The sequence below is a fragment of the Triplophysa dalaica genome, chromosome 18 (assembly GCF_015846415.1).
Source record: "Triplophysa dalaica isolate WHDGS20190420 chromosome 18, ASM1584641v1, whole genome shotgun sequence".
NCBI lineage: Eukaryota > Metazoa > Chordata > Actinopteri > Cypriniformes > Nemacheilidae > Triplophysa > Triplophysa dalaica.
The window spans coordinates 14,857,822-15,082,614 of NC_079559.1; the positions used below are offsets into that span (position 1 = coordinate 14,857,822).

The 224,793-nt window shown below is 38.1% G+C and overlaps 1 protein-coding gene across 1 annotated transcript; it reads left to right on the forward strand.

The window, feature by feature from the left end:
* The first annotated feature begins 7,854 nt into the window (after window positions 1-7,854).
* si:dkeyp-14d3.1 (transmembrane protein 132C) lies at window positions 7,855-220,533 on the forward strand. Its single transcript, XM_056729972.1, has 9 exons — window positions 7,855-8,376; window positions 62,287-63,175; window positions 121,781-121,924; window positions 155,202-155,388; window positions 193,310-193,453; window positions 205,299-205,507; window positions 211,925-212,195; window positions 212,670-212,861; window positions 218,910-220,533. Exons 1-9 carry the CDS (start codon window positions 8,298-8,300, stop codon window positions 220,101-220,103), a joined length of 3,309 nt encoding a protein of 1,102 aa, XP_056585950.1. The 5' UTR covers window positions 7,855-8,297; the 3' UTR covers window positions 220,104-220,533.
* The last annotated feature ends 4,260 nt before the right edge of the window (window positions 220,534-224,793 follow it).

Below are 224,793 nucleotides of genomic sequence, written 5' to 3' on the forward strand. Positions count from 1 at the left end.
TGATCCATGACTCAGCCAACATAGCGTGCTCACACCACTAAGGGTCCTTGGTTAGTCGCACCCACCGCTGTCCTCGTTTGACCCCCAGCGCGAGAGAGTGAGAGGACAGCGAGGGAGACACGAGCGTGAACGACCTAACTGCACGAGCGCGGACTTTATGTTACGAGCACCCTGGGTGAAACCTTTTATTTTGTTTATTGTGGATTTGTGCAATAAATGCCCCAGTGGGGTTGTTGTTATCACCCCTCCTGTCTGTGTCGTGTCTCTCACCCCGTTACACTGGTGGAGAATGCGGGCAAAGAGAGACCGACTCGGCAGGCGTTCGTGTGGTACGTGTTTCCTGGGTCCATCGAGGGACGGACACGCTCTCCTCATCAGCGTCCAACCCGGAGGAAACCGAGGACGACGAAGAGAGAGTGACAAAGGTATCGATGGCGCCAAGCGGAGGGACAATCCCAGCCAGCAGAAGATGCTGTGGAGCCGACCGAGAGCGCGGTCCAGGTACCAGATAGTGCCGCCCAGCTGCCCGACAGAGCTACCCAGCCGCCAGAGACCGCTACTCAGCCGCCCGACCGAGCTACTCAGCCGACAGGAGATGCGGCCCAGCCGTCATGGAGCGCTGCACAGGTGGGAGTCCCGTTCGGATGCCAGCCGGCAAAGTGTACCAGGAGTGTGCCAGCCGGCGATCCAGTTCCGTCCTCCAGCCGGCCTTTCCAGTCCGTCTTCCAGTCGGTATGGGTCGGACTATAAGGCGATATTTTCCCTCCCACCCCTACTATCGTCCCGAGGTTCCTGTAGGAGCTGCCCGGTTACCAGGTCGACGCTTGGGGGGGGAAATGTGGCGAGGCGCCGACCGAGGATCAGCGTCGCCCTGGAAACGGCCCGGCAGCTAACGCTGATTGCGTCCAGCTGACGCTGATTAGCTGCCGGGCATAAAAGAAGCGTGCTCACACCACTAAGGGTCCTTGGTTAGTCGCACCCACCGCTGTCCTCGTTTGACCCCCAGCGCGAGAGAGTGAGAGGGATACATCGTTACACTCCTACTTAATACTGAATTTAATTTAGTAAAAAGCATTTATGTCTAAAAATTATGTCTAAAACATACCTGAAATCACCTCCCTACTAAATACCTGAATAAGACCTTCTTAAGATCATTTTATCGCCTGCACACTAACCTTATCAAAAGTTAATCATTTTCATACAATGACAATGAATGCATGTACGGTATACAGTGTGTTATTCATGAAAACCCCAATGCCCTATTTAGCACTTTTTTTCATTACCTTAAAAATAATATTGAATACTGAACACATAGGGCCCTATTTTAACAATCTAAGCACATAGTTTAAAATGCAAGGCGTAAGTGCACTTAGGGCCTGTCCCAATACACATTTGCCAGTTCAAGGATGGTCTAAAGCAGTGGTCACCAACCCTGCTCCTGAAGATCGAACGTACTGCAGACTGTAGCTCCAACCCTGCTTCAGCACACCTGTAATTATCAAGCAAACCAGAACACCCTGATTCGATGGTTCAGGTGTGTTTGATTGGGGTTAGAGCTGAAATCTTCAGGAAGGTCGATATCCAGGAGCAGGGTTGGCGACCACTGGTCTAAAGGGTTGTCCCTATTCTCTTATTGAGTCATGGTTGTTTTTTGGACAGACGTGCATTAAACGGATTCGCTATATACATGGCGGAATTTGCTGTAGCAAAGACTGGACGCTTCTCCAGAGCTAATGAAATAATGATCTATTTCATTGTCATCCTTAATATTAAATATTGGGCATGTTTGTCTGCTGCTGGGCATTCCTATGGTTGTAACAAGCAAAATGTACGTGCTCCCCGCCAATAGAGAATGTGAAGCTACGTCACGCCGTGTTGAATGTTGCGCCATATTGGGAGGAGCTTTGCGAGTGCATTCAATGGAGTGTTTTATTTTTCTTGATAGATTAGGAAATATAACTATGGTAGGTCGGTCTTAAAAAGGTCTGGTGTTAAAAGCTGCAATAGCATTACGCAGTCGTTCAGGAAAGCCCCTGGTTCTCTCACTTTCGACTTCTCCATATATCAAACAAAACAAGTAATGATACATATCTAAACAACAATAGCGGTGGAGTATGATCCTCTCAAGATGGCGGCGTCACTGCAACATGCAACATAGGGCATGACGTCAGCTTCACATTCTCTATAGGTGGATATTAGTAACGCGCTATATATTAAATAACAAAAAAATATTGAGCCGTTGACTTTAGACCAGGTTTCAGTTGGTCAATGGTGCAGTCTATTTCCGTCTCTACAAAATAGCAACGCGCCTGTCATGAAACGGAGGCAGAAACGGAAACACAGGAAGGGAGGACCCAATTGCAGACAGCGGGTAAGGGGTAAACAAGAGCTTTGATAACATTAATGCAGTTGTGATGGGGTAAAACAAAAGGACCACAAGGGTAAAACCAGGAACATAAACAGGAACAAAGACATACCATACTAACTAGACTGGACAAACTACAATACACGATATGACTACAATAAACTAAACTAGACTTACTCAAGACAAGGTCGGTGGAAAGGACACTTCACCCAACACTCCATACAATCCGAAATGAAGCAGCGCAAGACAGAAAACACAGGGGCATTAAATAAGGGGACAAATCAAGAGGGAACAGCTGTGTGGCATGAAATCATTACAAGCAATAACGAGGTAACGAGATGGCGGGAACAGAGATGAGACCGTAGAGAGCATATGAAAGGCCAACAGGGCCAGAATGCCTCTCTCCGCAAAAAAAAAGAGGTTCTGTCATGATCCCGCCACTAGACTAAGAGAAACATGACATGATGTGGAAGAATTATGACAGCGCCAACAATGTGCCTGAACACACCTCGTTTTCAGAGCATCACGCCCATGGGCGCACAAATGGGAGCAAATGCATTTGCTATTTGAACAACTTGGCGCAGGACGTGAAAAAGAAAACTGTGTCGAGCTGAAACTTGGCATTCTGCCTAGTGTATGATAGAACTCATACTGTTAAATACTGAAAAATAAATGCATCTTCAATGCACCGTAAGCCACTTTTGATTAAAGTGTCTGTCATAGGTCTAAATGTAAATGTATGTAGCACTTCAAACCGGTGTATGAACTGAGGTGTGCGAGTTTCCTGAATTAGTTCTCTGAAGGTCAGCTTCTCTTTCTCTCCCGTGGACAAACAAAAGGATGCCACTGGCAGAGGACGATAAATAAATATGGCTAAAATGGGGCTTCGAATGGCCACAGTTATCTGTCTGTACCTGGTGCATGTGTGTGTATGAGGGCATGAGGTGTGTGGCCTGGTCTGATTTAGGTCTAGCTAGTTATTATTGGACCCGTAATAGATCAGATACAGACAGCGGAAGCGAGATGGTCTTTGACAGATGCTCGAAACCTTCATTGCTAAAGAGAAAATGAGATGAAGAATGAATAAAAGTGAAGGACATAACCCTTGACTTACACCGTAGGACCTTGAGTTCTCTTTTATATGATTCATCATGTGTCGGTTGTCGAGGTAAAGGGATGTACTGACTCTGAAGAATCTATAAAACTGTCCACAACTTTACATTTAACAAACTGTATTAACCAGTTTAAATTCACGTTTTTGCTCATGAGAAGTTTAATGACTTAGAAAAGAATAAGATGTAGCATCAAGAAAGAAACAGCTTTTTTAGTTTAGAATATTGAAAATGCAGATGTTTCAAAATTAGATCCAAATGTGTAAGAGCTCTAAGAAGACGAAACTCTTTTCTTTTTTTAATTTACCGTCTAAGACCTAAACATGTAACAAAAATGTCTGACAAAAGCAGCCTCTTGGTTTTCTCAATGCTGTGCAAAATAGGATCCAGGCAAATGGATTTAAATGTCAAAAACATGTTGACACGCAGAACAAAAGGGTTCTGTTGTAATGAAACCCAGTTAATAGCTTCAGCAGCTGTCTGGAAGGGGTCTCGTGGATTGTTTTGAGACCCACATCTACAAGAAAGTGTAACTCTAGATGCTGAGGCCTGGCCTCTGGTGTGCCTGTGTGCATACGTTATGATTATATATGTTTGGCAAGTTCTGTTTAAATAAATGTCCCTTTCTGCTGGAGCATACACTGGTTTGGTGATAGTAAGCAGATCCACATTTTAGCTCTATTTATCTCTTCATCCTGGCAACTGCATACTAAAAAGTTTAGTGCAGAACATTTTTTACTGTTTATACTGTTACTGTTATACTATAAAATACTGTTATACTATGACTCCCACAGTATTTATTTTCCATACTATGGCTGTAAATGGGGGGTGAGATCTGTTTGATTACTGACATTCTTCCAAATATCTTCTTTTATATAAAGCAGAACAAAGAAGACATTTCAGGTTTGGAACAATTGGGGGGTGAGTAAATGAAGACATAATTGTCATTTGTGGGTGAACTATCCCTTTAAACAGTCGTCGTATACACAAAATATCACCATAGCTCTATCATATTGTATTTTTTGTTTCGTGATATATTGTGCTGGTATATTATTACTTCTATTTACTTTATTCTTCAAGTGTTGACTACTTTACAACAGTGTCACTTTGCTCTGTACTGTCTCTACTTAGCATCCATGTTTCCCAACCAACTTTGATTGTGACAAAAGTGACATTTGTCAATCACTTGGTTTTCATCTAGCCTCACCCACTATAAAATCTCAGTAGTCTAAATGTTCACATTGTCTGTAATGATGTCAAGTTCTAAGATAGTTTATTGCTCAGTGCGGACAAACGCATTGTCGCTGGAAACCTGTCACGTCATGTCTGGTTTGGCAACCGTTTTAAACTTCATATTCCTGGCCTGGCGCCGACACACACCGCGCCCTGACTGACAGCCTCGTCCATCAGCCCTGCACAGAGGAAGTGCTTCTCCTCTGATCTCATGCAGCATTCCCACACCGCTAACAGTCTGATGAGCTTACCAGCTGATCCCAGACCATAAACGCATGCACTTTGACCTCCAGTGTTCATCTGTAATAGCTCACATATGAAGACAGAATTGTATATTAGATGGACTCGAGAGTGGATGTGGAAAAGTGATCGGGAGGGAAAGAAAGCAGGAAGATTGAATATCATTCACAGGGCTCTAAAAAGAATCGAATGAACTCGATAGGGAATTACAGATTTGTGAGACAGCTCGGAAATTTGATTGGAGGATGACAAAATGATGTCAGCCGAGTATGATCTAAGGAGAACTTAATCATTGACTCCCAGCATTCTCAGCAGGATATATGTGTGTGTGTCTGTGCAAATGTGCATTACAAACAGCGTTAAAACTTTTCTCTCTGGATTGGCCCCCTGTGTGTTTTGCTAAATGAAATAATAGCGCACTGTAAAACAGGCCAAATTTAATTCATATCTTGTGTTTGTTCCCTGCAAAATCCATTTTAAATCCAATTACTGCGTTGAAGAGAATGCTTATTTATTTGTTCTTTTCTATATTGAAAGATTTTTGAAATAGTTGAAAACGCACATTTGAACTTGACTTGAAATGCAAGTTCCAGACATTCTCTGCAGTCCACAGATTGTGGAACATAAGAAGTGAAATCAAACTTATAGCCAGACTAATTTCGCACATACACACATGCACTGAAAAGTTTGGTGAAGCCACAATTAAAGTGTGTTACTGTCATCGCATTAGATTAAAGAATTGTTTTGGAAAGGAAACGAACGGAAAGATGAACTTTTGGTATTTGGCGATAACTGTGTAACTGTTACCACGGATATAACTATTTTAATATTAAAGGGATAGTTCACCCAAATTAAATTCTTTCATTCATTTATTCGTGTCATTTCAAACCTGTATGACTTTCTTCTTTCTGCAGAACACAAAAGAAGATATTTTGAAGAATGTTGGTAACCGAACAACATCGGTCCCCATTGACTCAAAAACGGACATTTCTCAAAATATCCCCATAAAGCATATGAGGTAAGTTTCCAGATTTTGTGATTGCACAGTAACACACTTATTCATTACAGCACCCATGAAGTCAATGCAACTTCACCTAAAACACGCTTTTCCTCTGCTTTATTTACTCAACACCGAGGTTCATTTAACCACCCTGTTGATCGGCAATCCCACTTTCCCGCATCTCATCTGTTGCGCGAGACATCAAAGGCCCTCATCAACAAATGGAGGCGCAAAAGACCTACATGAAAGTCTGATTGTAGATGAAGCAGCTGATTATAATTGCATTTTGCATGCAATCGTTTTTTTCTCATCCTTTTCTAATCGGGCCAACTGCCAGCTTTCTTTTCAGACATTCAGTAATGTGGGAGAGCGTTCTCATTAGGATTCAAGCGCCATGCTCGCTAACTTAATTAAGCATAAGATAGACGCGCGCATAGATGCGATCTGATCTCGATGTGTGTGAGCCCACGTTTAGCTTCTGTTTAAGGGTCCTCAGAGGATGCGATGACAATGTGATGGGGGATCTTGTCAGGTCGGCCCGTTTCCGTGGCATGCGCTCTTTGGTTGCAACTAAAGCTTTGAGTAGCTTGTCTTTTCTATTGAGCCATCTTTTTATAATTGTGTTCCTGTATGCGCAGAGGTTGTTGGTGTGATAACCAGGAAACCCACTTTAGATAAGAGCATCTGCCACATGCATAAATGTGGTTGTTTCTTTTATTAATGTGTAGCTTATTCTCTCGAGGGTTGAGAAAAAAACGACTACTAGAACATGTCTACTTCTACGATATGATGTATTTGCTTAGCCGGTGCGGGGGTGTCGATGGATTGATGCATGGACATAAACTCCGTTTTGACAGCTCTGATGGATGCTTTTTATAACCAGCCAGATTAATCTGATAGAACCTTTAATGGAATGTAAACTAAGTACAAAATTATTACGCAGCGGCTTTCTAAATCTTAACCTTATATGCATTATGTCTGAAAGTGATCAATACGTGTAAATCTTTGTTGGCACGAAAACGCCACAAGCAACGACTTCCAAAAAGGGAAATTGAAATAACACGGTAAAGGAGAGTAGGCCTACAGATTTACATTATAGAATGTTACAGGTAATAATTTTGCTGATGTGTTGTGTCGGTCATCTGCTAACAATTACACACAATTGCGTCAATTCCCCCTCCACACAGTCACACGCAGACGTACATGTATGTAATATCCACAAGGGGTCGCTGTTGTTTTGCAGTCATTACAATTTGATTAGCAACGATCGTAATTAATGTAACCCAGTAACGATCATCAAAGGCTTGAAATGTATATATGAAATGTATAGTCGCATAAATAGAAGTCCTAACAAAAGCTTTGTGTCTTTATGTCTCCAACTTTAAGTCTCTAAAAAAGTGAAATACAAAATAAATCAGAATCATTATGGAAAGTCGCATCAGATGTATTTTAAATGCGCTTTGATGCAATTCTGTATCGCTTAAGCTATTTGTACAGAAGTCTATGGGGAGCCTTGGATCGTGGACGTGGTGCCTCAGGTGACGATTTAACCCTGTACCTCAGTTTGGACCTGCCAGTGTCTGCACGGGAGTGGAAAGGAGAGGTTGGCGCAGGCACCTCTTCAAACCCAAATGCACTTATTTTTTTCAAAGCACACGTCAGCTGATGCCATTTGTTTTCTTTTATACGAACTCGTGTTGTAACAGAAGAGGCTTATCTTGTGGTTTGGCAGATGGCCATGTACGCGTTTTAAACATAAAAATAACTCGCCTATCGAAGGAAACCAGCCAAGTCTTGTTTTACATCTCTGGATGTTACTCTAACCGAGAAGAAACATATGGACAGCGCAAATCGTGCAGTCCTGCGCCCGAGGAACTTTTAGGGCGCGCTTGGTGATTCCGCATTAGAGGATGCGAGCGCGGATGCGGGAAAACAGAGATCCTGCGTTACGCATCACTCATCAGGCTAAAACAATCTGCCAGACTTTACAAGAAACACAAAAGTATCCAAGCTACGGAAATCAAACGAAATACGTCAGATCTTTTTACTTGCGTGATGTTTAGTGAAAGACAACGACGCGTGGGAGAAATACTTCGGATGTTTGGAAAGCACAACATTTGGCAAGGATCTTTCGCGCAACGACGAGATACCCTGGCATTTTAAGGCACACATTTAAGCAAGACGTTTTGGGATATGCTTTTTGACATTAAGAGAAGTAAACAGACACCCATGTGAACTGAAAAACACTGACGATGAATACGGCTGGATTTCCTCCACGTGAGATATTGCAACGTAACCGCGCAATTTTGTGAACGTTTTCGAATAGCGCGCACCGTTTTGTGTCGAGATGGAAGTTTCTCACGGGGCGAAAACGAACATGTTGCGTCTTCACAACATTCTGCATTTCACTGTAATGCTACTCAAAGGTAAGTTAACATGAGATGTTGTCACCTACACTTGCGTCTTTATGAGTTAAGCCACTGCTGTATGGGATTTCCCATAACTAACTTCGCATCAAAAAGTGAAATTCGTTGTTGATGAAAGAGTTTTAAATGTTCAAATGGAGAATTCAACGCCCTCAGATCTGCATCTGTATCATCACTCCATGGAGACCGCGCGCGCACCATCACTGACAGTCCTATGAACTTATCATTTGTGGGACCTTTTATAGACGTGATGGGTTTCATAAAAAGATGATTATAATGACTATTTCCTACCTTCAAACACACTCACCTGTCGACATTTATGGATGTAAGGCAGTCAGGGACATTTAAGGCTACTGTTTGTGTGAAAGTTTAGGTGGTTTGGTTTATTGAATCAGTTGAATCAGTTCAAAGGTTCTGAAAACAAATTACAGGTTGCATTAGAAACATGCATCATATGAGGCCCCAAATGTAATGAGGCATGTCTTTTCTTCCCAGTCCTCCCTTCTTTCGTGTCTTTTACTTACTCTCTCTCAGTTTTCTTCCCTACCCGCCTCCATCTACACCTCAGTGATCTTGTCTTGCGAGGGAACATGTGGTAGTTAGTGCTGAGATGCTCTCGGAATTATCCAGGTCTCTGAGTTTTCAGCAGGCATTACTCACAGTGTCGAACACTGTGAGGAACAGAAGCGGATGGCTTCACTGTTATCTTGCAGAGATGTAGGAGAATTCCTGAGCAGCACACCGTCACTGAATAATAAATTGTTCTGTTTTTTTGAAAGAGTGAAAAAAGATACGAAAGTGTAACAAACCGAAAGATCTGGAAGATCTGAAACATTTGAACCAATGCAAATGTTGTTGGTATAGTTCCAGACAAAATGTCATAGCACCTCTTCAATTTAGAGAAGCTCTGAAACATGAGGACACAACACACAAATTGTGCATCACAAAAATTGTTACGTAACTAAAGATGAACGGTGAAGCCGGAACACTTTATTTTACGGTGCCCTTGTTACAGATGTTACATGTGTTGTATTTACTATAAATGATGCATAGTTACATGTTAGTAACCTAAACCAAACCCTCATCCTATAGTGAGTATGTAGTTAATTTTTATTATTCAGTACTAAAATGTCTAGTCTGTAACACAGGCACTGTAAAATAAAAGTCTAACCCTGAAAGCTTTTCACATCACATCGGAGTTATTACACACACCATTGTGTCCAGAAATTGAGTTCAACATTAAGAAAAGAGCATGTCAAGGGCAAAACTTTTGCTTTTACATGAACTGAATAATTTAAGTACAGATGTGGTAAAAGAGCACCATTTGACTTTATCATCTAATTTGATTTCAGGGCTTATCTAAAGACACGGATATGAATGTTCTGTTACGTCATGAATAGGAGCGGTCAGTATACCCTGAGAATTACAGTGCTGCCGAGCATAAAATGACCTGTAAAATATGCCACTTGTCTTGATCTCAGCTGTCACATTTTTACTGAGGATTTTAATGGAGTGCAGTTTATCGAGGTGTGATGGAGATGTTTTATAAGTAACGCTTTGAGTTACAACGGTACATCAAATATTATTATAATACCATCTGGGCCTTTAGTGAAGACGTTATAAGGTGAGCATTCTCCTGTATTCTTGATCTAAACTGTTAGTGTAAGCTGTGTTTACTGTGAAACGGCATTTAGTGATTCATTTTTCTTCAATGAAGAGAAGTTGTAACAGTAATGTTCATTCTCAGCCATTGAAAGAAAAAGGTTTGTCCATTACCACGCATTACACATGTTTAGTTTAGATATCTACATAATGTAAAAGAGCAGAATCAGCATGCGGCACGAAAAAGTACTTTGACTTAAAACAATCGACATGTATACCGTGCGCACAATCACTTTATAACTCTTCATTTGTGAAGGATTATGCATTCACAGTCACAAGCTTTTGGCTTCACACGACTCCCCCCAAATAACGATAAATGGTTTATAAAACACCTTTCTTGAATATTCATGATCTCATTTGCATATAAATATGATGGTGTTTCTGCTTGAATTTGTTTGTGGGAAAATTGTAATAACCAAGGACGAGTGCCAAAAAAGAAAGGTTTTTATGGAAGTGAAGTTTTTGCAGGAGTGTAGAGGCCTGAAGTCATTCTTCCTGCTGGTTTCTCTTATTAGTGTTTCTAATAAAAGAGAGAATACAGAGTGGCAGCGGGTAACAGCAGCTGTCAAAAACAGGGACTTTAGAACACCATACAGATACTGAGATGAATAATGGTGCAATATTAAATCGGTGTACCTGTAAAATGCTGAAAATATGAGCGTAAATAGCTTTCAATTATATGTTTGCACATTCATGCTATACATAATCTGTAAAACATCAAATCCTTGTTCGGATGTTGAAAATTAATTCTCCCTATTCACTCTTAGTAGACATAATGGTAGTTTGGCTTGAGTTTAGGGATTCAATCCCGGGACTTGATTTAAAGTGATAGTTCATCCAAAAATGTCTTCATTTACTCACCCTCTGGTTGTTCCAAACCTGTGTACATTTCTTTGTTCTGCTAAACACAAAGGAAGATATTTGGAAGAATGTCAGTAAACAAACAGATCTCAGCCCCCATTTACTGCCATATAGGGAAAATAAAACCATCGGAGTCAATCTGCTCGGGTTCTGACATTCTTCCAAATATCTTCCATTGTGTTTAGCAGAATAAAGGAATTCATATAGGTTTGGAACAATCTGAGGGTGAGTGAACGATGACAGGATTTTCACTTTAAGGTTTAACACACACACACCCTACTCACCGTATATTCATGATCCCTGTCTGTGTTATTCTGCATTACTCTGACTTTTAGTTTATATGCCTTAGTTCCTGTTTCCTGTCTAGTGTTGTAGTTCCTTTTTCTATTGGTTCTGTGTCATGATCTGTTTCATGTGTGTCTTAGCCCTCTCGTTACCCTGTGTATTTAAGCTCTTGTGATTCCTTTGTCGTTGTTAGAGGTTTGGTGTGGTTGTCTTTTGTTTTCAGTTGGTCTTTGTGGTTTTGGCTATTTTGTTACTTTGTATACATCTATACAATCTAATAGGCCTACTGCACATGGGTCCTCTTCCAGCACACCTACATCTAGAACTTTGTAAATATTTTAATGAACGAGCTGGTCACTGTCCTTACATCTGGTTCAACTCCATATACTGCTGTCTTGGGAGATGCCTCCTGGGATCGCTGTAACATGGAAAACTTTATGGAAACACTGCTTTTCACGCACCGATGAACCAAATATTAAGTGACGGTACATAATGTTGCACCATGTTATAAAAATGTTGCTAGCTGGATCTCTCTTCAAACCACAGCTTACTAATGCATTATGCATCAACGCCAGTATGTGTAATGTGTTTTTCCTACCTTTTTTATTATCTTTTCCCATTGTTAGAAACGTTGCAAACGGACCGTCAAATAAGAATGATGTCTAGCTCAAAATTCTAGACAGTCACGCTAAACTCTAAAATAGTACATTATGTCTACTGATGTGTAAATGACCTCGTTTTTTGTTTATGAAACAGTCATGTCTGAAGCTTAAACTTAATGAACAATTGTGCTGCCTGCAGTAATTTTGAGCTGTCTGCAAAACAACACTAAACCAAATTGTTTGGTAAATGCACGCATTAAACTAAAAAAGGCAAAAGTACACAAATACATATGTTAATTTAGATAATATCGTGTTTACCCAAAATGCTCTGCGCCTTCAGAGAGCAATTTTCTGCTGTGCTTGAAAAGTACCGAAGCATGTAAGCTGTAGTTTTAAACACTGAAAACCATGTTCGGTGGTTAAGTGTTTGTCTCACCTGGGACCAAAACCAGCCATGCTGCTCTTGTTGCCTCATTACCCTAGAGCTGCTCTGGTGCCCATTGAGATTACCGGACTGCTGGGTTTCAACATCTAAATGCATTGTTTTAATGCCAGCCTACAACAACATTAACATGACCAAAAAAGCTTGCTTAAGTTTCAGATTTGAATTTGGCATTATTTATAAATGGAAATTGTAATAAAGATCTAATCCCTTCAATTTGATGTATTCAGCCCTTTCACATTACAGTATGTAACCTCATATTACCTCTCAAAAACGTGACGTGTAAAATATTCCTTGTGTTAAGCCGGCCAAACAAGAATGAGAATCAAAATGTGAACAACATCCGTCTTTCAACATTTTTGTGACAGGTATAGTTTTACAGAGACAGTGACTGACATATCTTGTGCGTACTGCAAGTTACACAAGAACTCTAATATAGAAAACAAAAACATCCTATTGTCGCATACTGTACGGTATATGTTATTTAGGGCTTTCAAACGAGTATTAGCGATTAATTGCATTATCAGTTTAAGTTTGTGTTTACAATAATGTATGTCTGTGAACTGTGCATATTAATTTAGTATTTATAAAGGAATATTTAGATGTAGCCCTATTATGTATATTTACCAATAATTTAATATGAAATGAATATTACACAGACATATATTATGTAAAGACAAACTTTTATTCAGAATGCGATTTCTCGCGATTAATCCCGGGCAGTAACAAATGAAGAGCTCTTTTCCAAAACGCATTAAACGCCAAATTTAAAATAAAATGAGTTTGTTATGCCATTTTGCTGTGTACTAAACCTATTCAATGCTACATCAATGTTTCATGCCAAATCGCTATATTTCCTGTTTAAAATGTTCTGCAAGATGCAGTTCCTTTCCAAAACGCTATAAGTGCCGTATAAGTATAAATGTATTTTATTTGGCTGTTATTTATTTCATGCATTTGCATTTATTTGATTTATATTCATTTATAGCATGAGTCCCTGATGTCATATGTTGCATGTTCTCTTGTTTGTTTGTTTGTTTGTTTTTAAAAAGAAATAAACCAACATTTTTTTGAAAAAAAGAATGGATTTGTAGCGTTTAAAAAAATAAAATAATAAACTTTGAATTTATTTTTCAATATTGTTGTTTCATTTAACAATCATTGTTTAACATGTTCAGACTAAGCCAACAGACCATTTTAACAGGATAAATTGAATATTAACAAAATGTATGGGTCTAGGTAAAAAAATGTAATTTTCATGAAAACTATTAAAACGGATTTATAGCGTTTTGGAAAAGAGCTCTTCAAATCAAACAATGGTAAGCAAAACATGCATAGGGCAATACAACCGGTGAACTATACAGAGTTAATTCAGATGGTTGGATGATGTTGTATGATGTCTCAGTAAACTGCTGCATCCTCCACATGGTGGAACACGGCGGCGTGTAAATGGCGTTTAGCACAGATTCTTGGGGCGTATTTGTGCTGTCATTAAATAGCATGATACCTTTAGTAAATCAGGTGCTACTGCATGGAAACAAATGAGCTGTCAGCAGATGCAGTTCGTTCGTCTCTTATTCTGCCCTAACAATTGATTTTTATTGCTGTTCTGCTGTCCCTGATTTGATTTTATTAAAACCTTTTTCCTTACTATCAGTGCGTAATGGTGAAATGGTGGTTAAACAAGAGTTTGTTGCATGACCACTTTAGAGAGTTTTGTTTTTGTGATCGAGCATGGTTATGGATTGTAAACATTATGTCCAGGATGAAGAGTAATGGAAATTGTTACCCCAGAGTTTGATACTACGTGTGCTAGAATTAATGAGTGAAAAAGAGTTGAGGGAGGAAATAAAGTGAGCTTACTTTGGGAATGGTTATTTAATCACTCGTGCTGCTGAATTTGCTGATTCGAGTGGATTCAAGCTTTTTCTAATAACTATTCAGGGAGGCATTTACAGATAATTATAGTCAATTAGTAGAATCAATGAAAGGTCCTTCACCTAACTAAGAATGATCACACTTGATAAAATGCTGCAAGTTTAAGTAGAAGTGTGTCAAAATACTTTTTACTACTTTTGTGTACATATTTGTGTACATATCTGGCCTGTTGTGTTTTTAAGTTATTCTACTTGGTGTATATTCTTTGTGTCAGGTGACGGGTTGAAACAGTCACTGATATTTTTAGTGGTAGGAAAACCAGTAAATTTAGATGTTGCCAGATAAATAATTCACATTGACATAGATGGAACTTTTTTGGCCCACTGGCTGTTCATTTTGAACTGTATCGTGATCAGATTCCAGTGTTATTTACACTTCATGACGTAATATCTGTGTCAATTTGATCTTTGTTTAATATTTTTATCTTTTTGAATAATTTCTGAAGACAAACTTAAAACAGGACAAAAGGGCTAATAGCCTATATTTTCTCTTCATTTATGTATATTTGGTTGCTTTTTATAGACCAGCAATGCGAGTGAAGTGCCAGCAATATAACTTCATCGACTATGCAGTCACATTGTTTTGGTTTTAAAGCCGTTTAAGCAATGTTTAAAGGTGCCACAGAATTCATTGATTCAATATGTTAAATTATTCTCTGAAATCTACATAGAAGTTATGTGGCTTTATTAAGTGCAAAAATGATCCAGAAACGGATTTAATGTCCATTAACAACCATAGGATTTGTCCTTAGAATGAAAAGGTCTGTTATTACCTTATTTGAAAGGGTCATGAATATTAAAGTGTACATAACTAGGGATTTTTAAGGTCCTACTTTGGTTTATGGGGTGTCCAACAACAAGTTTATGTTCATAGGTGTAAAACACTATTATTTTGTAATAATAAGCAGTTATTCTTACCTTACTTCTGGACTGACTCTGATTCTTTCACTGATTCATCCGTCTAATCCCCTCCTTTCCGCTAGCCTAGTCTAAAGTGATTGGACTACAGCGAATGAGGCTCACCAGCTACAGTGTTTGGGGGAGAAGAGTGAGGTTTTCGCGGACAATCATAGCAAAACATAGGCGGGGAATATATTAAGTGATGTAGATCCGGGGCAGTTCATGAATCGGAACTAGGGACGACTTGATTGCGTGATTCAGAGTCAACTCCTTTTTTCCAATAACTTTGTTATTCATTCACCTTCGGATTTACAACTAGGCAGACTGCAACAGTAACATTACACACTGCATGAAATGGAATTTTCACAATCTCATGTTATGTACTCTTTATTGTTGAGCGCTGCTCTGATTGGCTGTTTCACTGCGTGGCTTATGCCGCTAGCTCACACAGCAAACAGAACGTTACTGTCAGGCGTAAAATGGAAGAAGTGGATAAGATCACTGCTTGCTGCTTGGTATAAAAACGCTGCGCGATGCCTCCTTGATATTGCCTCAGGTTTGAGAATATGTCCCTTTCACTTTCGTCACGTGACTCTTGCTGCTCTCTTTAAGGCTCAGGATATGTCATTCCATGTACAGACCTCTTATTATTCATCCATGCCTAGGTTAAATTATATGGCACATTTATTACTAAACATAATTATCTAAACGTACATAGTAAAAGTCTAATCATATACAATATAAACATTTATCATTTATTTGCAGGTAATTCTTTTCTGTAAAATGGTACTGTTATCCATCAAGTTCTAACACTGTTTAATTAACAAAATAGAATGTGTCCATGCTCCTTTTAGAATATCAGTAAATTATTATTTTTTATACTTACATAATGATAGTTTTCACAAACTTGTGTTTTTAGTACATAAATAAAATAATACTTTGTTGTTAGACATATTTATATTGCCCCTGAACTTGGAAACATCTTGAGTCTAACAGAATTGGCAGAGAATATTTTTATTAAGAAATGTCTTCGCTTTGCTTATTATTTAGTAGGAATTTAGATAAAGATTGTCAACATGGAAAGTTGCCTGTCCTCATTTGGTCTGTGTGTGTTTTTACCAATAGTGAATTTAAATGAGCTAATGTGTTTTTATAATGACTTACAATAGGAAGCAGAGGAAGAGCGGTGTGCCAAAAAACTTTTCTGCTGATTCCGTCTGCTTTATTTCCTCCTAATGTTTCCTTCTAATGAGGAAGATCAGTAGCACTTTAACATATACAGTACCTGAAGGAGACATTGTAGTGCTGTACGAAAATAAATTACTGCCACACCTGCAGCAAAAACTACAGCAAAGTTTTACAGTGTATATCAAACTTGAAAGAACATTATTTTGTGTGGTGTGGATTCAGTGTCGACGCTACGAGCGGGCCCTAGGGGGCATAGCCCGGCCACTTCAGTCACTGTGCCCCTTCACTTTTTTAATTAACAATAAGCAAAATAATTGTCAATTATTTTGGAAATTATTTTGTTTAATACTCATTAAAGAAGCAACAAGAGCAGAGGTTAAAAAATAATGTAGGGCTCTACTATGACATACGTTTTATTTTATTCGTCAACAGACTTGACAGACAACAGTGTCTTGTGCAGTACAAGAACGCAGACGGTGACAAGTGGCAATATGGGCTGTCTATCAGTGCTTTAGATCATGTTCTTGGTTAAATGGAAGCACGTTCCAGTGAACGTAATTCAAAGTTGGCAGCACATAGCCTTTTGCTAGACATAAAGCCATTGGGGAACAATCCCCTGTATACTTTTCTGTCACATTTCTTCAAAGCCTGCTTTTGACACATCCGTCTAAATTAATCTTCATTTATTAACTTTTATGTATGATCGGTCTATTTCCAGTTCTTTTTGTCAAAACGTCATACAACATTTGCTCTCCTCCAAGTTGATACTAAAATGTATTTAAATTAGCCTTTCAGTTTCGTTGTCTTTCATGTCTTTTAGTTCTGTTTAATTTATTAGCTTTAAAAAAGCTATGCGAAATATGCAATGCTGTCCTCGAAAAGGAGAATCAGAATTGTTAAATTTGAGGCTTCAAAACGACAGCGCGCACTTGATGAAATGCTTTGTATCCACAACTCGCTGGCATTGCACACCGATGGGCAGGATTTAACTTTATTTTTTACTGTGTTTTAGTTAAAAACATATGTCTCTTTAATATTAAACAATGAATAGGCAGTGCACATGGATTTGTTTCACACTCCTTTAAAGCGAGCATAAGACACAGGGTTTTTGCCATCTCATATTAATCTTGAGTACCTATAGAAAAGTATACTTCGAAGAGTATTTAGTTTGATCACATGTATAAATGATAGATTTGGATTTACGATTGTTTCCAAAAAACATACGGCGTGTGCAGGGTTACTGCACCTCGTGCACCCTGGCGCTGACTCTATGTGGATTTGTCCCTTGAAACCAAGTCCCCAGTTTTGCAACATGGGGCAGTGCCAGAACGTCTCTTCAGTCAAACTTACAAATTTGCATATGCATTTACTGTAGGAAATGACTGTCAGACTGCCAGATAGTGTGGTGTGATGTGTGAATCAGAGTAACTCCAGAGAACGTGTTTCTTGTGATGTCGGTACACAGTTGTACACCCCTAGAAACCAGTTTAATGAAGCCCCTGATGTACAGCTATCATGCTGATACTTGTTTCCAAATGCACTTTGGAACTCAGTGGTGAGTGTTGAAATGGAGAATAGATGATATGTACACACTGAGACGTGCTGAGCTGTGGCACAGGGATTTCATGAAGGTGACATCGTTAATAGCATCATGCTAAAAAAAACGTAGCATTATAATATATTTTTTAGAGTAGTTATGGGGAGATTAGTGGTGGGACGGGGAAGCCGGTATATATAATACACTGCATAGCCAAGCGTACATCCAGCCCACCTTGTATACCCAATATATACTGTATATATAGAATATACAGTATATAATATAGTACATATCAACAAGTGTATAGCACAATGCAGTGTAAATTGCCTTGGATAAAAGCGTCTGCCAAATGCATAAATGTGCATATGAACTGAAAAACACAAATGACGTGCACAATGCAGCTGGGTGAATTAGAACGGCGACTGTGAGCCAGACCCCATCGCTTCACATCAGCACATGACCTCGCTGACTCTATTGTGTCTAAATGGGATCAAATTCCATCACACAAGGGAATCCCATCATCTCACAGAAGGCCTTCCCCGGAGGACTAGGAGCTGTTAAAGCAGGAGAGGAAGAACAACCTGCCTTTAATGCCAGAAATAAACATTAGACGAGGACACATGAGTGTAATTTCTGAGTTCCCACATTTGGCTAGAAACCACTGACAGCTTTGTGTTGTCTCAAGATATGTCTCAAGATTGTCCCAAAATATGGTAATGCCAAAAAAAAAATCTTGGCATTTAGTAAATAAATGTGAGTAGATTGATTTAAATGTTGCCATCGCACCCAAAGTGAATACACAAAGATCCACATTTCCAGACTTGAATGTTTTTAATGTATTTTGAAAATGGCTTTATTTTGCTTAAAAACATTTTCCATTTTTTATTCTTCGGTTTTACTGTTATAAATATCCCCGGTCTTACTTTGCATGATTTACCAATGCATGTTATTCTTTAGCAATTAGATTCCTTCACATTGTCAAATGTGATTAGTTTTTATTTAAATGTCTTCCATTGATGTAACAAAGGCCACACTGTTAGTAAAAACAGTATAAACCATCAGAATAGTTTTACAGACAACAATTCACGCACCAATTAAATGCTGGTAAACAAAACCCTGCCACACATAATTTCCCTCTCAATATTCAGTTTCAGGCAGAAACGCATTAAACAGAAGCTAAATGTGTTGTGGGTATCGCATTGTCCCGTTTAAAGGTCAATTTCATACGTCTCCTCCAGTGCTGTTGTGAGTTTGATTAGTGTTTGAGGGTCATAATCAATCAGTGTTTGTTAAACTAGTCCCTTCTCATCACTTGGTGAATCAGTCCAAATGTTATTCTTCTAGTGGCTCATCCTTCAATCACAGGAAACCCAAATGACCGCCACGAGCACCGCAATGATGTTCAGAAGTCAGTTGCCGCATGAGAATGGAGAAGCATATCACTGTTTTAATGCTTACATAATTGCCCTTCAGCCATGGCCTTGTCTTATTGTCGGCTTGGACCTGTGGGTGCCGAACGTGTTTCATCATAACCGTCGAATTACGGCAGGGAACTGGAAGTCATTACAGTTTACTTTTTACTTCTTTCTTAAGAATGAAACCTTTAAAGCTGCAATCCGAAAACTTTACCTCAATATCGCCATCTCTGTTTCAAATATCCAATTGCAGGATACTTTGCGCACTTGTCTTAAGTGAGTTGAAGATAAATGATGTCAAACCAACATTTCCAGCAAATTTGTACCCCACAACTTATAAATCTATTGGTCACACTTTATTCTAAGGTCCAATTGTTGGTATTAATAAACCATTAACTATGACTTTTACCTCAGTTAACTACTAATTTCTTTCTTATTAATAGTTAGTAAGGTAGTTGTTAGGTTTAGGTATTAGGTAGGGTTAGGGAAGTAGAATATGGTCATGTTGAATATGTGCTTTATATGTACTAATAAACAGCCAATATGCTAAAAAATAGGCATCTAATAAGCAACAAGTTAATAGTGAGAATTGGTCCCTATACAAAAGTGTTACAAATCTATTTTATAGGCTGATCGTTGTGAATCTGTGATTTTAATAGGGCTGAAATGATTACTTAACATTATCGACAAATAAAGTTGTCAAATAGTTGTTCTCATATGACTTTGTGTTAGGGCCTGCAATAGCACGATTTGACCAGTGTGGCGCTGTAGCACTGGACTGTAGGCATCCTTTGATGGATGGTGAGTTGTTTTCCTGTAACTTTTAAATAGTTTTTTTCTTTATAGGTTTCCTTTTCCAAAGCATTTTAAAATCTGTAGTTGGTGTTTTGACACTTAATTCTATGGATTAATTAAACTGCTTTGACATACCTCAATCCATTCTTAAATCCCAGATTAGCCGGTTTACACCGGCCCAAAATGCCCCAAATACCATCACCCCCCGATTGGAGTTACTGTAGGATAGATTTTTTCCCACTCAACAGGTTTCCACTTATAAACTCCATTGCTATAAATGGCTCCCCAGGTGCCCATTACACTCACTTTAGTTGAGAGCTAGTGCAACGCATGCTGCTGTCTGAATTATTCAGCGTGTCGGGTTGGTCGAAGTTAATTTAATCAGGTCACAGGTTCAGCTCAGGCTCCAAAATGATTCATCCAGAGTGCGCTTGAACCTTGTTTTATCTGATGATTGAGTATTTTCCCTACAAACGTAATTAACAAAGAAACACTTAAGTTTCAGATATATGTTAATGTCCTATTCTTAAACCCATATATATGGGAAGGGGGTATTTTTAATGATAAGAGATTATACAAATATATATATGAATTTGAATTTGTTAAAAAAATGTAATGCATAATTGAACAATTAACATTACTTTGACTACCTTTATTAAACTTTCTTCATGTTAATTTCAGCATAAACAAGAATAATTGTGTTGACATTAAGAAATATTAAAACATGCTGAAAAACTTTGCTCATTGTTAATTCATGTTAGTTAAATTTACTAATGTTAACAAATACAACTTTATTGCAAAGTATATTATAACTGTTTTATTACATTATATTTTATTTTTTTTATGTTTTTTTAAAGATACAGTAGATTAAAAGCTCATGTGCATATAATATTAAATACTTATTAACAGTCATTTTTTATTTTTGAAGTATTCCTGTACTAGTTTTTAGTATGGTATTGAAAATACGCAGAGGTTAGAAAAATGCTTAGCCAGCATAACCTTATTAAATATTGATAAAGCATGCATCCCTGAAAAGCATATAACCTGAAGTGCCCCTTGCATTTATCTTTCCATGATTAGAATATGGATGTGTGTTCTTGTGAAAGAAATGTGTATTTTCAACATCTGAAGCTGCCGTTACTCAGCACTTTGAGAGGGATAAATGCCTCTATGATTTCAGTTTGTTATGCATCTTGTTTTAGCAAATACAACATTATCAGCATACAAGTGTTTTATTTTATTTATATGAGGCTACCGCACAGTATAGTTGCATTTGACTTTTTGATTGATCGTTGCAACAGTTAAAATAACTTATTTTGTGGAAACAATATTTTTTATTGTTAAGAGAATTGAGTTGCACATCGACTTTGCAGATAAACCGGGATGACGATAATGGTTATTACAAATGGTACTCATGTTGGTTTATGTGTTTTATTGCAGAATGTCAAGTATCTGATACGTGTTTTGATACTTGTTTCAGTGGCTCTTTGTCTCTGATTCAGCAAATGAAGACAGAGGAAAAAGATTTGTTTTCATAACAGGGATCTTGCAGTTTTGACTTTGAGGCTGTTTTCAGACACCGTTTTCACTGAAACGAACTTTTTATAAGTTTTAGCCGTTCGTTTTGGGGGTTTTGAAACTTTTGAAAACAGGTCTCAAAGTTCAACTTTTTGAAAATGCAGCCATTTTTGTTTCCATGTAAACTGCAAGACAGAACTTTCTGAAAACTATGACATCACACACATGTGTATTACACCCTCAGTCGCGCGAGTATGGCAAAAACAATACGGCTTCCCGTACTGTGAGCTCTCGCTGCTCGACTATGTATTAATGTTTCCCCAGCAAAATGTGGATTTGCTGCACCAATAGCAGTAGCCGAGACACACAATTTTTTATTCACCAGACTTTAAATACACATATACGTCGACCAACGGTTTAATAAGCACTTTTAGCTATAGCTGTTCATATGTATGTGCCAATCCACTGGCCTGGTTTTGATAACGCAGTCATGTGTAAGTGAAACTTTTCAAAAACGCAAAGGATCATTTTTTCCGTTTTTCATCGTGTAAACATTGTTTTGGGTTAAAAATGTTCAATGTAATGAATTGAATGCAAGAAAGAAATATTTGTCAATTAGCACTTCAATCCTCATTTTAATGTCTATTGTTCACTATTTGCATATTAAAATAATACAATGTAGAAATAACTTTCATCATTTTTTATTTCTTTATCAAAGACTATGTGGATTGTGAATTATCTTTCTCACCAATAATGATAGGAAGTTTTCAGCAACTTTTAGGCCTAATTATTTTCTTTTAGTTAAATAAAAAACCCAGCATCTCACATTATTTTATCTCAATTCTTCCTATACCAAATTATCATTATGGATTTATTTACTTTAAAATTCAGATTTTATCAGTCATTTTTGTTTCTACTTTTTTAAAATTCATAAAGAAACCCATAAGACAAGGTTGAGACATAAAGACTTCATAAAGCCTTCTAAGCCATGAAAGAGCAATCTCTAAACAAAACCATTTTTCTCTGGGAAAAATGCAGTGCCACGCAGTGAAGTAGCATGAGCTTTTGTTGTTTTGTTTCGGTCACGTCTTAACATTTCCTTTGGTGACTAATTTCCATCCCTTTAGGTAACATTAGTGACTGTGTGTGACATTTTTATCCCCACTGTAGAAATTGCTCCAGAAATCACTTTGATATATGCGGCAATGCAGCACAAATTCCCGTTGTGCAGCGTGAAGGCAAGACCTCAGGACAGGTGACAAAATGCATTGAGTTTGCCCCGGTGGTTCTGTCAGCAGGGACCCAGATGAATGTTTATTGAAATAAAAGGTAGTCGACACATTCAAAGTGTCCATTTGGCTTAAGAAGTGTGCAGGCTGATGTTCAGGGCACTGCAGTGGGCCTGTTTCATTGAGATGTGAAGCTGGATCTACTGACTTTACTGCGTCTGTTCTAATGAAGCTTTGAAACTACACTGAGAGTGACAGGCCCGGTTTATTGGACCTTCAGAAGACAAAGCCTACTGTATCTCTTTCTGTGGGAAACTTTTTTAACTAATGTTAAATAAATCTCATTTGGTGTTGCTACTTTTGGAACTCAGTCTGCTGGAACTCAAACCGTGCAGTTCGAACAATGCAATTTTACCATGCTAAAAATGTGGTAAAATCAACGTTCATTCCAAATTTTCATTTAATCAGCCTTTTTATATGTTTTGTGGCCATTCCAGTCCATTCTCTGTTGAATTTTAACATAAAGTCATACAACAGCATTGTGAGAGACTGAAAATTGTGATAAAAATAACAAATTATTACATAAATAAATAATGTACATGAACAAATATAACAATCGAATATAAACATGTTTTTCATTCCAGTATTGAGCATCTTTTCTGTTATTTTGGCCTGTTTCTCCAGTTTTTCTGGAGATAAATGCAAATAGAAACAATATTTTTATTTCAAATTTGGTTGAAATATTTTTAGCAGTACACGGAATGAAACAAAAATAAACATTTTACCTGAACACATACCCACAAATAGTAAAGAATAATTTTAGAATGGTCTCTTAATTTTTTCAGCGGTTGTATAATATAGTGGGTATGGACGTGGTGTCACTTTCCCAAATGAACATGCCGGAACGCGCCTTCTTGAGTGATAAAACACTCTGAGAAACCAATGGTTACAATATCAGGAAATGCAATTCGGCGCAACATGTGAGTGTCCAAGAACAGCTGACTTCTTTGTAAGTCGTACGGTAGTCGACTTAGATAGAGATAAAAAAACGGAATTATTAACATATCGATGTGAGCTGCATGTAAATGAAATGTAAAGAATTAAACTTGTTACCAGTTTTTAGTGTGCTGGCTTGTATGTTTTATATAAAGTTCTTACTGCTTCTTTTATAATTGATGATTGAAACTAATTTCTAAGTTTGTAGAAATGTATTTCCATGTTGAGTTTATTGATGTCCATGTAGGCAGATTGTCAGATGTGTAGAGCTTATACAGAAAATAACCGTCATATATTAGAAAAGGGCAAGAAGCTTGTGCATTTGTTTGTGGCTTTGAATTTTTTGCACATGCTATTACCCTTCAAACATCATTACCTTATCCCTCCTGTGTCATTAAAAAGGTACAATTATTTTTTAAACATAATTTAAAACAAATACTTTAGTACTAGTACAACCCCCTCCATCCCAAAGCTCATCTGTTCAGTATTTATCTGCTGTAACTATCCGTTTCACTCACAATGAGAGCGCACACTCAAACACGTAGACATGGCATTACCCCAGGCGTATTGTTAAACCAGCGTCGCATCTGTCATTGTTTATCCTCAGCATCACAATAAGCAAAGTACTGCGATTGCTTTACTTTGTAATGGAGAAGCCAGATGTTATTGCTTTAGTAAATGCATTTTAAGAGAAGACCGTTAGATTGTGAGAGGATGCAATCGGGCGGCCTAAAATTGTTAGCAATACAATTGAGAAGCAATTTGCAAGAGGACTTATTAGCTCGATGGAGCTGAAGAGGCCATCTTGATTCGTGCGAGGCAAACACAATGGCATTAATGTGCGGTTTCAAATGCTTTCCAACAAACTCTATTAAAGCACAAATATTGAGAGACGTTGGCTGCTTGTCTAAGGATAATTGGTGAGACAGGAGGGCAAAACTTTGTTACTATAACCAGAAAGAGCTTAATGATTCCTGTAGTCTATCTGTGACACCCTGCGAAGGTTTCTAAATCAAACAGAGCCAATGTTTTGTGCACTTGTTTGTGTCGTACGATGCTTTATCCCAGCATTTTTACATCTATATGAAAGTGAAGCAGCTAATTCAAAGGCAGAGCTCTCAAAGCCAAGTTCAGCTCTTAGATCGAATACACACAGACAGCAATGCCGTCTTTAAATTAAGTGCTTTGTAAGCAACACTTGTAATAAACATGGCAGCAAATACACTCGTTTTGCTTACCGTTAACACAAAGAAAAATATCTGAGACAGCATAGCTTCCAGCTGCATCGAGAATGAAAGAGGTAGTGTTTTGGCATGCCTAAAATGGGCGACAATAAAATATATGATAGTGTTTTCTCCTGGTTTTAATGACTTAAAAATAAACATTCTGTCATCACTTATTCAACCTCATGTCATACAGAGCCTGTATGGGACTCTTTCTTCTGTAGAACACAAAAGAAGATATTTTGAGAAATGTCTCTATGGTTTTTGTCCATACAATGGAAGTCAATGGGAATCAATGTTGTTTGGTTAACAACATTCTTCAAAATATCTTCTTTTGCGTTCGACATGAGAAAGGAAGTCATTCAGGTTTGGAATCAAATGATACGGTGGCCGCTAGGTGTCACTGCGCTGGCAACAGAAGAAAACACATGCAAACACAAGCAAATTCAGAAAGCATCTTCATTAGTTTGGCGACACATGCCCTGCAAATACTGGAAACAGAAACAAACATCGAAACGCGCTGCAAATCCTCGCAACACAAACAAACACAGAAACGCGCTGCAAATCCTCGCAACACAAACAAACACAGAAACGCGCTGCAAATCCTCGCAACACAAACAAACACAGAAACGCGGTGCAAATCCTCGCAACACAAACAAACACAGAAACGTGCTGCAAATCCTCGCAACACAAACAAACACAGAAACGCACTGCAAATCCTCGCAACACAAACAAACACAGAAAAAATCCTCGCAACACAAACAAACACAGAAACGCGCTGCAAATCCTCGCAACACAAACAAACACAGAAACGCGCTGCAAACTGCACAGACGACAACGGAAGTGTTTCCAGGGGACCGCAAAAACTGATGCACCTGATTGGGACGCGCTTCACTTTGACTGTTCAAATTCGTTAGTGGACACCTAGCGCCCACCGCAAAATGAGGGTAAGAAAATGGTTAAAGAATCCTTAAAAGACCATAAGAGTCCAGTTAAAATTAGTGATTGAGAAATTTTACCGAAAAGTTAGAATAGTTAACACTGAAAACTATGTTTTCCGCGAAGAATGGTGTAACACAGATCAAAGTTGGGAATGAAGAAGGCGGGAACCGGCGAACATTTAACAAACTTTAATAAAAATAAACAAACAATAAGATGGATTTAAAAGACCGGCAGCCATCTCACGGTCGACTGCCGGCCACAAGAACATAAATACAAACTTAAAACATATGTTCGGCCCCGTTCCTCTCTCGTCAGCAGTCCCGTCGCTCGTCCTCTTATGCTCCCGATTTCCTCCGTGAGATATGCGGGACCGGTGTGCGCACAGCTTATTCCAACTATCACTCATGCCACTGGCCCCGCCTCACGGCTCTCGTCCCGCCTTCCTCACCACAAATGTCTTGAGAGATTTGCAGTTGTTCTTCCTGCATCAACATGCATGAGGCCGGTTTGTCTGATTTGCTCGGTACTGTCGCGTTTGTCAAAAGTGGAAACGTTAAACTGCGTTATAAAACTAGCCATAGACACTTTGAAGAAACTTACCCGCAGCAGCCCGAGGTAAGGACACGGAAAATGTATTAGCTCAAAGCCCAGTAGGAGCGATTTACACGGGTCCTCCCTCACCCACTTACCGCCCAACAATATAGAATACAGTGCATCTTAGGAAAACATAACAAGCCCTTTACCGATGGTCAAAGAGTAAAAGAGTGCATGGACACTATGTGTGAAACACTTTTAGAAGGAAAATAAAGACATGAACTTAATGAAAATATTAAACAAACCCCCTTTCGGATGCAACAGCCACAAGAAGAGCTGAAATGTTATCAGAGGATGTTCAGTGACAACCTGATGCTGCTATTTGTTAATCTCAGTTCAGCAGAAAACAACACTTTAGTTTTCTTTTTTAAGTTGTTAAAGTTGAAAAGAATGTATGTTCAACTTCAAATATGAAGACTTCTGGTATAGATTGTAGAACTCTATAGAAAGTATTTGCTCAAGGTTCCTCATGTGGTTGATAAGTGCCATAGTCTGTTATGGAAGCTGATGGAACCGGCGAATGCAGAAATGTTGTTTGGAAACCATGTCGCATTCGTCTTCAGGCAGGGAATAGCGGGGTTGTGCGTGTCAACCCGTCCAAGTCCATTTACGGAAGTCGTGCTAATTGGCGGCTATGTTTCCGATGCCTCTGGCCAGTTAATAGCAACTCCACAGTTCTATTTACTTGAATGGGGAAGGCAGATATTTTTAAAATTGCTGGCAAAAATCACATATTTCCTATCCGTAATTAAACATGACATGAACTGTACCATAACTTGGGTTTGTTAACCTTTAATTGCTCTAAAAAGCATTTTTGAGATTGCTTCATCTACTGTGCATGCGCACAGGCTGGCAAGCACCTCACGAGAGCCCCGCCCCAGAGAATTGTCAAAATGGCTCGTTTCACTGAAAGGCATGACTTTATTCACTAGAGCGGTTTATTCCTCCCCTTTCATTGTAACGGCAGTGGCACATCTTGTTGATATTAATATCTTTGCCCCTGACACAGAATTTAAAGAGTGTGGTTGTAGCTGCTATGAGGCTGCTCAGGTAGCAGCGGGAGTAGAGTTCGCCCAGTTAAGAGTTGTTCTACCACTGTAATCATTTTTGAGACATTATTTTAAGGTCGAAAAACTACAGGGTGTAGCTTTAAAATACTAAAACACTGGCAGTTATTGGTCATTCTATATTAGTTCACAAAGCAATTTTCTTTCCAGATTTCTAGCATTCAGATTGATTAAAGCTTGGTAAGTTTGGAAAGAAATCCATAGCATTTTTCTATCTTAAATAAATTGGCTACAATTTATAGGCTTCATTTATTAATAATTTTTTTAGTGCCAATGTGTGAACAAAACTTAAAATATGTGATCTTTCCCGAATTCCTATGATGTCTGTAAAAGACTACTCATTTTTATTTGAGTGACTCCAAAGGATGTGACATTTATAAGAGTGTAATTTTAAATAACCTTGATCAACATCTTTGAATCACGTTCAGTCACTGTTTTGGCTGAAGTTCGTGTCACTTTCAAAAGAATGGATACACTCTAAACAAATTTATGTTAAAGAATTTGCATTCAAAAAACTAAAATGTAAAGCTGTTAAAAAAATGTTAAACATACTGTTTAAATGTTGTTAATTTAAGTAGAAAATTAAATAAATCTGAAAAACTCAAATGTTTCTATTAGAATTCACAATATTAAGTGTATCTTTAAAATATTATTTGTTAATGAAACAAAAAAATCTGTTAAATGATTAGATTTTAACTAAAATGTTACTATAACTGTTTATTTTTGGGGATATTTACTAAGCCACATGAATAATTATTTAGAGTGTAGATCGATTATTAAATTGATCTTTAACATGTTTTGCCTTCCTGTCTAGCAACATTTGTTTATACATAACATAAAACAAGCATTTGTCTTTTCAAAAGTTGTATTCAGTACGCGTTTCAAGTAGTTCAATCGCTCCTGCGATTTCGGTTAAACGTCTTCAAAACTTGATTTCCGGTAAAGGAACATAGGGAGCATCTTCCTTTATATGCTTTTTTATACAAGAAAATTAGACAGTGGCTGAAACTTACCAAAAAACTTTCCAAAAGGAATGCAATTCCTTATTCACTCTATTTTACGTCGTCTGAAGCTGTTTAATAACTCAATTAAATTTCAAGTAATTTAGTGGAATTTCTCTCTTCACATTAAGTCTTTAATCTTTAGCTTTAGCATATTCAGATTTGTTGCCTCGAGTTGTGCCATTGGTTGTGCATTATGACACATTTGAATGTGCACACGAGCGCGAGAGATTACAAAGCCACTGTATGACAGAGGGAAGCATTCTGACTAAATATCTCTCACACACATATTGAGTCTCTCACAGGCACCCATACGTGCTCTGCTCTGATTGAAGGGTGAGGGGGGTTTGACTGGCATGTTCTTTGGCACCCTCTCATTATTTGTAAGCTTTGTGTGCACACACACCTACATGAGCTCAGCTTCAACATTACAGTTAATCACAGAGTGAAGCAGACGCTGTCTGCACACCGACAAATTGTGTTGTATGAGTGAAGGTCTGGATTTGTGTGAAAGAAGAGAAAGTGGTCTTAATTTTATAATTGTTATAAGTGTTATAAATGTAATGGAGATTGGTTGGTTTATTTAATATGTCATATACATAATAAATATGATTTACACGTATATGCCATATTTAGTATAGCCAAAACCTAAACCCCCAAAAAATTATAATAATGCATTTCTGAAAGTATATTTCTAAACAACTCATTTGAAACAGGACAGTACATCAGGGTTGGCAGGGTTAGGAAACCCTGGGTGTGTCTAGAGTTCTTCAAAGTTAGCTTCAAATCTCAGCTTGGATCTAAACACATTTCTCAGATGTCTTTCACATGTGTTTGTCTTTGTCTTCATTGCAACACTGCTGTTATCAGGTGCATGCGCATCCATGCGGGAAAAGAAACTTGATCAATATCAGCTGCGGTCTGTTGTCTTTGTTCTTCATTTCTTTTAACACACAAACAAATACAAGCAGCTCTTTTGAAGTGGCAGCTCTTGACACTCAACCACAAATATGCAACAGCAGTCTACAACATGTGGCCAAAAGTGATGTCCAGCAATTGACATCATCAGTCTTTACTTAAATATGTTTTAAAGGATGTAATAAAAAAACTATTTATGGATGTTGCATAGTTGTGCTTGGCATGTAAACTGGACCCTGCCTTTGGGAAGATTTTGAGGAGCCTAAAAAACACAAGCATAGCTTATTGAGTCAAGGCCCAGGAGAATGACAAAATATTAATAGCTGGTAAAATTGTTGCTAATGCATGCTTTATTTCCTTTGAGCTTTTTGTTTTTCTGTTCTTCTTTATGTACATAAGAATGAAACCTTTATTCCCTGATATACTGTAGTTTACTTCAAATAAATTTGCCTGAAAGTGATAGTTCACCCAAAAATGAAAATTCTGTCAATATTTACAAATTTCAAACCTGTATGACTTTCTTCCATAGAACACAATTGAAGATATTTTGAAAATTGTTGGTAACCAGCACCCATTCACTTGCATTGGTTTTATATCCATACAATAGAAGTGAATGGGGGTTGGTGCTGTTCGGTTACCGACATTCTTCTAAATATCATCTTTTTTGTTCTGCGGAAGAAAGAAAGACATACAGGTTTGAAATGAGTCATAATTTTTGGTCAACTATCACTTTAACCAAATGCAAGAGAGAATGTATCAATATTACAACTTGTACAGTAAGTTGTGAGTATTGTATATTTGTATTATAAAAGTTATTTGTTTGCCTCTCACATGGTGGGATAAAGAATTGTTTAACACCTAATCCAGATATGCACACTAAGCACCAGGCTGTCATTTTAATCCATGCTGCCAGAGCGTGGGAAAACATACATATGCATATGCACACACATAAAGACTTACACAAACTCTAGAAGCATGAGCAAATATGCACAAATGCATACAAATATCTTCAGAATGCCCAGATAAGACTCGAAAGGTTTTGGCAATTCTGTTGACGGCCTGTTTTCCTTCCTGTCTTTCTCTCTATAAACCTTTTCCTGTTACTCATATTTGAAGCTTTTCCTAGTGTGACAGTCCGTATTGAAGCAGACTGGAAATGCTATACACACATAAAGCAGAATGTCATGGTATGTTACAGGACCTCATGTCCCTCTGAGCTATAGGAGAATGCTTGGGAAAAGATGAGAGGTTTCTGAATTATTTTGTTACTATTGATATAAGATTATTATTTTGTTGTTATACTTTTTCACAAATCAATTATTTATTATTTGGGTTAATCGTTGATATTTAAAAAGGAATGATATTTGTTATGTCAGTAATTTTATCCAGTCAATTACATCTAAAAAGTGAGAAAACAAATGTCTTAAAGTAACAATTCAGAAGCCACAAATACATATGGGGCAATCACGGTTAGTTGTGACATGGGCAACAATGTATGAGCTGTGCTTCTTGTTTATTCATCGTGGGCTGCGCAGACATGCGCATACTTTATACAACGCAGGCTGCCAAGAGACGAGTCTTCTTTATACATAGTGGGCTGGCCAGACACGAGTCTTCTTTATACATTAGCTCTGTCTAGTTTCGGAAGGCTGCCCCTTGTAGAGGTCTTCATCGAAGCCTGCTATGTCATTGAGGCTGTCTCGTGTCTCGTGTATCCGAAGGTGTATTCTTTGTTGCTCAAGATAACCCCAATTTAGACCCAAAGCCATGTTCACACTGCAAGCCTTAATAATCCATTCTGATTTTTTGCTCAGATCTGATTTTTTTGTTTGGCTGTTCACTGTGTTGTGATTTTAGAGCATTCCTTGAGCAGTCCGCTCTCAGGGCTGTGCGCATGCTGGTTTGCACGTTGCATCGCGCTGTGTCCAGTGGCAAAATTTCTTATTATAACGGATTCTTTAGTCATTTGTTGCATTGCATTGTGCGGCTCACGTGCGGTAGACAGTGCAAGGGTTTATGTTTATAATCTGATGCTTTAAATGAGCGCATAATTATGATGCAAGTCGATCTACAATGACGCAAAAGTCGCATGAATTCCGACCGTTCAGACTGAGGTTGCATTGCGAAACATCAGACATGTATCTGATTTAAGGCCACATATGGAAGTGGCTCAGATCAGATAAAAAAGATCATATATTCCATATGGTATGTCCTGTTCACACAGTCAATGCAGTAAACAGAACTTGGTCGCATCTAAGCAGAAATATCTGATTTTGGTGCCGGTGTGAACGTGGCCGATGGCCAACTGCTGCTATTTGAATAAACGACAGCAGCTGCACATTCAATCACATATGTGGTGTTTAAATGTGAACACTTTACAATTTGTGTCACGTTTTTTTAATCTTATCAGGCATATGTAGTAAATAGGTTTACAAGTGTTTAGTGATTCTTAAACGTTTAAAACAGTAAGGCAAACAATGCTACATTTGTTTAACTGTTTTGGCATTGTTTAGGGTAGAAAGTAACCAATTTTTTACCACTTAAAATAATGTAGAAATCATTTTAATTAATTTAACAGGTGTGCAAGTGCAACATGTTGTCATAGCAACTTGGTTTTACTTGTTTTTCTTTTCTGCAAGTATGTCCTACGAAGGAAGTCTTGTTTAATTCTAAGCTGAGGTTCCTCCATATACCGCATCCTTTAGAGGATGAGACCGCAAGAGGACACAAGGACGCAGCCTTACAAAAGAATACACGGCTATAGACTGTAAAATAGATGGACGGCGTGACTCCACTTCCTTCCATTGTAATAAAATGAACATAAAAACGTCTGACGATGGGCGCTGACATGCTTCGCAAAAAAATCAGTTTGGAGCCTGAGCATGTGCGGACATCAGTAGAGCCAGATGAACTCAGATTATTGGGGCTTCAGACAATGATTCTGTCCAATACGTGGATATTAAAACATGTTTGATATTTTCGAATATCAAACATCGATTTCAAAACGCAGACAGCCCACCCAAACCCACATACAGATGCACTTTTTTTCTTACAGTAACTACACCATTCATCTCTGGCACATTCATGTTTCTGTGTAAGTTTTGTTCATGACATTCACTGTGTATCTACAGTAAGTATGACATTTTAGATCAATAACATAAAGAGTGTGATGCTGTTTTTGTATGTTGGACAATTTTGTGAATACTTTCCTTTAAAGAAATTTTCAAATTCTCCAAATTTCATTTCACTTCCATTTTTGCAAAAGCCTTCCTAATTCCAGAGCTCTTGAACATTTTATTTTCATGCTGGGGATATTTTAGCATTTGGAAAAAAATATTTTTTTTGCGGCTACCAGCTTAGCGAATGAAATTCACGGTTCTTCTGTCTGTTCTCAGTGTTGTGTGTCGGTGTGCGTGTTCCTCCAGCTGTGATTCATTGTTAGTGCATCCCTAGCCTATATCGCAGAGGACACATGAAAGGTGTGTTTCCTTCGGCCAGCGTTGTTGATGAAAGCAGATTTGAGTTTGATGTGCTCACGTGACGCCTCAAGCTACTATCCGGTAGGGGAGAAAAGTGTTGAGTTCAGGTGTTAAAAAGAAACCCCCTTTGGGTAGTCATATTCTCTCTCTCTTTTTCTCAGTTTTTCTTTCAAATATTTACTGTCTTCAGTAATAATGTCTCTGGTCAATCTGACTTATTCTTCTCTCTGAATTCTTGACTGCTGGTGTTCTCTATTCATGCAGATTCTATCCCACAGACCTTTCTTTGGTCATTCTGACGTCTGTCGACTCCATTTACTCCCCTTTTGCTGTTTAACAGAGTTTTGGCTGGGAATGTAAATGCTTCAATTAAATGACGAAGGAACTTCTGAGAAACTTGAAATGAAATGAGGGGGACGTTTTAGGCAAGTGTTGCCGTGCTGCTTTCATAAAGCTGTTATACGCATTGGATGTTTCCTGTTCTACATTTAATTTACTAATTGTGTTTACTAATTCACTCAAATATTAAGAAGATTAAAAACAAGTCACATTTGGCAGTTTAGATTATATGATTTATACCGTCAAAGTTAGTGTGACACAATCTAAAACCACTGCTGTTGGCTTATGGGGAACTGGTTTTGAGCCTGGCATGCTCTCTAAATTTGTACATTTTGCCCACCGAAATCTGTAATCCATTCCAAATGCTTTTCTTGGCTTTTTGCTCAAATATTGTAATGTAAATATTAAGCGTGTAGCCTACTTGCAGTTGGACAATTCCAATGTTTCGGAAAACTGAAGAATGTATTAATTACCAATATATGAAATAATACACTCACCTAAAGGATTATTAGGAACACCTGTTCAATTTCTCATTAAGGCAATTATGGTGGTGGTGTAATGGTGTGGGGGATGTTTTCTTGGCACACTTTAGGCCCCTTAGTGCCAATTGGGCATCGTTTAAAAGCTACGGACAACCTGAGCATTGTTTCTGACAATGTCCATCCCTTTATGACCACCATGTACCCATCCTCTGATGGCTACTTCCAGCAGGATAATGCACCATGTCACAAAGCTCGAATCATTTCAAATTGGTTTCTTGAACAATTATAATGAGTTCACTGTACTAAAATGGCCCCCACAGTCACCAGATCTCAACCCAATAGAGCATCTTTGGAATGTGGTGGAACGGGAGCTTCGTGCATCCCACAAATCTCCATCAACTGCAAGATGCTATCCTATCAATATGGGCCAACATTTCTAAAGAATGCTTTCAGCACCTTGTTGAATCAATGGCACGTAGAATTATGGCAGTTCTGAAGGCGAAAGGGGGTCAAACACAGTATTAATATGGTGTTCCTAATAATCCTTTAGGTGAGTGTATATTTATATTTGACTAAACCAGTGATGATAGAGTCAAGACATTAGAAAAATGTCAGTCTATGCACAAGTTTTCTATTTTAAAAGGGCGAAAAATCCATGCGTTATGGATGTTACAAAAAAGGACACTTGTATTAGAGAGAAAAAATACTTTGCAGGATTTCTGTGAATTAAAATGTGCAAACCAGAAGCAATAATACCCAACAAATGGAGAAGGGATGGCTGTTTTTAGAACATTTAAAGTCGCGACATTTGCAGGTTTGTTATTCCCAGATAACAACCTCTCAAAACTAATAACACACGATAACTTGGATGCAGCAAATCATTTTGACAGGTTTTTTTGACAAATTAAATATACACATGTCTTTTAATAACATATATGACGATCATATTTACAAAGGATTTAACCTAATTACCTGTTCATGACATTTGAATGTCATTTATTACCTTCAAACCAAAGAAACTGCTTTTCCTTGCAGAAGGTCTGCATTCGGTAAACATATGCTAATAAAATATTTCAAAATCACATTTCAAGTCCAGTTTTTTTTCATGTGGCAAGTAGCCGTGTAATAAGAGGGGAAATGTACAAGCAGCCCGCTGTTATTACGAAATAAGCCCCTTCAGTGTGATACAACACCCTCTGCTTCGCGTCGTCTCCTGATCACACTGTCAGGGCTTATTTATGCGATAATAACCGTCTGCCTGTACATTATCCATTAAAATAGCGTAATATTTACTATATTTAAATTTTCATGTGCACATTTATCAGGAATATGGACTGTGGATGTGACAATATGGAAAGTTATGCATTAAAAATACACAAAAAAAATGCATTACAAGGAAATGGATGCAACCAGTTTCACCTACATATAGAGACTGGACCGATATAGGGCACAACATTTTTGTAATGGAAAAGCTTACCTATGCTTTGAGACTAAAGTCTTTTCGGAACTATGGGAAGACTGGATTGAGTATACTGTATATCCCCTATAAGATCTGATTTTGTTTGACAAAATGGCATCATTTAAATGATTTGGTGCAGACACATGTATGAAGAAAGTCATTTATTAGAAGGCTTTCTCACTGTTCAAATATTGATAATAATTGTTATGATAATTGTTTGTGTTCTGTATATTTGGTTGACAATATTTTGAATAGGTACAGGTAATGTATAAGAACTATAAAGGATAAGGGCACAAAATAGATTTGTATAAGGTATGTTGAACATGAGTAAATAATGAGTAATACGGACAATTTAGAAAATGTTTCCTACTATTACCCACGACTACACACATTTCATATAGCGAATGTTTAAGATCTATATATGCCAATGGTTTTTAGGTGAAAGAGGATCTGCTTATGTTAAGTATCTTCGAACTGTAATGTAGGTAATTGATGATTTTTTCACTCTAATGAATGTCTCTTGTGGTAATTCCCTATAAGAGCTGATGTTCTGTTGATCAATAAAAAATAATCAAATAAAAAAAGTTATTAACAATAGTGAAAAAATGAAAAATGGTGAATAGTTATAGATTTTCAGCAACATTTTAACCTCAAATTGATTCATGATGAATTTTATATATGTTGCACACATTATTGATCAAGTTATTCACTTCAAACAGTGAAATCTCTTTCTGTGTCTGCCTTTTTTCTCTAAAGCCTTCAGTACATGACTTTCAATGTCATGATGACTTTTGAAAAGTAGAGCTTCACAACAGTTTTGTCCTTCTCATGTGTTCTAGTTTAAGTTATTTGTCTTTGTCATTAATTTGAAACAGAGGAACAAAGAGAAAGAGAGAGAGAGAGATCACGGTCATAAGACCCATTTTCAGCAAACGTTCAGATTGAAAAGCAATGCTTCACGACACAGAGTGGCTTTTCAGTAAATTGTATAAACAGACATGAGTCTGACCTCAATGCTAAAGATTAACATCTCAGTCTGTGTCTCAGTCCAAATGTGTTTGTGTCATGTCAGACAGATAGCCGTGCCATATAATTGGTTGTGCCAGTGTTGATGTGTCAGGCTAGAAACGTCTTGGTTACGTATGTAACCTCAGTTCCCTGATGGAGGGAACGAGACGTTGTGTCGAGAACGACAGATGGGGTTCGCCCTTGAGAACCAATCAACTCTGACTACTATAGAAAAGGCCAATGAAATTTGGCGAATGCAATTTGCATGCGGGACTCCGCCCCCGGAAATCCGGTATAAAAGGAGGCCGGCGTGCAGCATTCACTTACCTTTGTTCTGAAGAGCCTGAGACCTCTCAAACTGCAGCAGAATCCGATACGTGTTCGTGGCATAAGGGACACAACGTCTCGTTCCCTCCATCAGGGAACTGAGGTTACATACGTAACCAAGACGTTCCCTTTCTGTCGGTCTCTCGACGTTGTGTCGAGAACGACAGATGGGGTTGCCTATGGAAAACGCCACAACGCTGTATCGCGTCACAATCTCTAGCGAAGCGACGGTAACAAGCCTGGGCGTGTCATCTCGAAGCTTTCGTGAGACTGTAACCTTCCAGTGTGGTGGTCGGGGGGTTCCAGAGCTTTCTTGGAGAAAGATGGGTACAGCCCTGACCGGTAACTTTCACGGACGGGGCCTTAGCTCTCTATAGGCGAGAGGCCGTCCGGATCAGTTTACACCGGGTAAGCGCGACTCTTAATCAGAGAAGCGCTACAGAGGCCACCTCCTACCCGTGGGGAGGAATATGGTGGATAAAAGTATGGTCTCGTCCTTGGAGGAGAACGCATGGAATGTGCGGACTGGGTAGTTAACCGCGAGGTGGAGGTCCACCTGGGGAAGTTCATGGGTTACCATGTGTGGGAACCATAGTCATGAGAGTATAGCAGACGGAACAACCCACGGTGGGGGTGTTGATGCGTCTGACAGCACCAGGCCGGTTAGAACTATCTGTGATAGGTCATATGGTATCCCGGCCTAAGGGAAAGGTTGCTCTGCCCAACCAATCCGCAGGGGGTGCTTTGCTTAGTGATGGATGGAATGCCTGTTCTTAACCAGAGTCTGGGTAAGAAGGGAGGCTGGTGAAGTACCGATTTCCTTAGCCATGTGATAGGGTAAGAAGAAAAGGTATATATAGCACACTGACCCAACCTGCTAGAGGGTGGGATGGTGCTTTCGCAGGCATACGCCCTCCCGGATGCCAGTCCTACATGTCGCCACGTAGGACGTGGGCTGACACCGGGTTTACGCGAAGATTGTAAAACCTTGCGAAGGTGGTGGGCGTAGCCCAACCCGCAGCTCTACAAATGTCTGCTAGAGACGCGCCTCTGGCCAATGCCCATGAGGAGGCCAGACCCCGTGTGGAGTGAGCCGTAACCGACAGTGGGCATGGGAGATTCTGTGATCGGTATGCCGTCGTAACGGCATCTACGATCCAGTGCGCTAATCTCTGCTTGGAGACAGCCTTCCCCTTCTGCTGTCCTCCAAAACAAACAAAGAGCTGGTCAGAGCTGCGGAAGCTCTGTGTGCGGTCTAAGTAGAGGCGCAGTGCGCGTACTGGACACAACACGGACCGGGTTGGGTCTTCCTCCCCGATGGGGAGCGCCTGCAAGTTCACCACTTGGTCCCGAAAGGGAGTAGTGGGAACTTTGGGCACGTATCCGAGCCTGGGTCTCAGGACAACGTGAGAGTTACCAGGCCCGAATTCAAGGCAATCCGGGGACACAGAGAATGCTTGGAGGTCCCCTACCCTCTTGAAGGAGGCGAGCGCCAACAGAAGGGCCGTCTTACTCGTCAGGTGAGGAAGATCGGAAGCTTCAAGGGGCTCGAAGGGAGGCCTGGATAGGCCCCCCAGGACCACGTTAAGGTCCCAAGAGGGTACGGAGCGGAGACGAGGCGGGTTCCGCCTTCTCGCGCCCCTTAGGAACCTGGTGATCAGGTCGTGTTGTCCTAGAGACCTTCCATCTACTGAGTCGTGATGAGAGGCAATTGCGGCTACATACACTTTCAGCGTGGAAGGGGAGATGTTAGTCTCCAATTTCTCTTGTAGGAAGGACAACACGATACCGATCGAGCATCTCTGTGGGTCTGCTCCTTGGGAGAGACACCAGGATGAGAAGAGGCGCCATTTGTAAGCGTATAACCGCCTAGTGGATGGCGCTCTGGCCTGTGCAATGGTTTCAGCCACAGCGGGGTGTAACCTGCTCAGGATCTCCTCGTCCCGTCCAGAGACCAGACATGGAGGTTCCAGAGGTCTGGTCTGGGATGCCATAACGTGCCCATCCCCTGAGAGAGCAGGTCCTCTGTCAGGGGAATGGGCCAGGGGGGAGCTGTTGTCAAGAGCATCAGCTCCGAGAACCAAGTGCGGTTGGGCCAGTACGGCGCAACCATTAACACTTGTTGCTCCTCTTCCCTGACCTTGCACAGTGTGTGTGCAAGGAGGCTCACTGGGGGGAAGGCGTACTTCCGCTTGTCCCGCGGCCAGCTGTGCGCAAGGGCATCCGTGCCGAGGGGGGCCTCGGTCAGGGCGTACCAAAGCGGACAATGGGTGTTGTCCCGGGAGGCAAAGAGGTCTATCTGTGCCTGGCCGAACTGTACCCAAGTGAGCTGAACTGCGCGGGGGTGGAGTCGCCACTCTCCGCAGGGCGTGTACTGGCGAGAGAGCGCGTCGGCTGTCTCGTTTAGTACGCCTGGGATGTGTGTGGCCCGCAGGGAGCGGATCACCTGCTGACTCCAGAGGAGGAGGCGTCGGGCAAGTTGTGTTAGCTGCCGAGAGCGTACGCCACCCTGGCGATTGATATACGCTACGGCTGCCGTACTGTCCAGGCGGACCAGTACGTGCTGGCCCTGCACCAGAGGCCGGAGCCTTCTCAGTGCAAGCAGCACCGCCCACAACTCTAGGCAATTGATATGCCAGCGCAGCCGGGGGCCCGTCCAGCGCCCCGCTACTGCGTGCCCGTTGCACACTGCACCCCAACCCTGCAGCGAGGCATCTGTTGTCACCACAACGTGCCTCGTAATCTGCCCGAGGGGAACTCCCGCTCGGAGAAAGGTCATGGAAGACCATGGGTTTAGAGTGCGTCGGCAGACAGGAGTTACCACCATACGCCTGTTGCCGGTGTGCCACGCCGTCCTCGGAACTCGACTCTGTAGCCAATGCTGAAGCGGTCGCATGTGCATCAATCCGAGGGGTATTACCCCCGCGGAAGACGCCATGTGTCCCAGGAGCCTCTGAAATTGTTTCAGGGGGACCGCCGACTGCCTGAAGTGTTCCAGGCAGTTCAACATTGACTGGGCGCGTGCTGCGGACAGCTGCGCCGTCATGGTGACAGAGTTGAGTTCCATACCGAGAAAGAGGATGCTCTGCACTGGGGAGAGTTTGCTCTTTTCTCGGTTGACCTGAAAGCCCAATCGATCTAGGTGCCGGAGCACCATGTCCCTCTGCGTACACAACAGATCTCGCGAGTGCGCCAAGATAAGCCAGTCGTCGAGATAGTTGAGTATTCGCACGCCCTTCTCCCGGAGAGGAGAAAGGGCGGCTTCCACGATCTTCGTAAAGACTCGTGGAGACAGGGACAGACCGAAGGGGAGGACTCTGTACTGATATGCCCGACCCTCGAAAGCGAACCGTAGGAACGGTCGGTGTCGAGGAAGAATCGAGACATGAAAGTAAGCGTCCTTCAGGTCGATTGCCACAAACCAATCCTGACACCTGATAGATGTCAGGATGCGCCTCTGGGTTAGCATCCTGAAAGGCAGCTTGTGAAGGTGCCTGTTCAGGGTACGTAAGTCCAGAATGGGACGCAACCCTCCGTCTTTCTTTGGAACGATGAAGTACGGGCTGTAAAACCCGCTGTACATCTCGGCTTGTGGGACGGACTCGATCGCCTGTTTCGCCAGGAGGGTGGAGACCTCTGCCCGAAGCACGGAGGCGTCTCTGCCTCTGAGAGAGGGGGAGATGATGCCCCGGAACTTGGGAGGGGCCCTGGCGAACTGGATCGAGTAGCCGAGACGGACCGTCCGCATTAGCCACCGAGACAGTGTGGGCAACTTTTGCCAAGCTCCCATGGACTGTGACAGGGGGACCAAGGGGACGGCCTGCTTCATCATTCCGACCGAGGGTGGTTCGTTGGCAGGCAGAGCCAATCGCATGTCGCGGAGGTTTCCCCGGAGGGATGGTTGACTCCGCCTTTTTGCCTGCCTGGCGGGACAACGGCACGCACTGTCGGTTTGAGAGTGGTGACAGTTGTCGCATGTGTACGGCCTCACACCTCGCCAGGGTGTGAGGTCGGTTCGCCGAGCACAGTCCGGTGGAGTGTGCGATCGGCTGGAATGAACGCCCGGGGAAAGCAACTCTCTTTGTGAGTAAGTGGGCGCCAGGCCCTGAAAAGGGCCTGGCTGTGGAGACGAGGCAGGGATCGTCCCATACCGACCGGTCAGAGATGGTACTGTGAGGGTCGGGCCAGATGTTGCTTCCTCCGGTGTCTTCTCGTCAGGGCCGCTTCTTCCTAGAAGGCTGTTGACGAGGAGGAGGTCTTCCCTTCGGGCTCTTTTTCCGGGGTGCAGCACGGGGGTGCACTTGAGCCGGTGCAGAGCTCGAAGGGGTCCGGGGCTGTCGGGGAGCAGGTGGTGCGCGGGAACTCGGAGGCCTGGGGGCGGCCGAGTCGCGACGCGGTAAGATATGGCTTATAGCCTCCGTCTGCTCCTTCACCGCCGAGAACTGCTGTGCGAAGCTCTCGACGGTGTCACCAAACAGCCCACCCTGCGAGATGGGTGCGTCGAGAAAGCGGACTTTCTCGGCGTCACTCATTCTCGCAAGGTTGAGCCAGAGGTGTCTCTCCTGGACCACCAGAGTGGACATCGTCCGACCCAGGGCCCGCGCCGTCACCTTAGTCGCCCGTAGAGCGAGGTCAGTGGCGGCACGGAGTTCCTGCATAACACCTGGGTCGGCCCTGCCCTCGTGGAGCTCTCTCAACGCCTTAGCCTGGTGGACCTGCAGGATGGCCATGGCGTGGAGAGAGGAGGCGGCCTGGCCCGCAGCACTGTAAGCCTTCGCCACCAGGGATGCCGAAGTCTTACAGGCTTTGGACGGAAGGCGAGGCCGGGTCCTCCAGGTGGCGGCCGTCTGCGGGCACAGGTGCACCGCAATCGCCCGTTCCACCTGGGGGACGTCGACGTAGCCCTTGGCCGCCCCACCATCGAGGGAGGTGAGGGAGGCGGAGCTGGACTGAGAGGAGCGAGCCGTGAGTGGGGCGCTCCATGTCCGACACAGCTCCTCATGCACCTCCGGGAAGAATGGAACCGGGGGTGGGCGTGGCTTGACACCACGATCCGACCCCAGAAACCATGTGTCCAACCGCGAGCGTTGGGGTAGAGGCAGTGCCGTACACTGCAACCCAATGCTCGCGGCAGCCCGGGTTAGCATGGCCGACATCTCAACGTCTGCTTCCTCCAGAGCTTGGCCCCCCGTAGGGGGAAGCTCGGATTCGTCATTGTCGGATGCCAGCAGATCTCCCTCCGATGCTGCGATAGACATCTCATCTTCGCCACGCCCCGTTTCCGAGTGCGTGGATGAGGATCCGGACGGTATGCCACCGCCGGTTGGGGAACGGTCAGAAGAGCGTGCTGGGGTGTGAACGGCCCGTGAGCGCTTGGCTGGCGGGTTGACGCTCACAGTAGCCCCCGAATCACTAACGCTGCTAACACGAGAGGACATCGGGGCCGTAGCCACAGATGCCACAACCCTGGTAGCAGACGAAATGTTGGCTGGTTCCCGGAGGAAGACAGCCAACCGTGACCGCAACTTCTGCATGACAATCTGCCCGCAGTGCGGGCAAGATGTGTCAACGAACGCTGCTTCAGCGTGCTGGACGCCCAGACACCTAACACAGCGATCGTGTCCATCCCCCTCCTCGATGAGGGTACCGCACCCAAGAGAACAGCGGGACATGCCGCGCTGTAGAGTGCCGAGTCCTGAAAAGGACTTTTTGGAAATAGCTCTGACACCACTGGAACCACCGAGACGCCCAGGGGAAGGTCGCTGCAGGAGGGACGATCCGCTGCAACACGTCGAAGATCCGGTAGTGAAGTTTGAAGAGGATTTGAGAATCCTGAGATGTAATCATGAGCGATGGCTCTGAAGAACAAAAGGTAAGTGAATGCTGCACGCCGGCCTCCTTTTATACCGGATTTCCGGGGGCGGAGTCCCGCATGCAAATTGCATTCGCCAAATTTCATTGGCCTTTTCTATAGTAGTCAGAGTTGATTGGTTCTCAAGGGCGAACCCCATCTGTCGTTCTCGACACAACGTCGAGAGACCGACAGAAAGGGAACCAGAGACATATAGCATAAACAACTTTTCGGATGAAATTAATAAACAAATGGCTTGCTTTTTTCATTATTGCCGCTGCATATAATCTGGGACAGGAGGAAATATATAATATAAATATAAAAATTAAATTAATTTTTTATGTATAAAAATGGAATACTGCAGAACTATACCCTAATACATAATTTCATAAGTACGGTAGGCAAATGTTTTGCTAATTTAGTGAACGCTCCTATTGGTCGTATTTGAACGAAGGGACAAATGAACAATACGGTTGTGTTTGGGTTTGAGGATAGGTTGACATTTTATTTGTACATAGTACATTCAAGGCCTGAGTACATGCCTTTATATGGTAGTTGAGTATGCATTGTGCTCTTTTGAGTGTAAAAGAAAAAATTGGTATTCATGACAAAATTGTACTTTGACATTACATTTCACACACACATGCACGCACGAACACACACACACACGCACACACACACAAACACACACACACACAGAAGATGGGACACACAAACACACACGTACAAGTTGTAACCAAGCAAAACGTGCACCACCTCATCTGCTCCCTTAGAAGTCTACAGCAAAATAAATGTCCTAGAAAGTTTTTAGGCCTCTGGATTGTGATTTATGAGCAGTAGTTCAGCGTGCATGATGTGGGCTTTGCCCTTCGCAATGGATCATTTCATAGCAATCGTTCACAAAATGAAACGATTGCATCACTTTGCCTGTGCTGTGCTATTCACTGAAATAAAAATGTTTTATTATATTAAGTCAAATGTTGGCATCGGTCGTTGCTTTATTTGTTCAGTTCCTATAAATATATGATGCTTTTCTGTGAAACTGCAAGGTTGTGATATTCAACCCATCTAAAAGCTAAAGCGGTTGAAAGGCAGTTTCATATGTGTCACTGATTTGCTTTGCACACTTTTTGAAAATCCGTATCAAATATGCATTTTTTGTTCTTCTTTAAGCCGCAAGCTCTTATTCTTTCAGTCAGACGTAGTTATTTTATTTTCAAGGGTTTTATATCTTATTTTTCTCTTAGATATAAAGTGTCACCGACGTTAGGGAGACGGAGATAATGAGACTGATGCAGAAGGGGATTATGGGATGTCGACTCACTCTAGAATCTAAATTCACAAAATAAAAAAGGCATCTTTCCGTTCTTATTAGATGCAACATGTACACCTCTGCTTTTTCTCTCTCAACTCTAGGTCTGTGTGTCGACTGATCTGTCATGCTTTGTTTTTGTAAGAACCTGAGGTGCTAATTTCAGGTTTATGACAAGAATAAGATCGTCTTCTGAGGTTTTGCATGCATACAATGTGTCCTGGGTCTTTCTCTTTGGTTCTCATCTGTATAACATTTCATCATCCCCCTTATACTTTTAGTTTTTATCTGCGGCTTTCTTCTTAACGTCTTAATAGCATCTCCCTCCTTCCGGAGAGAAATCCCAGTCCGAGGTCAAACCACAGATTTAGAGACTCCATCTGGAGCTTCCACAAAAGCTCCTTTAACACACACATGCAGTCGCATTCAAGCGCAAGCGCATGTGCCAGGGGGCCACGCAAAGGACAGCACGCACCTCTTCTGCGGTGAGAAAAGCGCTTCCTCTGCGGGCGGCGGGGTTGCAAAGTACGAGCTGTTCTATCTCAAGATCGTCTCGTGGTTTCTTTCAAAAGCCTGCAATTTCCGCTACTGTGTGTTTTTTAATCACAGCAGTCATCTCGACAGTCTCGCAGATGCCGCACACATGCAATTTAAGCTCATAAGAATCATTTTCAGTTTGGGTGTGTTTTTTCTTTTTTGGTCCAATCATTTTGCGCACATCTGGGGATGATTCGGAATGAAACAAAATGAATTTAAGTTGATTGCTCTCAAGGGAAATTGCTTCGGCTTTTGTTGTTGTGACTGAAAGAGAAGAACTATAAATAAACAAAGGGCAGCACGTAACATTTCATGTGTAAGTAGAAGGGGAACTTCACTTGGGTTTAAGGGATAGTTCATCCAAAAATTTATTTTCTCACCATCAGATTGTTTTAAACCTCTAAAAATGTATTTGTTCTGCTAAACACAAAGAAGATATTTGGAGGAATGTCAGTAACCAAACAGATATCATCATCCCATTGACTACCATAGTATTTAATGTATTTTCACCACTATGGCAGTAAATAGGGAATGAAATCTGTTTGGTTTCTAACATTCCTCCAGCTATCTTCCTTTGTGTTTAGCAGAACAAATAATTTAAATAGCTTAAGGTTTGGAGCAATCTGAGGGTGCATAAATTATGACAGAATTTTCATTTTTGGGTGAACTATCCCTTTAATGTGCAGTGAGGCTAAGGGTTTTTACTGCATTAAAGGGATAGTTCACCAAAATCCATTTTTACCTAAGTTATTCCAAACATGTATGACTTTCATTGTTCTGCAGAACAAAAAAAGACACTATTTTGAAGAAGGTTCTTAACCAAACAGCATTGGACCCCGTTGACTTCCAGTGTAAAACCACTGAGCCATTTCTCAAAATATCTTCTTTTGTGCTCCACTGCAGAAAGAGTCAGAATCTCTTTAAAACCGTTGTTTTTTCTAACTAAACGGAATTCGAACAGCAAGCAGGTTATTGTTGGGTTGTAATGGTAGTGCTCCATCTTTAGGTCAATTACGGGGCTCTGTGAAGGGTTTCAAGAACATTTTATGAATTACACCACAGAGTTTATCAATACACTGGAGAAGTTGCAGTGCTTGGATTTAGCGTTGTATCGCTGGGGTAGTGATGGTAACTTGTAGATTGGCAAGGGAACGGTTCTAGATGAGCCGGTAATGATAACAGATGATATCTGGCGCTGAAAGTGTCCAGGTGGAGAAGCGTGGAGCACCGGCTCTTTAAGAGAGCGAAGAGGACAACAGGGCTGTCAACAAAGCTCAAAGTAGAATTTATGACTCCACCGACCGATGACCTTGAGGAAAGTTTACCAATATTTCAGGTCCAGAGGGGTTAAGAGGGAGGGGGGCTTTACGGAGGTGAAAGCCTTTCACTCAGTTTCTCCTCATTTAATCGTTCACCATGAGATGGCGAGAATCAGCTTCCCTCAGCACTTAAACCTGCTCTCTGAGGTAATTATAACAGCTGCTGGTGTCTCCTTTTTTTCTCCTCGTTCTTTTGTTGCCGGCATCATGCGATGTGTCTCCAGCTGGGTTGGAATTATGCTACTGGCTTAATAATGTTCTTTGTTCGTGAACTTCATATCCAAGTGTGCGAGTTTCACCTATGAGGAGAGCAGAGGCGCTCAGTCATTGATATCTCAGACAAACAAGCTTTGTGATGTGACATTCTGAGCGTTTGATGTTTCTAAAGGAGTCACATTATGGAAAAGTGGATTTTTCCTAGTGTAGACATACTTTAACACGCACAAAGAAAAGCTTCCTGGGCTATTTATGAAATCTTGCAAGTCTATATGCAAAAACAGGTCATTCGGAAATCGTCACGATAGCTAAAGGTCCAGTGTTTGACATTTAGCAACATCTAGTGTTGAGATTGCGAATTGCAACCGACGGCTCACTACACCTCTCCCTTTCGACGCACTACGCAGGCTGACACAGGACTAAGATGTTGTCACGTTTTCGCTTCTTTGGCGAAGGAGATAACGTATTTACAAAATACACTATGTAGAGCTGTTTGTCAGTTAAGGGCTACTGTAGATACAACATGGAGAATTACATGTAAGGGAACCTGTTGTATATTTAGATAGAAATAGCTCATGCTAAGGAAATAAAAACATAACGCTTCAATATGTAAGGCCTTCATACACCACAGAAGATGTACTGTAGTTATATATTATATTCATCTGTCAATAGATCCTCCAGGAAATTGCACACTGGACCTTTAATATACACACATAACTCTGCTCTAAATTGATACACCCAGATGTATTACTTTTTCTGAAATTATTTAAACCTCTACTTTTTATTTCAGGTTAATGAAAGATGACATTGACACAAAGTAAAAATGATAATTTCAGTTTGGATTAACCTAAAATTAGTTGTCACTATGAATAAATTACAAAAACATGTTTTGAAAGGCTTTTTGATTAACTTTTTTTTCAGGTTTCTAGTTCACTAACTCACATACTGTAGCTACTAAATGACAAACTGTAAAATTGCCTTAAAAATTGAAAGTGTAATCAAATAGGGTGTTAACATGATTTCAATTTAATATTTAAATTTGGTGTCACTGTAACTCTTGGATGCTTCAACACACGGCATGAAAAAACTATGAAAAATACTATAAAACTGTATTGTTTATTTAGATTTTTGAAGAGGAGTCTAATTTGATTTTAGCCAGACTAAGCAAAACTGGTTCAAAATTAAAACAATGATTAGACCAATGCAGACCAATGAATCTTTGAATCTTTCATTAAAACTAAGTTATTTTCTCTTTTATTAATCTTAGCCGTAGATGGCATGTCCATAGAATGCCTACAGCTTGTCTGATGCATAATGCACAAACTGGAAAGAATTTTCTGGATATGACACATGTATCTGTTTGGCTGACATTAGATGACTCTCCAGGTGTATGTACACACATTTTTTATAAATTAATGACAAAACACATTGTGTACATCAACAAGTGGCAATACAGCAACTTGGTCCATCATAATGGATTACAACTGCAGATACATATCAGAGGTTAGTTACATACAGAGGTCTATACGTTACAGTTACAAATACACATGTTTCAATTACAAAATGAAAAGTGTAGGCTTGCAGGAGCAGGAATGTTCAGAAGCACACATTAGTGGAGTATATTGGTATTTCAGTATTGAGGTTGGACCGCCACACCGTAAAAAGCCCACCTGAGCGAGTGTGCTGGTGTTTGAACTGTGAGAGTATCTGTGAGGAAGAACCCAGGGATTTAGTTCAGTAAAACACTGCTGCCATATCCAATGTCTGCCTCTCCATCACCCAGAGCTACCACCACGTTCACATGGACATCAAAGACATTTATCTCTCTCTCTATCTCTCTCCCTCTCTCCCTCTCTCTCTCTCTCTCTCTCTCTCTCTCTCAATAATACATAATTATGAAGTTTCAGGATTTTGGAAAAACTATCATGTGGAATGAAAACATACACATGATAGTGTTTTTATTTCTGATACATGGTAGTTTGTTATATTTGATACTGTTTTATTTCTGAGTCATTGATCTCATAAGTAAATGCCTTGTTTGTACAACAAAAGTTTAGATATCAAACAAAATGTATTGTGGATCAATCTCAAAACATGATGAGATAACATAGATCATCAGGTTTTGCATCATTTTTGGAATCCACACTGTAAAAAACAACTAGTAAGATATATTTTTTGTATTTAAATTTTCGCAAAATGTGCACACAGTTTTGAAAAGTTACATTTAGTTTAAAAAAACTGTGCGCAAAAATGTATTAAAATATTCTTTAAAAAACTATGTGCAAAACTTGCGCAAATTAACACAAAAAAATGTTTGTTATTTCATATGTTTTCACTTAAGTTGTTATGACACTAACATAGTTTGTCAACAAATACATTAAATTATAAAAACCAAAATTCAGACCAAGAAATCAGATTAAATCTCAATATACTATGATCATACTGCCACAGTTGAACAGAAGCATTCTTATTTTTATTGCACAAAACGATAAAAGCATTTTCTCTTCCATCTGTGCTACAAGGTCGTACATTATGAGGTCGATTTGGATGATGCCTGACAGAACAGGAAGTGCTTTTCACCGTTTTTTCACTTTTCAATCTCGAATTCAAGCTTTTTTTCAGAGTCCTCAAATGTATTACTGTTCCTAAAAATATCTGAAGTTCATTCAATGAAGTTCCATTGGGGTTCCTTTTAACATTTGTCGATCCCATTCATTTTTAAAATCTGTATGGTAATACAACGGGAAGCTGCAAGCTGAATTTTAATGGGAGAAACGCAGGATTCAGATCCCAGTAGACGGTTTATTGTGATGGGCTGTTTTACGATTTTGACAGCTGGGATTACTATTCCCTTACTCTTGCTTTCAATTACCCAAACTCACAATGTTTACAGAAGCGCTCTTATTTCAAAGCAACTTGATTTGCTTTTTTGCCTGATTGTGGCATTAAACGCTTCACCAAAGCCCTCACAAGGACACTGTTCAATATTAGTTTTTCACCCTCATGATCTTTTTAATCGGCTGGTGTAAATACACAGGCAGTGCGAGGCGGTTTCTCAAAAATCCCTAAGTCATTCTGCTCTCACCTCCCTGATGATTTGACATCAGTAGTCATAAGGGATGGCGCTTGATAAACGGAAGCCATTTTCTAGACAGGGACTAAACCCCCCCCCCACCTGATGAGAAGCTTCAGTGTTGGAGCTGATTTATGATGTCACAGCACCATAAAGGGCACGCAGAAGAAGGAAGAGATTCATTAGGAGGCCTGTCCAGGTTTTTAGTGAAGTCCAAGAGAGACGTTTGGAATACTGATGGGCCCTCAGATCTGTGGCTGTCTTGTCTTTGAAATCTCCGTTAGAAAATGCAGGTTTCGCGAAGGCACACGCAGTGACAGCACTGGTCTATTGTGGAAACACTACAATTGCCTAATTTTATGGTTTTCAGCTTTGAAATTGAACTTAAGTAATAACTTTACATTCTGTCATATTATGCAACCCTTTTTGACTGACTTCTACAGGAGGGGCTGCATCTTCTATATAATGCAAGTGAATTGGGGCCGCTTAAAGTGATAGTTTACCCAAAAATGAAATTCTGTCATCATTTATTCACCCTCTTGTCATTTTAAACCTTTTATGACTTTATTTCATCCGCAGAACACAAAAAAGATATCTTGAAGAAAGTTGCAAACCATACTGCACTGGCCCCCATTCACTTCTATTGTATGGACATAAAACCAACGCCAATGACCAAAGTCAATGGAGGGCAGTTAACAACATCTTCAAAATATCTTCTTTTGTGTTCTGTGGAGAAATGAAAGTTATACAGATTTGAAATGACAAGAGGGTGAGTAAATAATGACAGAATTTTCACTTTAACATTGTTTGAGTTCCATTAAATAAAGTTGTTTGGATTTGAGCAACATGAATATAAATGAACGTTGACAGAATTTGTGAGCAAACTTTCCCTTTAGATTCAAGCTAGAAAATGTTATTTGTCACACACTGTCATGTAAGTATATAATGAAATCTAACCGACTCTCTAGGCTCTGCAAAAGTAATAAAATACAGTACTATAGAGTACAAGAACCTATAAGAGTCTAAGATAAAGCAAAAGTTCAGTATAGATAAAATAAATTTAAATTTAATTAACTTAATTAAAACTTGGTACACGAGATATATACACAAGATATTTAGAGAAATGTCTCAGTGGTTTCTGTCCATATGGAAGTCAACGGGGGTCAAAGTTGTTGGGTTTAAAATTGTTCACAATATCTCCTTCGTGTTTTGCAAAACAAAAAGTCAAACAGGTTTGGAATGACATGAAGGTGAATAAATGATGGCAGAATTTTCATTTTGTGTGAACTATCCCTTTAGCTATATAGGTATGACTTCTATGGATTGCACTTATGCCTGAACTCACTGCAAGCTTGCTTCGATACGAGCTTTATGCCAAAAGCATGAATGTAACTATTATGCTTTAATATTCAATTGCAAATAAATAATACAAATAGCTTTCAGAAATAAAAAATGTACTCGATGATCTCATTCTCTTTTGTTCTGTTATCAGACAAGGCTTTCCAGAAATTTCCTGTGGCACCGACAGCATCCCCATCTACAAATATCTCAAATGTTAAAAGTTACTTGACCGGATTGATTAGTTGAACCTGAAACAGCAGCATTCTTTGCAGTTAACCTTACTGACGGAAATTCTTTTTTTTCTATAACTAAATGAGCACATTATTCATTTACACAATTACTGAAGTATATGTTGTGTTTTGTGCATTTATGTGTGGAGTATTGTGTTTCTTAATTTATCGTGGGTTTAGACATTATTAAGTGGCATCCACAAACAGTTAGACATTAATAAAATATTTTGCAACGTTGGTAGGACCACGAGAACATAAACCACAGAGATTCATGCAAATTACCCAAATGAATTTACGCGCTTTACTTAGTTATCATTACTCCAATTTTGTCATTACTATATCCAATGAACGCAATCATGGTTAAGACTCAAATTGACAAAATGATCCCATCTCGGTCATAGCGGGGAATTACACGTATAATGAAATGAGAACTCATCACATAGTGTTTACTACACATTCAATGACTCCTTGAAGCTTTGACTAAAGGCATCGCTGATGAACGTTGTCGACAGAGACATTTGAAGCTCAGGGTTCATATTAGTCCCGTTATTGGCTCATGTCCTCGCGGCGAGTGCCCATTAACGAGCCAAAGATGGAGGTTCTGTGGGTGGAAGCTCTCACGAGGACACAAGTGATGATGGCAGCCACAGTGCAGCTCTAATGAGAAACCTCTCAGAGTACTTCAGTTCTTCGGTTTCCCTCACACAGATAGCAGTCCACTCTTGATGATGTTTAATGTACAATCTGTAAAGTCGATTTCCAAACAGCTGTTTCAGAAAATGCTACGGCAGTTCTTTTAGAAAAAAGGTCCTGCAAGGGAGGCTGAAATATGATTAGAGCTATTGCGGGGGCCTCTGGGTAACACAAATAAGCTTACGGCTGCCACTAGGTTTCTTAAAAACTGTTGAGTTGAGGGAAAAAGGGAATGCGTTAAGAATCTCTGCTTTTCACCTTGTGCTTTTCTTGGAGTTTTTTTTTAAATAGACCCCTAAAAGTGCGACGCTTTGTAAATCATTAGTCGTGGGCGGTCTCTGCAGATGAACATACTCATTTTTCAATATCATTAATTTCTATGGGAACCCTAAACAGGCATAATGTTGTATTATATATCGATTCTGCTCACAGTTCCTAGCATACGTTTAACTGCCTTTCTGGCTGTTTTTAGACGAGCCCACATATATCATTCCCTAAATGATGCTTGTGAAAGCAAAAGCTCCATGAATTATTTTTGACAGGCCAGCACAAAGTCAATAGCCCTTATTAATTACAATTGATGTAATATATGGCACACAAAATACATTAGGACGTGGGGAAAAACACCATAAGCCTATTGCTCTTATTTAAGGGAAAGAGGTTGGCTTCGAGATTAAAGAGTATGTGGGCGGAGAGACTTGGGAAAACTCATATAGCTTTTTTTTTACTGATAGAAGGCTGATGCCCGAGCCAGTGCCAGATATGGAGGACAAAAAGAAAAATAGATTGCACAAAAATAGATTACTCCCATCATAACCATAGAGCCGTATACAGAGAAAGTGCCACATAGAGCTGTGTCACACTGAATGTATTTGCATTGTAGATACAAAACACTTGAGTAAATTGATTACTATGGCATTATTTGTGACATCATCTGACCATTGCATAAAGATAAATCAAATGACTTGGGAAACTGTAGAAATATATACATAGATGCCTCATTATTTTCATTCCACTTTTTTGTGGGCTGCTTTACGGTTAAAGTGATCATACATATATGTATACATACCCCCTTACAAAAAAATAAGTATACATCAAGTTCATTTCATTTTTTTCAGATTCGCTTAATAGGACTCAGTGTAGGATTTCAGCACAGTTTAACTGCCCAATAGGACATTTCCTACACCTTATGCATGACAGGGGGAGAAGGCAAGAATATGAATAGAGGAAAGGAGGTCCCCCATAGGAGTGAATGATGACAAAACATTGTGTACAAGCACCTGTCATTGTTATTGACTGGGCATACAGCTTTCCTGTAGCTCAGTGGTAAGAGCATGGCCTAGGGTCATGGGTACGATTCTAGGGATTGCACATACTTGAAAAACAAATGTGTAGTATAATGCAATGTAAGTCGCTTTAGATAAAAGCGTTTCCCAATTGCGTAAATGTACATATGAACGTTTCTCTGTAATTAGTATTTTATGTCTGACGACAGAAACATTATATATGTAAACAACGTCGGCTTTATAAGACATTAAAAACAGTTAAATTAAAAGAACGAATACGATGGCGATGACGTCACAAACATCCTTACTAGCACGTAAAATCAACTTGGACCATAGTGATTGGTAAAAATAGATTATGACAAAAAATGAACAATGAAAAAGTCTAGTTCAACTTCTGAGGTTACTTACTCAAGACATTAAACACGACTACAAGCCAAGTGTACTTGGAACACTTAAAGGCGGGGTGTCTGCTAGGTCTACAAGGTTGTTTTGATAATATGCCAACTTTCTCTAAACAAGCATAATTCGGACACCCCGCCTTTAAAGGCAAAGTTCACCAAAAAGTAAAAGATTCCAAATCTGTATACACTTCTTCTGATGAACAGTGAAAGATATTTGGAAGAATGTTTGTAACCAAACAGTTCTTGGACCCCATTGATCACCATAGTAGGGAAATTACTTTGTTTTTTGTTCTGTTCTTGGGCACTTTTGACCATGTCAATGGGGTCCAAGAACAGTTTGGTTACAAGCATTCTTCCAAATATCTTTCCCTGTGTTCATCAGAACAAAGAAATGTATACAGGTTTGAAAACAACTAGAGAGTGAGTAATTCATTAAACAACTTTCATTTTTGCATGAACTGTCCCTTTCATTTTTCAATAGATGCATGGTTAAAATTGTTATAGAGGACAATTATAGGCAAGCATACCTACTCTTTTTTGTCAGTTAAAGTAAATTATTTTATTTAAGTTTAAAAGTACACTTCTAAAAACTTACACACACTTTTGTTTTGTAAGGGTATCCATGATCCATGGACAAAACTCCTAAGGCTCATAAACATGGCATAAGTTTGAGAGCAGTTTTCAGATACTCTGGCCTAGCAGCAGCTCTGGCACGAGAACAGAACCATTTTGACTGAAAAGTTTGTAACTTGCACAAGCTCTGAAAGTGAACAAGGCATTGCGGGATTACAAATTCCTCCAAAACTAAGCAGCTCGATTCAACAGAACAATCCCTGGAGAAACGGTCCTGCTCCACTCCAGTAAACACCTGACAACCCCACAGATCCCTCTCGCTCTCTCTCCTTCACCATTTCTTTCTGCCACTTTCTTATCTTCTTCCCATCTTCCTTTTATCTGTTTACCGGCCCGGCCTCTCTTCCCTCACCTTGCCCTTCTTTATTCTCACACCTCCGTGACTCGCTCTCCCAGCTCTCCCCCTCGGCACACTTTTTGACAGCCAGTGGACAGGTTGACACTGCCTCTGTAGCCTTACATACCATTAGGGCAGCTCTTGCCCACAGCTAGGCTAGGGGCAGTGACTCTGAAAAGCCCTCTCCAACCCCGGGCTGCTGCCCTTCTGTCAGGCTTGCCTAATACCATGTCCCGCTTGGCCAGTCAGAGAAAGCCCTTCCCCTTGTCTGGAGCTCCCCTGCAAGGGCTGACCAGGCGCTTATGTTGATCCATCAGCGTGACAGCAGTGTGGTCTGAGAGAAAAGTGTTCAGGAATGAACAGGACAGACAGTAAGCGGCTGTGCTGGTGATTGACAGGTTAACACTCGATGATTCTCGAAGACTGGGACTGGATGGGCTTTAAATCGGACAAAATCAAAGTTTGTGTATTGAGGAGGTGTTTTGAAATAATGTGTTCAGGGATATTCAACTGTGCAATCTTCTGCTTCTAGGATGTTTCTGTACTGTGTGGTTTTCCCTGTCTAACACAAGAATAATCTCTAATACCATCTCTCTTTTATAAAAGGGCATGTTTCTTTACGTAGTTATACTCTACTAATAAAAAATATGCCATATTTGGCTGAATGGTTTCATAAAGAAACTTTTTTTCTCAAAATATGATCTGTAGTCGAAAAAGGTTCTTTAGATCATAGTTTCATCGGACATGACTCTAGTGTTTGGTTAAAATATAACAATTTAATTTGTATGAATATTTTATTGTATATTAATTTAAATTAAAACTATTTTTGAGGGACTGTGGCGCTGATGACAAGACACACTAATTAGCATATTTGTGACATCATCATGTCGTGTTACATTTGCTCTAGTTTTGGCACTTGAAATCTGTTTTGCTTCTACTCTATGATCATACTGTATTGTAATCATATAATGTAACAATACATTTTCACATATTATCTGTTCTGTTGTCAGACAAAAACGAGTATGAAATAGTGACAATAACATCTTGTGTTTAATCCAACCAGCTGTTACTTGCTGCTAAAATCCTGATTTATATACGCGCCATCGTCTGAAAGAATCATCCTACATTTTTGGCTGTATTATTTGTTTGTCTGATGCCTTTACGGCTGTTGCTCTTCTCATCAATGTGTCGTTGTGTTATGAGAGCTTTTTTGATTTAAAATGCAAGTGATAGTTTTATTGTAGATCCCGTATAGCGCCGACAATTCGGTGCATATTTAGAAATATGAGAGAATACACTGTTGCTGTTATATAGAGTTACAAGTACAGAACACACACATGCACGCGTGCACACTGCGCTGTTGGGAGGGCGAGAGCTCACACACAGACTCTCACCAAGCACAGAGAGAAAGGATGTTTGGTAAACTTCGCTAACGTTTTGTTAAGTCATGATAAACTCGATTAACCGTCTATTCTGACTGTTGATGTTTATGTTAAAGAGAAGGCCACTGAGGAACGCATATTGAAAACACTGCCACATTTGAATTTATTCACTGTCATGTGAGAGAGAGGGGCGCTGTCGAGACGCTGCATTCAACATGAGCATTTTAAATACAAGCTGCTTAAAATAGTGAAATATAAATGGGAACCATGAACAATCTATTCATGGTGGTCAGTGTTGATAGTGTGCCAGTAATGAATAATACTTTAATAAATAAAATATAATAGATCCATCAATCACACAGAAATCATATAGTCTCAATAGCTTGAAGGGCTGGCAGATAAACATATTTTGCTTTTCACATATTTATACAAAAACCTACAAAATATCTAGTCCCAAACTGGGATATTTCAGGACTTAATAATATTTCCCTGATTTTGATTGGCTTAAAAACCTTCTTGTGATGTTGTGATCATTTATGATTCATTTTGTTGTACAATTGTTGTTTAATTAGGAATAATTGAACATCCAGATGGTTGTTATTACAAAATAAACCATGACATTGTGATCAGGACTCCCATGTGAACCTTATTACAGGGCTGCTTGCCACATGAGTAATTACTTGGACACGAAATATTGATTTGGAATATTTAATTTGCTTATTTATAACAAATGTATGTTGGTATGAGAAAAGCAACAGTGGAGTGATACTTTAAATATGCAAGTAGTACTGGTCAAGATGATTAGTATGCTATCAGTTTTATCAATATTTGGTATCGTGGGATAGCAAACGTCTTGATGTCACGATCGACTTGTTAGAGAAGTCCAAAAATCCACAATAACAGTTGATAGTTGCGACATTCTTTGTCTCAGGAATGAATTATGATGTTTTGTCGGTGCTTGTCAAACTGAGCTGATTAAATATTATGTGTTTTAAAAATGAACTCTGAGACATTTAAAGTTTTTTGTGCATTTCATGCTTCAGTGAGAATGTATTAGTGCTCTTTTGTGATTGTTAGACTTGATGTGAAAGTCAAAACCACAGGCTGTGTTTCTTTGAGCTTTCATTTATTTGAGCCTATCATGAAAAGAGTACAACCAGAAATTTTATGTTTCATTATTGTTGCGCTAAATGAAATGAAATTGACCTAAATTTTAAGCGGCATAAATTTATAGCCGTTTAGTGCCATTCAACTCCCATATTTCAATTTCTCTTGGAAATGAGTGTATCACTTTGTATTGCTCACGCACAGGAATAACAGCCACACAGCACTTTAAAGAGCCGCTCTGATTAATGACTTCCCTTTTCCGGTTTGCTGGTCATGTTCCTAATTTCATTTAAGAAATGGCTCAACTATTTCTCTCTTTCTGAACCAAACGTTTACAGCTTCTTTGAACGGGGGGCTCTAGAAATTAAACAAAGTCACCCGAGCTTATAAATCATAAATGAAAGTCTGTAATAGTTTTTGCTGGAGAAAAGTTCCTCATGTATTTCTGTGCCCGCAAGGTTCCGGGGCTTTTCTGCTTCTGCAGGTGTCCGTATGAAGATCCACCCTGTAGTGGTTGAACCTTACGGTTTGGTTTATGTCGTCTGTTGTATGTAAAGTAGCTATTAGTGGCAAAATAACAGACAGTCAACATCTGGACTTGACTGCAGCATCTGGAGCTGGCTGTTGATTACTGACCAAGCATGCATTGCAAACCGTATGTGTGTGAAAATGTATGCATTACATCAGATGTGCATTATTTTCTAACATATATATGGAGGATATCTGAAATTCACTGTGCTTCTTCTTCTGTCAGGACAGGACAATACATTTTGTAAATGACAAAGATGGAGGCAGAAAAATAGTTTATTTTGTCATAGTTCCTCTCAATCATTACAATAAATCTCTTGGTTTCTGTGTAAAAACAAAAATATAGTGGTTTTGTGTTGGACTCACAAATCTGTCATAGTCAAGGAAGGGACTTGAGTTGTGACTGTAGTAGTCATTCATTTTTATATGAAAAATGTATTGTTTTAGTTTTGTTTCCAGTTTTTTGTACTTTTATTGATGTTTTGTTAATATTTAAATAATATTAACTATATTAATATTACTTTTTAATTTTATATTTTAACAATATTTGAGCATTTTTATATTATTAATAAATTCTTATATTTTATATTATTATTATATTTTATATTAATATTTTAATGTCTTTTTTTTAATTTGTAGCTATTGTGTTAAAAAATTGTTTTAGATTTGTTTATTTTTTCTTTTCAGTCATTAATTTAGTGCATAATCTTATTTCAGGTTATTCCTGAGACAACATTTTCAAAAAAAAATTATTTAGTTTTTAGTTTTAGTTTTTCAAATAATATTTTTACTTTAAAATATGTTTTCTTTATTTCAATTAACAGAACAGAAACATGTTTGTATTTTTGTAAACTTTAATAACCTTAATAACCTTTAATAAATATGTTGCTGTGTCACATATATTATATTATAGTTGAAATTTTGAATGTTTTTATTTTAGTTTGCAAAATCTGACTATACATAGACACACTTTACATTGTGACATTAATCGATGTTACCCTCGTGGAGTTTTGTTTTACTGTTGGTGACTTTATTAATCGTATTAGCTGTTGTTGATTGTTGAGTTTTTTTGCCACTATTACTGAGTTTTAAGTAACTCCCCTTTGTGAGGCCCCCTTTTGTGTGTTGCATTGCTTTGTGGCCCCCCCAAAATAAAGAGTAATGATCTTGTACTGAGAAATAAAACTAAACCAAAGACAATATTCAATTATATAATGCTGGAACATCAATTAATTTGGATGGTAGTATTGTTTTTCTGATGTTTGAGTGCACAAAATTAAGATAAATTTCTACATTTCATAAAATGCAACAAAAACTGTGGCCCCCGTGGATCCATCTTGTGGCCCCCAACTGGGGGGTCTTCGGATCAGGTGATCAGGTTACTGCTGATTTAGGGTACATGTGTTTCTAGTTCAACTTAAAGCTCTTAACTCCTTTTTAGAGGCACAAAAGAAATTACATTTTATAAGGTAAAATAATTAAGTCACCAAGCTGCGACATTGTTGTTGTTTTGATCGCGTACCCCCTAGCGGCGTTTTTTTTACTAATTGTTGTTTTAACTGTCAACAAATAAATCTCAACTGCTTGAAAATGTGAGCATTCCGTCACCAATGTGATGCTGTGCAGGCTTATCATTTTAACAGTTTTGTTTTGCAATGACAGGTGTGACCTCGTATCCCCTTCCAAGCTTCTTTCAGCTATGTGACTGTATGCACAGCAAATCCTCCTGGATGAGCAGTAATTTATTCTCTCTGATTTACAAGGAGGTCATTCATCGCTCTCTGCTCGGTGAAAACGGAGAGCCGAAAGTGAGGAGACTAATCAGAGTACATATAGTTCTTCAGTTTAAAGGTCAAAATCCACTTAACCATTGATTTGGATATGATGTTAAAACACAGTTTTGTTACAAAAATGCAAAATGACATTTGCAAAGTGAGTTTAACTTTGTGCTAACAGACTTCAGGAGAAAAGATTGTGTTTACATTACAGTTTATGAACTTGCATTCAAGGTACTTTTTTATTAGTTTGTGTTACCTGGGAATCAAACCTGGGACATTTGCGCTCCTAACACAATGCTCATTGAGCTACAAAACAATTGTTTTTATTTTAAAAAAGTAGATCAACATTAATAAAGTGCACAGGAAGACAAACTGGAAATTCAGTGAATAGTCATTCTCACGGCTACTAGGTTAAAATACTGTATGTCTTTTAATTTATGTAGATTAATATTCTCCTTACTTTTTACATGACAGTATTGATTATCATTACTGTAGCAGGTAGTTTTCAACATTAAAAAATATTTCCAATTAAAATATGTTTCACTAACGTATAAATATGTATGAAGAATAAAAACTTGCTTAGGCTTTCTTGGCTTAAATTTGTTTTAGCACTGTTTTATAAAGCAATGTTTTGACATTTTTAGGCTGTATGGTAATGAGGTTTTTAAAGCCTTATTTAGATTTATTTTAAACACATGTTAAGTTTTAAAAGCAATGCTTTTAAACAAATCACACCTTGTTTTTATTTCCTAAGAAAGCAATTTGTTGTTGTAAGTATCTATATAAAGAAATCAAATATTTCGCAAAAAACACCCCAAAACACAATGTTTCAACAAGGTGAAGTGTTGAAGAGGTGTTAAAGGTACTTTCATTTTAAATTGATGTTTATTTTCAATTTCTAGCGATCATGGCAGCATTATTACTGGCCATATATTTCAGATACGTGCAATGTACTCGAGTCCCCTTTTGACATTCTAAAGAGCTGATTCAGGTGTCTGGATCACAGAGATGAAGCCATGCTCTACTGTCTCTTTAAAACACAACAAATCACAATAGACTACTCAATTCTCGACAACCTGATTTCCATAATCCTTCTAGCACATCATGTGCGGCTGTAAAACAGCACAGACAGCACATCCAAATAAATGAGTTTGTAGTCCGAACTACTCTTAGTTACGTAACATTATAAAACATTATATTTTATGACATATATAATGGGCCATACAGACACAAACATTAAATATTATTTTAAGTATCCTCTTCCTTATATCAGTATGTCTCATCCGTTTCAATGATACTATCTATCTGTGAGGTGAAATCGATGTTTCTGCTGAAGGCTTTGCTATTGTGGTTGTGATAACATGTCACAGTCAGTACTGTCTAACACAAACAGCACAAGGGATATCACACAGAATAATTCCAGTGCCTGCTCTGCAATAACATCAGCACTTCTTCTATCATGATTCAGTAGATGTCTGAAAAAGTGAAAATTTAGATCAGTCCTATGAAAGAATAATCAGACATCAGCTCTAGAGTCGGGAGGTCATTGAAATTTCCATATTCACGTCTTTTTGTATTATGTGATATGTGTTGCCAAAGCCTCTCTTGGGGTCAGGGAGTAAGGTTTGCACTAGGTTCCATTACACATGTACAGTAGTGGCCTGTAGGGATGTCATGGGTATACTTTATTTATACCGTATTTTCTTTTAAAGGTAAACTTCACCTAAAATGAGAATTCTGTCATATATTACTCAACCTCAAGTAGTTCTGAACCTGTATACATTTCTTGAACAAAGAAAGATATTTAGAAGAATGTTAGCAACTGAGATTTCCGGGGTAGTCAAAAAATGGCAGTGAAAAGTGTATCTTCTTTTGTATTCAACAGAACAAAAAATATACAATCATTTTTTCTACAATAGTAGTCAGTGGAGCCCCAGAAACACCAGTTGTGGACATTTTCCAAAATATCTTTATTTGTACAACCAAACAAAGAAATATATAAAGATTTGGAACAACTTGAGGGTAAGTAATTCATGACAGAATTTGAATTTTTGGGTGAACTATCCCTATAATTCTTCCTCAGGTTAAACCAGCGTTTCCCAAATGGGATTTTTAGGGGGTTCGTGGGTTGTTATACTGTATGTCTACAAGTGCTTTTATAAATTATTTTCATCAAAAATAAGTTAAATAGCAAAGAAATATTACAGGTTTATTCAAGCGTAACGGAAATGTTAAAATGTAACTGTATAACAATAATACGCTGTCAAGGAAACCCTTTGTAAAACATTTTTTAATGGTAGCCCATTGTGAAAAATGTAATAATTCAATGTTGTAAAGTTTATCTTATATGTATATAATTTTGTTATAATTTGGGGAAATGTTTAATAATAACTCTAGCTATGTAAACTTTAATAATAAAAACATACAAATGTGCCATTTAATTATTTCAATATTTTCTTGAAATCTCCGGGGGTACTTCAAGTAAATAATTTTGGTCAAATAGGTTCGGCTGACAAAAAAGTTTGACAAAACATTATTTTAAATTAAACAATCAAAATGTGAGCTATATGGTACAAAATTAACAAAGCTTTTTAAAAAACTTTTTAGGTATTCATTGGAAAATTGTATGGCCAAAAAAGCAAATTGCATGTCAGGTAACAGGTTTATTTCAACTTAAAAAATGAATTGCATAGAAACTGCATATTTCGTTGCTAGCCTTATGAAACCTCGGATGTCCAAATTCGCTGTTTTTCAGGAAGTTGAAAAAGAAACACTGTACTTTTAAAATTATTAAAAACTGTATTGACAAAGTTCACAAGCAATTTTAAGTACATGTTATTGGAAACTATACATATTTGCAAAACCCAGTTACAAACATAAGGAGTGACTAAAAATAATGCTTTATGGCATAAAAATCATGAAATATGGAGATATGAGGTTTCAGAAGTATATTTCAGCAGTATATTAGAAATATTCTCCCTGGACCTTGTCTTTAAAAACTTTGCACATGTGTTTGTTTTTTGTTAAGTCTTCTTAAATTCATCTCAAAGTTGTGCTTGATATTTATACCTCAAGTACAACTATGAACTTTAACACATGAACACACCATTTTAATAATAAAAAACAAAGCAAAGCTTTGAAATTTCTTTCAAATCACTTTTTTCTATTTTCATGTGACTGTGGAACGTTGTGCAAACGCTGAAATGAGATGAGAATATAAAGTATGCTGTAATGTTTCTGTGCAAAGACGAAAAAAGCCAAAACAATTTTACCAGCTTTATAGCAGTTAAGTGCTACAATACCAATAGATGTTTTGGAGGCCATAAGGTAAACTAGATAATTCATCGCATTCAATCTGGAATGGTTGAATGATCTGCTCGTTTTATTTGTGATAACAACAACATTTGAAGTTCAGGGGCTCATGTGCTCCTTCAGATGAATGTTTGGGATTTCGAGGCATAGCTCTTTATTACATATGGCCTCCAGAACCTGTAGGAACATTGGGTTTAGGGTAAATAGTGATATTTTTTATTAATGCAAAACAGTGAGTAAATTTCTTCCTCAAGAGTGTCATTAAGAATCTTGCCTTGTGTTTCCCAAGATATTTCTATCCTTTCTCAAATATTACAGACCCAAATCAATCTGTTTCATCTGGTTCTGACACTTTATTCCTATTTCAGTTACAGACTGTCGTATCCTGGAGAATCTACAGCGCTACGCCTCTCCAACCTACCTGCCTGTCAACTACCAGCTCCTCAATACCGAGTCGTCCTTCTTTCTCAAGGAGGCCACACAGGACTTCATGCGTAACTCTAGCTTTCTCTCCAGAACTGAACTCTTCTTCATCCACCAGGCCAGGAAACTGCCCATTATCAACGCCACGTATGGAAGCCTCTCCGTCGAAGAGGCCGTTCCTCTGGACCTCCTGCAGATGCCTGGATCATTTGTGGCGTCTTCATCTCTCTTTACCTTCAACTGGAAAGTCCAGACTTTTGTTCTCAATGAAAGGATTTACCTGAACAAGCCCAAGGTTCAGGTCTTGTTCTACATAGGCGGGAGAGACTGGGATGACTACAGCGCAGTGGATAAATTGCCTTGCGTGCGAATGTTCGCCTTCCACGAAACCCAAGAGGTCCGGGGGAGTTGCAGGTTGAGAGGGGAGCTTGGGGTCTGCGTCGCGGAGCTCGAGCCTCTTTCTGGGTGGTTTGCGCCTCCTAGTGTCTTTCCTGGACGGCAAAGGAGTCCAGATACTTCAGAAGGAACGGCCATTGAGCTCTACTACAGCCTTCGGGCCGTAGAAAATGAAGGTTGTGTTAATGAGGAGTTAGGAGTCAGGGATGCAGATCAGTCGGATCAAGAGGGATTGTTTGGGTCGCCGATTTCTACGCCCATGAGGCGTATTGGGAGTGTACGATTGTTTCAATCTCAGTCCGCTCCGGAATTAACAGAACTCAGATTGGATGGAAATTTTGCAGTGCTGGTGCCATCCGCACCCATTCGGCAAAGGGATACTGTGTCAGCGTATATTGCAGCTTTACCGTTTTCACCTGTGGAAATGTTCACTCTCAGGTAAGACATGTGTGTTTTACTTACACAATAACTGTGATTGCAAATTAAATGTTAAATGTGTTATCAGATTGTTATTTTATTGTAATTATGTAGGAATCCAAACATGTCTACAACACAGATGTGATCAACGGATCTTTGACAAAAGATCTGTACTTTTGGGGGTAACATATGAAAACAAAATGTAATTTAAATGTATTACTTATCGTGGCAATTCCATGCAAATGTCAAAATTAAGATGAAAAAAATCTAGTTTTAAGTAGATTTACTTAAAAAGTTGTGAGCAAATTAACAGAAAAAGGTAGTTAATCCAACTAGTTGTTTTGAGTGTACCCCACACAGCCTGTGCTCGACTCTCCGTAAGAAATGAAAGACGTCCGTCTTCTGTCCTTTGTGATATAAAGTGGAAAGGGGGCTTAATGTACTGGAATGCTGCATGTAAATTAGCCTCGCCCATTTGTTCATATACCGCAGGATTCACCGAATAGAATTATCTGAAGAGGTTGAATTTTTTTCGGGCTTTACTGTCTATACCAGTGGTCTCCAACGTGGTGCCCGCCAAACACAGGGCTCAATAATAATGCCCAGGACAGTTGAGCAACAAAGTGCTACATCGTCATGAAATGTAATAATTTGCACATGTTTTAATTATTTAAGATATGCGAGAAGAAAATCGCTTTGATCCTGTGAGCCTGAAAAAATAATAACATGTTTTAAGTTTAAAAGTATTTTATTAACAAATTCCCCTCTAGATGGTTTTATCTCTTCAGGTAGAACTCGCTTAAAAAAATGTTGTAGAGCCCTGATCTGTACCATCATACCTCCCAGCCCTACTGCATAGCTAACAGTAGTTACAGTATAATTGTGAAGTGTTTTGTTATATGACTTATTTTGTATTCACAGCACAATAGCAATGTTAAATAGCAACCTGTTTTGCAGATACACATTCAAAAAAAGCCTGTTTACTTCTGTTTCTTTTTTCTCCGGTTAATTTAGTACCAACCAATCACATTAAACCAATTATCATTCTTTGCCGTTCTTAGATCTCCATGTGCGGACGCATATATTCTCAGGCTCTCGAAATTGTTTTGATTAATTCATGCTCGTGTGCCTGCCGTGTGTTATCAAGTTGCTGTTACTTAACTTAATTCAGCTTTGCTTTTTGTTTAGCGTAGCAGGCAGAAAGACGTCTTGATTTTCAGGTGAAAACAGAAACTGCGGGCAGTAATTAGAATCTGCAGATGCGACTAAGTGATTTAGGTAATTAACACACAATGCAAATGAGGATGTCATCAATTAGAATGCGCCTCCATTAGCTTAATGACTGCGAGCTCGTCCAATTGTAATCACAGTGGGTGAGAACATTATTAACCATATGAGACAACCTGACAAGAGGTCAAGTCAATTTGTAAACCCCGCATGAGCGTGCAAGCTAAGGGCTACTGAGAGGGATGATAGATAGCTGATGTTGAACAACTTCGTGAATATGTAGAGTGATGGTCAGAGGTGACGTCAGGAGGGCATATTTGGACTATATTTGCTTTTGATGACATTGTTTGTTCATTGTCTGATTTAATTGTATTTAACATGTTTCATTTGTATACTTGGTGTTTCAACAGCGTGCAAGTTTGCTTGCGTTTGTTGGTGCATAGTTCTATTCTCAACAATGTAAAGCCAACAGAATGGTGCGTTTGTTGACTTTGGTGGGTGTAGATTGGATCAGTTTGAATTTGTCTTTACACATGTCATGCTAGTTCCAATGATGCGTTCTGATGGCTTCTGTGTGTATTTAGAGTTCTCAACAGTTTTAAAAACTAACAAATTCTTCACTTCCACCATCGCTTCAGACTTTGTTATAATTATCACTTCAGGTTCTGTGGAAAGATGTTCCACAAACAGCTCAGGCCTGTTAAACATATCCACTGGCTAACTCCAAAACCAATCAGCCTCTATACGGGGTAAACAATCTCATCCCAGCTGGAAGAAGGCTAATCTTCAATAATACCACATGTACACACAAACACAAACAGGATGATGACAAAAACAACAGTTTCACTCAAATGAGTTTATTTTCTTCTCATGCATAATCCTTTGCTTCTCAGTCGAGGTGTCACTTGAAATTGCTTGATCTGAATCGAAAGGTGACAGCACTTATGAATAAGTATGGAAGGGATTTAGACTGAGTTCAGAATAAAACACAAGGGCCTTAATGAAAGAACAATATGATGAAAGGGGCAATCTCAACTGTGCCATACCTGCGATGATATTACTGTATGATATTGTAGTTAATATGATATGCACGGGTCTGGTGTCTTTGGTTATGGAGATCCTTTTCAAAGCAGATGGAGGACAGCAGACGTGGATTGATTTGTGATAGAGTGATAATGATTGTCGCTAGTACAAAAACACCAAGCCTCACAAATGGAAAGACTTCTGAGTCTGTACTTCTCAAGTCGTTTTGTTTGACCTGGTAGTGTGATACAAAGGAGTCACCAGTAAAGTTTCCCAGTGCGGTCATTTAAAGGTGAACATGGAACACCTCTCGTCCAATCAGATTCGAGGATCTATTGTTTTAATATAGATCTGTGGGAAAAGATTAAGAAACTATTATATTCTGAATTTTTTATTTATAGGTATTTGTTAAGGCAAACGTATCATTTTTGTTTAATTCTGTCCACTATTATCAACATTTCTCTCAAATTTCTCTCAAAATATTATTTCTATTTGCATTTATTTGCAGAAAAATGCTCTGTATTTTTTCAGACCTCAAATACTGCACAGTAAGCAGTCATATTTTTCTACCTGTATTTAGGAAAAGTTCAAAGTAATATTTTTATGTGATGACCTCAATTTTAATCACAGATGTCATGCTGTCAATCTTTCACATTGCTATTTTTGCACATTTCTTACTCCTGAGGTTTGATTTTGTTGAAATCCAACAGACACTGGACTTCAAGGGCAACAATACATCTAGAAATATTGATCAAATGAACAATTGAATGGTCTCTTCATTTTTTACTCTTCATTTATATTGTGCTTATAGCACTTCCAGTACCAGTGTTTGTAATTTCCCAAGGCACTAAAGCACAGAATACTGTACAAAACACATTTATTTCCACAATGAATAGCTAAATGTTGCATACTGTAGCTTTATGGTTTACAAACTTGCTTTGTTTGCAGGTAACCTTAAGACTGAATAAAGTTGCTTTAATTTGTGGGAGTATCAGCAAATTTACCATTTTAAGGATCAAGATGTGAGGAGAAACTGTTTCCTGTACTTAGTAGTACAGCACCAATAATCCTGCAGCGTGGTGGGCTATTTTTGTGCTCCTTAAAATCATCATAGGGGGGGAGATTTGTTATTTTTTTTTACAGATGGAAATACAACAATGCAATCACAATGTGCTGTAGTAGAGGGTGCATACTAGTTAAAATGTGAAGTAAAAGTAGTCCAACAAAACACTGGATTACCATGCCACCCTTAAAAAAATAATCTTCCAAACACACACCAAAAATATCTTAAGTGTCAAAAACACTTTATTATCGTTAATAAATAAAGAAATTACATCCAGCGGACTGAATAACATCCTGTTGTTGTTTTTAACCCATGGTTGGGTCAAAGTACGAACCCGACCGTTGATTAAAATTAAAACAGAAAATGTCCATATTTGACCCAATCCAGATTAATTTACAAAACGTTTGTACCTTTTTGAACCAACTATTGGTTATGTGCACCATGATAAGATACATGTTTTAAGAGGGAACTGTATGCATTTTTTATGTACTGTAAGAAGTGAGCCAGATTTCAATCAGAAACATACAAATCATCCACTAAGTGAAACATCTTTTGATGTTTAATGTCTTTTTCCAGAACTCCATATGGCATGTGTAATGTTTCACGCATAAACTACTGTACCAAAATAAATATACACTAAAAAGTCCAGAATCACATCATGATAGCATGTTTTTTAAAGAATGGCATGTACCTTTGTTGTTTGTTACTAATATAAAAATTATAAAAATGAGAATTAATGCTAAATCCTCTTTATTGTCATAAGGATAAAATTTGGACATAAGGAGCAGCATTTGGCTGAAAAGGGACAAACCCGTTCGGTTACGAACTAGTTTCCTGAATGCTGCGTCAAATATAAATGATGCTAATGGATGACTATAGATTAACAAAGTTCGGGAGAAGCCAGAGCATATAAGTAAGACCTGCTGGTTCGCAATCAGCAATCATAGACTCTACCCTATCAGCTCAAGCGAACCAGCACATAAGTAGACAAAGATTCTTACCTGAAGCCATCTCTAAAGGATTACACATCCCACCACCTTCCCGGCTCCTCCACTTGAGCTCTTGTCGATAGCAGAACTCTGGGTTCGGCCGTTTCCGAGCTTTCCGAACGTTTCGGGAATCGGCGAGCTCAGAATCTGCTCCCCGGACAGCACGCCAAACACGCATACTTTCACTTCCCCTGCTATCTTCATTATCTGCTCAGGTGAACTCGTGAAACCATTTTCTTGGTTAATTTAACACTGCTTCTCTTTCTCTCACCACCTCTTTTTTTTTTCAAAGGCCAATATTACATATTTTTTTACTGTTACGATAACACTAAAACCGTGTCTACACCGGACGCATCTGGCGCGATGCAACATGACAACCTGCTCGTTCTTAATGGGTTTGTTACGTTGTGCCACATCCAGTGTGGACAAAATGTAAAATTATAATGGGTTCTAATGCGTTTCTATGTTGTGTCGATCACGTCCAGTGTAGACATGGTTTAGGTGACCAAACACAGGTTACATGTTCTGTGCAGTACTGTCTGAACGTGTTCTATTGCTATCAACAGCTTGTTATGGCTATCTAATGCATGGCCCTAAGGTCTCCTCGTATTCTGGTAAAACATTACTTGATCAAACATGATATTTTCACTTTTAAAAATATATATAAGTAAGCTTCATACAAATAAGTTTAGTATGCCACTTGCGGTTTATAAAAAAATGAACATTTATATCAGCCTCCTGAATCTGACACTTTTCTCTTGGAATGTATTTATAGTCTTTTGTTTGTGTGTGTGTGTGTATAAACAAAGCACTGCCATCTGTCTTTGGCATCTTCTCAGCATCTTCTATGAACCATAATGTCTATTGTGTTGACGGCACTTGCATTTAACTGCATTCTAATTAGATTGTCATTCACAGGTTTATGAAGCACACCATTCAAAATGAGTTGAGTGTTGAGTGTGCATTATATTTTAGTTTGGATATAATTGCTGACAAATCTGAGTTTTCAACCCCAGATGTATCTTTCAAACTTGATAAAATTATGAGCATTGATTTGATTCCTCCTAATACATAAACGGTAAAAAAGACGGTAATTGAGATGGAGAATGCAGTGGCCTTTAACAAGGCAGTTCGTGTTGAACTGAAATCACAAGACAGTCTTTAAACTGTAACCCCATTTACAGTAACTCAATATTGTTCTCTAGTATCCTCACACTGTTCTTAAGTCAAAGTCACTGTGTCAAACTGACCGGAACGCTTCAACTAGAACACATCAATGTTTTGAAGGCCACTTTTTTAAACATTGTGAAAATGAACCTCTAAATGACTTGCTTATTATTTTCTCTGCCTTGTAGAATAGAAGATAATACTTTATTATACAAATTCACTCTGCAATTAAGATCTGGATCGTACTAACCTTTCCGTTCAGGTCAATGTAAATGGATTCGCTTTTGCGTCTTATTGTGCACAGTACGAGTTGTGAGAACGTCATTTATCTGCTCGAGCCTCCACAATAACTGCACTGATAGACTTGACTTTTTATATGCTTGCCTTTATCTCCAGTCACATTTCCCCTCCTCCTGTAGGTTTTTAAATGGAAAGCTGGTGTTACACAAAGCTAGGAAAGAATTGAGGTGTTTAGCTGCAGTTGTCCAGAAGATTTATCCTTTATATTCCGATTTCTGGAAAGCTGTGCTTTAGTGAGGTTACAAAATCATGGAACTCCTGCAGGCCTCATCAGTCAAGTTTGATTTATGTAAGACCGGGTTACAAATAAACATTTTAAGAGCGCTTAATGTTTATAGCCGGAGCTCATAAAGTAGGCATCAATATTAAAGTCTGAATAACTCAAAAAAAGAAAAATATACGTTCTTAGGAGTTATAGCGAGTGACTTTTTTTACTGCCTTTTGGTATGTTCGACGCGCTCAAGCATTGAAAGAAAATAAAAGTGTTTGCGTCTCCTACGAAGAACAATCTGCAGAGCATTTGGATGCCGTGCGGGATCAGCCAGCTGTGCTTAATAGGAAAATGAGATCTGAGCTCAGATACGTGATGGTGGATGTGCGGGTCTCTGTTATTGTCAAGCAAATGTGTGAATACCAAAAGCAGACCCAGCTTTAAAGGGAATCAATTTGCCCCATCTTTAGAAGGCAGTGCATCAGTGGGCACATTATCTGTGATTCTGCCTCATTATACACACTGATGGACAAGCAGTTAACTGCTGCAGTCACATCACCCTCAGCTGGGTCTCTGTCAACATGCCAACATGCACACACACACACACACACACACGCACACACACAAACACACTGCCTGCAGGTCTCATACCAATGAAGTTTTCACTAGGGTGTACCCTATGACAAAAACCTTTTTAACATATGCATCTTTATAGTTAGTTTTGAAGGAAATTAATTGACATCATTTTTCTTTATTAAACAATGCTAATGAATATTATTTTGATTATCCGTTAACAACAGCGGTACTCATTCACTTCTATTGTATGGACCGAAAAACCAGTTCGATGGGTACCGGCAATGTTCGGTTACAAGCTTTCTATAAAATATCTTCTTTTGTGTTCTGCATATGAAAAAAGTCATACAGGTTTAGAATGACAAGAGAGTGAATAAAGGATGACAGAATATTTATTTTTGGGTGAACTATCCCTTTAAAATGTTATGTTGACACCTGTAAAGGGCTTTTCTTGGCTTTGCATTGTGCCTTATAAAACCCATCAATATGATAGTTCACCCCCCAAAAAAAATCTCCCATCATTTATTCACCGTCTTGTCATTTCAAACCTGTATGACTTTGTTTCTTCCGCAGAACACAAAAGAAGATATTTAAAAAAATCTTGTTAACTGGTTGACCCCATTGACATTAGTTTTGTTTCTTTACAATAGAAGTTAATGGCTGCCGGCGCTATTCAGTAAGCAACTATCTTCAAAATATCTTTGAAATAAGGTTCAATAAAAGTAAGGAAGGAGGCGGGAACCGGCGAACATTCAAATAAAGTTTTAAAAAAATAAACAAACAAAAACACGGAAGTAAAATGCCGGTAGCCACCTCACGGTCGAATGCCGGCCATAACATAAGATACAGGACCCGGTCCTCTCTCGTCAGCAGTCCCGACGCTCGTCCTCTTATGCTCCCAATCTCCTCCGTGAGATATGCGGGACCGGTGTGCACACATCTGATTCCAACTATCACTCATGCCACTGGCCCCGCCTCACGGCTCTCGTCACGCCTTCCTCACCACAATCTTCTTTACTGTTCTGCAGCAGAAAGAAAGAAATTCATAAAAGTTTTAAAATGACAAGAGGTAAATGATGACAGGATTTTCATTCTTGGAGGAACTATTCCCTAATCAACAATAAATGTGCAACCAATGGCAAGGGTTGGGGACGTTGCGATCTTTTTGTTCATCCAATTATACTGCAGAAACCTAACATAATTTTGCAATTTTGTCCACGTATGGCAAAAACATTGCAAACTTTTTTTTATTCAGCTAATAAATAGCACAGTGAAGGTCACTCAATAATAATTTCATTTTATTGCACTTTGGCCTGATTTTGTTTCATTTCATTGCCCATAAGCAAACAACGCTGCCTGTGCTCAGAATAATTGAACGTGTCCTTCACATGAACATCCAGACAAACCTGCTTAATAAATGAAGCTCTAATTGGCAGTTCTTTACTCACACCTCTCGTCTGACCAGTCCAGTGACCTTTTATCAACATCTATTCCACTTTCACTCCTTCAACAGCAGCGCACAGAATCCTCCGCTGAAATTCTCTCAAATTCCAAGTGATCTAACTGGCAAACGTAGAATCCAAACATGAAAACTTATTTTTAAACTAATCCTCAAATACTTTTTTATTATTTGTCAGTAGGAACTTGCTAGTTCTGTATATTGAAAAGTGTTTGAGCTAGTCCTGTCTTCTGTGTGGCTGATCGTACCTTTCCAAGCTAAATATATCAGTGCGGGTGGATGACAGGTTCTTCTTATTCAAGAGTGTTTTAAAGACATTTTGTCAAGTCTTTTCTTAAAATAATCTGGTTGCTAGGTTATTGCAGATGGACCTAACATTGTGTCTACACCTGGTGCGGCGTGATGCGAGAAATGACAATAAAATGCATTAGAACCCCTTCTAATGAAAGATTTTGTCCACACTGTATGCTGCTTGTGTTGTGTGGTGTCGCGTCTGGTGTATATACGGTGTAAGAAAAACCTTATGGTTGAAATAAACACATTAAGGAAGACAGAAATGAAACATGAACGAAGACTTTGCATTGTGGGTGGAAGTTGATAAAGTGTGGTCACAATGAATCAAAATAATTCAGTTCCATTTTGACTATTTTTATTTCTACATTAAACCAGAAATTTTTGTTATCAGTTACATTTTTTAATCAGAAATTGTCTCCTTAAAGTGATAGTTCACCCAAAAAAAGAACATTCGGTCATCATTTACTCAAAACACAAAGAAGATATTTGTAAGAATGTCAGTAACTAAACAGATCTCATCCCCCATAGACTCCCATGGTATTTATATTCCCCACTATGGCAGTAAATGGGGGATGAGATCTAAATCGGTTACTGACATTCTTACAAATATCTTCCTTTGTGTCTAGCAGAATAAAGACATTTATACAGGTTTGGAACAATCTGAGGGTGAGTAAATGTTGACAGATTGTCATTTTTGGGTGAACTATCCCTTTTTACTTACCCTGTACAATGGTGACTTTAGCAATGGCAACGCCGTTTAAGAATAAAGCATAAATTGATGATGCTTTGAAGGAGTGTGAAACGCTGGGAGTTGTTGTTTTAACCTTCACTGCTGATAGAGATCAATTTAATGACACACAAATCATGCATCTAACACTGTGAAGATCAACTGGCGGATGACCAAGTATCGGAAGTTTGACTTGACAGTACTGCTTTCAAATCTCACACAGAGGATAACACAGACACAATGGTATTGACATGAGATGGCCAGACACAATGTGCAGGGATGTTACCTTTGTTAAAATTGTAGATTCATACATTGTTGGAAACATTTGGGATAATGTAAGTACACAATATATTTCCTAGTGGTTTTAGGATATTTTGATTAAAAAATTCTACATGTTGTGCCTTTAAAGGGGTCAAATGGAGCGTTACAATTCCGTCACATGCTTGCAGTATTCGACCAATCCCTATGCACTGGTTAACTGGCCAACCATACCACACCTTGCTTTTCAGAGTGATGAGCTTTGTAAAAAATCTGCATGTTTCTGAGCGGCGGAGCAAAGAGGAGATACAAACATGCACGGTATGTGGAAAGTACAGTGTTTTTTAACCTTAAATCGTGTATACACATTGCACATTTTAACATTACAGTTGGTTCAGTCAAGATTAAGGTTTGTCAACTGAACAGACATGTCAACATGGGAGGCCTATTGATGATGAATGACGTACAAGTTTACAACAGACAAATCAGACTCCTTATTGATCTTGATTTTTGCTAAGTTAACCAGATACTATGTTCTTGACCTCCCAAGCTATTATTGATATTTTTAAGAGCTTCGTTCTCTGTGGTTATAGCCTTGATGAAAGGAAAATCCTTATAACCCGCCGGCTTTCCTCTTTTCACATTTTGCGGTGCATTAGAATAAATGTCTCTCTTGCACAGATTCCCACAGATGTGATGTGACAAACTGAGTTGCCAAACATTGTAACACAGGCATTTCCTAGCAACAGAGTGAGCCAATACCGACAGATTAGCACCCTGCTGATCACAATATCTCATGAGTGTTTGCACAGCCTATGCGAGCCATAGTCCTCTCATTTATAATAGGAAAATGTGCAATTTACAGTAAACCAATATTCGACAATCTGTACTACACGTGTAGACTCATAAAAGACACATCATCTTTATAAATATAGTTTATTAACATGAAAATACCTGAAAAGGTTTGGAGAACAGCAATGGTATATTGGCATTTCCTGGAACTACAGATGCACTTTTTCAACAAAAAATGTGAAGTGTGGAACTGTGGACACTTCACACACTCAACTGTCACAGTTTCGCTAACGTAGTGGAAGGGAGTCGGGGCTATTGGACGCTGCTCGACCAAAACTCTCCTACAGATTGGTAACGCTTCAATCTGATGATGACTAAATGAATGTTGGGCAAAACAAATAAAATCTAGATTAAATTGATTTTGATTCACACACATCGTGCCTTGCGATCAACGTCATTTTCGCTCATTTAGGAAACCGATATACTTCTGATTAGTAAAAAAAGTTTAGTAATCAATTTGGGACGAATTCGAACACTACATGATTGAGTGCGTAATGCATAGTTTAAGTGCAAAGTGTATTGTTTGTAATTTTGGACACATCCTAGGTGTGAAAATGGTACTTCTTCTGCGGCCTGTATTTGGAGTTTATGCACGAGAGCGCCATTCAGCTTTTGGATGTTGCGTCATTTGACATTTGGGAAACTGAGCATAAGAATTGCACGATATGTCCCAGTCCTAGTATGTGTGTAGTTTCATACATAAACATACAGAGTGTTTGTTTTTTAAAGATCCAGTGAGTGAAATTTAGCGCCATCTAGTGGTGAGATTGTGAATCGCAACCAACGGCTCACTATATTGCTGGGTACCCATTTCGAAGCACTACGAATGCTGACACAGGACTAAGATGTCATCACTTTTGCGCTTCTTAGCTGAAGGGGAAAATCTATTAATGAAACGCGCTCTGTAGAGCAGTTTGTCAGTTTAGGGCTACTGTTGAAACAGCACACTAAAAATGGCTGGGTTAAAAACAATCCAATTGGCAACCCAGCGCTGGGTAAATATTGGACAGAACACATGCTGGGTTAAAGTAACCCAGCACACTGGGTTACACATGATAACCCAGCATGCAGGGTTATTGAAAAAACCCAAAATGTAGTCATTTTAACTATTCATGTGTTTAATTCTGGGTTATTCTTGCTGGGTTATTCTTAATTTATTCTGTACTTCATTGTCAATCAAGACAATTGACATCTGTTTTTAAAAAAAAAATTTTTTAGATTTGCATAATTAAAAGAAAACATTCCATTCCATACCGCTTATCCGAACTACCTCGGGTCACGGGGAGCCTGCGCCTATCTCAGGAGTCATCGGACATCAAGACAGGATACACCCTGGATGGAGTGCCAACCCATCGCAGGGCACACACACTCACTCATTCACTCACGCACTCACACCCTACGGACAATTTTTTCCAGAGATGCCAATCAACCTACCATGCATGTCTTTGGAACAGGGGAGGAAACTGGAGTACCCGGAGGAAACCCCCGAGGCACGGGGAGAACATGCAAACTCCACACACACACAAGTCGGAAGCGGGAATCGAACCCCCAACCCTGGGGGTGTGAGGCAGATGTGCTAACCACTAAGCCACCGTGCCCCCTAAAAGAAAACAGTTTAATTATAATAAATAAAAATGTTTAATATCAAACATTAACAAGCATTATAAATAACATTATAAATGACTAGTAAACATACTCCACAATGTGTAGCAACAAATGTCAATTAATAAAACTAACTAAAGACATATAAATTATGTATAATACATTTATGAATTACACTTAATACACTAAGAAACCACACGTGCAGCAAATCAACTCATTAAATTCAGACTACCACGCTCGTCTTTCTTTAATATGTGCACAAACCTTGAAATGTTTGGTTTAAAACAGAGGGAGCAACATAATTGACTGGCCGCTTTATATCCAGAGTGGACACCGAGAGAGGCGTTCCTGAACCGTAAATGCTTGACCGCGCTCGAGGGGCACTCGCCGGTTTGACTCAAATTTTGTTAAATTCTCAATAAAGTTCATAACTTAGCTTACATGTGATGGGGTACACTAAAATTTTATTAATTCGCATTTTCGCGCATCTTCACAGGACTATGCGATGTCAATTTATCTGTAATGGTGATCTGAGGTAACAGTTGCTGGTCGTCTAAATTACATCACTAATGTTAGTTAAGACACCGTTGCCTTGCAAAACGTTAAAAATTATGCTTATTTCAATAAATATTCAATTACAACGTAGTAAAAAAAAAACTCAACCGGACTCAACCCAGGGGTATGGGTTAAAAAATAACCCAGCCATTTTTAGAGTGAGCATGGAGAACTGGGGACCCGGGTGTTTCTAGATAGAAATAACTCATTCTAAAGTAATAAAAACATAACACTTCATAATGTAAGGTCTTCGTATACCTCTAAAGACATAGATATGTATATTTTATTGCATTTTTGTTAATAGATCCTCCAAACAAATAACACCACAGCACCTTGTGGGATGAATACACCAACTCCACTCTCAATTTTCAAAACCAATTAAAAAAACACTTAAAACATCTTTAATGTCATTGATTTGTGTGATAACAGAACATTTAATGGGGAATATTTTATTGAGACACAATATTAATGGCAGCGTTTTACTTTCATTTTTGTTAAATCCAGTAACTGTCTCTAAAGCATGTTGCTGTAGCCCACATTTCCAGGAGATTATAATTTCATTATTAGAAGGATCAACCAGCCTTCACAATTACCAATTAGTATTTAAAAACATAATTGAAAATGCAAATCATTGCTTCCAGTTTTATCATACTGCATTAGCTCATGTAATGATGCTTGTATTCTTTAATAGCTTCATCATGTGCTGCACAATAGCTGGTTTTGTTCGCCTTTTAAGACGACACAATGCTCGCAAATGATCTGTGCAAACAACATGTTAGAATTCAAATGATAGCTGGTGGATATATCAAACAGCACAGTGTATTACTTTAAAATTCCAAGTTTAATACCGCTGGTTGGACCACGATTTTGTTTGCTGTACAGCTTCCAAACCGAGAGCCATCCGTCCACATTCTATCATACTTGTTTACTCGCAATAATCCTATTTTTTGATGCCAAAGTTTGAGTCGATCATGGTAGCGTTTGATGTCTGTCTCTTATTTTCATCTCGGCCTTTATTCTCATCACGTATCTAATAACATGCTGTCATAGTTCTGGGCCGATAGGTGAAGCGAGGCTGCCGCGTCTTTATGCTGAGTTCGCTCGCTGGACTAAAGCCTAATATGCTCTTACATTTTTATTAGCAGGCAGATTGGATAACACAAGTGCCAGATTTGTTCCCGAGCCAATGTGTCACTTGTGTCTTTATCATATGATCCCTTCCAAGGCTGTTAGATTTAGAGCAAGTGTGATGATAATACAATTTGTGGTATGCAGGCTTTAGGATAGGTTAGCGTCATTGCTTTACTCTGGCTGTCAAAATGAATAGGCATCGGTTGGAAATGCTAGTTTTTATACGGAATTTTATACTGTGTTCTGACCAATGTATTGTAAACATGTGGATCCATGCGTTCATGTTGTAGATGTATTGGTAACACTTTATAATAACTGCACGCTATGAATCATTAGTTAAGCATCAGTACTTAGTTAATTAATCATTTATGAAGCATTTGCCCCACATTAATAGACATTAGTAAGCAGTTTATAAATACAGCTATAAATGCTTTGTTCTTGATTGATAAGCATGTATAGAATATGCTTAATAATCAAATGTTCATACTTTATTAAGGATGAATTCATCATTTCTAAATTAAGGATTACATTACTTACAAACCAGTTAGTTAGGAGTTGTCAGTGGTTCATGAGATCATTTAGAAAGTGTAAGTAAATGATTAATAAACTCTTTGAATGCACATTTATACATCTTATTATTCTGACATATAGTAACAGTTACTTAATTTGTTAATAAATGCTTTTTTAACACACATTGTGCTGTAATTCATGATTAATTAAGGTAGTTATAAAACATTAACTAGTTGTTAGATAACTATTTTTTGTGAGCTCATCTAAAGTGAGGACTATGTATGTCTTGTAAAGCATTTACAAATGAGAGTTGCATATCACTTCACAGTTATATTTTTTCTGGAGGTGTGCAGGAATTACATTTTTTCAGAAGTTTATTTTTCATTTTATATCAATTAATTTAATGTTAATTTAAATATAGAGGTTTATTTTTTATTTTACATTAAATCGTTTTATATTCATTAATATGTACAGTTGTACAGTTTAATTTCTTGAAATAAATATTTCTATGTTCTGTATCCCTCTTTGTTGTGTTTTTCCTATTTCTGTTTAGAAGATAACTGAGCCTTTAACTCTCATTTGTAAATGATTTACAAGGCATAATTAGTCCTCACTTTAGATGAGCTCACAAAAATAGTTAACTGACAACTAGTTAATGTTTTATAACTACCTTAATTAATCATGAATTACAGCACAATGTGTGTTAAAAAAGCATTTATTAACAAATTAAGTAACTGTTACTATATGTCAGAATAATAAGATGTATAAATGTGCATTCAAAGAGTTTATTCATCATTTACTTACACTTTCTAAATGATCTCATGAACCACTGACAACTCCTAACTAACTGGTTTGTAAGTTATGTAATCCTTAATTTAGAAACGATGAATTAATCCTTAATAAAGTATGAAAATTTGATTATTAAGCATATTATATATTTGCTTATAAATCAAGAACAAAGCATTTATAGCTGTATTTATAAAATGCTAACTAATGTCTATTAATGTGGGGCCAATGCTTCATAAATGATTAATTAACTATGTACTGATGCTTAACTAATGATTCATAGCGTGCAGTTATTATAAAGTGTTACCGATGTATTAAGCCTTGGTGCTCATACAGTAGATACAGGTTTGAATCTGAATCGCATCTTGTTGCCTATAATAATTATGTGATAAAATATTAGTTAAATTATATAATAATACATTTTAGATGCACATTTAAAAACATTTAAAGGGATAGTTCACTCTTGAATGTCATCATTTGTTCCCCCTTATGTAGTTCAAAATCTGTATGTGACTCTTTCTTCTGTGGAATACAAAAAGATATTTGACAAAAAATGAAATACCCGTACAATGGAAGTCAATGGGCACATGTTGTTTGGTCACCAACACTTGGTAACCAAGTGTTCTGAAGAAAAAAGAAAGTCATACATGTGTAATGACATCAGGATGAGAAAATGATTTTATTTTTGTATTCCTTTAATATATATATTTATTTAATTTTGTATTTTTTATCATAAATTATATTTTGTTTGGTAGTGTTCACTAGAAATGTTTAACATTGATATAGAGAAGACACTACAATGTTAAAAAGATGCAAAAATGTTTCAAGTTCATGTATTTCTAGTTAAACACATTACACTACAAAAGGGTGTAGAATAGTGCATAAATGATTTGAGATGCAATGATACTGTATGTTTTCTTTAAAAAGTGGTCATAAATGCAAATTTTTTGTTGAGAATAAAAATCTAAATGGAGTAAAAAGGGAGAGCTATGTCGGCCTCTCAGACAATGTAATTTTGCATAGTTCATGTCTCACCTGTTTGTTCCCCAAACTCACAGTCTGGTGAGCTAAATCGAGATTTGCACTAAAAAATCCCACACTTGAGCCCGGCATGTTCGGCTGGCAGCGTTCTGCATCTCTTTTGTTTGTTGATTTATTTATTGTGATATTCCCTGAGATGTCACATGTATTCTCAATGTGTCCCATATCTGCGAAACATATTCAGTGAACAGTAGCACTGGGAAGTTGTGCTATAATTCCTGTTCTTGGCTCTGAGGAGCGTGACTTACAACTGTGCTGTACAATTCACAGAAAAGAAAGAAATGACAAAACTCTGGAGTCATCTGCTCTGAATCTGCGCCAGTAAAACTGTATCTCAGAATGGTGAAAATTAGTGATTATATTGTATTTCAACAATGTCACATATACAAGGCCGATGTCGTATGGCTTGTGTGAAATCCCTCAAATACATGTTCCACAAATAGTTGTAGAATTATATGATCTCATTTACATTTAAATATTGACGAGATGCTTTATTAAGAGGGTTAAGGGGTGATAACAATGAATCTCAGTCCACAGTATCCACAAGTGACCTACGGTTGTCTAGGAAGTCTGATCAGTGGATTATCTTTTGTAACCTGGCTGATGTTATCTTCACTCCCTTCCTGTGCGCTTAAGCCACGGGCAATCCCTTCCACCATCCTACACCCCCCGTGCAGGAGCCTTTGCCCGTATATCAGATTAGTCAAGATGAAGCACCTCGCTTGTTTTATCTGAAAAGTGCTGCATGACAGTCTAGCTTCACCCTGAGGTTAAACTGGATTTACCGTGCTTGACTCCTCTCAAGTGCAGATCTCTGAGATTTGTGCTCGGGTTTTAGACGACTACGCGTGTTTTTTTTTTCACCTGTTGTGATAAAACCAGCATGCCCGCTTCATAACTGTTTCAGACTTGGAAAACGACAGCTTTATTCATTACTGCTTGTGTGATGTGTCGGCTTCTTTTTACAACATTTCGTTTTAGATTTATCTTCAGGTTTAAAGTGGTATTCTGGTCAAGAAGTATTTGGAACAAACGTGGTGGTCATGGCTGCTGTAACAAAGAATACCATTGATGCTCATTAGAAAAAGCCACCCGCTACAAATAAGGAAATTTAAAAGTATGACTCAATTTACCATGACCGTGACCGCATATGTAGACTGATTAAAAAGCTCAAGAGAAATATTTTCGCATATTGTCCAATTTGCAGAAACTTGGATTCTTTTTGTTTGACTTCTTCTCTTTGACCAAAAGTAATACGGACAGATTTTGGCTGAATTTAGTATACTAAGATATAGAATTCTTAGTATATTTTAAAGATTTCATAACACCAAACTTGAAATACAAGTAGTCCGTTATCAAATGCACTTATTTTAAACATGTCTTTGTTACTTAGCAAACTGGTAAAAACTTACGCCACCTGTCAGAAATTGCATGGCGTCCAGACCTCTTATCAATGGGGGTATATGATGTCCTTCTGCGAAAATCTCAACCAGCTTAGCCACTTCTGCTCTCATTGTGCTGAGGTAGTTTTTCATCGAGTGATAATGGTGTATTTAGTAATAAAACGTTCCGACAAATCGACAACAATACGGCTGAAAATTGCCATATGCTTCTGTGATCATGCCTCAAGCAAGTGCAAATGTTTACTCAGTTTTTTTTTCTTCATATTTGTAAATGTAGCTTGTGAATGAAGCGCTTCTCCTTTTTGGTTGTCGATGTATGACAGTATGATGTAGTCGACTCAAGTCGTTGACCCTCATCATATGTGCATCTTGAAGTGACCCAGTGAAAAACGCTATTTTGCGGCGGATGTAAAAGAGGTGGTTGAGATTTTAACGGACATAAGTCATCCCTCGGTGTCCAGATACCCCAATTAAAACAAAGCTCTTTTTTAAAATCTTCAGAGTGGAATAATTTGAAAATATATACCTATACTGCACCCAGCCACCAGGGGGCAATCTTTTCAGGACATGTGCGGCATGACCAAGTAGGTCTCTCTGCATTCTGCGGTGGACATCCAGCACGACCAACATGACATCCGACCTGCTTACATCTACAGTAAGTGTGATGTCAGAAGCCACACCCATAAATGGGTGGGGCAGGGATAGGGATTCATAAAATGTTGTATTGAGAGAGACGCCTGGCATAAACTGTCAAAAACATTTGTTCAAAAAACTGAAAACACAACACAGATCCGTTGTTAATGTATTCACTATGGCAACCTGATGAATGAAACACAAGCTCCAGTGTCACGTTATCTTAAGCAAAACATATTGATAATGTGGCGGCTTTGGATTAATGGAGTATTGTGAGATATGTATATTTATTTGCATTTTATTAACCAGACTACTTATCAGTCTCATTTATTGTTTTTTCATCTTTACAGATGATCCATTTTCATACTTAGCTCATTTGGTATGTAAGCATTAATATAATGGCCATTAGAATAAATGTGTCCGTTTTCCAACGAGATATTGTTGTTTTTTCCCTGACAATGGTGCTGTAATTTTCTTTAAGATGCTATTCATGCGTGGGACATAGAAAACTATCCCCATTAGTCTTATTTAGCAGATTATCTTCCACACTGATATAAACTGACAAAAGCGTACAAATATATTAAACTCACCCCACCTTTGATGTCTGTATTAGTTTCTTGATGGGACGATGGCCCATTTCAATGATTTGCTCCCTTATAATGCCAGAACGATTTCTCATTTAGGAGAGGAGTGAGACTCTCAGATGAAATGTTCTTATGTGTATCAACCAACTCGACCTTGAGTCATGACTATTTATGGTTTCGCATTATGAATCCTGAATGACCCGTTCATTCAAATAAGGTCCTGTAAGCTCAACTCGTTTACATGCAGTTAAAGTCACCGGTTGGAAAGCAAGGGAACAACACACTAAATGATCAGATGTATACCGTGAATGGGCTGTGAGAAATGCCTGAATTAAAAGCATTCAAATGCAGGGAGGTTGAAAATAAGGGTGAAGTCAGTGCTGTACTGATTTACATTTATTTAATTTTAGAAACCCCAGTTGACAGGATTGTATTTTATAATCCTACATTTACATTTATGCATTTAGCAGATGCTTTTGTCATTAGTGTGCATTCAGGTTATACAGCGCATAGCATCAATCTGTATTTTCTCTGGTTTAAAAACCCATGACCTTTTAGCAATGAGAGCAAAAAGCTCTCCAGTTGAGCTCCAAGCAATTATTTTTCAACAAAATAAATATGTCAGCTGAATATACGACTATAAAATGAATTTAAACTATATAGAATAAAAAAGAAAATTATTTTGGATTATGTTATGTCTTAGTTTTTGTCTTTACAGGCAGATTTAATTATTGGTCAAATGATTTGAATTGTAAAATAAATAAACAGTAAAGGATCTGTAAATAACATATGATAAAATTCTAAATGATATGTAAGTATATGCATAATCTACAGATCGGCTTGGAAAAAAAGAGCGGCTTGCTAAAAGTAGTAAAATTCATTTGAAAACAAAAATAAACATTTGAAACTAAAACAATGGTTGAACTACAGAAACTAATGGGCAAATTAAATTTGGCATGCTGTTGGTCACAGCGTCTTGCACTGTACACAGTTTTTCTGATATTACATTAAAATATATCGTCACAGCTTGTTCTAGGTTCTGTTCCTTTTAATTTAAGATTCATTTATTCTAAGAAGAATTACAGTTTCTTACTTTTGCAAAATACAACAAATATTTAGAAAAATCTTGGTAACAGCACAGCCCCCAATTGTACCCAATTCAAGTGAATGGGACGCTGTTAACAGCATTCTTCAAAATATCTTCTTTTGTGTTCTGCAGAAGAAAAAAAGTCATACAGGTTTGAAATGACGTGGGTGAGTAAACGATGACAGAATTTTTATTTTGAAGATTGACTACTTTAACTTTAGCACTCCCGTTGGGTTCCTTTTTCACTTTTTTCATCATTATTAACCTTAAGACCTCCCGTTTAAGAGTAAAGTAAATAAAGGCATGTACAGTGCCTTGCAAAAGTATTCATCCCCCCTCATTTTATGTTATCTTAAACTACTTTAAATTATATCTATTTTTTACATTAATCTACACTCCATGCACAATAATGACAAAACAAAAAAACAGATTTGTGAATGCTTTGCAAAAAAAAAAATGAAATAAATACATTGAATAAGTAATCATACGCTTAACACATAAGATGGTTAAAGCAGATTTACAGACTCAAATCTCTAGGGGGATGATGTGACAAGCTTTATACGTCTGCATTTGGCAATTTTCAGCCATTCTTCTAGTCAGATCTTCTCAAACTCAGTCAGGTTGGATTGAGATCATCAGTAGACAGACATTTTCAGGTTTCTACAGAGATGTTCAGTTGGGTTCAAGCCCAAGGCTAAGTTGGGCCACTCAAAGACATAGACAGAGTTGTCCATAAACCACTCTTGCATTGTTTTATCTGTGTGCTTGGGATTACTGTCATGTTGGAGAATGAACCTTCTGCCCTGTCCGAGAGTTCTTAATGTTCTGGGCTAGGTTTTCATCAACATTATCTCTGTGTTTTGTGCCGTTGAGCTTTTCTTCTTCTCTGACAAATGCCCCAGTCCCTGCAGCTGAAAAACACCCCCAAATCATGAAGCTATTTCCACCACAATTTACTGTTGAGATGGTATTGTATGGGTGTTGAGCAATGCCTGGTTTTCTCCAGACATGATGCATGAAACTGAGATTCATCAGACCAGAGGATCTTGTTTCTGACAGTTTGAAAGATTCGTTGAAGTACGTTTTTGCATATTTCAAGTTTTCTTTCGTCTTCACTGAGCAAAGACCTGAGTCTGGCCGCTCACAATCCTGTCTCAGAGCTCAACTGGCAGTTCTTTTGACCTCATGTCTTGGTTTTAACTTTGACATGCATGGTTGCATCTCTTATTGGGAGGTATGTGCAGCTCTGAATCATACTTGTTCAATTGAATTTGCCACTCGAAGTGTAGAAGCATCAACAAGCAAAACTACTGCTTCTAAGCTAAATTTCATGTGTGAATTATGCAATGAATTTAACTTTTAAAATTTTAATGTCAAAAAACATTTGCAAATGTTTTTTGACTTTATTGAGCATGGAGTGTAGATTAATGTAATTTGGGGCTACACAATTTGCAAATTCATGCATACCCACATTCATGATACGGTAATACTTTTGATTTGTAAGATCAATAAAGCGTAAAATAAAATATTTTGAAAAACTTAAGTTACATGTTCTTTCTTGAAAAGAAATCATCATCAAAGCTTCCTTGTTTTACTATTGCAGTTCTAATCTGACAATGTTTTAGCAAATCATTGCGACATGCACATTTGCTTTTTGTATTTATAGACTCTTTCATTGGATGCGCGTACCAAGACTGTAGCTAACTTTTGACAAGTGTCTCATAATATAACTATTTATATTTATTATATTTTATTTATTTATTTCATTTACATTAATATTAATTAATATTATTATTTTATTGTATAGTATAGCAATTGTGTTGCATAAAATATTTGTTGAAGTTTGTTTATTTGGTCTTTTTATTAAAAAACTTTTTGTACAATAGGTCCTGTAATTTGGTCGCATTTAAAGATAGCATTGACGCCTAGCGGTTAAGGTTGGGATTGAATTCTTAATTCGAGTTTATTTTGCTTGTTGTCAGAAACAGTCTACAGGCTCTTTATTATTTGTGCATGTGTACTGGAAGTTAAGGGCAGTCAACGGGCGCACGCATGCGCGGTAACGTTTGTTTATGTTGTAACTTTGAAACCGTCTCGTTTTTCAAAGTTGTTATATATTGTGGAATTGAAGAAACACTTCTTTTGTTTGCCATTGGTCGACAACCAGATACTTTCACCCCAAATTCATGGTAATGGTTGAACCAATGTTTTTTTCTAGCTGTGGTGTATTTCAGAAAGCTGGTTATGTGACATACCCGGGTAAGTTTAAGGGTTAGTTAGTGGATATCCCCTTCTTTCGGTTCCAAAAAGAGGATAACTTTCAAGTAACCATAGCAACTCACTCTCTGAAGATAACCTGCTGCGGAGCAGGTAATATTCAAGGGTTAGTTGAGTTTAAGAAAGTGTTTCTAAGCTTTAGGGGTTGTCTGCGCATGTGTGCGCTTTTGATGAGCGTCAAGTGGCCGTGGAAGCACAGATTACGTATAATATATAATAATTTTACAGTAATATTGCAATTATATTTTCAATCTCATCCATCGCAATTTAGCATTCACTATTCACTTTATTATTTAACCATTTAAAACGAAATAATCTTTAAATAAAATAATGTAAGCTGTTATTGTTAAACTTTATAAATATTATATATATTTTGAATTAGGCTTATTGAAACATCTCCAAATATCACTGGATAAATATACACATTGTTAATAGTGAAGTATTTTAAGTACCGAGGAATGCATATCATTACTCTTGTCCACTTAATATGCAATATTTGATGGTAATAGAGCCAGATTTAAAACTCAAAGGTTGCAAGTTCGAATCCCAGGCTGGCAGGTTTCCATGACTTGATTAGGTGACCCCTCAATGGGATAATCATGGAATATTGTTCACATATTTAAATTCTTATCATAATTTTAAAACGATTTACATAAAAAATACATAGAAAACTTAGACTTAATTTTTTTATTCTGACTCTATTCCTTTAAAATGTAATTCTGATCCTCAGCCTCCTCATACAGTTTAGTATTGAAAGGCCTTTCTCCAAATTACAATTAGCCTTTCAGGATTGGCCGTTTTCACCTCTTTTAACATTTTGAAGCAACCAAAGTTAAAAGAACCAAACAAAAAAAACAAAATGTATGCGTATTTGAAAGCGATATATAAAGGCTACATGACATATTGGACATGTGACTGGGCCTAAAATTTTAAACCTCTATCTCTGTCACAGCAGACCTTCATCCTCTGCTGCAAATTAATTATCATACATAGTGTAGTGTACTGAAAAGCATTACACAATTAAAAAAAAATTTATGAAAAATGTAATAGTTTTCTAGAATTAAAAGAGACTCCATTTATATGACAACATCAGCAACTGTTGCAAATATAGCTGATACATAGCTAAATCAGTTTTCAGAAAACCAAATCAAGCTATATTTTTTAAGGAACATACAGAGAAGGACCAAAAAGAGGTTTAATACTGCCTTCAAAATGACCAATGTGATCAAATACATATAGACAAACACAATTTTGGTAAAATAGATACGTTAAAATAACAGTTACAAACATCTCAACAAATCTACAGTTTATGTTACAAGGATAGCCATGATGAGTATATATTTTATATAGTATAATATAGTATAGTATAAAAATGTATATATTTAATAAAAAAATTAATTTATAGCATTTATAGTTTTATTAACACATAAGCTAAATAATTTAATTTTATGATATTTATCCCACACTTTATACTCTGATGCAGATTTAAGTCTTCTGTTAAAAAAACTCTGATTTACATTGTTTTACAGTCAAAAACTTTATGCTTCCCGGCCGTTTCCATGGTGACTCGTGAAATCTGTGATCCATTGACAATATCTTCATGTTGTTTCTGTGAGCGAGCGTTAACTCTGGGTATCTTTCGGAAGGTTGATTAAACAAACTCTTCTCAGGTGTTTTGGAACGGACAAACCCAGAGTAAAGCAAGGTTTGAGTTGATCAACCGAGAGTTCAGGGTTTAGCTGGGTTTAGGTTAGTTAACCCTGCTTTCTGGAATACACCCATGGTCAGGACAATAAAACAAACAGAAATATTTTGCAAGCTCCACAGTATTTATACTTCTTATATTGTGTAAATCAACATACTGCATTAATACTTAGTTGTCTCTGCCTACAGTACTAATCTCTGATGTAAGTATATATATTTTTAATATTAAATGGAGGATAACTGCTTCATCCTTCTTTCCTCTTATCTCAGAGGTTCTGCTTTCTGCTTTATATTTAGATTATGTATTTGAGGTCTCCCAGACAGTGTCTTAATGTCAGTATCGCTTACATAAACCGTCACTCAAAATAAAACCACTAGCCTTTTCATGAGAACAGAAAGAACATGCAGACTTGCAACTCTTTAATCTAGTCAAGTCAAATTTCCAAACCACAGGGATTTAACAACGAAACAGACATGCTGTACAATGCTGTGGCATTTTACATACACGTCCAATTTTCAGCAGGTTATTTAACAGGCTGACATTTTAGAAAAGGTCTTGGCCTTTCTGGACTGAGTCCTTTCCTCCAATGTCAATTTTTACGCAACCGTAGGCAAGCCTACTGGAGGAGAGGCCAAAGGGCATGCCAGGAGAGGATTCTTTATCTGTCTGAGGGATTGATCTGAGTTGGGACGGTTCTGTGAGCCACATCTCGTCCTGATCCGTTGGACTGAATCGATGGGTATCTTTAGCCAGTCACGATCTGTGCCCTGCCTGGGTCACATTGAATGCTCCAGGGGGTTTGATGTTGGGCTGGTTAGCATCTGCTGTTAGCTTTTGCTAGTTTATGCCTTAACTACACCATTGTGTGGACAAAAAGATTTTCTTTGAAAGCTAAAATGTAATAGTAAAATACAGGGGTATAATGATACAGTACACTCAGCTCATGATTCATCTAAACCAATAGTATTAAACTGACATCAGTCATAAAAATATCACAAGTTTGTATCAATTTTGTTACAATAGATGTTTCTTAAAGCAGTAGTTCACCTACACAATGAAAATTCCGTCATCAGTTACTCAACATTTTTCGAAATATCTTCTTTTGAGTTCTGCTGAAGAAACAAGGTCATACAGGGTTGAAATGATAGGAGGTAAATGATGACAGAATTTTCATAATTTTCAGTTTGAAAGTGAAGTCTACATATACAGTACACTATAGCAGGTTTGCCAGTAACTTACTGTACATTTAATTTACAAATTTGTTTTAAACATAAACTTACCTACTTCTTATAATTTCTGTCATAAAACAAGACTAAATACACTAGGTGACTATTCTTGTTATGTACTGTAAATAAGTCCTAATTTATGAAGTTTTAAATATGTGTAGGCCTACTCAAAAACGAAACAAAAAGGGTCAGAAAATCTAAAAGTCAAATTATTTTAATTTTGATTAAAGTAAAGTTTAACTCAAATTAAAAAAGTATGAATATGAAAATATTAAGTAGTAATCAAATCTACAGTAAATTACAGCAAAGTTTTACAGTGTAGATTAAGTCATAGAGTAGTTTGTAGGTCAAAATGTTTGTTCTCATGAAGCGTCCAGAGATGCAGATAAATAGGAAACCTCCAGATTTAATAGACCTCGGGTCTTTGTAAGGCCTGATCACCAACCACAGAAAACGTAGCGAGAGACAATTTAAAGTTTGTAAGTGTAGGAGTTGTTGGACGTGCTTGAATTGTCAAGGATACTCAAGCGTCTAATGATTTTGATGATTGGAATGTTCTACACCTTTGGGGTGAAAACACAAATAGTTTTCTTTTCTGTGCCACTGGACTTTCACACATGTGTGGTTTTTCTCTCTTGAGATTCTCCCTGTGAAGACAAAAGCCATCTTCAAGAGCACCTGATCATTGCAGTTTGGTTTTAGACAGCGGTGTCCACAGACATCCACAGAGCCAAAGGTACAATAACAGAAAAATGCCACTCGGAAGAAATTGCATGGTTACAACTTGTTCTGACACATTCATGTAAATTTGTTTCAAAATTGACAAGTAATGAATATAAACAACAATGACCTCATGCACCACATCATCGTCCTTACTAATATTTCAATAGCATGCTTATATTTCCTCATTGTCTGTGTCATTCTCTCTTTCCTTTCTTATTCGCAAGTCCATTGTCATCTGTTTTGCTTTTGTATGACTGACAGATTTCACCTATTCTTTAACACATGCAATAACATTGCTTTGAAATGGATAGTTCATTCTTTCACCATTCACTCTCAAACCTTTATGACTTTCTTTTTTTTTGTGCAACAAAAAAGATGTTTAGAAGAAATAGCTTTGTTTGGGGGCGTAAACCAGTTTTTACATCTTGCAGAGTAGATGACACATGTATCTGTTCATGCCTTCGACTGTTGGCCGAATTATGACTTATTGCTGAAAAGAATCATATGAACTTAGGTAGCGGTTGGTTGTTACTTTTTAGAAATATGAATCACATAGTTTATCAATAAATGCTTTTTTTATTTTGCACATAATTCATATTATTCAGAGTGACTTATTATATTTTCTGTATATATTTATTTATTTATTGTGCAATGAATGGTGCAGCGGCTTGAGCGCGCCATCTGTTCCAGCTGCTCATATATACCATATTGATCTTGCTGTAATTTCTCTGCTCTGAACGAGTTGTGACTTCAGTCTCTATGTGTTTTGACAACAGCCTCGTATTCGGATCAATAAATTTGGCTGGTTTCATCAGATCATTTTATCATTCGTGAAATCATGAGGTTGGGAGGCTGTAAGAATACACAGCAACAGATATGATGAGATCTCAGTTGAATGCACATTCTCTCTCTCTCCCTTCGTCTGTCTCTTGATCTTTTCTCCCCCGGCTCACCCTCAGTTCTTCTAGCATGTTCTCTGTGTTTCGTCTCGCTGCATAATCCAGACACGTTCAGAGTGAATAGATCCTATTCTCTGGGGTGCTTTAGTTTGGACCGCATGTCATTGAACCAGGGGACACAACACATCATCAAAATAACATCTGAACTGAAGGGGCTTTCCAAAGAAGAATGTCTTCCTCTAAACACAAATTCTGAACATTTATGACTATTCTCAGGACGACAAGGACAGAGTTAATGACTTGCTGGATCCTGTAAATGCATAAGACTATTTAAATAGGAATGAGACGGTTCATAAAACTCAATGTTGCATATGTTGTATGTATAGAACTGTTCAATCTTTTGGAAAGTGCAGATTCATGACATAACAAGTTCAAATGTTGTTCATACACTCTTTTGAGGTTGTAAGTTTTTTATCTAGTCATTGTAATTTTAATCTTAATGACATATGGGAAAATTGATGAATATGATTTTCTAATATCATTTACTATTTTTACTCATCAGATTGTATGATATGAACCCAACGGGATCTTGTAGCAGACCCTAGGGAAGAATTTGCAATATCAACTTTTATGTCAAACTGTAAGATATAAGATCTAACTTCTTATTCAGGACTTACATCATGTTCTGATAGGATTTTCTGTGGCATGCTAAAATCTTTCATTTACCCAATAGCAATGTTTTGCCAAAGACTGCATATCATACATGTTTCCCATGAATGTGTCATGCTGAACATACTGAAGATGAGCGTACAGGGATCTTACTACCATTGATATCCCTTCATTGGTCTTGCTGAGCATTTGAGCCCTAAAGCTTAAAGGCATCTCTGAGAGAGGGGCTTTGATAGTATGTTTATAAGAATTTGACATTTGGCTGTAGTTGGTGTATTGATTGCATCATCGATTGCTTTGATCCTATTGATTCCTCATTTAGTCATCATAAGTGTAGTCACACTACAGGACTAAAAAGTCCAGATAGTCCATGATGGAAAATAATCCAGAAATTTCCAGAAGCAAATTTTATGAATATTAACCAGCGGTCACAGCCAGTGATGCCAGATCTTAAAACGAAAAAAGCCCAAAATATTGCATATTCAATTTCTGTTTCTTCTAAACAAGAACATGACGTAAATGTTTTTTGTAGCATTTATTAATCATTGTTAGTCTTATTTTAAGGTCCAGTGTATGAAATTTAGCTGCATCTATTGGTGAGGTTGCGAATTGCAATCAATGGCTCACTACACCCCTCACTCCTCCCTTTCGTAGCACTACGGTGCCTCTCACAGGACAAATATGTCGTCATGTTTTTACTTCTTTGTCCAGGGAGATAACACCTGCGTTCCAATTACCTACTTATTCTACCCTTAATAGTAGATACTGTTTTTGTGTTGGAATAGTAGGAACTTTTGAGTGCATGATAGGTTGCACAAACTGAGACATACAAAGAGAAAGCCAAGTGGGTAATATCAGCCGAATTTCTACCGGAAGTAGTAGACCATCAGGGAATCTGTGGAATACTATTTTCAACATACTTCGAAAATTGGGACAAACTAATTCTACTTTTGAATGCTATTAGGACGGATAGTATGCGGATTGGAACACAGGGAACGTATTTACGAAATGTGCTCTGTAGAGCAGTCCGTTTAGGGCTACTATAGAAACGACATGGCAAATTCCATGCAAGGGGACCCGTGCTGTATGTAGATAGAAATAGCTCATACTAAGATAGCAAAAACATAAGGCTTCTTTATGTAAAATGTTTATACACCTCTGAAGACAAAGTTATGTATTTTATATTGCATTTCTCTCAAAAGATCCCCCAAAAATGTAACATTGGACCTTTAATCTTAATGCATGTGTTGTTCATTGTTAGTTCATGTAGCTAAAGTGTTTACTAATGTTAATAAATGTAACCTTAGTGTTACAAAAATAATAAATAATTGCTGTAAGTAAATATAGGGTTAAAAAATCCTCTGACCAGTGTTTGTTCTGGTTTATAAATGTGTTTGTATGCGCCCTTGTCCTCTGCTCTCTTTAATGGAGACTAATAGGAAGCTCGTCCAGGCTTGCCATTCCCTCAGGACCTGTGTTCATACTCCATGCGTATGTCATCCATCATATTTCACACGCTCTGATGTGAGGAAATGATGCTAAGCTCTGTGCCGTCTGACGAGTGCCCGCTCCGCTGAGAAGTTCCCGTACATCTGGTCCTTCACCAGGACACATAACATTAAGACACCGTCCCATGGACCATTACCCCGTGTCCCTTAGGTCACACTTTTATTCACCATAGAGCACGATGGGTATTGTTACAGACAAAAATAATCGTCTCTGTTCATCTATTGATTTCCATTGATCTGTGGATATGAAATTGAATGTAGCTACATGTTATGTAAAAATATTTCATTTTCATCCCCGTAAAGCCAAAACTTCAAATAGCAAGTGAAGATGGTATTACTTTTTCTATATGCAGAGAAGCACGGTATGATATTTAATAACCTGAGATTCTCCTGGGTGAAACCCACATGCAAATACAAACAGAATATTAATATGTTTCTATGGAGAAACTCACATGGTTTTGTCTGTAGCACCTCAGGGCTAATGGAACGGCCCGCAGCCATTTGGAACCGCCGAAACATGTACTACAGGGGTCTCGAGAGTTCTCCGGGATGTGCTGATTCATGATGTGGTAAAGACAACTGAAAAGGAACAAACTCCCACGTCCCAGGCGTCATTTATCTCAAAAGGGCATTAGAGAGAGCAAGAATGGGGAGTACAGTAATTGTTTTCAATGTCCCTAAAGTGTAAATTTAATAGTGCAGTGTGTATTTTTAGAAGACCTATTGACAGAAATGCTATGTATCATACATAACTATGTCTTCAGAGGTGTATTTAGACCTTAGATAATGAAGTGTTATGTTTTATTTCTTTAGAATGAGCTATTTCTGTCTACATACACCGCGGGTCCCCTTACATGGAATTTACAATGTTGTTTCTACAGTAGCCCTTAACTGATAAACTGCTCTACAGAGCGCATTTCATAAATACGTTATCTCCTTCGGCAAAGAAGCAAATATGTGATTACATCGTAGTTCTATGTCAGCCCCTGTAGTGTTTTGAAAGGGAGGGGTGGAGTGAGCCGTTGGTTGCAATTGACCCAGAGCCATTGATAGAGAGAGTTCTGCCAACGGAAGTCCAAAACGCTGGAGTGTCACGTGATTCTTGGAGCCTTCAGATAGATCCAGGAAGTTATGTTTTCTCTTTAAATGCTTTATTTCTTTATTTTTTATATATTTATTAAATGGCTTTCATCTTTAAATGGGTTAGAGGTTAACCTCAGTTGGTCTGTTTAGTTGCAGCTCCATGTAACTTCAATAACTGCACTAACTACTATCTACTGCACTGTAACCAGTGTTGGGTGTAACTAGTTACTAAGTAATTAGTTACTGTAATTTAATTACTTTTCCCTTGAAAAAGTAAAGTAAGGGATTACTCATATGTTTTCTGTAATTTAATTACAGTTACTTTTGATGTAATTAAACTAAATACTTTGTGAAATATATGCGTGTGCAATAGTGTAATGTCACGGATCGGCAAGGTTGAACCCAATTGCAGGCAGATAGGACAAGGCAGATGAAGGGGTTAACAGATTTATTAAACAATAACAAGACTATAAAACACAAAGCAAAACCCACGCGGGGGAAAACAGGACCGACATATATAAACTTTAACAGGAAACACTGACTAACTAAGACTACAAAACAAATACTGGAAACAAACACTTGACTAAACTTACTAAACGCGGGAGACAGGAACAAGGCAAGACGAGGGCATGAAACATACAAGAACTTCCACAGCTTACAGGCAAGGTAAGACCAAAGGTAAACATCAGGTATAACAAACAATGAACGCGCACCAGACAAAGAAACATGAGGACTCTTTATAGGGAGGGTAATTAACACAAACTAGGGAACAGGAGGGTAGGAAACGATGACGCGACTCGGGGAGAGTATGGAAGGCCATAAGTGTCAAGACCATTATGGAAGGCCATAAGTGTCAAAACCATCTCTCCCCACAAGAAACAGAGGATTCTGTATGATTCCACCTCTAAACCAAGAAATACCTGACAAGGAGAGGTGGAACCATGACAGAATCCTTTGTGTCTTGTGGGGAGAGATGGTTTTGACACTTATGGCCTTCAGGGTGCTGCTCCTCAAAGGCACGAACAAGACAAGGCAGACTGGGACAAAGACAAGACCAAACAAAACATGGAGAACAAGACTAGGGGCAGACAGGCAAGAACAATCAGGGGATTAGGGTGACTCAATAAAAATAACAAACTAGGGAGGGGGGGTGGGGGCAAACAAGAAAACACAGGGGACTGTCCAGAAGGGGTAGGGCTGGGTGGGGAAGTTCCAGCCCTTGGGGACGCGCCAGGGCGCGGAGCCCCAGGGGGCTTGACAGGGGTAGTCCTGGGGGGAACTGTTCTTGTCCCCTGCAGGACTGCTGGGCTGGACCATGGCTGGGCAGCCGGACTTGACGGCGGCGGCTGGGCAGCCGGACTTGACGGCGGCGGCTGGGCAGCCGGACTTGACGGCGGCGGCTGGGCAGCCGGACTTGACGGCGGCGGCTGGGCAGCCGGACTTGACGGCGGCGGCTGGGCAGCCGGACTTGACGGCGGCGGCTGGGCAGCCGGACTTGACGGCGGCGGCTGGGCAGCCGGACTTGACGGCGGCGGCTGGGCAGCCGGACTTGACGGCGGCGGCTGGGCAGCCGGACTTGACGGCGGCGGCTGGGCAGCCGGACTTGACGGCGGCGGCTCCTGGACCGGGCTTGTTTCCGGCTCCTGGACCGGGCTTGGTTCCGGCTCCTGGGAGGAATCTGCGGCCGGGCTGGACGCTCGGACCGTCCCCTCCCCACGGCGCCCCCCCAAAAAATATTTGGGGTTTGACACCACCGGACTCGGGACCACCGGACTCGGGACCACCGGACTCGGGACCACCGGACTCGGGACCACCGGACTCGGGACCACCGGACTCGGGACCACCGGACTCGGGACCACCGGACTCGGGACCACAGGACTCGGGACCACAGGACTCGGGACCACAGGACTCGGGACCACAGGACTCGGGACCACAGGACTCGGGACCACAGGACTCGGGACCACAGGACTCGAAGGTACTCCCTTCCTTGGCTTCTTCTTCCGGGACCGGCCCACGGGCAGTGGGACCGACGGCAGAGAGACGGCGGCAGGCACGGTAGGTTCCGTGCTGGAAGAGTCGGACGGGGAGTCCCACGACTCCCTCCGTTGGCGCCGTCCACGGAGACCGGTGGGTGGTGGAGAGGACACAGACTGTGGGGAGAGACCTATGACCCCAACTTGCAGGGCCTGGTCCTCTGAAATCACGGCCAGCCCCGCTGAAGACTTCGCCATGGACAATTCCCTGGACTCCTCGCGATCCATCGCAATCTGGAGCTGATCTACGAAGCCCAGGGACCTCAACCTGCGCATCTCCGCGGGCTCAAAAGGTTCGTCGAGGCAGCTGTTAAAAATGACTTAACTCTGCCTCGGCGAAGCCCGAGTGACGCGCAGTGGAGAGGAAGTCCATGGCGAAGAGCTTCACCGGGGTGCCCCTCTGGCGAAAGCCAAACAGGGTGTGAGCTTGGCGGCTCCGAAACGCCTCCTCAGAGTCGTCCCTGCTACCTGCTGGGTTCTTTGATGGCGCGTTCATTATGTCACGGATCGGCAAGGTTGAACCCAATTGCAGGCAGATAGGACAAGGCAGATGAAGGGGTTAACAGATTTATTAAACAATAACAAGACTATAAAACACAAAGCAAAACCCACGCGGGGGAAAACAGGACCGAAATATATAAACTTTAACAGGAAACACTGACTAACTAAGACTACAAAACAAATACTGGAAACAAACACTTGACTAAACTTACTAAACGCGGGAGACAGGAACAAGGCAAGACGAGGGCATGAAACATACAAGAACTTCCACAGCTTACAGGCAAGGTAAGACCAAAGGTAAACATCAGGTATAACAAACAATGAACGCGCACCAGACAAAGAAACATGAGGACTCTTTATAGGGAGGGTAATTAACACAAACTAGGGAACAGGAGGGTAGGAAACGATGACGCGACTCGGGGAGAGTATGGAAGGCCATAAGTGTCAAGACCATTATGGAAGGCCATAAGTGTCAAAACCATCTCTCCCCACAAGAAACAGAGGATTCTGTATGATTCCACCTCTAAACCAAGAAATACCTGACAAGGAGAGGTGGAACCATGACATGTAATTGACATCAAAATTCAAAGTCTTACTTTAAAATCTGTGCTTTAATGTATAATTCTCACATTTGTAATACTTTGGTCATTTAATAATATTATTTATTTGAATGAATTAAATAAACCGTTTCATGTCTATCCTTGAACTACTTAACTAATCAATGTCGATGTAGGATATAGAAAGTAATTAGTAATGAGTAACTAAATACTTTTTGGACAGAGTAATTTGAACAGTAATCTAATTACACTATTGAATATGTAATGAGTAACTAGTAATTCATTACTTTTTCAGAGTAACTTACCCAACACTGACTGTAACCTTAATAACCGCATTAACGCATCTACTGCACCGTAACTTCAATAACTGCACTAACTCATCTACTGCACTGTAAATGTATAACTGCATCTACTCATGTATTGCACTATAACTTCAATAACTGCATTAACTCATGTACTGCACCGTACCTTTAATAACCGCATCAACTCATCTACTGCACTGTAACTTTAATAGCTAATGTCTGTAACTAATGCACACTCAAGTCACTTGCACTATTGTATAGTATATATTGTTATCTGTTCATAACCACCTGTACATTAATGTTCACAATATATAGCCTTCTGTTTATACTGTTCATAGTACATACCGACTGTCATATTTTCATAGTACATGCCCATTGTAAAGTATTTTCCTAATATTGTATTCTGTATTTATTCACACTGTATATCCTGCACTTGCTAATTGCACTTCTGGTTATAAAGTATATTATAAAGTATATAATAAAGTTGAATCTAATCATCTAATCTAATGTGTTACAAGTAACTTCCGGGAACTATTGAGAGCCTCCATGAACCGTTCGATTGGAGTCGACGCCACTCTCTCTTTCAAAGGCTCTGAATCTCAAACGCAGATGAGCCAATTACATCTGAGTATCAGTTGTACAGGTTCCGGAACTAAGAAAACTTGAAGTTTCAGCGTCGTAGAGAAGCATTGTAAAATAAAATGCTCTCATCGTTTTTATGGTGTTTGTGCTACAAAAATAGTAAAACAATGTGTCGGGGTACTTGTAACACTGATTCATGTTATCTTTAGAGGATTGGGAATGGAATTTATTTTATTCCATTTGCTAAACCTAAACAAGACAGCAAATGTGGGGGCAGTAACCTGGTTGAACCCCAATCCCAAAGAAAACGGTTGTCATACTGTCGTGAACTGCTCGAAGACAGATGGATGAGGACCCTAATGCAGTTTATCAAAAAGGGGTAATCCAAAGACAAAATCTAAAAGACAGGCATTAATCCAAACACAGGTGGTCAGTGCAAACACAGCAAACAAATCCAAAAGACAAAAGCAAACAGTGTGATCCAAAAGACATCAAGACAAATCCAGAAATCCAGACATAGACTTCTAGGAATTGCAGTGTGACACGATTCAAGACTCAGCAATGACAGATAATGACTCCGTGCAATAGTTATGGTTAATGTAGTTTTCTTGTGATAAGGGGAGTGCCCTCTAGTGAATTTGAGAATGCACTGCAGCTGGTGGCTGACACATACTCTCATTAACTTACAATTTTCATGTGCTCATGCAGAACGTTAATGTCCTCATGTGCTTCAGTAAGGTATCAATGGCTAAATGTGTGCAAAATGTGTGAAAAAATATATCACACTTAAAGCTCTCATTGTAATACATAAGCGAACTCCTTGTGTTTGGCCCAGTTAGCGGCAGTATCTAAGGGGGGCGGGGCTTAGCAACTGGTCAATTCGCAACCTCAGTTGCCGCTAAATTTCATACACTGGACCTTTAAGGTGAACTCCATGTTTTGGTTCCTCGTGACATTAGCTCAGATATCAAAATGTTCTGCATTTATTGTTGATCTCTCTTTTATATAATTTGCCGTCCAATATGGAAAGTTCTCTACATTGTGAAACTGTTTAAGGAGATATTCCCAAATCCTGTGTCCACTGAATCAACATCACAATCCCCAGCCTCATTTGACAAGTGCAGCTTGGCAAACTATTCATGAGAAGACTTTGCTGTTGCTGCAGAAATGAGGCACTTAGCGTCTCGAATTTACAAGAGCTTCATCAGTCTTAAGTCAACAGCAGCTCCTATTTCTGGTCGGTTGCTATGGGTTGGGATTTGTGTTGCCAATTTGTAATTGAGTCGACTCTGTTACTACAGTGTAGGGAAAATAAGCAGCGAACAGCCCTACATTACACCAACTCTTGGCTTATATGAGAGCTTTAATACATTTTGATGATAATCCAAAGCGTAATTACATATCTATTTTTATCTGCACGCGTACCACTGTGTGCATCACACCGCCTTTAAAACAGTTATGTAATTTTTATCATTTTATTTATTCCTTTTGAAAGGACTTTAGTGGTGTTTTATAACAAGGGAACACATTGCATTTCTCCAAATATTTCACAGAATATTCGCTGTGTTTAACAGAAGTTTTTGGAATGTGACCACAGGCTTTCTCATAGAAGTTTTACCATGTGTGGCATCCTCCGTTGGGTGATTTGAAGCACACTGGACACATACACCCACAAAGACCAAGAACACATATTGAGTTCACCTTTTCCTTCAGTAAGGTCCTGAGCTCATCAACAAGCTATTGTTTTAGAACAAGAAAGAAAAGAGAAGAAAGAGAGAGAGAGATATTGTGTCTGTTATAGAGGGGGAAAGCTGTTGCTTGGGAAATGGAGGGATTTTGTGGAACTCTCTAGGGGCGCTAGGACTTGTGGGATTGTGTCAGCTTTCCACTTAAAAACACAATAAGGCTGCAACACGGTTACACCAGTCGTCTTTATTTTATGTGTGACCTTGTTTCAAACTGCGGTCAGTTCTGCGGTGTGTGAGAATGCTTTATTCTTTGGTCCATGTCTATTAGATTTAAAGCGATAGTTCGCCCAGAAATAAAATGTTTGTCTTTATTTACTCACTCTCAAGTTTCTTTAGACCTGTACAAATATTGTTGTTTTGTTAAACACAAAAGAAGATATTTTAATGAATGAGGAAAACAGTTCTGGGTCACCATTGACCACTGTAGTAGTTTTTTTCCTGCTATGGAAGTCAATGGTGACCCAGGAGTGTTTGGTTGCAAACATTCTTCAAAATATCTTTCTACAAGTACTGTATGTGCCTAGCAGAGCAACTTTCAATTTTGGAACAACTTGCGGTTGAGTAAATGAAGACAGAATTTTCATTTTTTTGTCAACTATCCCTTTAAGACAATCTTTATTTAACGTACCTTTAATGTAGTTAAAAAATACATTTTAGCACATGCTGTAGTGGAGACTAGGGCTACCTATCACATTTTCTTCAAGTGAAGAAATTTCGAAAGCATAAATGTAATAAACTTTGTCCTAAAACCACACTTTTATGTTTTGCTTAAATTTTGTATTAATTATATAGTTGACCTATGTATAGAATATACGGCATTTGTTTGTTTTTACTTGGTTACCCAAGACCTTTAGCAAAATATTTAATTCATATTTAAAAAAAATTTTGGGAAGAAAACAATTTACTTTTCAAATTTGACCTTTTTTCAATCCTAGACTGAATTGTTTTTTTTGAGAGAGAGCATATAACTGTTAAAAACAACCATAAATAATCTAGTGTCACGAAGGAGTTGAGAAAAGTTTTTTAGTTGTGTCATTTTGTTGTGCAAGTGAACTTAGGGCATGTCCGAATCCACTTTTGCTAGTTTAAGGATGGGAAAAACAGTTTTGTCTAAACTGGTTGTCCCTATTCTCTTAATGAGTCATGGCTGTGTTTTGGGCAAAATGTGCAGTCAACCAATCAGAGTCTCAACTCCCATTCCCTTAAAGATCCAGTTGAATCGCGCCATAGTAGATTCACTATTTACACGGCGGAATTTGCAAGAGGAAAGACTGGGCACATTCTGCAGGACCAGCCCAATTTTTTTATCTTTAATAATAATCTTTTACATTGTATTCCATTTATTTTTAATATTTTATATATCTATGTGCTGCTCTGCGTCCCTCTGTGTGCAATAAGCAGAGTGTATGGGCGTTGTTCACCTGCCTATAGGCGCATTTACTAACCCGCTTCAAATAACCAAAAACATATTGTGCCATTGACTTTAGACCAAGTTTGAGTTCGTCTATTTTAAGTTCCTCAAAATAGCAACGCACCAAACCCCATATTTTTAGACCAGCACTCCCATGGGCGCACATGAGAAAATGAGAACTTCGTCGGGTTGAAACTAAACACTTGCGCTCTGCCTTGCGCCGTGTTTATGATAGGGCCCAAAAAGTGCTTTTCAACAAAGCATTTAATGATAAAAAGTCAAGTGTTTCTTATTTTCCAGAAAAACTGTTTATTTGGACATCCAAGGTTTCGTAACGACAGCAATGACGTGCAGGTTTCTCCATCATAATCCTCAGATTCAGACACATGTGAGGTTTAGGTGTAGGTGGTTTTGGAGTCTTCATTGTTTTTATGAATGTTCACATTAATCAAGGCTTTTCTTAAGCGGTGAAAAGAGCTTAATAATTTCCCTCTCAGAGGGCCCAACAGTTAAATTTCATATTGAAAAGTAGCTCTTCTCCTCTGAATAAACTGCTGGGGTGAGAGAGAAAGTTATTAAAATCTCATAAATGGCTATTTGTGAAAACTCTTCTGTATTACCATGCAATTTTTACAGGCCATAAGTGCGGATGCCACTTATTTCTAATTTACTGATAGATGTGGGTCAGTCTGGGCTCTGTAGAAGTCTAATTAACCGCTGGAGGACTATAAATTACCAGAATGCCCCTGGAGTCAAAACCCCAGGAAGTCCTAATGACGGCTCGTGTGAAATCATCGGTACATGCGTGATACGTTTTATAACAAACAACCAATGAATTCTCAAGAAGGAACTGGATTGGGATTTATTCAAATTGACTATCCCTGCATATCTTACTAAAGGAATCAGATGCTCTGCACTACTTTACTGCTCAGTGAAGTTCTCCGGTATGGCTCCACTTTTAGCTCTGTGTTCATCAGTAATTGTCTCGTTTGAAAACATTTGTTTTCTATGGGATAGAAAACGTTTCTATATATAAATGGGGTTATTTAAATTCCAGTGGCGTACTGAAATCTATTCATAGTGTCATTATTATTCATAATGGTTATGTGGAAGGCTTGATTGTGTCTGGTTTTTCATTTTTTAAAGCTGACAAAGTCATGGTCATGACCTGGGATCACATCAGATTTAAGGTTTTTGAGGAGCAACATCTGACTCAGTTAATCTCATCATGCTACAGTAAATATATGTGGTTGGGGATTCTGTAGAATACTTCTTTTGTGATCTTAAATTGAGAATCGTGGATGGCTGAATATCATTAAGCTGAGATGACTAATTGAAATTATTTGTTATGACAGGGCTTATCTATACTGTGTAACAAGATCTTGAGTACCCTTCTTTCATTTTAATCTTTAATATAATGTACTCTCATCCTATTTTGAGCTTGATGGAAGAACATGGTACTAAAGCATGGCACTAGAAATGTCAAACTAATGCATTTGATCCCAAGGATTACACATACAGTATGCATAAAATGTACTGTAAATCGGAAAACAAGGTTTTATGAAGGCCTGTACTTGGATCTGCAGACATGAAGACACAGTGTCACCTCATATGTCTCACAGGAAGAGCTTGCATGGCTAGTCGCCTGCTTATGCAATTGGCATTCCCTGTTTAGGCATAATAGGTTTATTCTGGTGAGTGCAGAAATGGGAGATTCACACATTAACCTGTTTAATATAACTGGATTGAAAAAGAAATAGATTTTCATTTTCACTGTGGTCCTGGAGTGAGACGGATGACTGTGGGGTCATTCTTCCTGCTGCTAAAAGATTACTCGCTTATTGACTGGAGTTTTCTATTGTGAAATAAATAATTCCAGTTTTGTTTCGCAGTAAATCCATCCATTTCTTTTTTTCATACAGTAGTTCTCTCATTGTTTTTATTATGTCTTCTGTTTTTATTTATTTTTGGCAATTAGTTGTTAATAGTACACTATTTTTTGTAATAGTTTAATAGATTATTTTTATAACATTAATTTATTTATTATAGTGTTTGTTTTGGTGTTTTTCCTTTCATTAGTTTTTTTGTTTCATGAGTTTGTGCTCCCCCTAGAGGACAGGTGATTTTATAAAATCCAGGTTTGGCCTTGAGGCGTTGTCTACTGGGGTAAAATAGTTTTTAGTCTAACTTTCTGATTGAATAAACCTTCATATTGTTTCCAAAAAAGTCCACATAAGTGTTTTAATTATTATTTTATGCCACAATATTTCTTGATTCAAATTACTTTTTATGTTTAAATAAAAAAATATTGAATTCTAGATATATAATTTGGACTATCAACCCCACTGGTATATATATTTTAACATAAAGCCCAGTATTGCCCTAAAATGTTTTCATTGTATTGCCCAAAGCAGTGGTTCTCAACCTTTCATGGTCGCGCCCCAATGTAAAAAACAAGATCCTCCGTGCATTCGCGATTGAGTTTCCCTGGTTGAGAACCACTGGCCCTTAAGTATATTTTTTACTTCATATTCTTGCACTTGAGCACAGACCTGCATTTTAAAAAGTGCAAAGTGGAGGAATGTCAGTGAGCAGCCCCTGCTTAAGAATGCTTTGTTCTTTATCCATATGTCCCTGCTGTTTGATTTCTCCGCTTCGGCTTCGGGAATGAGATGTATGAATAGATTTTTTTCTATGATTGGTGTGTTTTTGTGTACACAAACTGAGGCATACAGTTAAATACCGATGCCTTTGAGCTTATGAGAGCTCGATGCATAGAACTCTATACTCAGGCAGTCTCAGGATCAGAGATATCAATCTCAGGATCAGTATATCAATACAAGGTTTTGTTTTTGTAGTCCAAGGGTGCAGTGACATTACCAGCGCTCTCTTTTGACCCAAGCAAGTCAAGAATTCTATGCTGAACAGTATTACATTTAAAGATCTCAGATCAGAACTGCTGTTGTGTGCTTTCTAGGCCATGAACTGTATATTACCTGTGAAGCTATACGTATAAAAATAACCTAAAAACAGATCTATTGTACATTCATGGTTTACTACTGTTACAGTTAAAGTACACTTATAAGTGCACCTTGATAAACCAAAAAGTGGCCATTTTACTAAGTATTTTTAAAATGGACTTTCATATATGTTAATATTAGTACTTAACACATACAGTATACTTTAAAATAGAGTTAACATGAACATGGCCGAATAGACAAGTCTTAGAGATGCACCGATACTACATTTCCCCACCGATACTGTTAATTCAGAGTGATATCTGTCCATACCAATTTGATTAAATTAATATTTCTTAACTTTCTGGATGTTGCTAATTCATATAATGGATATTTATTAATTAATTCAACTGGTGATCTTTCGTAACATTTTCTACATTCAGAGCACAACTTCATTACATTTTCCTGTTCTCTTTTGATTGATGTGTAAAATTGCTTTTTTTCAACTGATACCGATTATTGGCCGATATATCGGTGCATGTTAAGTTACTATAAATGCAAGCCAATAAAACTAAGTTAAAAGTTGCAGGTGGCATCCTTCACGCAAAGAAACCATATTTTCCTTCTTCATAATAAATCAAATTTTCAACCAGTGTGGCAGAGAAAGTTTCCAGAGAAGGAGAAGTTTTTCAGAATTCTGGGTAGGCAGTTTGCATGTGCATGTGTATTTGGCCCATATCTATTCCTTCATGCTTCTACTTTTTACTGGTGAACTCTAAACTTCTGAACACCAATGTACTCTCGTGTACCAGCAGTAAGTTTAACCTCTGAACAAGGATATCCAGAAGTTGGCAGCACTAAAACAATTCACATTATCTTTGCGTGTTTGTGTGTCAACTCTCTACACCACACCAAAAATAAATTGTGTTTTACCCTGTTTGTGAGTTTTCAGTCTCAGTGGAATGTAATAAAACAAAAAGACTGTACAATAGACAACACAGAACATTGCGAAAGCTATGCAGTGGACTTCTGTGGTAATCTGCAAAGCTTTCTCGAAACTTCTTTCGGCACAGAATCTGTGTGGGCCTAACTTGTGAATCTCTGGTGCTGAATCAATTTCCTAGTATTGATTTGGCCTTTGGATTCTAGAGAGGTTAGATACTATAGAGTACTTCTTCCATCTGTAATAGTAATGCAGAAGAAAAGAACGATTTAGAGCAGTTGTAAAAACAAGCGTCATTACGAGATATGTTACTGGAATATATGAGTAGTAATATGCTTTTGTTTAGCTTACACAAAAAATGTTAAACAAAATTACAACCTGATCTCACAGGAATTCGTATTTTACGAGGTTGCTAGATCAAATGAATTCATACAAAACCATACGCTTATTAGAAAAATGCAATACTGAAGCCCCTCCCCTAGCCCCACCCCTAAACCTAACGTAACCAGCACGAAGCAAATCATGCTAAAACATACAGATAAGATTTTACGAATTTATACACATTAAAAATAGTCACGAATTCCTGTTAAGTTGTGTTGAATATTTTCACTTCTCTAACACATACTGATCTTTTTACTTTAAAATATAATCTAAAAGAAACTTTATCAATCCCCTGAAAAAAAACTTCTTTAATGTTCAGGTGAAAAAATAAAACCATAAACACCTGGGTTGGCATAAGAATGCTGAGAGAACTTTCATATTTGGATGAACTTTCCTGTAAACCCTCTCCTTCTATAGATTTGTAAGCCCTGACATTAGGAGTTTTTGTGACTTTGTTTAAAAAGAAAAAGGCTCTTTCACTTCCCCATATGCCGAGGTGAGGTGTCAGAAACTGCGCTCTACCAGCTTACCTTGAATGACAGAACAGAGACCTGAATTTATTATATAACGGATGATGGAATGTATTTAGATTGCATTATAGTTGACTGAAATACTGTTATATTGGAAAAGCCAGTGTGGGAGAGAGAGTCAAATGGAGAGGCATCTCTGCCTGTCAGAAAAATCTGTTGTCACAGGCTGGCAGGTATGTTGTGAGATGATAAGGCCTGTTTAAGCACACACATGCACACACACGTTTTTGTTAGTTTTTTACATGTTAGTCTGTCCTGGATATGTTGATTCTATCAGAGCTGTTAAACTGACAGCAAAGGATGCTCAGTGTTGTTGTTAAAAGCAATATTTGCTCTATATTGTTCTGCAAAACAAGAAATATATGTGCTCAGATGTGTGCAGAAGGTTCCTGTCCTGCACTGTTGTTACACTCTACACACACTACTGTAATTCTCCCCATCCGCTATTAAAATTCATTTTTAATGTCTTTCTGTCCACTACCTGTTCCTATTTCCAGTCCAAATCACTGAAACCTTCTTGTGACTTTAAAAGCAATGAGGTGAATTTCCAGGAACAACGAAACGTTGAATTCATACATCCATGCTTCTCATTTATTTGTAGTCAAATGCTTAAATTAGCAGAAAATTTAAACATAGCCATTGGCGCAGATTTGGGGCTGTGCAGTCTGGAATAAAGTGAATCGCTTCTTTTTTAATTAACGCTGAAAAGGTTTTAGTGCTGTTAACTGTAAATGAACCATTTATACTGAGGGGTTCCTGTAAAGAAGTCTCACGAGAAATGACACTATGTTAAACTTTCATAGGTTTCTCTTCAAAGGTTTAACAGAGGAAATTAATAATCTTGAAGTTTTCAGAAATAAAGTAAATCATTTCGATATTGGCACTTTATTGCAGTATGTAAATAAACATATGCTATGGTAACACACAGTCATACACTTATCAGTTCACATTTAAAATGTATGTCGATACATTAACACAACTATGATGTCCTAAAAACTATGGATTTAAGGATTCATAGTGAACTGCTTGAAAATCGTCTTAAAAATGTGACAATTCAAGTCAGTCGAGATGTTTAACGAACTTTACTTATATGTTATAACTGCAAACTTGGAAAATGTGGATATGCTGATATCCCAAAAAAATGTTATTTTATTTTTTGACACAAAATGTATTTTTACTATGCATAGAAATGTGGCACATTTAAGAAATAATAAAAGGGCACTTTTTCATTTCTAATTTGTCTCAAATCATTTTGTAAAAATTATCGTGAGATGAGTATCCGGAATCGCATTGCGAGCTGAGTGAATCGTTATGCCTTATATGGACATTTTTCCTTTACGTTTTTAAAAAGTTTTACATACAGTTCACACTTATCCACAAAGACAACAAAAACTGCTCTATTATGCATGCCAGGCCAGTAGTTGGCAAAGCAGTTTTGTAAAGAACATGTCAAGACCACACGCACATTCTTCTATAGAGAGCTGAATACAAACAATCAAGATGGAAAAAGCTTCGAATAGTTTTGTCTTAGTGGATAAATTTGGCTCTGACACAGTCCTGTAGTCTGCTTTCATGCACTAAGCATGTATACGCTCAAATGTGTGCGTTAAACCTGTGTACGGACGCTGTCACGAACAAATCATGATTCACAAAAACTTTCGTACTAACATTTATTCAAAATTTAAGAGAAAAGATAGGAACAGTTGAAAGCACGGATACACGAAAATAGGCACTCTCTTTCTTTCCTTCTCTCTCTCTCTCTCTCCTCTCTCTAAGACAAAATGACAAAATGCATGTTTCATTTTTGGATAATAGTTAATAAAAACATATATATGTATATAATAAATAATAATATATATATGTAAACATTTCGCGTAGATTTATACTTCATTTTAAAATTATTTCATCATATACAGTAAAAGAATAATAATAGCTGCGTTAGATTATAGCTCGAGCTGCGAGGTTACTCTGAATAGCATCGCTTTTATTGCCGGTCAACTAGAACTGTGTAATCTGCATGTATAAAAGGTGTTATATTGTGTATGAACTGACTTTGAGAACTGTGCACTTGGAATAACTTGTGAGAGCAAGTCTGTTGACAGTGTCACATGGTGTTGCCTGGAGTAACTTTGACTTAAATGATGACAGGTGGTAAAGGAAAAGTTTGGCAGAAAGCCCTTATATGACTGGGTGTGTTTTATGCAAATGACTTAACTTGTTCATGCGGACGCTCATTTAGAATACTTCAGATTCACTAACATTAGGACGAGGTTAAGAACAAATTCATGTACATGCCCACGTGTTGTGAATTAGGCTGGGAGGTTCAAATATGCATATAAATACGAAAAATATACGCAATTATTAGTGAATGAGACCCATTGTTTTGTATGAGGGTACACACACAGATGGCACTTTTTGTCATCTAGCAATTTTCGTCTGATATGCAAAATCCTTTTGAAGGAGGTTTGACTTTACAGAGCTATGAAGGGAGCTATCTTTTCTCTTTTTTATGCTTTCGAAGCCTGCTTGCTATTGTGAGCCGCTACAAAACCACCATAGTTTTAACCACTACACAACCCCACTCCACCCGACAATATGTTTATAACTATAGGGAGAAAAAAGAAAATAGAGTTGAACTTCCTTGTGCACCCTGTGCTGCAAGGTCAAGGACCATCATTATGCAAAGACAACATATAATTCCCTATATATTAACTCTCAATGTATATTTGTATTTGAAAAAATATATATATATATAAATATGAAGAGCATATTTGTTGTTCAAAAATCATTTTTTTTTTATTGTAAATTCCAAGTAATGTCAGTCAAACTGTAGTTGGGTTATTTTGATTAAGTAATATTAAATAACTCAAATACGTACAACTCAATAATGCAGTAAAATACAAAATATTTTAAAAGTTTTTATTTACTTATTTAGTTATCTTTTTTGCAAATAAACTCTTCATATGTAGAATAATTCTTTTTTATATTACAGTGCATTGAATAATACATGAGGGATTGTCACTTTTCAAATATAAAAAATATAATTACAGAATAATGTGCATTGACAGTTACATTTTCCAGTATATTCCCATATTTTTGTTCCTGAAGGGCAATCAGACACCAGAGTTATTATAGTTTTGATTTGAGTTTTATTAAGTTTTTATTCATATTTCAAAATTGGTTGTATTTTATGATTTATAGTTTTTATGTTCATTTTAGTTACATATTAGAAACTTTGTTATATGCTTTTGTCATTTTATTATGTTGCTATGTAAGATTTGTTAAATTTAGTTTTATTTGTGTTTATTATTATAATTTTAGTGCTTTAAACTTCTGGGGCAACATTTACATTTTTTGTTGGTTTTAATTTTTTTGCAATAACTTTTAGGCCCTTGATTTCAATAAACAAAAAAACTGTTTTAATTTGAATAAACTAAAATTAGCCTGTCAGACAAACATGAACAGGAAATAATGAAATATAATTGATAGGAGTGAAATATTCACTAAGCGTGACAAGGGGTCTGTTTGTCACTTGTGAAGTGAAGAATGACTGAATAATTCAATGTTTAGAGAAGGACTTGTTAAGTACACAGTGATGGAGTAAATGTAATAAAATTGAATCTCGGTGTATAGTACTGTATATTTAAGCATGTTGTTGACAGAGGAAGGACATGCTACTATTTTAAAGACAGGGTAGCTTATGGAAATGATACACACAAGTGTTGATTTCAATGAAGAATGTGTGTATAAATCAAGTCATTAAAAGTAAGTTTGCATAAGGATCCTAAACATTCTTGATGCTACAGGATCATGCTATGTTTTAATATGTTTTTACATTCCTAAGCAGACGTAACATCGAAGAAAGAATCATAAATTATATGGAGTGAATTTTGAATTGACAGATGATAAATGATGTCAAATTAACTACTAACGTAAATGATAAATGTGTGTGTTTTGAGATACAGCCTGAATAAAGAGAAACAGTTTGACTTAACAAGATGTGAATTTGCAGAGCAGGCGGTGGAGTCACGCCCTGGGAACTCAGAAACAGACTGAAGGAGAACACACAAACTCCATCTCAAAAGTACACTGGCAAATTACAGAGTTTTATTCTCGAATGAACATGCACACGCACAGAAATAGACGCCCTCAGCAAAATGATGAAAAACTACAGCGGCACTTTGCCATAGCTAGAACAAATACAAAGGAAAATCTTGCGACGGTTAGTGTCCTCAGTCGGCCTTCGCCGCCCTTCTGTTTGCTTTCGCAGATGTCACTGTTATGTGCCAAGCTGCCGTCCCTCTGTCCGGCCTGACCAGAGTCTGTAGGGGACATTGTGCTTTTGTTATGTGACTGGTTTCCAAGATTTAGTTCACAATGGGGTATATGCAGACTGAACGTTACTATAATGATATAGCATTAGGCTCTTTGTTATAAAAATGTATTCATCTTATTAACAACATCTAATATGCAAGTTAAAATTCACACCGTATGCTCTTTTTAATTTCACTGAAATTGTAACCTCTGCGTATGTTAGATACAGGGGCGTAGCCAGAACCTTTTTTAGAGGTGGCCAGGTAAGACCCAGTGATTTTAATAGGGTGACCAAATAAATCCTTCCAGACAGAAATTCTTTCGTTTCTACCTTTTACACCAATTCTTCATTACACATAGTTTGCTGCTTAAAAACATACAAAAAGAATGTAAAGTAAACAATTTATTTGCAATGCTTTCATAGGTCTTTTCCTGCTAAATCTTAAACGTGTTAGATTTTTGTTTGGCTAATTATACATTTGCCATACAAACAGATAACGGTTTGAACATTACAAAAAGATAAGATGTTACAAATTAAGGGGTTATATGAAACAAAGTGTCTAAAACAAGGAACTGAAGTCATTTTCTGTTATCAACCACATGTACATTTTTTTATCAATTACACATATAGTATAGTGCTGTATATGCACTTTTTTAAATCAAGAAAAATCTAACACCTTAATTCTTTGCAAGACTACATGGAACTGAATTATATAATCAAATGACATCATTGCATTTCTAAAAAATATCAGTACACAGACGGTACACTGACACTAAGCGGTTAGCAGCTTTTTAGCTATAGCGCTCAGACTGTTTGCGTCAGTGCGTCAGTGTATGACATCATATTAAGGCGAGAGTAATGTTCTCGCATTACTTTCAGTGTATACGTTAAATGATCTGTTCAGCACTACGTAAACTCCGACACATCTTAAAACTGCTTCGCACAACAGAGGTGGCCAGATAGGTGGCCATCCATCATTCAGGGGTGATGACCACCCATGGCCCCTGGTTAGATACCTCTGTATATCTAAAAAATTGACTGTATAGTTAACTCTTCCACTTTTATCAATAATAGGAAAAACATATGTATATGCAGTTTTTAATGGAGAGTGTAGATTGCCTGTTTGGCATGATACATGTGGGGTGGGTAGTTTGTACGTGATCTTCCAGACAGATTGGTAATTTTGTGCCACCAAACCAATAAATATCCCCCCATGCCTCCACTAGATCTGCTGTCTCCATTAAACCAGTCATTTGGGGGCCACTGACTGTGTTTGTATTTGCTGAAGGGCCTTTTTTTATAATACACCGATAATCTGTTTTAGAGCGATCGTGCAAGTATGTTTTGTGATTAAATATGTATGTGTGCTGTCTGGCAGGCAGGGGACCAGGGGGGCTTCCATAAGCACCCAGTCAGGAAACTTATTGAATTTAATGCTGGTGTTTTTATTCTATCATGCTGCTACCTGGGGAGTAACTTCCCATCTCACTTATCTCATCATTATGTATGGAAGAATTCACCAGAGATATAAGGAAGTGCAAATAGGTGGAACATTAATAATTCTGTGAAAATAAGCTTTGTGAGGGGAGCAGCCTGCTATTTAGTTTTCTACACACTGAGAAACACAAACATCTCACAATCAGATGTTTCAGCTCAAATTCACTTCCTTTTAATGAGTGACCATTTGATTCTGTGTTTAAGTGATGGGACATGTAAACACAGAACCTCTGTGTAGGAGGATGAGATTCAAAGTTTTCATTCGAAATTCATATTTGTGCTTTTGGCAGACGATTTTATCAGAAAATGACTTCCAATGCATTTAAACTCCACGTTTTATCAGTGTGTGTGTGTTCTCTGGGAGTTGAACCCGTGACCTTGGCATTGCTGGCGCAGTTTTCTACCAGTTGAGCTATAGGGATGCTGAATTGAAGCCAAAACCTGCATACAAAAGATAAAAAGAGAGGATAAGTTAAGTGAACTCCTTCGGTGAAAACAGAATGGAGACATACACTTGACCAGTCACACACTTTTATCAACCCTCACTGGACAGCGGTTATATAACTAGAGAAATTGTACTTTTACTTTATTTATTTATTTATGATTTATTTATAATATAGTTGTATTTATTTGTAATTACATATATCACAAATACATATTTACATTGTATATACAGCCACAAAACATTAAGAGACCATTACATTTTTTAATTTAATCAGCATTTTTGTGGTCCTTTCAGTCAAGTATCTGTTTGTCACCCAACAGCAATGTGAAAGACTGACAGCATGACAAGACACATGAAAACTGATCTAAATCAAGGTTATAGCAGAAACGATCATTTTTTTACTTTTTTCTGAATACATGTAAAAATATTACTGTTTTATTGCTTAAAAGTAAATATGATCTTGTTTTCTTTTTTGCAGTATTTGAGATGTGAAAAAATACAGAGCATCTTTTCTGTTATTTTGACCCGTTTTCATTTTCTGCAAATAAAGGCCAATAGAAAAAATATTTTATTTGAAATCTGGGAGAAGTATTGTTATTAGTTCAAATAAATATACTAATAGTTAATTAATAATAGTTAAATAAAACTACAATTATATTATGTATATTATTAGATTATTAAATTATATTTTGACCTAAACACTTAGCCTTCCTGCGTTATAAATAGTAAATTGAGAAAAACTAAAAATATTTTTTCTCATGGACTCTTAATTTTGTAGATGTGTAGCCTATATCTAGCATGGCTAGTTCTGGCAGAGTCAAGCTTGCATCAGCCGATCACATGGGGTGCAGCTAATCAATGTTAACCAATAGTCATGCAACACATGCTAGACTGCGTCCTATTTAAGTTGCCTTTCTTTACTTCTTATCAGCTGCTTAATCGTGCCGCATTCAGAACCCATCTCCATCCCCATCTCCTCCATATCTGCCTGTATCTGTTGGATCATTTTAATTTAATCCTGTTATGCATCATGAACTGTTCTGGTTCCCCAGGTGGGGTGACATGTATTGCTGCGCTCTCGCTCTGTCCATGAAGGCAGAGAGTTTGCCCAGAACAGTTCATTCCGCCAACCTTAAATAAAGCTAATGTTTAAATATTTGACGACAGTGGTCCTGACAGAAATGTATATATGGATGTATGCTGCCTTGCAGAAAAAGTATTTACCTATCTGCACCACATTTCACTCTACATGTGACAGAAAGACTTTTATTTTGAAAGTCACCTCTGACAAAACTAAATGGCAAACTTCATCCAATCTTCAAAATCCAAGTTGTATCCCAAATGGGATACTAAAGTATACAATATGCACAATTTATGTCCCAAATGGAATACTAACGGTTTTATACTAGCCAGAAGTATATCAGTTTCCGAAACGTGCGTAAATAGGAAGTCAATCGCACGACACAATGCGTGTGAAAAAAAGTCATTTGTGCATTGTGCATTGAATGTAATTTTCATCTGTTTTGCCCAGCATTACTTTAGTCATCATCAGATTAAAACGTTTAAAATTTTCAATGTAAATGCACTACTCACACTATTTATACTACAAAACGGTGTAGAATAGTACATAAGTGTGCAATTTAGGACGCACCTGTAGTGAAACCAAAGCCAATTTAAAAGGTAAGCCTGCAACCTTTGGCCAAAAATGCGAAACAGCTAATACTAACGCCGGTACGCATGAAAAGAGAGCAGAGTTGGAATGTCTTCCATGTCAATGGAAGAGAATGCTTCACTGCACTGAATAAATCGCTTTTGTGAGAAAACTGCAAGTAATTTAAAGAATCGACTGCCTATCCATCAATGTTCAACATGTTTCACAACACACAATACTTTTATTGGGTATGTAGATTTTATGATGATTTTATTTTTTAAGAGACGGCAGACTGGTGAATGTTACGACAGGCAGGACTCACTTACGGCATTACAATAAAATTTAGTAGAAATTCTAAATTATGGCTTTCAGGTTTCAGCAGTTATGAGAAAACTTGAATTGTAATGACTAAAACTGCATCGTATGCATTTGACGCAGATGCAATTTTATGAGTAATGTAAAATATTATTTTGAATATTAGTTGTTAAATTAAAATAAAATGTTTCAATAAATACATTTAAACAATATCAGGACAACCAACACAATCTGCAATATGTATTGACAATACAAACCGACAAATCCACGCAAAACTACGCATCGTTAACTATGGTAAGTATTACAGACCCTTCCGTCTCCCTATATAAGAGTATCTCTGGTGAAACAAATTTTATGGAATCTGTGAGTGTTAATATACAACCAAATATCTTGTTTTCAGTTTCGATATAGAAGTGCAGTGTGTTGAAATAGATCAGAGTGCCGAACTCTGCTCCTGCAGATCTAGCTTACAACAGAGTCAAAATCCAACCCTTGATTCAGAACACCTGTGCTGTTGGATCTTCAAAAAAGCCAAAGACTTTGATTAGCTGCTTCAAGTGTGTTTGAACCATAGTCTGCTGAAGACCATCTCTCCTTAAACTGGATTGAGATCTACTGAAATTGACCCTTTCACTGAGTTTTATTACATATTTCCACTTAATTTAACAAGATACATTTTAACTAAATAAGACTGGGGCAGTAGAGCTTACAGGTGTCACTTAATAGCCTTCACTGGACTGACTTTAGTCAAATCTGCAGGGTTATTCATAGTGTTTCAACTTTGAAAGCAATCAGAACATATTATGATTTACTTATTTATGTGGGTTAATGTCATTATTTTGTTATTTGATGCATATTGTTCTTACCTGACACAATGTGGTAGTTTTCAGTGAAACACAAGCTGTGTCCCAAATTACATAATACACCGTGTACTTAATCTATGCACTATGCACTCAACCATCTAGTATATGAATTTCAGAAGATTAGTATCCTCCACAATGGAATACTAAACGGTTTTATACCAAACGGATGTATATTGGTTTGTCAGATGGCTCCAATTGCGTCAATCGCACGCCACAATGTGTATTTTTTGTGAATACAAATATACTTGTGCATTGTTCATTTGTGAAGGTGAAGATTTCATTGATTTTGCCCAGAATTACTTCTAGTCATCATCAGAATGAAGTGTTATCACTCTGCCGGAGAGTTTTCCTTGAGCAGCTTCTGATAGACCCGCCTCCCTTCCACTTTGTAAGCGAAACTGCAACCGTTGAGTGCGTGAAGTGTCCACAGTTCCACACTTCATATTTTCGTTAGAAAAAGTGCATCATCAATTATTTTTTGAGGATTTTCAATGTGAATGCACTGCTCACACTATTTATACTACAAAATGGTGTAGAATAGTATACGTTTTTTTTATAGTGCATCTATACGAACCTATAGTGGCTGAATCCAAAATGGCATACTAAATGAGTAGGTACTCAATTTCAGTAAGTACGTACTTGACGTTCTTCTTCTGTATTCTGTGGCTTGCATCTTACGTTTGAGATGCATATCTGCCACCTACTGTACTGGAGTGTGGGCCATAGATCTGCCATGTGATGTAATGACAAGTGCAACAACTTAAGTTGTGAGAGACAGGTTGCATTACCAACGTAACATGGGATTTCTACAAGTAATTATTCTTTTATCTGTATTCTACCTATTGGTTCATGTCTCTCACGTAGATACGTTAATCCAATATGCATTCAATTGTAGTATTAAAAACAACCTGAGATAATCTCTTCTGTGGTGTTTTGTATGTGCTAGGTATGTTTAACGTTGACGTTATCCAAATGTCATCCGACCATGCCCTCGTTTAACAATCACTTTCTCCTCATCTGTTCTTTTCTTTCCATTTCCACAAAACTACACCATTTTTACACGTCTCTTGATTTTTCGTTTGGATAAATAAGTAATTTAAATTTAGTAAGGATTTATTTGTGTTTTGTAATAATTTGTTTATGAAAGGTTGAATTTATTAGAAAGTTGAATTGCCTCAAAGAGTATCTGTTAAACCACCAGATTAAAATGAGTCTGTGAATAATTATCATGTATTTTGTTATATCTGTTAGTTAAAAAAACATTTAAACAATATATAATATTGTAAAGGGCAGATATACATTTAAAACACAAACATGAAACTGCTGAAAATAAGCTCAATATTAATGCTTCGTATTTAAATTCTATGAATTAAAACTATGCACAATATAAAACACAGTTAATTTAAGAACAAAGCAAGGTCAATGTTAATGTTACAGTAGCTTTACAATAATTAACAAGTTTATTTGTACATGAATGTCGGCTGAGACTGTTTTGCGGCATTTTCAAACCTGGAAATAAGTGCCGTGCTGGTCCCCTCGATGGAAAGCCTATACATTTTTCCCATAGACTTCTGGAAGATAGCAAAAACAAGATCTGTGATTAACAAAGGTTTATGATACTTACATGTTTTGTCTATCAAGATCATCTTGACCAATAAACACAACATTTGTTACTTTTGAAGCCTAAATACAATCATCAGAAGTAAAAAGCTAAGCCTCCGATAACTTTCTTAAACTTTATTGAAAACGTGTTCCCTGGTAGGTATAAGTAGTAGCTTTCAAATATTTGTGCCCACGTTACATTATTTGTGAGATTTTTATGCGTTATGATGTCTAACGTCCCTGCCAAAGGATGTACTCACTTTTAGCAACTTGTTAGCAACCGCCGTTTTAAGATATGATAAAGCTTTAAAAAATCATGAGTGGGTTATAACTGGTGTGTTTTATTTCATAGAATAAAACAAGAAATATTCTAAGAAAACATTATTTTAGGAATTTAACCTAAAACCCCTAAAAAAAGCATACGTTTTATGCCGATGATACCAGAAGTGCTAAAATGCTAAATTGCTTACAAAATGCTAATTAAAATGCGTCATCCCTGCGGCACTCTATAGGAAGCAAAATATTGACAAAATGTATAGTTTTAGTTATATCCAGGCATGGCTTTCAGTGTTTGACTGACACATTAAAGGTAATATTGGAATTGTTACTATTTAGTATTGTTAACCAGAATTTTACAGCATTTGTAACTGGAATACTTACTTAACTTCCAACAGGTGGAAGGTGGAATGTATTATAGTGCCCTGAAGAACAATAAATTGAGCCATATTTCCTCTTCTGAGTTCCATAATTCATCTCTCTACAGTATTAAATGTAAAGTGATAGTGGAGTTCTTTTTCTAAATGGAAGCAAAGGGAATTCTGCAGAACAGAAATATTTGCTATAATATCCTGTTTTTCCTTCATACTGCTGTACAGTCAAGCCCAACGTTCTGTTCCAACAACAGAAATAGTCCATATGCTGTTGTTCACAATTCCCACTGTATAATAACCCACCCATCAAAAGTTAATCAGCCATTGGATAGTTGCTTTACAGTTATTTAGAATCGCTTTAACATTCATTATATTGATGCATCATTTAATTGTCTGTTCGGTTTGGGTCAGTTTTTTAAAGAGTTACAGAGTATACAGAGAGCATCAGCTGTAGACTTTAGTTTAGCCACAGGGGCATTACACTTCTGCTTAGAATATGCTACTCTCGTAATGAGTTAATCTACTGTGACACCACAATCTGCCACCCCTTTAACTTTCTGCTTGTTGGTCCAAGACCAACAACCGATTCAGGGACTTGGTCCAGCTTAGATATTAAAGACAAACTATAGCAAGACATGCAAGACTATAACTCATCTATCTCCAATATTGTACAATAGCTGGTCGGTTGCCGGTCTGGTGTCCCGTCTCTCAGATCATTATTTTCTGATCACATCTGTTCACAGACCAGTACTAACAAATTTAATGAACCACTGTGTGCTTGAACAAACGCACATTGACGTCCAATGGTGAAACCAATTAGGAATCAGAGGATCGGTCTGCATGGATCAGAGGAGGCTAGTAATGAGGGATGTGTGACCAAGCTAGACCTCTCTGGTTTCGGGTGCCTCTCCATCTGTTATCCCTCCTGTGTCAATTATAGGCCCCTGTCTCATGTTAATGTGGTCCCACCCCCAACTGTGCCTTTTGATTGGCTGTTTGCCGTCCATTTGTCATCCTATTAGCGGCCTGTGGTCTGGTGTGCACCCCTGTTACCTGCTACCCGTGATGCCTCTGCTGGCCCTGAGCGAGTTGGAGGGTAAAGGGAATAGAATCTATTCAACCTCACATCCACTTTTTTCTTTCATTACTGCTGACACGCTAGTGTGTCTGGCTGAATTGGCTTAAATTTTGTTCTTTCTCCAATGCCGCTTTTTCGGTTAGACCATTATTCCTTTGTACTTTTCTGGTGTGTGCACGGCTGTTGGATTCTATTATTTGATATAGACCTGGGAAATCAAAGAGCTGCATGGTGATTTACATAAAGGATGTGATGTCATTTTATTTGGGGGCTTAGTCGTGGCAGAATTTGACATCTTGACTGCATATTTACTGCTGTCTTAAGAATTTTTTTATGATTATAAGATGAATGTGTTTCTTTGTTTGGGATAACTTCTAGGCAAGTAAATAAGAAATAAGAAAAGACAATCTACAGAAAGTTTCGGTGGCCACAACATAAACAAATATTTTGTTAACTTAACTTCCATTAGATCTCTGCAAAGAATCAATAACTGTTCATATTTTTCTTAAGTGCAGAAATTATTGTTAACAAACCAAGATGTTTTTAAGACCCAAGTTTGCGAACATGCGTGCATAAATTGCAAAAAATGAATAGAATATAAAACCGCTCAAAATATATGGTTTAACGCTGACAAACAGACTTTCTCAATGGTTAACACCAACTTTCACTTAACTTTTGAGTTGTAGGGCTCTAATTTGCTTAAATGGTAGAACATCGCGCAACCAACGGCAAGATCATAGTTTCCATCAATAGGGACAAACAAACTAATATTGATATTTTAAATATATTTTAAGTTGCTATTCATAATAAATGAATGCAAATGTAGTTTTAAAGGCACAATATGTATATGTAATTTTTCCCAAATCGATACAAAAGACGTAGCCTGATCAGTCTGTGAAAGACTGTGGAATGAGGGGAGTTATACTGCCGATGGAAATCAATCCGAAGAAACTCGCAAAGGTGGAAACTGAGAGTATGTTTACACAATGAAAACTGAAATGTTTTTCTTTACATTTTATTCCAAAGTTTCACTTAGGGCCTACACACGTCAGCATTATCAAAACGATCTACATTTACACTACATTTAATATGCTGTATTATGCATACCAGGCGGGTGGATGGCGATGTTGAAAATGTGAAGAAGTGTAAAGAAAAACAGATTATCAATTTGATTTATATTTACATGGGTCCGGGAAAACGAAAAAAAAAATGCTGAATTATGCATCCCAGGCCGGTGGATGGCGATGATGCGCTGTAAAGAAACACTTTGTGTCTGCACGCATACCTTGTTTTAAGCTAAAAGCACTTTTAATACATGTTGTTGACTTAATGTCACAGTGTTTATAGTTTGTGTATATCAATACTATTGTGTGTCTCTGCTGGTCGAAGGGGTGCAGTTAATCTACTTTTTTGCAGGAGAAAGTATAGTTAGTATGTCACGCGGCACAAACATGCAGCATGAAGGCCGGCATTATTGTCTTTGGAATACCTGCGCAGGCCTAAAGACTGAATTTAATAAAACGCATGCTTATGAAGTCATTGTTTTTTTAAATGCCATCTCAGAGTTTATACGGAGACGATTGCGCCATTGTTTTCAAAAACTTGCAAATTAAGACTCGTTTTCAAAAGATTGCGTTTTCATTTTCGTGTAAATAAACAGCCAAAACAAATTAAAAAGTTTTAATTTTAAGATGAAAACAGAGTAAACGGCCAGTGTAAATGCGCCATTGACAGGTGTTCTTCTTTATACAACGAGGAGTAAGGTTACATATTGCTTGCAATTTTTTGATTACTTTGTTTTCATTCTTGGAAATATTTAGCATAGTGTAAGTAGTACAGGGCTAAACATAATTTAAAAAAATCTTACACACTGCAGTGTTCCCACCGGGTTTTGTGAGACTATGGCGTAAGGATAATTTCCGCGCTAATTAGCATTTTGGTGGCATCACATCATACTTGCGTCAACTCTCTGAATGTACTATATTTTAATACACCTGAATGCCCAAAGCCGTTGTCGTTTACATATTTTATGTTTCTGTTGCTGTCAGAGATGAAAGAATAATCACAGATGAATGTTTATGTATTATCAGTAACAGGTGCTGGAATTTTTTTCACAAGGTTTGCTCAATGAATGTGCTGCTGCTGTAGCTCACTGAACAAAGCCGACGCGAGAGAGACAATTCTGTTTTGAAAGAAAGCTAAATCACACTCACCCGGGGCACTACAGTCGCCATTTTTACACTCTCTAAAAACAAATGTTTTTAAAATGTCACTAGTCGCTATGCACTTTTTCTAAATGAAGAGTAAAACATTAAGTACTGCTATACTAGTTGTTGATTGCCTGTGTGTGTGTGCATGTACGCAACATGTCTGAAAGATGCATGCTTTGAAGGTCCAGTAACCAATGGCGCAAAACGTTAAAGATTGTTATTGTGAAAACTATGTCAGACAAATTAGACTGTGACAGGGCGCCGGTCTAAATAATTAATGGGAAAACATGTATTGTGACTTTAACGTGTACTTGGAACCAACTTTGCCGTCTATTCTAATATCTGAATCGTCAAACATGAAAGCATCGTGTTGTAGCAATATAAGGTATTTCTAGTATTGTGTATATTAGCTCTCTAAAGATGTGAGTGGATTATCCAGGACATAAGTTGAGGGTATGAAACCAGCTGCTGGGCTCTACTCGGTTCTAAGAGCTCTCGAGCTAGCAGAAATGAAAGCCTATAATGGATTTTAATCAGGTACCTGGTTAAATGGGATGCTCAATAGAAATGTGAATTATTATCCTGTAGGTCAAGTTTAGGCTATAGAGGAAAGGGAGACTAAAGTACTTAAAACAGTTGCAGGGCTCATTCATCCCCACATAAAGCTTGTATTTAGTGTAATGGTCAGATTGATAGCAGAAACCGTTAGGTCTTGTGGAGAGTGGTCCATGGAGTTGACATTCAAGTGGTGCATTATTATGTTAATCTGTTGGCATGAGTAAATGCAGTGTGGATGGGAAATGGAGGGTAATGGGCACATAGACTGCTGAACTGGGGTTTTAAAGTGGTTTATTGTAACAACTCTCATGCACATAAGGAGTCACTGGAATTTAACCAAGGAAATGCTCTGATATCAGAAGTGCTTATTAAAATGAAATGAGCGTGTCGCTCTACCAGATACACCTGTTTTTATTTACTGTTTGTTTGTCTCTTCCCTTCTCTTTGGCTTAAATGTGAGTGGCGGCAGATGTGGGCAGTTGCTTAGATTGTCCTCTGATAATGGGTAGAAGGTTAAAAAGACTTTTTTTGTGTGTGTATCAGACTCCAACCTGCTTTCAGTTAGGTTTTTGTTTGTACTCTGAGCAAAAACAACAGAGATTTCATGGAACTGTCAGTTGTTTCATTTAAAATGTCCAGTTTATGGAATTTAGTGGAATCTAGCTGTGAGGTAGTGAAATGCAACCAACGGCTCACTCCACCCCCCACTCCTTCCTTTCAAAGCACTAAGGTGGCTGACACAGCACTAAGATGTCGTCGTGTTTTCGTGTCTTTGCCGCAGTAGTTGTATTTACGCCATGCACTCTGAAGAGCAGTTTGTCTGTTTTGGGCTACTCTAGAAACAACATGATGTATTCCATGTAATGGGGACTTGCGGTGTTTGTAGATAGAAAATGCTATTTCTAAGATAATAAAAACATAACAATTCATTATGTAAACTCTTTATACAAGACGTAGTTATGTATTTTATATTGCATTTAATGAGACTACTGTTCTCTTTATTCATGGAAATTATTTGTGATCTGAAACCACATCAGATCACATGTGGTCATGCGACTTTGGTCAATTTGATGAGAAATGTTAACCTATGTTTTGAGATCTTGAATAATCTAGATTTTTTGATAGCAGATCAAAATCACAGCACACATTCGCTGTGGCATCGTTTCAATAAGCTTCTGCAATGTCATAACATTTATTCCCGTCAAGAGTTGCAGATCTTGGATTAATGATGGGAGAGCTGGACCGCTGCACTAAGTCTTCTCCGCCACATCTCAAAGATTCTCAATTGGGTTAAGGTCTGGACTCTGTGGTGGCCAATCCATGTGTGAAAATGATGCCTCATGCTGCCTGAACCACTCTTTCACAATTTGAGCCAGATGAATCCTGGCATTGTCATCTTGGAATATGTCTGTGCCATCAGGGAAGAAAAACCCCATTGATTAATAACCTGGTCATTGAGTAAATTCAGGTGGTCAGCTGACCTCATTCTTTGGGCACATAACGTTGCTGAATCTAGACCTGACCAACTGCAGCAAAACCAGATCATTGCACTGCCCAGGTGGTGACTTTTTTTGGACGGGCAGTGCATATTTGTGAGATTTTGGGCTCTTTTATATCTAAGAGGAAGATGTAATTTGGTCCCAAATGATGACAAGAAAAGAGATTTTTCTTTTAAATTGGTGATGGCACAGAAATTGACACTGCAAAGAAACCTTACAGAATTTTCTCATATTTAAAAATGTGAAATTACACAACTAGACTGCAAACCGAGTGTAAAATAACATGAAAAACTTGTTATTGTTCTTTCAGCTCCCCAGAGGCAGGGTCTTTCTCTTCATAGAGTGTCCGATATAGAAAGTCAAGTATTAAAGCCTTTTGAGAAATGTTCCGTCGCTCTCATTTTTTGCTTATATGTCTGTCTTCTCATTGCAGGGTGAAGTTAAAAGACGGCGTGGCCTTCCTTGGTGCCCGACCCAGTAACCCCACACTGTGGATGGTTAGTCAAGATGTGAGAACAGAAGGACACAGGGTCGTGACCCTGCACTGTCGCCGGAAGGAGTCTAGCTATGGACTGAGGTCAGTTTACTGTCAGCTGTGTCATCTGAAGGCAGTCCTGACACGTTTACTTACGCAGTGGTGTATGAAATATTCAAGTGCCCTTTTATATTGCTGTCTCAGGTTGTCAAATAGCATGTCAGAATACTCTATGAAAGTAGATCGGCTTATTTTAAAGTCTTTCTTTCTACTTATGTGAATGTGATGTGTAAAAATGTAAACAAAATGTATAAAATACCGCAGCTATAAATGTATGTACGGTTTTGCATAACATAACAAAATATCGTTTCAAGTGACAACAATATGTGAAAGTTAAGGAAGTTAGATCCAGTGTTATTTACATGCATTGTATAGCAGGTATTACAATGCAGTTTCTACACTTTTTTAACTATAGTTCATCTAAAAATGAAATTTCCTTCATTCACTCTGTCTAATGTCATTCCATACCTGTTTGACTTTCTTTCTTGAGAACACAAAATATATTTTGAAGTACGTTGACAAATAACCAAACAAGATTGGCCCGAATTGACTTCCATTGTATGGACACAAAACCACTGAGACATTTCTGTAAAAATCTAATTTTGTGTTCCATAGAACAAAGAGTCATGTACACATTTTAAATGACATTTGGATGAATAAATAATGACAGATTTTTTCTGTTTTAGTTGAAATATCATTTTAATTGGCCAAATATATTTTGAAGCTTCTGTACAGTAGGTCTACAGTAGTGTGTGTTTTTAAGTAGACTCGTTTTAATATTTTCTCTGACTTTCAAAAAGTAATATTGGGATTAGTAACAAGTCCTGGACATCAAGAGAGATATTAAAAGAAGGATTTTAATACCGTGTGATGGACTTTAGAGTGTGGTTAAAAATACTTTGATTTTGTTGGAAGTCAAAAGCAGAATTATATCCGGTGGATATTTAAACTTAGATGAGACCATTTTTACATTGTTCAGCATCAGGGTTAAACACAGTATCAAATTTCACGCTAGCCTGTCTTCACATTTTAATCTTGCCTTATAGGAAAGAGTTAACAGCATATCTTGATTTCCCATCCTATTACAACAAGAATATTAAATCAGTGATCCGAGGGGGCCTAAAAGTTGTTCCTTCCATTCCCCAATCTTATTTGCATGCTCAAATTAATCTGGCAAACAGGAAACTGTGTTGATGGATGTAGAAGAAAAAACCCCACAGTGGTCGTAATTAAATGCGGATTTACGGTCTTTGTGTGTCATCATGCTCATAATCGCATTTCTTCACAGATCTGGAAACAGCGTTAATGAACTGGCCTCCACATTGACAGGTGTAATTTTACGCATTAAATGCGGTTTGGTGGAGGTCTGTAAACTTGAAAGATTAAGCCAAGGGTTGTCACGAGCTTGAAAATCTAACTAGCTGGTAAACAGTCCTTTTGTGTTTTATCATGCACCTTGTCTGTATTTGCAATTAAAACTTTACTTTATTTTTAACACTAACTGACTAGAGTTCAAACCAATGTTTTTTTATGTTTAAAACTCTATTCTATGCCATCTGAGCTATAGAGTAATGTACATGTTGTGCAGTTTAAACCTCAGATACCTTCCTCCCGAAATCCCATCGAGAGATGCGCCTGAGATGAATGTTACTACCAGTTGTTAACATCAATGTTATTCCGGGTGTAACCAATTCGACCTCCTGTAATCCGAAATGAAGTCCACCCAGGCGAGATTGTAATACGTTGTGTAAACAACCTTTGAATTTATGAGTGTGCTCAGATGCCGAGCAAACAGCAAACTAAATATTAATAAGCCAGCTTTTCTGCTTTGTTTTTATATTGTATGTTTGGACAGCTGTATCAATGAAATTCTTATAAAAGTGCAGTTGTGGGAATGCAGGGTCTCTTAAGAACAGTCATGAAAGCACTGTATAAATGTTGAATTCTTTCTGCCTGAGTTAAGGGGGGGATCTGTGGCCATGAGCTAAAACACATACAGCGATATAAATAGATTTCAAAGCAGTTTTTTAGACTCATCTCCTCTCGTCTCTTAGCTCTTCAGAGGTTGAAATATGGCTGAATTTAACCACAGGCACAAAATGGATCAGCGCGCTGCTTTAAAATGAATTATACTTCAATTTTATAGGTTAAAAGAGCTAACATTAATTTAGTGAAATATTCCCCTACAGTAGATTGTCACCATGTCAGAGTGTGGTACTGTATGCCTGGTTTTGTCTAGTTTTTTTAAAGGAATAGTTCATCCAGATTCTGTAAAATGCTGTTAAGTCATTTGCTTCAACTTTCTTGTTATGTTGGGACCTGACTCCCCTGGTCCGCGTTTCATTTATTAAATGCAATTTGCCTAAATACTTCACATTTGATTTCATGTGAATAAAGAATTTGAGTGTCGGAATGGAAAGACATGGATGTAAGGTAATGAGATAATCTTATAAATGGTAATATTTTGTTATTACAAACAATTTTGAATAAAAGGGATAGTTCACTCAAAAATGTAAGTTCCGTCGTTTTTTACTAACCCATATTTCATTCCAAACCTGCATGACTTTCTTTTGCTGAACATAAAAGAGGATATTTGACAAACGAGCTGATGGACCTCATTGACTTTTATTGTATGGAAAAAGACACATTTCCCAAATGTCACAAAAACATTTATGTGGAGGTTTTGAATGACATGAGGGTGAAAGAATTGATTTAATTTGGGGTGAACTACAGTATAAGAATTCTGTGTTGTGCACACAGTTTAACTGCTTATCTATTTGGGCAGTTGACAATTAAGTACATGTGTAGTAAAAAAACTCTATCCTATTTTATATTTTAAGCATAAATGTGATAAGATATTATTAACAGTTGTATACTAAACAAATGTTTTCTAAACTTTTGCTGCAACGTCATAATGAGCCATTCACACGGTACGCATTGAGCTGAGGAATTGCCGCCCGGCAGCCGCCTTTAACCCGATGTGGCTGCCGTTTTAGGACATAGTATGTCGGCAACGAAACCGGCAGCTTACCGCATGTTTCCCATTGAAAATGAGCTACACAATCGCAACTGCTGCGTACCATGTGAATACACTATAAGACTTGTGTATGTTTAATTGTCAACTACTCATTTTAGGGCCCTATTAAATCCATAACTTCCGTTTTTACCCTTAACATTTTCTGTATTCAGTGTTTTTCTGTATTCTGTATTTGCCCAAAATTACTTCAGTATACTATAGCTGTTATAACTATAACATTTAGCAGACACTTTTGTCCAAAGACTTATGAAGAAATCATGGAACATTAAGTAATATGTCATAATATATAATATGACATATTACTTATTGTTCCATGAGTTCTTCATAAGTCTTTGGACAAAAGTGTCTGCTAAATGTTATAGTTATAACAGCTATAGTGTCATAATGTCATAAAGAGCAATAATACAAAAGGTGCTAATACCAAGTTAATAGTTTCAACAAAAGCCAGACCAATACCTGTTGAGAGAAAGAGAGATTTTTTATTGTCTGTTAAGTATTCACTGAAGAGATGGGTTTTAGGAAGTTTTTTTAATGTAATGAGAGATGTGATGGACCGGACTGAGTTAGGAAGAATGTTCCACCAGGAAAGAGTTGTGAAGGACAATGAGCAGGATTTAATGCCCTTTTGAGAAAGCAATACAAGATGCCGCAAGGTTCTTGATGGGGTGTAGTAGTGTAGGAGGGTCTGAAAGTATACCGTTGCAAATCCAATGACAGTCCTGTAGGCAAGCATTAGTGACTTGAAACTTATACGGGCTTCAACCAGTAGCCAGTGGAGAAAGATGAAAAAAGGGTCACGCATTTTAGGGTTGTTGGAAGACGGGGCGTGCTGCTGCATTCTAAACCAGCTGGAATTTCAGTTCTAATGTTTAATAACGTAGTATTTACTAATATTTTCTAATAAGTTTTACTAGCACATTTACTTAAATTTACTAAAGCTAACATTGTACTTGGTGGTCGAATATAAAAAATGTGGTAAAGTGTGTGTTTGTGTTATAACTTGTTCAAGTTAACCAGACTTTTATTTTGCTGGGTCGCTGCAAGGGGTGTTTGACAGTAGCTTTTCTCCCATGAAACAGTGAAATACCGATGCAGTTCATGTGTTCGTATCCTCATGTTGTGAGACACATACCCCTTAATCTCCACAAGCATCATGCGTGCAGTACACCCAACCACGGCAATCTTGCACTTATAGACATGCAAAACAAGCAGATGACATTTTTAAACCGCATCTGAATATTTCTAAAGTTATTTATATCACATTTTGAATTCTGTTAGCTGTTCAGCCCTGCTTTCTGGTTAAGAAATACTACTTTTGACAGATTCCGTGCCATTCTGTTATACAGTAAATTCCTTCTTTTTGTTCCTTCTTTTTTTTGAGTGTGTATTCCGTGATTCCATCCACAATTTCCGCATTGCGGAAATCTTATGGCCCTACCATTTCTTGTTTCTACAGACACTTTTAAAAAGGATGCGTTAAATAATTCCACATTTTAGTGTAATGGAATTTATTCACATTTAGTTTTTGAACACACAGCGAGTCATTAAGTAAAAAAAGTATATAAAAAGGGACAACACAAGGTAAATGTGCCTTAACTAGACACAGAGTTGTGTTCAGTTAAGGAGAGATTGTGCAAACCCCCATGTGTCAGTTCGTAGCTCTAACATATCCTGTACAAAAGTGAAACTCAAGCAGAAATAATAGGTTGCCTACTTAACTTGATATTGTGAAATTGAATGGAATATTAATGGAGTTACTCAGCCAGCTCTGTAATAGGGATTCCCTAGCCATGTCACATGACACATTTCTACTTAATCCGATCTGGCATTGATCTAAAACCTGCAGTTTAAGTCTAAATAAAAGCATGTTAGCTTTAATCTAGGTCTTTCGGGATCGACCCAGACTCTAATCTCTCCAGCTGGCGTTGGCACTTCTCAAGTAGACAAAAGAAGCCCCTGTGAGATTACTGTGTATGATGCATATTCCTCCGGCTCGATTCTCATCATCCTTAATATTTTATAGATATCTATTGTACTATTCTCATTTTTTCTCTGTCTCATTACTTCAGCGCTGGATGGGTTTCTATCAGCATGCGGGACCGGTCATCCAGTTTCTGCTTTCTTCAATATTCTCTTCCATTTTTTCATTGCCTTCATCTGTGATAGAGGGTCACAGTCTTTTTGCGGATGGACAGCAGGGCAGGTCGATCTGCTCCGTCTCCCACCTTTTCTCCTTTATTACATTCTCTCGTTCTTTTCTCGGCGGGGGAAATTTGATTAGCCGTGCTATTACCTTCGGTGGGCACCTTTCACCTGTCATTTATGAAGGGTGTTACAGGAGAAGAGGAGCTACTGTCAGAGAAGGGGCGGGGGGAGGCATCACACACAGTCAATAAGAATGAATGACATGAGGAAGCAGAGGAGTCGGGGGGATAAATAAGGATGTATTTGGGTGTATGTGTGTAGTCAGCAGGTTTTGCCCGCTTTACGGGATGTTGTGTGCAGTGTTAGTTTGTTCGGTCTGCCTGTCACACTGGCAGGTTTTGTTTTTGCGAAGAAGGTCAGAGCAATATTGAGTTTCAAACAAGAGTTCAGGCTTGACTTTTATTGCTAAAAGACAACCGCCACAGGCAGCTCGCAAACATCCGGACCCCTGCATGTCTGGGCAGAGCTAATCCAGAAGCACTTCCTGTTCAGTTTTTTTTCCACAGATGTTTGTATATAATTTCGCTTCAGGTGTAAATGTTGTGTTGGTTTTATTTTGTTCCTACGTTTGTGTAGTGTTAAAAACCTGAACCTGTTGTTTGGATCTTGCAAAAGGGTGTTTAGTAAATGTTTGTTCTCAGGAATCACCAACATCAGTGCTCAAAATGAGATTGTTGACTGAAGAGTGATATCTGATCGTACTCTGATCGTCATGACAACGGCAAAGTTTAAGATGCAGAGCTGACAGTGAATAAGTAAACACGACAGCTTCTTCAAACAGCTTTGTGTTGTTTCAGGGGGGGCTGTTAAAGAATGCAACATGTCTTCCGGAAATCCTGTAAAATTCATTCAATCAGATGACAACTTTGAACGTGCTGAAGTGTTTCCAGAAAAGTGTGCCTTATGTATCAGACCTTCAGCCAACGGTCTGACGTCTGAGGCCGAGAGTAAGGTTAAAACAATTAAGGAATACTAGGAATGGTTTAGATGTCTGGTTTTAAAATGGCATTGAGCAATTGTCAAACCCAGTGTTGGGAGACCAGCTAAATGAGCTAAATATCATCTTGACCAGGCTGAAAAACCAGCTACACCTGCTTGGACAGGCTGGATGAACCAGGTAAAACTACTATACCCATTACGGTTTCTAATCGGGATTGCTTATATCAATCTGTTTTCTAATTTTCTAATAAGGCATTTTGCCCAGATTTAACCATTAAATTAGATCACCCCAGAGATATTATAGTTTTGATTTTAGTTTTATAAATATTTTCAATTAGCTTTTATTTTTATTTCGTATGTTAATTTTAGTTAAAGTTTTAGCCATTTTGGTATATGCTTTTGTCATTTTATGATTTTTTTGTGTTGCTATATTAGATTTTTTTGTTTTGTTTATTATTATAATTATTGTGCTTTAAACTTATTTCAATACATTTTTTAGGCAACATTTCATTTTTTCATTTAGTTTAAGTTTTTATAATAATTTTTGGTCAATATTTTATTTGATTTAAATGAACAGACACGTTTTCAAAGTTTTAATCTAAGTAAACTAAAATAACCTTCGATCACCCTGCCTTTTTATACCCTCCGAATCCTCCCCTTCCAAAAACTTCTGGAACCCTGCCAAATGACAGCCAATCAGAAACCCCTCATATTTAAAACTTGTTTAATTGGCTAAAAAGTGTGAGGCTTCCCTAATTCTTATTTTCAAGAGGCTAAGAGCTGTCACAGAGACAGGTGTGATTTCTCTGGACACCTATTACACCGATATCTGTCAAATCCCATGGATATTTTATAGCTGCTGTTTCCATATGTATGGAAACAGAACCTTGAATGTTAAACACCTCCCGTGTGGAAGTCTCATAGATGTTTAGCTGTCAATAATCCTCCATTTTATCCCATACTCTTGTTTCATACAGTAAACGACTCATAAAACTGAATCCATTCATGTTGGGATAACATAAAGGAGTTGTGTTGTCTTAACATAAAATAGTTATTATTGGACAGAATACTTTTATTTCCCAGCATGCTTTGCAGGTTGAATGTAATTCACTTTCGCGGAAAAGTTTCCTTAAATTAATTAAATTCGTTCAACAACTTTTTTCTGAGTGTGGTAACCAACAACGGTGGTACCGATTCACTTCTATTATGTAGACACAGAACCAGTGCAAGTCAATGGGTTCCGTTGTGGTTTAGTTACCAGCATTCTTCACAATATCTTCTTTCTTCTGCAGAAGAAAGAAAGTCATACAGTTTTGAAATGATAAGAGGGTGAATAAATGATCACAGAATATTCATTGTGGGGTAATTTATGTTTAATAAACAATAAGATGCCCTATGTGCCTTCTCAACATGTTGCACCCCATGAATCAATCTCACAGTTTCACCCTGTACATGATAAAATAACTGTTCTATTGGACAAGATTTGTCTTAATAATCCCAAACCCACGTTGAGACAAGTGCTGACTCCACATGCTTTACCCTGAGACTTCACCAGCCCCTGTGGCTGTTTTACTGTATTAAGAAAAAGCAAAGTTTCTCCAGCGATCAAGCTTGCCTTTCTCATGATGAAGTGCACTTAAATAGATTTTTCAAACATTTCATGTTAAAGCTTCTTTGTGAAAAGGCTCAATATAATGCAATGTTATTATGTCAAATATCACTCTGCGATTTGAAAACCTCAAGCGAGAAAAAAGTGTGTAGAGCTTCCATTACCTGTTATAACTGTGGGTTTTTGTGACCTCCACGAGAAGAGATCCGGACTCTTGAGACCTTTGTGTGTCATTTAAAACATTTACCTGATAATGGAGCCTTTAATATTCATCTTTGCTCTAAGAAAACCGTGGGACATCATCGGTCCATAAAATGTCAGGTCAACTATTTTACTTTGTGTCCCCGAGACAAATTAATAACTGGGGATGGAGGCATCTCGTATCGTTAAAGCGGCCGGCTCGAATCGTTAAATCAAACTATTTTCATCAGTTCACTCTGCTTCCTCATCTGTCTCCATTAGCTCGCCACGGTTATTAGTGTTGTAATGTTCGGATAATTCACAGCGGTCGGTCGAAAGACAAAGACCTGAGACTATAGCGTGCCGTTCTATTTCAGGGCCACCGTTCGGCGGCCGAACATCGCCGCAGGGGATGATTAGACCAATCACATTGCATTACAGTCGATAGAAATGAGCAAACAGGCACGCCGTCTCCAACAAACCATATGTAGCTCTTAGAACAAAGGGTCAAGCTTTTTTCCACCGTGGAATGAATTCTGTTATTTATGTTCAAGAGAACTCATAAGATCTGTTTAAAAAATAAAGCAGAGCCGATGTATTGTATGTTCAAACATTAACTGCAATGTTTTTAATTTACTGTACTCTTATGCATAGGGATTCACTTATTTATACTATAGATTGACTTTGTGTATTGGAACTATTGCCATAATTGGATTTATATAATTAGATTTGTATATATTTATTTTCGTGTTTTTTTTTACTTTATTTTTTCTTGGTCTTATTTATTTTATTTTAAATATTTTTTTGTTTATTTTGTATTTGCTTATTTATATTAATATTGATTTATATATTGTTTCTATATTTTTGATATGTTTGATTTTAAAAACAAATATTTTATTTTATATATAAGTTGTATTTGTTTTTAATTAGAATTTTTAACATTTATTTTTGTAGTAATTTTTTATTTAATATATTTTTTTATTATTTTTATTTCATTCTTTTGGTTATAAAGTTTGCTCCTCTACCCTCTTGTGAGGAAAAATAAGAATTTCAATGTACCAAAATATATGATAATAAATATTATATAATAAAAAGAAACTTAATATTTTAAAAACTCATATTTTTTATTGTGGGGGGCACGGTGGCTTAGTAGTTAGCACGTTCGCCTCACACCTCCAGGGTTGGGGGTTCGATTCCCGCTTCCGACTTGTGTGTGTGTGGAGTTTGCATGTTCTCCCCGTGCCTCGGGGGTTTCCTCCGGGTACTCCGGTTTCCTCCCCTGGTCCAAAGACATGCATGGTAGGTTGATTGGCATCTCTGGAAAAATTGTCCGTAGGGTGTGAGTGCGTGAGTGCGTGAGTGAATGAGTGAGTGTGTGTGCCCTGTGATGGGTTGGCACTCCATCCAGGGTGTATCCTGCCTTGATGCCCGATGACTCCTGAGATAGGCGCAGGCTCCCCGTGACCCGAGGTAGTTCGGATAAGCGGTAGAAAATGGATGGATGGATGGATATTTTTTATTAACCATTTTAGAACTAAAATGATCCTATTTTGCTAAGACCAAGTCCTGGCTTACCTTAACCCCTGTTTGTTGAAAACAATCCTAAATATTTTAACCGATTAATAAAATGCATTGCTATTTGCCTGTTGCAATCAGTGTAGTGCTATACCGGACATTTAGAAAAGACATTGGTGCACATTTGTAATGATCATAGAAGCAGTAATTCATCAAATGATTATAAAATGATGAAGAGAAGCGTAGCTGGGCACATATCCAGACGCAGCGTGCAGTCGTGCGCACTTTCAGAATGTTAAAGAGCTGATTCAGGTGCCTGGAGCGCAGTGAGGGAACCATGTACGACCCCAGAAAAACATGGCAGATCGCGGCGGTCTGCTGCATTTTCCACCACCCAGCACTCACAACAGGTCTGCAGGATGGGTAATTGCGGCAGGCAATTTGCGTTCAGTGCTAATTTTTCGGGTGTTTCGCACCGTTGCTTGATTTGCATAATTCCTTTAGTGAATTTGATGGTAATAAAGGCACCGCTTACAAATAAACGCCGCTGTCAGCGGGTGCGATTCATCCTGAGCGACTCTTCCCATTACGCTTAATTGGCTGCAGAACAGAAAGAGTAACGTCCATTTCCTTCATAGTTCTCTGAGGACTTTAATTTATGTCAAAGAACTTCTACCTCATTTTCATTACTGATCCACTTTTCCAATCAAAGACATTTTGAACACCTGTGTGTGTGTGTGTTTGTTGCCTCCCGATGTGAGCTGTATCATCATTGTGGCATCAAAATGAACCGCTGATTAAAATGGACCCAGCGTGGGGCGCGCGCGCACGTATGCATATTAGCCCGCAGATGTGCATTCGAGACGTTCGGATATCCACGCGTGCCGCTTTCGTTGCCCGTTTCTGATCATATTTCCCTCCAGGGCCTCCCGTGCCATGCATTTGAAAACAGACAAAGGCAATTTACTTTATCTGGGACATGTGGATAAAGCAATCTCCTTCAAGACAAGCAGAAGCTTGAAAATGGAAAAGCCGTCACAGGGAGCAACAGGTGGTTCAGACGAGAGAGAGAGAGAGAGAGAGAGAAAGAGAGAGAGAGAGAGAGAGAGAGAGAGAGAGAGAGAGAGAGAGAGAGAGAGAGAGAAAGAAAGAGAGTGGAGTGGAAACAGAAGGAAGATGGAGCTTAGAAAAGGCTTCCCTCGGTACAGGCTTTGTCAGATATAATTTACTTCAGCTCGGCTGCATTTCAGGTTCCTCTGTTATACTGGAGAAATGGACTAAAGCTTGTGCAAAGCTTCTTAGTGTGTGTGGGAGGCTTTTTCTTGCTGCTCTCATGGCCAATTTTGGCTTTTGAAATATTGAACTATTATGGTCTTGTTGTGCCTTGTTGTGTAAAAAGTCAACAGTCATGTTAAAGGTGGGCCAGCTGTCTGTTTAACAGAGCCTATTTCATTTTCCGTGGTAGTTGGTGTATTGTTTCAACCTCTGCTATTTGTTTTGTGGTATGAAACACATTATTGAAATATTTATATACAGTGGCTTCAGGAACTTTTAAAAAATGCATGAATGTTTTTGCATTGTATAACAAACTATCACATCCATAACAGCCCATATTCCTCATAAATGGGCACATGAAAATCAAAATAACTTACAGTATATGTGGGCTATGAAGAGTCATCTCTTCTTCATTGGTTGGGTGTTATTGATTTTTTGGGTAATTTTTATTAACATAAATCCTACTATGTTGTTTTACAAAAACATGTAACCTTTTTTGTCACATACATTAAACATTAGTTTTTTTATTATATAAAGCCCATTCATTGACTGCTATTTTCTGGTGTTTGGACTATTATACGGGGTTTGGTAAAATAAAAACAAATGGTTCAGTATATTGGTAATAAATAAAGTCTCTAAAAATGTTTATTTCAAGTATTCACTTAAAATGTCACTTCCAAGATGCTGGAAAAAACACCCCAAAACACTTTGTGATATAAAAACACAATTTGTACTGGAAATATTATTGGAAAGTGTCTTGATACATTCTTGTTTTGAGAACATGTTTACCTGCACATATCTGGATTGCTATTTGAATGGGTGACACAGTTTTAAAACATTAAAACATGCTGCATTTATACAACAAATGATTTCTATAAAGAAATGCATTTAATGCAGATGTGACTTTAATTTCTTAAAGGAGAAATGTGGAGATTTTAGTGACATCTAGCTGTGAGGTTGGAAATTGCAACCAACAGCTCACTCCACCCCTTCCTTTCGAAGCAGAACTGAGATTTGGGCCGCGACTACAATGATTTTTATTGGCGACTTATCTAACGATTATTGTTTCGATTAATATAATAATGATTTTTTGGCAAACTTTCCAATTAATAATAAGTATTGTCTAACATTATAAAGCATATCATACTTTCCCCCCACTACATTTCATAAATAAATGATATTGTTTTTCATTTTAATCCTTGATTACATTAAAATCACTTTTTTTCTTTTAATTAAATATTTTAATTTTAAAGTAAAAAAGACTGGATTTTTAATGTACTTAAGTACTGTAATACTAGAGCATGATACAGGATATGCCTTACAATGTATAAAGCATTTCCCCAGGTAAAATCAGTCTAATAATGTACGTTTAAACAAAACCATAGACTTATGAAAAATGAAAACATTGGAACATGTTTTCCTGTAGCTCAGTGGTAAGAGCATTGTGTTAACAACGCAAGGTTGTGGGTTAGATCCCAAGGGATTGCAAAAACCTATGTATAAATGTATAGGATAAAGCAATGTAAGTTTGGATAAAAGTGTCTGCCAAATGGCTAAAATGTAAATGGAAAAATGGAACATCTTCGAAAGTGTAACGTACTGACGGTCACTGTTCACACGCATACTGACTGGAGATTGACAGATTAAAGCACCAGTGGTAATAAGCTCTATTGATTCATTCCTCACAAAACGCTATTGAACAACATAAGAAAGACATGGAATATAGTGTATGAAAACATTCAGGGTGGTTTCATGATAGTTAGACTTTTTGAAGCCTAAGAGTAACACCTGCGGATTGTAGGATTTAATGTAGTTAATCAGATAAAATGACTTTAGCTGGGTCACAATATGCAAAGGTTCTTATATACTTATATACTTATAACAGTGTTAAAGTAGAGTAATTTATTATGAAAGTCTACATCTATGTGTCCCTCTCCGTCCGTTTGTGATTGTCTGTCCATCCTGTGTCGCATTATGGGGGAATTGGGAATCCTCCGTCCATTCGCTCCCGCGCACGAGGCTCGCGACCGCTGTTTGCAAGTGTATTACAGTTTCTCAGGGCTCTAGACTAACTTTTTTTACTAGGAGCACTGTAGACCCTGACTGAAATGTTTAGGAGAGCAGGCAGAAAATTTAGGGCACATCTTAAATCAACCTGCAATGCAATTATTGACATTTTTTCCCCAAATGGATGTATTACTGACAAATACTTTAATAATAAATAGACTCAACTCCCAGAAATTACAATGGGCCGTTTATTTTCATTTCAAAGGGATATGACATTACTCAATACCAGGGACATATGGAATCTACAGACTTTTTTGTTAATTCTGTGCTAAAATTTTAAAAAATCTGCAGAATTCTTTGAACAAGTTTTAAATGCGTTTATGTGTAAATGTGTTCAAAAAGTTTCTAAATACTACCTGTCTATGCATTTAACTGCATTTGACAGTGGTTTAGTTCTGCTCATCATCTTAAAAGATGTGGGGCCTACAGAGAAGCTTTAAGTGCTAAGTAAAGAGACTGTTTAAACTCTGAATACACCAAACCAAATTAGTAATGAATTCATTTGAACCAACCGAAAACATTTTGTATGAAAAAGCATATATTTTATTGTTTATAGTGTTAAAGCGAAACAAACGGCACGTCTTAATGCATTCTAATGATGATTTTGTTGTGTATTAAGGACACTTTTCATCATGTTCAAAATACAATTTTAAGATAACTTCACATAAACTTAACAATACCATTCGCCTGTCGTTCAGTCTTGTTGTGAACCGATTGGAAATGATTCATCGCTATCTCAAGTAATCAACAGATGAATGGCGTATTCTAAACCGCGGTTTGTTTAGTTTCAAACGCATCAAATATCAAATCGTTTGTCCAAAAGGCTCAAAAATCTGTCACTGCAAACAGCAAATCATAGTAATGCGCTCATGTTGTGTCTGGAAACTTGTCAATGATGAGGTGTGCTGAGCTGTGACAGACGCGACGACAGCGAGAAACATCAGTCACCCAGCAGTGCGGCTCCGGACTCTCCCCTTCTCGCACACATAGGGCTACACTGGTGGGCTCGCAATCTACTCGTCTTAGATAAAACAACTAGAATAAAATCCAAATTGGCTGGTCGCACATGTAAGTGGACCCGCGGTGTATGTGTGTAGCTCGCCTCATACTAAGATAAAAAACATAACGCTTCATTTAAGGAAGGTCTTTATACGCCTCTAAAGACATTTATATTATATTACATTTCTGTATATAGATCCTCCAAAAATGTACACGCAGCACCTTTAATAAACAACTGAACAAAATATAAGTGTATTTATAACTAGAAAATCTTTCTTTTGCAGAACACAAATGAATGAATGAAATGTAGGTGACTAAACAATGGCAGAATTTTCATTTTTGGGTGAACGGTCCCTTTAAGGTTGCCGATCCCTGATCTTAATTTTTTTTTTACCGTTGCCACACACACGCACAAATGTCACAGTACTTTAGCTCTAATGTTGATATATCTGGCTGTTGTTGATTTTTTCATACTGTTTTAGTGGACACAGACTGTGATTAATGCCCGCGGTTGGAGCAGGAAGAATATGTAAATGTTTGTCATTAAGTTCACTATCTTTAATTAGTCCACAGATTTTATGACCGAATGCCTCTAATTACAAATCAATGTCTCATTTCTATGGCAGGTCTCTCGGGTACAGCGTGTGTGCGTGTGTTCGTGAGTAAATATCTACAGTACAGGCATCAAAGACTCATTCTGAGCCCAGTCAGTCAAATGTGATCAAGTTAGCCTCCTGTGCACACTGACATTCTGTACCAATGTGTATTTGATCTAAAGTGTCTAAACATGTGTCCTCTTATATCTGACAAACAAGCCCTTGTGCGTGTATAATAAACTCGCTTGTAATTTGCAGGGAAATTCATTAACGTAAGAAACGGGAGAGAATAAAGGTACACACATGCCTGAGAGAGAGAGAGAGAGAGAGAGGTATACGGTATCTAAGCTGTGTTTACTTTTACTAATGCATTCAAAGGGTGAGATTTGAACCCTGGACCATTCCATCGCAAGCACCATAGTCTCTCAGTCGAGCTCCACAAATAATTTTAGCCGAACTATTCATGTGATGTTTGCTGAAGTGATGCAGCCAACCGTCTGCAGCTGTTTCTCACGTGTAAACTCCGGCTCATTACTTCAGGTGCCGGTAACACACCCTGAGTTCGAACAAACTGGCAGCTTTACAAGCCTCATGTGTGATTACTGCAAGCTTGTAAACAAGAAAGGAACAGCTTGTCTAATCGCAGGTCTTGCTGTTCATTGCGCTTGCAGACTTGTTAATACTTTATTTGAATCATCCCTTGTGTCCTTCTAATAGCCTGTTGCGGTGTGAAGCTGAATGAGAGCTTTAAAGATCATTAGCAGTCTGCTGAGATGGATCTGAGCGTATCTTTATAAACTGACTGGTATTTATCAATCGATGAAAGACCTCATGATGGGAAATGTAAGCTTTTTGTAAGAATATGTTAGCCTTAAAGGAACAGTTTACCCAAAAATGAGAATTGTGTCATGAATTACTCACCCTCTAGTTGTTCCAAATGTGTATACAATGTTTTTTTCTGTTGAAGACAAAAGAAGATATTTTGAAGAATGTAGGACAGCGAACAGTTCTGGGGCACTTTTGAATACCATTGTCGTTTCTGCAGCGATGGTAGGGGTCCAAGAACCGTTTGGTTACATGCATTCTTCCGAATATCTTTCTCTGTATAAATGTTTTTGTTCTGATGAACACAGCTTTGGAACGGGGGTGAGTAAACGATGAAGCAATTTTTTATTGGCTATTTTAAAAGCGGGAGGAGCAGGGTCAGAAATTAACAGGGGTTTGGGGATTTTTTTTTAAATAATAAGGCCCTTGCATAGTTAAATGTAGCACAGCTGTCGCGATTTAAATGAAATGTGAAGATGAGCGAAACGTTTCCGATTCAGCTTCTCGTTCACGACCGATATGGTGCATCGTAGATTTTTCTCTTTGTTTTCCTCACAGCATTACAAGCATTCAGGTAGCAGAATAACAGTAATGTTTTTTTATAAAGATAAAACTGTCCCTGGAAATCACTACCAGGGGGCAAATTTTGCACCTTAATGGAAAAGTTTATTTGCAACCCTGTGGTTCGCCCTAGCCTTATGTATCAGTGGAAATTATGTCAACGCATCAAAGCTGCACAATACAGTGTACTTTAGTGGGTCTTTAAGATGTGCTTTCACATTAGATGCAAACTGACACATTTTTGAAGTTAGTGAACCTCATGGAATGAAGGGAGAGATTGGGAGTCTGGTGTTTGAGAAGCTTTACCTGCACTGTTTTGCTCTCATTTGATCACATTTTCAATGAGGTTATCATGCTGACCATGTTAACAAAATTCTGTTCAACCCTTCCAACCAAACTCATTCTGATTTGCTGATTCCAAATTTAGAGGGCTGTTATTACACTCCGTGATCTGACAAGTTTTAAGACCCGCGTTTAGTGTTAATGTTACCATAACAACAAGAATCTTCTTTGTCCTGTCAGAGTGAATTAGCAGATCAGCTAACTAAAGTGTATTGTTGCATGTAAAATTTGAGCGTTTACCTGTTCTTACATCTAAAAGATGCCAGCAAAGCCTAGTGAAACAGTTTTAATAAAGAAGCAGCTTTAACAAAAAATCTCTTTAGCATAAATGTACTTTACTATAGTAGTCCCTGACATTTTCATTCATGCCTTTAGCACATGCAACTTGCAGTGTATTTACATTTTTTCAATATGTGTTCCTTGGGATTACAATCCATGACCTTTGTGCTGCTTTGCAGGATTTTAACGCAATAAAAAAGCGAGTCCTTGAATAAATGTGGAGCGTTAACCTCCCATTGACTTCCATTGTATTGACCCAAAACTACTTTTCTCAAAATATTGTCTTTTGAGAGATTTGGTAGAAATCAAATAGAAAAAAAGGCCATATAAATACTAAACATGTATCATATTTGTTGGGGTTGTCATATAAAGGTTTGAATGACAGTAGGGTGAATAAGTAATGACTTCATTTTTACTTTTGTGTACTATTCCTTTAACTCATATATTATATGATCTGACTGACTGCATGCTTCACTTCAGCTCTTTCACTTGAGGTAAAACCTTGATTGTGCTTCATTGATTTCTGACTTTGAAAAACCCTACATGATTATTCTGTTATTCAGTAGCGCCGTGTTGTTGTTCTCTCTTTCTAATTCATTACGCACAGTCTGTCTCTCTTTGTAACTCCCACAATGCCGTGGGCTGCCTTGATACTTATCTGCGGTCGTTCATACAGTCCAAGACCCAATGACTCATAGCCTGGCATTAGGACACCCATTAGCCAATCAAAACGACACACAATCATCCATATTAGAGACGCGCTCCATAATCATGGGACGTGTGTAGCTTTGCATTGTCAATAACACAAAATAGACACGATCGTAGAGTCATGATGCTCCAAGGTCAGCGCAGTACGTTCTTCAGCTATCATTACAGTATGTAATAAAAGAAGCTATAATCTTTCTTTGTGATGAAGCACGACCCTGCCCTCTCCCCACGAATCTTTGCCAAGGCAATTTCAGTCTGATTGGTTACCTTGCCGGCCACTAAGAAAGCAGCATCTAATTGGCTGTTATTACTGGAGAAATTACATGTTCACCAGCGCCGTTCTTCTTCTTCTCGCGGTTTATCTCCTCCTGAAACGGGCCGCCCGCTCCAACAGAGGCCTCGAATCTCCGGTTTATTTGACAGGCCGATAGTTAACCTTCCCCTGCTATTCACTTTGTGCTTTTACTTCTTTCTCTCGCCGTTCTCGACCGTTTTTCCACCCATCTCTGGTGCAGCCATTGATTTGATGCTCTGGGGGGCTCATTCAGTGAGGTCTTGTGCGCCCTCTTGTCAGTGTTGCCATGCCAACTGAGGTTGAATTCCGACGCGCTCAGTCATTATAGAAAGACACACTTTTACTCTCCCTCTTTTTCTCGTCCCAACTGTTTCAATCTCTGCACTTTTGACTTCCTGTCTACAGTATATGCTGTAATGTCCAATGTGTCATTTGTTACATAGGAAGTGGTGAGGGACAGTCCTTCACCTCATCAACTAGATCAAATCTGGCACCGCTTCCTGGCTTTTTACAATGTGATGACATAAGCAGAGCTATAATGGAGTTAAGAGACCGGTCTTTCTATAAGCAATAGAACATGTGCAGACATATAGTACAGCTTTAATAACTGAAGGAAGCTTTGGGCTAGCATACCCAGGGGAGCAATAAAGAGTTCCCAAAGGTAACATCCCATTTATTTTGACCATAGAAAAATTGATTTGTAACAATAACATAAAGGCCTTTAAGACCATGGTTATGCAATGATAAATACTGCTGTAGGAGCCACAAATCATAGTGATTTAATCTAGAAGAAAAATAAATAATCCAAAGAAACCACTGTTACCATAGAAATGGAAATTAAACGGAATGTGAACTTGTTTTCTTTGCAGCATTTAAGGTTCTGAATAAACACAAAGCATCTTTTGTTATTTTGACCTGTTTCTCCAGTTCATTTTCTGCAAATTATTTGAAATTTGGGAGAAACAGTGTAAGTAGTTCACAGAATTAGTCAAAAATGATCGTTTTACCCAAACACATACTTGTAAATAGCAATTTTTTAAATCAGAAAAAAAATGATATTAAAATCGTCTCTTATTTTTTACAGTGGCTGTATGTTAATCTGCAACTCAGAATGCAGTATGCAGAAAAAAAGTTCTCGTTTATTTAAAAAAAATCACTTTAGCTGATGTAAACTTAGAAAAGTTTAATTGTGTTTTATCCATAAACTTCTTTATTTTGTCAGATGTGCTGACAAAATAAAAAAATCAAGCATAGACTTTAAATATTGTAATGCCGCAGTAAGTGCAAATAAATCAAATTATGTTGAGGATGCTTGAGGCCTGGAGAAAATAAGTGGGTAAAAATGCTTCTGGAACCTAGACTAAAAAAATCAAGCGGTTGCTTTGCGCCTTGCCAAATGCTTGGTGGTAAAACAAAAAAATCCTAGAAGTCTTATCTCAGCACTTTATGAAATATTCAAACAGACAATTAAATACTAAAAGCGCATTTTTCCACGTTCAAAGTATTTTTATTTAGTCTCCTTTACTGTACTGTACTGTACTTTTTTAATGTTTCTAGCTTGAAGTACCACATCAGAGACGCCTCATAATTGAACGACTGCTGAACTGCTGAATGTTTGTAGCCTAATAAAGATGATAGTGCAGACGAAACTTATGTATGCGTAAGGACGTCTGTGCGTGAGGTTGTCTCTGAATGTCTTTCTTAGCTTGCGGTGTCTTTCTGGGAAATATGATCTCCGCTCTGATCTCCAAAAGCCCCGGTGAGAACGGCTTTGGTTTGTGCCCTGGGCTGGTTATGATAGTATAATTAATACTCAGCTCTATTGCAGTATGAGCTGCTAGGAAAGATTTTATAATGAATGAATCATTTAACAGAATCTGATGAATATTAATACAAGGCTTTTATTTCACTTCTTCAACATATTCAGAGGCTAATTGGGAATTATATTTTACATGTCCTAGTAGAATAGGTAAAGACGCTAGAGATTTCGCTCTTAAATGTGTGTGGAATGCACATTTACCATGCAAATTTAACATTAGCACTGCTGAAAGATCATAGGTACTACAATCATTGTTTCTGTAATGTGGTTTTTACAATAAGCATTGGCTTTTTTATCTTATTGCTGAATCACAAGTGCATGCATAATACATTAGATTAAGTTGTCATAGTGACATTAACACATGTGTGTGTAACTTTCTATGTGCACTTTTACTTGATATATGCTGTGGCTGAGTATCTAGTTAGGAACTCATAAGCTTTGCAGTGCTGTATCAGTTGTGTATATTTTAGACCGCAGACATTCAAATCTGCTGACAAGCTGAAAACAGAAACCTTTACAGTAAATATTGTACTACATCATTTTCACTTCCAAATGATTCTAATTACATGAAGGATGCTTGAAGCCTTGTTCTCCGATGCACTGCTTTTGTAATACACTGCTTTGATCACTGATCCGTTATCTCAGATAACACAAAAAACGACACGTTGCTTGATTTGTTATATAATTTCCGTCTCAATAAATAAAGGTTGACTGCAGCTTTTTTTCTGTAAATTCATTCAGACTAAGTAAAGGGCAGCCTCTCTAAATCTATCCGTCTAACAATAGTTGAGGTGGGGGCGTTTGCTGTGGCGATGTAGCGTCTGACCGGCCTCTATGACATTTTTCACTATTGTTTTGTCTTTCCTCTTTTATTTGACAATGAGCAGGCCAGAAATCTCTGGTGGGAATACCTGTATTTAGAAGAGCTCGAGAGACTCTTGTTTTTTTAACACATCTCATCCCAATTCATAATGTTTTTGAAATTTAGCGAATTCCTACCAATTTGCATGAATTGTGCAGTATGATCTAATTTGAGAATAATAATTGATATTTGTTTGTTTTTGCTGAACACTGTCAGAACAAAATATAAAACTGTACCTTTTTCTTTGTTGGGTTGGTACCCTTAAAAGTAACTTTTTGTACCATTACAGATTTACAAAACATTAAATGTACGTTTTTGAGTACATTATTGTACCTTGAGGAAATCTTTTGTACCTTCAAATGTACAGTTATGTGAAAATTAGATCACACTTTAAAGTTCATGCAAATTGGGTAGGAATTCGCTAAATTGCAAGAACATTATGAATTGTAATTCATAATGTTTTTGCATAGCTACACAACACATTTTGTGTTACTTTTAACATTTATTTATTTAACACAAAATCAACACAAAATGAACCCAGTCTTACGGCGGTTCATGACATATAATATTTAGAAGCATGGTTTCAAACATGGGGGAAGTCTGACATTTTTTACCAGGTATTTTTTGCTTCTTCATATATAGTTTATATATCTTACATATTTTATGCATTATCTTATCTATCCTCAATGTACAGTATGTGGGGGAGCGCCAGTTCTTAAAATGGGTTTACAGGGGGGGCACAACTATGAAAAGGTTGAGGACCCACTGAGTTTAAATACTTTCAGGAAGCTATAATCATCTTGGTGACATTTTTATCATTATGAAGTTATTGTTGTGTTATGTATCGAGCACAGCATTTGATTGGATCAGCTCAGAAAACAGCAGCTGGATATAAAAACAGAGCTCATTTGTAAATTTTCCCATTGTTTGACCTAAGAGACCACCAGCTGTCCAAAGCAATTTTGTTCAGACAGTACATGTGCAGAGAAAATGTGTCCGTAAGTTCAGTTTGAATTGAAGAGTGTCTGTATGGTTATGAATATAGTTGTCATTCTTGTTAATAACCGAGTTAATTGTGAACCTCACTGCTTTTGGCGGACTGCCACAGGATTGAGAACTGTTTTCTGCTTCTATGTGAACCTCACGCTCGTCCTCTCAGATTTAAAAGTGCAAGAAAATGACCTTCTGTGTACTTTCATCTTACTGGATGACATTTTTTAGGTTTCTTTTTTTAAAAATAGTGCGTGCGTGGTCATCCTGTACTTCACAGATCAATGGAAGATCAGTCACTTTCATTCCTGCTCCTTTGCCATTTTCTGTGTGAAGCACTTTCCATGTGTAAGTCATTCTCTCTCTCTCTCTGCATTGGGGCTGTGTGCCAGCTAAGTGCTCGGCCTTAGTGTGTTAGACGCTTGTGTCCTGTTGCACTCTGTTGCTCTTAACAGTCCTCCGCAGGGGCACACGGCAACAATAGCCAGAATGCAGACGTGCCCCGGTCGCTTCAGACGGGGTTCCCTTTTCACCTGTGAAATAAAATTCCTCTTGATCGCACCATCAGGGCCTTAATGGCCACGCGCGCAAACAGCACACGCGTATTTTCCGGTCCAAAAACACATTTAGCGCGCGTGATGCGCAAGCAGAATACTAAAAGATCCGCGAGGGCACACAGATTCAGCCAGAAAGCAAGCGCCACACACACACACAATCCTCCAGCTGTCTCCCCTAGTTGTTGGTTTTAGACTACAAAGCCTTTGTTGTGGAATTGATTCTGCGCTTTGATGTAGTATTATTGTCACTGCTAACCAAATTGCCGCCCGCTCGAAAAGACCAAGCACAAAAGTAACAATACAAACCCCGTCTGTGCATGGGGAGAAGCTTACATACAAACACTTATAAACACACCCACCCATGGTAGGTTTGATACAGAGGCAGTGCTTAGATCTACATCCTCAACCCCCCCACCATGCTTTAGATGAATACATTGTAGGTTTTGACCTACTTTCATATTATTTTCTATCTGCCGTTGCAGCTGAATTCCTAGTTTTCCTTTGTTGCCATCTCTTGCCTTCCATCATTGCTGTTTATCCAGCTCTTTAAATGCAGAAGAAGATTATTATTCTAAAGTTTGTGTTGGTATGATTTTTTATGAAAATAAAAACTTTTGTTAACAAAAATGAAGAAATACTACAGGAGCAAAGAATGTGCATTCAAAACTTTTATACAAAAAATATTTACTTATTAAAGAACATATTTACGTACTATATTTACTAAACTACTTGGGTTTTTACTTTTGATCAATGTTAGATGGTCTTATCGTTTTCCCGAACTAGCGTCTTGTCTTGTTTGCTAGTGCCGGCGTATTTGATTATTTTCAGAAAACTTTGGTGACCCTGTGAATATTTTCTTCTTTGAGTACACTAACACATTATATATCAAATGAAAACAACAGAGCATTAAAAAAATATATGTCTTTATTTGCTAATTTTTTAATGGCCAGTTGCACATGGGAAATTTTTACAATGTTTTGTTTATCATTTGTCCATTCATTTTTAATTAATTTAAATAATTATTTTGCATTTAAATAATGAATTTAAATTGTTAATTTAAAGGGATGTTTCATTCAAAATTGAATAGTCTCGTCATATACTCACCTTCCTGTCATTTCAAACCTGTACGACTTTCGTTTTTCCGCAGAACACAAAAGAAGATATTTTGAAGAAAGTTGTTACCCGAACAGCACTGGCACCCATTAACTTCTGTTGTATGGGCACAAAACCAATGTCAAAGTCAATGGGTGCGGGTTAACATCATTCTTCAAAATGTCTTCTTTTGAGCAGAAGAAAGTCATACAGGTTTGAAATGACAAGAGGGTGAGTAAATGATGACAGATTTTTCATTTGGGTGAAGTCACTTTAATAATGATAAATTAATTCTATGATTTGTGCAAAAATTATTCGTGGAACTTGCAATTAATATATGAAGGTTATTCAAGGGTTAAATAAAACTTGCTATACAAAAAATACAACATCTGAACAAATTGAACAAGGTGTTTTTGGTAAACACGTTGTCCAGCTCCAAAGAGAGTATTTGTTTCTTTTGGATTCATAAATGCTGTACTCTTTCAGAAGATGTGTAACAGCGCCCCCTGACACATAACAGTGTAACCAGAGAGAGTTGGAAAATCTTGTCAATGGTAGAGAAGCGTTGTATTATACAAGACAGGGAAATCTTGATAATAGCAGGTAAAGAGTTTATATCAAGTCTGCTGAGTTTTCTTTACACTGAGAGGGTCTCTGATTTACGTGTAAACTCACATACACACACATTCATTTGGGATAGAACATGGGTTTTAAATCTTATGCTGGGATGGAACAATTTAATTTAACCCAGCAAAGGCAAATCTAGAACCCATTGGTTGGTTCAGTGCTTATTTTACCCAGCTTTTTTAAGAGTGCAGTAACCAATCACTGTTTTCATTTGTGTACTTTGTGTACAGGGGCAGGTAAACCGGGGATGTAGCTTTGATCAGATTTATGCCAACTGACACAAGATTTAAGCATATACAGTACATCAAGCTGAATTATGAACGTCCCAGGATTGTCTATGTGTCGGTGCTAAAGAACATTTAAGAGCATAAGAACATTTATAGCACATTATCATTACCCACTTAACTATTGCAGTATGCTGTGTTGTTGTAACTTTGACCAGTAAAAGTTAAAACGTTAGTGTTATTTTAAGTCTGGTGCAGTTTCTCATAAAATAATATGTGTATGCATCTTCATATACAGGTGGTACAATTCATTGAGACAACAACAAAACTAGACAGAAATAAACCAGAAACCAAAAACTATATGACAACACAACTAAATAAACACAAGCAATATAACAATGAACCTGACACACACATACAGAACCTGTACATTTGTTCTATTGGCCAAGACACCTCATAGATGCAATGTTATTTTTTGTAGAGGTAATGGTATTTTCTAAACCCTCTCTTACAGGAACCTGCGATCGTTATTAGATTCAAAGCAAAGTCTGATCTGGCAGAAGACCACTTTAAACTTCCTAGCTTGTTGATTTTGACATTTCCATGTATTGATGATATATTACACAAGCGACGCTTCGCCCTAATTAATGTAAATCTGGATTTTTCACTGTACCTCTGGGAGAAGAACACAGACGGTTTAGCACTTCCCTCGGCCCTCCTCAATGTGTTTTTGACATCTCACGCGTTCTCACATATGGTTGATGTATGTGAGGAGAAATCTAGAATAGTTTCTTTCTGGCAGCAGGGTGTTGAATATGTATGATGGCCGTCCGGTATTCCTCCAGTCAAGCCTGGTGCCATTCAATGACACAGTGCCTCTTAATGCAGTCCGTCAGCGGTATTTATCACTGCGCTTGTGCTCCTGTGCGTCTTTGTGTGTACGTGTGTGTGCATCTGAGAAAGGAGAGTCGTTGCAAACTGCCAAATAAACAAGCTGGCAGCACATTTCTCAACAGGTATGCATGTTTGTGCGTCTCTGATAGCGAGCCAGCCGGTCCATCAAAGCCCTTTTTTTGCGCGTGAGCGAGTGTGTGGCACAAGAGAACAGATTTGAATTGTGGTGTATTATTTTTTCTTCTGCCTGCTGACAGGGCTTTTTGCCCTTTGCTTTGTGTGTGGAGGCACACAGTGTGTAGCCTACATGATTTCAAAGATCCAAAATATGAGTGTTTGTGTGTATAATGTGAGTTCAGGTTGAATGACCTTGAGGCTGACATTGTTTAAAAGTCAAGCTGTTCTCTTTTCTTCTCTCGTCCTGTATTTCATTCTTCGGAGACCAAATTGTAATGATATTTTTCTGATTGATCTGGGGAGCAATTACAGGTCACACAAACACAATCACTCTTGACGGTGAGAGATTGTGTTTGCATGTACTGTAAATGTCTTTAACATTACCTGAGGAATAACATTTGGTAAATGTCAAGCTTGGAATTGGCAGAATGTTGTACGTTGGCTTATGAGTTATAAAGGCTTACAGACATGGACAGTAGTGAAGGATTTTACATTTTTAAATATTTAAAATTTATAAGAGTATCGATTTTGTTTTACCGTGGAAAACTTTAGTCTACTTCTGTTCATTATAATACTTAAATCATACTTTTTACTCTACTACATTTCGAAAATACATTTTATTTTAACTATAATTCTTAAGTGCATTAAAAGTCTTGTAGATATGTAGATTTTTCCAAACTACAAAACATCTGATAAAGTACAGATACTTGAAAAGACTTTACTATTGTCCACCTCTATTTACTACATTATAAAGAATATATATCATACCTTTTACCCCACTACATTTCGGAAATACACCTGTTTTTTTTCTTTAAAGGTCCAGTGTGTAGTGTAGTGCTAGGATCTATTGATAGTGGGGTGAGCCGTTGATTGCAATTCACAACATCAGCACTAGTTGCCGCTAAAATGTCAACATTGCCACAATTTCCAAATCTTTATATTTCTATTTAATTTCATTTGATTAAAGTAAGAAACTACTAGATGTAATGTATTTAAAAACACTATGATAATGTACAATTGTCAAGTGTCCACCTCCGCATACTTATCATTTATTTTCTTAGGGTGCATTAAGACAACAATACTGTTCTGAAAACAGAAATGCGTTTGCGTTTTTAAGAAGTTTCACGGACAGATGACAATGTTTGTCAAAACAATATGTTTGCATGGATTTACAAAAATGTCTAAACTCTAAATATGCACGTCAGGCCAGTGGGTAGGTTTGGGTACTGGACTCGGTTTTTAGTTTACATGGAGAAAATAACGTTATTGTTTTAAAAACAACTTGCACTTTGAAACCCATTTGCAAAAGTTTGCGTTTTCTGACCACCAAAAACGATATAGTCATGTAAATGCAAAATGTATAAAAAGTTTTCAGTTTTTAGATTATAACGGTTACCTCAAAAGTCTGACTTTTTTATTACTAATTTGCTCCTCCTTTATTTTTTGTTTACTTGTTAACTTTTTTACTTTTGATGTTTAACAATAATAGTGTATGCTATTTCCCAGTTAATAGGCAATGTACATAAAAATGTTTTCAGTCCCCAAAAATGAAGTTGTTGTGTTAAAAACAGCCAAAAGGCAGGAAATGTTTTCAGATTGTCAAAATGTCATAATTTCGTTTCTCATGACTAATTGGAATAATACTGTATCCTATTTCACTTTCATAACTTCAATGACTTTTTGGGACAAGTTTCTCAAATTTCACATGAAATTAATGAGATTATATTCACAGCCCTAGTGAATCTACCTATTTCATAAACATGTTTTCTATTGTTTATGCATGACCATTACCATCAGTCATGCAGAAGATGTTCTCTCCTTTTCACATAATATAGTAAATAGAATAGATATTAGATATTATCTATAGATCTAATAGAAATATCGAATTGTATATTTTATATTAACTGACATGTATACATGTTTTCAAACTGCACGTTATGGTGAGACGGATATGAATGCTATAAGGGTTGTATAACAGAGCAGGTCAAAACATCACGGATCACACAACTCAAGGCACTTGAGGCTAATACATTTACTCTGATAACTGGATAATGCGGCCGTTTTCAATTATGTCTGTCCCTGGAGACCTGGCACTGAAATAAATCACCTCAGTGGGGAAATAGTTTATTTGCTCTGTCACTCGACTCTCCCTGGCATTTAAATGCGGTCCCAGCAGACACAAGCAGTAGCTTGCCTGGACTGACCTGTATTCTCCTCTGGGACGAGACTCTGTAAACTGCCAGGAGCTTCGCATTGCTGTTGCTAACCTACTAGTGAAATTTAGCTAACTTAGTTGTGTTAGGCTACATATCAGCAGGGCTGTGATACAGGTCGAACGAGATTGCTATAAAATATAATTGCTTGCTAAATTTCGGTGCAAGACCCTGCATCTTATTCTCATACTGTACCACCCACGTTTGAACTTAAACCGGCACTTTACATGAAACACCATGCAACATATTTAAATAACATGGCATCTTTTTATGCAAATGAGCTTCATTAAGTGTACAAATGTCATCACTATTTGGCTAAAGCTGTTCTATTAACACCCACAAAAGCTGTTGGTAATGGGGTTGTATTTTCAAGAAATCTTTGTGTACATTTTATGACCATCATAGAAGCAGTAATTGTGGTTAAACTGGTTTTAGTCTTGTAAACTCATCAAGTTCGCGGTTTCAACTTTTATTTTACAATTTCCTGACCACATTGCAGTGCCCATGCAAACTGTCACCAGCACCCATTTTGTGGGTGTGTATGCACAATAACCTGCTTTTCATAATTCTAAAGTTAACTGGGTGCTAAAACAAGACACACAAACAACAACAGGCAGTTATGCAATGTGATATGATATGCATTCTTAGTGAATTCCTCTCTGTATTCATTTAATTAAATGTGAAAGATTTAATTAAATTAAACTTCATATTTACCTAAACAGAAGTATTGTAAACATTTCTTAATCCACGTTGAGTAGTTTGTTTATTAAACTTTGTAAAGTAGAAAGTGGAAAATGAGTTTTTATTCTGGGCCTTGGCTTAAGAGGAGGTGAAGTTTGACCACAAATGTTATTGAACACGGGCTGAATGTTCCTTCGGTGTCGTCCGTATTGGAGGGCCAAGTAGGACACAGTCGGGTAAGCATAAATTGTGAATCCTCTGGACTGATTTCTGGGAGCGTGCCCCACTCCTTTTCCCAGTTATGAATATATGTATATGTATGTGTGTGTGTGAGTGTGTGTGTGTGTGTGTGTGTGTGTGTGTGTGTGTGAAAGAGAGATAGAGAGCTGTCCGTGGTGCTGAAACATATATAGCATCAGCACTAGTCAAACATATCCTTTATCATAACAAAACTTAACAAAACAAACTTGGCTTCCAATCGGTCAAAAGTGACCAAAGCCTTAAAAATGTAAAAAAAATCCCAATCATCTCCTATGTCGGTCATTTTTCACTGTGAAGGAGCCAAGAGTGACTTTCTTTTTCATAAACCTTTAACATATACGAATCATGTCCTTTTTTTCACATAGATAATGCGACAAAAGCGTCATCTCAATCCGATGAAGCTACGATTTTTCTAAATATAAAATTGTTTGGTCACAAATGGTCCCAGAAGGTTAAATTTAACTTAGAAAAGGAGCACTTCAGAACGCTATTTCAATAACAACAATATTATATATATTTGTTATCTTAATACCAGTCAATTGTTGTTTTGTTGTTTAACAACATTGGCTGTGTCTCAATATGTGTTCATCAGGGGTTTTGTGTCCTCATGTTCTCCCTCTACGTCATCAATTACCGTCGAAATCGGGATTGAAGTCCCAAGCGGCGCGACCTTTCAAGTTGGTTCTTCCGAGGCTGCCTCGCAAGACCGGTCTCCACAAGAACAAAAGGCCGTTCTTTGTGTTCTTGGAATTGAGAAACGGCAATTGTGTATTACAAGTTTTTATATTTCTGCTGATGTCAAGATTCTCAAATGTTTTGAATTGAACCATATGAAAAAACACACTTACTATATTTGATTTTAAACCTTAGTTTTTCTTTTGCCTTCAACATATTGTCCTTTGATTCTTTGTAACTGTTGCCTGATTCTTCTGGGAAATCACATTTGCTTTTCTCTATTGTTTAAGAACATCACTCACGTGAGACTGTTATATTGAATATCACAGCTGTGTTTTTGTAAGTTGTTAAACCCATGCTGATATTGAGTCCAACAGCATGATCGGTTTTTCATTCTAAAGACAAGAAATACTCTTTAAGTTGCTTAGTCACAACAAGTTAGTTCATCTAATTTTGCTCTGCTAACAGAAATAAAGCATAAGCACTGACTGATGGCCTGTCTGGAATACTTTAAAACAGACAAACTATCCCAGATCTCCTATTGATGCTCATCTTTCATTTCAGCATTGTTCAGTCTTTCATTACTGTATCTCAGCTGTCAGCTCCTTAGACACTAAATCTGACAAAGTGGGGAATACGTGGAACCTTCCCTATGACGGAAGTTTCAGTTGTACAGAAATGTGCAGGAAAAGATATTATACTCTAGTAATGGCATACTGCATGCAACATAATATCGGTTATGGATCGCTGTCTCTGCACATAGCTCTCAGAGCACTAATTATTTACATTCAATCCCTCTACATGTGCTCTTATCCAAAGAAACGTAAAGGGGTCATGTGGTGCAAATACATGTTTTTCTGTGTCTTTGGTCTGTTTATAAGTTGCCCATGCATGTATTGGACAATAAAATAGCAAAAATGAAAGTTTTGGAACAAAAGATGCATTCTTTCTAAAAGTGAATGCTCACCCAGGCCTGCCTGAAACGCCTCGTGTGACCACACCCCCACAAATCTATGTCAGTTTGTGGTATGATTTGACTAAGACCGCCCAAATGTACACGCAAGTAAGATGGGCGTACCTGTAAGTACAATTGCCTTGGAACCTAATTCAGAGAGGCGGGCAAAGAGGAGAAACAAACATGAACGGTATGTGGAAAGTAAAGCGTTTTTATCGTTAAACCTGTATACACATTGCATTACATCTAAAACAAACTATAATATTTGGTTCAGCTGTATCATATCGCCGCTTTAAAATAAGCAACGTTAGAATAAGAAATTCTTGATTCACTTCTCTTGTAACTTGCTTTTGTTTGCATTACAATCACAAAATAAAGCTGAAGTCATCATTGAGTTGCACCATTGTACTGTATTTTCCCGGACGCTTTTATACAAAATGGATGAGCAATGCATTTGAGGTTGCAGTCCATGCATTACCTGGGAATTTAACTTATAACATTGCAGTTGCTTACACCATGCACAACTTACAGAGCTACAGAAACCTTAGGGGTCAATTAATATGGGAAAACTGATCTTACTTCAATCCTTCAGACATTCTTGTTTGGTTTGCGATGGTAAATTCTCATGTTTGTGAAAATCCCTTAGATATTTGACAAACAAAGAAACCAGCAAGATGCGCAACTACCATTACTTGGAATGTGGAGGGATCCCAACGCTCAATATGGCCGCTCTAGCAAATGAAGCCCAGCTTTACAGTAAAAATACCCAATCAATAAAGACTGACGATTGACCAGAGTCTTGTAAGGAACCTGTGTGCATTCACAGTAGCTGCATCAACCTCGACAAATGTGTTTTTTAGCGCAATTTAAGCTTAGTTATGATACAGGTAATGTCAGCTTTCATTGTTGATAGGAAATATGCTTTTTAATTGTGATTATTGCCAACAATTTAAGAAATATCTGTCTTCTTCCCCAATTCAAGTAGATAGAACTTTTGACTTGCTATGACTGAAATTGCTGCCCGGAGGCATTGCAAATATGGCCGAGGAGTTGCACGACCTTAGTAAATGGACTTTGTTTGCTTTGGATGTGATGTTCTTTTTAACAATCGCATATGATCTAACTTTTAAATGACAACACGAATGTTATATTCGTTCAATCCTTCAGCTGTTCAGGATGTTGACTTTTTCCATTCTACAAATTCAAGTATGTTCTGAAATCCTAGAATCGTCCTGGTTCCTAATTCTACTTGTCCGATCAGATTACAGTGTTGAAACTAACTGTTTTATAATATATTTTTCACCCTGAGTATTGCAAAACTGAGTTGTGGGATGGTGTCAGATGAGCTCTCCTGTCTGTCTGTTTGTCTCTCTCTTATTCTTCTCCTCTTGCACAATATCTTTGCTTTGCAATCTCTCCTGATAGAATGCTGTCACTCTGTAGTCTGTTGTCCTTCTCCTGTTGCTCTACATGCTGGAACAGCTTTCATATCTCTTCAAATCCCCAGAGACACTTTCTAGCTCTTGCTTTAATTCTCTCTCTCTCTCCCTCTCTCTCTCTCTCTCTCTCTCTCACTCACTGACACACACACAAACTCACACATACAAGACTTACTTTTCTTTAGGCTTAGCTGATCTAGATGTTGGCTATTCCTTCTTAATGCAAACGGTACCTGAAAAGAATCAATAAGGTGATTATATCATTCCCTTTACATGAAATGAAAAAAGCACTTGAGGTTAATGTTGTGGCATCTTTCATTATTTTACATCAAGCTGTTAAAAAATCTAGCAACACCCCTGGTGTGTGTATTGTTCTGTTTTCTGTAGCTCAGATTGTGACTTTCTAATTGTGGCGGTCCTCAGAACATCTCATCTGTTTTGACAGGCTGCTGTGAAACTTTGAGATCATGTGGGCCGGGGGACCCACGAAAACGAGCAGTTTCAACGCTACCCAACAGAAAAGTGCCTCATTTTCATTTGACATTCAATACTTTCCTGTTTTGTTTGGAAAATTGGGTTGTTGATTCACAACTGGGATGTTGCTTTTTTACTTTCGTCGTGAAAAAGATGATAATTTGTGTGAAAGGTTCTCTCTGGAGATGGAATTGCAGTAATGAAGCTGAATGTTGGGTGTTTTTCAGTTTCACTGTTTTTGTTAACGTGTAATCAGGGAAGCTTATACTATGTGCATGCTGATTTTTCTGTGTCCCTGTTTCCTTTTATATGCAACTGAAATGGCGTAAAGTTTTATACTGTGAAAAAGATTTTGTCAGATAACTCAAAGATGTGCTTTTTAAAACCTAAAAATTTAATTCGATTCATTTTTTACATTTTGACTGTTTAACCCTTTCATGCATAAATTTATGACATCGTTCTCTAGATTTTTTTTCTTCTAAATCATTTATATGTAAAGCAGTTTGAAATACCTTTTTTGCATGACACTGGCTACACACCAAAATTTGCCTTGCCTTCAGTGGGTGACATCTAAATAACTGACTTTATTCAAGTGATAAATTAATATGACTCAATTAACCATTCCGAACCATTCTGAGCTCAATAATGTGTGTGTGTTGAATAAAGAAATAGCTTCTGAAAAGAATGAAACGCCTGAAAGCATATTTTTGCTGCATTTAATTTTCATTATTCTATTCTTAACCTGTGTCACTGACTTACAAGGCGAATTCAGAATTTCGTAGGTGCTCTTTTTATTTAAAGAATAGTTCACCCCGAATTGAAAATTGTCATCATTTGTTCTTCCTCTTCCTTGTTCCAAACCTGTATAAATGTCTTTGTTCTGAGGAATACGAAGAATCATATTTGGGAAAATGTAAGATACTAACAGCTCTGGGGCACCATTGACTATCATAGTGGGAAAAAATATTATATCACGTTCTGTTGAACTTAAATTTGATATTTTGAGGAATTGATGGCAGAATTTTTTTTGTATGTGAACAAAGTTAAGACGCTTAAATGTTGTTTTTAGATGTAAAAATACTAGTTTTTCTATCAATTCAGCATTTGGTCAAAAAGGGAAAAACCCCAGAAAATGATTTATGTTTGACCCAACAATGGGTTAAAACAATTAATTTAGGTTAATGTATAACCCAATGGTTGGTTCGCGCATTTCTGACACAATTATGAGTTGAAAATAACCAAGTATGTATATACATTAACATAAACTCACAAGTACTGGATTGCATATCTATAATACAATCAGAAAGTGCATTTATCCAAAAATATAGAGGATGTAAAAAGCAGCGGGTATAAAGCGAAGGAAGCACAGAAATAACTTTTGTTGTTCCTGCTTTAACTCTGTCTGCAATTTAAAGGAAGGTGATCTACACCTGAGGCAGAAAATGAATCTCTCTCTCTCTCTCCCTCTCCCTCTCTCGTCAGTCTTGCTGTCAGCTGTAGTCTCAGTATGTCTCTGCCTCCATCTGTTCCTGTCTCTATCTATCACTATCTTCCCCTTCTTTTATTATCCCTCTCCTGCTTTCCTTTTTTCAGTTCTTTAAATGTGTGTTGCTTCAGTAATGGCTGAGAGCGTCATTACATCTAGCAGGTCTTTTATAATGATCTCTAGCTCATGCATCAGCTTCTGTCTCCTCCTCTTCCCTCTTTGCGACTGTAAACACTTAGTGACTTGACGTGACTTCAAACCTGCTTTCTCCAGAGACTTGTTACATCACGCAAGCTGTTATTTCCAGCCAAATCGCTCTATGTGGTCACATTTATGAGATGCATTGTGGTTATGCAGCTTTTTTTTTGAAGCGCAACCGTTTTGTTTAGGGTCGTTTTTTATGAAGAAAATGTTGGAAATTTGTCTCTAAGTTAAAAATATCTTTCTCTTTGTTTTTTCAGCGTGGAGCCCGGCTGGCAGAGAGTTGTTCAAGTGGATCTAGAGGTGGATGGGGTTGGCAGCATGGTGGGCAGTAGATCTATTTCTTGGGCAGTTGAGTACCCGGGCATCAGGGCCGGTGCTGAAGAAACCGAGACGCGTATCCACCTGGCACAGAAAGACCTTGTCGCCATTGTGCCGTTGGCCATGGTAAGAGAAACTGCCTGTCATTTGTCTCTCAGGAGACGATGGGTCTCTTCAGGGGTGGCTGGGACAGAAAGATAAAATACATAGGAAGTCATGCCCTTTAGGGGATGTTACCAAAACATAAGATCATCTGTCTAGTTTGCCGTAACAGTGTTTTTTTTATTTTACTGTAGAGTAAATTCATGACGGTCCAATAATAGAGATTAAGATTAGTGCAGTACTCACTGGAGCACATCTGTGCCCACGAATGATGGATCTGCTCCAAGCTTACTGAATGGATGTACAGATACTATTTCTAAGTAGGAGGTGGGAAAAACCCGAGTTTCGAGTTGTTGTCTGGAAAACAGCATTGATCAGCTAAATGAAGGTACTCCAAATTTAAATGATAATCACTTCAACAGGAAACACCTGAACGATTTTCTAAAGAAGACAGGTGCACGGCATACTGTAGTGTAGTCATGTGGGAAGTAAACAAAAAAGGGAAAAGGATGCACATCCAAATTGTCAGATGCACGATCAATAAATGTCAAAGATTGAAGGTAAACAAGGGACATCCACACAATATCTCTTCCCTTTGTTTATAAGAGATACAGTTGCAACGTTGCGATCAGTACAGACATTTTTCTTTGCCTAATACCTTTTCCTTTTTTATCTATTTAAAATAGTGAATAGATAAACAGTGTGCAGATTTCCCTGTATACATGTGGGAAGAAAAACATTAAATTAATTTGCACATTGATAACAGAGAACCAGAACAGCTGATATGAATTTAATTTGCCGTCAAGTCAGATAATTGATTAGACACAGAAGGTCAACTGGCCAATATTGCAAGATTTGTTGTAATCTTCATATTTTTTTGATTGTCTAATCCATTGATTCCCAACTGGGGGAAGCAGTAATTATCGGTTCAAAAATATTAGAGCAATATCTCATAACTAATATTACTATAACTAAACGTGTTTCATGTCATAGTTTTTCAGTGCAATTTTTTTAATGCTTGCAAGATTCATTTAAAATTGGACTAAAAGTTAATTCACCAAATAGGTTAATAGTATCTAAAGTTTGCAAGTGTGAGATAGCAGTAAAACTCAGGGCCTCTTCTTAATTCACATCTATTTAAGGTTCTCATTTAATACATGCATTACATTTAAATTGATCACAGTTTGTTTATGATTTAATTTCTATTTTGTCTTTATCTTTGTTATAAATAAAATGACTTGAAAAAGACATTTTAATATTACTATTAAAGTAAATTTACATTATTGCAAATGGTTGCTAGATGCTGGATGATGATTATCGTACGAAGGGAAAAATGTGCTGCTCTCCCAATGGAATGCAACAAGCATTTTTATAAAAGCGTGGACACAATTATTAAATTATATATTTTACAGCATTTAAATATGTCTCTTTTTTATAAAGCTTTATAAGATTTTTAGACTTTTTAAAACTTATGAAACTGTGGTAGGGTACATAGTTTAAAGGGGCCATATGACACACCTAAAACAAATATTATAGTTTGTTTAAGATGTAATCCAATGTGTATACACATTCAAAAACACTGTATTTTCCACAAACCGTGCATGTTTGTGTGGTATTATTGGCCAGTTTACCAGTGCATAGTGATTGGTCGAATACTGCAAGCATGTGATTGAAATGTAACACATCTTACCATGTTTATAATTTCAGGTTCCTAAGCAATTGTACTGACAGGTACGCCCACCTTAAATGACACATTTGGGCGGTTTAAGTCAATTCATATCTCACTGATTTGTGGGGGTTTGGTTAAACGAGGCGTTTCAGGTCTGGGCGAGCTTTCACTTTTAGACACTATGCATCTATTGTTCCGACAGTTCAATTTTTGCCATTTTAAGTGTCTAATACATGCATGGGCAACTTATAACACAACAAAGACACATAAAAGAACCTTTTCTTGCCATTTGATCCCTTTAAATAGATTTAAATACTTTTAAATAATCTAAAACGTTTTTTAAACATGTTTACAGTATTTTTTTCTATTGAAAATCATGTGGTGATACAAACAGTATGTGTAATAACACTAAAACTAAACCACCCAAAAATGTTTTACTAACAAAGTCTGCACGTATCTTTGTACTTTGTACAGACTGATATCTAAAACTTGTCCTGCGCTGTTTGTCACTATTATACTATAAAAACATGTCTCAGTATTGTCATGAGAGCAAAATCTCTTCAGTTATTAAAATTCAAAAGTACATTGCTAGTGAATTAACTTATTTCACCTGAAACTAACAAACATGTTTTATACGTAGTCCTGCCTACTTCATGATGTTTGCATATTTAATGAGGCATCAGTAGAAGAGCCAATGAGGCTGCAATAATAAATCACCTGCCCGTCCTGTCTCACCAAAGTCTCTGTTTGGCCATGTGAGGGACTTTTGAAGTCTTCAGCAGCTGGGATTCAATGCTGCAGTGCTCGATGTCACACATCACTGTCCCCTCACTAATCATTTGGCAGAGCTGTTGGCTCCAGTACGCATTGATTCCCATGCTTCCCGTGTCATTTCCTGCTTGTTGGTTCACCTCTTAATTGTCTGGCGGGTCGTTTTGGTATTTGAGGTCTAACGGGAGAGTTTTGGCGAGGATGGTGCTCCTGGTGTAGACTATTCAGGTAGAGCGAGTGCTTTGGCTATCGTATAACTCCAGACGAGATCTCTAGAGGAGGAGGAGAGGGACTTATGCATGGCCAGCCAGACGGATTTCTCTTTTTTTGTTTGGATAGTGAAGAGAGCGGATCTCCCGTTCTGCCGGTTTTCATGAGTTAAATCATTTCACTTGTACTGAGGTCTCGATGGAAACAAATCTTTAGACTATACACTTATATGTGCTTTATTATAGGTTTGTATTTAAATGTAATCAACTAATATGATATCAGGGCTGTCCTTCCAAAACCTCAGAACTCCAAATTTTCACTGTACTTTTTCAATGGTTAAATACAGTGTTGTTGAGAAGTTGACAATCACGTTTTAATTATTTTATTGGTTAGAGGTTTTGCAAACTTATAAATATATTATAATGACTTATAATGATTAATGACAGAAAATAAAAACCATGAAATATGGAAATACAAGGTTTTAGAAGGACAGCAGCGATATGCTGATTCGTACATTATCATTCACATTTAATTGTGTATGTGACGTTATGGCAGATAAATCGAAACATTTTTGGTTGAAAGTAACTAGAATATTAGTTATTGAGCAAATACATAAAAAGTATTAAAACATCTAAACTAAGTTGAGCTGTTGGGTTGACTTTCACAGAAATGTAATTTTAATGTCGTTTGACTGTACAGTACTTAAATGTAAAAATAAGAGGCCCGGTACTAAGCTGGCTCGAATAGGAAAGAAATAAGATTCTAATTGGACAATATTTTTTGTAATGGAATCAATAGTTCATTGCAGCACGAACGTATCCTCTGCTCTTGATAAGTGTGGTTATAACCACGCTTGTATATACAGCAAATATTTCAGCTTTCAGAAGCTCTCTTTATTGTTAAAGGTGTCTTTGCTGGATGACCTCCAGCCAATTCCTCTGCCTCCCGGATAAACATCTAATTAAACACCACTCCATGTTGCTTCATGGGTTTCAAATCTTGAAAATGCTGTTCTGTGGCTGTTTACCCTTTAAATGAGCACATGAAAAAGTAAGTGATGTTGCTTACCACCTGGACATAAGTAAAACAGAACCAATATCATTAGATATTTTTTATCCAAATAAAACTCATCTGTACTGTATTTTATCACTTTATATTTTTGTTTGCTGTAGTTATATCATAAACCTTATAGCGTATTATTACAATACTGTTGCATTCACGTTTTTGGGTCAGTTAACAGAACAACAAAAGACGAATGCTTAAATATTTTATTATTAATTCATTTTATAAGGATATTTATAATTTAAATAATGTTTCTGTAATGGATGTCTGAATAATGAAGCATAGACTCTTCAAGACTGTTTATAAAGCATCTCAGGGTGGGATCTCAAGAAGCTGTCTAATAAAATGCCAAGAATATATCAGAACCTTGGATCTAATGTGGACAGCAGCGAGAGATCAAAAGTAGTCTGAGGTTAGTTTAAGTCAAAAATTCCTTCATGTTTTCACTCATCTCTACATATTTAAACACGCTTGCTGAATGTTAAAGTTCACTCCAAAACAAAATTCTGTTATCATTTATTTGCGCTCTTGCATTTCAAATCTGTATGACTTTCTTTCTTCTGCAGAACAAAAAAGAAGATATTTTGAAGAATGTTGTTAACTCGCCCCGTGTTTTACAAAAAATGTTGAACACTTGTAGTGAAGACTTACTGTGAACCCTTTGACATATGCCAGTCTCCTGACGTTGAAATGCTTTATGGCTGGTTTTGGCCCACTAACAAACCTCTTGTTCACATCAGCGAATCACTTAATGATTCAAAGAATGGATTTTCATCACAAGAAGCTGCCACCTGAAAAGGCAATAATTCATTTATAACAGCTTCAGGCAAAAAACGTTGGCGCTTGAATATGTAACTAAAACCAGATGGTCACCTCAGTTAAAATGCTTACCCACGCACGGGTTTCCTCCTCAGGTGGAAGGTTAGACGTTCCGTGTCGCAGATGTACTACTTCCGACCCTTCCAGGTTATGAGTCCCTTGTAGGAGTCGAGCTCTGGAGCCCGGTGACATGAATTAAGCGGAGCGTGAAGAGCCCGACATTGCAGTACCGCCACGGCTTCAGTCGGTCCCACACCGAGGGTCACTGTAATCGCGATTAATCATCTCCAACAGATGGCTTCCACAGAGAGAGAGAGCGAGAGAGATAGCTCGGGGCGGTTGACACGAGCTTTGCTTTACATTGAGCTTTCATCAGTAATTAGTTTTCATTAGCCTAACAGGCCGCATTGTCTTTGAGCTGTGATACGGAGCTAATAGGGTTATGAGTGGTGGAAGTAATCCTTTTAAACAGAGTGACCTCTGCGCAGGTCGCGCAAATAATCCGAAAGGATGCAGAGATCCGAACCATCCTTCCACATCTATGGATTATTAGCTTGCTCGACAGTATCCGTCTTCTCCGAGCCGCTTTCTTAATTTGCTGCATATTTTTCAATTAATGGTGGCCTTGCTGTTAATCAATTCCAACAAAAGGACGTTTAATAGCTTCTGTAAAGCTCAGTAACTCAGCCGGGCTGTCAAAGACCTCTGGGACGACAGAAAGAGGGGGGGAAGAGGGAGAGCATCGAGAGACAGCTGAAGAGAGAAAATTTTCCGCTTTGAAAAACACACTCTCTCAGGTGTAGACTGGCTGCCTGACAGAGACTGAATTTGTCATCTGTTTGGAGACGGCGTGGCAGAAATTACTCGGAGGAGGCGAGCGGAAGAAGGGATGAAAAGAGAGAGATATCAGGAAGGTCTGATGAGGAAAGGAAAGAGGGAGATGAAAGATATATCTTGGATATGTGTGTGTGTCTCCCATCCGCTGTGTGTAAAATGATGTTTTATATGGGTCATGTGAAGATAGATCTACCGGTCGGTAATTGAGGCAGATCAGATTTGTCAGCACAGCAGGAGGCTGTACTTTGAACTCAATCACACGCAAATGCACACACACACGTAGTTGTTTTAGCATTGATTAGGTCTGTACCATCATCATCCAAAAGATACTATATTGATAAAGTTGGTAAAAGAACCGAAGAGATGCAGACCGTCTAAGATAAACAATTACATAAAAAAAGAATTTACACACATGCATTCTTTTAAAGGACATGTCTTGCTCAAGACACAATTTTCAAACTTTAGTTCCCTTTCTGTCGGTCTCTCGACGTTGTGTCCTTGAGAACCAATCAACTCTGACTACTATAGAAAAGGCCAATGAAATTTGGCGAATGAAATTTGCATGCCGGTCTCCGCCCCCGGATGTCCGGTATAAAATAAAGCTGTCGTGCAGCATTCATTTACCTTTGGTTCTTCAGAGCCTTCGCTCACGACTAGGAACAAAACGAATTCAACGAATTCTTCTTCTTCTACATTGCCGGATCTTTGACGTAGAGCAGCGGATCGTCCCTACCTGCAGCGACATTCCCCTGGGCGTCTCGGCGGTTCCGGAGGTGTTAGAGATATTTCTAAAAAGGTCCTTTTCAGGACTGAGCATTCTCAGTGTCAATGTCCCGCTGTTCTCTGGGGTGCGGTACTCACATCACGGAGGAGGATGGACTCGATAGCTTCGTCGAGTGTCTAGGCGTCCAGCACACAAAGGCAGCTTTCGTTGACACATCTTGCCCGCACTGCGGGCAGATGGTCATACAGAAGTCACGAGTGGCTTTCTTCCTACGGGAACCAGCCACCATTTCGTTGCTACCCGGGCCGTGACGTCGGTGGCCAAGGCCCATGTGGGGACCTCTGCGAACGTAAACCCGCCAGCCAAGTGCCCACAGTCCGATCGCACCCCGATTCGCTATTCTGAACGTTCCTCTGGCGGTGGGATACCGTCCGGATCCTCAGGCACGCACTCGGAAACGATGCGTGACGTAGATGAGATGTCGCTCGCAGCATCGGAGGGAGACTGGCATCCGACATTTTAATAACTTCATGAGGTCTCACCCTGTTATTCTGGTACAACCCATCTGTTCAAGCTTTTATTGAATGTTTTGAATTCAAGTCATACATTTAAAAATCATTAAAACAAGAATATTTTATTTTCAGTGGCAACAACATAAACAAACGTTATGTGAACCAAGCTTAACTTCTGGTAGACCTCTGCAAAGATTCAATAACTGTTGAATTGAATTTAATAAAATTAATATACAATAAAGAATGAATAAAATTAATATAAATTAAAAATGATATAATATTATATATTGTAATACATCTCCATAAAAGGGAAGGAAGGAGTCGGGAACCGGAAGACATTTTAAACATTTAATAACAGAAATAATAACAGCCGGCGGCCCCTCATGGACGACCGCCGGCGAACAAAACATAAATACAAAACACAAGAACATAAATATAAACTTAACATAAGTTCGGGCCCGGTCCTCTCTCTTCGACAGTCCGGTCGCTCGTTCCTTTTATGCTCCCATCTCCTACGTGATTCGAGCCCGGTGTGCGCACAGCTGGCGCTAATTCACAATTACTCACCGGACTCGAACCACGGTCTCGCCCCGCCTACTCTACTACATATATATATATATATAAATTATATTCTAACCAGCCCCACAGACCTGAAGTTAACTGATGAAAATGTCTATAGTGGCACAATATTTTTGTCTGCCAAAGTAATTTAAAACATTTAAACATATTTCTCCAGATGATTTGTAATATAACTGTAAAAAATATTTGTAACAAAGTAATTTTCCAGCAGCTGCATCGCCACAAAATCATAAAATAACATTGTACGGTGTATGGTCTAGACCCAACTTGTGGTCTATTTCTGTATTTATACAACATTAAAAAACATGAAAAATTTTGGATTAACAATGGAATGGAATATTTGGTATATTACGGGAACACTTTTTTAAAGTCACCCTAAACCGTGTCTACACCAGTCAAGATGCAACACAACACGGCAAAAGACATTAGAACGCATTAGAGCCCATTGTCAATTTACATTTTGTCCACACTGGATACGACAAACCCATTAAAAACAAGTTGTTTGTCGTGTCCCATCCCATGTAAACACGCTGTTAACCTGAATGCTAATCTCTGTCTTAAAAAATTACAGCCTTGCCATTGCCTTTACAGTTTTCTAGTTCTTAATCCTGGTCCTCGCTACCCCTGCTCTGCATATTTTGCATTTCTCTCTTGTTTAACACACCTGCTTCAAATCCCCAGCTAATTAGAAGAGCGCTCCATAAATGAACTTTTCTCATTGACATGGTCCCTTCACAGTGTTCACTGCTCTCTACTCCCAGTACACAGGAAATCAGATGAAGTTAAAGAGCATGGATTTGCAATACATGACATACTGTAGCGTCTTCACTCAGACAAAACTTACTACAGAAATGTTAAGGTTATCATGAGATTTGCATACGTCTTTTGCACTTTAATGCCAGTCGAATCTCACTTACTCTGCTTTCAAACTCGAATGATGGCAAAATATGCAGTGATGTTCACTCCGCAGAGCACTTACTGTCGTAATGAACTAACCTCTGAAGGTATAAGCGAAACATACAAAATATGCACAGTAGGGGTCGCGGGGACAATGATTTAAGGGACAATTCACCCAAAAATGTTCTGCCATAATTTACTCACCCTCAGGTTGTTCCAAACCTGTATACATGCATAAGGACCAAGTCTCACTATTAACTAGTTGCTGATTAGATGCCTATTATTAGCATATTGGCTGTTTATTAGTACTTATAAAGCTTCATGAGCATATTCTACCCCCCTAATCCTACCCAATACCTGTCATGGTTCCACTACCATGTCATGTTTTATTCTTGTCTCAAGTGGAGCCATGGCATTGCCTGATTGTTTCATGTGGGAGAGAGACAGTTTTGGCACTTATTTGCCGCCATACTCTCTCTCTAGTCTGCGTCATTGTTCCCTACCCTCCTGTTCCCTAGTTTGTGTTAATTAGCTTTCCTTGATTGTTAACCCCTATCACCTGGTCCCTATTGATTATCCTTTGTCTGTTTCCCCCATATATACCTCTCATGTTTCATTGTCTAGTGCTCGTTCATTGTTTGATGTACGCTGTTGAAAGCTGTCGTGTCTGTGGTACCTATTCATTGTGAGCGTTATCTTGGATGTTACTGTTTCATGTTAAGCTGTTGTTCCTGTTTCCTGTTCCCCGTGTTTAGTAAGTCTAGTTTAGTTTTATGTTAGTGTTGTTCAAGTGTTTGCTTTCCATTAGTCTAGTTAGTCAGTGTTCTCGTCCTTGTTCAAAGATTATTGTTATCCTGTCTTGTTTTCCCCCTCGTGGGTTTTGTTTTGCTGTTTTTGTAGTGTTCTATGTCCTAATAAATTCCTGTTAACCCTTCACCTCCTGTCGTCCTGCCTCTGCCTGCAATTGGGTTCTAACCATGAGTTTTCATGACAATACCTAAACCTAACAACTACCTTACTAACTATTAATAAGCAACAAATCAGGAGTTTACTTAGGCAGAAGTTGTAGTTAAAGGTTTATTAAAGGGGATGTGCAACGGTGTTCCATGCATTCTGACTTCTTCACGATGTTAGCATGCTGTCTTCTCATGCTTGACATGGTCAACTTGTCAACAAACTCTGTGCTAGACACTCCCAGCATTCAAATAGGTTTCGGAAAGTTTTTTCAAAAAATGAAAATCCATCCATCCATTTTCTACCGCTTATCCGAACTACCTCGGGTCACGGGGAGCCTGCGCCTATCTCAGGAGTCTTTGGGCATCAAGGCAGGATACACCCTGGATGGAGTGCCAACCCATCGCAGGGCACACACACTCACTCATTCACTCACGCACTCACACCCTACGGACAATTTTTTCCAGAGATGCCAATCAACCTACCATGCATGTCTTTGGACCAGGGGAGGAAACCGGAGTACCCGGAGGAAACCCCCGAGGCACGGGGAGAACATGCAAACTCCACACACACAAGTCGGAAGCGGGAATCGAACCTCCAACCCTGGAGGTGTGAGGCGAACGTGCTAACCACTAAGCCACCGTGCCCCCCAAAATGAAAATCCATTTATATAATTTTATCTTAGTCCCTTATTGTGCAATTCTACCGGAAAAGCACGCGAAGCGTCGAAAAGAAAGACGAAAAAAATAGCCCGTCCACGCGTCAACCGAAGAGCAATAGGAAGACCTTACCATCAAGATTGGCTGCGCTGCGTCAAGATTCGATGCGTTGTGGGCCTGCAGCTGCAGCTTGCTACTCTTGCGATAGTGAGAGAAGTTGAGGTGTGTTTGTTTGTTCAAGACATTGTAGTGATGGATGTTATATAAATGGAGGATATACCGCTGGATTTGGAGATCGTTTTAAACTGATAAAGGGCGAGGTGCCAGCGCTAAAAGATGCCTGACATTAACCACAAGCTGTTTTCAGAAATAATCGTACAAGCTGTTTTCAGAAATAATCGTACAGCTGTATCTGTCTTTTATAAATATGTTCAAACTAAAGACTCTACGGATATTTTAAGGGTGCGATGCTATTCTGTAAGTACAGAAGTTTAACATAAGATATGCAAAAACTTAGTTATGGCCACTTTAACACCGAGAATTGGACCTTAAAATAAAGTGTGACCAAATGTCTTTATTCTTTTTAACACAAACAAAGATATTTGGAAGAATATTAGTAACCAAACAGATATCATCCCACATTGACTCCCATACTGTGTATTTTCCCTACTAGTAAATGGGGATGAGATCTGCATGGTTACTGACATTCTTCCAAATATCTTCCTTTGTGTTTAGCAAAGTTTAGCTTTATACAGAAATTTTATACACATCACACGGCTTGTTTTAATGGGATCGTTGCTTAGAATATGTTCGATTGTCTCTTGTCGCGTCGCATCACGCCACGTCTGGTGTAGACACGGTGGGAGGGTGAATAAATCATGACAGAATTAAAACTTTCGGGTGAACTATTCCTTTAAGAACCACTGTTCCAGAGAAACACAGCTGAGCTACAGAACACAGAGGAACACACTTATTATTACGTCAGCTAAAAGGCTGTAACTGTTAAGCACTCTTTATTTCCAGCAGCACTATGTTTAAATAGTCTGTCACAGAGCAGTAAGTTCCAGCCCTTCATTCGATGGTCCACTCTTCTGAAAGTCATTCTGCTCTTGGCTCAGCCTCCAAAGCTGACAGCTGCACATTCATAACCAGTTAAGATAACATGTGTTCCTAACTCAGTGAAATTAAACAAACTCTCCTACACACGTGCTTCCTCATCTTTGCATATTAACACACTACAATTGAACCGTTTTTAAAGATAAAACGTGCAGTGGATGTTCCCTGGAAAGACGTGTTCGGTCATTTAAATGTGTGCTGTGTTGCTGGAGTTGGCTAAGAAAAAAAACTAGTTGTCATGCAAGCATTCATTTTTTCTTGGTTATGGTTTGCGAGACATCTTCAGATGCCCCTTCTCTCCTCGTTTCATCTTGTCTGTCCCTCTTTCCTCTTCTCCTCCCATTTTTCTTTAGGCTTCCATTTTGACATGCAAAATCTGTATCATATCACATTCTTTAGCATGTTGTGACACACATTTTCTCTACAATGTCAACTCTGAAATATGAATCCCCAGTGGCTAATCCATTAGTTTCTCTCTCTCTCTTTCTCTCTCTTCTCTCTCTCTCTCTCTCTCTCTCTCTCTCTATCATGTGCTTTCTAGTTGAATTAACATGATATAGTGCTCTAGTTAATTGAAGCAGCGGTGGAGTTCATATGCACCACATACCGCAGGTGATAATGAACGGCGCTCTTCAGTGCTGATGAGTAATCTTCTATTCACACTCATGTCATAAACTCAACGCCTCTCCATCCCATCATGCATTACCCAGACATCCTAAATGAGATTCACATTTACTCGTATGCTCATCGATTCTGTGGGTCATTCTGTATGCTTATTTCTAGAGAGGTTGTGTTATATGCACATCAGCCTGTGAGTGTAGGTCTGTCAAATCTCTTGTGTGTCAGGTGATTGGTGCTGTATTGAGTTCTTTGAGGAGTTCTTCAGACAAGGAATAAGATTAAAAATGTATTGGGCTGTCATCATTTACTCATGTACCATGGTTTTATAGGCATATGCTGTTATTGATCGAATGGATCATAAAATAGGGAACACTCTTAAAATGGATGTGTTAATCTTAACAGATTGTCTGTGTTATCCTATTCAAAAGATTGTGTGTTATTTTTGTAACACACATTCTGTTGATTCACAAACCTGTTGTCCCAAGACACAAAACAGAGAATACACAAAATGTGTTGTTTTTAGGGTGAAGTTTTATTGACTTTTATACAGTATGAAATATAACATGATAAAATGATCCAAAAACCATCATTAAACAAATACACACTATATGTGCGTCTTATGTGCTATATTATATAAGTTTGACATTTTAGTCTAGTTAACTCACTTTCTCACCTTCAGTTAGAAGTTTTTAATTGTGACTGCCAGATCAGTTGGATTTGTGAACTGATTAAACCAGTTAATTGAAAGAGAACTAGTTTAAATAAATTGGTTTGAATAATTACCATTTTTTAAAACTTTAAGTAAGCTTATGAATATATAAATATTTAGCGATAATATATATTTATATTTAGCAATTAAAAATAAATAAAAAATAAGTATATAAAATATATAATACAAATATAAGTAATAATATGGCACATAACAAGATTGCTAATATTTAACCTAAATAACACAAACATAAATATAAATATAAAAAGGCGTATATGATTTCTACGACGTGCCATCAGAAAAATAGCATCATACAGATTTGGACAATACAACAGTGTCTAAATTAGCATTTTTGGTCACATTATTCCATTGAAACTAAATAAAAAGATTAACAGATCTGCAGTTTAGCCGTTCATCCTTTGATCGCAACACAGTTCATTCTGTCGAAAATCATATCTTGTTTACCGCCTACCAAAGCGCAACAATAATCCGAACAGGAAATGATCTTTCCCCTTCATCAAAGAGCACGAGACAAATCTCCTGCCTCGGCATCTAAATCTGCCTTTTATTTAGATCTCGTTTGTTCATTTGTTTCTTCCTTTGATTATTTATTTATTGTTTATCCATTTATTTGCGTTCATGCTGTGCTTTCACCGTCATCTCAGGTAACAAACCGGAGAAAAAGGGGCTGACAGATGTGGCGAAGGCAACAAGAAACGATGTTGTGGCCCGTGCATGCACGTGCGTGAACAAATTGTGAGCGAATGTGTGAAAGGAATGACAGCAATTATTCAGGCCCACACACCTCACTGGTCTCCTCTAATATGCTCTCGCTGCGGAGATCCTGTTCCACCACTGAGACTCTCTGAACGCCAGACTGAGACGCACCCTGAATATAAACATCACAGACATTGAGTGAGATTTCACATGTAATTGAGATCTGTTTTAGTGGCTGAGAGATCAGTGAATGTTGGGAAGACGGATTTGTTTTAGGGATTCAGTTTGTTTGGGATTTCACATTACTTTTCTATTCCAGAGGGCCAGATTTAGCTTTGTTTACCTTGTAAGGGTATTCTGTTGTTGTTGTTGTTGGCTTGGTTTATTGTCTGTTGTATTTAGAGCTTTATACGAATGATGTTTGCTATAAGCATAACTGAGGTTTTTTGTGTTCAGTGTTGAGGTGTTAAGTGTGTGATGCAGAAATATTATTTTAATTGAAAGGCTACAAGTCATATTTTTGTAGTTAATGTGACACAAAATGTTCATTTATCTTTAATAAGAAGATATTCAGAGAGCCGACTACCTAAGCATAGCCAACACTCTTCTAAACAAGTGTAGCCACAAAACAAAAAAATAGAACAAACTCCTCTAATCTTAAACAATAAACACTAACAATGTGAAACACATCAAAAAACACTTAATTTACAGTAGGAAATTACTCTCAAAAAGTCTTACGAAAGCATGCTGGGAAATATGAATCTGTGGTCTAGTTTTAATAATTATACAGTATGTTAACCCAACACAATCCATTAAAGTTGGGACTACATAAATGGTATAAGTTAGATACATAAACATAGAAAAGACACGTTGCAGCAATTTTTTTTATGTTGAATGAGCCTGTTTAAATTAAAGGAGGGATGAATTAAGACATACATTTAACCCCTGCTTTTGCTATATAAGAGGGAATCATTCAAGCGATATCAATGACTACTTCCCTAGCACCGCCCACTGGCGAGCAAGCAATAAACATGCTGTTAGAAATCGCAAAATATTGTGCAGTGCCTGGTTTTGGAAGAACACAGTCAAGCATAACCTTTTTTTGTATTCATTTCGACGCGGATTCCTTTGTGAACAAGGCACAGGTCAACACTGGATTTGCGGAGAGACTCAAATTAAAAAGCAGTGCCGTGCCGTCAATGTTGGATCTGATAAGAATGGCGAAGCAATCTTAAAAAATAATCTTACTTAAAAATAAAAAATCTAATTTAGCTCTGTAAACTGTGTTAGGTTATACGAGAGCAGTCTTCTTTTTTGATTGCACTTATGCTTTTTGTTGTCCTTATGCTGTCCCAATTGCTTCCATTGCTTACCCCACCTGTAAGTCGCTTTGGATAAAAGCGTCTGCAAAATGACTAAATATAAATGTAATGTGAGAAAAAAATTTTGTACTATGCGTCACTCTTGCTTTGTTAGAGATCGCTTGATATGCCCTGAGCTCTATTCGCACAAGATTAGTAATCCTTTGCGAATAGGGCATGTAACCTAACGTTACATCTCTAACCAAATTCACAGAAGGCTACAACTAAGTGTATTTTGCAAACAGCTATCCAATCATTGGAGTGGGTGTTAACTTCCAAGTCTTCAATGCGGCACTCCAATTAAAACCGAGCGTTTGTCGAGCCGGCCTCAAAACTCAGGTAGAAAATGGCATAATACTTAATGATTTTGATGTTTTTCAATGTTAAAACCACGCGAACGCCATAAGTATACCTCATACAACAGTATAAAAAAATAATCAAGCCCAGTTCATAACATCTTTAAGTAAATTGGACAAAGCTGAAGTTTCTTGACCAGTGGACTCTCCTAAGTCAAGAAAGTATAAAACCTCATTAAAATAAAATAAAACAAAATAATAAATCCGCATTGAATAAGATACCACTCAAAATCTCTTTAATTTTTTTAGACTTATATTTTGTTTTCTCAACAATTAGATTTTAACAGTGTACATTTGACTGCAAGTTTTTAAAATTATTAATAAAAGTTCTCTGTAAGAATAATTAGGTCTACATTTAAATAATCTTCTATTAGATTATAAATTGAATAACTTCTTGAATAAATCTTGGACAAAAATATTGAACTTTCAGTACGGGGAAAGTTTCATAAACATTTTTGCCCCAAGTCCTTGTTAATTTCTGACCTTCCTTCAGATGGTTTGTTTCAATAAACCAAATGCCAATTTTTCCTTTTTTATTGACAAAAATTTTCAGCAACATGAACAAAAAAATGCTGCTTTGCTTCAACGTACAGGGGTTGGGTAAAATAATGAACACCATCTCTCTTTGTTAATACGTTGGACCACCATTTGTCTTTAATGCTTCAAAGCTTCTCGCAAGAGATTCATACAGCTTTTGAATAGTCTCCAGTGGAGATTTGTACCATCTGTCTATCAGAACATCTAGTTGCCTCAGAGAGGTTTGGTTTGAACATTCTTCTTGTGATTGTGGAGACTGTTTCTCTTGAAACATCAAACAGTTGGACTGTTAAAGTTACAGATGCTTTCGATAAATGGGCTCCAGATTTTGGAAATCTGACAAGTCACCGTTTTCACAAATTCCCTGTAGCCTACTAACACAACTTGTTTTAGTAAAACTTGTTCAATGAGTGCTTTATAATAAATATTTTTATTTAAATCGATAATTCACCCACAAGTTTAAATTCTGTTATCATTTTCTCACCCACTTGTCATTTTAAACCTGCATGACTTAAAAACACAAAATATTGTTTACGAACATTTTGTGATTCCACTACAGCATCTCCTGTTCGATACTGTAAACTAAGAAAAGCATATTTTAAATAGATACTGCAGCGGTGTGTTTACCATTGAATCCTGTACATCCAGTAGAAGCTGTGTGTGTGTGTGTGTTGTTTAGGTTCTTGCTGGTTGAACTTGGTTAAGCAGCAGAAGTATAGATTTATCCAGAGCTGAGTGCTGTAAGAGGAAGATAACCAGTGGCATGGATCAGAGAGCGGAAGCAGAGAGGTTAGCTCTGGCCGGACGTGGCCCTGCCTTAGGTGACAGGCTCGGCTTCGATCCATCTGTTTAAACTCGCAGACCTTGGTCAAAACCTATCTCTCTGCTGGCATTCTGTGTTAACTGGCGAAAGTAATTGTTTTCCGCTGTCTCCTCTCATACCGTGTTATGTGTCTGTTTAATCTGGCATTTAATCGGTTAATCTATAATTCATTCAGTAAAGAATGAGCTCACCACTTAATGTAAAGGATAAATTGGTGGCTGTAGACTACAGCGTTCCATTCGTGTTCAGAAAGGGAGAAATGTGACTCTTTGTGTAGCCAGATGAAGAGATGAATGGTAAAATGGAGGCTTTTAGAAAAGTAGAAGGATGTGTTTTGGTATAAAGCAGGAAAGATGGTGAAAAGTGAGCTAAAAAGCAATGCAGGGATGTTTGGAAAGAGCATGACCTGAATGAAGAAGCCAGATCTGAGGTCAGGACCTGAGATTGATCCTGTGGAGATGGTCTAGATATGAGAAAAAATCTACGTGATCTCACCTTAGACTGTAAGTCTATTACACATTGCACTTACATCACATACTACCTTATTAAAGTTCATTAAAAAATAGTACTTCACTGGAAAATTCACCATCACAAGTTTATCTAACATATTTTTGGTCTTTTCAAACCTGTATGACTTTCTTCTGCCGAACACAAAAGAAGATTTTGAGAAGAACATGGAACATATGACGAAGAAAAAACATATGACAAGATTTTAGTCCATTTTACCTTAATTTTGAACATGAATGTCGGTGAGCTGGCAAAATGATTAGTAAATGATACCTTTAGGTTTAGTTTGTTTCTTAAACAAAGATATTAAAGGGGGGATGCAACAGTGTTTCATGCATTCTGACTACTTTACAATGTTAAACATGCTGTGTTCTCATGCTTTTTGAAAAATTTGTTGGACGTATGATGTAGTATTTCTGTAGCTCGTTACTCTTGCGATATTGAGAGAAGTCGAGGTGTGTTTGTTTATTCTTGGCATTTCATTCATGGATGTTAAATAAACGGTGGATATAACGCTGTATTTGGACACTGGTTGCTGATTTTGACACAGCGCTGTTAAATAGTCAAATAAACAAGGGCGCCAAGAAGCGTCTCCTGTGCGTTTTGGGTTAAAGAGCATGTTTACTAATGTGACAATTAAAAACCAAGAGACTGATGAAAATGCTGGACATACGGGACAAGGGGTGAAAATACTGTGTGGAACAACGCAAAGCAGGCGAGTGGTAACCCTAGTTCCACCCCCCATCCCCCCCGGGCTTGTCGCATGTTTTCAGTAATAATCGTACAGCTGTATCTGTCTTTTTTAAATGTGATCAAACTAAAAACTCAACGGATATTTGAAGGGTGCGATACTATTCTGTAAGTACTCAAGATTAACATGAGATATGCAGTAACTGTCTGAGTAATGGCCACTTTAAATAGCTCATGAAGATTTGATATACTTCACAAGCCAGGTGAACATTTTTGTGTTTGTGTGTTTTCCTTTTCTGAAGCTTCTTAGATGTAGTAACTGTGGGGCTGTCGTTGTTTGTCAAGAGCTGTGTAAAATTCTACTTCTGTTTACCACAGAAACAGTGACAGCAAACGGGTTCAGAATGACATGAAAGTGAGTGAATAAAGACAGAATTTTCATTCGTGGGTAAACAGCACTCTCTTTGATGTGATCCTTTACCAACTTAAAGGGATAGTTCACCCAAAAATAAAAGTTCTATCATCATTGACCCTTCTTCGAGTTGTTCCAAATCTGTATACATTTCTTTATTCTGATGAACACTGAGAAAGATATTTAGAAGAAAGCTTGAAACCAAACAGTTATTTGCTGAATTGAGTACTACATTAAGAAAAATTACTTTACTTTATTTATAGTTATTTACTTTATTTCTTCCAATTATCATTCTCTGTGTTCAACCAATTTATACAGATTTGGAACAACTAGAGAGTGAGTAATTCATTATAGAATTTTTATTTTTTGGTAAACTATCCCTTTAAAGACAATTATGAGTAGTAAATATGGTGGGAAAGACGGGTGATCAATGTAGGAATAAGTACATGTGACCAGTCTAAACAATCTTGAAACATGCCTGGTTAAAGCTAGTGAACCTGTTTAAAATCTTTAAAAGTTTTTTAAGATGATTAACCAGCCCAACTCGCTTCCTGCCAGTTTAGCTGGTCAGCTAACCCTAATGGGGGTCACACACCCATGCCCATCACATTTAGGGCAACTCACATCAAACACAGTATGTTTAAGCTCAAATTCAAAGTTCACTCCTGATGCAAGATTGCCCAATCCTAAGGGGCCGCTATCTCAGAAAATGCACTTTTAAATGTTTTCTACCAGGAAATGGGTTGCCAGCGTGTGTGCAGAAACACCCTGTAATAATACAAATCCATCTATTCTTCTTTTTGTAATCTCCTTTAAACCACAACAGTGACACATAACAGGCTGTTGGCGATCCCCTATCAATGTGATGTCACATTGAATTACGACCCCCATGACTGCTCACAGACTCCGCCTGATGAGCGCGTAGCTTTCCTGTAGCTCAGTGGTAAGAGTGGGTTCGATCCCAGGGGATTACACATACTTAAAAACAACTGTACAGGATAATGCAATATAAGTCACTTTGGTTAAAAGCGTCTGCCAAATGCATAAACGTAAATGTAATGTAGTGTCACCTTCCACCAGAGACACGCTGTCAGCCATTTTTAGGCAAGAGCAGATGTAGCCAGCGACAAAAAGTCTAAGAAACAACTAAGGTGTGCTGTTGTTGGATGTAAAAAGGAACTTAAATGTCTTTATGTGCCATTAATGCGGGAGCCAGAGAATTCGACGGGTTCGGGGGCCGGGGTTGTGGAAGGTCGAGCCTGGGGTTGTCGGAAAGACTGGGAGGATGATGACGTAGCGTTTGGGAAGAATTCACTTTTTTCTGATCGACAAACCAAATTTTACCGGCCCGTATCTCCAGTCCGGAAAGACTTAGAGAATCAGCCAGGACTTCTTGCAAAGGTATCCAGCCGGAGCTTTCAAGTCGATGCGTCCCCTAGTGGAAAGGTTGAAAGATCACAGTGCCGGGACCCGGTAGCCCAGCGGCTCAAACCCAGGCTCATTCAAAAGGAACGGCCGAGACCTTTCCTACGAGCCCGGGCTCAAGGCGCTGCTACCCCGGCTCGTTGGTCGGGAATCCCCGGAAGACCAGGCTCCGCCCAGTCGCCTTCCGCCGAATGATTCATGCACTCTTTAGATGTGTTCAGTAAATGACAACACATCAACGTGTTGTCCTTAACTGAACACAAAATGTGTTGTTTTTAATACAACTGGATGGAATTTCAGAAGGACAGCAGCGATGTGCTGTATATCATGTTGGTGCGTTCTTGTATCTGGTATTTTTGTGGTAAAATCAAGTAACCTATGAAACAAATATCAAGTAATCTTATGTTAACTACATAAAATAATTGGTTAAAAAAACTTTTTTTTGACAGCTGTTTTTTCCTGTAAAAAAAAAAAAGAGTTTCATGCAGCTGGGGTGCCAGAAATACACCATGAATATCATTTTTTTATGTCAATTCCATAAAATTAAAGTTTTTTTTTACATTGTACCTGGAAAAACGTCAACGTTTTTAATATGTGAGTGCCGCTTTGTGGCATGACAGAATTTTGAGCAGTGATCAGAGCCAAAAGGATTGTGAATGGTACCGCTGGGGTTGGTAGACTCATAGAAAACAATGTGTTCAGTTTCTTTAAAGAAATGGCTGGAAGCTGCGCCGTACTTCTTTTCTGGTACTCAACCCCCTTTTTTACCCTAGCTCCACCTGCTGGTAATCCGGTTTACCCGCCATTTTACAGCTTGGACTAGTAAACCATAAACAGATTCAACTGGAAGACTAGCATAAAGAGTATCTATCATGAACTACATCATTTTTCCTTTGTTGGAGGATGTGACATAAGTGTACAGTCTATGAAAAGTTCCATTAACATAATTGTTGACGTTATGCTACAAAGGAAAAAAGGAGATGATAAGTGATTTATACGAGGGATCCTATTAGCATAACATGCTAATCAAACACTATAGCAGTCGGAAATGATGTATTAGCACTACCTTAGATTTCTAATCATTAATAACTATCTGGACACCAACAATCTATCCAATCGAGAAAAAATAGGGTCGGACATTTCCTTCTTTCTCTCTCACACACGCACACACATCATCCGCCCTGCTGTCTCTATGAGTGTGACCTTGGCTACACGGCTCTTGGTAACTGCAAAAAGTCATCTCGTTTAAATTCACCAGGGTTGCCAGGTCCTCCCATCTGACCCATTGATCTGGGTGGATTGCAGGTGTGGTATTCATGAGAGCGGCTGGGGATTTGTCCTATAAAGTTAAAATATAGTCCTGCTACAGACCGCCATGTTTTATTCATCAGCCCCACTCCCCCAACACCACGACCAGCTACCAAAAACTATTCAAAGCTTTTTCACAGACACCCTTTTTACTTTTTTTATTATTGTCTCTGTTCCAGAGTATTTCTCTCACATTCTCTTTTTGCACTCTTGCACAAAGCAGCAATGGCACAAAACTCAGCACACATTAAATTTGATACATTTGACCCGACTTCTGTGACAGCGCGAAAATCCATCAGCGACAGAAAACATTGAGCTGTTGTGAAGCTCATTTGTGTAGTCACATCGGATTTTGTAATTTCTGCTCGGTTCGGCACGCAGCACTGGAGATGAAATGTTTTTTGATATTCCTCCAATTAAGTCACTCAGTTTGTCCACAGAATTAATACTTACAGAAATGAATTCAGAGCTTATCTTTTCTTTTTTTTTATTAAAGTTTACATTTATTTTTTCTACCTACACTGTACCATATGTATTTATATGCGTCCTTTGCTGAGCAGAATATTGGCAGAATGTTTACAAGGATATATTTATATACAGGTAATAAGATGCCCTATGTTTGGCTTGTAGGGTATACCCATGTCAAACACACACGTACACACAATCTTATTGCTTTTCATGCTTGCCAGTCCCCTTATGAACATAAAGCTGCAGTATAACCTTACGAAAGCCTTTCGCTGGTAATTTCTAGCTTGTTTAGGCATGTATTTTGGTACATCTGCATGCTTATCATGAAATGTTTTAACTTTTCTTTTACATCTATTTATTCCCTGTTTTTGGTCTCAATTCACATATAAAGACAAAAGTTTAAATGGAAATGAGGGCTAAAAAAGTCCCTTCTTGTTACTTTGATTCACATTACATGCCCCCACTTTATTAGCTTGCTTTGACCTCAAATGTGTAAAAGTAAAAACAAGAAATTTAACTTAGAAAAGTGATAAAGGTGTTTTTTATAGAGGTCATCAAAAACAATTTTTTTTACTAAAATTAAGTCTTGGAAAATGTTTATTTTCATTGAAATCAAATAAAATATTGACCTAAAATATTTTGGAAAAACTTGAAATGTTGCTTCAGATATAAGGTGAAATTAGTTTAAAGCACTTTAATTATAATAATAAAAAGTAATAAAAGTATAATGAATCTCTTATAGCAACATAAAGAATAAGCAAAACAATTATTAAATGACAAAAGCAATTGCAATAAAACTTTAACTAAACTTAACATAAAAACGAAAAATCTAAAAATAAAGCCAATTTAAAATATTAATAAGACTAAAAACAAAACTATAATAACATATAATATAAATAAAAAACATAATTTGCGTGGCGGTCATTTTTCTCCATTATTTCAATTATCAACTAGCTAAATTGAGCTTTTTGTGTAATATTTTTCCTCAGTTCTGATGCTTAATAACCATTTTTTTGCCACCATTATTGTAATACTTATATTAAATTTAGTTTAATGATCACGTCTCTCTCAATGTAAGGAAAATGTACAAAATATTTTCTGTTTTTGATGTGCGGGCAGAGAAAAAAGTAGCACACAGACACATGCAAAGGCAAATAAAGTTAGCCTTCGTCATCCATGAGATGCCCAACAAAGCCGTGTGCGGCCTATTAAAGGCAAGATTGCTCAGAGTAATTCTTGTACTGTAATTTGTGTAACTGCAGATGTTGAAGAGTCTTACTGGAAGTGACATTAAACCCATTTGTGTAATTTTCTTCCGGAGATCAGAAGGACATGAAATTAAAGTTCAGTTCAAGTGAAGTCCTCTCCATGTGATGCTTTATTAATGAAAAAACTTTGGCCAGCATGCCTATACTGAAATACTTCACAAGCATATGTATTTACAGACATGTACATGCACGCACACACCAACATACACTCAAGTCTTTTCTACTTTATATTTTTTTATTATGTTTTTTATAGTGTTTGTAATTCTTCTGATGCCACAACGTGTTCTGAACCTCAGTGAGATGTCTTTGTAAATGTCTGTTCGGTAGGGACTATCAGAACGCAATTTCAGGTTTCAATTTGTGATGGTCAAATATTTTGAGCACAACAATGGGATTTGAAGTTGAATTATGTGAAACAATTAGTGTCTGTTGATTTCTTTCTCAAATATACTGTAAAAAGATACAAGTAGTTTAAAAAAAATATATTAATAGAGAATAAACTATTAAATTATGTCAGTTATCAGCTACATGTCTTTCTAGTTCTCCATCACTTTGTGATATCCAGAGGTCTTCTCATTCTCAAAAGCAGAAACTGGAAGACCCAATTAAAGACTAAATCCAGTGAGGGAGAGAGAACGAGAGAACGGGAGAGAAATGTCACCACCGCTGTGCTTGCTCAGTCTTTCTCTGGATTTCCCTCCTGCTGGGAGTGAAGCAGATCACATGGGAGAACATGTCACCGGCTCTCTCTGAACCTGCTTGTTAGCAGTATCTCAGCTTGAAGGGCATTTACGTCTCTCTTTTTCCTCCTTTCCTTTTTCGGGTGCCCTTAATGACTCTCGACTCCAGGCATTGGTGTATTTAAGGGCTCCCGTAATAAAGAAGTGAACATGGAGGTTTTCAGCATTCTAAAAGAACCTCTACTAAACTTTCTGTTGTAGTTGAGAGGACATTTTAAATTCAATTCGAGAGGTTAAGCATACAGTATACATCTGGTAAAGGAAAGGTTCATTCAAAAATCTAAATTCTGTCTTCAAATCTGTATATATTTCTTTGTTTGGTTGAACACAGAGAAAGATATTTGGGAAATGCGTGTAATCATACTTGGCCACCATTGATTAGGAAACATTACAATGGTAGTCAAAAGTTCCCCCGAACTGTTTGATCTCCTATACATTCTTCAAAATATCTTCTTTTGTGTTCATCGGAACAAAGAAATGTTTACAGATTTGGAACAACTTAAGGGCGAGTAAAAGACGACTTTATTAACATTTTGGGGTGAACTGTCTCTTTAAGATGACCGCAGAGGCATAACTTTTGTATCTCTCTCACTCTCTCTCTCTCTCTCTCAGCGTCTAGTTTCTATTTGATAAAAGTTATTTATTTTTGACCCACTCTGCTAATGCTTTTCCCCTCTGTATCTGGCAAAAAGCATTATGGGCATGACATTATTGACGGTCATCTTGATGTAAAGTTTTGAAATATCTCTAAATTGAATTCATTTGGACAGTTGTACTAAAAGTTTTATCCCCCCGTGTTCCTGCATGGTTACACCTTCAACACCCAAGGTAAATTTACTAACAACATTTGTTCCCATTGACAGCATGGCATACTGGGCAAAAATGCATGTTTTTTCTCATTGTTCAGTCATACAAAAGACATTTTTAATATTTTAAATTGTGCTTGACTATACAGTACCTGTGTGTGAATATAAGTCGCCGTGATCAGTAGCAAGTTTATAGACTCTTTTAAACTGAATCCTGTTTACAGCACCACCAGTTTTCCATGAGCAAAAATACCTTGATGTCAACAGGTTTTAAGGCTAAGTTCATCCCAAAATGTAATTTGTTAAACGTGTTCGAGGCCCCTGGCGTCTTCAGAGCACAAATAAAGATATTTAGGTGACATCCGAGAGATTTCCAGGCCTCCTCAAAGACATCATGGTCATAGTTGTTGTCAAGGTCCAGAAAAGTATTAAAGAAATTGTTAAATTGGTCCATCCACTCATTGTGGCTCAATTGAATATTTTTGAAGCGATGAGAATCCTTTATGTGAGGAAATCAAACCAAAATAACGACTTTAATAGATACAGTATATTCTCCTCTGTCTTGTCAGTCCATGGTGCGCATTCACAAGAGCACTTCAGTGGGGCAAACACCGGCATTCTAACTGACAACCCCGGAAGCGCAACTCTGTGTTTACAAGAAGACGCATTCCTTAAATAAGGTGATTATGCAAAATGTCTGATGATTTAGATATTGAGGCAGACTTGCACTTTTTTGCCCAACCAAATGTGCATGCGTCAAAGTGCTCTCGTGAACGTGCACCATAGACTTACAAGACAGAGGAGAATAAATCGATTAAACTCGTTATTTTGGTATTTTGGTTATTTTTCACATAAAGCATTCTTGTCGCTTCGAAAAAAAAAATTGAGCCACTGAGCCGATGGACCAATCCAGTCTTTCTGAACCTTGACAACAAATAAAACCGTGATGTCAATGAGATAAAATATCACTATTTGTGTTCTCAAAACTTGTTGAACGTCATGTGGGTTAGTAAATAATCACACAATTTTGATTTTGGGATGAATACCCTTTAAGCCACAGTAATTCACAGTTTATTGAGCCATAGTGTTTTATTATCAAGAGAAAACACAATTACATTATAATTACTTGCATGTAATTTAAATTCACTGTTTAGTTTAGATAACAGGTGTTTAGTAAATCGTACACAAGTTTTTGCACTAAAACAGGCCTTCGTCCCATAAATATTTGTTAAATTTCTCCTTAACTGTGGATAAGGAGGTTGTGAGGAGGGGAGCAATACAATTAATTACATGCATCAATGCACCAAGAACATCGCAGAGCGTCAAAGAGCATGCCACAAAATTTCAGCTCCAATAATTCAATTATTGCTTCAAACAAAGAAACAGAAGAGATAATTCTGTTCTGCCGGGTGAATAAATCCTCCTCGTTCGTGGTGAATTAAGATCGTCACGTCTGATCACTTTTTAATACACCCCATTTCTGTAATTATGTTACATTTCATTTCTCCTTATGTCATTATAGAGCGGGATTTATATGTCTTAAAGGAGAGAGATATCTGTAAAGTGTCAGGGTAGGAAAGAGGGATGGATGAACGGAGAGCGGTGCAGACGGATGAAGAAGAGGCTGGAGCATCTGTTTTTCATGCCAGTCAGATTACCGGGGCTGACACTATAAATCTTACTTATTTTCAGATAGAGAAAGAGGAGGTTGACAATGCTCTCCTGAATTTCAACACGTTCTGCTAGAGGAGAACCTGACTTGGACTAGCTGCTCGAAGGAAGAGAACATGGTGACATTCAGGGTTTGGGTTGATCTGTGAAATGCAGCCCCGAATTGTTTCTTTGTCAAAAAATCTTTTTTGAGAGCTCGTAGTTTAAAGTTTCAATATCTTGTTTTAATATACTTTGCTGTTTTTATATTAATTAATGTTGAGTGAAGGTGGTTAAGCCGTAAACGCACATTTTTAGAACAGCTGCAAATACGGCTTTGGTGACCAGCAGTATGCTGTGAAACCTCTGTAGCCAGAACATAAAAATCGCTAAGCAACTGAACACCTAGGTCAGTGCTCCAACAGCAGCATAGCCTTGTAATAAGTTAGCTGAAGTTTTCACTATATCAACACAGAAAACAAAGACTAATAGTACCGTCATGTTACTATACCATAAATAAAAGCTAACTATGTACTTCTGTAATCTGTCACTTAGTAATGACCACAGCAAACCCTTTGTACTCCCGTAGTAATCACAATTCAATGCCACATACAGTAGTAGTAGTTCAAGTCATGTATGCATGCAAGTCATGCTAGAATGCCATTGCTGTTCCATCAGCAGCTGTTGCTTAAATTTCCTACTATTATTTTAGAAAACATAACTTTTTTACTACAATTTAATGCATAGTAATGTATTTTATACTCCACTACATTTAAAAGAAGAAAATTCCTCAAAACTTTAAACTGTAGAATTCAACGCAAGCTCCAAGACACGATAGCAATTTGTGATTCGTGAACAAGATGATTATTTTCAAACAACCAGTTGAATAGATTCTCATTAATTCAAGAATTTGTTTAGAGCTGAATTTTTATTATTGTTCTTGTTGATTAAAAATGAGCAAAGAACAGGAAAATCCTAGCTTGACTCAACTGTGTGTAAAACTAAAATCAATGTTAGTATTATTGTAAACCGTCATGTCTGACAGATGTGCGCTGTATAAGTCCATGCGGTGCTGGAGTGTTTACATGCCCAAATTTGTGTTCGCTGTATGTTACATCAAATTAATGCAAATCAATGTCTTCCTCCATAAAATGATGTACAGTTGCACTTCTAATAGTTTTATTGAGTCTACAAAACTGCAAAGCAAATATGTACCTTTTACTAGTATATCAAAAAATCACACTTAAAAAATAGAAAAGAGACTTTTTACTTTTACTCAAACAAGATAATAACAGTGTGTATTTATTACTTTATTTATCACTTTCACTCAAGTCTTTGATTTGTGTACTTTATCCACCATAGTTCAGATTTAGGTTTCTGTTTATTTTCAATTCATCAATTGGACATTAAATTTGAGTCGACACATCTCACAAGATGGATTTGATTTCGAAAGACAGCCAAATAAACACAAAGAAATCTACATTTGAAAATCATTGTTCACGTAACTTTACTTTATAGGCCACGGCAAGGTCAGAAACAAAGTGTGCCCATGTGCACTGTACTTCACCCTGATTAAAGTTCATAAACGTAAAGAAACTCAACCAAATCACAATTTTAACATTTACATCATCCTGTTGCCTTTTATGTTTTGTCAATTCAAACCCACACATTTTCATATCATACCTGATGTGTATGGAAATTATTTACTGTACAGTATGTGAGCATAAATGCAGCACTATATTGCAGTCTGTCTGCCAAGAACAAATGTAAATGTGAACCGGTGCTGAGGTTTTCTGTCAGCGGCTCATAAGCACGAGTCAAATCCTTGGACTTACGTGAGTCAAATTGCATCTCCCTTCTCTGATTAAGTTTTCCAGCCCGAGCGAACAGGCACTTCACAAGAGCAGATGAAACCGCCGCTATGTAGTCAGGTGCTTTGACTGGCAAATTTGGCAAGCAAATGATTATTCTCGGGCACTTTGACTATTATAGAGGTATATCTCACAGGCAGAGATTACCGTGCTCATCAATTTTGTGATAAGGCTTTTTACCACAACGCATAGGACTGAACACCCTAGTGGGTTGGAGGTTGAAAGACATGTCTTTGTGCTAAAGATGTCATTTTCTCTCCATCACATTGAGCTCAGTCCAATTTACGCTGTCTGAAAAGAGCTCCAAATTTTAAATTCAAAGTCTATTTTTAATAATAAAAATGTCATTCATTTCCCACTGTATTATTTTGTAGAAGTCTTTATGTAGATGTTTTTCTGGAAGTTTTCAGTTCATGGCTTATTAGTTGGCAGGGCTTGTTCTGCTTTAAGACATTCGCTCTAAAATGGATTTCAGCATATTTACGAGTTTGGTGCTTTCCGTTGGCCCTCCGGTAATTGAGGAGGTCGATCTGCGGTAATGAGATACCATTCGGGAAATCTTTGTAAGATATTGGCAGTAAGATCCAGCCGGTTTAAAGGCATCTTGGTCAATTAGTTGTATAGCCTGTGCAAAGGAACTTGCCCCGTGTGGTTGAAATGTTTATTTGTTTTTAGGGTTTTCAAGCTTGTCTGCAATTTTAAGACACTGCATGGTCAGCATTGTAAGAAGCCTTGTGCCCTTTTCCACCACATTTCCACCGCGTTTTAGTGGCTGATTATATTTCACCCGTGTGTACACAGAGAATAAAGCTGAAAGACTTCGCTTTGATGGTTTGAATCCCACACCCGACTGGGATGCATGAATGACCAAACAGTTGTAAAGCTGTGGGGGGTACCGGGTTCCTGGACTTCTGCACAGCTCTGTAATGCAGTGGCTTGGAGTCTTTTGAGGGCGCCTGCTTGAAGTTTCTTAATTCCCAGAGTTCATACTGTTATATGAATGTTTAAAGTTTATTAGTGGTACAGAATTCTAATAAGGAAAAACTTAGCACAGGGTGTCCTGAATACAGGAGTTTGTTTTAGCAGTGTTGTGCATTTCAAAACATCAATTAACAAAGATTAAAAGAATAAAAAAATTTAATGCGCGACCCTGTTGTTTTGTGGGATAGTTTATAGTTAAATTCATGTGAAAGCTGGGAACCCTAAAATATCAGTAAACATCCCGTTTTAAAGTGCGCTTCAGTTTCAGTGCTAAAGGTTGTTAAAGGGATGGTTCATCATTTATTTAACTTCATGCCCTTTAAAACATGTATACGACTCTTAGTTTTCAGTGGAACACAAAAGAAGATATTTTCAGAAATGTCTCAATGGTTTTGTGTGGAAGCCAATGATTGTCAGTGTTATTTGCTTACAAACCTTCTTAAAAATATATTTTTGTGTGTTGTGCAGAGAATGATAGTCATACATTATGAAAAAAAATGATTATGCGCCTTAATAGATTTAATGAAAAGAAATTGTTAAAATATACTTAATATAATTATGTTATGGTTTTAGTTATAAAATCTTCTAATTTTGGTTAAGATTTAAATTATTTTGTTTGAGTAATTTTAATTGAAGAAATGATTAAGTCAATCCAACTCAATTTTGTTACGTTAAACCCATTTCAATTGGTCAAATTAAGTTTACTTATTCATTTTAAGTTGAGAGTACATAAATAATTGTTGTAGATATAACAACCTTGGCAGTTGACAGAATCAGTTGTTCCCAGCATGCTTTGTTTATGACTGCATTCGTAGATCTTTTCCAGAAGTGTTTTTCAGTAAAACGAAAGACTTGTTCGTGTTTTTTGTTGATTTATATTTGAGATTTAAGAGAGTTTTGGTATTAATTTAAAGTTTGGGTTTTTTCTGTTGTTACTTTTCTTCAGAAGAGCAGTGCCTAGGCTGAGGGAGGCACTATAACTATAACTCACCCCAACCCATTTGTTATTATTTCTTGTATGCCCCTTGTCATGTTCACCTTGTCTGTCTGGTTTTTGTCTGTTTCCCAGTCAGTCTTGTCTCGTTAGTTACCCCTTGATGAACACCTGGAGGTGCTCATTAAAGGGGGGGCTTATGTCATGATTCCACTATCATGTCATGTTTATTCTTGTTGTTTGAGTGGAGTCATGGCATAACCTATGGTTTTGTGTGAGATTGAGTGATCTTTCTCGTGTCTCGTCATTGTTCCCTACATCTCGTTCCTCGTCAGCCTCTCCTTAGTGCTAATCCCCAGCACCTGTTGCTCGTTATGATCCTCTGTCTGTCTTCCCTATAAAGAGTCCTCATGTTCCATTGTCCTGTGCGCGTTCATTGTATATGATACCCTGTATGCTGTTTTGACTGTTCCTTGCCCGTGTCTGGTCGTGTTTATCACCCTTGTCATAGTAAGTGTAAGTTTAGTGTTTGTATTTCCAGTGTTTGTTTTGTAGTCTTAGTTAGTCAGTGTTTCCTGTTAAGGTTATAGATTCCTGTCCTGTTTTCCCCCGCGTGGGTTTTGTTTTGTGTTTTATAGCCCTGTTATCATTTAATAAATCCGTTAACCCCTTCATCTGCCTTGTCCTGTCTGTGCCTGCACTTGGGTTCTCACGCCATTTTCTCCACTGAGTTTCATGACACCCCTGCTGTCGAATATATTATATTCTGTAGCATTAAGATTTGTACTCATGGAACTGACTTATGCACTCAAACCTGTTCATAAGAAGGGGCGTCCTAAAACTTTCGGCAACATAGTGTATGCTTTTGTAAGTAAGTGCCTCACATTATGTTGATCTTTAATTTTTCGTAACGTATTGGTGACAGGGGTCCGGCCGGGCTCAGCCCGAAGGAGCGACGTGGGGCCACCCTCCCGTGGATTCACCACCTACAGGAGGGACCGTAAGGGGCCGGTGCAAAGTGGATTGGGTGGTAGTCGAAGGCGGGGGCCTCGACAACCCGATCCCTGGACGCGGAATCTAGCTCTAGGGACATGGAACGTCACCTCTCTGACGGGGAAGGAGCCGGAGCTTGTGCGTGAGGTTCAGAGATTCCGACTAGAGATAGTCGGGATCACCTCTACGCACAGCTTGGGCTCTGGAACCACACTCCTCGAGGGAGGATGGACTCTTTACCACTCTGGAGTTGCCAAGGGTGAGAGGCGGCGGGCTGGTGTGGGTTTGCTTATAGCCCCCCAGCTCAGCCGCCATGTGTTGGAGTTTACCCCGGTGAACGAGAGGGTCGCTTCCCTGCGCCTCCGGGTCGGGGATAGGTCTCTCACTGTCGTTTGCGCCTATGGGCCAAATGGCATGGAGAGTACCCGGCCTTCTTGGAGTCTCTGGGAGGGGTGCTGGAAAGCGCCCCGACTGGGGACTCCGTCGTTCTGCTGGGTGACTCCAACGCCCACGTGGGCAGCGACAGTGACACCTCGAGGGGCGTGATTGGGAGGAACGGCCCCCCTGATCTGAACCCGAGTGGTGTTCTGTTATTGGACATCTGTGCTAGTTACAGTTTGGCCATAACGAACACCATGTTCAAGCATAAGGGTGTCCATCAGTGCACATGGCACCAGGACACCCTTGGCCGGAGGTCAATGGTCGACTTTGTTGTTGTTTCATCTGACCTACGGCCGTATGTCTTGGACACTCGGGTGAAGAGAGGGGCGGAGCTGTCAAATGATCACCACCTGGTGGTGAGTTGGATCCGATGGCGGGGGAGGAAGCTGGACAGACTCGGCAGACCCAAACGTACTGTGAGGGTCTGTTGGGAACGTTTGGCCGAATCGCCTGTCAGAGAGATCTTCAACTCCCACCTCCGGCAGAGCTTCGACCAGATCCCGAGGGAGTCTGGAGATATTGAGTCCGAGTGGACCATGTTCTCCACCTCCATTGTCAACGCAGCCACTCGGAGCTGTGGCCGTAAGGTCTCCGGTGCCTGTCGAGGCGGCAATCCCCAAACCCGGTGGTGGACACCGGAAGTAAGGGATGCCGTCAAGCTGAAGAAGGAGTCCTATCGGGCCTGGCTGGCTTGTGGGACTCCCGAGCCAGCTGACAGGTACCAACAGGCCAAGCGGACTGCAGCCCGGGTGGTTGGGGAGGCAGAAACTCGGGCCTGGGAGGAGTTCGGCGAAGCCATGGAGAAAGACTATCGGTCGGCCTCGAAGAGATTCTGGCAAACCGTCCGACGCCTCAGGAGGGGGAAGCAATGCCCCACCAACGCTGTTTACAGTGGAGGGCGGCAGCTGTTGACCTCGACCGGGGATATCATCGGGCGGTGGAAGGAATACTTCGAGGATCTCCTCAATCCCGCCGTCACGTCTTCCATTGAGGAAGCAGAGGCCGAGGGCTCAGAGGCGGACTCGCCCATCACCGGGGATGAAGTCACCGAGGTAGTCAAGAAACTCCTCGGTGGCAGGGCACCGGGGGTGGATGAGATCCGTCCTGAGTACCTCAAGTCTCTTGATGTTGTGGGGCTGTCTTGGCTGACACGCCTCTGCAGCATCGCGTGGCGGTCTTGGACAGTGCCCTTGGACTGGCAGACCGGGGTGGTGGTACCTCTTTTTAAGAAGGGGGACCGGAGGGTGTGCTCCAACTACCGGGGGATCTCACTTCTCAGCCTCCCCGGGAAAGTCTATGCCAGGGTACTGGAGAGGAGAATCCGGCCGATAGTAGAACCTCGGATTCAGGAGGAACAGTGTGGTTTCCATCCCGGTCGTGGAACACTGGACCAGCTCTACACCCTCTTCAGGGTGCTGGAGGGTTCATGGGAGTTTGCCCAACCAATCCACATGTGTTTTGTGGATTTGGAGAAGGCATTCGACTGTGTCCCTCGCGACATCTTGTGGAGGGTGCTCTGGGAGTATGGGATTCGGGACCCTTTGCTAAGGGCCATCCGGTCCCTGTACGACCGGAGCAGGAGCTTGGTTCGCATTGCCGGCAGTAAGTCAGACTTGTTCCCGGTGCATGTTGGACTCCGGCAGGGCTGCCCTTTGTCGCCGGTTCTGTTCATAATTTTTATGGACAGAATTTCTAGGCGCAGCCAGGGGCCGGAGGGCGTCGGGTTTGGGGACCACACGATTGCATCTCTGCTCTTTGCGGATGATGTCATCGTGCTGGCCCCATCAGACCAGGACCTTCAGCATGCACTGGGACGGTTTGCAGCCGAGTGTGAAGCGGCTGGGATGAGAATCAGCACCTCCAAATCTGAGGCCATGGTTCTCAGCCGGAAAAGGGTGGCTTGCTCACTTCAGGTAGGTGGAGAGTTCCTGCCTCAAGTGGAGGAGTTCAAGTATCTGGGGGTCTTGTTCACGAGTGAGGGAAGGATGGAGCGGGAGATTGACAGACGGATCGGTGCAGCTTCTGCAGTAATGCAGTCGCTGTACCGGTCTGTCGTGGTGAAGAAGGAGCTGAGCCGATTTACCGGTCAATCTACGTTCCTACTCTCACCTATGGTCATGAGCTGTGGGTCATGACCGAAAGGACAAGATCCCGGATACAGGCGGCCGAAATGAGCTTTCTCTGCAGGGTGGCCGGGCGATCCCTTAGAGATAGGGTGAGAAGCTCGGTCACTCGGGAGGAGCTCAGAGTAGATCCGCTGCTCCTCCACATCGAGAGGGGCCAGCTGAGGTGGCTCGGGCATCTTTTCCGGATGCCCCCTGGACGCCTTCCCGGTAAGGTGTTCCGGGCATGTCCCACCGGGAGAAGACCCCGGGGAAGACCTAGGACACGCTGGAGGGACTATGTCTCCCGGCTGGCCTGGGAACGCCTCGGTGTCCCCCCGGAAGAGCTGGAGGAAGTGTCTAGGGAAAGGGAAGTCTGGGCATCCCTGCTTAGACTGCTGCCCCCGCGACCCGGCCCCGGATAAGCGGTAGAAAATGGATGGATGGATGGTATTGGTGACACACGTTTGCTAATAAGGCCCTGGATGGCACTTTGCTTTTAATACAGCTTCAGACCTTCTTATTTTATTTTTTAGGAAAAAGTCAATTTAAATATGATTAATTGACTTGTTTGTATATATTGTAAAACAGGGTTTTTCAGCCATGTGAGCAATACAACGTCAAAGGACCACCGTTTCTTTTTTAAATTAATCGCTAAAAGTTGATTACTCAGCATATCATGTAATGAATTTAATTTATAATCGTTTTAATCAATATACAGCCCTGTAAATGTCAATTGGTGTGAACGTTGCAAATATCCAATATACTAAAAGTTCATTAATGATTCCACTCATTCAGGTCTATAGACAACAGTTAAAAAAATGTAAAAAAATTCGCGTCAAGGTCTACAAAAGAAAGTAAAGTAGCCCTAAGAGGCTAAACTCAGTATATGACAGTGATGTCCTTGAGTGTTAGGTTGATTCATAAATTCCACCGTTAGCTCCTGAGCTTGCCCTGCAGCATGCTTCCAATTCAGCCTATTAAAGCCCATCAGGGAAGAGGCGTGTAAACAGTCCAGCATGCCAGACCCCGCAACTTTGATAATAGCTGTGTATGTGTTTTTGGCTGTGTCCGATTGCTGTGGCCATCTCAGCCATCTCTCCACTTTACCGGTGTCCCACTGTGGCTTATTATCAGCATGCCGTGATCTCGTTCTTGCTAGCAGCTAATATCCCGCTGCTTGCTTTTAGCCTGCTGTGAGGCTCTAAACCCAAGAAATGTGCACAAAAATACACACGCACACACACACACACACGCACACACACACACATACTGTTTAGACAGAGACTGGGTCTATCTGAAGATCTACAGCCATTTGGCCCATCATGTGCAATGATCTTTGTAGGAGGGCAAACAGAGGCTTGGGGGCTTCCGGGAGTGTGTAAAGAGAGATAGACAGTTTTAGAGATGTATGAATCAAAGTATATTCCCTTGTGGTTTTGAGGTTGTAGACCAGGATGAAATAAGCTACAGGCAGAAACAGCTACATGTAGAGTGTATGAAATTTTGCTGCATCTAGTGGTGAGGTTGCAAATTGCAACCAAAGGCTCACTCCACCCCTCCCTTTTGAAGCACTACGGTGGCTGACACAGACAGGACTAAGATGTTGTCATGTTTTCGAAGGACCTAACGTATTTATGAAACGCACTATGTAGAGCGGTTTGACCATTTAGGGCTACGTAGAAACAACTTGGTGAATTCCATGCAAGGGGACCTGCGGTGTTTGTAGGTAGAAATATCTCTTTCTAAAGTAATAAAAACATAACTCTTCATTATCTAAGGTCTTTATACACCTCTGAAGACATAGTTATTTATGTTATATTGCATTTCTGTCAAAAGATATTCCAAAATATGACACACTGGACCTTTAATAAGCTATTTACAGTATAATAAACACTGCAATATTCCATAAAAAAAAAGAATTGTACATTTTAATGCTACAGGGACTTTAACCAACATAAAGTGATTGACATTGTGAGTTAACGGACCCATTGGATGAAAGTCAGTTTTTTTCTGTGTTTAAGTGCTATAATCGGGTCCCCGGTGCATTTAGCAAGCCATAAAACTTAAAAAACAATATTGACATTGTTTTGGTAAGCCTTTCTCTGCAAACATGTGAGAAATTGAGCCGTTTAGATTTCGCTCCTGATGTGACGTAGATACAGGCTCTTATTATAATATTACCACCCCATTCCACCCACGGCGCTGCCGCCATTGTTCTTTTCTGAACAACAGGTTAGAAGGGAGCTTAGTCAGTCACGGGCTAAATAGAACATTCAAAGCCAGTGTTAAACTTACTCTATATTTATATATTATTTGGCAAATGGGCACTTGGAGTTGAGCTGTATGTATGCTAATCCATTATGTGCGTAAATATGTTTAGCTGCGGAGCTGTTTGTTTTGCTGATGAACAGTTGCGAACACTGCGGGTGGTTTCGTTTTAAACATCTCAAATCATTCTTCCTTAGGCTGAAAATCTGTCACAGCATACCAGTTATGCTCTCACGTTGTGTGTTTAACGTTATAACTTGTCTACGACAAGTGCTAAAACCCACATAATTCCACTGAGATCTGCAGGTGCGCATTCCTTGGATTTTAGTCAAGCATACACGCAATGTTTGCTGTGACTGATATGTAAGTCTCCGGACAAATGATAGAGGTATTTAAAACAAAACAAAACACAGAGGAGTTCAGGAAACATAATTTAGCTACACGTGTGTTGTTGTGTTGACACGACAGATGGAAGGGGGGGTGGAGTGTGCTGTAACTCATTATGATTTAAAGAGACATGCACCAAAACGAGGCGAAAAGGGTTTTGTTTACACAACATGTTCCAGACATTTTATGAAGACCCTAATAAATGATATCAACTTGTTGAAAGTGCTCATTTAATGAGTCCTATAAAAAATAATGTACAGTCATCCAGTCAGAACACATCTCATGTTGTGATATGCTCGGCTGAGTGTGCATTATCCTGCTTATAACAAAACTATTTGCCAAGTAAGTAAATAAAGAAATAAAAACACACAACATTGATTTGAGATTAAATTATTTATTATGTGAGACTGAGACTTTTGGAGTGCTATAAGGCACATGAAACAAGCACAGCTTGGTAAAAGAATAATTTGTCTGGAACAACGGCCATTTTTTGGACGGTTTAGTGGTCATTATACAGCAATATATGACTGGGATTTACCAATCTGGATGAAGTATCCTCGTAAGCGATGTGTAATAAATATGAATGAATTTCATGTATACTTTTGGGATAGATTTTCTGTAAAATTACCCCTGAACTTTACTAAATCTGGCAAGACCTTGTTTCAAGATGTCATCAAAGAGGAAAGTGGTTCATAAATAAAGTACATAATGTCTTTTTTAAGGGTTCGAAATAACATTTGTTTTCCATTTGTGTCCACACAGAAGCATTTACAGCAGCCAGATTCGAACAAAATGCCTTTTCAAATCTCTATCGTCTTTAAATTATTTAGCCCACAAAAACATCTCAAACATTTATAAGCCCATTCTTAGAGCGACGCATGAGAATTGTGACCTCCCTATTTGGCATAAAGGACTGAATCTGAGTCCAGACAATGAATCAAAGCATCTGAAGAGTCTTCTGCAGACGAGATCCAGGAATTAAACTGAAAAGAATCATGCTGTAATAGCGTAACAAAAATGAGTTATTTAGCCCTGTAGGGCAACAAGACTGCATATCAGTCAGGATATATATTCATATCTCCTCTTTCAAACCCTTTTCACATTAAAATAAGAAATGTTTAAAGACGGAGAAAGACAGCGGTGCTTGTCGTAATGGAAATAATAAGGTGGAGAATTCTCGAGATGGCGGTAAGCTGAGCGTGTCATTAAGCATTCATTGAGATTGGGTTATGTCAGAAGAAAATAAAGAACATGAAATGAGCAGAGAATGACATCGCTTACGTTGAATGAATACCTCCTGATTGCGGGAACCGCTCTGCCACCGTTGGACATTTACAGCGAGCAGATTGGTTAATTGAAAGTGATCTGCTAATAAGGTAAATTGACTACATTACCCACGTCTGCCCGTCTCTGAGGGATGGCACAATAGGGGCTGAGTTTCTCATGCTGACTGTAATGCTCTCAATTATGTGGTTGTCTGAAGCAGTGTGGCTCAGTGGCTGAAAGGTTAAGGACTCAGGCTGTTTCTCGTCTAATGATGCTTTTCCTTTGGCTCCATACAGCGCTCCCTTCATTCATCCAACCATCCACTACTAACTCTTTCTTCTCACTCTTTTCTCTGGTGCTTTGTTCAAAAGCTATTTTGGAGGTCTCTCTCTCTCTAACACACACACACACACAGTGGGATTTTAATAAAGTGAAATTAAGGCACTTACTAATGAACGATGAATGATGAAAGCGAAGAATAAGTACTGAAACAAGTGTGGTTGGAAAGAAACAGGAAATTAAGGAATTTAGGAAAGAGAACCCTCCTGTTATGTGTGGGGTCAAGTTTACCCCTAAGCAACTTTTATATTCTTTGAAAAGTATCTTCTATATCTTGAAAATAGTCTGCGCAAAATACATTTATATGATGATTATATAAATATATTAAAATAATAATTACGTTTTCAGTTATTTTCATATATTTTCTCCCATGCCCTCTGGAGCTAGAGCTTGAATGGTGTGAGGTTTTTTTTTTATCAAAAAATCGATTGCTTCTTGTGGGTTTCGCAGGAACTCAATTCAGAGAACTCGACAATCAAATGAACAAGTAAAATATATGACTTAATTTAATACATGTTTTATTGTAGTTTTTAAGTTATTTTTACTTAATCAAAGCAAATGTTATTTTAGTTTACTGAAATTAAAACTTGGAAAACGTTTCTGTTCAATAAAATCTGATCAAATATTGGCCTAAAAAGAAAATAGAAACACTTAAACTACACAAAAAATGAAATGTTGCTTCACAAATAAAATGAAATAAAATGAATGCATTAAAATTATGATATTAAACAAAAAATAAAATAAAACTACAATAAAAATGAATTCATCTTATATTGCAGCATAAGAAATAAACATATAAATAATTAAATGACAAAAGCATTAACAAAATTACTAAAACCGTAACTCAAATGTACATAAATTATATATAATTTAAAATATAAAAAATGTATATTTATAATAACTCTTAATCAAAACAACAGTTTGGAATACACAATAAAGACATGGTTTATGACATTTTTTTGCATATTAACTCTTCATATACAAAACAATAATGTATGTTTTGTCCTAATGTTTTATTGACAAGGGTGGAACTTATGAATGTAAAGAATAAAGTAGAGAGGGAAGTATAGAATGCCTGCAGTGATGATTGAGGAATGGATAGTAATATATTAATTATTGATTAAATAGATGTTTCTTGTATGTTTTGTCACAGGAAACAGAGATTGTGAACACAGCGGTGCTGAATGGGAAGACAGTAGCAGTTCCAGTGAAGGTGGTGACTGTGGGTACAGATGGTGCGGTTACAGATGTTTCAGAATCTGTGCAGTGCCAGTCTACAGATGAAGATGTTGTTAAGGTCAGTGTTTGTTTTAACAGTAATATTATGAAAAAATATTAATAACTGTTATAATCATGTTATTACATGGCCCCCTGAAATACATGATTCTGATTGGCTGATCCTTTTTAGATTTTCTGTATAATGTCCACCCAACCATGTATATGGCCATTGTGACTGACAATTTATTTCCTAAAGTCTTTCATTGAGTTATTTGTCAGTCTGCTAGCATAACCAAATCAAATTAACTTAATAGTGAATACATGTTCCTTATTGATAATTGTTTATCATGTATAGACAATCACTATCTGTCATGATTCTGTCTGTGTTTCCCTGTTTATTGTGGACTTTTAGTTTGTATGCCTTAGTTCCTGTTTCCTGTCTAATGTTGTAGTTTTTTGTAGTTCTTTTGTTCCTTTTATCATGATCAGTTTCAGGTGTCTTGTTAGACTTTATATTACATTGAAGGGATCTAGACGGATGGGTATTAATCACTAAACTTCTTCAATTTAGGCCACTGCTATAATGCAGATGATATTTTGCTACTTATATTAAAAACGAACTATTTTGTGACACATATTTTCTTTCTATTTAAGGCACGCAGCTGAATCTTGGTCACATATGAGCTAAAACCCAATCACAGAGTTGTCTATACAGCATATTTATAATATTTCATTACGCATGAAATGGATAGCGAGGGGTTTTCTAAAGATCAAAATTTGTGTTTGACAAGCCTATCACGTTGATGCGAAGACATACAATTCACAGATTTTAAATGACGGAGAAAAGTAATATGTAATCAAATTTAACTGTGGGAGTTTATTTAATGCTGATGAGTTTTTCAATGATCACATGAATGTCTCAGATTGCTCATTTCGGTCTACATGCTGGATGTCATAGAAAGTTGCATAAGTGACACAACTGTGAATCATCTAAAGTCCCCATGAAAACAGACGTTTGTGTGTGTGTGTGTAGGACTATGAGAAAAAGGACAGAAGTTGTAATACAGGTTTGATAATTCAAAAATTGATGTAAAGGCCATTTTCTTTCCGAATCATGACCATCAATTTGAATATGGAATCATTATGTAGCATTTCATATCATTTTCTCAAATGAATGTAATACAGCAGCCTATTAGCCTGCCGGCAGCCACAACAATGGATAGTTAGAATTAAGATGTAATGCAGGATGACCTGAATTACACAATCAGCTTAACGGTCAGAACCAAAATGCTGAATAGCTTTATTGTACTGCATCTTTTAAAACTTTGAATCAGTCATTAAGAACAATAAAGAGCAACATTTGGAAAAATGCGTTTGATTAAAGGGATAGTTCACCAAAAAATGAAAGCAAACCTATAAACATGTCTTTGTTCTGCTAAACACAAAGGAAGATATTTGGAAGAATGTCAGTAACCAGATCTGGGGAACCATTGACTCCCATTTAATTTCCCTACTATGGTAGTAAATAGGGGATGAGATCTGTTTGCTAACTGACATTCTTCCAAATATCTTCTTTTGTGTTCAGCAGAACAAAGCAATGTATATAGGTTTGAAACAACTCGAACGTGAATTTTCATTTCTGGGTGAACTATCTCTTTAAGGGTTGATGTTTTTTGTGTCCCATTGATGCCTTGTTCCCTTCCATATGCGTGTGAGTGTCCTAAGCTTGTCCAGTTTTGTCTAACAAGACTGTCAATCTGTTTAATAAGGATTGACATGCTGTACTGACAAATTTTGTGTGATTTTAGACGTGGTGTTGACCATGTTCGACCAGTGTTGTACTGATCTAGCCTGTTTTATCGAAATGTGATTTCACAAGATCATAATGTAACTTGGCAGCTTGTTAACGTGACTAAAAATACCTATTTTACTTTTGCTCTTGTCAAAAAAACTTCAGGAAATTAGTAGGTATGTGGTCATTCTGTGAAAAACTCAAAACAAGGCATCTTATTTTCTTTGAATTTCAACAAGCCGGATGAGATCCCGACATCTGTATGTAAAATTTTCTCAGTTGACCTTGAATGACAAGAAACAAAGAAGTGCGTTTTCATCGTTCCCTAAACACCTTGCGTTGAAAGCAGGTGCTTGTTGTGAGCTATTTACAGAAGGGGTCTTCAACGTTTTTGTAGGGAGCAGGGACCCCCTTATACTAAATGTGTAGACAGAGCTATTTAAATAGAAAAAACCCTATTGTTACAGCAATATTATGTTAAGACATTACATTAGCACTGTTATATTACTGTTGCACATACTGACTTTTCTGTGTATTTTTATTATCATTTTTATTAATAACAGGATGCAACGAGTCCGCGTTATTTTTGGGGCATTTTGTTTGACTTGCACCATCAGTACACGTCACGCGTTTCTTTGATTTTAAACACGTACAATCGTTTTGTCAGAGTTTACAATGCAGAAGTGATGTGGTGTCATTTGGCTGTCAAATTAGGGCATAGCTTTAACAAATTTTAACAAAAGTTCAGAAATATATGGGAATGCACATTATTTGCATGCAACTCCTTTCATGCGTACTCTGAACCACTCAAAGTGAGACGGTGAAGCAGATGTAACGTTCACTTTCTTCTAATGCTTCTTCTGCCTGAATGGATGTTTTTGTCCGCACGCTGGTTAAAATTGCAATATGCGGAAGCTTCAATGAATCCGCGTGGCCGCACACATGCGCAGCTTGGAGAGAAAATTGGTTGTAATATTTCTGTACCCAAGCTTAACATTTTCTACAAATAGCCCTAGGGGCCGAGGACCCCGGTCGAAGACCCATGATTTACAGTATTTGTTTATCCAGCAAGTTCTCACCTAGAGAACCTTGATATTTTTCCATCTGTATTCAAGGGTTCAAGTCATCCTCGATTTGTGTAGTCAATTACTGACTGTCTTGTGATTTTCTCTCATTTTTCAAACTTTCAATTATCTATCGATCAGGCTGACAGATTGAGTTCACTGTATGTTGTGTTTGAAAGAGTGAGCAATAAGCTTGTTGTGTGCACTGATGGAATGAGTCTGTATAACCTGTGTTGTGTGCATTTTCAACTTCAGCTGTTGTGCATTAAACTATACAGTTTGTATTTTGCATTTCTTTAAACATTTTGTTTGAATGTTTTGTGTGTAATGGTCCAAATGTCCTCACTTACCCAGTGAACTGTCCTGAAAACCCACATTTTACTGGTCCACACTACATAAAAATGCTCATGAATCGGTCCTATTACATTTTTATATTTTCTAATGTTGTTCACATATTTGTGTGATGTTTATGGTTAGGAGAAGGATTACGGGCTAGAATCATCAGGCTGATATAAAATCAGTTGAAATCTGTCTAATGTTCCCGTGTAACTAGCATGTTAAAACAAACGTATATACTGTAGGTGGGAAAAGTAAAAAAAAATATTATGCTCACATACAAGTACTACTACTTTGATGAAATTGTACTTGAGTTCAAGTAAGATTACCAGTCAAAAAATCTACTCAAGCAAAAGTAGAAAGTACCTTGCTTAAAATTAACTCAAAGTAAAAGTTACTTAGTTACTTTTTAAAAGCTAGGGAACTTCTCCTTTTTTGTGCATCACCAACAAGTGTCATCATAGTGCCTAATTGTATATATAAAAACAGGTTACAAGTGCACTGCAACAAATAAAGAATTGTTTGTCTTGTTTTGCAGAAATATCACAGAATCATATTGCAGAAATATCAACTAAACAATTATTAAATCAATATACATTTTCTTTAGAAGCAAAATTAACCCTTAAAAAACATTTTAAGCCTTAGTTTTTTTATCAAATTATCAATGGTACACACTCCTAAGTTTCAGTAGTGAAACCTCGTATACATGGTTTTACGCAGGATTCCACGTTTGTACGGAATGAGAGTAAATGTAATGATTGACAGTTGTAACTCGCCGGTTGTTACCATGGCAACATTTTTGCCGTTGATCGAAGTGAACAAGAAACATAAATCCAAAGAATTTAATCTGTTTGATACGTATCTGCTGTTTTCGGTCAAAGACTGGTTAAGTGAGGCAATTTGAGCTAAAACACAGACAGATACGCTGTGTTTTCTTCATGTTCATAGCTTCACAGCGCTCACATGGTTGTGGCATGTTTACTTATTTTACGAGCTTTGCATTTGTTGTTTAGTTTTTCTCATGAAGCTGCATATACAGTATACAGTAAATATATGCAGAAGTTGTTCAGTTCGGTTCCATACACACTGCGTTAATGTGGTGCAGACACAATAGCTAACCTTTCTTCTGCAAAACGAGATTTAACTATCATATGTGAGAACTGTAAAACCCAAAGCCCAGACATACGACTGAAAATCTTTAATAAGGGAATTGACTACAATCCAATGGAAAATCGGAATATAATAAAGCATTATGCGCCAATGTTGTTTTGACTTTAACTAAACTGTCCAAACTTTTTATTAGTTACCAGTGCAACAAAAGTATGAGCATTATTTGTAAACTCAGCAAAAAAAGAAACGTCCTCTGACTGTTTTTACTTTCAGTAAACTTAATATGTGTAAATATTTGTATGAACACTAAAAGAGTCAACACCATAAGACATAAACTAAAAATGTTTCACAGACATGTGACTAACAGAAATAGAATAATGTGTCCCTGAATGAAGGTAGGCTCAAAATCAAAAGTACCAGTCAGTATCTAGTGTGGCCACCAGCTGCTTGAAGTACTGCACTGCATCTCCTCCTCATGGACTGGACCAGATTTGTCAGTTCTTGCTGTGAGATGTTACCCCACTAAGGCACTTGCAAGTTCCTGGACATTTCTGGGGGGAATGGCCCTAGCCCTTACCCTGCGATCCAACAGGTCCCAGACGTGCTCAATGGGATTGAGATCCGGGCTCTTTGCTGGCCATGGCAGAACACTGACATTGCTGTCATGCAGAAACTCACGCACAGAACGAGCAGTATGGCTGGTGGCATTGTCCTGCTGGAGGATCATGTCCGGATGAGCATGCATAAAGGGTACCACATGAGGGAGGAGGATGTCTTCCCTGTACCGCAAGGCATTGAGATTGCCTACAATGACAACAAGCTCAGTCCGATGGTGATGTGATATTCCGCCCCAGACCATGACGGACCCCCCACCTCCAAATCGATCCCGCTCCAGGGTACAGGCCTCGGTGTAACGCTCATTCCTTCGACGATAAACACGAATCCGTCCATCACCCCTGGTGAGACAAAACCGTGACTCATCAGTGAAGAGCACTTTTTGCCACTCCTGTCTGGTCCAGCGAAGGTGGGTTTGTGCCCATAGGCGGCGTTGTTGCTGGTGATGTCTGGTAAGGACCTGCCTTACAACAGGCCTACAAGCCCTCAGTCCAGCCTCTCTCAGCCTATTGCGGACAGTCTGAGCACTGATGGAGGGATCGTGTGTTCCTGGTGTGACTCGGGCAGTTGTTTTGGCCATCCTGTACCTGTCACGAAGGTGTGATATTCGGATGTACCGATCCTGTGCAGGTGTTGTTACACGTGGTCTTCCACTGCGAGGATGATCAGCTGTCCTTCCTGTCTCCCTGTAGAGCTGTCTTAGGCGTCTCACAGTGCGGACATGGCAATTTATTGCCCTAGCCACATCAGCAGTCCTCATGCCTCCCTGCAGCATGCCTAATGCACGTTCACGTAAGGTGAGCAGGGACCCTGGGCATCTTTCTTTCGGTGTTTTTCACAGTCGGTAGACAAGTCTCTTTAGTGTCCTGCGTTTTTAGAACTGTGACCTTAAATGCCTACTCTCTGTAAGCTGTTAAGGTCTTAACGACCATTCCACAGGTGCATGTTAATTCATTGATTATGGTTAATTGAACATGCATGGAAAACATTGTTTAAAACCCTTTACATTGAAGATCTGTAAAGTTATTTGGATTTTTACAACATTATTGTTGAAATACACAGTCCTGAAAAAGGGACGTTTCTTTTTTTGCTGAGTTTACAAATATTATTTAACTGTACCTCTTCATCCTTGCAATGTTTTCAATTTTTTACTCAGTAGCGGATGTGATTAAATATAATAACGAATTACAATAAATCACACAAATCATACTTAAGTACAAGTAAAATTACAGATTACTTAAATTTACTTAAAAAAGTACAAACACACTAAAATCTACTCAATACAGTAACGTGAGTAAATGTAACCTTTGAACATTTAGGACACTATATTCAGTTTGTAGTCAAAATTCTCCCATATGGCTAGAAGCGACTGGAACTGCTGTGTCGCATTGTTTGCATTATTGATATGATGCTCGGAAACTGAAGTGTTGAATCCAGTGTCAAGAGGAAAAAAAGTAGACCGCTCTTTAAACTTGCCTTCAAGAAATCAACCAACTACATGTCTCTCACAGACTTTAAAGAGAAATATAATTAAATACTCGCTTTTTAAGTCCACTTATAATGTTATTTATTTTGTCTAACATGGCCATTCATACCCTATGAGTACTGCAACTTTAAAGGAGTAGTTCACCCTCAAAAGACAAATTCTGTTGTCATGTACTCACCCTCTTGTCATATTAAACCTGTATGATTTTCTGTCGTACGCCGAACACAAAAGAAGATATTTTGAAGAATGTTGTGAACAGCGTTGGTTTTAGAAGTGTATGGGGGATGTGCTGTTCGGTAACCAACCTTTTTCAAGTATCTGCTTTTGTATTCTGCATAAGAAAGAAAGGCACACAGGTTTGAAATGTCAAGAGGGTGAGTAAATAATGACAGAGTCTAATTTTGAAGGTGAACTACTCCTTTAAGACTTCTATATAAAAAGTTTATTTGCAAAAACAGATAACTCCGTTTTTACAAATGTATAAAAATGGATTACTTTATTAATCCCCAAAGGGAAATTTAAAGTGCTTTATATTATATTAATATTATGTTGTTATGTTGTCATGTTTTTAATTATCTCTTTCTTTCATAATCTGAAGAACATTTTTTCACCACAAAGTACCTTTTGTGAAACTGACAGGTTTTTCAGATGTTAAAGGTTCTATGGCATCGAAGAACCTGTTGAAGCACCTTTTTTAAGAGTATAGTGTTAGTTAGCTGTATTTATGTTTCTATTACTTAATCAAAACAACCAAACTGGAGTTTGAATGATATTTCTTAGAATGCACAATTAAATATCTGTTTTGGAACCGTTCATATTTACAGTAAATGACATTACCTCTATGATTTGAAAACTTCCTATGAAACATCTGAAACATTTTTACGATATAGTTTCAATAAATGGTCTATTGTAAGTGTACTGGTGAAGCAGTAACGTATATTGAACTCTTTAATTCAAAAAGAGTTATAAAACATTCGGTTCTCCAAAATATGACCCCTTTTACATGAGAGTTGAAAAAGCCTCTCAAGTCAAGATTGCTATCAGGCTCCAGATCTATAATGTGAAGGTTTTAAGTACTCTCAGAATGCATTATGGGTTTAAAAGCGAGAGCTAGCAAAAACTGTCTAAGGTCAATGTTGTTTAGCTGTGGGGGGCAGCCACATAACCGTAGGTTATAAAATAACAGTGTGCAAACAAAATGGAAAGTGAAAAGATCTTCAATTAAATCAGAAATGTATCAAAAGGACCCTTGTGTAAAAGTCAACGTGTGAGTTTGTGTGCGCATTAGGAATCGATGTTGCTCATTCTTAGGCCTTATAGAATGAAGATGTGTGGGAGAGAGAGAGAGAGAGAGAGGTGTTATCTAAAGAACCTTTCAATGAAGTATGGCACTTGATGTAAAGCACTATTGGTAGGCAGTCAGGTAAAACTGATGAGCACATAAAAAAGGTGAGTTTAGATTACAGGTTCTCCCAAAAGAAGTGACACAGACAGTCAATGCTGGATAACCCATTAGCAGTCAAAGGCCGTCCGGTCCAGTAGATGAAAGTGTGTGGAAGTCAAAATCTAATGTGCTTTCCTTGGATGCATTTCAGCTCTGATTAAATATCAGAAAAAATAGTTTTTTCTCCACAGAGGACCAGAGTTGGAGGTTTAGACCCGGTTAATTGTGCTGTCAGACCTGCTCAGCCAAACACGTGTATGAGGGGGCTGTTTGTGGGTCAGATGGAGGTCTGATTGGACACATCTGACAGGTAGTTAATTTTCCAGACTTAACCGTCAGGATGTGCAACGTTCTGGAGGATACCACAGTCTACGGCAGAGATAAATGATCACACCTTGTGTATGGCATGTCTGTGTGTCTGTAGAAGTTTATTACAGCTGTACACCATTAGTTATTGTCAGTGATGTAGGTGTAGTTTGGAGTTTCAACATGTTGAGTTGAATTACAATTTACTGTACTGTAATTTTATTTATTATTATTTAAGTTTTTTATATCATTGGTTGTGCAATTTTTCATTTTATTATTAATATTGAGCTACAGTAATATTGAAAGTCCACCATACAACAGATACACCATACAAATCATTCTCCCTCCTGCGCATTTTGTGATGATATTTCAAGTTCTTGATGTAATTTATAATTCTTGTTTTAATCCTTTTTGTCCCATTTCCATTAAGTTGGAATGGCATGTGGGGTTTAAAGGGACAGATCACCTAAAAATGAAAATCCTGTCATCATTTACTCATCCTTGACTTGTTCCAAACCTATATTTATGTCTTTGTTGTGTTGAACACAAAAGAAGATATTTGGACGAATGCTTGTAACCAGACAGTACTGGGCACTATTGACTTTGTAACAATGAAAATTAAATAAATAAGGTTGAGTTGAGTTGAGACCACCATAGTTTTTTTGATAGTCGATAGTGCCCCAAAACTGGTCCAAATGTCATAATTTGCGCTCAGCACAACAAAAAAAAAAATTCTGTTGCATTTTCATTTTTGGTGAACTGTTCCTTTAACGTGATACCTGTCTATCAGATAAGGTGTCTTGTGGTTTACTATTGTACATACCTATTTCATTGACACTAGCCATGTATGGATATGCCTGTTCAGTATTCACTGTTAAAGTTTTAAGACGCATACCTGATTATATATGATGTGAATATAACAGTCTGTTTACAGATTTGATATGTTCATCTGACACAAAAATGTGAAATGCATACTTTTCCCTATTTTATAACTACATCTATAGTCTGTTTCATAATGTTTGTTATGTTCAGCTGCTTTGCAACAATTCACATTTGTGAAAAGCACTATAAACTTGAACTGAACTCTTAACTGGTAAACATTGCCTTAACGTTGTTTGTCAGACAACAATTGGACACTTGAGTCACACTAAAAATATACAGTATAAAGCTGAGCTGCAAATAGCTTTTAAAATATATTTTTGTCCATGTGGATGTTAAGCATTGGAATATATCCATAGTTAATGTGAATAAGAAACTGATTTATTACATTAACTAAAACTTTCAATGCATTTAAACCCAATTAAAAATAACAGTGGTGTAAAAGTGAATAACTTTACAAATCATGTTCATTAGTCTGCGATCCAGATTTTAGGTTTTGGTGGCACTGTTGATCAATGTGTTAGCTGTGTTAAATGTGCCATTAAGTGTTTCATTAATCTCATGTTAGCATATTAATATTGGCAAGCCTTGTAAAAGTCTATGTTTCTGAGAGTAACAGAAATAAAGCTAAAGAGAGAGAGAGAGAGACTCTGACAGCAGACAGCTCTATCAGTCAGACAGGCGTGAAACAGACTCTCACAACTCTAACAGCCCTTAAGTGTAGAAAGCAATACACCACGATGTTCTGATACTGAGGTCTTGTCTTACTGCTCTCTGACTGTCCGATGTGTTGAGTTAGGGATGAGAATGAAGGTTTAACCATCATTATGGTTCGTCTTCTGTTTAGTGCCAACATTTGGACAATCCGTATTTCTACAGTAGCCCAAAACGGACAAACTGGTCTACAGAGCGTGTTTCCTGAATACGTTATTTCCATCGATAAATAAGCGGAAGCTCAATAACATTTTAGTCCTATTTCAACCACCTTAGTGCTTCGAAAGGGAGGGGGAGTGAGCCGTTGGTTGCAATTCACCACATCACTAGATGGTGCTAAATTTCATAAACTAGACCTTTAAATATATATATATTTTAATATAAAGTCTGTTTTCTGTGATTTTTAATGAAATATAAATGATAACTGTCAGAATAGGTAAAAGGATTGCAACGCTTAGTATTTACATCGTTGGCATAAATTGAATAGTTTTTCTTTGTGTTTAACTTAATAATGAATGCGGTCATCATTAACAATTTACAAAATATGGGACACTAAATATTACTTAAGTAATTAAGAACAGATTTTTGATATAATTGAACATACAGTAGATTGGCGAGACATTCTCAAACCCTAGCAGTAGAGATTAAATATTCCTTATGAGATGGGAAACTAGGAATAAATGTTTTTACAAATAGAAAGCAGACAGTCAGCTCTATTAATATGAAAGGGTTATGCACAAAATTTGTCAGCTGTGTGTGTGTGTCATACTTTTATCTTTGTGCTGCTGGCCACACTTTGATGATGCGCGTGTGTGTGTGGCCTCTGTAGTTTTTCATTTATGAAACGCAAAATCATGTTGTCAGAAGGCACCACCAAGAAGACAGACTGTCATATTTAAGAAAAGAGGTTCTCATATTTACCCCTCATTATAAACAAAGTGGGGTCCTATTCCTCCAGAGGTTGAAAAAAGGTGTCATCTGGTTCTGCTGAATCAGTTGCTGTCAACTCATACAAACCAACATTCATGTTTTTTTCTGAATTGTTCGATTTTTATTTAAATATGAAGTAATGTTAGTGCGTGATTCATTGATTATAATATAAATCTGTTTATATTTAAGAAAATATGAGTAGAACTGTATGTATACACAATGTAAATATTTTTCAATATAAATGTGTATATATATGTAAGTACATATTTTTTTAAGTGTGTGTGGGTGTGCACTTAAATGTGCTTATATAAACACAAACATTTATTTTGGAATCAATTCATCACCATGAATTAGTATACGTGATATTATTTAGTATTATTTGTCTGCGCGCATGCACATACTGTGTCTTAAGTCCTTTACTCTTTCCCTGCCAACACTACTGTTCTACACAATTTACACGTTTTTCAATAATTTTTGAGAAGACTCGACGAGTTCTTCCATTGGTTTATGGTTTCACTGTTATACAGTAAGGGGTGCTGTTATACATCTTTTGAATGAGTACAGCATGTACAGATCCAAAAGCAAGCAAATGCTCTGTTATGGTAAACATTCTAAATCTGATCTGGACAAAGTCTTTGACAACTTGCTCATCAAGAAACCGACCCAAATCTAAATGAAGATATAATAATATGTTTTTTACTTGTATCTCTATTCTTTGATTTCATCTATTGTATTTTTATACAGTTATAGAAAAAAATAGTTCGACAGTGTTGAAAGTTTTGTAAAAATGATGAAAATGCATCATTAAACACACTGAAAGAGATAAAATGACCATATTTGATGATCTGCAGTCATCGTGCTGTATTTTCTGCATAATATATAACGTAAATAAGGAGTGTTCAACACCAGATCAATGCTATTTCTCTACATTTATTGCCTTCTTGAACGAAACTGAAGGATATTTGTGACTACAGTAAGATGCAGGTTTTAGCTTTGTATGAACTGTTTGGTAATTCTGCCCATGCTTTGCCATAGGTTCAGTGTGCCTCTTCAAGCTAAAATATTTTCTCTTTCTCCTCTTATCTGTGCTGTGAAGTCTGGTCGATCCATTTCAATAGATCTGTTCTGTTACTGAGATATATATTGTATTGATTTCGGTAACATGGAGTTCGCTACGGTGTGTCGGAGAGATCAATTTTCGTTTCTTTCCTCACCTCTCTGTCACCGGCTTTCTCTTTTTGTTCACAGGTATCAGACAGATGTGACTACGTCTATGTGAATGGCAAAGAGATGAGGGGACGGGTGCAAATGCTGGTGAACTTCACCTACAGTTACCTGAAGGCCCAGCTGGAGGTGAAGGTCTGGATTCCCAAATTGCCCCTGCATATTGAAGTTTCAGATACAGAACTCAGTCAGATCAAAGGCTGGAGGATCACAATAAACAGTAACGCTCAGAGGTATGAACTTTTTTTGGGGGGGGGGGTAATTTGCGTATGCATTCATATTTTAGTATGTCTGCAGGTGTTTTTCTGTAAAATATGTGAATACAGTACAGTACACAGATATTGGGTTCCAGGGCCAGTTATGAAACAGTCAACAGCCAGAAGGTGAAAACTAAGCCAGCTCAATGGAGGCTTGATCAATTTAAACCTTGCAAAAGAAATTGCAAATGCTCGATACTTTGATTTCCCAGCATGCACTCGGTCTCCTATATCACCCGGTGTGTCTCATAAGCATGTGGACGTATTCCATCTCACTCTTCATAACCCTCAGGTATGCTTGGGTTTGTGATTTCAAAAGAGAATAAAGTCAATATATACGATTTTCTGGAGGTATGGAGACACTTTCCTCTGTCTCCATTTCAGAATGTCCCGCGTGACACGTTGATTCACAAAGCGTGTGAGAAACTGAGAAAACACAGAGAGAATATGAATCTCTTTATTGGAAAATGTGAAGTTCTCAATAGGTCCCATTGGTTTGTTTTGCCAGACCGCAGAAGTTTGAGAGACTTTTGTGAGGGTTAGAACATGGAATCAAGGATTGATGGTTTGGTCAAGAGCTTAACAAGAGCACATTCATTTTTGTGGTGGCAGTTCTTTCCAAACTCCATCAATTTTCACACAGCAGAAAGTACCTGACAAGTTTGTATGAGACATGAAAACAAAAAGAAACCTGAAAATGCATCGCCAGCATGGAACAACGTGTACAGTAAATATTTACACATTGTTCCATTTTGGCGATGCACTTTCATGTTTAGTTTTGACTAAAATATTCAGTTTAAGACACTATTAGAGAAATAACTCCCTGGTTACTAATTTGGTAGTTGAATGCTTTGGGCTTGTTCGTAATATCTTATTTTATGGTTTATTTATGGATACACAGGACAGAGGTGTTAACAGCTAATGAGATGAGCTGCACAGAATGTTGGATGCTAATTGCTTTACGCTTCTTTGTACATCAACCTACATCATCTTATTTTTATCTGCGTGTTAGTGTTTTTCTGAGATTACATTAAGCAGGTGGATAATTGTGTGAGTGCATTGTATTACTAAGTTTGTGGGCCATTTATTTCACCAGATCGATTCTTTCAGACTTTTTAATTAACATGTTGATGTTGACAACAGAATTGCTCTCAGACATCCAAGCACTCATACTATTCAATTTACTAAAGTGTAAACCATGGTCATATTTTATTATAGTCGTTTAGCTACTATTGGCGTGTGTCTGTGCTGTTTTTAATTGTTTTTGTATGTACATGTGCTAGAATGGTCTCATTAAGTGTTAGGATGCTGTGAGTGTCTCACGGCATAAGTGTTGGTGTTAAGATGCTGTTAAAACAATACAGTGTTGATGGATGTATCCTGAGACATCGGCGGTTGATGAGGTCAGTCTCGACCTTTAAATGCACGCTGCCTGAATGAAGCCCTAAATTGTTTGGCTGATTGAGGAGATATGCTCTGTTTTCTAAACAATTGGATGGTATGTAAGGAATAGTCTACATCCAGCCACACTGTAAAAAATCCCGTAAAAATAAGACATTTTCAAATAAACCGTAAAACAACATTCCTCCTGTAAATCATGTTTTCCCTGTTTTTTTTGGTAAATTTTCATTCTTTTTCTGTAATGTTATGTTTTTTTTTACAGTTTTGTCTAAATAAACTGTTTAAAAAAATCCTGTAAAATTGGATGGTGCCAGAAATAAACCGTAAAAGAAAGAAAATTCATCTAAAATTAAATGTTTTACCAGTTCTTGTAAATTTCCCCATACTTTTTTTAAATAATTTTATTGTAAATAAAGTACTTCTTGCAAATAGTTTTTTTTACATTATATATTGAAAAACAGTTAAAAAATAATGTTTTTACAGTGCAGGTTTTATTACAGAATAAACCCCAACAGTGTGATCACACTGAAGAGGTTTATTCCCGATAACAGGCGGCTGCATGTACATTATCCCACTTATTACACGGCCATTTACCTCATAAGTTTTTGAAGATGAAATATTGATTTGAAATATTTTGTTAGCTCATTTTTAACAAATGCAGACCTGATGCAAGTAAAACCCATATACTTCTAGGTGACATGACGTTCAAATGCAAGGAACATGGCATTGATTTAAGCAGTAATGGATTTTCTCCCTAATTTAATAAATTACTGCTGCCCTGATCTCAAATCAATAAATGATTATGAATAATCGATAATAGCTTAAACCGTTTGCGTGAATAGGCACAATCTATAATAAATCTGAGTTGCTTAGAGAAGGAAAAAGAAAGACAGAGTTAAAGGATTATTGTAAATTCATTCATTCAGTTCTTCATCCTCATGCCATTTCAAAACTGTATGACTTTATTTCTCCTGCAAAACACACATATTTTGATAACTACACAACATTGACCCCCATTGACTTCCATTGTAGGGTCACAAACCACTGAGACATTTCTCAAAATATCTTATATGTTTCACAGAAGAAAGAGTCACATACAGGTTTAGAACCACATGAGGGTGAATAAATGATGACATCGTTTTTATTTAAATATGGTACAGTGCTTGGTATAATACGGAACACAAAATTCAATGGTAATAGTCAGTTCTCCCCTGGTGTTGTGCATGTTTCTAAATATAATAAACTTCAGCTAAATGTAATCAGTAGGACGCCCTACAACAGGTAAGGTCTTCATAGACAGTACAGTGTCTCCATTGGGAGGTTGTCTGTCATGCTGGATCGAGTGGACTTTAATGAGGCGCTCGATTCCCGTCCTCCTGACAGCATCAATCTCGGAGGGCACTAACAAGACTGCCACCTGATGCAATCATGTTCCTGTTCAGTGACAGGCACCCAAAGTACTTTCTACTGTCCTGTGGCGATAATGCACATTGCAGAGGTGACACCTAAACCCACTCACTCATGTTGTGGCGTCACCCTTACTGCGACACCTCCCACGTGTTTCTTAGTGTCAGCTTTGTGCTCTCTTTGGTACAAATACTGAAAATAACATTCACTTTAAATATGCTAATTATATTTACGAGACAAGATTTCAAGACATTGAAGGAACAGATTCCAGGCTCAACTCAACAGGATTTGTGGCGTAATGTTGATTGCGGCAGAAAGTAATTTCGATTTTTGTCTTAACATGAAAAACGACTGTGTCGCCCCGTGTTTGTTCTGTTTGACCTAGAGACATTTTTCATGCAAGAGAGGAGAAATTGTCCAATTGGGCCCATTGCATTGAAATATCACAGAGCCGTGCGTGTGTGTTTATGCATTCACAGTGAATTTCCATCTCCACACACACACATTTATATTTGTCGAGGGATAATGGGCATGACCTTGCTGATGTAACAGCATTATGGTTTGATGTTAGTGGGCATTGATGAGCCATTTATGTGTTGCCAGATCTTGTAAGAACAAAAAACAAACTGATTTCACAAAGAAAGCCCAAAATAAAACCCAAATAAATAAACCTGTAAATAATTTTTGGTTATTTAACACAAGCTCATAAGCTTAAATAATTGACTTGATTATGTTGAATGCTTACATTAAACATGGCTAAATTTCCCTAAATGCCTTAAAGTAATTCTTTATAGTAATCTTTTCAATAATTATGTTATTTCACAAATATGAAGCATTTTTATTTTTCATAAATAATAATATGAGGTTTTAATAATAATAATAATGAGAATAATAATACATACAGATTACATATTTTTGTTGTTGTTGTTGTTGTGATTACAAATTATTTAAATAGTATGCTACTACTACTAATAATAAAACATATTATTAATAAACAGTACTACAACTTATAATAATAAAATAGTACTTTTGTACATCTTATTATTATTAATATTATTATCATTAACAATAAGAGTAATAATACTTTTGTACATATTGTAATTATTATTATTAACAACAATAACAGTAATAATATAAATGTATTATTATTATATGAGGAAAACTTTAAAACTTCCAAAAATATTTGTTTACTTAATATCTAAACATTAAACTTGTTCAAAAAGAATTAGCACGCCTTAAGCAGAAGTCCAAACGAGCTTATAATAAGTGGACATGGCAACCCGGATCCATTTATTTACAGTATATGTACAAGATAGGAACCGTTGGGTTCTTTAGCCTCTGCCAAATTCACTGCCAGTTGGTCCGTGTAATGCGAGAGACAGAGAAAGTGACCCGAGAGAGCATCGCTGTACTCATGCCAAACCCATGGAGTGTACAGTGCCACACTGCCCCTCACTTTGTGGGATGGTGTTAACAGCGTTCGCTCAACACCAGGCAAGCGTGATAAAGTCCCATCGCTGGGAATGGCTATTCGTGTCCGGATCAAGAAATTACACTGCGTGAGTGAGATATGTTGTGTTAGTGAGGGGCTGGCCCTCAAGGGATTTGTCTGTTCTGTGAAAAATATGGTTTATTGAATCATCCTCTGATCTCCAGTGTAGGTAAATAAACAAGTGCTGTCGGTGCCATGAACAACGGATGGATAACACAAAATGCCATTTGTAAATATTTCATCCTTCTCCAAAAATTACAAAATCAGATTTTTCACATTGTCAGGATGTGAATTATAAATGATTACATGAAAACAAATCACAGGTTGTCAGTTACAGGTCAAAAAGTACTTAATAAATGCACATTGATGTCAAATCATATTAACTCTCGGTTATAAAGGTGAGCACATTTAAAATAGAGTGCTTTTGCATTATTAAACAATCAAAGCTTAGTGTGTAGACAGTTATGTCTCAATTATTAAAAATACATAATTACGCATTCATTAACAATCAAAACTGATTGTTTTATTTAATATGTAATAATATAATCAAAGATATAACATTATTGTAGCAGATGAAAGCATTGAACAAAAATAGTACAAAGTGACTTTAGAAGTCAAATTGTTTGATTTTGACATTATTCAACATCATCCTCATATGTGACCCTAGACAACAAAGTCTTACGGGTAAATTTTTCGATATTTAGTTGTTCACATAATATGAAAGCTAAATAAATAAGCTTTCTATTGATGTATGAGTTGTTAGAATAGGACGATAACTGGCTGCGATACAACCGTTTAAAGCTCAGGAATCTGAGAGTGCAAAAATATCTAAATATTGAGAAAAGTGCCTTTGAAGATGTTAACCAGAGGCGCTGTGGCAGGCCATCCACTCATAAATATATAGTTTTCATATATTTAACGTAGGACTTTTACTAAATATCTTCATGGACCATGATCTTTACTTAATATCCTAATGATTTTTGGCATAAAAGAAAAATCGATCATTTTGACCCATACAATTTTTGTCTTTTGCTAAAAAGGTCCCGTGCTACTTAAGACTGGTTTTGTGATCCAGGGTCACATATGTACATGTTTAGAGTTCTTAAACTAGATTTGGTCTAAACGGTGTCTTTATCTCACCCCCATTTCCTCCTATTCACTATTTTAAGCTTTGTATTATAAAAGGGTGACTACGATTTAAGGCAAATTGTCAAAAACTTGTGTAGAGGGCATGAACTGTTTTCTGATGCGAGACGCCTTAGATTTACTGCGCATACATTACATCAATGCATTTGGTGTATTATTAATATAAATAGTGACTCACAGTCAATTGCATGTGTCCTTGTATACATGACCTGAGACTAACCTCCTCTTTGAGTTACAAAAAGCAATACAGCATGTTCTGCTTTACTATTGCTAAGTAATGAAAACAGAAAAGGAATATAATTTCTCACTAAACGTAAATATATGAATTGATTTGTTTCTTAAATACAGTAAATAAACTTAAATGGGAATATATATATATTGTGCATGTCGAGTTATTAATGAGGTGGAACAAAACAGTTGTTCTGCGGTGTGAGGGGAAATGTTTCAGATTAATCTGTGTTAATTGATCAGACACACATTGAATTTGTCGTGCGTTTGCGCTGCATTATGAATGAATAAGAAGACAGTGCTCATTTCACCACAGACAGTATCTCTCACACACATGCTGAACCACGAAATATCATTTTCTTTCTAGCAATTTTCGGATTGTCTGTTATGAGTTTGATCTGCTGTATAAATACTGTAAACATATTTCAAGCAGTTTTGCCTCAGTTTCTTAGTGTGTTTACTGAAACACATTAGACACTTATCTTTAAATACTGCCTAGTTTTTAACGTTGGCATCTGATATGAACAGAGAAGAACAGTCATCTCTGAAGGAAATGAAACACTTTGTTGTATATAAAAAGTATTAAAAGGAGCTTTTTAACTTGTTGACTGCACATTTTATATCAAGCTTAAAGTCTGACAACGATGATATGCTGGATCTGATCATGAAGCCTTTTAATAGTTTTTGTTATAATACACTTTTATATTTGACATTCCCAGGTCGACGCGGGACAGTGAGGATGATGATGAAGAGCGCAGAGGAAAGACCTGCACGTTGCAGTATCAGAGGGCCATGGTGCGTGTGCTCACACACTTCATAGCCGAGTCGTCTGTCATGCGAGGTCAGGTGGCCCACATGCTTGGCAGTGATTGGCAGGTGGATATCACAGATCTAGTCTGGGACTTCCTGAAAGTGGAGAACCCACGAATCGCCAGGCTGAGAGATGGACGTATTCTGGAGGGAATGGATACTGGAATGACTAGCATTCAGGTACATGTGTCTTCTGGTTTCTCGTTTATGTACCGTAGCAGGTGACATAATCCATCTAAAGAAACCGCTGTTTCTTAAGATGTTATGTTTCCGCAGCCCACTTTGGGCTGATATTACCATGTACATGTCTGAGGAGCTCCCCGTGACCCGAGGTAGTTCGGATAAGCGGTAGAAAATGGATGGATGGATGGATGTCTGAGGAGGTGTTAGTCATCTGGATTTATTTTGCTGCTTCGAGACAAGATAGCTAATATGAGTTCCTCTGCTGTGAAAGTGTGGGCAGGAAAGATTCTGCCTGTAACACCTTTTTATTGCATCAATCACTAGATGGCTTCACAGCTTTGTGTTTGGGATATTTTTCTCTGTATTTGGGGGTAAATCCCTGTAGCATCACTGTTACCTCAAGCAATCCTGTGTTGACTATGAGAATCCATATGATGTTTGTGATTATTCAGAGTTTTGTCTGTTCTCTAGGTTCTGTCTCCGCTGTCTGACTCTATACTGGCAGAGAAGACAGTGAGGGTTGTGGATGATCGAGTGACCATCACTGAACTGGGCCTGCAGTTGGTCAGCGGTCTCGCGCTCAGTCTGCAGCTCAGCACAGGAAGCAACAGAGCCATCAGTGCCACGGCGACCACACAGGAAGTGCTCAGCAATCCCAAACAGGTAAATCCACAAACAAAATATTAGTATAGGGCATGAATGTACACTTCTGTTATATTTGTTGTACTTGTGCCATTTTTTACAACCAGATTCTTGACGTCTTATCCTTTTAAAATGAAGAAAAAAAAAAAAAGGACAATCGTGGCCTAATGGTTAGAGAGTCGTAATTGTGACCAGAAGGTTGCTGGTTCGCTTCCGAGGGCCGGCTGGTAACAATTGAGGTGCCCTTGAGCAAGGCACCATACCCCTACATGCTCCCCGGGCGCTGCAGTGATAGCTGTCCACTGCTCCGGGTGTACATGTGTTCATCACTTGATGTCCGTGTGTTCACTACTCACTGGATGGGTTAAATGCAGAGGTCACACAGTGGGTCAAATAAAAAAAGGTAAAATGACCGGTTGGCTACTACCAAGGAGTTGACACCACACAGTACGACATCACAACCAAAATCTCTGGATTCACCGGTTATACGACAACACTATACAAGCGAGTTTCTTAAAGTCTTGACCCTGTCAAAAGTTTGGTTTTAGTGACCTGATCAGCCAAACCGCATAGAAAAGCTGCAGAAATACCTTTGTTTGTGTGAATAGGCCTAAGGGAGATTCTATAGGTTCTGGTTTCCATCGATTTTTGGGTCCAAACCTACACACATTTACTTATTTATCAAATGAGGACATTTCATAGACTTTTGTTTTATACACAGCTAGTTATAAACATTAAAATTTAATGCAAATTTTAACCATAACCCGAAAAACTGTATTTTTACAATTTTAAAAAGGCTTTATTTGCTGTATTTTATAGTGTTGTTCCTCAGTGATGTTTTGATCTGATTTGTCAGGTAATACTCATTCTGGGTACACATTTTCCCCAAATTATAGTTTAGTGGGTGCAAACACACACATACATCTGGTTGGCACTTGCACTGGCTTACATAGTAATCCCTGGTTTGCACCTCTATAATACTTTATTGTCTTGAGAGTCACAATGGCAAACTGTTCTATGCCTCCCTACATTCATTATGTAAATATTAATTAGCAGAAAAATACAATACAAACCAATTGTAAGATGAATTTGACTGATACCGTCATTCTTTTCATTAGATATTGTATGTGTGTTTGTAATCGTAGTGAAATTCTAATATTGTAATAAATTAATGTGTTGCCAAAATATTTTTTTTCTCCTTATAGATAAATGAAATTAAAAAAATATATATAATAATTTATAACATTTAATATTCATGAAAAAAGATTTTGATATAGATGTACAGTATATAGAATACCCCACCATTGTGGTGGCAGTTTTTTCACATTTTCTATATAGGTCATGTTCATTATACAGTATGACTTTCAAAGCTGTCCACGTGTTAAGAAAACCTACAGAAAAATGCCATAATGGGGAGAAATGTCAATCTTAAGAACAAGTCTCTTTAAAGGACCATTGAGTAATTTTTTAGCGGCATCTAGTGGTGAGGTTGCGAATTGCCCTCCCTTCAGAAGCACTACGTTGGCTGAAACAGAACTTAGATGTTGGCGTGTTTTCGATTCTTTGCCAAAGACCTATTTATGAAATGTGCTCTGTAGAGCAGTTTCTCCTTTTAGGGCTACTGTAGAAACAACATGGCAAACTCCATGCAAGAGTACCATTGCATGGAAATTGCTCATTCTAAGATAAAAAAGACAACGCTTCATTAGGGATGGACTTCATACACCTCTGAAGACAGTTATGCATATTAGATTGGGTTTCTGTCAATAGATCCTCTAAAAAACAACACACTGATTCTTTAAGCTTACAGTATATAAAAATTGCACATTTTACTATAATTCATTCAGTTGCTATACTCCAAAAATCATCATTAATAATCATATAAATAAAAATGTCTAATAATATCTGTCACTTAAGCATATCAGATTCAGTCATTCATTGCTTTTGAATTAAATACCAGCCCTCCTCTGGTGTCCAATTGTTAGCACATCATTTCCTGAAAAATGCTCAATTTCAGCAATCCTTTTTATCAACAACAGCTTTATAAGTGCAGGAAGAGCCTATTTAGGGAGCATTTCTCTTTATTGACCATTTGGTCCACAAGTGTGTTGTTTCACCCCGGGGATGAAAGTAACTATGGTTGCCATTGGTTACCGTGTGTCATGTTTAATTATGTCTTAGTTATTGTACTCAGAGGAGATGCTATGTGCATTGCTTCAGTACCTGAACTCAATGTAATCGTCTCCTGCTTCACAGTCTCAATCAATATGACACACCTCGGTTTAGCAACAGCTCGCTTCTTTTAGCACCATCCTTTCAATTAAGCACAACAGATGTGGGTTTGTATACCCAGAGGATTTCTACTGTAGTCTGTAAATTCATGTGGAAGCGTGACAGTGAGTTTCATATTAAAGTGACGCAGGGGCTCAGTGTTCTTCAAATTTCCAGCAGAATTGCCTTTGAATGTAAGAGTAATAAAAAGTGACGGAATTTGGATTACATTTTTACTTGCAGATGACTCTCTTTGGAGTCTTCATAAAACAAGTGACTTTTTTCACAAAATTGTGTACTGTAAATTTGCCTTTCAATTGTCTGTGATCAACTTTTATGCCCAATTTATGCATAAATCCGATTTATACTCTTTTCATGCGAAAGAACAATAGCTGTCCCAATCCTTTTGAAAGTCTCAGTTCTGTTTGCTTTTAAAGTATTACAGACATCAGCATGACCAGCCTCGTTCATTCTGTGTCTTTGTGTTATTAGAGCGCTCAGGGAGTCCCTCCCCGCAGGAGGATTTGTAGCATGTTATCCCTGGACAGCGGGCTATGATGTCTTGATAAGTGAAGAGCTTAAGACTTGTGTGTTGCAAATCCCTGCAGTACATGCGTTCTCGTATCTGTAATGGGACTGTTATCTATTCATATCTGTTAATCTGACTTCTCTCCACCCACTGAGAGGAACAGGGAGAGCACTTTGATCTCTGGATCGTCTTTTTTAAAATACTCTGACTGACCCAGTCACAATCCTAAATTAAAGAAAAACATGAAGTTTGCAGTGGCAAACTGCATCGATTCAAATATAATATATTGAAAGTTTGATTTGCCGTAGTTGAATATTGATGCCTTCATTTTGTGGTTTCCAACTTTTTTTGGGGGGAAATCCAATGATGAAGAAATTTGTAATGGGATTTGTAAACTAGTTATGGGATCAAATGTTTTTTGGTTAAGGAGACCAAGGCATCCAAATGGTTTAATGCTCGTAAAAAGATCACATTTAATTCAATTTAAAGATTTCTATTGGGAAAAATAGTAAGTTATACTTAAGGACTTAAAGACGTTAACGGAACAATACAGGGTTTTTAGAAGGATCTATTGACAGAAATGCAATATAATATACAAAACTCTTTCTTCAATATACAAAATGTTACTCACATACTTATCTAAATCAAAGCAACCTCCTCGGGGTTAAATTTTAAGATCTTTCTCTCAAATGACTCTCTGCTGGAAAGTATCTCCATAGATACAGGGGCGTAGCCAGAACATTTTTTACTCTTAAACGTGTTTGTTTTTTGTTTGGCTAATTAAACATTTGCCATACAACAGATAACTGTTTAAACATTACAAAAATATAAGATGTTACAAATTACAAGAACATTAACAAGGGGTTATATGAAACAAAGTGTGTAAAACGAGAAACTGAAGTCATTTTCTCTTTTCAAGCACATGTACATTCTTTTATCAATTACACATATTATTATATGTGTATAAGTGCTGTATATGCACTTTTGTAAATCAAGAAAAATCTAACACCTTAATTCTTTGCAAGACTACATGGAACTGAATTATATAATCAAATAACATCATTGCATTTCTACATAATATCAGTACACAGACAGTACACTGACACTAAGCGGTTAGCAGCTTTTTAGCTATAGCACTCAGACTGTTTGCGTCAGTGCGTCAGTGTATGACATCATATTAAGGCGAGAGTAATATTCTCGCATTACTTTCAGTGTAAACGTTAAATGATCTGCGCAGCACTGCGTAAACTCATCTTAAAACTGCTTCGCACAACAGAGGTGGCCAGATAGAAATCAGAAGAAATACAATGAATACATGATTAATGAAAAAATATACATCTTTAATGAGCTGAAGCGATTATTTTATCGACACTATAAACCGAATAAATGTGCTGGTGTTTCTAAATGACTCTTCTGATTTAAGTGATCTCCTGCAGAGTATTAAACCATGATGAATGAAAGGTTTGGCTGAGCTTGATTCATTCCATTTTGGTCTTGCCTTATCCACAAAAAACACATGACATGCTGAGTAAATATCTGTCCAGAATAGAGCAGATTCATGAGGCAGCATAGTCTACCGGGAACAAGTTTATGATGGTGAAAATGTCGTCTAGACAAGGTTGAGATTTAAAATTATTTGTATTCCATAATGTATTTCTGGTTGAGGAATTATTGAAATATCAGTTTCCTGGAGATTTTACTGTATAGCTCCCATCTTAACTTTAAGATGAAGTCCACACACTACCTTCTTACAATTAAACTTTTAAGGTTTTTGTTTTGTTTGGCCATTTGGTCCACAAGTTTGTTGTTTCATCCCGGGGATGAAAGTAACTATGGTTGCCATTGGTTACCGTGTGTCATGTTTAATTATGTCTTTGTTAATGTACTCAGTGGAGATGGTATGTGCATTGCTTCAGTACCTGAACTCAATGTAAGCGTCTCCTGCTTGACAGTCTCAATCAATATGACACACCTCGGTTTAGCAACAGCTCGCTTCTTTTAGAAGATGGTCATTTTTAAGCTTTTTGTATCCCTAAAAGGGATAGTTCCCCTGAAAACGAAATTACTGTCATCATTTACTTACCCTCAAGTTGATCAACCCTGTTTCAATTTCAATGATCTGTTGCACGAAGAATGTGGAAAACCATACAGTTCTGGCGAACCATTGACCACCATAGTAGATTTGTTTCCGACTATAATAATGCCCCAGAACTGTTTTGTTATAAATATTCTTTGAAATATCTTTCTTTGTGTTCATCAGAACAATGTTAATTATACAGATTTGAAACAATTTGAGGTTAAGTAAATGATGTCACCAACACAATCCAAACACATTACGAGGTGTCAACTAAAATATAAAAACTTTTGTTTTGTTACCAAAAATTATGTCAATAATTAACAATTATAATGTTTTGAAACAATGCCCTATTTAGCATTTAACCTGTTTTGACCAAATCTTGACATTAAACAAGAAATAATTTTAGGACAGGAATTAAAATGAATGTTGATTTAACGCAACATTTGTCTAATCTTTAAACAAATGTTATTTTATTATTGTTGTCCAGACCTAAACCAACTGCTGGAACAACTAACTTAATAAAGTTCATTTTTAAAGTTCATGAGTTCAAATTTTGTGTATTTAAAATCCCAAAATGTTTTGACCTTTAAAGGGATACTTCATCGAAAAGTGAAAATTCTGTCATAAATGAATCTCTAGTTGTTTCAAATCTGTTTAAGTTTCTTTGTTCTGATGAACACAAAGGAGTAATGTTTTTAAGAGTGTCAGTAACCAAACAGTTCTTGGATAGCGTAGGAAAAATGACAATGGTGACAAAAGTGCCCCAGAACTGTTTGGGTTTTGGTTACAAGCATTCTTACAAATATCTTTCTCAGTCTTCATCTAAACAAAGACATTTGTAAAGATTTAAAACAACTTGAGGGTGAGTAAATGATGACTGCATTTTTATTATTGGGTTACTGTCACTTTAAGGAAAAACGTGTCCAAGTTTTTATGGGTTTAAATTAGAAGCCTTTTCTAATTTACAGCATCTGAATGACTACTGCCCACTTACCTGCTTTCAACAAATCAATTTTTTAATCAAAATCAATTTTCAGGATTTCTTTGTGATTAATAAGGTGAATCACCTTATTAACGTTCATAAACTCAGTTATCCCATCTCCATAATCACACCACTCCCATTTCCCTGTAACTGATCCTTTGCTGTGTCTGAAACACTCACATGTCTTGTTTTACTCTTTGTGCTCTGTAGGAGGCGCTAATCAGTGCCTGGCTGCAGTTCAGTGACGGCTCCATGGCCCCTCTGGACATTTACAACCCTGAGCACTTTCTCCTAACAGCCACGTCTCTGGATGAAGAAGTTGTGTCCGTGCGCCAAGACGCAGCAGGCCGGTGGCCCATCATTTCCGCACGAGCCGAGGGTCAAGGACTGCTGGTGCATGTCGAGATGACAGTATCTGAAGTGTGTCAGAAGTTTAAACGTCGCAGTGTCCTGGCAGCCGGAAACTGCAACATCCGTGTGAAGTTTGGTCGCAGCGACAGCGCTTTAAGGCCTGGCGACTACGGCCAGGATGGCGAGGATGCGTACAGCAGACCAGGTGACCGCCAACAGAACCCGTCTCTGCCTGACAGGACCGGAATGGACAACCATTACTACGGAAGCTCTATCTCAGACATGGAAGACGGAATTACGAGAAGAATCACGACCACCACCAAGACGGCAATCGTGAGAAGACCAGGTGGAGAAAAACTCTCAGATGACGGGAGCCAGTTGCCGGGCATTCCCATCGACTTCTCTGACTTTCCCGCTCAAGTGGATCTTCCCCGTGGACAAAACATTGACGCCGATGACCTTCAGACACCTCACGGACTAACTGATCTCGAAATCGGGATGTACGCTTTGTTAGGCGTCTTCTGCTTGGCTATTCTGGTCTTTCTCATCAACTGCATCTCCTACACGCTCAAGTACAGACACAAGGAGATATCCATCGAAGGTCAAGAGAACATGCACCACTCGCACGACTGGGTGTGGCTGGGAAATGACGCCGAACTTCTGGAGAGTCACGGGAGTTTGTCTCCGCAGACCGAAGAGCACATTACCATCATGGACTCCAGCTTAGGCGGGTTAGAAGAAGGAAGTCAGCTTCTCAACGGCGGCTCTCTGCAGAAGAACGTTCAAGGTCAGGTGCACAGAGGAGCGGACAGCACTACGGTCTGCACCAAAGACAGCAAGGGCGATTCGCCGACCACCAAACGGAAACGCGTGAAGTTTACCACATTTACAACCATCCCGGTGGAGAGCGTCAGCCCTGTTAAAGAGAAGCTGGGGTTGGAGTCGGATGACGATATTAAGTGGGTGTGTCAGGACGTTGAGATCGGCGACTCCAAGGAACTGCGAAACTATATGGAGCGGCTAACTGACAGTGCTTTGAAGGAGGTGGCGTAGTTTAATCGGCACGTGCAAACTGAACTCACCCTTATGCCTTTGTAACAGAGTACGAGCCAGAGAATTACTACATGAACCTTACTGAACACATCAGCCATTACGTGTTACAAGGATGTTTATCGTTTTGGTTTGACATGGGAACTGACATGAAAGCAACAACAGACTTACGGTGAAATTTTGACAAAACGAATCGATTTTTTTTAATGTGCGCTTTCATTTATACGTTCTTTGCTCTCATCATTTTTTTAATGATTTTATTTTAGCACCTTTTCTAGTTAAAACACTAAATGGTATTTCCAGGCTTGCCGATGCTCAGCTCTCTCATATGAGGCTACAGAAGTGTATACGGATGGTGACTTGTAGATTAAGGGTTTGTAATATTCATGAATATGGAATCATTGTAAATAAAGTGCACATAGAATGGTTTGGATTTCGATGACTTTATGAGTTTTATTTCTGTCGTATGGCTTGATTTAGTACAAACACTTCACAATATCTTCAATTAAGAAGGGTTTCTTGTTTTATTTAGTGTTTATTTATTGCTGCTTGAAAATAATACCAAACCTCATTTCCAGACTGCAAGGTTACTAGTAGCTCATATACTCCCTAACTAAATCAATTTTCCAGGACCTCAAGGCTCAAATTATATTTTATTTCCCAAATCTCAGTTAAAACTTCTTGTTGCTGGAAGCGTCAGAAAGCAGCTGTTTCAACTGAGATAGCAACCTTATTAAAGCACTCGAATATATTCAGCTGTACTCATTTGTAATCATGGACAATTTCTGCAAGAAAAACATCAATTAGACATTTTGAAATCCGGTCCAGAAGAAGTTTAAACTTGAGAGAGAAGGGCAGCCCCCAAAAATGTCAATATTTATGCAGCATATAATAACACTCTTGTTTGATAAAGGCCAAATTAATTCTATAATGTTTGTAGCACATGTTAATGTGACATTTTCTCTGCAATCCTTGAAGCCAAAATATTTTAACATTTCACTATACAAATGCTAATTATTATAATAGTAGATATCACTTACTCTGATGATCAATGCTATTGGCTTCATTCTACTAATGGGAGAGCATAACTCCTCACTCAGTGAAAAATCCTTAGTACTGTAGCCCCACAACATCAAAAATAAAATAAAAATTCTGTCATCATTTACTCGCCTTCGAGTTGTTCCAAATCTATAAGATATGGAAGAATCTATAGAAAGATATTTGGAAGAATGCTTGCAACCAAACGGTTCTTGGCCACCATTGACTAACATGCTAGGAACATTTCTTTATAAATGTATTTGTTCTGTTGAACACTAAAGAAGATATTTTGAAGAATGTAGGAATGCAAACAGTTCTGGGACACTTTTGACCCATCTCATTTTTTCTACTATGGGAGTCAAGGGGGTCCTAGAACTGTTTGATTACAAGCATTCATCCAAATATCTCACTCAAATAAATTGATACAGGTTTGGAATAACTCAAAGGTGAGTAAATGAAAACAGAATTTGTTTTGCTGTGGACTATCTCTTTAAAGGGAATTCCTGCAAAATTTGTGGAACAAAACACCAAATTTCAGAACCTTGATGGTGTGATCCAGTCGACTTATGTTTGGAAATGACACATTTGATCTTTAACGAAAATAAAAAAATAATAAATAAATTTAGGTTCATGAAATAGTAAAAGTTGAACAATTATTAAAGGAACAGTTCAACCAAAAAGTTAAAATTCTGTCATCATTCACTCACCCTCGGGGTTGTTTCAAATCTGTGTAAAGTTTGTTGTTCTGTTGCACACAAAGAGAGATATTTGTAAGAATGTCTGTAACGAAACAGATCTGGGGTAGTTAATGGTGCCGAATTGTAGTTAATGGTGCCACATAACTTTTGTAGTTTCCCACATTCTTTAGCATATTTTATTTTGTGTCATACAAAAAGATGTTAACAGTTTTGTAAAATAAAGGCATGCGTAAAATATCCTGTGTTCTAGTAAATATAAGCACAAAGACATTTTTTTCCAATAAACATTATAGAATTCATGCAGTGTGTGTTACATTGAATAAAATCACACAGATGACATTCTTAACATGTTGAATCAGTATGAACTGTGTGGAGGTTTAATCCTTAGGACCGATTTAAGGATACTTGTGCTTGTACGCCCCCTCCCAAAAAAATCTCTCATTACTTAATCTTGTGTTGTTTCAAACATGAACAGTATGGCTTCCTTTTTTCTGTGGAACTCAAAAGGAGAAAGTGAAATGGGACAAACGCTGTCAAACTTTAAAAACAACCTTGAAAGAAGCAGCATATTTCATATGATAGCAGATAAATTGAAATATTCTGCAGCAGCTCTGAATGTAATTCATATTCCTCATATTTAATCCTGTGAGCTGTCTAAATGTACTATGTTTTAATATACAGTACATGAACGTGAGATTTGAGAGGGACAATTTTCATTGAATAATGATTTAAAACTCAATCCAAGTTGCATTGCATGACATGAGAATATTAGGATGGTTCAAAATATAGCATGTAATAGTACAGCATGCTATTAAGACTTCCACTCTGTTCTACGTTAAAGATCACAGGTATTTTTTATAAAACGTCTACGCACAGATTTGATTTTAGAGTGTGCGTATGCAAAAATCCACGGGAACATTTATATTGATAAAAACGCTCTTTGATGTAGATAGTGATAGTGTCACATCAGGGTCTGAGCCAGGTTTCAAAGTGACAACGTAAACTTTACGTTACAGCGTATGCGTGCATTCGTGGACTGTCTTTTACTTCCAGTACACATTCACAAACAATAGAGTGCTTGTAGATTATTTCTGTTAACAAGCAAAAGAAACCGAGAAGAACCCTTACTTGGCTAAACTTGCCTCTCCAATATGTTGAATTTAGACTGCAATACCAAGCTCAACCGCTAGATGTCAATGTCCCAAACAGTTTCTTTAAATGCGACAAAAGTACAGGACCCATTCAACAAAAAGTTATTTTAATAAAATGAACCTACAAAAAAATCAACAAATAGTTTGTTTAATACAATTATTATGCAATAAAATAATCTTAATTAATATTAGCATAAATACAATTTAATAAAATATGAATAGTTATATTATTAGACACTAGCCAAACACAGACAGGAAGTTAACTGTATTCCATGTGCATGCGTCCGGTGAAACGGTCTATATTTATAAAAACGCTGTTTGATGTGGAAAGTGTTTAGCGCCACATCAGTGTCTGAGAGAAAGATTTTTTTTACATTGACAGGAGCGCTTTTATATGTGAATGACATCAATTTGACTTTGTGTCACAGTGGAGATGTGAAACTATTTAGCTGCACACAATTTCAAGATCTTTAGCCATTTATAAACTTCACATCTGAAAGAGAGGCGTACGCTCACACTTTGAAAAACGACCTTATATTTAGGACGGTTTCTGTGCAGCATTTTATAAATGAGACCACAGCTCTGTATCATTTCGTAAAAAAATCCTCTGAATTCTTGGAATCCCTGATAGAGGAAAGTCTCACGGATTTAAAATGACATAAAAGGTTAGCTAAATGAAAATGAACCACTGGATGTCATGGTCTCTGGGAATTGAAATCCACTCCATTGCTATTACATACTGTATATATAATGGATGTATAAATATCAATTACATTTTAAAATTCATCCATGTTTAGAGAGTTTTATCTAGTCATTTAAAGACTGCAGTCAAACATGGTCAAATTAACAAACAATGTTGCAAACAACATTACTTTTTGAATTAACCTTAACTACTTTCAGCAAAGTGCTTCATTGAAAAACAACATGTCAGCACAGAGATTTGGAAACAGCACAGATGTGATGACAGACATGTTAAAAGAATATATGTTGTGATGACATCATCACCACGCGAATGACCGTAAGACATCACGTGACAACTGTTACTATTCAAGCAGACTTTTCTATTCTACTTAAATATCTGGCAACCATGCAAACAGACTACAACCACAAGCCGCTCAAAACAAAAAAACACAAAATAACATCATGTTCACTTCACACCTTTTAAAACCTGACTCTGAAGCTTGTGCACAAAGCTCTAGTGTAATTATTTATAAGTTATTCTGTTTTTGTTTTCCGTGCCTTTGTTAATCACGCATCAGTAGCTTGTCTACACAACTCCAGTGGCGGCTCTGAGTGTTGGATTATTGATCGCCTGCTCCAAGTCAAACGAAAACAACCCCATTGAATAAAGTCGGCATGTCGAAGCTTTCTAATCCCTGCTGCTCTTCCCGTCTCTCTCTCTTTTATCAGGAGTATCATATCAATCACTTCATCTCATAGCCTCGGGCTTTTCTCTTTCTTCCTGGATGTTTCCTGACACGAGTCCTCCCCTCTGCTGCTCTCTCAGACACACACACGGCTTTTGTTTTCCAGCATTCTGATAAATTACGTCTTTGTTTTCGGTTTTGAATCCGTCTCTCGTCTGGTACGTTTTAAATGGGTCTCTATCAGGAGAGAGATTTATATACAGGCAGCATGTGTTGCACAGGGCTGCTGTGAATTGAGGTGTGCTTTGTGGACTGTGAAGGGCACTTCAAACTGAGACGACTTGGGGAGTAATAATCTATGCCCCTGTGAGGGGTAAAACTGATGAAGCGCCCGCTGTAATTAACACATCTTTTATAATCGCTTTTACTCTTCCATCAT

Excerpts from the sequence above, each read along its gene's own strand:
- si:dkeyp-14d3.1 (XM_056729972.1), top strand. The coding sequence starts at position 8,298 with ATGGAAGTTTCTCACGGGGCGAAAACGAACATGTTGCGTCTTCACAAC. Across the intron at positions 155,389-193,309 it reads CCATTGTGCCGTTGGCCATG|GAAACAGAGATTGTGAACAC; the intron begins GTAAGAGAAACT and ends GTTTTGTCACAG. Across the intron at positions 212,862-218,909 it reads TGCTCAGCAATCCCAAACAG|GAGGCGCTAATCAGTGCCTG; the intron begins GTAAATCCACAA and ends TGTGCTCTGTAG.